Below are 229414 nucleotides of genomic sequence, written 5' to 3'. Positions count from 1 at the left end.
CAACAGCTTGATCACATAGGGAATGTCTGCACAGCTGCCCTACTCAGAAGTAAGACTGTGACTCTAGGCACAAAGAACATAGGACATACCTCCACACTAGTGTTCAGGAAACAGAAATGTAGAAAGAAATTTGGAGATCATTCTGGTAATCTTGTGTGCAAACAGAGGGCTAGAAAATCGAAATAACTTTTTCATAGCATTTTCCTATACATTACTGGTAAAACTACTAGAATACTGTGTCCAAAGGGATAAAGATTCAAAAAAATTATAGGTGGAAACTACAAAAATTGTTATAGATTGCTTAATCATCCTAAAAGCATGATCTATTTAAATGATCAAAGTTTAAAGCCCCTTGATCAAAATTTATAAATGCCAAATCTAGCTGTTGAAGGTATAATGAGATTCAGTGGCTGGGAGATGAAGCTGAACTAATTCAGACCGTAAATAATGATCTCATTAGTTATCTGTGTGCATAGTAAGTGTTGAAATAATCTAATCTATCAAATATTGCCCATCACTGAAAAAAAATTAAATCAATGCTGGATTTTTATTTGATAGATATGCTTTAATTCAGCAACATCTATTGGGCTTGAAGCAAATTAATTAACGGATGTCCAGTGACCTGTGTTACTCAAAAGGCTGGAGTAAATAATTGTAAAGCCTATATTAATCACTGAGTTCTTTAATTTATCCACTGCAAATAACAACCTTATAGCTTGGTTATGTGTTGCAAGACTTATGTCTGGATTTGTTTAGTCTAATCACAATATCAAGATATCCTTTGCAGAGGATATCTCCTTCCTCTCACAGCCAGCAAGAACCCTAAAATTGACCACTGGAACACATCCTGTCCTCTAAATCATATTGCCACCTTTGTCAACAAGCCCTCACCGAGGTCAAGCTGGGATCAGATAGGGACATTTTCACTGACACTGTTGTTCAAAAGGATTACAAAGAAGGTGACATTATTTGGGGCTGGAACTATATCCTACTGAGAGGTGTCCCACGACAAATGCATTGCAGCGCAGCCTGGGAACAATGTGCCCCTTTGTCAAGATAATACACATCTAAGTGTGCTTCCTGTGAAGCTCACAGTCAGGCATTTCTGAAGCCTAATTATCACTTTGCCTTATTTTTGGCTAGGGCTGATTCACTTAACCTCTCTGTGACTGTGTGTCAAATGACCATAATAATCTGCTTTCTGGGGGCCTGGGAGCATTAGGTAGCATTATGTAGTGCACTGTAATTTGAAGTTACATCTCAGTGTTTCAGAGAGATAAGCCTAGTGACCTGTCTTTCACCTATATAGGTGACAACTGTGTGTCATCCAAGACAATTCTGCTTTAGTCTGAGGAAAGGACATTTCTTATCAGTAAAGGCATATCCCGTTCTTATACACCAAACGATACACTGAAGCTCTGGGAACCGGACAAAAGCATTGGCATGGCTCACCATGCTTATCACATGGTGAGCCACCATCCCATAACGTTTATATGGACTACTCTCAGCAGTAAGATTTCTCCCAACACTTCTATTACAGTTTGCTATTTCTCTTTCATTAGTTACTTGCTAACAACTACTGGCCTCACATCTGGCACATATAGATAATAAGAAACAGAAGACTGTTTCAATTTGCTGCTACCTTTAGCCAAATGACATGCTATTTTGCATTTGGTGCAACGTTGTTTTCTTTTCTCCTGCCAATCATAGCCACATCACACATTGGCCTACCTTGAGGTCTATAGCATACAGATTTGCTCAAGGATTTCTCTTCCGTAAAGCTCTTATGTTGTTTTTGCTACCATTAAGAGCTGATGCTTTATGAATCTTTAGCATATGAAATTGTGCCAAATGGCAGTCATGGAAGTCACCACTAATTGTGGAGAGCCAGACAATGGACACAGCTCCTTCTCCAGCTCCAAGCTATGTCAGCGAGAAGGCCATTATGGCTCTCCTGCCAGACGCCACAGTTCCCTCGCAGCTGTTAGCTGAGCTGCTTGTGGAATTGTTCCTTACCTACATGGAGCTAAATGTGACAGGTTAGAAAAGGGTTACTGTTCAAAGTAACCCAGCTCACTTTAATGGGCACATAAGCAGCTCAGGAACAGATTAGAAGGGGCAGTAAGCTGCATCGTGGATGGTGGGGGAGAGGAGAGGTGTTCAGCTGAAGACAACAGCTTCTGCTAGCACAGCCAGATCTTGGAATGAACATGTGCCCCAGTCTTAGTTTTGCTTGATTTCTCATCCCTCTAAAATAAGAAGCAAAATAGGAAGTAGGATTTTCCTCTGGCAGCTTCTACATATCCCAATCTCGTCTGCATATCTCCCCATTAATGCTGAATTTTAATTTCCCAATCAAGCACTCTAAAAGCTCTCTTCTTTGTTCTTATTTACTCCCCCCTCACTTCTAAAGACACTGGCCTTGATCATATTGTGACTTCTGTTACTCAGCAGTACCACTCTAATTAGTACTTGAACTCATTCCTGACTGTTACTTTGGAAGAAGCTGGAGGTATCTTCTCATTTCCATTCTTCAGTTCTGTTCATGAAAAATTCACGTTCTGTGATAGATGAGGAGTTTGCAAGTCATAATAACTCAAGTCACAAAAACTTAATTTAATAGATTGCACTTAAGTGATTTGTTGCTATGGCCAATGTATTCACTTCTTTCATGCTGCTTCCAGCTACCAGTGACAGCTCTATATTAAATACAACATGGAAAATGGGGAATGTATAACTACTTAAATGGGCTAAAATAAGAAGTGTGTATCTGGATCCTTATGTTTGGGGCTCAGGCGAAGTTGGTATTTTATTATGTATTGCTGTTACAATATGTTGTTGATGATCAGACTTCCTCAGAAATCTGTCATTCTGAAGTACTCAGAGTATTTTTTTATCTTTGAGTTTATCCTCTTCAGCAGTGGTAATGATTAATCTGATTCTCTTGGCATGCAGTTTTAAATCCAGTGACTTCAGCAGAATGAAACTATAACCTTAGCAACTGGAAATCTATTGCCTTGTCAGTGCAGAGTCCCTTTGTATGTGCTGAAGGGCTGAATGCTCAACAAACTCTCCTCAAATGATTTCATGAACACACCTACTATCTCCTTGGTAGTCAGTTTGATTTCTGGTAGTGTAGGTAAATTTAGGTATCATTTAATAGGGAAAAGTGAGCTCACTCCTGCTGAAAGACCTTAAGGGAGGTTTCATTCTGCGCAGCCATTTCACCCCTTTCTGTTCCTGAGCTGGAAAAACGTTTCGTGAGTATCTTTTATTTGTCCCTTAGGAAACCTAGAATTGCCTCAAGACCAAATCAGAATTAGAATTACTTGGCAGCTAAAATCTAGTTTCTGATAATAGCCTCTCTGTTGGAGATGCTGGAACAGCAGAGAGCCTGTACCTTGCCACTGTCAAAACTGTCTCCTTATAACAGAGGTGTTGACTAATTAATTGGCTTCTTCTGCCTTCAGTTCTCTTTTTTTTTCAGACTTTATTTCATTTTGATTCCTTATATATAAGATATTCCTGATGTGTGGGGGCTTTGGTTTTCTTTTTCAAATAACTGGCAAAGAACTAGCGCCATTGATTTCTGCAGCGTGTGTAAGCAGCTATGACCTTTCTGTCAATTCACAAAAATAGCAACTTCAGTACAAAGTTCAGTCTGCCTTTGTGGGAAAAGAGTGTACTCTGGTTCCAGTGAAGACCTCTAACTCTCAGTGGGGCTTTTACCTTATTAATGCAATTGATTGCAAAATAATGTCTTAGAAGATATAAGAAGACTAAGAATCAGTTAAAACAAATATTTATAGGATGGGGATCCTTTTTTCAAGAACAAGAAAACCAGACTGACTTCAGGTTAGGGAAGCTGTCAAGTTCTATGCAAGTGAGAAGGTGATAGCATCTAGTAAGAAGTTAATCATTACACTGAGGCCTGCTTTATTTAGGAGTCTCTGTCAGTGTAAAACTGCAAAATTATGCTGAATATATTCTAATTTTCCTTGTGCTATATTTTCAAATGCCTAAGTCTTCTGAAATAAAAGGATGCAACAAACAGTAAACAACACCCATCTCTGACCTAGTGTGCGCACCTAGTAAACAGATAAAGCATTGTGCTGTAGCATCGTCATTTTCAAAGAAAGGAGGGTGGGTATGTAACTGTAGCACAGCTTAGCCTTCAGACTACTAAAAACTGTCCCCTTCCATAGCCCGCTGATCACCAGTGGGGCTATGCTGCAGCCTAACCCTTCGAACGTGAGGAGATACTTACACATAGATTTAATAGATTACAGCCTCAGTCCACAAAGACTTACTCATGTTTTTCACTGTGAGACATCCCACTGAAATCTTTATAAAGTTGGGTGTGAACTTTTCGGAGAACTAGGCTTGAAAAGCCTGTTTGTGCTTCTGAGTAGCCTTTACTAATCACAAAATCAAATTGTTTTGAGAGAAGCAAGGCAAAGAAAACTTGTTTCCTGTGATTTGTCTGCCACAAATACCTCTCATACTTTTGTAACATATTAGTCCTGGCTGTCTTGTGTGGTCCTTGGCAACCTGCAGAGTGAGCTGCCCCTGTGGTTGCATCTGGCGAGGTGCTGTTGGTTTTGGGCTATTTGTGATAACTGATGGGCCTGCAGCCAAACAGAATAGAGAACTGTTGTGTTGTGCTGCAGCTTTTCTTTTCATGGGATACTAATTGTGAGCTCCTTTCTACCGATTTTTATGAACCTTTTAAGAACATAATTACTTTGGATGAAACTGGCCAACTGGTTCAAAAGGTACTATGAAAATCTCCTGTGGGCTGATGCACAAAGGGAAAGATTACATAAAACCTTATTTCCTTTAAATGTTTTCATTTGTTGATTGTGTGTTTTCCTTTATATCTCCTTAAAAAACTCTAAAGGCTACTACAACGGGTTATATCCATAACCTATTATGATTTATTTCAGTGGGGTTTTGATTAAGCTTGCAAGAAATAGGAGAGAATAACTTGGCAGAGAATTCTCTGCTACATTTCTCTTTCTTTTCTACTCACCCTTGAAGTAAATTCTTTCCCCTCTGTGGATATGACTCTTGTGAATGGAAGGCCTTAACTTTTACCCTTCACGTTAAACTATCTATCTGACGAACCTACTGTAGTACGCAAAAGTCTAGTTAAATAGTGTAAAGGCCAGTTTATATTTTACTGAAAGCGAATATTCAGGAAGGATGGAATACAAAGAAATGCAAAAAGCCCACACAGGGCCTGACCGTGAATTGGTATAAATCAATTCAGTGGTCATGTGCTGGATGATGCTTTCTGTTTCAGCACACCACAGAGTTGCTACAATGCAGTACACAGCAGACTGTGATGAAAACTCTAGGCTCATTTAACACTCTGACAGATTTGTAGCAGACATTAAATACTTGACTCTTGACCATTGCAGATGAAGCTAGCTTTGGAGAGGAAGGAGGTATTTGGAAGGTTTTTCAGCACCAGAGTCTTAGTTAAATTACAAACTGTATTAACTATTAACAGAGACTGGATAACTGCTGTTTACTTACATTAAAATGGGTTTGTAGAATGTATTTTTAGGAATACCTGAAGTAAATGGTTAGAATGTTCTTATTCTAACTAAATTTAAATAGACTACATAAAAAGGATTTCCATCTTTTGCAAGTCTAGAATAACCTGCCAAGCAAAAAGCTCATTCTCAGCTGCTGTTTTTAACATCTTACATTTCTCCCAAGCAATTTCATCCCTAGCAATATATTTGGACAAACTTAATCTTTATTTTAATTTGTTCTCCATTGCTAATACTAATTGTCGCCTTAAACTGTTGTCATTATTGCGCAGTACTGAAACTTGTGGAATACCTAGATGTCTCCACTTAGGTGAAGCTGAAAACAGGAAAATAGCTTGTCACCTTCCATCCTATTTACTGTTTATGGACTGTGTATTCCAAGAAGTCATATAAACTGTTGAGAAACTTGTCAGTATGATGGATTTGCTGTCATTTTTCTGAAATCCCCAAAAGTAAACTTATTAGATTACTCACTGAGGCCACAGAAATGTTCCCAGTTTCTGCCCACCATTGCCAAGCAGCAATTGTAAGGTCCTTGACTTCATCTCAGATAGTTTTGATAGGAACTGTTTGAAACTGTTTACAAATACAACTGAAAAATGGTCTGAGGTGGTAATCTGGGATCAAACCCTTGGCAGAAACCCACATCTAAGCCAGCGACTGACTGCTCTGTTTCTAACTTCACAATCATCATTTTGACTGCTGGTAAAGTCCCTAGCTTCTATTCAGGTAAGACTACCAGAAGGGAAATAAAACTCCAAAATGATAACCATATATTCCATAAGACAGAGACAGGATTTTCCTTTGATTCCTGAAGAGCCACAGGAGGTACCTGTGTCAGAAAGGAGAAAGAAGGACTTAGAGATTCTGGGTAAACCTGAAACACCAGTTAGACTAACCATCATGACTACAGCTGTGAAGCAAGAGCCTAACTACTAAGGCAGAATAACTTGTTCTAGTGAACATTGTTAAGACATGTAGCTTGGTGAAGAAGGAATAAAAAGGTTCAACTGTGAACCCAAGCTTGTATCATCACCTCATGCTAGTTACCTGAAGCCAGCCAGAAGCAACCAAGGAACTTCCATCCAGGACTGGATACAGTCGGTATTATTCTTATTTATTATTCTTATGGAGTAAAAGAAGTAGTTATAGTGTCATCAGTGATACTGGGCACTAGGAGGTGAAAATCCTCAGAGTGGAGCATAAAGAGGCATTGACTGGCCAGAGCTCTAACAGAGTTAGCGAGAAGAGGAAGAAAAAATTATATTACGAAATATATTTAAGCAGTGATTCAAGAGTCATGTTTATGGTACAAGGAACATAAAGAGAAGCTTGGAAAAAGGAAAAAGAATAAGGCTGCTTTCGAGTGAAGATGAACTTAAGGAGACAAAGAAGATGTGGAGCAGCAATGTCTTATGCATTGCAGATTAACTGCAGGGCTAATGGGAGAGAAGTTGAGATTTAGAGAAATTCTTGAGAGAAATTGTTGGACCAAGCAGGAGAGAGCTTGAGAGTGTCTTGTATCAAAATAGAAATAAATTAGGATTAGAAGAAAAAAAAGGTAGGATATCTTGCCTTGAATGGAAGTAAAAGAATGAGAAGGGAGGAAATACTGAAGGAATAATTGCCCAAAGGCTGTACTTGGTAAGGTCCAATTAAGCAGTGGACAGGGAATGGCCAGATGTCATAGGGTCAGCATGGGTATGATAAACATCTTGAACTGTGTCTACACCCAACAGAGTTTTTTTAGTGAGACTGGGACATACAGCGCTAGTCAACAGTAGTTGTATACCTCCAGCATTTTCATAAAATGTTCATACAGTAAAGAGAAATGGGGGACAATCTTGAGAGGGTCTGAGCAAAGAATCTCCAGTTCTTCTACATTATTTGAATTATCTGGAAAGATTCAAGCAGGCAGAAACAGCCAGTTTCATTGATGCTATTTTTCCCACAACTGGTAGCACAAAGTCTAGATGCCCAGCAAATCCAAATTATTTAAAACTTTGACAATATCAAGTGCTTCAAGGCAACTATTTTCTCTGTCTGCTCTGGAGTGTAAGGAGTTGATGAACTCATTTAAAACTGACTATAAGTGAAATAGAAAAAGAGTTTGTAGAAACTAGTGCTGATCTCCAAGTATGGAGGCAAGCAAACCAGCCTGGGTAGACTTTTATGTTATGCAATGTGAAGACTTTCTGAATCCTTGGCACACATGAAAGCCTTGTAATACAGGTTTTCTGAAGGAAGTCAAGTATGCTTCCTATTAGCTGAGAGGAAAAATGCCTTAAACAAGCATGTTCAAAGTGCTTCTTGGAATAACTGTAGTTTGCATGTAGGAATACTGCATAAGTACTTGTTGGACAAGAATCAGGAGACCTTTGGGAGTATGTGTAAAACATTAACAAAACGAGATTACATGTTTGGTATTGCCACAGTGTTCCTTGAGGCGGGCATGTAGTAAACCTCCCACAGACCTGAAGCAAAGCTCCCACAATTAGTAGTAAATCTCCCATAGATTTGAACGGAGACTGCAGATTAGTAGGTGGTAAAGGAGCAAATTTCAGTTTAAAAAAAGAATTCAGGAAGCATGTCACTGAAGTATATGGTTACATGACAGGTCAGCACAAGTTGTGCATATATGCATGGGTCTGTGCCTTGTATGCAAAGGAGAAGGTGTTTTGGAATATGGCGGTCACGCATGGTGTGTTTGGACTTCAGAGTTGTGTTGCTGGGTTATGGGCTTTGCTCATAGATCCTGTTTTTCATGAGCTATAAAATAATCAGAGAACAGCCTCATCACGCACGATTTCTTCCAATCTCCATCCCTCCACTGCTGCCACAGATAATTTCTGGCCACTTGGCCACCACGCCATATCTGCTGCAGACAGAAAACTCCCCTCTGTTGCCATAGCAAAAGGCAGAATTCAGGGTGGCTTATTCTGGAATTTTCTGCCCCCTCAACTCACCACCAACGGCAACAGAAGCACCAATTGGCTATATTCTGTATTCCCATCACACATACACGCAAGCCCTCATACATGTCCTATAATAGTCATCCTGCAACCTCTGCACAAACTGTAGGCTCCCCTCTCACTGAAGGTCTCACTAGTTGGCCTTGTGTCCTCCATACACATCTCCCAAGCCTCTGCCTTTAAGGTGCTCTCACACCACTGAGAGGGTACTAGTCTGCCTCTGAAAGTACAGGGAGCAGAAGGACTTGGGATCGTGGCACTCTGATTTGAGGAATGAAGAAAAAAAAAGTGATAAAACTAAAGACATTTTTAACTCTCATCAGCTAGCTGTATATTAGTAAATACAACAGAAGAGCTACTGATTCATTACTACATGCAATATTTAATTATTAGTATGCTACATGGAAGAAGTTTGGCCTGTGCCAATCAGTACTTTTCTAGATGGTTCCTGGGTCCCATTTAAAGCAGGAGTCTGGTCAAAATGACCTTCTGAAGCCAACATTTCTATGGATGTTTTGGGAGATAGTGTGTGCCAAAATCGTATTCAATGGGCAGCTGGGATGTAGCTATCCCATTTCAAAGTAAAAGGCAGCTCCCACATGAGGGGCTGTACAGATGTAGCCATTGAGGCAACAAAATGCAGAGAATTGTAAAGTGAAAAAAAATTACGTTCATTTCCTGACTGCAGGCAAGCACTACCAAGCCAGTACAAAGAGGCTCTTAGCTACAAGGGGTGGATCATCCAGACCGCAGGCAGGGCTCCCTGCCTGAAGGTGCTCTTTGCTCTTCCAGCCGCGGCATTCTGAAGATGGCGAGAAAGTCTTCCAAAACTGAGACGGTGCAAATAGTCAGGAAATTTAGCTTTGGACAGGACATGCTGTAGCATCCAGCCAGAACGGCTGTAAAAGGGAGAACTGAATATGACATAATATGGAAGATGAGCCTCACTGCAGGAAGAACTATTTTGAAATACCTGAAGTGATCATAATTACTATAATGAGGCAACTATTAAAAAGTTGTCACTAGTATGGTTGTAGTATCAGTAGATTCATAAAGTAACACAAAACTATTAAGTCATGGCTACAGCTGGTAGCAATTAAAAAATGACATTTTGCTTGAGAAGGCAAGAAAGGTAGCGAAGAGAAGGAAAATCCTCAAGGAAGACAACAGCCTTTCTGTGATCTTGTTTTTTACAGTAAGATCACAGTTCCTTATATGTAAGTAAAAAAATTTCCTGCCTCAAGGTGTTAAAATTTAAAGGAATTCTTTAAAGACAGCTATAGGAAAAATAAAATTAGGGGAAGCTAAAACATATGCCCTTGGTGCATCAGCCCCATCATGTTACTTGGGACAGCAATTTCTTCCAACAATAGCTCACCCAGCTTTTGCTTGTTCAGCTTTCTCATCCTTTTCATGTTATCCAGGACAGGTCCAGCATCTGTTAGGGAACAGAGGTTATTAAATGAATATCCACCACCAGCTAGGAAGCAATTCCCAAGTGACAGCTCCTCCTCTTCTACTCGGCACCTGTCAGGCCCTATAGCCCTTTTTCCCCTTCAGAGCTAGTAAATGGCTCTGACTGTATCCCAAAGCTTTGCAAACAACTTACTCTTGCTTTTGGGCACAGATGAATCCTTCTGTCTACAAGACCAACTTGCTAGCCCATATCATTAGGATCTCTGTCACTTGATCACGAGTGTGCTCTTGGCATGAAATAAGTATTTTGGCTGAAATTTCTTGCCCTGCATTAAGTGCTGAGCCTGAGCCTCCTGGGTGGAGAGGAGGTTACTGGTGGTGAAGTGGCAGGAGTGCTGAGGCGCGTGACTCACCTCGGTGGCACACAGGTAGTGTCTGGGTGTGTGGGCAAGGCTTCAGCCAGACCTGGGTGTCCCTTGGGGCTGTCTGTAGAAGAGCTCGGAGGGAAGGTGTAATGCCTCACACCCAGCACATTCAAAGGAGACACAAGAGATGATAGATTTTCTTCCCAGATGTTTCCTATAAACAGCTGAGGCTGGCTGCCCCTGTCTAAACTACTGAGGTGGCATATGAACAGATCTCACTTTTCACAGAGCTTGGGGGGTCCGTCAGGGACAGGGTTATCACATCAGCAATGAAAAAGTGAACGCAAAAACATAAAGCCCTCCAGCCCAGTTATCCTGCTACTGCAGCAGGACCCAGTGTTCCACCCAGAATGGTAGTTCTTCCCTCTCCCCGGCTGGAAACCGAGCACCTGTCAGACTTCCAGGACTGATTTCCCAGCTCAGGTCTCTCACCACAGACAGATCCAGCTTAGGAGTTCGGCTGTTCTAGAGCAATCCTCCGTGTAAGAGAAGTTGTGCCTTGATTTTATATTATATTTTTGGTCACTTTTTGGTGGAATCACCTGGTCTGTTGTGGGACTGAGCTTTTCCCTGGCAAAACTCGCAGTCTCTGCTAGTCACGCGTGTCAAAGCCAAATTAAAACCCCAGCACAGGGCTGAAGCACAGCTGAGGAACCCTCCCGCTGTGGTTTCAGCAGGCTTCCCCCGGTGATGGTCACACGATCCAGCTGGGCTGAGTCACTGGGATGATGGCATCAATTTTCACAAGTATGGAGAGAATTATGTAGCAGAACTCCGTCACATCCATTTAATAATTTGCTGTCTTTAACGAAATTGGATAATTACAGGTGAAGGTACTGGCTATGGCATCACTGCTACTTCTTTGTTTTTTATTTATTGTTGAACCGGCTTCTGTTCAATATTACTAACTTCGCAGTGGTGGTGATGAGCCTGATGTTAGCTGAAGCAAACCACCTTCTAAACAAGGCTCCCTTCTGGAGGGGCGGCGCGATGCCGACGGACCGGGCCCCGTGCCCGCCTCCTCGCCCCTTCCTCCCGCCCCGTCGGACCCAGCTCCCGGCGCGCCCGCCTCCGCGTCCCCCCTGCCCAAGTGGTACAGCCACGCCCGCCCCCCCCCAGCGGTGCACGACGGTGGTTCGTGCCGGCGGGTCAAGCGCAGGGGGCGGTGGCGGCGCGCGGCGCATGCGCAGAGTGGCGTATGGCGGCTACCTGGCTGAGGGTGGTTGTTGTGGGAACTGCGGCGGGTCGGGTCGGACCAGGCGCTCCCGGGAGGCCGGGGAGGGCGGCTTGCCGCCCGGGGCAGTCCTGGAGCCGGGAAGGGCCGGCCCGTCATCGCGGGCAGCGCTGTGGGTGAGGAGCGGCGGGTGCGAGCGAGGTCTGTGCGCTGGGGCCGCTCCCCCAGGTCTGCGTGAGGGGCTCGGCGGCCGCGGGGACAGGGCGGGGGGGGACGGACGGGACGGGGGGGTGTTGCTGCCGGTGTTTGTGTGGGGGCGGAGGAGGTGTCCCGGCTCGGCTGGAGCCAGGGCGTGCCGTGGTGGGTCGTGCTGTTCAGGGCCCGTGCGTGCCATCGAATTAGTGTGTTTTACCCCGTTTTTCCCCCGGGAGATCGGCGGGTGGAGGGGGGGCTGCTGGGACTCCACTGCGAGTCCGTCTTGTCAGGTGTGGGACCGTGGGGCGGGCGGCATCTGCGAGCAAAGGCCAGGGTGAGCAGGTCCGTGCAGGGTCTGGGTTGTGGTGGCATTTGCTGCACGGTGAAGCGAGACGAGAACATCTCACCAGGGGCTCTGTACTCGGTGATCGAGGTGGCTTTTTCGTGTAGCTGCTACCAAACTCCCAAATGCACTGTGGCTCTGAGCATTCAGAGGCTGCGGTGGGTCTAGTGATCATGCTGATATCGCCTAACTTGTTCATAAAATTAGCTGGCGTTCCAATATTTCAGTGTTATCTGGCTCTTCCCACGAATCTTTGTTTTTGAACTACAGCGTGTTCAGGAAGTTTCAGCTAACTTGAGGCACTTACTGCTGGGCTGTTCAGTTAATTACACTACTGTTGTTAATAATACATATTAATGTTGCTTGTCTGCATTCCATACTCTTCTTGCATTTTTGGAATATGTTTTCTGTTGGAAAGTGGTTTAGTGTTCAGAAACTGATTGCAAAGTCTTGTTTTGAGATACAAGCTTCAAAGCCTTTTTCTGTGTAAGTGGCCCCACTTACTGGATTAAGGTTTTGTAGTTTTATGTTCCAGATCTGTATTTAAGATTCTGAATTGCACCCAAAGCTGTAGAGAGTGGTGGAAAAATCAGTGACGGAAAAGCAGGGGAGTAGGAGCATAATGGAGTAGGAGAATAACCACACACTGCTGTTGAAATGCGAGTTTCGTAAGTAAGAAAACAGGGTTTCCTTCTTGTATTATCTCTTCCTCTTTGTGCCTTCATACTTTGCCCTCTTCAGCTTTCGTTTCAGTGCATTACTTTGTACTAGTACAGACTTTGCAGGCCAAGTGTTAAACACACTGCTTAAATTTTTTTGTCTGTCTGTCTACCTGTCTCTGGGATGAATGTGCCTAATGGCAACAGCACCAAAGTCGTAGCTGCAGCGGAAGTGAGTTTTCTGCAGTTTGGAAGCTTTGTATATGGATGACTTAAAAATTCACTTCATTTTTCTCTCCTTGTTCCAGATGGAAAAGAAGAGTTCATGGTTTCTGGTTTGCATAATAGCAGAGGCTGAATAGGCATAAAGGAGACTATAGTGCAAGTGAGAAGTGTCAAGCCCCTTGCAAGGTTTTGCCCTGTAAAAAAAGAAGAAATGAATCCTACAAATGATGATCCAGTGTTTGGGACCATTTTTGACTGGGACTATCTCTTATGGGAAGTTCGTTTGACATTTTTAGCTGCTGGTTTTTTAATCTACTTGGGAATATTTCTTCTGTCTCACTGGTTGTCTTCATGGATGAGTACCACTTATCGTGCCTTGTATGCAAAGGAGAAGGTGTTTTGGAATATGGCAGTCACACGTGGTGTGTTTGGACTTCAGAGTTGTGTTGCTGGGTTATGGGCTTTGCTCATAGATCCTGTTTTTCACGCTGACAAAGTGTATTCACAGCAAAAGTGGAGTTGGTTTAACTGTTTAATAGCTGCTGGATTTTTCTTGCTTGAAAATGTAGCTGTTCACATGTCCAACATTATTTTTAGAACATTTGATATGTTCTTGGTAGTTCATCACTTGCTTGCTTTTGGTGGCTTGGCTGGTCTAGTAATCAATGTGAAATCTGGACATTATCTGCCTTTGATGGGAATGTTGCTGGAGATGAGTACCCCCTCAACGTGCATTTCCTGGATGCTTCTAAAGGTAAGAAGGTGATAATTTTCAAATTATGTTTCTAACAGTTTTCATGCATCTCGCTTGCCTGTAGGTAATCTGTGTGGTTTGTCTAGAGAGCTTTTCAGCAAACCTGCATTCATCTAAGTGATATTTCTGTAGTCCTGCATATAGGTTTCTGTGTGATGCTGTGTGCATGTGGATAATGAGATGGTATAGATTCATTCTGAGTTTGGGGTGCTGTATGCATGTGGAATATCATAGCTTTGCATGGAAAAGATGCCTGAGTGCATGTGTATGTGAAAGCTGGGTATTTGCATTAGTTTCATCAGTGCCTTATCTTGAAATAACAATCTCACTCCTGCATATTTTCTGTTCTTGTTTTTCTAGGCTGGCTGTGCTAATACCTTTTTCTGGAAGGCAAACCAGTGGGTGATGATCCACCTGTTTCACTGCCGCATGATTCTTACATACCATATGTGGTGGGTGTGCATTTTCAATTGGAATTCTGTGATTGAAAATTTGGGACTTCTTCATTTTATTGTTTTATTCTCGGGATTATTTGCCGTTACACTAATACTTAACCCATACTGGACGTACAAAAAAACTCACCAACTCCTCAGCCCAACTGACTGGAACTTTGAAAATAAAGCAGTGGAAAATGGAAAAATAAATGGTGAAACACATCAAAAGAAGAGGATATAACACTGAAAGAGCTATTTCCTAGTAGGGTAGTGGAAAAATACAATGCGAACTAATTCTTTGCCCATGAACTAGAAGCTTTTGCAAGAAGCTCATTAACCCAGTGATTCCTTGCTGGTAGTATTCTGTATGCATCAGAAGTATTTAAAAGCATTGTTTGTGTTTCATATGTGCATACACATAAGATCTTCAACCTCTTAGTTACGAATTATGCCAACAATTTTGTCAGGTTGGACAGTATTTCATTATTTAGTAGTGACATGCTCTGTTGTGGTATCCTTTATCCTAATGCTTCAAAATGGCTTTACAGTTAATTTGTCTATTAAGCTCAGCTTGAATCAAGTTTAGCTTGAATCCTATTTCACATATGTTGGAGAGACTGATACTGGAAATTATGTTGTTTATTAAGATCAATTATGACCCAAGTTAGGTATGCATGGGCACCTAGTTCCTGTGTGCCATTAAATCATTCCAAGTGTCTGAATTGTTCAGTGGTAGAATGCAGTCATGGTTGGGTTTGGGGATTTTTTTGGTTGTTTTTTTTTTTTTTGTCTTTAAGTGCACTTGAGGAAGAGGAAGACAATTGAGTGTTCACTGTCAAAGTGATTTGTAGTTTCCAGGTTGCCCTCTGTATGGGAGGAGTTCATATCCACCACAAACATGCATGTGGGGATGCAAGCATTCGTTATACTGGTAGTCCAGCTAGGTAATCATAGTGGTTCCTTCTGGACTTGAAATCAGTGAAATACAAGAGGCAACGATAGAACATTTGACTGTTTCACCCTTGAAAAGATTGCTGGTTGATTGGTAAAATTGTTTTCTGTGTAGGTCCCACATAAGCAGTCATGCAGCTAGTTCCACTAGTGCTCCTGTTATAGTTCCTCTCATTTTTGGAAATTCTCTTAGTTATAGAGAGGTTTAGAATCTAAGGTGACTCTTCTGTGGAGGCAGGCCCCTATCATCTCCTTTAGGAGTTCAGTTGTTCTTCTAGTATTTTTTATTTTACTTTTAAGAACATACCAAGTGACACTAACAATCCTTTGCACTTTATCTGCCACATCACTAAATCTTTCCTTGACCTAAGGAACAGGGTTACTTTTTAGATAGGGACTTGGCAAATTGTGGTGGATGTTCTCGCACTATTGGTCTGGGGGTTCCTGGATGAAATGTTGGTGACGGAAGAGAGTGACTCCTAGTGGCAGGAGAATGACAAAGATATTAATTAGTTTTGGCACACTGAACTAGTGAGATGAAAAGCCTGTCATTTGAAACTTTGTCGTGTAGTGTGATGTGACTGCTACATGGATTTATTTTCCAAAGTAATAAGACTGGGCAAGCCCAAGCTGTAGAGAATTTCAGGCCAAGGCATGTGTACTGATCTGTGGTGGAGCATACTGTTTTAAATGTGTAAGGGAAACACTGTTTGGTGTAAACAACCCCATTTTATTAGTTTTTTGGTGGGAATGTCTTTGATTTTATTCTGGTTGAAGGGAGGAAGCTAGTGGCCAGGTTGCTGTGTTCCCTAATTCACTCTGTGTGAGCACAGAGTTGAAGAGCTGCTCTATAAGGGAGAGGAAGCCTTTTATTGTTAGGTCATAAATGTATAGCCAGATCTTGTTGATAGTGATGAATATCTGAAATTGCCTGTTCAGAACTAGGCTGAGAGGGTCATAGTAATTTTACACAGCAACCCTATCTATTGTTCTGCTGATATTCAAGAGAGAAAATCTAAATTTTGTGCTACTTTCTGATTTCTGAGCAGGCCAGAACGAGGTTGCAGTGTTTTGGCAGTGTGGCCTGTCTGGATGCCATCATATAGAAAAAAAGGGTTCTCTAAAGCTAGAAATTTCATACCTGTCCTGAGGAGTTGTGTGTGAGACAGTAATATTAAAAGTACTTTAGAGGAAAGCAGAGGGATGAATTCCTCAGAAACAGAACCTAAATATGTGATCCAAATGCATATCGTGCAGAATTGAGACCTTGCTTGCAGGAGTTCCAGAGGGGAAGGCAGAGGACTGCCTTCCCAGTCACCAGATACCAAAATGATGGTGTGCTCTATGCAGCTTAAGACTTAAAGGTTTGGGTTTGCTAAAACAAGGTAGTAATGCTAAAAATCCCAGCTACAGAATTCTGAAGAATCCTAACAGAAAATGGAAGCATCAGAAGAGAAATAAGTTTGGGTGAAGTGTATAATTCTTGTGGCTGGCTAAAGGAGATTAAGTTTCTATGTGCTAAAATAAAAGAATATGGAGGGTTGGGGTTAGTAGTGACTTTGGGGCTGAAAAAAGATTAGGTGTGGTCCAAGCAGACAGGTGGATAGTGATGTCAGTAGCACCAGACTTCTAAAGTTTAATATTTTGTATTATTAATTTGTATAATGTTATTAAGTGGATTTTAAATGTTTCATTAAAATATTTTTTATCATAATAAGGCAATCTTTTTAGTATGCATCTTCATGTGAGTTCTTTCACGCAAAGACGGTTATGGCATATCTTGAAAACTTTTTGCATATCTTAACTATATTATTAATAATACCTAAGAGCGCGTGTTAACCTAAACACTGCTAGACCTGCTAGAACAAGAGAGCCAGGCAACAAAGCAAATAACTGCACTCATTTTATTTCTGCTGGTTTGAGGGGCGAGGGGATTTTACAGTCCAGGTAGAAATATAACAGGACATAAAAATGCAGACAACCGTTCTTCTTCACCTTGATGGGCTAGAGTTGGAGTTACCAGTTCTATTACACAGAAGTGTTTTCTTCACTGCCTTTTGGCTGCTCCCTTCAAGAGGATTTTCCGGTTTATGATTGTGGATAACTGTCTCATTGCTCTGAAACAATACTGAAAAAGTTCTCTAACCGAGGGTTTTGGTGTCTAATTACTCTTATAACGAAGTGCTGCTTTTCAACCCAAAGGTAGACAAGCCATAGTTTGTTTATAAATTTTGTTAATGTGAAACTAATCCCAGTCCTGTTGGGTCTGGGCCTCTCTTATAAGGCCTTATCCGCAATCCGATGTAGCAAAATTCTCAGTCAGCTTCAGCGGTGGCTGGATCAGGTCACAGGGTGTGCTGCTGCTGCCACAGTTTGGAAAACTCTTGTATAATATGTTTTTTGGGTGAATTTATTGTTTGCCTAGGTGATTATTTGAGACTTCATCCTCAGCCCAAGACTTTCTTGTTGGGCAAGATTATTCAAGGAGTGCTGTTTGTGTCACCTTTCAGGCTAAAGCTTTTTTTAAAAAAAAGAACCAAAAAACTCCAAACAAAAAACTAACTGTGATGGGGGTGGGAGTGTTTGGTGTTTGTTTTTTGTTTGTTTGTTTTTTAAAGAAAAATGTCTGATCTAAGACACCCTGGCCAGGCATCTGGTTCTTACTGTCTTCATAAGCATTCCTAAATTGCAGTTTGTGTTTGCCTCCATTTTTGTCCTGTCTTATGTTTTTTCCAAAACCTGTCATCATTTCCCCTCCCACCCACAAATTTTTCTATAAGATTTACTCTTACTTGCAGTGCTGGTCATGATCTTGCAGCAGTCACATTACCACAGTCTTTGTCTAATAGTTTTCAGCACGTACTGTTGGGCCCTTCTTCCACTAAATACCCATGTCCAAATCTTTCAGGTTTTTTTGCTTTTTCGTGATAACACTGATTAAATATTGATGTCATGTACAGTTATAAGACACTTTTCTTAACCTCAGGGAGACTCCTATTTAAAGTGATTTAGAAGTGTTAAGCAAATTCAAGTCTGCTCTTGTACAATATAACGGTTGTTGAATGGTACAGCATCTTTACACTGTTTACATAAGTAAAAGTATTTTATTGAATAATTGTCTAATGTGAGTTTCATTTACTGATGAAAATAATGCCTGTTATTTTTCACTTGCTATTTGTAGCTTAACAAGTTTTTGCAGTGCATAGACTAAAAAGATGACTTGTTTATTTTGAAATATTCTGTTCACCTTGACAAAGGTACTGTCATATCCATGGAAATAGCTGTAAAACCTTGTAAGCGAATGTCTCTTCACCAACATTTGCCATATTCTAAACATGAGCATGTTTAATTACATAACTAAAACCCGAGAAACTGCACTATATGTAAGTATGTATAATAAACAGTTTAAAAGTATCACTTGGAAATGACCCTTCTGGCTTGTGTATTTGAAGTGTGTGGTCTATTTTTGCATTAGGCTGTGAAGACACTTAATGGTTTAGTATGAGCCACCTTACGTTAAAAAAAAAAAAACAACCAACAAACTTGTCTCACTGCTAAATAACAAAATATAATTCTAAGCGTTAAACGTGTATGTCTTGCGTGGTACTTCTCAGGAATTAATTCCTGATGCTTTTTAGCATTAGTGAGTTAAAGGAAAATAGTGTCATTACTGGCATTTTAATTATTCCTAGAAGAATGCACTGTGCAAGCAACTGGCTGGCATAATTTGGTAGCTGCCTCTTCAGTGAAGTCCCCAAGATTAATTGAAGCAGAAGACAGACGTTCATGTATAAAGCTCCACTAACTGTGGAATGTGTGTGGGTACAGACTGGGATGAGAAGAACAACGCATAATAGTATTTGTATTGATAAAGTCCTTTTTTTTTTTTTTTTTTTTTTAAATAATCTGTAAAAGGAATTTAAATGTTACTAATGTTTTGCTATTCAGATGGTTTCATTTAATAGGTAAATATATTTTACTTGGTAGTTCTTACCATAGTCCCAGAAAAGTATTAGAGCACACTTATGCTGACAGTGTCATGCAGCAATTACAATCTTTTGACCTTGTCATGGCATTGGTATTTAAGTTGATAATTGGGAACAAAAAATAAGTGATGGTCATTAATTAACTAAATTATGCCTGTTGCTCTAGTTGTTAGCCCCCAGATGGGTTTCCAGTGTTGGAAGAGATACTGCATGCTCTGGATCTGATTGACTAATTAGCTTGTTCTCCTAGTGGTAGTGTCACAGAGCAGAAACAAGTGTTCTTGGAGCATGTTGTGCCTTCCTGTTTTCTGTAAGTAAAACAGTGCTGCGTGAGCTGGAATGACAGATAATGATGCAGCAAACGTGCAAGGATGTAACAGTTCAAGGGGGCAGACAGGCCTAGCTTGAAAGGAAAGGAGTGGGCCCTGCTCACATGTCCAAGAAGAAGAATAAAGCAAAGAAATGGGCTGTGCCGTTGCTTGCTGCTATCTGTGTGTGTGTGTGTATGTTCTGAGGAGTCAGCTAGGGTCACCTCAGAGTCCTTAAGGATATGACCTGAGCAGAGAGAGTGGCAATTTAATACTAGCTTTATCAGATAAAGGATGCATTACTTCTGGTCTGAAATATTTATTTCCTCATATGATTCTCTTTTTAGCTGCCTCAGCTCCTTTGAATGCTTAGTTCACATTAGAGTGCTGTATACGCTCACACTTTTCACCAAAATGTCCTCTGACATTTACTGTGAAGACTTGTGAGGATGTGCTTTGTTTTAGCACTGATAACTGATTGTTGCAGCTCCAGGTACTCACTTGGCCTGACTTATATTGCTATTGCTATACAGGTCTGCAACTTCCCACTCCTGCTTTGCTACTTCTGCTGCGAAAATCACTTTGCCTGTGAACACTGCATTTTGTCACCAAGCTGTGCTCACTGAAGCTTAAGCACGGGGCTTGCACCAAGCAGGGGAAAAAATATACCTGAGAAAGGAGTAATTTTGTAGAAGGTAGAGGGTTGACTTTTCTATATTTCTGGACCACGCAGTTCTGCTGTCTGGATCTTTCAAGAGTAAATGAAGGTCGTAACTACAGTACCTTGAAAAACAAAGCCATGTGGGCAAACTACAAAAGTACAGAGAAGTGGTTTGCATAGAGTACACATGGCACATCTAACAAACTTGATCATCTTGTCTTGTGGGTCATATTTACAGGAAGTGTATCCTGGAAAGCAGCAGTAGCCTTACTTAGCAGTCATAGGAAATAAATATGAAAAAAAATTAGGAGGCTTTGGGATGAGGTAGCTGAGACTGGCTGTTATGTTGTACAGTGCTGACCAGGTTGCAGTTGGACATTGAATATGTAGATTTTCTCCTGCTTTAACTCTTCTTTTTTTTCTCAGCAACATACTGTTTTAAGTATCACTGTGACACTGGCTGACGATAAATTTGAGTACCTTTTTTAGGACATCAAAGTTCCCAAGCAATGTATTGCGTAATGCTGAAGGAGCCTATAGTGTGTTCTAATTTATAGTAATTTATGCTTGTATTATCATTGCCTTTTTAGCTTACATAATTATTTTTTACCCCTGGAGGCTCTTTTGCATATTCATGAGTACCAATCAACGTGCTCTTTTATTTTTCTAGCCATCCTAATACTTTTCATTTTGCCACTTTTCCCACTCAAATTCTTTTTTCTTAAATGTCGGCGGCTTAGAGGTGTACATAGTATTTCATATAAAGCCTTCTCAGAACTTTGTAATACACTAATACTTCCTTTTTGCCGCTGGAAATAGCTCTGCTTCAGCCGAAGGTTGCGTGTGTCTTTCACAGGTGCATGACCTTAGTGCTTCATGGTCCTCCTGTTACAGTGAATCCGCGCATGTTTGTCCCTTCCTCAGCTTCAGAATGAAGCAGAGCTGTTGGAGCGTGGCGTGATAACCAAAAGTAGGAATTTTGTGTTATAGAAATAACTAATGTGTGTATTACTGTACAGGGTGTAGGTGCCCAGGTGCTGGCAGCGGGCGCTGCGGGGTCTCTGTGAGGAGAGGCCGGGGCTGCCCCGGGCCGGACACAGCTGGTTCCAGATGGTTCCAACCCACCCACTGCAGGGCACAGCTCAGCCCCGCAGCCACGGTGGTGGCTCTTCGGGAAAGTGTATGTAAGAAAGGGCAAAAACGTGACAGAGGCAAAATAAGGAGTAAGGAAAAAAAAGTGAGAGAATCAGCTCTGCAGACGCTGAGGTGAGAGGAGGAGGAGGTGCTGCAGAGATTCCCCTGCAGCCTCCTGAGGAGCCCACGCAGGAGCAGGTTTATCCTGAAGGACTGCAGCCTGTGGGAAGGACCCACACTGGAGCCGGGCAGACGTGTCAGCAGAAAGGAGAGCAGAGAGGAGCTGTTATGGGCTGACCACAACCCCCATCCCACCCTGCCCCTCAGGGTGGGGGAGGCAGAGGAGCAGGAATGAAGGGGTGAAATTGAGCCTGGGAAGAAAGCGGAGGGAAAAGGTGTTCTTACTTTTGTTTCTCACCACCCTGCTCTAATTTTTGAAATTTCCGCAAGTCGAGTCTGTTTAGTCTATGACAGTAGTTGCTAAGTGATCTCCCTGTCTTCATTTTGACCCACGAGCTTTCCATCTTATTTTCTCCCCCGTCCTGTTGAGGGAGTGAGAGAGCGGCTGGGTGGGAGTCTGGCTGCTGGCCAGGGTCAACCCACCACAAGGTATGGCATCGGCTGTCCTATCACTTGTGTGCCACCCATAACAACAAGGAGCTGATGTAAAACAAGGACTCTGGTGCTGAGGAATATTAAAATTTAGGAAAAATTTGTACCTAGTCTGTCTGAATTAGCAGTCTGAGAATTTGAATTGCAAAGGCTCCTTGTAAGCAGAGAGTTTTTAAAGGTGTTCATGAAAGAAGTTCTAGTGCTGGTAAAACATCACAGTATTATAAAACTCAGTTGTCCGGTTAACCTGTACTGGTATGCTCAGAAGTGACAGACTCTCTCCCGTTAGTGGTGCTGGTGCTTCAGGGAGACCTGGAAGACAGGGCAGCAATAAGCATCGTATCAGAATGTGAATAAGCAATGCTTTTATAAAACCAAAGATTAGTTTGATGTAATAGTCTGAATTTAAGAAAGCTGTGTGGTTTGTCTTTTTAAAAAATCATATATATAAAAAAATTTTGAGAAGTATTATCACTCAGCCTTGTTTGGTAAGGGAAGTAGAGGGGACCTGTAACTTTACAAGGCCCCAGCGTGAGTTCTGCAGATGTTCAAGGTAAGCAAGGCTGTTGGATGTCCTGGCTTTGAGTGGTTTCTGAAGGATTACAGTAAGCAGACGACACTGTCTTTGTGGGGGACACAGTTGAGAACAGGAGAAACAATTTCTGAATTTCCGGTAGATGAAAACTCCCTAAGAGAAAGTGCCAGCTACATCAGCTGGTAAACAGAAGGAAGAAACTGATAAAATCAGGCTTCATCGGAGAACTTGGTAACCTAAGTTTTAGTTATCTTGTTCAGATTTCATGCAACATTTTACAAAGCAAGCCATAGGAATGATGTTGTATGTCCTTAGGTGTCATAAATTTAAGTTTACATTCAATCACCCCCATTTCCACAGAGAGAGAAAAAAGGTGTCCCTTCTTCACAGCATTGTGTTGTGTGGGGCCAGGACACTGCTCAGTGTCCATGGTGTCCTTAAGACGCCCAGTACATGGACTGGAGTAGATGTGTGACCTATGGAGGCTTGGAGGCGAGAGGTATCTTTGCTGAAGCCCCAGTGAGCAACAATGAGAGTAAGTAAATTCTGGTGAGGTCCCTGTGTACATGTATCACCTGTAAAAGCAGTTTAAACATCATCTTCTTAGGACCTGGTTATGAAAAGCATCATGTTAACTCTGGAGACAGCCATTGTCTGTGCTCTAATTATCGACAACTAATTACGGGTGGATAAATAATGAATTTGTGATTGCAATGATTAGGGTGCTAATTATGACTGCTAATAGGATGTTAGAAAATAGTAGGAAGAGTGCAAGTTATTTTGGAAGTTACTTTTGCTTTTTTATAAGTTGATCTACTATTGTTGAATTTATCCAACAAGGTTTCCACAGCAACCTTTCACTGGAATTAGAGAAGGATATTTAAGTGTGGTGTGGTCACCGCAATCAAAGAAGTGGTTGTCAAAGATCAAAAGGGTTCAGAAAAGAACTACAGGAAGGACTTGAAGGTTCTCTCTCTAACAGTGAAAGATAATTATGAAAGGGAGAAATTAATGCATATGGATAATGAGTTGGCTGCCAAAAGGAGAAGCATATTGCTAGCAAATGATATTTTTAATCATGGAATTGAGCTGGTTGCACTTAGTCTAGATACGTGTCTGTTCTTTAACGTGGCCTCTGATGATAAGCAGTTATTAAACAGTTTGCCAAAGTCTGATTCCTTGCCCTTTCAGCTCCTGAAATGATAGCTGGATGTGAGTGAAGTGCAACATATTTAAAAAATTACAGAAACAACAGGATAAAGTGGTCTCTCTGCTGGAAGCTGAACTGAATGCCTGATGGTATTCCTGGCCTTAACCTTTACATATGGCCCAATTTTCTCTTCTTGTTTTCTTTCTTATGTAGGGCCTATAGAGCGATGTGAGAACTATTTTAAGTTCACACTATGATGAACTGCGTTAAAAAGAAATAACTTTGTGAAAATGGAAACATTTTTGAAAGTAATACTTTAAAATATTTAGTCTGTAATTCAGTTTGCATGAACCCATATGAAGACATGGGATAGTTGTGAATGTGTTGTTAAACTATAGACAAATGAAAAATGTAGAAAAAAGGTGGATTAATCAAATGTATTTTGAAATGCCACCATTTTCTACTAAGATTTCCAGGTAATGATAATGAATTTACTGTACCTGGGAGTATTTCATTACTGGCTGTAGCATTAAAGAGTTTCCACTGATAAATGAGATTAAATTCCGAAACAGCCCCCACGGCCTAGCGTGCATCCTGTCCTGCATTCGTGAGGGGGTGAAAGTTCCGACTGCCAGGCCGGTGCCCAGCTCCCCAGCCCCGGGGCCGGCTGGCCGCCAGCAGCCGGGCAGCTCCGCTCTTCGCCCGGTACACGGACATCGTCGCCGCAACCGGCAACCGCAGCGCCCGACCGGCCGCCCTCCCGCCGCCAGCAGGTGCCCCCGGGGGCGCTGGGGCGGGCACGGGCCGAACCCCCGCCCCGGCGTCGTCGTCACGTGGGGCCGCAGGAATGCGGCGGGGGTCCGGGGCGGGGGAGAGGGGGGGGGAACACACGGCGACCGCCCGCCTCCACCCGCCCCGCCCCGGCTCGACCGGCGGGCGGCTGCGCCAACCGGGAGGCGGCGGGGCCTCGCGCTGCCCCAATGGCGGCGGGCGCTGCCCGAAAGGCCCGGCAGCGGGCGGGGCGCGGCGGGCCGGGAGCGGCGCCGGCGGCCCCGGGGAGGTGGTAACAGCAGCGGGGGCTGGGGCTGGGGCTGGAGCGGGGCGGGGGCGGGCGGCTCCCTGCCAGGCCTCGGGGGCTCCGCTTGGCGGTGAGTGCGCGCTCGGCGGCAGCCCCCCGTCCGGTGTGTGTGTTGGTGGGGGGGTGTTGAGCGACGTGTCCGGGGAGCGGGGCAGCCGCCGGAGCCTCGGCTTAGCGGAGCGGAGCGGGCCGGGCGGCGGCCTCAGAGCTTTTGGCGGCGGCGCTGGCCCCGGCGGAGGAGGTGGGTGTTCCCTCCGCGGCTGCAGGCGGCGGGGAGCGCCGGGGTCTCGCCCCGGTGTCAGTCACGGAAAGTTTCGTCCTTCGAGGCAGCGCTCGGTGTTTTCGCTGCCGTCCCGACGCTTCCCCGGGGCGCTGGGGGTGCCGCGCTGGGGGTGCCGCGCTGGGGCTGCGGGCATCGCTGCCCGCCTCGGTGGAGGAGAGGAAAACCCGATTTGTTTTATTAAATTTTGTATTATTAAATAGGTTTTCCCAGTGTCACGCGGCTCGGCGAGTTACCGAAGCGAGGGCGCGAGGGTCGTTAATAAACGCGTTTGCTCCTTTTCCAAACTTGTCGCTCTTGATCTTTGGTCAAGTTTCATCCCCAAGGTTTTCGCTGGGGTTTTTGCTCGCGTGTGCTGCCCGGCTCCAGCTTCCTTCGTGTAATCCGGTACGGACACGGCTGTTGAAAATCCAGACTCCCAGGGGGACTTGAGTTTCTTTCCTTCCCCCTTCTTAAAAACTGTGCAACACCAGCTTTGTAGTTGGCGTCTGCAATTAAATTGGCTTTTTTGAAACGGGAAAATACTTCGGCGCTGTAACAACTGTCCATTTCTGTGGGTTTTTTTTCAAATAAGGTTTTAAAATTGTCTTTGGTTTCTTTGTAATTAACACTTTAACTGTTGGAGCAGTTACATAGTTGCTTGTGGTGATCCTAGACCACGTAGTTATTTTTGAAAGATGCCCTGTTCTTACAGGATAAGGCAAGAACAGCTTTAAAAGATTGCCCAGTCATTCACCTGGGTGAGTGAGTGAGCTTTGTCACTAGGCAATACCAGGTGCTTGGAAAGACAGCTATTAATAATTTGCCCATAGCAAAGGCTAATTTTAAAGGCCTTTAGGTGGTGCTTGTATTTTTGACCAAAAAAATTATAAAAATTTTATAGATTTTTATAAAATCTATAAAAAGATTTTATCCATCCTAAATTCTGTCCTCTTTAAGTCTTTGTTCAATCCTTTTTTTTTTTTTCCCCAAAGCTACCAAGATCATGGCTTTTATCCTGTGCTTACAGGTTTGAAGTCGTTTAATTACAACGTAAAAAGTATCTTCTTTTTTTTCAGTTGTGCAATTTAACTGTTGCCATAAAAAGGTACAGTTTTTTTTTTTGCATGAGTCAGGAAATAGGAAAGATTGGCTTTAAAAACTGTCCCGTGCTGAATGAACACATTGAGGGTATACCAGCGTATGTTAGTTTGTGACTACTATTAATTGTAAAGAAAATCAATGTTTTCCTAAAGCCTTTACTGTGCTTAGTGAACCCCAGTACTGTTCTGCAGTAGAAATGAAGTATTACATTTTTTAAATTTTCTGTTGACGCTCAGGAGACACAGATTTATTGCCTGAACATGGGACACGTTGGGTGCCTACAACTGCAAGCCCATTATTCAGGCAGGGGTTCTGGCTGTTCAGCTGTGTTCTTCAATGGGCTCTTCATTCTTTTCACTTGGGTGATCCGTTTGATCTTGATTGTCTGACTTGCTTTGTTTAATCCATCTTGTCTTTTTTTTTTCACCCTCGGGCTCAGTAGCCCTTGAACTAGTTACATGTGTTTATCTGGTTATGAACAGTAGCTCTTCACACACCACCTTGAAATCTGATATTTCTGAAGGCTTTACAGTGAGATTTCAAGAGTTTTATAACACAGTCTACGGACTTCTTAGTTTACCCGTGGCATTGTACATGAGACATGACCTACTACGTGAGTGGCGACATGTGTCTTGTGATGGAACAGGCACTGGGTGTCCTGTGTGTGGGGCTTTCATGGCTGATACCCGCAGGTGGATGTCGCGGGATAAGGGACGGTGGAAGCAGATACTGGCTGAGGAATGTGCTTTCCATCAGCTCCTGCTGAGTGCCAGGACCTGGCAGGATCCTATGGATTTGAGCTTCAGGAGTTCAACACCACAGGGTGGGAGAGAGGAGCCACAGTGCTGCGTGATGAGTGTGTGCAGGCTGCATCGCAGCTCTGAGGCATTGACCAAATGCTCAAATCTTGTGCTGCGTGCTTTGACAGGTCAGTGGTGAGTACACCAAGGTACTGAAGAGGCGGTTGCCTCCCTTCATGCCCATGCACAGGAGCCCTCTTCTGACCAGGAGCTATGATTACTCTCAGCAGATAGGATATGGTTTTGCTTATCAGTAGACTGTGATAATGCTTTCCCAGAATAGAATACTGTGAAACAAGCTTTCATATTTATTGTGACAAACTTTAAAAATCCACAGTATTACATAAATAGTATTTAGATGCTCATTTTTATTGTGATTGAAATTGGGGATCTAGGTACCTGAGCATCTGGTTGTTTTTTTTTTTCTTCTAGCCCATTAATTTAAGTGGAAGTGTGCTGACTTACACTGGGTTGAAATACTAAGTCATAGAACCATAGAATCGTTTTGGTTGGAAAGGACCTTTAAGATCATCCAGTCCAACCGTTAACCTAGCACTGCCAAGTCCACCACTAAACCATATCCCTAAGCACCACATCTACAAGTCTTTTAGATACCTCCAGGGGTGACGACTCCACCACTTCCCTGGCAGTTCCAGTTGCTTGACAACCCTTTCCGTGAAGAAATTTTTCCTAATAGCCAATCTAAACCTCCCCTGGCACAACTTGAGGCTATTCCCTCTTGTCCTATGAGTTCTCACTTGGCAAAAGAGACTGACAACTACCTCGTTACAACCTCCTTTCAGGTAGTTGCAGAGAGCGATAAGGTCTCCCCGAGCCTCCTTTTCTCCAGGCTAAACAGCCCCAGTAAGTCCAAACACGTTCTTTAGTCATATGTGGAATGTAAAAGGCTATGATTATCCTAAACCTAGTAGCTGTATAGCATGTCTTTAAGATTTCCAGAATCTGAACTCTGTAAGGTACAGCCTTAGTTTTGAGTAGGCTGGATTTTTAATGTTAGACAGCACAGCTTTTTTCAAATGCTTTTGGAGTTTTTTAGTATCTTTTCAGTCTATTTAAGTTACTGTTTTTAACAGAGCTTTTTCTTTGCTTGTTTTTTTTTTTGTTTTCTTGGTTATCATTTTATATGTATAAAATCTTGTACTGATATTTTCTTTTTCTTTTTACCACGACACTGCTACTAACTGCTGGAGGGGGGCAATTGTCCTTTGTTTTCCATTTCTTTTACAATTGAGGGTATTTAGTCTCAGCATTAATAAATTTCATATGAAGAAATCTCAACACCAGAGGAGTTCGTCAGTTGATTCTGAGCCGTTTAGGAGTCCTTGCACAGTTTATAAACATTTGAAGGAAGACAACAAGCTTGTTTAAAACCTGAAGGGCTATTGTCAAACTTCGTAATTGTTAATGGAATTTAATGCAACTGGGAATAGTGCATTACTCATTTGTAAAACAGGAAGTCTATTAACTGCTTCTGTATAAAGTAGAAATTATTTTTAGAATCTGTTGTAGAAAATTTATAAACTTCAGTCCTTTTCTGAAGAAGCCAGGAAACAAGTTCTGCAATCCAGGAGGAGGAGTTTTGATTCAAACTTTCAGATTAAAATATATACATTGTGCAGAGCTGCAGTTTATTCATGTATCTATGTTACATTGCTCTCAATTTTGTATGTGATGGAGAAATGAGCAGTGTGTAGTACTTATTTTCTTCATCTTTACCTATGTGGGATAGTAATTTTCTTTCTGCTTCTGTAAAGTGACTTCTGTTTCACTTTTTGCTTTTGCTTTAATTATGTCTTTCCATTTTACAGTTTTAGTTTAGAACTGCAGAAGGGATCTCATGCGGAATTGTCTTACGGCCTCTGAATTTAAAGGCATTTTTGAAACTATCTTTCCGTAAGTTCAGCTTCCTGGTGGCTTTTTGAGGCACAAGTGCATTTCCATACTATCCTTGGATGCTTCTTGTGGAATATGTATTGCAGCAGTTGCCCCTTACAGAAACTTCCTTTGGAGTTACAGTGTTAAATTAAACGCTCTGAATGCGGTTGTTGAGTGCGAATTACTTTTTGAACATTTTGTATGTTATAACAGGGCAATAAACGAGGCTTCATTGATAGTGGTATGAATTAGTCTTTCATTTTGCATGTATTCTACAAAACACAAGTGACACGTTTCTCATATCCAAGACCTCCTTTTGTTAAAATCAGCATTCATTACAGATATTTTTTTTCCACTCCTGTTCCTGTTTGTACAAAGTCTTTCTTGTTACTACATCTGTTAGTGGAAAATTAATATTGGTAAATTCATTTCTGAATCTAGTAATAGTTTGAAGAGCAGAAAAGCTGCAAGCCTGGGTGCTTGGAAGTTATCAGGGATTCATAAACTGAAGCCTGAGAATTACTTAGGGAGACTACAGGCATGTTATGAGGGGGAGATGCTCTTTATGAGGAGTAGGGGAGGTATGTGAGCAAGATAAACCACAATTCTTATTATAAAACCTATACAACTATGTCTTAATACATTTTCTGTTTTGACATCTTTCTCAGTAATGTCATTGTGTGCATATGTGGTTTGCAGAGAGCAGAATCTTGGGACTCAAGGTCTGTCACATATCCATAGAAGGAAACTGCTGCATTATTAGCATCTTTTGAGATTTAAATCACTTGAAAATTTTCTTACAGTAAAGAATCTTGAGTTTTAGTCGCACCAAAATACTTCAGATTATTTTGAAACCAGGGATGTGTAAAAATACAGCTTGTTTTTAAGGGAATGATGACAAGTAATGCTAAACGATTTGAAAAATATGTTTTCAAGCTCATGTTTTTAGATCAAAAACTTGATTCATATTTTATTCTGAATTGCCTGAATCAGCAGGACTGCGGGAAGTGATGCATAACTGCACAACATCAATTCATGTCCTACATGTTCGCTGCTCAGTCAGGAAGCCTGAAGCTTAATGTCAAATGTGTGGGTGAAGCAGTTAACCAGAGCAAAGTAAATTGTTCTACTTACGTGGTGCTGAATAGGGGCATTATCTTGGGAAAATCTGTTTCAGTGACTTACTGTACTGTACAATACTTGTTCCTTGAACCACGAATACAAACTATTAGGATCCAAGCTCAAGGTCAAACATTTCACTCTCGCTTCTGTTCTGTAATCTCTTTTCTAGAAATACTTTCAAAAGGATTGCAGAAATCATATGAATTTTTTTTTTCCTTAGATATACAGAATATATATCTCAGAAATTTCAAGAAGGGGGATAAACATTATTTCCTCATCTGTAAAATGGGATTGTAAGTTACTGGGAAGTAAACAGCAGTATCTAGATCTCCTGCTAGGGCCACAGTGAGTCCTGAGCTTATGGCTCCTGACTTTACATTTTTCACCATTTTAGAGCATTCGGTGTCACACCTTCAGTGTTCTTTTAGAATTTTATACATAATATTCAATGTTGTTGCAAACCGTGGACTGACTAATTTAAGTTTTAAACACTTCACTTTTGAACTATAGAAACTGGAGAAGGAAGAGGTCTACTTGATCATTTCCAAATCAAAGAAAGAGTAAAGACTGCTGATGATAGGACTAGATGCAGAACTTAACTTCCATGGGAAACTGCCTTCCATTATATGTGTTTTGAAGATCAGGGCTGTTCCGTGCAGGTGCTATTACTGTTTTTCTTTTTTATGTCGATTGATGTTTTAACGGCTGCATTACACCTGATTTCTGATTTATTTTAATAATATTCTGGTGTTCTAAAAACCAAATCAATGAAGCTTGTGTTATTTTTCTAGAGCATGCATTATGACTCTAATTTATGATTAGAAATGTATTTCCATACTTTAGTCCAAATAGTTTTTTTAGAAACACAGGAATAAGAGTCTGTATTTATATTCTGAATAACTTTATTCGTCAGGTGAAATAAATTTGTTCAATTTGACACTTCTGTAGTGATCAGATGTGATTCATTATCTGTAATGGGTTGTCCTTGATGAGAAACAGTATGGTTACTTTTCCAAGGACAGTAGTACCTAAAACCTGAAAATGTTTAGGAAAAGTGTCTCTATCAGGACTAGGTTTGCAGAAAGTGGTAGGAGCTGAATCTTCAGTTCAGTGTATTGTTTCACTTGTATCATTGGAAAGAGCTTCTGATGGAAATTTTCATCAATTGTCATCAGTATCTTGAAAGGCAACCTATGCTTTGTAGAACTAGGACTCATGGATTTAATGCAAGTTTGATTAGGACTTTCCTCTTTTGGGGTGGATGTGCAGATTAAGTACAATTGGAGGGGAAAAAATGCTTTATCGACTATATCCATAAACACCCCCTCCCCCCCCTTTTTTTTTTCTTTTTTTGGAAGCTCAGATTCTTGTGTATCGGGTTTTTTTTGAAGCCAAGAACCTGATTTACTGGGAAATCAAAATAGTTTTCAGGAGGGGGCACTTTCTCTGGGACAAAAATACTGTATTTTACATCTGAGGCTGATCAGAATTAGTAGAGTAAATTACTAGTTTGGTGCATTTTTTATTAAAAAAATACTTATAAAGTCTCTGCATAATAATTCTAATTACATGTATATTATAATAATATGTATGCAACTAAGCTATACATAGGTTTACATCACAATTGTAGTGTTATGCAGCATGCAAGCATCTTCTCTGACTTAAAAACAGAAATCCTCCTCAGGTTGTTTGCAATTAAGGTAATAATTCGTCTCCAGTATTGGAAGGGACTAATTTGGATTAAGTTTATAAGAGGAAATTTCAGAAATAAGATTACTTTTCCAGATGAAGTTACTTCATTGCAATCAAATTTGGAGCAAATTAAGAAAAATGCTCTTAGTATTCATATATTTTTATTTTGCATGTGTGTGTAATGTGGAAGACCATGGTCTTGAACCAGCAAAACAGTCCTCTAGTTTGTGTGACACAAAACAAAACAAAAAAAGTCAGTCCTGACTAAAAGTATGTGACGCCAGCATTCACTTCTAGTTCTTTGGATGCTTGCAATTGTTATGGGACACTCGACTGCCAGGATGGCCTCCAAAACCTGGGGTGATGCCCCTGTTCTTCCTTTGGACATTCAAAGAGTTGCCAGCACAAAAGGCCAGGAGCAAAGGCTTATTCACTAAAAGTCATGTGCCCTACGTGCATGTTCGGGAACCTGTTCCCTTCCCTGATTTCAGTAACTTTTTACCCATGCTCTCATTCCTTAAATATTTGTAGGTCTCAGCTTTCCCATCTGTAAATTAAGTATAGTGCTACTGAGATTAATAAAATCATATGTTCGTGTTGGGTTCAGCAAGGTCTTTTGCAGAATGTCATTATGATCTGGGTGGGTGTACTATGTGGTGAAAAACTGGTGGGATGGTTGGGCTTAGAGGTGGCTAGTTGGTTATAACTTACGTGGAGGCTGGTAACCAGTGGAGTGCCCTAGCTGTCTGTTGTAGGACGTGTCCCATTTAATGTTATGCGTGACTTGGAAGGTGACCAGCCCTTGCTCGTGAAGTTTGCAGATGACACCAAACTGGGGGAAGGGGTGAGCAGTGGATGTGCTTGAGATCAGGGCTGGCATTCAGAAGGACCTGAGCAGGTTGGAGGAGCTGGCTGGCAGGAACTTTGTGAAATTCAGCAAGGATGAGGGCAAGGTTGTGCACGTGGGAAGCAAGAGCTCCTTCGAAGGGAAGGGTTCCCCTTCACTCAGCGCTTGTCAGACTGGAGTATTGCATCCAGCTTTATGTCCACACCCCACCCTGCCCCAGTACAAGAAAGATGTGGATAAACTGGAGGAAGTTCAGCACGAAGCCACTGTGATGTCAGGGAACTGTAGCGCTGCCCTTGGAGGAGAGGCTGAGGGAGCTGGGCTTGTTCAGCCTGGAGAAGAGATGCTTCATGGGGGCCTAATGGCAGCCTGCCCCTGCCTGCCATCAGGTTATCAAGAAAGTGGCAGGATGACAGGCAATTGTCAGAAACTGAAGTCAGAGTGGTTCTAACTAGATATGAGGACAATATTTTTCTCTAGGAGGACAACCAAGCAGGAGAACATGTTGTCTGGCAGGGTTGTGCAGTCTTTGTCTTTGGAGGTTTTCAGGATCCCAGTAGATAAAGCAGCCTGGTCTCACCTGATAGCTGACGTGGCTTTGAGCAGCAGGTTGGACTACATGACCTCCTAAGGTACCTGGCAACCTGACTGAGTCTATGAATCAGTGATTCTGTATTTTGCCTTGCAATAATAATCTATCCACGGAGTGGAGGAATATAAATACTAAAAAATCCATAGTGCTTTCTGCTTGCATTGTGGATAGGAGCCCTCAGACAAATCTGTAAATGCGGTCTTTGCTTTCTTCCTCTTTTTCCCCTCCTGTAGATGATGTACTGGTCAGGAATCTGTGCTAGGTGAAGATATGTTGTAAATAATACCCTTTATAAAGGAGGATCAGAATACCAATCTTCAACCATGTTCTCAGGGTGTCCCTGTAGATTGCTGCTTCTTCAGGGCTTGCTGTCGCGTTGTTCTCTAGCTTTTAGCAGGATGCTGCTTGGTGCGAGAAAGGGTGGCAGAAAAAGCAGCAAAGTAGCTTTTGGGGAAGCGCATTCTGCATGCAGTCTGAAGAACGGGCATCTCTGGATCTGGCCTTGTTTGCGTTGCAGCTGGTAATAGAATTTCCCCTGATTTAACTGATCCAGGAACTGGGCTTCATATTTGTTTTCTGCTTGAACCTCTGCAATTCCTTATTATTCCTTTACTTATGATTTAGGTAATTTTCTTTGATAAATCTAAGAATAAAATTAGTACAGTATAAAACTGTTAGCTATTAATAAAACCAAACATACATTAAAAGAAATAACGATCCAGTCTTGATACAGCCTTCTTCTATGGCTTACAGCATGTGATGGTAAACTGTCATAATATAAATGCCTGCTTCATTCACACGTGCTGTAGTATAAAAGCATATCTTAAAAAAAAAAAAGTCTACAGTCTGTGATTCTTAGAAGTAAGTGGTCTTGTATGGAGAACACATCATGCTATCAATTTTTATTTTTTCTGTGTAACAGAGCCATCTTGAGGTACTTAAAAAAAAAAAAAAAAAAGAAATTAACCTTCTTTCTTCCGCATTCTTTTTTCTCCTTACTTCTCTGTACTCTCAAAAGAGTCTATATATCAAATTTCAGCAAGATTTACTTCCCAGCAGGAGTTGTGTAGTTATCGGTGGAGAAGACTCAATTGGGCATTACACAGCAATATTCACTAAGTGATGTGGACACAAGAGGGTTTTAGACATTCATGGGCTTTGTCTTCACAGGTGTTTTTTGTTTTGTTTTGTTTTGTTTTTTTTTTTAAATATAATTTTTAGTCTTTCAGGCTTTTTCAGAGAAGTTGCTTTGCAACTTGCCTGCACTAAGCTTTCTCTGTGAGTCACAGTTCCTTGGAAATCAATCTCCTTGTTTCATCTTTTCTGTTTTCTATTAAAAAATGCTCCCTGGCTCATTCTTTCTGCACCATTAAGAATGAAGAATCCTGATGTTGCTGCAGTTACAGCGCACACTCCTTAAAGAGAAGGTATGTTGCCTTTACAGTTCTTAGGGTGGTAGAGCTGGAAAACTTGACTGTATGTGCCTCTTGGGAGCTCAGTGGATAGGTACTGTGCCACCAGCTGTGAACGCTGCACTGCCTTCTAGTTTTGGTGGAGTTTGCATCGGTCTTGTTTCTGTTGCCTTCTGACTATTGTATAAGTAACGCATTTCAGAAAATAGTTTTGATGAAACTGTTGCAGATGTTGATCGGTGTTTGTATCTGGGTAGCTGAGAACTGGTGGTCTGTTCATCCCACAACTAGAGGAAACCATGGAATGAAATTTGTTGTGCAGCCATAGCTGAGAGACCTTCTAGTCCTGGAGGCAGAGGTAATGAGCGGGGAAACTAAGTCACAAAGAGGAACACTGACTTTCTTCTATAGTCTTTGGACAAGTATAAAGGTGCTTTTGTTTTCTTTGCTAAAACTGCCATTTGCTGTGGAATCAGAATTTCAGTCTCTCGGATGCCCGGCCACTGGCCTTTATTACAGAGGTGTTAGTGCTCTGAGATTGTAACGTCTGCTGTGGGACACTGCAGACTCCTGCCTCCTTCCATATCAGCTTTCATGGTCGAAGGTGAGCCCTCTTGGTGGAAAATATGAAAGAACAGAATAGAATATTTCAGTTGGAAGGGACCTACAACAACCATCTAGTCCAACTGCCTGCCTACTTCAGGGCTGACCAAAAGTTAAAGCATGTTGTTAAGGGCGTGGTTCAAATGCCTCTTAAACACTGACAGGCTTGGGGCATCAGCCACCTCTCTAGGAAGCCTGTTCCAGTGTTTGACCACCTTCTCCATAAAGAAATGCTTCTAATGACAAGTCGGAACCTCCCCTGAAGCAGCTTTGAACCATTCCCACGCATCCTGTCACTGGATCCCAGGGAGAAGAGATCAGCACCTCCTTCTGCACTTCCCCTCCTCAGGAAGCTGTAGAGAGCAATGAGGTCGCCCCTCAGCCTCCTTTTCTCCACACTAGACAAACCCAGGGTCCTTAGCCGCTCTTCATAGGACATGCCTTCCAGCCTTCTGGGAATAAGTGCTGGGAGCCGTTCTTGGGATCATTTCACACTCGGCTGATTCTGGTTTCTGGTGCAAATGCGATTCGAGATCTGACTGCTTTCACTGCACGGGACTTCTCTACGTGAGAAACGTTGCCCAGGAACATTAGATTTTGATGTGGTATTTTAATTGTATTTTCTTTTTTCTTAAATATTGATTTGAAATTTAGAAATCATTACAGATTTGGTGAGGCCTAAATATGTTGCAGTGTATTAAGGGATATGATTTTTTTTCTTTCAAAATACATGCATTTGACATGGTTATTGCTGATTTTTAAAGACAAAAAGTTACTAGCTAAACTGCTAGAATAAAAGCATGCTATCCTGCTACAATTCAGTTTTTTAACAGCAGTAGTCTCTTAGGCTCAGAATATTTTCTTCATGTGGGTTTGCTCAGATAGATTGGTTCAATGACTGACTCATTACAAGCGGACAATTAAACGGGGAACTTGCAAAGTTGGAAAGCTGTTTTTCCTCTTCCAGTCTGTAAATATGAATAAGAGCTGCCTGTTCCTCCTAACAGTTTGACAGGAAAGGACCAGGTGAAAACATCAAGAAGCAGACAGGGGAAGTGAGGGCCAGTCTTTTGGCCAGAATGGGTCACCTGCCTTCCATAAAAGTGTCTGGGTGCTCCTTGGCCTCTCTCCCAGCATCTGCTCTACGTTGGGTACACATAGGAAGCATGGGGGAATCTGTAGACCACCACCGTGCTCCACATGCCCACTGCTACCTCTTTACCCTCACCTGAAGGAAAGAAGGTGATGAGCACTGAGTCAGGTGAATTGTCGGGCAGCTGGAAGCTGATGGGAGATCTTAACCTTTGGGGTAGGTAACTTCAAGAGCTGCTTTCTGTCCCTGTGTTTCTGTGATCGCTGTGGAGCCTGGAAGGGAGCAGTTTGAGTCATTAACTAGAGGTTATACTGTGTTCGAGAAATCAATTTTATAGGGGAAAAAAAGCTCCATATTTTGATAATCTGTGTGTCATGTGGGCAGTTGTTCAGTTGTTCAGATTCATAACTTTATAATGCAGTACACATGAATATAATAGCTCATGTGTTTCATGTTCAATAGGTTATTGTTTTTCAAATTGGAGTTTTTAAATACCTTTGGAACAAAATTTTGGTATTCTGTGTCTTAAAAGCACATAGTTGTTCAGTTTCTTAAATAATTTTATGTTAAACTAAATAACATATACTTGGTGGTCACAATATTGCATCTGGAATTCAGTGTTCAGTGCCTGACCCAGTACAAGTCAGGGACTGGCAAACTGGAGCAAGTCCAGTGAAGGCCACTGCCACGGTTCAGGGTGAGAACAGGTCAGGAGAGGCTGTGGGACCTGGGTTTGTGTCGTTCTAAGAAAGGACTGAGGGGGATTGAATTGCAGTCCTCTGTTCCTTAAGGTGGGGTTGGAAAGAAGACGGAGCCAGGCTTTTTTCAGAGGTGCACAGGAGGAGAATGAGAGGCAATGGCCTCAAGCTGCTGCAAGGGTGATTCCAGCTGGGCATAAGGAAAGAACTCTTCCTGGTGTGGCTGGTTAAGCACAGGAGCAGGCTGTGGTGAAACCTCCACCTTCGAGGGCTTTCAGAACTTGGGTGGAAAAGGCCCTGAGCAACCTGATCTAATTTTGAAGACACCTGTCCTGAGTGTATGAGAGAACATTCAGAGGTCGGTCCCTTTCAGCTTAATTTGAGCTGTGAGTTCCATGATTGTTGTTCGAGTGCAGCTGTATAGCTGTGTGCTGTGGAACTCTCTTAGCAGCAGAATCAGTGGGGAAACTGCTTGAGCTACAAATGCAAACTGTGCCGTATGCTGCTAGCTGAATTAAATCATCTGGCTTAATCTTGATTTAAACATCTTCGACCTGAATTAGTTCCCCTGCCTCTCAGTAGATGAGTGAAAAACTTTTATTTGAAACACGGTGCTGTTAGAGATCGTTCCATGAACGTGCCATCTACTACATAAAATGACAATTATTTTATTTTTATGGAGGGTATTACTGGAATGTACAATACACAAGCTCCCTTTACTGCTGCAATGTTTTTCTCAGCATCTAAAAAGTAGAGAAAAAAATCTGTGGAACTTCAAGATGAATTAATGCAATGTATAAGTCAACCCCTAAGGCATTCTTAAGTGAGAAAGTGTGTGTATCTTCTTGTGAATAACTGCACTGTTCAGATGGGGCAAGCAGGTCAGTGGCTAGGACTCTAACACTGGGTCTGTGTCCTTCTTCGACACAATTCTTGTGTAGTTCGAAGCATGTCACTGTGCGCTAGATCAAAACAGAAAACAAGCTGAAAACTTCTGCAGCTCAGCTCTGCATGTTAATTGTTAGTATTTGCTTGTGAGGAAAAAACCTGGGTTTTAAAATCATTGTTGAAGTTAATTTCCACAGGTGTTTAAAAACTTGCATCATATGTTTAAATAAAAAAAAAATATTCTGAAGGCCTTTCAGTTCCTCTCTTAAAGAGGGAAGAGGTGCTGAGACTAACTTCCAGAGGTTTACTGGATATTGCATGTTTCACGCTTGAAAATCTATGTTCCAGTGAGGATTCAACTTTAAAAGAATAAAGAAAAATAGCCTTTTCTTCAAACCATTATTTTCCCTGCATTTTGGCTGGTGATTCTAGTGTGGCAAGCGGCATTCCAGACATTTGTAAACAGGAACACGCCTTTGAGCTCTGCAGATATAAATTGTAGAGAGAGGCTGTAGAAGGGACACTGCATAGTGAAAGATGTAGTGGAATGTTTTGTGTGTTGTAGACAGATGTTGTATATGTATATGAGTCCTTTCTGAGCCTTGTCTCTGAAGCTATTTGTTTTTGTCTAGGACTTGATTAAGAATTACCAAAGCTTAAGGCAATTTAACAGGGAATTTTGTCTGCTTAGAAAATGCAAGTTGTTACCAATTGTCTCATCGTATGAGGATCTTGTGCTGCCAGAGTTGTTACCCTTCCTGGCATGTCTGTCCTGATGATTTGCCCTTGCACACCTGATGTGAGGGGGGTAAATTGCCTGGTACCTCCTAAGGTTGGATCCTCTTTTGAGGCACTCCCATTCACTGCCACCTCTTCTGTAAGTGGCAATTGATTTGACCTCTGTATCCCAATTCATTGAGTTTATTATTTCTCCACTGTACCTTGAATTTCACCGTCTCCTTCAACTTAATATTTTCATGCTTCGGCTATGGAGACTTTTCAAGGACCTGAGCTGTTTTGCATGCTGTTGCAAGCAGAAACAGTAGCTTCTTGAGATTAACATCTATGGGCTACTCAAGAGTAGGACAGAAATGTAGCATTGGCTCTTCCAATGTCTTCTGTGGCTTTTGGAAACGTACTTCTCCTCGTCAGCCTTGTTCTGAAATCTTTATTTTTGATATGCTGTCTCTTGAGTTAGAGTGAAAATGAGTTTGGGCAGAGTGTGTGCATTGCTCAGCACAACAGGTCCAGTTTGTCCTTCCAGATGATACTGGCATATCGCTATTAAGTACTGTTACGGGGAAGGAAGGAAAATTTCTCTCATGGGTTCTGGGATTTGCTCTCTCCCAGTGTGTATTCAGCAGCAAAGTATGGGAATACTTTGTAGGTTTATTCTTTTCCTTAAAACACGAGACCTATGGCATTTGAGAAAAGAGGAGGAAAGAGAAGGTGCTCAGGAGACTGCTCACTAGTACTTTACTTTCCTCAGGAGAGGTGGAAGTAAAGGGACTCAGTTGAGTTTTTAAGATTGCCAAAAAAAAAGAAAAGTAAAGAAGCAGCTGTGTATAAACTGTATAGTTAAAACTTGTGATTTCTGATTGCCAAATGGAGAAAAGCATCAAAACTGAGCTTCCTAGAATTTTTCTCTCCCTCCCCTTCACGAAGAGTTTGAAACAAAACATATACTCCAAACAGGCATTGAAATAACATGTTTTAGTAATCTGCTTTTGATTGTCACAGTGGGAGCTACAGAGTACAGAATAGTTTGAAAACTTCATCTTTCTTCAGCTGGCTTATTGAGATCATTCAAGAATTGGCTCCAATACTGAGGGCTGTGTACATAAAAATTTGGACTAGATGAATTTTGAAGCACGAAGCCAGGCACATTTCCTCTCTTCCATAATGGTATTAGCTAATAGATATGAGCTTGGCCAAATCGAAAAGGAGTGTCTCAATATTTGGAAATTTTGTTCATCTACAGAACATGTTCCCTTCATTTTTGCAGGGTTTCTCAGTCTGCTAAAGGCGCTGTGGATAAACTAGGATGGACACAGAGGAATTCCCTCCCCCACCACCAGAAGGTAATTGAAATAGTTTGGGGTTTAAAGCCAATTTTGCTGTAACAATGTGATTATATTTCCAAAAGTGTTTTTACCTCCCCAATACTCCCTTTCCCCATATCACCTTAAGACTTGCTCCCAGTGGTATTTTGCTGAAACTTGAGCTCCTGTCATCTACCCTGTCTTCTTGTTCTTGGACCTTGCTTGCTGGTGTTGCAAGAGCATGACGTGAAGAAACCTGAGGAGCAATTGGTCCTCACAGTCCAAATCTGCAAATACGTGTTTTCTAAGGCAGCAATATGTGGACTGTATCATCGAACCTACATCGTGTGCTTTGGCAGCCTCAAGTGTTCATGTAAATGGTGCCCTGTAGAGAAAAAACAAGTGAAGCCTGTGGCATGGGTAGGATATTTGGACCAGTGTCTCAAATGCCTGGTCAGATTTGGAGTCTGAATTGAGAGGACAGAGAGCGGTGTTTTGTTTTCTGTTAGGGCATGTGCTGCTTCCACCAAGCATACTTAAATCTGGGCAATGTCTGCTGAGGGCTGTAGCTGAAGGACCTTCTTCTGATGCGGCAGTTCTCTAGCCAGCATGCGTTCCCATGGGAAGCAGAGGGGAAGCATGCACAGCTGAACCTCTGTGTGGTCAGAGCACAGAGATTTATGGAAGAGTGTTATGTATGCTGGACTATGGAGCTGGTTCTGTAAAGTTAGCACTCGGTACCCCTTGCCTGCTGTGTACTGGTAGCCGTGTGGCCACTTGTATAGCCCAGGTTTCAGAGGGCACAAAGACAGGATGTACAAAGACACCATGTCATTGCCTTCTGCATTTATGTAAAATAATATGGCTATTTTTTTCCTGTTTTCCTGTTTGATTTCCTGTAAAAGTACCTTTGTGTAGTGCTTGGTACTATGTATCTTAAGTCTTAAAAGGATTTGGCTTTTGATAGTTGGATGCTGGGAGATTTCTTAGGAGAAGAATGATAATGCTTCTTCTGATCATCCCAAAGCAGAAGTTTATGGAGACTTGGGTTATGGAGAGCTGTGGTTGAAGCCAGTACAGCTGTTCGTATTTTGGTAAAGTGCTAGTATAGTTTGTATAGATAGTGACTTTCCTGTAAATTTTTGATCTGTCCCTCATATAGGGCTTTACTGCTTATGGACTTACACTCTCTTATATACATTGCTACATGAATATATTAATATATGTATATTAATAATATACATTATTGCTTATAGGAGATCTTATTTATTGTTCACACAGAACTTATATGAAGCCATTTAAGTATGAAAGAGGATTTATCTTAGTTTTGTTCATCCATAACTCTTTAGGAATTTGGGAATTGCCATCCTAAATCAAAACTGCTTTCTCTCTAACTTAAGACACTGCCACAGATAAAGATCTGTTACTAGATACTACCTAGAAAATTGGGAAAGTGAAAGAAGCAGAAAGTTGTGAAATCAACTTTTAATGCGTTAGATTTCTGGCCAGCATTGCTGACAGTTTTATTTATGCCCTGAGATATCACTGAGGTTAGTGTTGGCAAAAATGCTTTTCCTGCCCTTATCCTAATCCATGTGGCCAGGACCCTGAATTTAGCTCTGTTTTGTTTAGTGACAGTTACTGTGAAACTCTCTCTATTGGATAATCCATCTCCAAAGCAGTGTAGTGCTGCGGGGGAAGAGTCATCCCTAAGGAATCAATATTTCCACTTGAGCAGGGGCTGCTGTTTTTCAAAGACAGCGAATAATTGCAACAACAGCTCCAGCTTTGTGCAGTATGTCAGTGTGTGGGTACCCTGACAAAAATTCAGGGTGACGTAGTGCAGTACGGTTCCAGAATTCAGGTTCTTTCTCTGCAAAGCTCTTTGTGACATGTAGAATTATGTGTATCGCATCCTTATTTTCAGACATGTCACTCCTTAATAGGCTGGGATTAGACTTATTTAACATGAGTTGAGATTCTGCTCTACCTGATCTTGCGTCAATGGATGCTTTCCCTGTCATCTTAAAAAGCTTTGTCTGACACTATTGGAACTTTTATATTTTTTTACTTTGCCATTGCTAACTCTCTTAAAAAAGCATATTAATAAAAGGAATATCAGTGAAGATAAATTTTAATAATTACACTAAAATACGCTTTAGTCCACTTTCTAGATAATTCTCATGACACATTTTGCAGGTGGAAAGTAAGTGAGAATTTTAGGGCCAAGTGCAACTGCAAATATATGTAACAATTAAAGGAAGGAAACATACAGATTTTTTTTGTAATGGTTGAGGTTTTTTTTGGCATGCATATACACTGGCCACCCATGTTGTCTGCTCAGAAGGGATGAGGAGCACCTGCCAGTGCCTTCAGACAGTGAGCGCATGGATGGGTGACAGTGACTCGTAGTGAGGATGAGGCTCCAGCTGTGTGCTGGGTGCAGGACCCTTTGATACATCATAAAAAATATTTTTAGCTTTTGCATAATAATTCTAAAATGCTGAACTGGGGCCACAGATGAAATCACTTGCTTTTTTTTTTTTAAAGTTCTTGTGACATCATGGGAATTTTTTCTTTTACCTATTTGTTGTCCTAACAAATATAACTGTAGTGTTGAAAGTCACGTGAGTGCCTTTCTGTTTACAGGTGCCTACCTTGCTCTATAAATCTCACTTTTATTCTTGTCAAGTAGGTTTTCTATGGTTTTGACAAGTAACTTCCAGAAATTTATTTGTATCATTCCTAATGTATACAAATGGGAGAAATAACTGTAAACCTTCATCTTTGTCATGGGGATGTTGTGAGAATGTATATGAAAGCTATGCCATTAAATTCATGTTAAATAATGTCTTTTCATTAGCAATAACCGTCTGAATCTCTACCTTGTTTAAGTTAATGTCAATAGTAGAGGTTCTGCTACTTCTTGATATGGAAAAAACTACATGTGATAAAAGAATGGAAGGTAACATATTTTACCTTTATTTATTTCATGTATTATGCTTATGCAACATACCTGCTCATAGCTGTTTGGACATTCCATTCATGTGTTGTTAATTAGACAGTGGCAAGTCTGTGCTAGTTAATTCCCTTACCCCAGAGCAAATTCAAGTACTGACGAACTTTAGAAAAATTAATGCCTGTATGCTCCCTCCTCCAGACTGCTTTAAAAAAAGATTCCTCTTCTAGCCATGATTAAGAATTCCCTAGTATTTTTCTCTGTATATTTTGAATGAATGTATTTGTTAGCAGCCAGGGAGCAGTTGGAGGAAGTAGATGCAAAGGCTTCCTTGGCTAAGAGCGTAATCCAAAAAACTGCTTCCGAAATTGACACTTCAGATGATAGTACTAGCTTGTTTTCTCTTCTTTAGTGTGTTTGTGTGTATGAATTTATGCACAAAGTACTGGTATTTTAAGTTTTCATACATAAAAAAAAATTCATATCTATTTTATGAAATATATCTATTTTATGAAATAAAATAGAGGATAATTCTTGTTCTCTCTATCAACAAAAAAAATCCTTTTTCAAAAGCTAAATGAAAATGGCAAATTTTATCATGGCTGTAAGTTATAATTATGTTTTTAATTGGTTGCTATAATGAAATGTCCTTAACCAAACCCATTTAGACAAGAAAAGGATATGCTGTGGACTGCAGACTATGCAGCCAGGAATTAAAAAGGTGGTAATTCTGAGAATCAGGAATCACATCGTGCCTCTCCTGTAGAGGAGTCACCTTCACGATAACCAGCTAGGACTGGAGATGGGGTGTTTAATGCTAGGATGGTGTTTGCGTGTGGTGGCCTGTGCTTGTGCTATTACTGCTTTATTGGGAGATGTGGGCTCTGGCTGTCTTTAATTTCTTTACTTGAAAAACTTCTTATGATCTTGCAAAGTGGAAGTCCTTTTCTGTAAGTGAGGACTCAGGAGGTGTTTATTGGGGCCTGTTTCAAAAGGAGAACCAGCTTTGTTTGCTCAGCAGGATGGATACCTGACAAACAGCTTCTTGCCCAAGGGAAGCTGGACGGGGGTGTACTCTGTGTCAGGTGCGCTTCTGGTTTTGCATTTTCGTCTCTGAATATGTATGTGTGTCTCTATTTCTGGTACATGGCACTGTGCCTCATATGATTTCTCTCTGAAAACTATTAGAAAACATTGGGTGTATTTATTTCCTCATACTGAGTATACTTGCCAACAATTCATCCCAGTTGTCCTGCACTGAGTTGCCTTTTACAACAGTTGTAAGACCTAAAATAAGCTTTAAGCTCTGTTCTATAATTAATTGAGTGTATCAAGGTAGGTTAATATATAGTGATGAGATCTGGAGTATGGCTGCATCGCAGTACAGTTCTTGAATTGTGAACAGATGGTATATTTTGTTTCCTATTTATAGGAAATTAACATTATTTATATTACAATTTTAAAATGAAATACTGAAATTTCAGTGTTCGTACAAGGACATTGTGAGAATGAATTTGATAGCATACTCCTCATGTTACTGACAAATACTCTCTTTACCTGAAAGAGAATCACTTGTAACTCTTCTTCATTTGGGAAGTGTGAGGTGCCCTTAAAGACCAGGTGTACTGGAGAGCTGGTTGTTCACTCACCTACACCACCGTCACCAGTACAGTGGGTAAAGCTAGGTGAGAAACCTTGTTCTGCTGGTTTGGGATCTAAGATGTTCTTCAATGGGATGAAATTTGGTTTTTTAATCTGAAAACAGACTGAGGATATCTCCTAGACACTGATCGTGAAAGCATTTTATACACCTTTTTATACAAATGATCAGATCTCTAGGGCTGTGAGTGGGATATTTCTTTGCTCCTGATATGGAGAGACATAGAGCAAGGAGGCCAAGGACTTAAATCTGGATATCCTGTATGTGATCGAGTGCTCTGATTGTGTCTTTCCATGGTTATTTTTTGTCGTTTGCCTGCCAGCGCCAGAACACTAAAATAGTCGTAGTTTCTCTGTCCCTGAGAAGGAAGTCTGGCTTGAGTCTGAGGGTAAGAGTGAAGTAGGAACAACTATACTCTCATAAAAGTTCCCATTGGGGTGACTTTACATAGTCTTAACAAAAAAAAAACTTAGAAAAAATTTTTATTAACCCTAATATGGAGCTGCTGGATGGCTGCTGTGTTTTGCTGTAGTTCTCTGCTAGGGGAACTGCTTTTTATTCTGTGTCCTATATATATTTCTTTCAGATTATTTACTTACCTTTTGTGCTGTTTAGTGAATGATTTCATAGTTTATTTAGGTTTTAACTTTTAACAAGCTAATTTTGTGTCTGAGAAAAGAAGCAGTTAAATTGGGGCTTTTATAATATTGACAAGAAAAGCACTTGTGTGTTTTACAATTCAGTTTATGGAAGTGAAGAACACTGGGGGGACATAAGCTTGTATTTCGGACTAAAGTAAAATGAAAAGATGTTACTTACTATGATTGGGGGATTGAAATAAGAACACTGCTTAAATTAAACTGCAGCTATAAAGGGAGTTGGTCTTGGGCTAAACGGCATTGTTTGTGAGGTATCTATTTTCAGCATACAGACAGTTACAAATGATGGTAAAAGGGGAGCCAAGATTTCAGAAGAATGAGAACAGAATATGGATTGTAGTTATGAATGGTCCCTTGTTTTTGAAGCTGGCAGTAGCTTGCTGGTGTCTGACATCCCATCTGTAACAGAACAATTTATTTATTTCTGAAGATCACATTTCTCTCAGTAAATAAAGGAAAATGCATTGTTTAAGGTAAGGATCAGTTATTTTGTGTGACAATTCAAACAAGCTGTGTAACAAAGAGTAACAAGAAAATTCCTATTGCAAAAATGCAGTTACGGTGTCACATCTCACTCCTAATGATGTGTTTTTTCTTTTAGCCAAGTGTATTTGAGTGTTGGGAAAAACAAGAAATAGAAAGAAAATAAATATATTAATTAAAAACTTATTTATGTTTTTAACATCTACAAAGAAAACACAGTTTACATAGATGTATTTGTATCTCATTTTGTTTTAAAGTAATCCGGTAAAATCTTTGCTAGATATTTATAATGTGTTAAATAATCAAATGTGATTCACTGTCGTAGATTTCTGAGAGGTTGACGTAATCCTTTTGATAGTGTTTGAAATTTTCTTTCTGAATAATAAGTTATAGTTGTTTTTTTTCTATTCACTCAGCTACTCTATAAGGTGACTTTACTGCTGGACTTAACTTGCTAGCTGTGTGCAGGGACAAGGGCCAGACATGTTGATCGAAAATAGCAATTGATGGTGAGATAAAGGGCTTCCAAGGGATGGCAGCAAAACTTTGTCTTTGGTGTGGGGTAACTAGTACTGTTTACCTAAAAGACAAACGAATTGTAAAGGAATTTGTACTGATTTTTGTGTGTTCTTGCAGTGAATATTTGTGTAAGCTAAGTTCTCAAATTTTAATTTCAAACAGTGAGCTGACATATAAGGAGAGGTGTGAATTATTTTTTCGTTTGCTTGTTTTGCCTTTTTAGCACTTGTATCTAGCATTAACTGGCCAGGATAAATTGCTGCCAAATAACGGAGGGATTTTTTGATTTGGGGTTTTTTAAATTCCATTTCACTGATCCCAGTAAATAGTCACTAACTATGCCTAAAGCCTCTGTAATGATTCTACTCTAGAGTTTACAGAGAGATTAACTTTTTTTGTACATTGTTATAATTCTTTTATCTTGTGCATGAGCATGGATAAAACCTTGTTTGCATTATAAGTTAAATAAAGTGTCTGAATTATTGAATGAAACATCTATTAGATGCTGCAGAGAGGAACTGAAACCATGCCTAGCAATCTGAGGAAAACATACTTGATAAACATTTCTTGGGGAAAAACCCTCCAACCCCCTATATAGATTTTCTTTTTTCTTCCTCGTTGGACTAATCTTTCCAGGTAATGCGACCTTGTTGTAGTTTCATTGAAATGAATACAGAAGATGATTTATTCTGTCAAAGAAGGGTTGTTGCAGGAATACATCTCATTGTTAAGTAGTCTGCTGTTGAGCTCAATAACTTTGATTAGGTGAAAGCATGATAGTTCCTGAAAAATCTTTTGTTGTGCTGGTACAGGTTTCTCTAGGGGCTGGAAGAAGGATGTGTGTGCTCCTGTGCCATGGGGATGCCCACACTGATGAGCAGCTTCCCAGTCTCTGTATTTCCGAGTTCTGTGTGTCACAGAGAGATACAAAAGGAAATCCAGGTGCTGATGCAAAATGTTGCCCTGGGAGCAGTGAATTGCTTCAGTGTAATGTATCTGGAGGATCTTAGCAGTGTCCTGTATTGCAAAGGAAGGGGGAAGTAAAATTAACATTGGGATTGCTCTTTCCCACTTGCATATCTGTTGGTGACCCACTCATGTTTGTACATGAAGAACGCTTGCCAGACAGATGCTTAAGAGGACTCTTCATGTTGGAAGAAATTCCTTCCTGATTTCCGTGTGGACTGGCTGAAGCTCTGAATCATGAAGTTCGGTTATGGCGGTTGTCTTCTGCCAGCGTTGGGGCCAAGGCAGGGCTTCCTTTCCGCTCCACGGCTAACAAAAGGAGGCGATGACAAGGACTCTGCGGCTGATGGACTTCTGGTAGAAGCTGTGTTAAAAGGGTGTTGTAAAACAGGATTTCAGAGAGTTCAGTTAGTGAGTCTTGATGTAAGAATTACTGTTTTCATTAGTTTGCTTGAATTCCACAGGTGTACTTTTTTGAGCTATAGCAGGACCTTAGTATGTTAGGGCAAAGAAGAGCAAGATACATTAAACAAAGACCTGCTCATCCAGGGACCAGGCTTGGTCTACGTTTCTGACCGTGGCAGGCAATACCAGTGTCACCAGCACACCGGGTGTGAAGGCAGAAAGTAAATGTTCACAAAATGCTGATTTTATGTAGCAGCCTTTCTGACTATAGCGTAGCCAGCACTGAAAAGCATCTGGTGGAGTTACAAAGGAGTACAGGTCTGCTGGTGTTGCTGCTGCTACTCTCTAGACAGCCTAGTTCATGTCTAATATTTTTATTTTAGACTTTAGATTTTTTTTGCAACTCGATTCTTTTAATTTTTAGCTATCTTTAAGCTTAATTTTTAGCATTGGGTGTAGTTTGTAAGGTGCAATGTTTTTGGTATTTGTAAATCTTTCCTAACGTCCACAGATCTGGGCTTTATTTTAAGAAATAATCTTTAGTATTCAGTATGCGGTTGTTAGCGGTCTCTCTCTGAAACTTGAGCATGCAGATTCATCATTCTTTTCACTTCAATTTTGTTTGTTTTTTATCCAGAAGAATAATATCTGTTGTGCATGCTTGACAACATAATTAGTATGTAATGTGTGTATTTATGAAATACTAAAGAGACATTTTGACTTTTTTCTTTGTTGTTTATTTGCAGCGAGAGCCTGTTAATTCATGTGGTTTTGCTTTTGTTTCCATCACTGGAAACCCTTTTTGCATGAATGTGTAGTAATTAGTTTTTTTGGGTTTTTTTTGTAACTGTTTTCCACAGAGACTTGTAACGCTGATGTTGTGGTCATGCTTTGGATGTGTGCATGAGCTGTGTGCGATTAGCAGCGTGCCTGTACAACAGGGACCTGGGTTTCCTGCAGCGCCAACCTAGCGCAACTGCAAGTGAAAGGGGAATGAAAGTCCTTGGCTCCGATCTGCTTCCCATGGGAAGGAGTGCTCATCCGTGTGTTTTTGCATATGCAGTTTTCCTTTCGACTTTTCTTTCCCCCAGCAAAACAGATGCTTTCCACCTGCATGACTGTGTGAGGACCTGATTTACGGATGCCAATGGTGTGCTGGCAAATGTCACGCTGTGACTGGGAAGTGTTGGTGAAAGGCAGTGTTTGCAGGGGCACTTGCTCTTAAAGCCAGGCTTCCTTTTACGGGGTCCTTCCTGCCCTGCCCAGTCACTCTGCACATCTCACCCCTCTCCCTGCGCAGGTGCCAGTAGAGGTGTCGTTTGGGGAAGGCAGAAAAGAGACACATAAGCTGGGTGTCAGAGCCAAAGAATATTTAACTTCATTTTTCTCTCCTGATACTGAAGAAGTCATCCAGAGGGACCTTGACAGGCTTGAGAGCTGGGCCTGCGCGAACCGCATGAAGTTCAACAAGGCCAAGTGCGAGGTCGTGCACATGGGTCGGGGCAAACCCAAGCACAAATACAGGCTGGGCGGAGAATGGATTGAGAGCAGCCCTGAGGAGAAGGACTTGGGGGTGATGGTTGACAAGAAGCTCAACATGAGCCGGCACTGTGCGCTTGCAGCCCAGAAGGCCAACCGTATCCTGGCTGCATCAAAAGCAGCGTGGCCAGCAGGTCAAGGGAGGTGATTCTGCCCCTTTACTCCGCTCTTGTGAGACCCCACCTGGAGTACTGTGTTCAGCTCTGGGGCCCCCAGCATAAGAAGGACATGGAGCTGTTGGAATGAGTCCAGAGGAGGGCCACGAAGATGATGAGAGGGCTGGAGCACCTCTCCTATGAAGACAGGCTGAGAGAGTTGGGCTTGTTCAGCCTGGAGAAGAGAAGGCTCCAGGAGTCCTTCTAGCAGCCTTCCAGCACCTGAAGGGGGCCTACAGGAAAGCGGGAGAGGGGCATTTTACAAGGGCAGGTAGTGACAGGACGAGGGGTAACAGTTTTAAACTGAGAGGGTAGATTTAGATTAGATATTACGAAGAAATTCTTTCCTGTGAGGGTGGTGAGGCACTGGCACAGGTTGCCCAGAGAAGCTGTGGATGCCCCCTCCCTGGCAGTGTTCAAGGCCAGGTTGGATGAGGCTTTGAGCAACCTGGTCTAGAGGAAAGGTGTCCCTACCTGTGGCAGGGGGGTTGGAACTAGATGATCTTTAAGGTCCCTTCCAACCCAAACCATTCTATGATTCTATGAAGTCGTAGTCACAAGTGGGAGACATGAGTAGGTAGAAAATACCGTGTTGCTTTCAAGCTGTAGGAATGCATCTAATCAGTGCTAAAAATCTGGGAGAAACTAGAGGCTATCCAGTGGTGACTGAGCCTCTTAAAACCTTATTGCAAGTTCCTGCTGAATGTGAATCAACTGTCATTTCCCAAAGGTTTGCAAGTTGGCCAAACACTTGCAGGCACAAGTGGTTCCTAGCACAAGGTTCACCTTCCTAACAAACACCAAGCCTCTGCTATGAAATTCCACCTGAAATAAAAAGTGAACAGCTCGAGAGCCCGTTCGTCGTGGAGCACGGTCAGCACGGTATGTTTGGGCCCAAGTGGTTAGTTTTACAAAAGTAATGATAACTTTAAAAATTCAGTTATTTCCTGGTACCTGCACACTTCCATCTCTTATTTCTGTCTATGCCTTGCACACTTATGTAAGGAGCTGGGCAGATTTTAACTCTTTAGAAATAAGGATCTGAAAAGGCAAGCGTATCTTATCTGAGAAATCACTGGAATGTATCAAGGCTAAATAATGAGCACACAGATTGCTCTGCCTGGCTGTTTGCTTTCATTCGTAACCTTTGTAAGTTATCAACATTTATAATACCTAAAGTTTGAAGGAAGGTGGGTCTATGCAGTGCCAAGTGTCTTGTTGCAATCCAAAATACATGAGTAAAAAAATAAATGTTTTACAACTGCACATTGGAGTAAGAATAAGCAGCTCCTGCCAGTCTGCTTTAAGTTCAATTGTATTAATATTTCTTTTCATTAGGTTGTTTCCATCTGAAGCATTGTACACTTATTTTTTTAATTTTGTCAGTGTATGGTGGTGATATGGTAAAGTTACTAAAAATGTTTATCATTTAGAAAGAAAAAAAAATTTGGCTTTCAGTGAATATACAAGAGAGATTACACTCTAGAGGGCCTCCTGCCTTCCCCTTCCCCCCCCTCCAAAAAAAAATGTTGGAGGAAAAGTGACTGTTAGAGGGAGAAAGGAAAAATAGTGTTCCCTTCTGAGAACATACATATTTACCATGTCTTATTTACCTGCAGTCGTTAGAAAATTCTCATGGAGCCTTTCAAATATAATAGATGCATTTCCTCTTTTTGTTCCATAGTTCCCTGCTAACTTTAAAAAAAAAAAAAAAGACTACAACTGATTGCAAGGATGACATTCATAATTGTACAGAAACCTTACTTCGGTTTCTACAGATATTTTTCAAACCTTAAACAATAACATAAAATATTCCTGTTTCTTCATGGCAGTGTGCCTATTGTCCAGGGCTTCCAGGCTTGTTGTTACCATGCTCCAGACCGCTGAACTGTTCCTGCTTGGGGTTCTGTTTCTTTCTTCCTTTATCATGGTTTTCCATGCAGGAAACTCAGTTGACTTCTTCAGGATCATCTGTGATTTATATGATTGCAAGGGAGGAAAGAGTTTTGGGGTGCTTTTTTTTCCCCTGTGTGTTTGCACTGTATTCAAAGTGCACTAGATAGTAAGTGCAGCGCTATTTTGTCTTACTTCTGTATCTCTAAAATAAACTGTTGAAGAAAACTATTAAGGAAGCTTCACTAGATTAATCTTGGCTTTAAAATTAAGGTCGCTCTTAAACTTGTAACTCTTTATCTGTATTACATTAAACTAAAAATAGTTCAGGAAAATGAATGGGAAAGCAGATGGTCCCAAGAATGCTTTGCAATTGGCAGAGCAACGAAAAATTGTTTAAATTTGCTTATGCCCCAGCAGGTCTCTGTAAGCACAGCCTAAGTTAGCTTGTTTTTGAAGTGAGCTTAAGAAAAAGTCATTTCGCCGAATAACATACCACAGAAAAAAAGTCATAAATCCATGTGTTGGGCTAACAATTATGAGACTATATATTCCTTTCTCTAATCCTAAATTTGACACTTTCACGCTTAACTTAATTTGAAGACAATTTTTCCATTATATCAGATTTTTTTTTCATGCTTTAAAGCTCCAAATAGAAATTTTTAGAAACCAAGTATTTCCCTGAAGCATTTGCAAAGCAAATGCTGCAGAATGGTATTGGCATAAGATGAAAAAGTTTAATCAGCTGTTGTATTCTCATTGCTCTGGTTGGCACGCATAAAGTTAAGGGTGTGAGTAGTGGTGAAAGGGCTAATTGGATTTTTAGTAACTAATTTAATTATTTGAAATAATTCTGGGCTGACTCTGTAATGCTAAGCAGTCTGTGATTATTACTTTGGCAAAAAAAAACCAGTGCATTTTAAAATTATGTAAAAAAAAAAAAAATTAGTTGTCCTCTATATGATTTGGGGGGGCAGCGTGCCTTTGGAAACCCCTGCTTACTCCCACGGTTTTTCTCTGCAAGCACAATTGCCTGGAAATGCACTTTTCGGTTTGATCCTTTTGTTTTACAGTTAAAGGGTTGGAAGAACTGGGGCTTCCTTCATGAGCATGAAATTTTGCAGGATCTGTGGTGTTTTTTTGTAGCCAGATTCGGCCCAAGTGTAACTATGCTGTGTGTCTTCCTAGTTTATGGTAGCGCTTCCCAAGTGCTTTCATGTGTATGTGTTGTTTTGACATAACACAAACCACTCTAGAAAAAGTACGTATTTTCAAACTGTAGTTGCTCAAGATGTCTTTTTTTGTATGTCATAATCTGTATTTATCAGCAGTGCTGAGCAGCTTTTCAGTTGAAGCAAAAAAAACCTCCCATCCTCTCCTTACTTTTGTTTTTAAAATCAAATGAAATAGTATGCCCTTGAGATTAAAAGCTTAAAGGAGAATATTTTTATTAAGTATGAGACTGAAGAGATCAGTGAATTTAAAGGGTTGAAGTTTGTCTTTATACCTGCAGAATTAAGCAAATGCAGAAGTGATACAAAGCTGAAATAAGGTTTTAAAACTTTCTGAATATTTGTCTCCAGTCTGCCCTTTCTATAGGACATGTAATCTGGGAAAGGAATTTCTCTCTTTTTTTTTTTTTTTTTTTTTTTTTTTTTGGTCTGTTTTATACTCTTAACCCACTGTCCCATCAGTGATGTGATTTAGGGGATCTTTCCAGGCTGTAGTGCCCAATTACAGGGTTCTGCACCTTGTTTATTTCTGCTGTAAAGTAAATGTTTCTGAATAAACTAAACAAGGCAGCATTAACAGCTGTAACAGAAAGAAATTAGGTGACACCTTCAATTTTTTTTTTACCTGAGTTGAGAAAATCACTTCCTATGTTACAATTTCTTCCCACAATCACAAAATATGGGTTGGTTGCTTTTTTAGGGGGAATGGGGAGGAATTGTGCATTCGTTGAGCAGGTTTTGCTCCTGGGTCCTGAGTCATTCCTTTTGCTTTTAGGGTCTTGAATTACCTTTTTTTTTGCCAGTGGCAGGTCTTGTCTGGCTCTGACAAATGGCACTGCACTGGACTCAGTGCCTGGGGAATTGCATCAGTGTAAAAGTGCTGGACTAGAGAGTTGCCAGGCATCTGATACCTAAGTTACTGTATATGCCCTAAGGAAGCGTGTGGATCCAGAAGCTCCCTAACCTAGCAGCCAGAACACCTCAGAAGTGCCTGCTGGTCCTGCGATGTTTGCCTCGTTTTGTAAGCATACACGCTTTTTTTCTTGCCGATGTCTAGCATTGACCTGCAGTGTGCAGGCAGGTTCATGGCTCTCAGCTGAGCCTCGCTCCAGCAATGCCCCAGTTTCCCGAGTGGCCTAAGCCTGCAGAAATGCTCAAGTCATTACAGTAACCTCATCTTCCCCCTCCTCCCACCATATGAAGTGCAGACAGAGCTGCTTTATGTATTTGAAGTGTTTGCTGCTGTGGTTCACTTATATAGCACAGCGAGAGGAGTGGCAAATAGCAGTGCATGTACACAAGAAGTTGTAGTTTTGTGGCTGTTACCTGCTTGTGACTGCTGTCTACTTACTTACCTGCCAAGCCTGCGTCACTAACCAACACTTCACAGACTGGTAATCACAAAAACCACTCAGTATTTCACAGGTTTGTGTTTTCCAGATTTGAAATACACAGATATACTGAAAACATAAAGAAACGGAAAAAAAAAAAAACAGAAATAAAATACCACCACCACCTGCCTTGTCCTTTTTTTTCCCGTTACTGTCAAGCAGCAAGTAGTACAAAGTCTAGTCAGGCGGATGCTGAATTGGGAAGAATGCTGTGATTGTTGCGAATCATGTGAAAGAGCTCTGCAGGAGTTTTGCATCTTTCAGGAAAAAAAAATATTACTAATGGACAAAAGCAAAAATGAAAAGCCTTAATCCAAAATCTGACTTCTTACAGAAGGATTTTAAAAAAGCACCAAAATTAAATTAAGTGTCCTGCTGCCTCAGCCACAAACTGTGATGATAAATGCAGGACAACCCCTTTTTTGTTCCTTACTATTTTTGCAATTAGTTCACTTTTTCTCCTACAGAGAGGCTGCATGAAAGATCTTGTTATTTGTGGCTGTGATAAAATACGCTGGCTCAGCCTGCCTGAAGAAACAGAAGCCTTGGCAGGAATGCTGATTACCATGACAATCTAAGCAGTCTAGAGCTGTGGTTTGTGTGGGTTTTATCATAAAGATACAAAGCGTGTCCTGGATGGTAGAAAAGCTGATAGTATCATCATGACTCAGGAGATCCATTTGTCCTTGCAAGACTTTGTTTTTCATGTTGTGTTACCTAACGAGGGGGTGAAGGGAACCCTATCAATTTCATGTATATTTTTATAACATATTCGTGTATTTATATATTTATCTATTTTAGTATATATTTTTTATGCTATAGTTATGTGGTTTTTTAATAATATTTTAATATATTTTTGAACGTCTGTGTAAAAGTTAGTTATCAATCATGAGTTTGAGGAAGAGCTTGAGAGGAAGGTCAGCTGGGACAAAAAATTTCCACAGATGACATTTCTTTCTCAAGGGGAGCTCTGATAAGTTTCTCCTCCAGAAGGTGGGAGAGCAGCTAAGGCAGGTCAAGGGAGGGAGGGATGAAGCCTTTTTGTTTTGGGGAGCTGCAGTGAGAGCTTCTGGAAGCAGGGAGGAGGCTCGTGGGTTTGGGCATCCCTCTCTGCAGCTGCCCTGGCTCTCCCTCCTCTGTGCAGTGTCTCTGTGCAGTGTCTCTTATAGAAGCTTTGGATGCTGTGGGCAGGCTTCTTGCGATGCGAACGTGCAGCAAAACCAACTGTAGATAAGGCAGTGAGGGGTTTAAATCTTTGTGGGTTTTCGAGACTCCTGCAAGTAAGAAAAATAGCACAGAGGGAAACTGCCCGGCACTACTTCTGCTCCCCCTCCCCAGCCCCGTGTACAGTGCCAAATCTGTGCTGCGGGGTCTTCACAAGCAAAGGCAAAAATACCCCCCACACTCCCACATCCTAGCCGTATTAGGGAGTAATTATTTCAGCCATTACTTCTTCAAAGGTAAGAAATGAAAAGTCAACCCTCCCACCTCCACCAAAGTGCACCTTGTGTGTGGTAATAGAGCTAAAAGCATGTTGCATAAGGTCGTTGGTTTAAAACTATCTCAGACTGGAGCAGGAAAACAAATCTGCTGGTCTCTCGTGATGTGTGTGAAAAAAGTTACCATCACTGGCATTTTGACACTGTTAAGAAAAAATAGACTTAGAAGTTTGAGTTAAAAGGAAAAATGACTTGAAGTTACAAAGTCCCTGTACAAATAGATTAATCTGTGAACTTTTCTTGTTTAAAAAGAATCGGCTGCTTAAGTGTTTTCCTAAAAATGTTTTCGTTCATTATGACAAAAGCATTATCAGGTCTTAATTGCTTTCCAAGTAATTTTATTGTTTACACTAAAGGATTTATTGAAAACTGCATGAGGTTATCAACATGTCAAGGAGCTTTTGTTGTGTTCCAGTAACCTAAAAATCTAAGGGTTCATTGTATAACCTTCATTCATAATGTGGAACATTTACTGGTCCCGTGAAATCATTATTAAGAGTAAACAACCAAAACCATGTCATTCTGCACAGTTCTAGAGCATGAACCAAAAGCCACAGGTATGAATGATGAAGAGGAGGACGAGGGAGAACAGTTTGACTTCGACAGTGGAGATGAGATACCAGAAGCAGACAGGCAAGCCCTTGTGCCACCTCCTCCTGGTCCTGGAAATAGCATAGAGCATCAAGAGGTTGATGCCATAGGTAAGTCAGCCTGTTGAGTTGTGCCTCCACAAGGCTAAATAGTCAAGACTGAGTATAGGATGCCTTTTCTTGACAATGCAATAAAAATACTTGTAAAAAGAGGTTTCCATAGAAATACTATGTGTGTGTTTTGAATGTTTTTGCTAGTTACACTCATGGTAGATATGGCAAGGCAAGTGACCGTCACATGTAATTCCTGTGAGGTTTCCCATCCAAGTGTGACATTCAAACCAATGGATTGGTATCAGTCACAGTGCCATGCTACAGGAAAACTTTATGCCCTTGCAGCTCTAGTGGCGTATGGGTGGCTTGAGATAAGCTGCTTTCACAGCTAAGCTTGCTGGTCGCTGATCTTAAGATGACGTGCCTAAAAATACGTGGAGTCTGAATGTATGAATTTTGTTCATAAGCAGAAGTCTTATTTAGTAAACATTAAAACATTTGTTACAACACATGCAGATGTTCCCAGTGCTGAGGTGTAGCCTAGAAATCGCTCTATTCTGCTCAAGTGGACAACAGCTGATTTTGCTGACTTTGATCCAATTTCCTTTTTTAAGCGGGGTCATTGTGCACGTGGCAATTAAAGATAGATAACTCTTCAGGTGACTATGCAGTTTGACAACCTGGAACTTAAACACCATCTTTCCTTGAAAATCTGTGGCTCGCTCACCCTTTTGTGAAGTTGTACTTACAGCTCAGAAACTTTTGGTCGCTTGGGATGCAATGCTGCAGCTCACTTCAGAGGGGCCTTTGGTTCTGCTGTACCTCCGCTTGTCTCAAGAAATACCAGGAACTTTGTGTAACAGAAAATAATTTATTTTCAAAGAGGAAAACTTGGAAAGTTATTTTCTTTCCTCTTTTCTTAACAGAGCGTTTTCAAGACTGTTCTTTCAGGAGTGTCTCTCCAGTGAACTTTTTCTCTCCTCATGGCTATTACTAAAATGTTTTACATTTGTGTTTATAAGATCCAAATTAATCTAGAATCCAGATTTTAACCATCAGGGTTTAAGCCTGTTTTCAGCCATGTGCTTATGACAAGCAAAAAAGGACCGTGGCTACTTGTCAGAAATCCTCCTATTTAGGTTTTAGAATCCAGTTGTTGTTTTTCCATGGGCATCCTTGTAACGCAGCTCGTTTTGCTGCTGTTGCATTCCTCATCTGTAAAATGGGGAGGACAGCACTACTGTGTGGGAATTTTATGAGTCATAGACTGTAAGCAACTTGTATAGTAAGGATCATACCAGTGTTCAGGATATTTGCAAAGAGCAATATTAAGCAGCTTGAACAGGTATGAAAAATAAAACTTAATTTTTTTGTTTAATTTTTCAACTACAGGGGCTGTTAATTTAGAAAACAGTGAGAAGCTACGAACATCAGAACCTGCTGTGGAAGGCACTCCAGTTAAAGTAAATCCCTACTCAGTCATAAATATTTCACCAGTCCAAGACAAAGATCCATCCTCATCACCAGAACCAAGTCCTCAAGACGAATGTGCAAGTCCAAACTTGTCCTGTGGATATTCTGTTCCTGTCCCCTGTGGCTATGCTGTGCCATCTAATTTACCTTTGATACTGCCAGCATACTCCAGTCCTGTCATAATACGCAGTGTTTCTGTAGATGAAGAAGGTACTGTATTTATGCACCTTATTTTATTTGAAGGGGAATCCTTGTTTAACTTCAGGTACCTGTGCTGTTTTGTAAATGCTTGTGTAGCACTCAGGCTGGACGTCTGTAGGAGATTTTGTGTCAAAATAGAAAAAGAACTAAAATTTCTTGTCAGAAAAATGTCAGTTTGTTTAAAAAAAAAAAAAAGTTCCTACAGGACCCTGCTTGCTGTACTAGGATTGAGATACCTAAGTAAAGATGCATAAGAAAGAACAAATGTATGCAGTCAGTTCTTTCTCAACGCTTCTTTAAGTTGGTGATGCTTGACGTTTGTTTTGCTGGCACCGTATTACAACATACAGTACGAGGGAGGACTCCTGGCTTATCTTGCCATTAAGAATGATTAATGCTAATTCCCTTTTAATGTCATGAAATAATTTCCAGAGCCATAGTTCAGAGTTCAAGCCAAATGGTTTCTTCTCATACCTTATCATGCTCTATCTATGCCCTGGCAGAGTTCCTGTCCTTTTTACCTTTTCTATATGCACTTCTGTCTGTTTGGCTTTTTGTTTATTTTCCAGTCCTTGTGGATTTAGAGTTGCTGTGGGATGTTTTGCTTGACGATTTGATGAATTTTATTTGTCCTTTAGTACAATATTAAGACGGAAGAGGAAACTTGAAAGGGAAATAACTATGGATTATTACAGTAACAGGAACAATCCTCCATTTTGTAACTAGAATTGGCGAAGCTGACAGCTTAATGTCAAGAGAGCAAGAGGAACAGATGCTCCCCATATCCTGCCTTTTTTTCTTTCTTGTTTTTTGAATATATTATTCTTTAGCTAGGCAGCAATTCTACTGTAATTCCATGTACTGTGATACTTCTTTTGCAGCCTTTACTGTCTACCAGCATTAGGAATATTGGCAAGTAAAAGCAAATGTGTTTGGTTGTTATTACCCGTAGAGGAATATATGTTTGAGAGATTAGAATGAAATGCATCAGACATTGTAATTTCCTCTTAACAGCCCTTATACCAGATTGCTGTGTCTCTGAATTCTTTCATTTGCAAAAATAGTGTGAAGAAACTTCTACTTTTTTTAGACACGTTTAAGAATAAAAATATTGTATAGAAGTAGATTATTCATTGGCAATGAACTAGTAAAATCAGTTTCTTATGCTAAAACGTACTATTTGAACCACACTGGCATTTTATTTGAAGCATTTTGCTGATCATATTTTTTTTTCTACTTAGCAGGTATACAGTCAGCAACTGAAGAATGTCATTGTAATTCTGTAAACTCAGAGGAGCCTCAAAATAGGTGATTGCCAGTTCAGCATGTTTTAATGATCTATAAAACCTTAATTCCTAAAAAGGCTTACATTTGATAAATCAAATATTTTATTTTTCTTGTGTGACGCTTCCATGTTTTTTCACTTTCATTTTGTTAACTCCCTAACTTTGGTTGTGTACCAAAATCTGTACTGGTTGAGGTCTCGTATGCATAACCATGCATGACATTTTTGAAGGAACTATGTTTAATTTTTATAGAGTCGTAGCAATGAAATTTAATTTAAAATGAAATTTAATGAAATATAACAAGGGCAAGTGTAGAGTCCTGCATCTGGGCAAGAACAACCCCATGTACCAGTACAAGTTGGGGGCAGACCTGTTGGAGACCAGCGTAGGGGAAAGGGACCTGGGGGTCCTAGTAGACAGTGGGATGACCATGAGCCAGCAGTGTGCCCTTGTGGCCAAGAAGGCCAATGGCATCCTGGGGTGTATTAGAAGGGGTGTGGTTAGCAGGTCAAGAGAGGTTCTCTTCCCCCTCTACTCTGCCCTGGTGAGGCTGCATCTGGAATATTGTGTCCAGTTCTGGGCCCCTCAGTTCAAGAAGGACAGGGAACTGCTAGAGAGAGTCCAGCGCAGAGCCACGAAGATGATGAAGGGAGTGGAACATCTCCCTTATGAGGAGAGGCTGAGGGAGCTGGGTCTCTTTAGCTTGGAGAAGAGGAGACTGAGGGGTGACCTCATTAATGTTTATAAATATGTAAAGGGTAAGTGTCATGAGGATGGAGCCAGGCTCTTCTCAGTGACATCCCTTGACAGGACAAGGGGCAACGGGTGCAAGCTGGAACACAGGAAGTTCCACTTAAATATGAGGAAAAACTTCTTTACAGTGAGGGTAACTGAACACTGAACAGGCTGCCCAGAGAGGTTGTGGAGTCTCCTTCTCTGGAGACATTCAAAACCCACCTGGTTGCGTTCCTGTGTGACATGAGCTAGGTAATCCTGCTCCGGCAGGGGGATTGGACTAGATGATCTTTCGAGGTCCCTTCCAATTCCTAACATTCTGTGATTCTGTGAATGTCAGCTTCAACAGGCTTCTGGAGATCTTGTAGTCTAGCCTGCTGCTTTCAGCAGGACCACTGCCAACGTGCCATTAGATCAGCCATGGCCTTTGTAGCTGTGCCTTGAAAACCTCCAAGGATGGAGAAACTGCAGCTTTCCTGGGCCGTCTTCCCTGCTGTACTACGCTTTGAATTTTTTTCCCTAATGTCCAAACCAAATCTTCCAATATGCAGTTTGTTGACCATTCCCCCTTGTGTATCATCCGGCACTGAAAAAAAAAACCAGCCCCTAAACAAACTGAAACCAAAATAAAAAAAACAACTCCGTCACCTCTGTAGCTCTCTTTCAGATAGTTGTAGCTGCTGTTGGATCACCCTGTAGCATCCTTTTTACCAGATTAAATAAGCTCCATGTCTTCCACCTCTTTTCTTGTAGGCCATGTGCTTTAGTCCCTGACTTCAATTTCTCCACGTCTCTCTAGAGGTAGCTTCTCTAGAGGTACCTTCAATTTCTCCACAACTCTCTAAAAGGGGGATGTTGGGAAGCCAAAACTGGACGTGCTGCTGCAGGTTCAGCCTCACCAGCACCAACCAGAGGAGGATAACAGCCTTGCCAAGCCCAGTGGCTCCTGATGTAGCCCAGAACATTTTTAGTCTTATTTACAGTGAAAGAGCAGCTCTTGCTTCACTTCTTTCTAAGAGAGAGTTTTCTGTGTTCTGGTAGAAGAATTCAAAAGCAAAATATTTCTTGAGATTGAAGGGAAGTGTTTTCAATTTCTTGACTAAAATTGTCAGACTGTTGAATAGATTATTAATCTCCTAATTACATACTGAAGCAGCATTTTTGAGTAATCAGCAGCCTTGGAGTGGGAACTGGAAGGCAGCAAGATATTGTCGTGTCTTCATAGCTGTTTAAAAACATTGTGATGTATCTTCTAATGCTTTTATTTTATGTTCTTTTTTTCAAGTGAAGATAACCAGGCCAAGAGAGAGGATGATGCTCTGGCCAAGTGGGTTGCAGATCCTGCAAATACAGCATGGATGGAAAGTAAGTATCAGTGAGCACTAAAGTACAACTGTAGAAGAAGGTCAGTTTTAAGTTGTGATCAACAGTATGTGTGTATCTATATGCACGTATATATTTTACAGGAATGTCTGTGTTTTTATTGTATTTTTTCAGATATGTTCCAGAACTGAGTTATACCAGTTAAAACATTCAGCAGTGTAATGAAATTGTGTATTTTAGAATAAAGTTAACATAGAGTTTTCCATGGAGTGCTTTTTGGAGTCTATGGAATCATTCATCACTGTCTTAAGGAAATCATTTGGTTCCGTCAATACATGTACAGTGGAAATTTGCTCAAGTTCAGAGTCTGCTCTGTGGCTGTATATGAAATTGTTCTTCTCATGCAGTAATTGGCAAATAGAGAAGATGGAAGGGAAGGAATTTCCACGTTTTCTTAGTGTGTGCCATTGGCTCTTGGCTGTCAGCTGCATTTTAAACCAGAACAGAGACCGTGTGGTTTGAGGACAGGTTATCCTGCTTGTTCTCAGCTGTTCCCACTGGGCTGGAGGTTCATCTTACATATCACTTGAAGTGACTGAAGAATTTGCATTCTTGTCCTGCCTCTTAATGGACTACAATGATCATTACGTCATTTAGGTTTGGTTCTTTCTAAAACACGTCTATTACAGCTTCTCTACAGCCCTTTAGTAAGGCAATGAGCAGCCCTCGACAAACACGGAGCAGACCATAGTGTTGTAAAAAGGAGGGAGAAATGTTGGCTGTTGAAGTGGATTTCTGTTTTCAGGCTACCAAAGGTCATCATAAAGAATGCAGATAAAACTGTGTGAAGTTTCACAGAATCACAGAGTCACAGAATCACAGAATGTTAGGGATTGGAAGGGACCTCGAAAGATCATCTAGTCCAATCCCCCTGCCGGGGCAGGATTGCCTAGACCATATCACACAGGAACGCATCCAGGCGGGTTTTGAATGTCTCCAGAGAAGGAGACTCCACAACCTCTCTGGGCAGCCTGTTCCAGTGTTCAGTCACCCTCACCGTAAAGAAGTTTTTCCTCAAATTTAAGTGGAACCTCCTGTGCTCCAGCTTGCACCCATTGCCCCTTGTCCTGTCAAGGGATGTCACTGAGAAGAGCCTGGCTCCATCCTCATGACACTTACCCTTTACATATTTATAAACATTAATGAGGTCACCCCTCAGTCTCCTCTTCTCTAAGCTAAAGAGACCCAGCTCCCTCAGCCTCTCCTCATAAGAGAGATGTTCCACTCCCTTAATCATCTTCGTGGCTCTGCGCTGGACTCTCTCTAGCAGTTCCCTGTCCTTCTTGAACTGAGGGGCCCAGAACTGGACACAATACTCCAGATGCGGCCTCACCAGGGCAGAGTAGAGGGGGAGGAGAACCTCTCTCGACCTGCTGACCACACCCCTTCTAATACACCCCAGGATGCCATTGGCCTTCTTGGCCACAAGGGCACACTGCTGGCTCATGGTCATCCTGTTGTCCACTAGGACCCCCAGGTCCCTTTCCCCTACGCTGGTCTCCAACAGCTCTGCCCCCAACTTGTACTGGTACATGGGGTTGTTCTTGCCCAGATGCAGGACTCTACACTTGCCCTTGTTATATTTCATTAAATTTCTCCCCGCCCAACTCTCCAGCCTGTCCAGGTCTCTCTGAATGGCTGCACAGCCTTCCGGCATATCAGCCACTCCTCCCAGTTTTGTGTCATCAGCGAACTTGCTGACAGCGCACTCTAATCCCTCATCCAAGTCATTAATGAATATATTGAATAGAACTGGTCCCAGAACCGACCCTTGAGGGACTCCGCTAGACACAGACCTCCAACTGGACTCTGTCCCATTGACCACCACTCTCTGGCTTCTTTCCTTCAGCCAGTTCACAATCCACCTCACTACCCGATCATCCAGACCACACTTCCCCAGTTTAGCTGCGAGGATGCTGTGGGAGACCGTGTCAAACGCTTTACTGAAATCGAGATAGACCACATCCACAGCTTTACCATCATCTATCCACCGGGTAACATCCTCATAAAAGGCTATCAAGTTGGTTGAGCATGACTTCCCGTTGGTGAAGCCATGCTGAGTGCCCCTAATGATCCCCCTATCCTTGATGTGCCTAGAGACAGCACCAAGAACAAGTTGTTCCATCACCTTTCCGGGGATGGAGGTGAGGCTGACCGGTCTATAGTTACCCGGGTCCTCCTTCTTGCCCTTTTTGAAGACTGGAGTGACATTCGCTTTCCTCCAGTCCTCAGGCACCTCTCCCGTTGCCCACGACTTAGCAAAGATGATGGAGAGTGGCCTAGCAATGACTTCCGCCAGCTCCCTCAGCACCCGCGGGTGCATCCCATCAGGGCCCATGGATTTATGGACGTCCAGGTTGCTTAATTGGTCCCTGACCCAGCCCTCATCAACCAAGACAGATTCCTCCTCTATCCTGACTTCTTCTGAGGCCTCATGGGTCCGGGGCTCCTCAGGACAGCCTCCAGCAGTATAGACAGAGGCAAAGAAGGCATTCAGTAACTCCGCCTTCTTTTTATCCTCTGTCTCCAGGACCCCCACCTCATTCATCAGTGGGCCTACATTGCCTCTAGTGTTGGCTTTACCTGCAATGTATTTGAAGAAGCCCTTTCTGTTGTCCTTGACCTCTCTTGCAAGGTTTAATTCCAAGGAGGCCTTAGCTTTCCTAGTTGCCTCCCTACATCCTCTGACAACAGACTTATATTCCTCCCAAGTGGCCAGCCCCTCCTTCCATGATCTCTACACCCTCTTCTTCCACTTGAGTTTGCCCAGCAGTTCCCTGTTCAACCATGCAGGTCTCCTGGTACCCTTCCTTGACTTCCTACCTGTTGGGATGCTCTGATCTTGAGCTCGGAAGAAGCAGTCCTTGAATGCTAACCAACTATCTTGGGCCCCCTTACCTTCTAGTACCCTGTCCCATGGGATTTCCCCTAGCAATTGCTTGAAAAGGCCAAAGTTGGCCCTCCTGAAGTTCAGGGTTGCGATTCTGCTAGCTATTCTGTTCCTGCCACATGAGATCCTGAACTCTACCATCTCATGGTCGCTACAACCAAGGCTGCCCTCAACCTTCACCTCTTCAACCAGACCCTCCTTGTTAGTGAGGATCAGATCCAGTAGCGCTCCTCTCCTAGTTGGCTCATCCACCATTTGCATCAGAAAGTTATCATCAACGCACTGGAGGAACCTCCTGGACTGAGGATGGCTGGCTGAGTAGGCCTCCCAGCAAATATCAGGGTAGTTGAAATCCCCCACAACAACCAGGCCCTGTAATTGGGAGACTGCTCTCAGCTGCCTGTAGAAGGCCTCATCACCCTCCTCATCCTGATCCGGTGGCCTGTAATAGACACCCACAACAGTATCACCCCTGCCAGCCTGCCCCTTAATTCGCACCCACAAACTCTCCACTCGCTCCTGATCCGCCTCTGGACAGAACTCAATACATTCTAGCTGCTCACTCACATAAAGAGCAACTCCACCACCTCTCCTTAGCGGCCTGTCTTTCCTGAACAGGACATAGCCATCCATGACCACATTCCAGTCATGCGAGGCGTCCCACCAAGTCTCTGTGATTGCCACTAGATCATAGCCCCCCGACCGAACACGGATTTCTAACTCCTCCTGCTTATTCCCCATGCTGCGTGCATTGGTGTACAGGCATTTCAGGGAGCGAGCTGGGCACACCGATTTCGTCCCAGATTCACCCCCTGATTTCACCCTAGGGAGATGGGGGGCCTCCTGGTCTACCTCAACACTAGAGCGTTGCCCCAGTGGTGCAAGCCCAGCTACCACCCCATCCCCCTTCGAATCTAGTTTAAAGCTCTCCGAATGAGCCCTGCTAATTCCTGTCCCAGAACCCTTTTGCCCCTACGACATAAAGCTTTCCCATGTGTCACTGTCACGCCTGTTGTCTTATAAAACCAGCCATTATCAAAGAACCCAAAGCCCTGCCTGTAGCACCAGTCTCGTAGCCAGGCGTTAATAGAGAGAATCCTACTATTCCAAACAACGTCATCACCTGAAAATGGAAGGAGGGAGGAGAAAACAACTTGTGCTCCAGACTCTTTCACCAACCGCCCTAGGGCCTTGTAGTCTTTCTTCATCCCCCTCAGACTACGGGATGCAGCTTCTTCCCCACCTGTCTGGAAGATCAGCAGGGGGTAGTAGTCTGTGGCCTTCACCAGGTTGGGGAGTTGCCTGGTGATATCCCTGATTCGGGCTCCAGGCAGGCTGCAGACCTCCCTGTGATGGGGGTCAGCTCTGCATATTGGGCCCTCAGATCCCTTTAGGAAGGAGTCTCCAACCACTAAAACTCTTCTCTTCTTCCTTGCGGAGGAGGTAGCTATACGCCTGTCAGGTTTTTCTGACTGTGGTGGGACCTCTGATATAGGTTGCCTCTCCACCACATCCCCATTGGACCAGCTGTATTCCACTAGGTCTTCATATCTATTGCTCAGAGGCACCTGTGGAGGCGAGGTAGGCAAGGAGGGCACTCGCCTTTTGCCACGGCCATAGACTTGCCTCCACTCACTCCTCTCCTCTAGGTTATTGTTTTCCACCTGAGAGGGGCAGAGTACAGGGGTCCCTCGATCCTGGGAGCTCTCCGGCAGGTGCTCCCATTTTTGTTGCAGGGAAGGCAGAGCCTGGCTCCACCAGTCTATCTCCATTTCAGCCTCCCTAATGCTCCTAAGCCTTTCTACTTCGGCTTGAAGCCTTTCAACCTGGTTTTGCAGTTGTGCCGCTCGGCCGAGCAGATCATCTACTTGCTCACAGCGCACACAGCCCCCTGACACCACAGAGACGCTGTAGCATTCCCTGCAGCCCGCAACCTGCACCATCGCCTCCTTCCATGGGAGCTCTGTCTGGGTTCCCACATCCATTTTGGTCTTCCTCCACCGGGTAGATACCATTGTTCTTTCACTGAACTGGGAAATACCTGTTGGTGGCACCCCTGGTTCACAGCTCCTTGGCACCTTCCTCGCCTTGTGCACTGGGAGGGAGTCAGTGCCCTCCCCAACGAGCTGCAAACAACTGCAGCCTCTCCTGCCCTGGGACACACCCAGTCACTGCAGATTCACACAGGCACTGCTGAGTCTCCCTCTCCCACTCCCTTCTGGCCAGGGACTAGTCCCTGCCCTCCAGGAGGCTCTTTATCAACGATAACAGGGGGTGGAGCGTTTAAATCGCCCGCGGTGCCTCCGCGGTGCCTCCGGCTACGCCCCCTCCTCTCCTGATTCGTTGCCGGGAACCTCCGGGTCCGGGTCCGGGGTCAGAGGGAAGCAGCTCGGGGCTGATGCTCGCGGGGGGCTCAGGGGGGGCCCAGAGTTCGAAAAACCGCCCGGTTAAGCCCGATGTCGCCCTCGCCCCCGCACTAACCTCAAGTCGCTGCCGCCGCTTTCGCTGCTGCCGCCTCTGTCCAAGGTTTCACAAATAAGGTTTCACAAATACCTTATACTTGTTTCGTGCATTATTGCATTATTTGAATGATGATTAGATGTACTAGCAAAATGCTAGCGAGAATGAGTCAGATCTCCGTTTTATTCATATGTGCCAATATAACCAAAATTCTTTAGAATAGAATGTTTCAAGTTGGAAGGGACCTGCAATGATCAACTAGTCCAACTGCCTGACCACTTCAGGGCTGACCAAAAGCTAAAGCATGTTATTAAGGCCATTGTCGAAATGCCTCTTGAACACTGTTTGTTGGTCCCATTCAAATTTCAGGGGGTTTCTAATTTTTTTTTTCTGTCTTGCTTTTAGACCCAGATGAAGTAATTTACGATGATGTGCCAAGAGAAAATTCAGACTCTGAACCAGGTTTGAGGTCTTTGTAATATAGACCACATTGAAAGCAATGTAATGTGGAATTCTGTGCATGTATACTGAATAGATATGTTCATTATGTACCTAAAATGTATGTAAATGGAATTAACACTATGTCAATAATTGGTAGGTCTTTCAAAGTTCAGAATTAGACTAATTCTTGAAAGACTTCATCTCAGCAGGTCTTCTACACCGGTGTTCTCAGGATCTGAATTCTGCTGTATTCTATAGATACTGTCCCAAATACTTGAGTGTTTTGTATATTAGAGAATTACAGTGTTGGGTGTTGCAGCTATAGTGACCTAAACAAGGCAAGGTACATAGGGAAAGGGTGTTTTAAATAAGTAAAAAATGTGTGATAATGCATCATTGTCATGGTTATACAGAGAACTGCTCTATTCTTGAAAGTCCCCCTTCAATGTAAAAGTACCTGATAGATGGAAGAGGAGATTCAGAGCAGCTATTTACTGTCCTGACTGTGACTCTACAGAAAAGTTTTATTTCAGCTTTGGAGTGGTCCAGCCTCTGATGGTGTGACCATGTTTGGAAGGGGCAGAATAGATCTTATAGTGGTTGCTGGAGCCAAGATTTTACCTTTACTGGGAATGGTGGAGCTGGGGCTCAAGAAGCTTATTTCAATTTCTTGCTCGTATTTGTTTTGCAGTTTTTGGTTATAATGAAGACTCCTTAAAGCTTGGTTGCTAAAAACTGGTTTTGTGTTTGAGTGGATCAGCTTGTTAGGAACATGGCATCTATTTGTCATGGCTCTCAGAGGGTGTAGGTGTTTGATACTGAAGTTGTTAACGATTCAAGAAAACACTTAAGCTTTATTGTGTGAAAACCACATTTATCTTTAAAGCCGTAACATTTTCATTTCTTGTACTTAGAGCTGTTCAACCAAGGTGTTTTACAAATTATTACTGAAATTTGTTTCATTTATTATTTGAAAGTATTATGTTACATTCTGGGCCCCTCAGTTCAAGAAGGACAGGGAACTGCTAGAGAGAGTCCAGCGCAGAGCCACAAAGATGATTAAGGGGGTGGAACATCTCCCTTATGAGGAGAGGCTGAGGGAGCTGGGTCTCTTTAGCTTAGAGAAGAGGAGACTGAGGGGTGACCTCATTAATGTTTATAAATATGTAAAGGGCAAGTGTCAAGAGGATGGAGCCAGGCTCTTCTCAGTGACATCCCTTGACAGGACAAGGGGCAATGGGTGCAAGCTGGAACACAGGAGGTTCCACTTAAATTTGAGGAAAAACTTCTTTACTGTAAGGGTGACTGAACACTGGAACAGGCTGCCCAGAGAGGTTGTGGAGTCTCCTTCTCTGGAGACATTCAAAACCCGCCTGGACGCGTTCCTGTGTGATATGGTCTAGGCAATCCTGCCCCGGCAGGGGGATTGGACTAGATGATCTTTCGAGGTCCCTTCCAATCCCTAACATTCTGTGATTCTGTGATTCTGTGATTCTGTGATTCATGACTTGAATGCTTTTATTACTGGAATGTCCATCAGTGGACTGTGCTGCTCTGGGCAGGGACATCTTTATGCTGCTCAGTCAGGAAACACATATACCACAGCCAGGAGACTGAGCTGGGAAGGGATGTGGGACATGGAGCAAATCTCTGCTGAGCATCTTGGTCAGAATTTTCAGCTTAACCCAGAAGGTATTAACCAAAATTTTAGCTTTCTGTTTGTTCCCAAAGACATCGAAAGTTTCTGAGAAAATAGGTAGTGAGGGAAATTTCACCTTTGTACATTCAAGAGCTTGATGTTTATTGATTACATATTTTGTCAGGGAGACACAACTGTTCCAAAAAAGTCACAGTCAGACCTCAGTCTACATTAGCACAGGGACAAGATATGTCCACCAAATCACTGGGTATAGCCTGCCCCAATACTGGCATTGCAAAAGTTTGACTTATATAAGTCTTGACTTATTTTGTCTTACTATGATGATTCTCTTAAATTATTCATTGTGCTAGATTACCACTAAAATATCTTTTCCAGTAAGTATATTTTAAGGACAATCTCAGTATGCATGGAGGTTTAAAAAAAATTGTTAAAATTTAATTCTTCCAAATTAGAGGAGATTCCTCTGTGTTAATTCTTTAGAATTTAATTAATGTTAATATTAAAATTTCATTATTGGTTAAAATGTAGTTTTAAAATCACAGAATCCAGGGTTTAGACGGTTGTGTAAAATATGTAAGCTTTTCTTTCGAGTACATATTTTTTCTGAATTCAAGTAAGACTTCAATCTTAAAACGAAAGCACAACTTCTCTTTACTGAATTTAATATGAGACAGTTTTCAATGAAGCGTTATAACCCCTGACAATAGGGATGCCTGGCAGAAGTGTCCACACTTCTCTACTTGTAATGACAAATGATGCTGCATGTAGAGTGCATGCCTGTTTCCTGATAAGTAATTGGCACTAAAAATTTTCCATTTTGTTTTGAGTCAGTTTGTTGTATGTGACATCTGTGCCAATGAAAAGACCCGTGTCTTTAACAGGTGATACTTCGATCAGCCTTTGCAATAGAGCTTTCTATAATCTTGAAAAGGTTAATATTTCAAGCTCTTGGGCTAGATTATGGGCAAGGTAACCTGCAGCTATGGGAGACTTCTAGTGACTAGTGGAGCTGCAAGAATGACAAGTTATAAAATATCATAGTGCGACATGTTTCTTGCTACTTTGGTCTGATCTGTTCTGCTTGAAGTAGTGACATTTTCATTTGATTCTTGCAACGTTTTAGCATTTGTCATTTGAGCTGATGATGATGTTTCTAGGGACAAATGGCAAGCTTGCAAATGGAAGGATGCTGCTTCTCAGTACAGACGTATTCACAGCTACAGCTTGAACTTCCTTTGAATTTCTTCTAAAACATGTTGTGGGATTTGGACAAAACAGTGTAGTTTGAGAAGGGCTGTTTCTAAAAGGATCGTGGTGTGTACCCATAACACTGTCCTCTTCTAGCACTCTGTTTCAACAAAGACAACCCACTTTGGCTCTTTGAAGACTGGATTTAATTCGCATTTAAACATGTGCGTACGAAAGTCTGTATAATTCTTTATAGAACATCCTGAACAAGTTTTTTGGTGTTTAAACAAACAAATTTTAGTGTAGCTTTTTTTTTTTTTGGTTTAATTCTTGCAGAGGAAATGATTTATGATGACGTTGAAAACGGTGATGATGGTGGAAACAGCTCGCTGGAATATGGGTGGAGTTCAAGTGAGTTTGAAAGCTATGAAGAACAGAGTGATTCTGAGTGTAAAAATGGAATTCCCAGCTCCTTTTTGCGAGGCAACCACAAGAGACACGTATGTATCCCACTGTGCTGCTCAGTCATTGAGGTTATCCTGATTTCCAGCGCTTGCCTTTCTCACCTGTATTTCCCTTCTCCTCAATCCAGTTTCGAATGCCAGCAGTGTCTTTTTAAAGGAGACATGAATCAGTGCGAGAGTGACAGTCCACAAAAAAAATATAACAGGGAAAAGAAAAAGATGAAAATATTAAACAGAAGCTCCTTAAAAAAAAAAAGAAAAAATCAAATTGGATAAAAGTGAAATTAAGAATGAGATTATTTTTGCTTGTGAGCGGTTCCTCACCTTTTCTTCTTTTGCAGCTGCTGGATTAGTGTAAGTGGTAAATGAGTGTGGAAAATAATGTGAAGGACAAATGGGGGTAAGCCTGACAAGAATTAAGTTTTGGGATCCTTCAGATGCTCAAAAGTCGCAAACTGTTTGCTAGTGTTCCCTAGCTTTCTGTCTTAGATCTGTATCACTTTGGTTGTTTGGAGGTGGCGGAGCTTAAGAAAACCCTGAAAATAAAAGGTTTTTGTGATCAAAGAGAAGTCTGTACTGTTTATTAAGAAGAGAAGAGAGGTGGCATGATTAAAGTGATGGATCTGCGACACATCTCTAGTCTAGTATCTTTGGTTACATCCATGCTGTGGGAGGCAAGACGACACTGACAGCATGGGTGTGTGCCCTTGCTGCATCTTTCTAATTGCACATCAGGAGGAGCCTCGGATTCCCTGCTTTGGCTCTTCTCCTTCTGCCCTCGTGCACTTTCTGTGAGAGGGAAGTCTTGCCTGGGGCCTGGGCAGCCTCTCGCTGCCGGTTCCCTGCTCTGAGGGCTTGGAGGACAGGGATGTGGGGCTGAGTGGGGACAGACAGGCCTGGGCTTGGTGCCCGGAGTCACTGCAAAATCCCCAGGGCCCCCTGGTGTGGGCTGGCTGGGGATAGACACCCAAGAGCCCCATCACAGCTGCCTACTGTTAGCCGCTCCGTCACCCTGTGGATGGAGGGGTAGCGGCCAGGGTTTTCTTCCATGGATCTCTTAACTTCATTTTTCAGGTTTCTTATCTTCATGAGAATAAAAGCCTCACTGTCTGTGTTTCCCCCCAGTACATATTATCTGCTCTCCCCCACCTCCATCCTTTCTGCCCGCCCTTTGGAAATCAGGGAGTGAGCAATTAACTACAAGACTTGAGCCCACCCAAATCAGCACTTTGTAAGCTGAGAGCTCATCTGGTTTTGTTCTGGTTTTGTCCTGACTAGAACAAGTTTAGACTATTGTAACTGTTTCTTTTTGGGGAGTTTTTTAACCAGACTGAAGAAAACTGAGTTTGATTTTTCTAATACCTTTGGAAGAGACTGGGAAATAACTGCATGCGAGTGTGTAAGTCTTAACATGGCTGCTGGTTCTTTCTTTTTTTTTTTTTTTTTTTTTTTTAATATTTTCCTGTTATCTGTAGCTTCAGCTTTGGCCATAGTCATAGGAAACTATTTACACATATGCACAAAGCAAGGTTTAAAGCCATTTTTAAAAATGCTTATAAGTATACTGTGATCTGTCACAGGAAACTGTTGGCAGTGGGTTGAGAGTGATGGTACCAGGATCAGGCACAGAGTGTCTGAGCAAGAGACTGAGAGTGGTGGGAGGAGAGAGGTGTGCTCTGGGTACTGCCCTGCGGCTGGCTTTTCCAGGCCTGTGACAAAGGTTTTTAGGATTGCCTTGGGAGGACGGGGCCAAGGAGCCTAGGAACACATTAATTGGTGGATGAGGTCAGAGAGGCTGCTGCACCTGGATGGGTTACTCGAAGGTGGAGAAGTCAGGAAACTAGAGAAGGGGTTTGGTGGAGGATGAGGAAAGACAGAAACTTCAGGATTGCTGAGAAACTGCTCCATTTTATACCTGTTCTCTGTCCATTCCTTGCACTCTCGCTTCTCCTCAGGTCTTGTGATGGATGTTACAGTATTTTCCTAGCGCATCTACTTCTGTAGTATGTCAGAGCCTATGAGGCACTTGCCTTGCTTATTATTTTTTCTGTCTGTTGGAAAGTATGGGAAGGTTGGAGGTGGGTTTTTTAATTGTAAGTTCTGGTATGACTTCCCTCCAAGTCACTTTTTTATTATGACTTTTGATTGTTTTTTATTTATTTATTTTTAAGACAGGAAGGTTTTTGTGCTATTAAGTATTTCTAGTCTGTGAACCAGATGCTGTTCTTAATTATACTGCTGTAATGCCAGAATCATTATGTTGGAGGTAATCACATCCTGACCCAGCCTAGTGGAGCTAAATGCCGGACCTGTCCCTTTGTTGTCAACTCAATAGGCCTTCTCTTTCCTGATGCTTTCATCTCTTGCCAAATAACTCTGTTGACATCAAGCTGAGGGTTTTTCCATTGGACTTCTATTATAGGGGACACCAAATATTTTCTTTTTTTTTTTTTCTAGTTACATTTTAACCTCTTTTATCTGGCTTTCTCAAAATGTTTAACAAATGTTAATTAGTGTTCCAGAGCATTTCTCTGGGATAGTTTCCTTACCTTGCCAAATGGATATATTCATGTATGAGGTGGTTACACCCATGGTCATACAATGAGGCTATGATAGAGCTGAGGAAGAATATGCGCTTCCTGACTCCCGTGCACTTGGGAGTTACAAGACTATACATCCTCCCCTGGTAGTGTCTCGTTGCCCAACTTGCTGGCACTGTCAATCTCCATCTTCTCAGGCACCAGCAACTTCTGAAGGTTCTTCAGCCTTTGAGAATTCTTCTGATTTCATGGTTTTGAAGGACAGTCAGAAATATACTTGCTAGGGTTTGTGCTCCACCAAATGATGCTCGTGGATGAAGTTGATGCATCGTTTCCATACGGTTTGTAAGAGATGTGCATAACATAATTAATACACAGCTTAGACTAAGTCACTTTGTCCCTGTCTTTACATAGTTGCCGGTACAATGCAAAGGCGCCTGGCTGAGTTTCAGAAAGTACAGCAATGCGCAGGAGTGATGGTCTGTTCATTGGGTTGGCAAGGTCAGGACCGCCAGCAGCCCAGTCCAATCCCATAGGTTGGAGCTTGCCTAAATGATAATTTTCCCTCAGTTGTCTGTATATCAGTGGGCAGATCGGGCAACGTGCATGATATATATACACGAGTGCTTTAGCATGATGTTTGCACTGCAGGCTTTTTGAAAAGATTGTGTCTTTTTATACACTGTAGCTTTCTCATGACCTAACGCGTTTAAAGGAGCATTATGAAAAAAAGATGAAAGATTTGATGGCAAACACTGTGGGAGCAGTAGAGATTCAGCAACTAAAGCAAAAACATGAGCTGAAGGTAGTGTAGTTGATTTTTGTGACTAGCTATGTTTAAATGATTGCTTTTTTCAACACAGACAACGTTGTCTTTTTCTTTTAATAATAACTTGAAAAAGCAGGCAATAATTTGTATGAAATGAGTTTTAAATGTGCTGGAGTATTATGCAGTTTGTCTTTAAAGTACTTTGTCAAGGACCTTTTCCCACACTTATTTTTAATAGTAACAGCTTCAGAAGATGAGATAGGGCATTATTCTTCCCTGCTGACTGGTGCCCTCATCCCAGAATGTGAGCCAGGCGTACAGCCCTCGTGCCTGTATGAGACGCGGCTGGCCTGGCCCTGGCTCTCCGGCCATGCAGGATCAAATTGTGGGAGTCAGAATCTCGGTGCTCTCCGTTCTGAACGGAGCCAGTATGAAAAGGCTGGGTTTTGGTAAAAGCTTCGTCTCAAACTGAGAAATTGCCTGATTGTAGCAAGACAGCTTTGTTTGTGTTCCGACATTGCTGATGATGTCAGCACAGCTCTGACAGTAGTGGGGATTTTTTGTCGTGGTGACATTTTGGGAAAGCAAAAGTACAAAACTTTTTTTTTTTTAATAAACATTTCCTAGCAAAACAACACTTCATTTTTATTTTTTTTGCATGAAATTTCTTTTTGCTGTAGTAGTGTACTATAAAATTATACAATTCTTAATTAAATCAACTTATTTCTTCAATTAATGAAATTATTAGCTGTAACATTTTCTGCAAAACAGTATTTCTTTAAGAATATAGTTAATATAGAAGTGAGTCTAGGGGATTATCTTTAGGTCAACAATACTTTGACAGTTAGTGGACATTGGAAGATAGACAAGAACCCTGGCTGTTAATGACCTCTTCATAGTATTTATTTGTTATATAATGTAAAGTTGAACATTTGAGATAATTTTGAGTTCAGGTGTTTGATGCAGAAGGGTTCTTAAGCATTTCTGCTTTTTTTAGACTTGCATACAATATTGCCATGAAGTAAGTCCCTTTCTTCAGGTTTGGTTTTATTAAGAAAAAGTACAGGTACTCGGATCTGAGCCTTGATGGGTCTGTGTACTTACTATATATTCCTTTGACTTTGAGCTATATTTATAGCCTAAACTACTTGACAGTGTTCTTCTTAAAGATACTCAAACGTGTTCCTATTATTCACTGAACATGCAGACTGTATTTTTTTACCTTACAGATGCAAAAGCTTATGAGAGCTGCTAGAGAAGGTACCAAAGATGGGCTCGAAAAGACAAAAGCAGCTGTGAAAAAGGGGCGTTCTTTCATTAGAACAAAATCTTTTATTTCTCAAGGTACGTAACAATTATACTGTGTTTGTGGACTCTCTCCAGTCATTTCTGAGAAAGGAAGTGAATGGCCTAGCAGATTTTTGTACTGAGAGCTGAGTATTGGATGCATGAAATCAGCTTTGTATCAATGAAGTATGGTATAATATTCAGTTCAAGTGACAGTGTGGTCAATGCATCTTGAGTAGTTTTATGTTTAGGGCAAGAACCTGAGAAACCTGGGAACCACAGAGAAGGGTCCACTTAAAAACAACAACAAATAGTCCCACCAGACAGTGTCATAGATGCTATCTAGGTATTGGTATATGAGAGTATGGAAATTGTGTTAAGGTACTAAGTCTGTCCAGTTCCCTCCATCAAGTAACTCCGGAATGACAGGAAAGTCTGCAGTTATGACATGGGTTTCAGTGGAGTATAGTTGACTATTTTAAAAGTTTGTCATGGCCAAGGGATAACAAACACTTTCTGTGCTTAAGAGTGGGAGTAGGGGCAGAGACTGTTCTGCTTTGTCACAGTTTGGTGATTTTTGATGAAAGCTGAGTTTGGATTGGGAAAACAAAGTGGTCTAAAATCAAAAAGCTAAAAGTATTTGTGTTCTTTCTCCAGTTAAGAACAAACGTCAGCCCTCTGTCATCAGCCTCAGCAGCAGCAGTCTGCAGTTAATTGTTGCAAGAGGCATGGGGTAGTAACTGAATACAAACTTATTTCTTCTTCAGGATGAGTCTGAGAGGTAGTATGTCTTTCTGCTCAAGTTTCTGCTCAACTAGTTAAATGGTTGTAACTTCAGAGCTTACGAAACTACAATTTTAGGAATCTTAAACCACAAGACTGGAACAAGACATGTTTAGTGAGTGAGCTAACATAAAACTACATCCTATCTGTAAGGACCAGGACACATCATACATCCCTGTCATGGCCTCTAACTGCTTCTGAACGGACCTAATTCACAGACAGAAAATAGAAAGTTGTTTGCACAAACTTTAGTGATCAAAAATGTATCCTCAACTTCTTGCTGTTGCACAGGAGAAGATGATCTCCTTCATCTAGGAGGAAGCAATCTAGGAGGTTCCTAGAATGTGTGGAGGACAACTTCCTCATGCAAGTGGTAAATGAGCCCACTAGAGGAGGGGCCCCTGCTTGACCTGTTGTTTGTGAACAGAGAAGGACTAGTGGGAGATGTGAGGGTCGGTGGCCGTCTTGGGAGTAGCGACCACGAAATGTTAGAGTTTTCGATAGTGGGGGAAGTAAGCAGGGGCAAGAGTAGAACTTCTGCCTTAGATTTCCGGCGGGCTGACTTTAGCCTGTTTAAGAGGCTGGTGGACCGAGTCCCTTGGCAATCGGTCCTGGAGGGCAAAGGAGTCCAGGAAGGCTGGACATGCTTCAAAAGGGAATTGTTAAATATTCAGGAGCAGGCTGTCCCAGTCTGTAGGAAGGCAAGCCGTCGGGGAAAAAGACCAGCCTGGTTAAACAGAGAACTTAGGCTAGAACTTAAGGAAAAAAAGAGAGCCTACTTGCTCTGGCAGAAGGGTCGGGTAACTTGGGAGGTCTATAGGGACGTGGCCAGGTCGTGTAGGGAGAAGATTAGAAGGGCCAAAGCTCAATTAGAGCTCGATTTGGCTGCTACAGTCAAAGACAACAAAAAAAGCTTTTACAAATACATCAACAGCAAAAGGAGGGTCAAGGAGAGCCTCCACCTCTTGCTGAATGAGGAGGGTAGTGTAGTGTCAGGGGATGAGGAAAAGGCAGAGGTGCTCAATGCCTTCTTTGCCTCGGTCTTTAATGTCAAGATCGGTTGTCCTCAGGAGACTCGGCCCCCAGAGCCTGAAGTTAGGGACGGGGGGCTGTGTGAACCTCCCATGATCCAGGAGGAGACGGTTAGTGACCTGCTGTGCCAGTTGGACACCCACAAGGCTATGGGCCCGGATGGGATTCACCCTAGAGTAATGAAGGAACTGGCAAATGAACTTGCCAAACCACTCTCGATTATCTACCGGCAGTCCTGGTTAACTGGAGAAGTTCCAGCTGACTGGAAATTAGCAAATGTAACACCCATCTACAAGAAGGGTCGGAAGGACGATCCAGGGAACTATAGGCCTGTCAGCCTGACCTCGGTGCCAGGCAAGGTGATGGAACAGATCATCCTGAGTGCCATTACACGGCACATGCAGGACAATCGGGGCATCGGGGCCAGCCAACATGGATTCATGAAAGGCAGGTCCTGCTCGACCAACCTGGTCTCCTTCTATGACCAAGAGACCCGCTTAGTAGATGAGGCATGGCTGTGGATGTAGTCTATCTAGACTTCGGTAAAGCATTCGCCACTGTCTCCCACAGCATCCTCCTGGACAAACTGGCTGCCCGGGTGTTGGATGGGTGGACTCTTAAATGGGTTAAAAACTGGCTGGATGGCCGAGCCCAGAGAGTGGTGGTGAATGGGCAAAGTCCAACTGGCGGCCAGTCACTAGCGGTGTTCCCCAGAGCTCAGTTCTGGGGCCGGTGCTGTTCAATATCTTTATAGATGATCTAGACGTAGGGATTGAGTGCACCCTCAGTAAATTTGCAGATGACACCAAGCTGGGTGGGAGTGTCGATCTGCTGGAGGGTAGGAAGGCCCTACAGAGGGATTTGGACAGGTTAGATTGATGGGCCGAGACCAGCGGCATGAGGTTCAACAAGAACAAGTGCCGGATCTTACACTTTGGCCACAACAACCCCATGAAGCTCTACAGGCTGGGGGAAGAGTGGTTAGAAAGCGGCCCGGTGGAAAGAGACCTGGGGGTGCTGATCGACAGCTGGCTAAACATGAGCCAGCAGTGTGCCCAGGTGGCCAAGAAGGCCAATGGCATCCTGGCCTCTATTAGGAATAGTGTAGCCAGCTGGTCTAGGGAAGTGATCGTCCCTCTGTACTCGGCACTGGTGAGGCCGCACCTTGAATACTGTGTCCAGTTCTGGGCCCCGCACTTCAAGAAAGATGTTGAGGTGTTGGAGCGAGTCCAGAGGAGGGCAACCAAGCTGGTGAAGGGTCTGGAGGGTCTGACCTACGAGGAACGGCTGAGGGAGCTGGGGTTGTTTAGCCTGGAGAAGAGGAGGCTCAGAGGTGACCTTATTGCAGTCTACAACTACCTGAAGGGAGGTTGTAGTGAAGTGGGAGTTGGCCTCTTCTCCCGGGCAACTAGTGATAGGACAAGAGGGCACAGCCTCAGGCTTCACCAGGGGAGGTTCAGGTTGGACATCAGGAAGAATTTCTTTACAGAAAGGGTTATTAGCCATTGGAATGGGCTGCCCAGGGAGGTGGTGGAGTCACCATCTCTGGATGTGTTTAAGAAAAGACTGGACATGGCACTTAGTGCCATGGTCTAGTTGACAGGGTGGTGTAAGGGCAACGGTTGGACTCGATGATCCCTGAGGTCTCTTCCAACCTTGTTGATTCTGTGATTCTGTGATTCTGTGATCAGGGCAGTGTTACAGTGGACCTGGTGTTCCTCCTTACATTTCATAGGTTACGTGGCAGACACATGATATGTGTGGACAGTTTAATCCCTCAGCCACTTACCAAATCAGCAGGGAGCTAGGGACAAATTTGTTGAATAAACTTATGAATTCCTCCCAGCCAGCAGATCTTATTCCCTCCCGTCCCTTTTTGTTCTAAGACACAGTTCGTGTACTGTTCTTTCTTTATCTCTCCTTTGGTCATGTCTGCTTGTTTGGCTGGCTGCGTACTGCCACCTATCACTGCACTTTGGTGGTGCTTTTTGCATAAAATTAGTACATAGGGACTCCTATCTCTCATACTCTCATATCTGTCGAAAGCCAGTGTTTTGGTACATTGGGCTACTTATTTTTGTTCAGTTACAGAAGGCTGTATGGAATTTTAAAAGCTGGATCATATTATGGATGTGTTTAATTTCTTCCCTAAGGTAATTTGTTTCAGAACTGCTGGCCCTGGAGCCGCAGTGCTTTAACCCTAGTTGTCATGTCCCACACCCTGGACAGCCCTGCACTACTTGGTGTGAATAGGGAGTAGAGATCAAGCAAAAGATGCATAGGCTGTCTTCTGCTGTGTAGATTTTAGGATTTCGAGATACCTTTGAAAGACATTCGGTATTAGAGTGCCTGTCAGTGGTGGTATTTATGTGATTTCACAGGTGATACAGAAGTGCTGGGAAATTTCTTTTGTTTGGTAAGTGAAAATAAGACTGCTGTGTAATTACTGTGCTTGGATGATCCTTGCTTTTTGTTTGTTTTTTTTTTTCTCCTTGTTTCAATCTATATATTGTAAAAGTTGACATTTTGGTTATTCTGTTATTTGTAGATCATAGATCATCATGTCTGGAAGAAGAAGAGCTAAATTTATTTATTGATGTGGACTGTGTGCATACAGAAGCAATTATGACTCCTATGCCTGAAGGATTATCACAGCAGCAGGTAGTAGGCTTTTGGAAATACAGTGTCTTCTGCCTCTTTTTCGTCCCCTTCTGCTCTGCATCAGTGGCTCCCAGGTGCCTTGCTCTTCAAACATATTGGCATTTAACATAAATTAAGTGAACATAAAATTCACAACTGAATAAGTAGTTTTTTTTACAATTATACGTGTGCATGTAGTTGCATCAGCCCTAAATTCAGCCAGAGATGCAAAATGCTGTTTTGCATTATAAAATTATCTATAATAATTATATCATTTCACTACCTGAACACTTAAACTAAATATGATGGTTTTGAGTGAAAAAGAAAAGAGTTTAAATATTTTTACTGAGTCAGAAGACATTGCTCCAGGTGGTCCAGGATTTCTACTTTAAATGCAGGGAATATCCTGTATACTCTCTGAATCTTAGGGTTTCTCCTTATTAAAAAAAACTTGTCAGCAATGAAGTCAAGTCTACAGAAGAGTATATTTTGCTGTTCTCCACCTCAAACTCTGTAGTCACTGTGGAAACCACTTCAAAAAACACTTAAATTTATGGACAGATAGGTGTCCATGGGACCAGGTGGGATGGATTTAAGGGTCCTGAGGGTAAGGCCTTTTTCTGTCATCTAAGATCACGGTGATCAGATGATTGGTAAATGTCACAGTTGTACTCAAGAAGAGCAAGAAGGAGGAAAACTAGGGTCTGGCTGGCCTTACCTCAGTTCCTGTGAAGATGATGGAGCAAATGCTCCTGGGAGCTGTTTCTGGGTTGGGAGGGCAGGAGGGCGATTGGGAACAGTCAGCATAGATGGACCAGAGTCCATTTGTGCCTGACCAGCCTGAGTCCCTGAGATGACTGGCTTGCAGACAGAGGAGAGCAGAGGATGTCATTTACCTCTGCTTTAGCAAGGCTTTCAACTGTCTCCTGAAGTACCCTTGTAGCTATATAGGTAAGATATCATTTGTATGGGTGGACTAGAAGGTGGGTGGAAAACAGGCGAGGACACCATGCTCAGAGAGTTGTTGTCCACAGTACAAAGTCCGGTGGGTGGCCAGCATTAGTGGTGTCCCTCAGGAGCACATAAGGGGCCCGTGGTGTTTAATGCCTTTGTTAACAATCCAGATAGCAGCTGTGGTGCACATTTGGATGCGATGCCAAACTGGAGGGGTGCAGCAGGCCATGTGTGGGGGGATGGGACTGCTGGGCTGAGGTTGACAGAAAACTCAGGCAGCTCAACAGAGGCCAACACAAGTCCTGGCTGTGGGACAGAGTAACCCTGTGCCAGGGCACAGACTGGGGGCCAGCAGACCATGCAGCAGCTCTGGGCATCCCAGATAGAGATGGTGAAGGCCAGGAGCCCCTTCCAACCTGGGCTGCTCTGCCACGAGCGAGCTGACTTTATGAATGTGCTTGTTCCAGACAGCAGGTGGCACGATCGCTTTTGTGTAAAACCTGGTGCCTGTTTGAATACTGTGCCCTGCCTTGGGTCTCAGTCGTGATAGCTTTTGCTTTTTTGGTTTTAATACCGGGACCTGAATTCTTACGCTGTTGTTCATGTTTGTGTGCTACTGTTACTAGCAAAAATGTGAATATGAATGTAAGACTTGCATGCAAGCCTCTTGTAAGTTGTGCGTATTTATTGCAATAACCTGCAGGCACTATTAAGTATCTATTTTGTGTATTAGAGCCTGAAAAAAACCATTTTCTACAGATGTTTATTTTTTTCAGAAGAATGAACTGTGACTAAAGGTAGAGTTAGTATCCTTTACCAGAACAGCTGATACATTATACCAAATAAGACACTGCTAAATGCATTCTAGACACAAATTAGACACAACTCATTTTATGTATATATCTTTAAGCAAGGCCTCAGATAATTTTGAAATCTTCCTTTGAAATGCCAGTACTTGAAAGAAAATCCTTGCATAACCTGCAGTTGACTTAATAATGCAAAATAGAAGTGTGGAGAATTAAAGGCAGCCGTGGCAGAGGCAGCAGGAGGGCCGTGGGGATCAGGAGCAGAGAAGAAGCAAGTCTGATATTTGAGTTTCACGGTCATTTAGGCTGGCTTAAAATAGCAAAAGGAGCAGTTTTGCCTTCCCTTGTAGTTGTGGGGACAATCCTGCCATTGTGCTGACTTCTACCTGAAACAGAGTCCTGCTTTTGAAAGCCCTGGGATGAGCTAGATGAGGAAATGGATTTGGGTGAAAACAAATCCTTAAAACCAGCAAGAAATCTAATAAGTAACAGTAAAAGTTCATATTTTAAATGAAATAGGTTCCCCAGTCCTTCCTTTCATGTGACCTGCACATGCATGCCATGTGTGTTTCAGTAGAAATGCAGAAGCAGGAGGTGGAGAAGGAGGTGTGATAAATAATGTGTAGTTTGTAAACACGAAATACGGTAGTATTTTGTGAAGCTCTTACAGCTCTATCAATTGGTATGAGCATAGATGACGCGGGGTTTTCACTTATGCATGGTAGTGCCCAAAAAAAGAAAACTTGACTTACTCAGATACTTTCTCAGTGCTACAGTTTATATGGCCTTACCTTAAAAAGGCAATTAATGTTTGCTTGTTTGGCCTTCAGGTTACTCCTAATAAATTTATAAAACACATAATTATAAAAAAAAAAAATTAATCTTAAAGACTGATTTTGGAAAGTGGTTACCTATTTTGTTGCAGCAATTCACCGAAGTAGCCAACATCATCTATACCTATTTATGTTAATGCCTAAATTTATACAACTAAAATTAAAAGACAAGTTTCAAAAGTAAAGCTTGGAATTGCAACAGTTGGTAGATGTTATAGATACAGATACAATAACTGTTGTGTTATTTAAAATAAATAAATAATTTTAGAGTAATAGTAAATGTATTTACCTTTGAAGAGGTACAGTATTATTTTATTGTGGTTCCAGTGTTGACATTGCTTTGTGTTTCTTGTGTTTCATTAATGTGAGAATTTTATCATCAGCATTCCCAACTGTGATGAACATGTTACCTGATCAGAGCTTCAGACAAAACTTTGTTTCTTAACAGGTTGTAAGAAGGTATATTTTGGGCTCTGTAGTTGACAGTGAGAAGAATTACGTGGATGCTCTCAAAAGAATCCTGGAGGTAACTTAATCTCTTTTGCATTTTATAATTTGGAAATTTGAAAAAGAGTCAGATCCTTAAAGAATCTGTAGCATGATTAATATAGATTTTCCTACAGGTGCTTCATGCCAAATCTTTAGACATTTTGTATGTGTATACTGTTAAGTTTGTTTTTTTCTGCTTGTAAAGACCCTTTTTGTTTGTTTGCTTAAATCCATTTATATGTTTTTTTTCCCCACAGCAATATGAGAAGCCCCTTTCAGATACGGAACCAAAATTATTGAGTGAAAGAAAACTGAAAATGGTCTTTTATCGAATTAAGGAAATTCTTCAGTGCCATTCAATGTTTCAGATTGCGCTGGCGAGTCGTGTATCTGAGTGGGACTCTGTTGAAATGATTGGTGATGTCTTTGTTGCTTCAGTAAGCAAATGCGTCTGAACAGATAATCTGTTTTTATTTAAGGCTTATTATTCCATCTCCATAACTCTCTGTCTAACTTGGCCACTTTATTCCCATATTCTCCGATGCCTGTGGCAACTGTCAGAGTATGTATGTACCATCCTGGTAAGGAAACTGACACCAACATGTCTTAGACTTGGTTGGCAGATGTGAAAGCATTGTAAGCAAAATTTTCAGGCTTGATCAAGCTTTCAGACATTGAAGTAAACAGTTTCTTTTTCTGAGGAGACAGAGATTCACAAACCCACCAAAATTAAGGTGAGATTGAGACTCTTAAGAAGTAGGTAGTCGTACATAGTATGTTTTTTGGGAGTAGAAAAAAACACAGTACGTGATGTCCTGAATTCCTGGATTTAAACTGAGCCTGAGGCACAGGTAAAGAGTATTTGTGGAACACTATCCCACCCTTAATGGAAGTCCATCTGGTAAAGGGCTGAACTAGCCACTGCTTTAAATCAGAAGAAACAAGAAGTGGCCTTGGTTGATAGAAGGACATTGTTCCCACCATGAGTGTGTGGATGGAAAAAGCTGCCTGCCTGCTGGTTTGTGTAATTTGTTTTGTTACCACTCAGCTGCTGGAAGTTACCACTTTTTCATGCCTGCTGTAAGAGAGCTGGGGTCTGTGTCTCTGAGTGCTTTGGCCTCATTTCAGTCAAATGAAACGGTTACTAAAGATTTGCTGTTTAAAGCAAACCTGTCTTGTTTTGATGGAAGCAAGTTAATGAAAGCAGCTCTGCAGAAGAGAGGGATAAAATTACTAAGGAGACAATGGGCAGCGATCTTACCCTTCACATGGCTGTCTGCAGGCCATGCAATCTGTGTGCTTTTGTGATAAACCCTTACCAGCTGAAGATGGGGCATGAAGGCCCTGGGACTTTGCTGGTTCACTAGATCTGGAAGATTAGGGGATCCCAGCAGCTGCTTTGAGTCTGGGTGGATGCCCTTTGATTGCCCATAGTCCCCAGGCTCTGCTCTAGTGTTGTAGCCAAGATGAAGCTATTTATTTAAATTTACATTTTGTGATTCACAGATGTTACATCTTTAGGTTTCCAGCCTGTCTTCTACAGAAAGGCTATTTTGGGCATCACCAGTATTTCTGTAGATCCAGCACTAGGCCCAGCAAAGCCCTTAGCTCTGAGCAAGGCGAGTCCTTAACGGTCAGAGGTTTAGATAGTTATGCTTTTGGGGATCTTTTGTATTTATAGTTAAGGTTTACCCTTTTATGTTTTCAGTTTTCTAAATCTATGGTATTGGATGCGTACAGCGAATATGTAAACAACTTCAGTACAGCAGTAGGGATTCTCAAGAAAACATGTGCCATGAAACCTGCCTTTTTAGACTTCTTGAAGGTGAGTTCATTCAATCTTAAAACAGCTGGGCATATGATATAAATAAGACAGTATAAGTTTTAAGTTAGGAGGAAATTTAACTGCTGATACTGTATATTGTGTGACTGTTTTAAGGACTTTGGTTTTATGTTTTATGGGTTTGACACAAAAAATCCCCAGAGAATTCATTTCCACTACTGTGTTTTCAGAATAATAACGTGATGTTAGATCTAGGATGTATTTTGAAGTGCAGAGTGGTTTTGTTGTTGTTCAGATCAGTTTATTGGTGTTTGCATTACTATACTTGACAAAACACTGGGATTCTTTCATAGCAGGTGAGCTTCAAATAATAGTTTACCATCTGAGGCCTCTTCTTGTTTGGGATTTATTTTACATCTAACTTCTTTATTGTATTGTGCAGAGTAGTGTAATTAGATTTCTGTTCCACAACAATTTCCTAGCATTTTGAAAATCATGTTTCCAATTTGGGGTTGCAATTGAAAATTTGTTGCGCAGAATGCATACTACCCTGATGAATATGATGCTTCTGACGATGTGCATTGAGAGCCTGGTACATGCATTAGAAGTGCTGCAATTCTCTAGGGATGGCACCTTACAGAGGGTACACAAAATCCATTGCAAGGCTTTTAGACTGTCTGTGGCACTGCTGTGAGCCTGAAAGCTCTGCTTGTCCCATTCCTGAGAGTCCTGGATTGAGTTGTGCCTCTCAGAGCTGTCACCCTGTCAGGTCTGTTGCAGTGGTCCACCAAACACTGAAATTGGGTGCCTTAGGCAAACTAAATAGTGAAGCTCTTAGGTTGCCTAGAGGAGGGTGGCAGGGGGGCTGATTCCTGATCAGTCTTCAGATCTTAAAATTAACTGACAACTTTTTTGGAGTGTGGCCAGCACTACACAGGATTATATTCTGGAGGCCTTAGGCACCACAAAGATCAAACTCTCTAGTGAGAGTATAGTCACTTCATACCTCTCACGCTGTTAAAAGCCCATTGTTCCAGTGGAGGCATAACTTACACTTCTCATCACTGCTTGGCATTGCCGGCACTGGTACTGCTCAGAGCTGGGGACTCACAACCACACTCTGACGACAGAAAACATTTCTGTACCTTCCTTTTTTTAATTGCCTACCAGCAACGAAGACCAGAATCTTCACTGCTGCTGTTTAGGCAAAAAAAATATTTTTGGAGATAAGTACGGAAAAAAATTGTTGTGAAGCTGATACTTGTAGCAATAAATAGCAATTTAAACAGGACAGCGGTTTAATATTGTTTGCATTTGCTTTGTTTTTAATATTGAGTATTTCCTCTACTCTCCTTGGTTTGAGTTAGCTGTGATTCTGGCTGAAATATTTCCAAATGCTGAAATGCCTTATACAAACAGGGCTTTTCTGCATACGCAAATGAAATTTGTCTGGTTATATCTGCCAGTCCCGATACCAAAATAATGGATTCTTATGTTTTTCTTTCCAAACGTAAATCAGTGTTCTTTTCCTTAGTTTCTTTTAATAAAGGAAATGAAAATCTTTTTTTGTTTGCATAGCACTGAGATTATGATGTTTTCCTTAGATTCCCTCTTGAAAACGCATAGGTACTTAGAGATTTATAGTCTCTTAGCCACAAGGAACAGAGCAGCAATAGTAAATTATGGACTATAAATCAAAAGATCACTTATATTTTTCTGATTTAAGACTGTGAACAAGTACATTCCCTTTGTTGAGCTTGAAGTTAAGCAGACGTTTCAGTGCACTGTTTATGTAAAAAGCATGAATGTGCTGTATTGATATGTACATAGGTGCTGCATTGCTGGTGTGGCTTTATCCCAGCTGTATTTATTTAAGGAGGAGATTTCAGTTCAGTGACTTGCCATCACTTTAGTAGTGATTTTTTAAAAGATTTAATATTTTTAAATGAAGTCTTCATAGTAATTGGAATCTTTACAGTATCACTGTTACAATTAATGTAAGTAACGTAGAAGAAGTTTTCGTTTCATTCTGTAACTGACTGAAATACGCTCACGGTAGTAAACAGTGTGGCTTTCTTGAATTGCAGCAGTGCCAGGAGTCAAGCCCCGATCGAATTACACTGTATGGTTTAATGATGAAACCTATCCAGCGCTTTCCACAGTTCATTCTACTATTGCAGGTAAATAACGTTTACCAAAGGGATGCTCTTGCTGCATTCTTCTGTGGTTTGCTTGTGGGATTGTGTGGCAGCTGTCTGGTGCTGGAGGAGCACACTGCAGTGGAGGTGACCACTGGATCATGGGGAAATAACAAAGAAAAAATTTCAGTGCATCACAACGTGCTGATCTCGTAGTCTGCAGGGACAGGCAGTAAATGCACTGCAGGAAAATCTTAGTAAACTAGATTTATTCTAGATCACTTGCTAGGTTAAATTTAGTTTTTAAGTCACTTTGCAGTAAAGCTGTGGTTCAAATGTGCTAGTTGTTCATATCAGTTCGTTAGCTAACACCACTTCAAAACACCACTAGGAACTTCGTGGCATTACTTATCATTTAAGAAAAATACAGGACGATCAAATTCATGCCTTGGATAGTTCAGAATATATCATAGAATCATAGAATGGTTTGGGTTGGAAGGGACCTTAAAGATCATCTAGTTCTAACCCCCCCTGCCATGGCCAGGGACACCTTTCCACTAGACCAGGTTGCTCAAAGCCTCGTCCCACCTGGCCTTAAACACTGCCAGGGAGGGGGCAGCCACAGCTTCTCTGGGCAACCTGTTCCAGTGTCTCACTACCCTCACAGTAAAGAATTTCTTCTTTATATCTAATCTAAATCTCCCCTCTTTCAGTTTAAAACTGTTACCCCTCGTCCTGTCACTACTTGCCCTTGTAAAAAGCCCCTCTCCTGCTTTCCTGTAGGCCCCCTTCAGGTACTGGGAGGCTGCTAGAAGGTCTCCCCAGAGCCTTCTCTTCTCCAGGCTGAAGAGCCCCAACTCTCTCAGCCTGTCTTCATAGGAGAGGTGCTCCAGCCCTTTCATCATCTTCATGGCCCTCCTCTGGACTCGTTCCAACAGCTCCATGTCCTTCTTATGTTGGGGGCCCCAGAGCTGAACACAGTACTCCAGGTGAGGTCTCACAAGAGCGGAGTAGAGTGGCAGAATCACCTCCCTCGACCTGCTGGCGACGCTGCTTTTGATGCAGCCCAGGATACGGTTGGCATTCTGAGCTGCAAGCGCACATTGCCAGCTCATGTTGAGCTTCTCATTAACCATCACCCCCAAGTCCTTCTCCTCAGGGCTGCTCTCAATCCATTCTCCGCCCAGCCTGTATTTGTGCTTGGAGTTGCCCCGACCCACATGCAGGACCTTGCACTTGGCCTTGTTGAATTTCATGCGGTTCGCACAGGCCCAGCTCTCAAGCCTGTCAAGGTCCCTCTGGATGGCATCCCTTCCCTCCAGCGTGTCGACCACAGCGCACAGCTTGGTGTCGGCATATATGTGGGATGTGGAACAAAAGCATGCTCTCTCCCTGACTGCTTGGCTCACAGGACCTGCTGGAGTGTGTTGCAGCTTTTTTCTGACCTGCAGTGTCTTGTTTTCGTTCCCATGGAAACTGAGGATTTGACAGGGAGTCCTCAGGTCTCCTCTTAACAGAGAGTCAAGCTGTAGGAGGAGCACAGTTCCCCAGCGCAGACCTGCTCCAGACCAACTTACTCTGTTTGTAACTCCTTCCAGACCAGGGCAGGTCTATCCCAGTGAGCGCTAAGAGTTAGCTGTGTTCTGCAGGTACCACAGAGGAGGACAGGCTTTGGGATGCAGGTCCAGGAATTACTGTGGGAGAAGGAGCAGAGGTAGTCATGGGGGGAGCATGCGGGTAGCTAGTCATGGCGAGATTTTTTGAGTTAGCAGAAGAAATGGAGTGTATTGCAGCAGGAAGCCCTAGTGAATACGTAGGGATTTTTAAGTGCTGTGGGAAAAAAGCAAAAATTTCATTCAAATTGTTCCACTGCATGCCTACAAAAGGGAAAGATTTTTAGAGGCTCCTGCAACCTCCATGAAGTAATGTCTCCCACTTTAGGATGAGCGTGCTGTCAGTGTTTTAGTGAGGAATAATATTATGATGATCGTCAATATCAGAAAAATTTAATTTAAAATTATTGTTCACAGACACCTACATATTATACTGTAATATTGATTTTCAAAATGGGTGCATTTTTAAATTTACCTTTACATTTGTATTTTTTACACTTACTTTAAAGTTCCTTTGCTGTGCTTTCTTCCTGTAAATCAGTATGTGACCCCATTCAGTATCTTTTTTAAGAACTATTAAGATATTCAGGCAAATAAGCGATGTGCTATCTGAATATTCATTAGGTGTTCATTGGTCTTGTTCTTTAGCAGGACTTGAATAAAGAATGTAGCAATAACATTACATTGTGTAATCTTCTGAACTTGACTTTGAAATTAAATCTGATTTTTAAAATTCTGTTTGTTTTATCCCTTCCCCTCAGGATATGTTGAAGAACACAAATAAAGGACATCCCGACCGATTACCTCTGCAGATGGCTCTTACGGAACTCGAAACACTGGCAGAGAAGTTAAATGAAAGGAAAAGGGATGCAGATCAGCGCTGTGAAATAAAACAAATAGCAAAAGCAATGAACGAACGTTATCTGAACAAGGTTAGGAAGTAAGAATGTGCAATGGAAGAGTTAGTATGTTATTAGTTTCTGGGCCCTGAGCAATCTTTAGAAAAGACACCAAAGAGACGCCTGAGGTTTTGCTGTAGTGCACAACAATGTGGGGTCATTCTAGTTGTAGGTGTGAGATGTGAGCTCCCTCCAGGACTGAACAGGCTCACTGGTTAAACCACTGTGTGCTGGACGTGTGAAATAGCAGGAGAAGTATTAGTGTTCTCTTGGCAGTGTATAGATAAAGCTGTTTCCTCGTCCTGTAGTGAAGTCTAATGCACATCTTTTGATAAATTCAAAATTGAATTTTGAATTTGTCTTGGAACTGAGGAGTTACTTCTGTATAAAGGAAGGAACCAGTTCCTTATACTGCAGTTGTTCTGAGTATGGAGCAGTTCAAAAAATGCTATTTAATGTGTCCAACATCTTCCTTGTTTTAAGGAACCTCCCAGTCTGTTTCATTCATGTATTTGGATCATGCAATAGAAATGTCTTTAAAGAACTGTAGAAGATATTCAGTAGGAAGGAAGTAACAATCTTCTTCATTTGAGTTTGTTAGTAGCTCTCTGTACTGTGGATATATGTATGCTTGTCTTATTTGTATCATACTTGTTTCCTCCTTTCCCATAAGATGGGGCATAAATACTTCAATTATTGCTTTCATGAAGTTACAGATTATTATACTGGACTCATTTTAGGATGGAGTAATGGGGACATGCTGAAGGAGTGCAAGGAGTATTTTTGTTTGTGATGCATAAAAACATAGTTTTCAGGAAAGAAAGTAGTCAACCAGAACACACTTGCTTTAGGCTATTTATAAAAAATGGGATACTTAATTTATTGTCATAGTGGACAGTATTTCCATTCTAAGTGCATTACAAGATGGATTCAGACATTTTACTTTCTAGTTTTCATACTCCTGATTCTTGAAGCAGCTAATAATCATCTGCAAATGGTTGAAGGAGTTCAAGACACAGAATGTGCTTTTTAAAAGTACAGTGGTACAGGTTTTCTTTTGTTAGTCTGTATAAACTGTAAAATCTTGTATGTTCTGGACCAGGGGGACAAATTGAGATATACTGGGATAGTCACTCAAAATCACGTAGGGCCCTGTGTGCCTTGTGGCTTAATAGTTTTGGAACAATCCCAGGCAGGGTGAAACAGGCAGTGAAGGAGGTGTATGGACAGGGAACAGGTGAGTTACAGACCATTTTGTTCTCTTGGCCACTACGGACGCGTATTTGACCTGTGAGGAATCAGTTCATGCTTGCACGTAGTGCTGATCCTCAGCCCTTGAAGGCAAATGTCAGGAGCAGTTTACATACCATACATCCTTTGTACACGTCACCTTCTTGGCAGCCTGTGGCAACCTGCCAGCTGCATTCCTAGTCTAGCTCTGTGAGCCCAGGTGGGCAGAGCAGGTGGGAGCACTCCTCCTCCTCCCACCCTGACCTCTCCCCCTTTGGGACAGCTGTGACTGTGCAGAGCACTGAAATGGGCTGTGAAAGAAGGGATGAGGGAAGGAAACAACAGACATGTTGGAAGCTATGATTTTTTTTTTTTGCTAGGGGACCTTTACCAGTGTGGAAGTTTTTCAGAGCAATTACGTTCCATATTAAGACCAAAAACCCCTGCAGGCCATATTGCTGGCAGCAGAAGTTACTGTTTCTCTAAATGAAAAGCAGATCAGTAGAGAGGCTTCATTCATTTGGCAAATCCACCTACGAACACTTGTACTAGGATGGCAAGTGATAACCCGTTGTATTTTCTTTTGTTGTTTTTTTTTGTGTGTGTTTTTTTTTTTTTGCAACGGATCTTAGATGTACCAGGTATAATGTACAATGTTGATTGTTTTTAAAATCTAGCTACTCAGCAGTGGAAACAGATACCTCATACGGACCGATGATATGGTTGAGACGGTTTACAATGACAAAGGAGAAATTATCAAAACCAAAGAACGGCGACTTTTCATGTTAAATGATGTGCTGATGTGTGCAACAGTAAATATTCGGTAAGACTTGATTCATATTTTTTAAATGGTCATTCAAGCTTCAGCTGGAATAAATGATGCTTACTGAAGATTTTTTTTATTGTTGTCTTTACCATGGCTAATGATTTCTAGCAGTAGCCATAATAAATGGATAACTGGCTTTCTTACAGTCCTCTAAATTGCCTGCTGATGTTTGAAGTTTTAGAGTAAATTTGTAAGAAGATTATGTCAGTTGAAGATTACAGACAGAAATGCTTTTTGTTGTCTAGTTATTGCTGTGTATTAGTCTTTAGCAGAGTGCAGGCATGCCAAGGTAGCATTTTTTTTGTCTTTTTCCTTAATTCATACTGTCACACACACAAATCTATAACTTGACACAAGTTGCAAATTTAAAAAAAAAAACCCACACAGCTAATGCACGTAGCCAGAAAAAACGTGGAACTCATTAGCAGAGTTCCAGCTGGGGAAGGGTTTTTATCTCTGAGACCAAACATTGAAGGATTAAAGCTGAGGTGCTTTGAAGGAAGCATTTTTTCATAGTACCTTCTGTGTTTTAGTTGGCTGTAATTATTACTGTTACTAAATCTCTGTCTTATGCCAAGGTCACGCTCACATTCAAATGTTGCTTATATCATAAATTGCTTTATATGATGGTTATAGAATCACAGAATGTTACAGAATGTTAGGGATTGGAAGGGACCTCGAAAGATCATCTAGTCCAATCCCCCTGCCGGGGCAGGATTGCCTAGACCATATCACACAGGAACGCGTCCAGGCGGGTTTTGAATGTCTCCAGAGAAGGAGACTCCACAACCTCTCTGGGCAGCCTGTTCCAGTGTTCGGTCACCCTCACCATAAAGAAGTTTTTCCTCATATTTAAGTGGAACCTCCTGTGTTCCAGCTTGCACCCATTGCCCCTTGTCCTGTCAAGGGATGTCACTGAGAAGAGCCTGGCTCCATCCTCATGACACTTGCCCTTTACATATTTATAAACATTAATGAGGTCACTCCTCAGTCTTCTCTTCTCCAAGCTAAAGAGACCCAGCTCCCTCAGCCTCTCCTCAAAAGGGAGATGTTCCACTCCCTTAATCATCTTCGTGGCTCTGCGCTGGACTCTCTCTAGCAGTTCCCTGTCCTTCTTGAACTGAGGGGCCCAGAACTGGACACAATATTCCAGATACGGCTTCACCAGGGCAGAGTAGAGGGGGAGGAGAACCTCTCTTGACCTACTAACCATGCCCCTTCTAATACACCCCAGGATGCCATCGGCCTTCTTGGCCACAAGGGCACATTGCTGGCTCATGGTCATCCTGCTGTCCACTAGGACCCCCAGGTCCCTTTCCCCTATGTTGGTCTCCAACAGCTCTGCCCCCAACTTGTACTGGTACATGGGGTTGTTCTTGCCCAGATGCAGGACTCTACACTTGCCCTTGTTATATTTCATTAAATTTCTCCCCGCCCAACTCTCCAGCCTGTCTAGGTCCCTCTGAATGGCTGCGCAGCCTTCCGTTGTGTCAGCCACTCCTCCCAGTTTTGTGTCATCAGCGAACTTGCTGACAGTGCACTCTATTCCCTCATCCAAGTCATTAATGAATATATTGAATAGAACTGGTCCCAGAACCGACCCTTGAGGGACTCCGCTAGACACAGGCCTCCAAACGGACTCTGTCCCATTGACCACCACTCTCTGGCTTCTTTCCTTCAGCCAGTTCACAATCCACCTCACTACCCGATCATCCAGACCACACTTCCTCAGTTTAGCTGCGAGGGTGCTATGGGAGACTGTGTCAAACATTCTAATAGAATGTGGTACATTCTAACAGAGAAAATGTGGACCATTAAAATCTTCCAAGAACAGCTTTTCTTAAGTATAATGTGAGTTGTCATCTTAGTTTATTACTGAAGTATGAATACAGTACATACTTTTGTAATTGTGTGAATGCTTGGTCTCATGTTAGTGAGAAGAGCCATGTAATGACTGCACTTCAGAAAATGAACAAGCTTATTTCAATTATCCTGTGATTCTTCTCCTTTACAAATTCTTCAGTTCTTTAATAACACCTGGATATTTTCTCATGCCTGTTTGCAAGAAACTTGCTTTTAATTGTTTATATTTTATCTTTTTCCATACTATATTTGTCTTGGATTTTCTGTATTTGTCCCTGAAGTGGCAATGTGCAGTCTTTTTTTGTTTTCCATGTGAAAAAAGTTTGTGATTATGCAAAGTCTCTGGGTTCCTTATTAAGTCAACAGTTCTAGTTATCACAGCACCGTTGTTCCAGTGGTCATTAACTGGTTCTGAACAACCTCCTTTGAGATGGTAATTGGACATGCATGTGTCATGGGGTTTGCTAACTCTGAAAAAGTTTAATTATGATTTTCTCTAGCAGTTAAGGTTTGCTTTCCAACCTGCTTATTTGTATAACAATGGGTTTTTAGAATAGTTGAATGCACTTTTAGCTTTATTCACTAGCAAAAAAAGGGTTTGTGACTTCCTCAGGGTGTGGGTGTGGGTGGGTTCACCTGCAAGCTGTGTGTGTGGATTTAGGATTTGTCTATGATTTCATGGACCGCTCCTAGATTTTTACTGCAGAAGGAACTACCTTTGTCATGCAAAATATAGTTAGGGACTGAAGGAAATCATCTGCCAGATTTCACATATATGATACCTGTATCCAGTCCAGAAGTTTTTATTCAAAATAAGTGTATGCTATAGAATGTACCACTTGCCTGATCGGCTCGTGAAGGATGACCTTTATTTCTCTTCATTTTAGCTGTATAGAAGTTAAGCATCTTACCTAAGCTAGGCTTCTGTTATAGCAGTGCTTTGCAAGGTGCATGCCTGCAGATTTACCCTGGAGCTGTAGACTTCTTCAGAAGCTTTACACGTATGGGTAGCTGCGGAGTATGTATCAGCACACTTTTCGAAACCACCTTTTGTCCAGCCTTTACAGAAACAAACATCCCAGGAGCATGGGGACCATTGGTTCCAGACCAGTTTTCTATAGCTGGCAGAAGACATGTATTTCTACAGAGTACATGACCCTCAGAAGGTCCTTCTTCACATGTAGTCTAGATGACTGGCTCAAACTGAAGACCTAACTTTTAAGTAGCAGGAGTTGGACAGAGGGGATGCTATCCCTAGGGACTGAAGAGCTGTGTCCTGCCTAGTCTTGTTTTCTTTCTTCTGAACGAGATCAATATAAATATTTACGTAACCTGTGGCACTTGTGTTTTTTGTTCATACTTGCCTCTTCATTGAAACAACAGTATGACTGTGTTGTGAATAGGTAGCTGACTAGCTGAACGTCAGTGTTTAGGTACTGTTCTCAATAACTACACTTCGCTGATTTCTCCCGAACATTTAACTTCTCTATTTCAGTCATGCTTTCTGTGGAGTAAACCTTTTTTGTTCACTTTAACATCTCATTTGTCCTTTATAATAAATGTTTGTTATATGTGCTTGAATGTGAATAAGGGAATGAAGAAAACAAAGGAAAAGGAGTATTAATGCCGTTACTATTCTGAGTGAGCTTCCTCAGTGTTCTTTTTCCTCTGAAATGCCTGTTGTGGTACACACTTCCCTTAGCAGCAGCAGCAGCTCATGTGGGATTGCTCTCGGAAGCCACAGCAGTTGCAAAGGTCTGCTATAAAGAACATCCTGGGCTGTGGGGCTCAGCAGAAATGTTAGCTTGTCAGCCCTTGAGAGGTTACGTTGCCCTTCCTGCTGCCAGTGGTCAGTCAAAAGTCCCATCATCCATACTTCCCAAAACTCAGCAGTTACCTCTTTGAGCACAGTACTTGAAACAGTGCTCAAAAGACAGCACCATTCAAAAGAACTGGGAAAAGATGGAGCCTTGGTACCATCCTAAGCACTTGTATTAGGATGTCAAAATGCACACTGATCTTAACAAAACCTGAATGACCATCTTCTATAAAAATGTAGGGACTGTTGTTAGCAGTCCTATGCTGTTTGTAAACAAGACTATCTGCACCTGCATAGCTGCCCTTTGTGCTCACAGGAAAGGTCAGTCACAAAAGTCAGCCTGAGGCATGTGTTTGTTTCAAGTTGTGTACGGTACTCAGACTGATAAACGGCAGATTTTATAAGCTAAAATAATAACTAGGATGCCATGAAACATAGTTGCTTGTCACAGCAATAATTTGTGCATCTTCCAGCTCTTCCTATGAAAGCAGTGGCACCATGACAACTGGCCAAAGGTATTTATTGAAGTGGAGCGTACCGCTGGGACAAGTGGAAGTCATAGAGTATGGCAGCAGTGAGGGCCAAGGAGAGAACTGCAGGTTTCCACCCCAGCACTCTGCTGAAAATGTCGTCATTAACTCTAAGCCAAGTAAGTGACAGGAGTTACTGACTTTTACAGACTTTTTTTGTTAAAATCCGTATTTGAATTTCAGTGGGCTACTGAAAACAAAGGAAAGCATTTTGTGCATGAAAACTTCTCTAACATGAATAGTAATGTAACCTCTTTCTTTGGAAACTGAGAATCCATAAAGTGATAGCCAGTCTCCTGTCTTGCAACATGAATTACTTGTATTTGTCCTGGTTTAGAGTTTTTTGCATGAATGCATAAAGAGTTTTAAAGCATGAATGTGTGTGGGCATGCAAACAGTTGTTGTGGTGTGGTGTGCCAGTTGTCCCATGGTAGCTGGTCGTGCACATGTTCTTTATCCCATAGTTGAAGCAAGGAAGTTTCTCTCAATAAAAATGACCAGCCACCCCATTGCAGTGGAGTAAGAATCTGGACACAAGGCATTACTGCAGGGCAGAAGTTACTTCTCTCAAGCCATTAGTATCCCACCCTTCAAACATAGTAACAAGTGCTTCAGAAAAAAACTTTAATTTTAATTTTAATGAGTGTTTTTGAAACAATATGCCAATAGGCAATTTCCTCCTAACCTTTCTCCAAAAATGACCTCAAGCTCTGAAGTTTGCAAGTTCTTTCTATGCTTGTTAATCCCTGCTACAAGCCTGCCAACTACCCTCAAGAGATCTATGAATTTCCAGAGTTTACTTGGTAGCTAGCCTTTCATATATAATGAGTTATTTTTCTGTCCTGTATTTTGCCTAAAATGTTATATTTTTAAGTGCATTTAATATATCTAGATCGTGGTCTTTATTAATGGACTATAATTTACATGGGTTTCAGTGCTAGTTCTGGGCATTATTTCACACTACATTTATTTAATATTGCACCCTCAGCATCATGAATTTTCCCACAGTTGTCCTGTGGGATAAATGTTACACTTCAGAATGATCTGAGGTGGAGCTGCAGCATTTAATACCCCCCATATTCTCCGTGATGGTTATTGTTAGGTCTTCTTGCTCGTCCCTTTGTAAATAGCCACAGAAAATTTTTATAGGTACTTACATCTCAGTTTCAAGGATGACTTCATTCTTGTAACTCCTTTTAAACATTAATGGGCTACTTAGACAATGAAATTAAAGCTCTTACATTATAATTTACCTGCTGCTGTATGCATGACCCCGAGAGGAGTGTATATAAGGGAGCATATTACGTAGAATTGGAGGTCTCGCTCATAGGTGAGTGTGGGAGGAACAGTTTATTGAGTATTCCTACTATGACACTGTGCAGCAGCTTCACAGCTGGTAGGACCAAATCCTTGCCTGTCAGCAACATCAGATGGGGAAGTGGAGCATGAGGGGAGAAAGAAAAACTCTCACCCAAACAGTCCTGTAGAACCTACTTGAACCTCGTGGGTTTGAGGTTTGTCAGCTTCGTGATGTTTGAAGACAACATCACAAAAAAATGAAATGACTTTGTGCATCATTTGTAGTCTCAACTTTCAGGTTAAATGGTAATCAACAGGTAAAAGATGAGCTGAACTTACTGTTCTCTTGGTAAGCTCTGGTTGTTGTGTTCTGCTAATAAAAGGGATCAAAAGATAAGATTTAAAAAGGATGTGAAGGATACTGGTTATACAAATGAATAAATCTTCCCTCAGCTTTAATCAAACACTTCTGCCGAACGATCCAACTAAATTGAATGTAACCAATCATGAAAGAGGAAGAGTGTAGCCTTTCTATTTGCATGTACTGGTGTGTCTGCGCTAGCAGTTACTCTGAATGCAGACTTGTCCCAATTGGCCTGTATAGAAAAGTTTGAATACACACCCAGTTGTGGTGTTCTGTAGAGTTGCCCCCTTAGTTCCAGTCTTCTTGGCTGCTAAAGATTACAGAAGCTCAGGAAGTACAGCCTTCCTGCAGAGGGAAAGGACTGGTAAGACTTTGTGTAACGGTTCACAGTTGCTTGTTTATTTGCACCCACCAAAATGCTTCATTTTATAGTTGATGATGACACAATCTTTATCACGGTAGTATTGTATCGTTGGTGAGACTATTGGGTGTTTACCACAAATTACAGAGCACTACCAGCAAAATACTGGCATTCTCTGCCTGAAACTGCATGACTTTGCAGTCACCATAAAGGTACGTTATGTTTCCTTCTGTTTTCAAAGTATACCAAGGAACTGTTGTGGTGAAATCCCAGCAGCCTCATAGTATGTGGTTTTAATAACATCTAATGATCAAGAACAATTCGGGATGCTGCAGGCAAAGTCCTGCTTCCATGATGTAGAACCATGTCTCAGACCTTATTTCCAGCTCTTATTTCTAGTCTGTGGGAACTGGAGAGATACAGAATAATGATGATTCTGTGTAAAAGTATTAAGCAGTAGGGGATCCCTTTTTCCATTTCTGGAGGACTGAGAAAAGTTGGTTTGTATCTGCAGCACACCAGGTTAAGTACTTGACCCATGTAAGGTTGATATTCTCACATTCCTGCTGTGATTAGCAAGGATTCTTGATGGATTCTGGTTGTATCCTTGTGCGGATTACTGGTTATCGGTTACATTTCTCTTATCATGGCACCTTTTTCTCCGCCAAAATCCTTTTTTATGAAGAGGCAACTGTCATAAGCATAGCTTACTATTTATTATTGGCTAAATGCAGTTGGTGCTTTTAGCTTTCTATGACGCTGCAAGAAAGGATAGGATAGTTTAAAGATGCAAACTTTACTTTGGGTGCTACAAAGAAATTAATAGCTGAATTTGAGTTATTCTCATGCAGGCTATAATATGCAACTGCTGAAAGGTTGAAAGGTTTTATGAGTATGTATAAATCAAGGATATGCTTTAGTACTGTTCCAAGGTGGAAAGCAAGGGCTGTGTGAATTTGGTTTTCACTTGGCAAAATCATCAGTTTGCAGTTTTCTGCCTAGTTCTGCTTTCCATACCAGTCTTTTATCTCTGAACTCTAGAGGAGAACACATTTAGGGGTTGTTAAGTTCAATGTCTTTTTTTTTAAACCCTTTGTCTTTTGGCAAGCAGAACTGTGTGGCCTGAGGGTGTGGAGGGGAAAGCAGGAAAATTTTCCTGGAGTGTATTCTGCTATGCTGCTCCTGTCCTTGATGTGCTTTTGCCTTATTCCTGTTCTCCCCTAGCACCAAAAGTAGACTATGAACTCTTTTAGTTATGACCGTGGAGAAGGATTGAAATCTCAGCTGCTTGGCAGAGTTCTTTATTTGTATGGTTGTAATATTGTTTCCTAGTGGAGTGCGATTGTAACTTGTGTTTGCTTCCTGTAATGATATTTAAAGCAGAAAACATTTCACGTTCTCAGTCTTCAGAAAAAAAATAGCATGTTTATTGGATCTCATTTCTCTGAGCTAATTGGGCAAAGTCCTGTTTCATGTATTGGAGTTAGTCTTGCTTGAAAGTCTGTGAGTATGAGTCTCCGTCATCCCAACTGGGTGGTTCCTGTGGAAGTAGTTATCTCAACTCTGTGTGCCAGAGAGGCCTGATGCGTTGATTTTCTTCTGTAGAAACATTTGCAGAAAGATGCAAGATAAAAGTTCTTCCCTACTAAATGCACATACTGTTTGTGGCAGGCTGTTGCTGTTCTCCTCTCCTTCCCAACTGGTCCATGTGAGAAGCACAGACATATTCACAGTACTGAAAAGTTGTATTAGTATAGGAAAAGAGGAATATTTTTGGCACGAGCAGGAAGTTGTATATTCTTGGTTTTGATTTACTTATGCTGGAGGAATTGTGTTGTGTAATGGAGTTCAGTAAGATGTATTTGAAGCATGTTTTGGGTGGTTATGGGAGCATTTGACTTGTTTTTATGGTAAGATATGAAAACTACTATAATGGTAGATGAGGTTGCTGAATGGAAGAAACAAGAACTGTGATTCAAGACCTGGAAAGAACTCAGCAAAAGTATTACGTAATATGGGGTTGACCCTAGGTTAGAAATGGTTGAAAAGCTCAAAAGGAGACACTTTCCTTAATTACATGTCTTCCTTATACAATGTTAACTAGTGAATTCTGTTCTTCCACCCGGTTGTGTTGATACATGCATTGATTTCACCTCCTCTGTGTACTTCTGAAAGTAATGGATTCAGCGTTCACATCTGGGATATTGGTTTGGTTTTCCTTTCTTTTTCTCTTTTGTTGTTTGGTGTTTTTTTTTTTTTCTTTTTTCCCCAAGATAGCTATAGGTAACCTGTTTATTACGGACATGGGGAAATGAGCATGAAGTTTAAGGGCTCCTGAATTTTAGTATTTGCTCGGTCGTGGATTTGCTTGTATGTTCATGGGTGAGTCTTGTTACTTCTGTACCTCAGCTTCCTCTTGTATAAAATATGCTGTGCTCTGGGTGGGAACCCTAAATGCTCAAAGGACCTCAAACATCTAATGTGTCCGAAGGGAGTCTAATGGAGGCCACAGATCACTTAAACATGCCCACAGGTAAATTGGTACCTTTGTTAATCATGTTATTAAATTGAAAGCGTAATCAGTCACTGTTCAAGTACTGGATTATTGCTAACTATTTTTTTGTGAACTTTCTGTCTTGTTATTTTAGATGCTATAAACATCTAAAGCAATTAACGCATTTGTTCTAATGTTATCTTTTTTTGCTAATATATGCTGCTTCATCCTGAATGATCTTTAATAGTTGAAGGGATTTATCTGCTGTCTGTTTACTTGGTTTTTGGTTTGCTGGAGATTATTTTTTTCGTTGGCTTTTAAGGATGTTTACTGCATAACTATATCCTAGTGGATGATACTCACTCAATCAAAAAGGGCGAGAAGGTGGATTGAATATCAGGCTGGGTGGGGCTCTGAGCAACCCGATCTAATTGAAGATGTCCCTGCTCACTGCAGGGGGGGTTGGACTAGATGGCCTTTGAAGGTCCCTTCCAACCCAAACCATTCTATGATTCTATGGGTGAAAGACCAATGAATACAATTTGGTTTTTAATATGTCATATTAATATGATGTATTTTAAATATGCCTTCCAAAAAATACGAAAAGTATCATCAAAGGCAAATTTGTAACTTCTTATCAAAATGTACTATATTCCCCTCTAGAAGAATCAGAAGTTGACCTTCACTTACAAGTCATCCATCTATACATAAAATCACTGAGAATACCTGTATTTCACTGCCCTTTAAAGGGGAATATAGGAGCAAAAGTCAAATATACTGGCCAGAGTTTCAGTTTCTCAGCCTCCTGGCATGTGTTGCTACGAGTTTGCAGCACTTTCCACAAACTGTTGATGGGCCATGAAATGCAGTTTCTGTGCAGAGACGGATGCCTGTTTGATGCCACAGTGACCACCCTGAGTTCTCTGTTCTCTGGTTCTCAAGAATAAAAAGGGTGAGCTGTAAAAGTTTTTCATAGCAATTTTATTTAAGACTAGACTGCAGAGACTCTGAAGAAGCAAAGAGAGAGAGGTAAGCATCCTGCCATTTCTGGGTGGGAAACCAGTGCCTGTCAGCAGTGTTCTGCTGCTGATCTTGTTGATTAGGAGCCATACACAGCATAGCCTATTACTTAAGCAAAGAACCATTTGATTTGAGCCATATGGCTAAAGGCTGAAGGAGAAAATGAGCAAGACCCATCTGTACTGTATATCATGCAGTGATGAGCATACAATAAAATGAAAAAAACAGGTTAGCACGCTTATGTCTATGGCTGTGTTTTAGTGTTATTTTTTGTTTCTCAGCTTTACAGTTCATAACTGATATCAAACCTCAGCGCTGCTAAACCATGGCTTCTCTCCTTTCCTGGTCAGACTTCCAGGGATACATTTGTACTCCCTTTCCACTTGCCTGTGGTTTTGATCTCTCTGGGTTTTTTTTTTGTCAAAGGTAGTAGTGATGACGCTGAAGTGCAGGCACGATTCCTCTCTCCCGAGTTTCCTTCTTCTTGATGCAGTCACTTACGTGTAGGTCTTCGGGTATTGCTAGGGAAATGGGTAGGGATGTTTGATGGGCTTCTATGGTGTGCACTTGTGTTTCTGTCAGCATCTCGCTGAGTGGAAGGACAGCTCTTCTCAAAAACAGAAATAGTGCTGCTGTGATAGCCATTGCCATTAAAGCTGTTTTGTTGCTGGTTTGTCTAATGAGAAATATAGAACAGGTGAAGGAGAAAAAAAAGTCCTCTTTATCATCACTTTAAGGCTGGACAATCGTAATACAATGTCCAGAGTAAGCAAGACTAAATATTAAGTGGCATATCTACTCTAGCATTGGTGATGAGGTTTTAAAAAGGATGATGTGTCTAGGTGAACTTTCATCTCTGTGAAATATATATAGAGTAATAACATAAATCTTTATTTTAAAACTATTGGAAATAATACTATACACTAAAGGAGATATAATATTTCATAAATGTAAACTATCATTGATATATGCAAACAAAAAACCAGAGATTTTAAATAAATCTAACTCTAAACAGCCTGTTCAGCAGCAACCAGATGACATTAAATAGTTTACTTGTTAAGCGGATATATGTTTCTAGCTGTTGGATTAGGCATAGAATAAATTAGGTGTTACATGTTTGTCTCACTTAGGGTGAGAGTCTTTTCTTTGCCTTTCATATTCTTTGTAGTTGTTATAGGGATTGATGTTCACCTCCTATAAACCTTCTTCTGTGTTGCTAGGGATCTCATCCACATCTTGACACAGAGTAGTAAAATGAGTAGAAGCCTAGCTATAAGGAAGTGAGTATGAAGGAGGCAGGTAAGCTTCTCACAGTATGATTTCCACATGAGTTGTTATAGATAGTTTGGTGGGAACTCCAGTGGAAACCTCTGGCAGCTTGGCCAGTTTACAATCACCTGCAGACCTGTCTTGAGATTCCTGCAGTACTTTCATTGTTTAAACGCCTTCACACGTGTACTTCCACTGCCTGTTTATGTCAGTGTTTGTCATCTCTCATCTAGTTCCTCTCTCACACTTTGTGCCCATGCAGATGCACCCCAGAGGTTCTGTGGTGGGCAGGGGCTTCCAGGTCCATGCTGCCCTCGGCCTCCCCCTTTGGGACCTGTGAGAGGAAAGGGCCATGCCATCTCTTTTCTTTCACTCTGAAGTCTCTTTGCTTCCAGGATTTTCCTTCCTTGTGGGAAGAGAGCTAGGAACTGGAGTTCCTCTGATCCATACCTGCAGTCAGTACGTAGTCCAGGAAGGCGCCTGACCGTTGTCCCGGCTAGTGTGATGTTGAGGAGCTGGGCTGTGGAGTCCACACTTGGCAGCGTATCGGGGCTCCGGTGTTTCTCTGTTCCCTACTGCTTTCGCTTCCTTCCTCATCTCTGGCACAGCACAGCTGCTTCTGTCACCAGGAAAAATATTGATGGCATTTTATCTCTGAAATTCCCTGGGCAGTCAGGATTAGCTGGAGTTTAATATAATCCTGAAGCCATGATCTCAATGTATGAGCTACTTCTCACCCTCTCAAGAGGCTTTGTGTTTCCTTGGTGTCCTTGCCTAATTTTACTCACAAATGGTATAGCACTCTGCATTTAATACCTTACTCAGTATTTGCAGTTGCCAGCTGTTGATTTTATCTTTGCATTGCTCAAGCTGTGTGAATAACCTGTTCTGTGGTTGGACTGTAGTTTCTCTGAAACTTGTTTCTTTGGTGTTCAGATCTGATACACTGAGCATATAGTGAGACAGGTCTCAGTGTTCATGTAATTACCAGTTGAGAGCAAGGTATTAACAGCTGGCAGGGAGGTGAAGCATGTTAAAAACACTTTGTCAGAGTTGAGACTTGAGAGGTTTCTTTCCCAGCTCTGCTCTATGTGTACTGGGTGGCATGTGGTATTTGGTTTGTTGTCTGTGATTAGGACTTGCAGAACTCCCCTGTGTTGCATGGCAGTGAGAATAAATACATTAAAGAGTTTTAGAGGCTCAGATTATCAGATTCAATAATTAAACTCATAAAGATTACCTTTAGGTGCTTACATGATTAAAGTATGATTAGACTGAATAATGTAATTTCATGTTATTATCATTTTCATTTCATGATAATAAAATATATTCATATATTAATGAAATATATTCATATATATTCATGTATTATCATTTCATGATAATGCTCTTCATGTTGGTCGATGATGGTGATACGTGCTGGCTGTATTGGTAATTAGGCTTGCTTACCCCATGTCTGAATTCAATAGTTTGTGTTCTAGTAATCTCAGGGGTTTATTGCTTATCACTTAATACTATGTACGTCTTTGTGCTGCTTCTTTCTGCACTAGGTTACTAAACCTGATTTAGGGTTATGCTGTAAAGCTACGTGTGAGTTGCTGCTCAGCTTTTCATTGATGGCTGCCAACTAAGCTCTTGTTTTCTGAGATCGTTCCTGACTTCCCATTTGCTGCAATTTCCAAACCTGGAGACTGATACCACTCTCTAAATATTTGTGTAGCTTGGACCTCAAAGTATGATGCAATCTCAGGTGAGCTACAGTTGAGCTATGGTGGCTCAGATTTTTCAGGAGCATGCAACTGTGGAGATCATGAGTTGGCTTTGGCGTGAAAGAACAAACCGGTAAGGCAGAAAGTCTGCTTTTCTCTTATGAACTTTAAATTGACCTGTGGGCTTATTTAGGGCTTAAACCAGGATTTTGGATTCACAAGACTACCTTTTTTTTAAATTTTATTTTACTGAAATTCCAATTGGCTATTAAAATGCTTTCATAAAGGAGAAACAAGAAAACATAACCCACCCACATGCTTCTCTGAGGTGTCTATGGAAACAGGAGCAGCAAGAGTGAGCAAGTGGAAAGACACAAACAGGAGGAGGGTGGTGCTGGGGGAGTTGACAAGGGCTTTGCTTACATAACACAAGGTGCAGGAAGCTTGTAGCTCAGCATCTAAAAGTAAAATCTCATCTGCTTTGTCACTGTCTTTAACACTTGTACAGAAGGGATCAGAGGTATGGAGGCACCTCCCTTTTGTATAGCTGGTGCACGGATTTGTCAAGTTCGCTGCAAGAGAGGGTTTCAGTACAGCAGGGGATCCTCATCACTGGCCTTCCAGCGAAAGCTAGGTGTTCTGGTGCAAAGGGTTGTTTAAAGGGAAAGGGAATAATACTTAACAATGGGTATCAGTATCAACTGCTAAATGAATGACAATGTTCCTGGTATTCCCAATATTCATAATCTTTTTGCCAGCTCTGTTTATCCTTGCTGAAATAAATTCCTGGTATATGAAAATGTCATGTAAAGGTCTCCTTTCTACTTGCACTGAGAAAATTACTTCCACTAGACCTCCTTAGGGAGAGTGTTTTTCCTCTGTTCAACAAGATCTCTCCATGTGTTGCATACCAGTGTACCCGTAGGAGCAGGATCCAGTAACAAGTACATGGGAAGAATTCCTCAATTGCGGTAACTGATCTTGGGCCTTATTAATGGTTTCTGGTTCTCCGTCTTTAAATTAATTCTCACGATCTTCAGAGAACAGGAAACTCTTTTACTTCAGGTATAATGTTGTCTCTCAAACAGTCTCCATTCTTGTGCTTCCTAAAGGTGGGCATCTTAAACTGAGCAGTGGGATGCTGTCAGCCTGTTGTTACTTGATGGAAAAAATCAGTGAGACATTTCCAGGACAATCAAAAGTTACATTTAAAACAAAACAATTTAACAGTTCTGACTGCACTTAAGTAGTTTTAAATATGACTGCTACATCATCATAGTTTAACCTAAACATGGTAACAATCTCCTGAAATCTGTCCAGTTTATTATGAACTGATCAAGAATTCATCTGGTATCATGATGCTTTGCTTTCCAGAACACTGTACAAGCTTCTTAGGTTTAAATGTAGACTTAAATGTTGCAGAAAGGGCCTATTTTTTTTGTTATTTGTTCTGAATCATAGTGCGTAATTCTATATAAGTACCAGTTTGTTATGCCTTCCTCAGACACAGCAACTTTAAAAGTTACCTCCCACAGATATAACTTCTCCCCTCATCCCAGGTGATTTTTATGCTCAAGACAAGGATTGAATCTTTTCCAAATCTCTTCCCTTCATAACACTTGATGTTTCAGTATGCTGCCTGGATGCACACAGATGGCTCAGTGGGAGGAAGCAATACAAATGCGCTCAGCCTCGAAGACCAGAATGCAAATGGCAAGTCAAATTTGGGATCTACCAGCCTTTACGAGTAGTCTTCAAATCTGATGTGTTCTTCAAGCGTATCATTAATTTTGTGTTACTCTTCAGTAATGCTGGAACTATAGTCACTAAAATAGCCTTTCTCAGTTTTGGTTGTGGTTTTCACATGTGAGCATTCGTGAGCTTCCATTTCATGTAACACCTAGTCTGACTTCAGGGCTCTGTGTCTCTCAGAAGCAAAGTAATCTTTCTAAGGGCCTTGATTTCTGTGACACATCAGTTCTCACTTCATGTCAATAAGGCTTTTTTCAAAGCAATTTATGTTGATGTATTGTGGTTTTGAATCATGTAGGCAAAAAGTCATTACTATAATCATACTCAAGGCAGATCGTGTCAAGATTAGTTACTTTGCAGTAAAAGAGATACCCAGGAGTGTATCTGTTAACAGTCTTTGGCTTTAACATAATATATAATACAGAAATGTTTGCAATAATTGCAATATTGAGAGTATGCTGAGTCAGGCTTTCATTTTATTTGCATGCTGTTTAGATTTATGTAGTACTATTACTTGAAAAAAATCCTCCTAACTGGAAATAAAGTTTAGTATGGGAAGGAACCACCTGAGCCATTATGTTTGCTTACCCAGGAATAGATGTTTAAATTACGTGTGACTGCATCTACTCTAGGTATTGCAACACTTTCTTTTCCCTCTTTAGTAGCATAAATCTGTGATAAATTAGTAATTCACAAGTGAGAATCAGAACACACAGCACAAGCTAGTGGAAAATGCATACAAGTAACAAATCACCACAGTAAATAAATGTGTCCCGTAGTAATTGTTTGAAAGGAAAAATAGGGCGTGATCAGTCAGGACTGTAATATCCCATATGCTTGTGGTGCCCATGAGAATTGAAAATTTAGAGGACCCGGATAGACAGCGATCCCAGGGGAACGACTGCGCTGCCAGCACCCATTAAAGCAGCTGCTGCTGTGCTGGACGTGGAGGGGATGAGCAGCAGCCGCTGGCTGTGCTCCCTGGCAAAGCAGCTGCTGCCAGAGGTGGGGGTTCTCCCCCTCTGCCCACACCCGAGCACTAGCACGCAGACACTTCTCTTGCATGTGTATATTTATGCACAACCTTCCAAATCCTACTTTTGCCCGAGCCAAGTTAAACTGACTTTAACCACACCCAGGGAGTTTCCTGCAGGCTTTGAAAATGCCTGGATGTAAATGGGCTAAAATTGCTTTTGTTTCAGTTATAAAAATTACTTCAAAGCAGGCAAAACTGGTGAATTTAAAGCTGTGGTGCCGAGAGTCACAGTAGGAAATGAGCAGGTAAAATAAGTGTTTAGCATTATACTCAAATGTATCTTGGCTAAAGAGCAATTATTGCAAAAAGCAGAATCTTCCCACCCCAATTTTACGTAGCAGTAAAAATAAATTTAAACTTTAACCTCCTTTCCTCCCTCTAAAGCAAATGGCAGTTTTGTTTTCTTTTTTAACCTTGAATATATTTCGTAGTAATGCTGAGCAAGGAATTAGGTATTTTGCATGAATTACTGGTTGTTGGCAGTAAACTTGCCTGTTGCAGGGAGGCACAAATTCCTCTGGTAAAATCTTGGCAACAAAGGAGTTGATGAAAAAAATTCCTGCTAACTTGCATGTGGCCAAGATTTCACCCTTGATCTGTAGGTGGAATGCAAAAAACGTTGCCTCTGAAGCTACGTGTATGGTTATCGGTTACAGCACGCTGATTTCTCTCCTGCCCAGGCACACCATCCTCTGTAACATGTAGGATGTGTAGAGCTGGGGAGAACCTTCTCTAAACTCATGGAGGGTTTTTTTCACATTGGAAAAATAAGTTGTTTTGGAGCTTGATAATTAGCAAGAGTAGCTTAGAAATGGGGAGGAAATGGCTTTATCATTTGTGAAACATTTCTAAGTACAAAAAGAAATCAACCATGTATCTGCTTTGGAGTGAAGCCAAGAGTTTTTCAGTGCTTTCTATAGAAAAAAGACAGAGTGAACACCCACCCCGAAACAGCTAGCAATCAAATGGTCAGGGAACATGTGTGGGCTGAAGCAGCCAGTCTTTGGCTCTGAAGTGAGAAATGCATCTGATGAACAGACTAGTGTGCCCCCACACCTCCTTCATCCAGGAAAAACCCTCCATCACACAATTCTTAGCCATATTAACTGGTAGTCAGCATTTTGCTAACCACTGAGAAGCTAATCCTGTTTTAAAAGGCATTGTGAGTAACCCTTACAGGACCCAGTTCAGAGATGAAGTTGCTATAACCTGTACCTCGTTATCCAGACACAAACCAAGTGGTCAGTTCTCAGAGCACTCTCTTCTGATGAGTGCATCATTGCTGATCTCTGAAGCCCAGTTACTTTTTCTGTTTTCCAGTTTGTGCTCACTAAGGACCTCCATGAAAGAATGATATTAGCCATGGGTATTGATCTAGTCCTTGACTGACTATTAAAATTTCTTCTTAATTTGGCTGTTTGTCTTTTCTAGAACATCAGAGGATGGAAGCAGGCTCTCTTTAATTATTTATTGATTTGCTTTTTGGCTTCCTTTCGTGTGCTAAGAATGTGGTCTTTAATGAATGAGCCTAAAATGACTTCTGTTTGTTTTTTCTGTGTGACAGAATTTCAGATGCGAGGTTAGTTTATTTGCTTTGACACTCTTATTGCATCCTTTTTATCTTGTCTTATTAAAAGCTTATAAAATATGCATAACACAGACAAAATAGTCAGGTGACAATTACTGAATGAAATTCAAGCTTTATGCCTTATTCCCAAGGCTGAAACAAGAATATTTGTAAGATCATTTGAATCTCCAGGAGGAGGATTGTAGAGGTGGATGTATGTACTGCACAGGGCAAGTCCATCTATGTAAGTAGTTAAAGTTTCTTCATGGTCTCAGCCGAAGACTATGGCATAAAGTCCTGCAGCATCTAAGAGTTGTCTGAATGCTTACTCTTATATGTTGCAGGCTAGTGGCCATTCTTCGACCTGCTTTCAATAATAAAACAAAATGTCTGGTAACTCTGTCTTTGTGAAGCTGCAAAGAGTGATCCTGGCTTTTAAACCTTAAAAATAATGTGATTCACTTGAGTGAAAATATCTATCCTATATAAGTGAATCCTCACATCACAGCCTGATAGTTGTAAATTTTCTCTTGGTTCAAGCACACAAGGATAAATTTCAGAAATATTTGTAGACCCACCTCTTTCTTTGCAGGTAGCCCCATTGAAATCAAGAACTTGATATGTCTAGGAACTAGCGATTCTGGTGCTTAACCAATTACAATTATAGTAGACATTAGTAAGAAAAAAAGCATGAGCTAGCAGAAGAGAGAAGATTTTACAGCTTTCAGATGTTGATTTTTCAAGTATTTGGATTTAAGAAAGTGAAACTGCAGCTTACTGCAAGTATGTACTCTGCAGTTCCAGAAAAGTGTTTAGTTTTTTTTAAACAAACCTGCAAACATACTCTACTGACCATAATCTCAAAACTCTTAGGTCTGCTTTGCAGTCATTTCTTTTCATTGTGTACAGTAAATGTAATGATCTTTTCTTATGGACTGATTTGTTTTTAAGGGTAAGAAAGGCTAGATTGTTCTTTTAATTAACATTCAGAACAGGCAAAGAAGGGTGGATGAAAGTTGCATCTATTCTCTGGCTGGGTAAATAGTAGTAAGTGCTGTCATTCCCCTATTTAGTGCTCAAGGGCAATATACAGAAATCCTTTACTTGATTCAATTTACCAGAAGATTTAAAGGCAAGATACACATTCCCATAAAATTTCAAATTATTAATATCTCAGGCTTATGTTGCATTTTCCTGCAGTGAAGAGGAGAATTCAGAGATAAAGTAACCCTTAACGTTTTCCTTGAGCCTTGAAATTTTATACTCTTTCAGGTTTAAGGCAGACTCCTAGTGAATTGTGTTAAAGAAAAACATCCAGTGATGGCCTCGATCTGTATGATGCTTCCAAATAGGAAAATGTCTTTAGAAAATAGTTATTTTGATACGTAACTGAGAATATACTAATGATTTAAGAATTGTCTCATGCATGTTTGGTTTTTGTGTTTATTCTGGCTTATGCTGTTCTGATAGCTTTGTGTTTGGTTTGCTGGGTTTTGGTTTGTAGACTGGTCCCTGTAGCAGACTTAGGGAATGGAGGTGCTAGTGGCGTCTCATCTGGCAGCTGCGCTGCGTCCAGCACCCACCTGCCCTGGCAACCAGAGCAGGTGGCATGGCTCGTGTCCATGCTCCCGATCTTTCTGCAGAGTGTGTAGCCAGCATTATATTTAGGTTGTGTTCTTGCCCATGCAGGGTTGAAATCCTTCTGCTCCAGAGGAGTTTGCTGCCCGCAGACTAGCTTCCAAAGTTGTGGTAAGGGTGGAGGAGCCGTAGTTTGGATACTACACTGCGTGAGCTAAATAATCTGCAGGCGTTTCCTGGGAAGATCATCCAGCCCGGTCCCTGTCATTCAGCCATAGGGAAACATGCTGACTCTGTATGAGTCGGGGTGGGGTTTTTTAGGGGAAAGGGAGAGTGTTGTTTCCGCAAGAATTACATTGCCATCCTGCTCCTGACATTGCCTCTGGGAGTCAGAGTGTATTAGCAGGGTTCTGCAAGCTTTGTGCATTTAAATAGACAGCTTATCCTACTAATCAGAATATTTTTCTGAGTGTTATCTTATAAACACAGGTACTTATTGATGGTAAGGGCAAAATATTTCTGCTGCTGTTAGGATTTGTTGCTGATCTCAGTGCAGATCCTTTTTTCACTTAACATGATTGCAGTAAAATTTCAAGTGGTCCAGTGAAATTACAGGCTCGTGTTAGAGTTAGGATGGGGATATCTGATCCAGAACTGCTGTGCAATTGATTAAACAGATTTTGAGTTTTAAACCACCATAGTGAATGCTGCAAATTAATTTTTTGGCTTCTTTACGTGACCAAAAGCAACCTTCAGGAAGGATGTTTAAACTAAGGTGTAACAGCAAGTCTGCTGCTTGGTGCTAAGCAAAACTTCCACGTCAGCAAGAGATTTTGGGGCCAGTGAAGCTTTGGTATTTGTCACAGTTCTGGTGTGTGCTTGTTAAAACTAGACATAATGCTCTCTGTCATCCTAGATGAAGAAACTTGAATCTTAATTGTAACTATAAAAGGGAATGATAAGGTGAACTAAAAGGAAATGCCTATGTTAGCACCTGTACGTGTAAAGCCAATATGTGATAACATACTATTGCCTATCATTTCCACGGATACTTTTCACAATTTTCTGTCTGCAGGGACAATAAAAGCACCTGGAGCAGCAAAGTGAAATATCGATGATATATGTATAAACGAACCACTCTGATTTTCAGAAGTAATGAAGACCCTGGCTGCACAGTGATGCATTAGTTGTTTTTACAATCTAGAGAAAGCGTCACCAATTTTGATAAGCTTAATTTTCATAGTGTTAAGAAATAGCGATATATGTTAATATTATCTTTGTCATGCTTTCCTCCTTCAACTGAGAATTACATCTTTTTATTATCTATAACCTTATGTTTTTATTCATTTTAGACAAGCTCTATATGGGACCAGGGCAACTGTACCATGATCTGCAGAACCTTTTACATGACTTGAATGTAGTTGGTCAAATTAGTCAATTAATAGGCAGCCTTAAAGGAAACTATCAGGTAATAAACAAAGCTGGATTTATTTTTTCAAGTATGTTCCTGTTGTAAAGTAGCATAATTGTCTCTCCCTAGGACCTGTGCAAGACATTCTTTAGTTCTCTCTATAAAGAGTGTAATAATTGAAGTAGATTACAGCTGTCTTTCTAATCTTGTTTTTCTTTATTGTTTTCAAGTGTATGTGGATGCTACAAGTGTCTGCATTTGCTCAGTAGCTAATAAGCTTATATGGAAACAGAATTACATTTTGATCTTAAGAAATTGGATTCTTGCAGATAGACAAAGTAGTAGGAGGATGGTTGTTTGGAGGAAGCTCTTGATGCCCATCCGAGCTCATAATCCTGGCTTTCGGGGGGAGCTGTACTTAAAACTGAATGCAAATCACAAAAATATAAAAGGATTTTCAGAAGAATTTTGAAAGTAATTTGCTTTGGCTTTGTTCATATTCCATTTATTTAGCTTATATTATGCCAAACAGATATAGTACTTCAACACCGAATTTCAGAATGAGTTCTCCACAGTCTTACGACTTAAAAAAATTACTTTTTTGCCTTTTGTTTTATATGCTTTATGTATGCTTAGGCATAATTTTTAACTCCTACCTGTCACCGTAGGCCGTAAATATATATGTGTGTGTGTGAATATGTATATGAAAGCTGAGTTTCTCTTGGGGTATCTTGCCTTCAGAGTCAAGGGCATTAAATAAAACATAATGTTTTGTGAAAATATGTACTGTGAAGGAAGTTTATGGAAACAGTACTTTTGGACAAAATTTCACAAGTATTTGAAGGTAATTTCAGCAGCGTTATTGGGAATAGGTATAGCACAGGTACCCTAAGACATTCACCCATTAACATATACAGAATCTTTCTGCCTGTACTGCCAGTCAGAGCCAACTAAGTTTTGAAAACTTAAAATTCAGTCAGTGTTTCCAGGTAGAGATGTGTAAGATAACTAAAAAAGCTTAGCTGAGAAATGAGGTCAGCTTCTCTATTTTTGAAAAAGACTTCAATTTCATAAAATTCTGACTGTGGAAAATTAATGTGCTTTTGTGTGTGAATACTCATTACTATTGATGCTTTAAGTGTCGTTCAGGTGTGCTTTTCCCCTCTGTGACCAAACACTCAGCTTGCAGAGGATTGTGGTTTCAGCATCCTACTGAAACAGATTGCAACCACACAGACAGCTTTCATGATGGGTCTGTAAACATTTTGACTCAAAGATTTGAACAAAAACAATTGGCAGTATGATCTATAGAAGTTTTCATGAGATTTTCTTTAGAAACAGAATTTGTGGATTCTGTATAACTACTCACTGAAATGAAGTAAAAGGGTTGTGCATACACCTGATGCAAATTCACATTTCTTAATGTGTCACATGCTTGGGAATGTCCTTTGTGTATCATCAAACTGAGCAATGTGAGATTAAATCAGCAGATAAAATATATTAGCAAATTTTTTACTGATATGTTTACAAATGTGGCTAAATTACCCATGATTAAAATGTGGACTAAATGAGGCCCGGGTGCCAGGAATTGCTTCTTATATGCAGAGTTCACCTAAGTTAGCCTGTTGGAAATAGGCCAGTAGGCTGGCGTTGAATCTTAGCTTTTTTAATTTTTCAGAACTTAAACCAATCTGTAGCCCATGACTGGACCTCAGGTTTACAAAACTGATTTTGAAAAAAGAAGATGAAATCAGAGCGGCAGATCGCTGTAGAATTCAGCTGCAACTCCCAGGAAAACAAGACAAGTCAGTAGTAATCTTGATTACAAAACTTTCTAAATGGGTTTATGTATTAGGCATAGATGTACCAGGGAGGATTTGGGAATCTCTCTAGCTCTTCCCCCTCTTCTTTCTCCACAGTTAGCCTCTAAGTTCTGCTCTCGTGCCACAGTGCTGGGAACTTGCATGTTCCAGGGCAACGTTGTAGTTTTGCTTCTGTTCCTCAGCCCTGCGTTTCAGATGCAAGAAGGAGGAGAGGAACGGTGGCAGTGACAGCTAATGGAGAATAGCCACTGTTCTGTTCCTTCACCGAGGAGGGTGTTCTTCTCATACCATTCCATGTAAAGTGGAGGAAGGTGGGCGTATGGCGTATCATAGCCTGCATGCTTATATTGCAGCTGTGTCTTTGTCCAAGTATTAGAAAATAATGAAATTCCGTCTTGCTCAACATTTCTAGCTTTGGCTGTATCTCATACTCAATGCAATTAGAGTGGCTTTATTTTTTTGTCTTGCAGGTCGGGGCGGCCCACTTTCTTTACAGCTGTGTTCAATACATTTACCCCTGCCATCAAACAGTCTTGGATCAACAATTTACAAATGGCTAAATTGGCACTTGGTAATTCTTAGTTACTTAAATTTCCTATCAAGTTAAGATAGCTCTCAATGTACAGTGTATTTTTTTTATTTTTATTTTTCAGAAAATGATTTTTTTTGGTGAAAATCTGTGTGCAGATGTTAGAATTGCAATACAGTAAATAGTAGTGATTGTGTATCACTACAAAGTAATGACATTACAGGTAGGATGGGGTTTTCATTATGAAGGAATATAATTTCTGCAGTATTCTGATGAACTCTGTGGTAATCATTACTAATGGTTATATCTAAATCAACAAGAATGAGATACACTACAGGACAGACAAGTGAGCAAGTTATTCCATTATAAACATGTTTCTTCAGATCTTACGAACTTTTTAAACTTTGAACTTCAGGTTCAAAATTCTCAGTTTTAGCTCAGAATGATTTTAGATAGGAAATATCAGTAAAGCTGTTAGGTTCATTTATTTAGCTTTCTGAGCATGAAATAAACTTATGGGTGTAGTTTTAATATAATGCAATATTTCTATGGTTGGATGTGTAAAACTCAAGTTTTTTGGGGGGAGTGTTTTATTTAACATAAATCTGTAGTATTCACTGGAGGGTTTATCACTAACAAACCTGATCTAAGTGAGAGCAATAAAGAATGTGCTGTCCTGTGATGTTATTAGTCTCATGTGTTTGCACAGGGGGTATAAGTTTCCAAAGATACCTGGGATTTTGAATGCCTAAGTTGAGAAACGTTGAGGATATGCACTTGCTAGAAAGCAAGTTTCACCAGCACATCCTCAAAATACAGTGCTTTTATGGTATCTCACGGAAGGAAGGTAAAATAACAAAAACAAAAGAAGAGAGAATGGATGTCTCCATCATTCCAGGAGGAGGATCCTTATAATTATGATAAGAAGTAGTTGGTAGTGATGTCACTTATACAGTCAGGGAAATGCTGTTTGCAAAACAGATTTTCTAGAGCCTGAGGAGAGATTTGATGTGCCTTCTTCTCTTTTAATAACCTACTGACCAGATGATTAAGAGAACACTTAACGTTTTTCTAGTGTAAGATGTTCTTTTTTTGCATTATTAATGTGTATGTAATCTACTGTATTGAATTTTTGCTCATAGTTTTACATTTTCATTTATGAGTGGCATAAGAACAGCCTGATCAGTATTAACCAATCCTAACAGAATTCTTTTCTATTCCTGTAGAGGTGTAAGTAATTATTCAGTGAAAGTATTGTGGGATGTTTGTGGTTTGTTCTTTCTGTTACAGCGGAGGATAACCTGTTAGGTTGGTTCTGTGTAGAAGATGATGGGAATCAAATCAAAAAGGAGAAACATCCTCTCCTTGTTAGACACGTGCCAGTGATGATGGCCAAGCAACAGGAGTTTAAGGTGAACAGAATTTTTGTATGAGATTACAATTGCTTTTCTTGTGTGATGTAACTGCTGAAGAATACCGTATTGTAAATACATCTGTTAGTTCACATCTTTTAGTTCTCTTGAGTTACTACCTTGATGTAAGACCAGTAGCAATGGAAGGTCCAAGAGGATCACAGGAATGCAAAATACTGAAATCTTTGAGGCACTAAGGAACATAGTGTTTACTTTTATATAGTATGACATTCACTTTCAGATGTAAGCTCATCACTCAATGAAAACAGAACTGCTGTGAATTTTGAGTTGGTCTTGAGGTTTCCAAGTGTTTGTTTGAGTCTTCCTGCTTGCAAAGTGCAGGAATCTGATCTCCATGATAGCTGTCCTGTACTGGTGTAACTATGTTGAATCCTTCTCAAATTTCTGGTTCATTTCCTAAAGTAATATGTCAGTTTGAAGTCATATTGACCACTGGCTTTAGTGATGAAAGGAAGTACAGCATGTCCAGACCAACAGATGGAAGGGAAGGGTGCTGAATACTGTTTTGTCCTATGCATCAACAAGATTTCTTGTAGACCATCAGTCAGTTAGGCTTGTGCAAAAACACTGATGGAAATAAAATCGTGTATATATGGCCAGAATCCCAATGTTAAATTAACATCATCCCATGGGTACTGCTTAAAGCAGTAAGTCTGCAGACCCTCGTTGCTAGGACAGCCTACACAGGAGAGAAGTTCAGCTGGCAGCTTCACTTCAAGTGTGAGTATACAGGCCTAGATGTTGGGGGAAAATAAGCGCTAGCTGGAAGTGCATTTGAAATGTGTAATGGTGTTAAGTCAAACCATTTCTACGATACTGGTTTTCAAAGCAGAGCTGCGGTTTACAGCAGCCAAAGTCTACTGAAAGTCTCCGGTCTCCCATATAACCATAGTCATTCTTGTCTTACTAAACAGTCAACTTTTTCTAAATATAGAATACTTTCTAAAGTCACCACTGCTGAAATAGCCAAGCTAATTTAATTTTTTGCCGAAACTTTTTATACGTTTCCTTAGAGCCTACGTGTTTGTAAGTCCTGTAGGTCCATGCCAGGAGCCTTGAAAGCCCAGACTCAACTCCTATAATAAAGTTACAACAGGATCTGCAAGTTTTGAAAGGAAAGTCAAGTCTGCTGCCTTGGTCACCTCAGGCGAATACAGTGTGTGGCAGTACTTGCCTGAGCTCTGGGTGAACTTTGCTAGTTTTGCAGCTCCTAAAGATAGTGTAGATGTGAGCCAGGCTCTTCTCAGTGACATCCATTGACAGGACAAAGGGTAATGGGTGCAAGCTGGAACACAGGAGGTTCCACATAAACATGAGGAAAAACTTCTTTACAGTGAGGGTAACCGAACACTGGAACAGGCTGCCCAGAGAGGTTGTGGAGTCTCCTTCTCTGGAGACATTCAAAACCCGCCTGGACGCGTTCCTGTGTGACATGATCTAGGTAATCCTGCTCCGGCAGGGGGATTGGACTAGATGATCTTTTGAGGTCCCTTCCGATCCCTAACATTCTGTGATTCTGTGAGCTCAGCTGTCATGCGTGATGCTCCTAAGTCCTTGATATTACTGGAAAAGATGATCTAGGTATTATTGGTGGTTTTCTGCAGCCTCAGCTGCAATTTGTGTGTCAGGCCACAGCTTGGGGTGGGAAGACACCCTTTGCTTGGCTGATCCTGCTTGTTATCTCTCTGCGTGCTGCTCAGGCTGCCCGGTGGTGTAGGGAGCCTGTAACAACACCTTCCATGAGAGCAAGTTTACACCCCAGGCAAAGGACTTCTGTCAAGATTGAGAGCTAAACTACCAGGGTTTAACTATGGAAAAACATCATCGGTTTTGACTAAGATGCAAAGTAACAGAGATGTAATAAGCAGCCCCAGAACTATCCAGCATGCAGGCTGTCTTTTCTTTAACTAGTGATGTATTTAGCTGTCACAGCTACTGTAAATCACCACTATGAGTAGCGAGCTTCAGCATGTGCTAAATGAGACATGCTAAGACTAGCATGGATAGCTCTTTTTTTTGTTTTTTTCTTTTTCTCATCTATTGGCTTCAATCTTTTATCCTTACAGTGAATTGCATTGGTGAATACCTAACATTATTTTTACTACTGCTAATCACTTGGTGATGCCTGCTGACGTCAGGGAGATTTGTGAAATTCTTTGTACTTTTGGAAATTAAGTAAACTGGGAACTCACTACTCTAACTTATGCCTGCTCTTTTTTTTTTTTTTTTTTCAATTATTGAGTGTCAGGAGGTGATGTTGCCAGGTTATGGTGAAGTTGTCTAAGTTAATACTAACCAAAACGTCTCTGGTACTGCAATATAATCGCAATGACATTGATGTCTGAGACGAGAACATTAGTGTGAATTATAGAGAATCTTGTCTAAAAACATAGTATCACATCTCATCAGAAAACTTTTTATTCTCTACACAGTTATGAATTACTTGTATATATTTTAAAGTGTTTACATAAGCTTTAGGGAGCTCTCCATGACTGCTCATAAAAATGCATGTTTTCAGACCCTTGGTACTTGAATGATTTTCAGAGTTGGGATGGACTTAAATATAGATCTTGAATCTGGTGTAGCTTTCAGGTTTTTCTTAAATGGCCTGCATGATAAAATAATGAGTATGCTTATTAATTTACTGACAGTAACATGATGACATTCATGGGGAGGGAGTAGGAGTATTATGTGTTATAGTATTATAGTATTATAGTATTAGCATTCAAAATTGAGGAGAAAAAACTGGACTCCACACGATCCAATGTGAATCAAGCAGAAGCCCCTTTATTGTGTGATGCTGCGCCTTTTATACAATTTTCCTTTCCCTACACGCGATCACGCATATTCCTATTGGCTAAAGTCCTTTTGCACGTGGCAAGCACGCGAATCAGCTCTTTAATGATTGGTCCTTCTAGTTCCTGGTGTTCCACCTACTCATCCGACTTCTCTTGGCTTGCTTCCTCAATTCTTAGTTGCTCAACTGCTGTTCTTCCTTATTTTCTCTCCTCAAGGTGACCTTTCTTGCAAGGCTATGTGCTTAAGCTTCATGTCTTCTATGGCTGACTTACCAAGTGTCCATTTTCCTCCAAATATGAACCCACACAAAATGAGTAAAGCACCTGGAGAAATAGTTTGAGGGGAAAAAAAGGAAAAATAAAAAGGGATGACAGTCAGTAGGCCAGACACATGGTGTGCTCAAGCAGAAACAGAGCTTCACAAGTGCTGATTGAGGAGATGCTTGAGTAGAATGTCTGTAAAAGGAATTTTTAATAGACCAGCAACCTAAGGATTGGTTAAGAATGTAATATTGTTACAAAGAGCAAATAATCAATGGAATGTGTACAAGCAGGCTTCAGAAGAGGTAATCATGATGTAGTGCTGCTGATAGCTCTGCTAGAATAGTGTGTTCAGGGCGGAAAGTTCTGCAGTCTCAAACATATGAAGCAGATATATACTGGAGAGATGCCAGTTGGAAAAGTGATAATAAGAATTTTAAAAACAAGAATAAAAAAAAGCAATTATTTTTAAAAATCTTAAATTTAATTAATTAAGTGATAATGTTAATTTAGCCTAATGAAGAGGAGACTCAGGCAGGGTCATGACATGTATCAGCCTTATATGTAAAAGGACGCTGCGGAAGGGAAGTACCTGGTGGCTGAGATGAGAAGTAACAGACTAACGATTACAGCAAGGAAGACGTTAGGTTGGGTATTTGGAAAAACTTAATAAAGGTCATGAAGCATTTGAGCAGATCGGCTAGAGAATTTGTAGTCTTTGGCTTTTAATGTCTGTAAGAGTAGATAAGGAATGTGTCGGGAACAACACACATTCCGGGAAGCTGGATGGGCTAAACTGACTTTTTGCCTTCTGTGATTCTTTGATATCCTTAAATGCTTTAGTTAATTACAAACTAAATTAGGCAGAAACAGGTGTATCTTTTTAATGTGGTAACTGCTCTCTTTTCCTTTGTTTGAAGGTTGAATGTGCTGCTTATAATCCTGAACCGTACCTCTCTGGTGAAACCGAGTCAGATTCCTGTGCCATGGAACATGGTTTTCTTTGGGTAAGTGTAATCTTTAAAAGCTAAAAAGGGGTTTGTCTCCTGTTTCTCTGCATTGTTTTTTGAGACTCTTGGCAGTGTATGGATCTGAAATAAATTTTGGGTTGTTTTTTTCTCTGTTTTTCTTTTTTGTTTGTTTGTTTTAAGCTGAACCTCTATATAGGATAGCTAGTAATTTTGTCCATGTGATCTCGCTGTTCTCTGTAGGGTGTCACTTATGTGTGTGTGATTTGTTAGTGCAGCACAGAACAAATTCCAAAGTGCTGAGCACACTCAGAAGTGAGTTACATGCTAATTTATAATGAGGGCTGCTAAAACCCGTATAAGCTCACACTGTCCTATTCTCTGTTTCTGTATTTTAAAAATATTTTAGCCGTAAATAATCTGTTTAAGTCTGTACATAAGAAAAAAAAACTATTCTGGCATATTTTTATGACCCCAAATATGCGGATAGTCCAGACAAAGTGAGACAGCCAATACTTTTTTTAAAAAAAAAAAGGCTAATGATTTCAGTTGTAGTTCTTGTTACTACAATGCTGAAGTTTTAAGGGAACCCTTGTGAATTAAAAGTAGAAGTTAGAAATAGCTTTTGTTAGTGGTCTTTTTCAGGGTCACCCATATAATTTCTTTTTGTCTTCGCTATTTGTAAACAGTCATCACAAGTATATACCAATAAAATCTTTCTATTGCCATAAAATTTCTCTTTGCTTTGGTTTTTCATTTCATATAAGCATAAAGAGTTACTATATAAAAACACTTCCTGCTGCTTGGGCAAACATTTTTTTTTTTTACTCTTCCCAGATCCCTAAAATATAGAGAATTGTGGACATGTTGATGATACTTAGTTCTGGATCAGGGAGAAGTTTAGGATTCTGTACCAGCACGTTTACAAAAGGGATATTAATAATCGCTTCTTCTGTTGGGACAGAGCATTCATTTGTAGACCTGTTATTATGCGAAGGACAGGCCTCAGCTGTATTATCTGTTTTAAGAAAAGCTGAGATAACTGAGAACACCACTTATTAAAATAATATATTACACAGGTACTTACTGTAATTGCATTACATTATGTATATACATATGAGTCAGACATCAGAAGAGGCCGTAATATTCCTCCTTTCAAAAAAGAAAAAACTGTTTTTGTGAGTATACAAGGGAATTTTGTGTATATAATGCTTTGAAATCCTTGTATTTGCACCGAATTATTTTCGTGTTTATGTCTTAATGCATGAAAACTCATATTCACGTGAGTAACTTGAGATGCACTCTTCAACTGACATTGCAGTCATTCCTTCTTGTTAATGCGGATCTTCCTGGAGACAGGTATCAGTCTTGGTCTTTATTTTTTCTTTCCTCTTTCCGATTTAGATTGGCAGTTGTACTAATCAGATGGGCCAGATTGCAATAGTCTCATTTCAAAGCTCCAGCCCCAAGGTTATTGAGTGCTTCAATGTGGAATCACGGATTCTCTGCATGGTCTACATACCAGGGGAGGAGAAACCGAAAGAGCAAAATAAGGCTCTCGACTCTGAAAATGTTCTTGCAAAAGCTTCTAATGTGCCTACTATTTGCCTTGGCATGGAAGAAGGAAGGTGATTCTCATTTTTAGTGTACTGTGCATGATTTATTCATTAGGTTTATGATTCTGTAGCAGAATTATGTGAGATACTTCCAAGAAAATGTCGTCTTTTTGAAAAAGTATCCATGTGATATCCCAGTGACCTCAACTTATCCTTTCCACCTAAATCAAGGAAAAAATACACTCTACATGATTTTAAAATACACTACGTAGTATTTGAAATTAAAATATTGCGTATATTTGATGAAAGAGGATTAATTCATCATACATCACGTCTGAAAAATATATTACTTTTGTAATGTTACAACATAATCTTTAGGTATTGGAAAATTTTTGGAATGACAAAGTGTTGATGAGGAACCCATTAACCTTCTACACTGTGATATTGTGCAGGATTTGTCATGCGTATAAATAATATTGCTGTTTACTATTGACATGAGTTATTTTGCTCTGTTTGAACTGATGACCTTACTGAGTCGTCACTTGATTTGTATTGAAGAACAAAGCTATATTTTCTAAACTTATAGGTCAGTAAGGAAACAGGTCTTGTTATAGCTAGTGAGGGCATAAGTATGTAACTACATGTGATTTTTGAAGGTGTTTCTAACTGGTATAAATGAAGGAGAACAAAATTCTCCAAGGAAAATGCTATGTTTCAGAAATTCCAACATCTAATTGTACTGATTATCTTTGCTTGTGAAGTGCAATTAATTCCAGATTTAACTATGCAATATTCCTAACATACGCATGGTAATAATCTGTAGGAATGGTGGGAATTTTAAGTGTAATTGATGTCTAGTAGTGAGTTTTTCTTCTCTTTTGCCTAGTTCTCCAGGTAATACTTAATCCATGTATTTTTTTTTAACTAATCGAAAGTTTTGGATAGACTCATAATAAGAGCTTTGAGCAGAATTTTTATTATGTCTCTGCTGAATAAATGTTTCTCCAGACAAGACAGTATGAAAAGTGTTGTCATATGTCAATGTTAAGTAATTGCAAATTGTCTACATAGACATTTTGGAGGATCAAGGTACTCCTTTCCATCTTACTCATCTTCCTGTGAATGGAAGGAGAAAAACTTTTTTTTTTTCCCCCCAATGTTTTATTCTAAACCTCTTTTGTGCATATTCTAATAAGAACTAAATAAAACGTAATATCACAGGTTTATTTTTTTCTTGCTTCTTTCTACAGCATTTCTGTTTACAAAAGTTGCCAAGGCTCAAAGAAAATTCGACTTCAACACTTCTTCACTCCTGAAAAATCAACTATTATCAGCTTAACATATATGTCTCACTACTTGTTTGCTGGCTTGGTAAATGGAAACATCTCAATCTACACAAAAGCAGAAGGTAATGTAGTGAAATGATTTGATAACATCCTGAGGAACTCGCATGTCAGTATATTTTGGCAGAAGTAGTTTTCCACTATTATATTTTCCGAAAATTCTCTGTAAAACTGCTGATCTAAGGTTACTACACTTTCCAGTATTTCTGAAAAGACTTGTTTTCTCTTTTTGAAGGATAGTAGAAACTTTGATACTGTTCCCACTTTTAACATATGATACATAAAAAACTGCTGTGTGCCCCCCTTAGCTTAAACTCTAAGGTCTTCAGTGTTACAAAAGTCCAGAAGTTTATGTGATAACATACAGTATACTGTGTTTTACACACCACAATGCTAATTCCACTCAACTACCTAGTATTGACATTTATGGAAAACAAAAATTTCCTATTGGTAGAGATGCCTGTGTATCTCATTTGAAATGACAACTCCATTTTTACTGTACAGATAGGAGATGTCTTTCCTGTGTGTGCGGCTCGTGTTTTCACAGTAGGACTTCTTTTTCCATTAGCATCACAGTTGGTTGTTCTGTATGTAACTAAGTAATTGGCTAAAATAATTTGAGTAAAGGAGAATCCCAGGTAATACTTCTGAACCAGAACTGTCCTCTCCAGAGCTGGTTCAGGTCCTTGTCTGTGTACTTCCAGTACATCTCACTAGCTTTCCTGCAGTACTGCGTACATACATAGTTAATTAAGTTCAGAATCAGTGGGGCTTTACTCAAAGTTTGAAACCTGAGTTTTTAAGTGAGGTGTTAGCACAGAGACACCTAACCTTGCAAAGTGCAGAGCCAGCAGAGATCTGATGTACCTTATTAGTGTGAGCTAATAATACTTCTCTAATGAGGTGCGCCCTGTAAACAGTGCGGTTGCATTTGCGTGGCGCTGTACCTTGGCTACTAAATCCTGCCAGTCTCTAACTGAGGAGCCAAGCTCAGTATCTTGAATCTTGGAACAAATTGTATGTCCAGTGTTAGATCATATAAAGACTTAGTTTGGGAAAGGTACAGGGTGCAATTTTTTTTTTCCTAAGCAACAAATTCTGAAAAAAGTGTTGGGAAAGAGATTTCCTTTCACCAGTTGTCATCTTCAACCCAGTGGGTTTCCTGTTGAGCTGTTGTCTTTGATCTGAAGCAGAGGTTAGATTTCAGTTCCGTTGAAAAAAAATTTTTTTTACCACTGAATAGCAAATTTTTCTTTGTTTTGGAGGCACAAGAGTGAGGCCTTGATCCTAGTCTCATAACATCATTTTTGATGTTTCAGTTTCTGTATGTACCTGGGTGAGGTAGTAAAGTGAATCTGTCATCTTCTCTGAAAGGGATTGGTGTATTTAAGCTGTTTTAAGACTGCAATTGCTGTCACTCAACTTCTTCCAGAAAAGACCACTTCAGAAACACGAGTGGCATCCTTGGCAGTATAGGTAAGAAAGGATGCATGGGTTGCCTATCTACAAAGGATGTTAAGGATGGGGCAGAGCTGTTATGAGCTGGACATTATGTTGTATTGACCAGGATCGTAGCGTCCCCTGTTTATCTTCCTCTGAAGACACCAATTTTGTGCAGTTAGATATTCATAGAGCTTGTCGCAGTCTATTTGAGGATCGCTGAAGCTCTGAGATGGGAAATATGCATTCATGTTTTTCTGACTCACCTTGTTGTCCCTTTCCTTACAGTTTGGTCTGTGTGTGTTATTTCAGTTCTCCGTGCCTCGTGAAAGTTGTGTGAATCAGCTGCTCCCATGTTAGCGTTCGTATTCCTTATAGTTGGCTGCTATGGTCATGTGAGGCAGTTAGCCCTGGAGGGGTGTTTTTATGAGCACTGACCTATTTTACCAAACAAAGGAATCCAAGTGGTGAATCAGGAGGGAGGGGGAATGCAGCCTCCAAAGAGCTTTGTGCAATTCATCAGGATCGCCTTCTGTTCTATGCAGGGGGTTACTTTCCAGCCATGCACTTCAACTTGGGTTTTGGTCTGTCAGCATAAAGGAGATTAAGGAAAGATTTAAAAGTGAACGTGAAATATGCATTACAAGGCATCTTGGTTTGAAGCCTGAGAAGGACAAATGTTGTGGGATGCACAGGTAAAATAGTTGTGCAGCCTGTTGTGGGACTCCATGAATGAAAAGCGAAAATCGTTCTTGTAGACAAAAATGCACCTTGCAGCCTCTATTAGAGTTGTGATCCTTGTGTCTTCCTCTCTGGGCTGAAAGTGTGGTGAATCAATTCAGTCACTGAAGCTTGATGCCTTTATATATGTAGTCAAAGACCCACGACTTCTGTAATTTGGTTTTCAGTACCCAAATAGCTCTAATTTCTCCTGTTGTTTTCAGATGGCTCAATGTGTGTAAATATCCACTTGTTTACAAACGGCAAGTGCTCTCTTCTGTCTTTCTTCACAAGAGAAAGTGGTCAGATCAACAGCATCCAGAGTGCTCTCTGGCTGCAGAAAGTCTTGTCTTGAAGTAATTTAAAATGGAAACTAAGAAGTATGTATAGTAAACCAAGGAACACATGCCATGTTAGTAGGAGAGTTGAAGGTGCACAGTGAGATTTTTTCCTTTATGGAGGGTAGTCATGTTTTACTGAGACACCTCGGTATCTGTGTATTTTCACTTATGAGTTGAAAAGTACTTGAATGTATTTGAACATAAATTAAAAGCAATGAGATGCTGATACCATAAAATTGCTCAGCTCTTAAATGTGAGCTAACATGGTGATCTGTGAAAATGTCACAGAAAGACTAGGATGTAGGTCAGTGAATACGTTAATCCTAAAAATAGGAGCCATGATAATTATCCTCATAATCCTTAATTTTATGTGGGTGATAAGACTAGTTTGGGGAACTGTGAAACAGCTAATGCCTTAAATGCTGTCATATGTAGGGATGGTAATGATGCAGATTGTAAAGTTTCTGACACCTTGTGTATTACGAACTTGTTTACTGTGCTATTAACTTTTGCACAGTTATCACTCTGAAATATTGTGTATTTAGTGTTTGCCTCAGACTGAATTATTAGGAGTATTTCCAGGCAAAACACTTCTAGAATAAGATTAAGGAAAAAATACATTGTATTGTCTTTGTTTAAAAAACATAACAAAACCCCTTTGTGATGATTGCAGACAGCCCAGCAGATGTGTTTTCTGAGTAATGTAATAGCGAAAAAGGTCAGCGCATGTTTGACTTCCAATCACAAACGTATCTTAGGAAAAGGAAATCACAATCTTTTATATAATATAGGTGTATTGTTCCTGATATACTGTAGTCAGTTCCAGTTACTTCCTTTCTGCTAGACATTGATGTACATTTCCTTTCCATAAAGTCCTGTAAAGAGCATGGAGAGAAACAGGAAAAAAAATAAAAATTCAATGATTGTGGCAAAGAGTAGTAGAATTAATATATTAGTAGTTTCAGAAAGAGTTTGGTTAAGATGAGAGGACAGATGCACAAAAAAGACATGCTGCTTTGATTGCAATGGCTGTCCTTTCGGCACGATTGGTATGTGTTGCCTCTCACTCGTGTACAACACCCACAGCAAGCCCTTGCACATTCACCCCTAGAACTAAATTCAGAGTGCTCTGCGTGCTCGATGATGCTTCCCCTATGCTCAGCACTGGTGAGGCCACACTTGGAGTGTTGGGTCCAGTTTCTGGGCTCCTCAGTACGAGAGACATGGACGTACTGGAGAGAGTCCAGCACAGGGCCGTTCAGATGATGAAGGGACTGGAGCATCTCTCCTGTGAGGAAAGGCTGAGAGAGCTGGGACTGTTCAGCCTGGAGAAGAGAAGGCTCAGGGGATCTCATCACGGCCTACAAATAACTGAAGGGAGAGCGGAAAGAGGATGGGTGGACTCTTCGATGGGTTAAAAACTGGCTGGATGGCCGAGCTCAGAGAGTGGTGGGGAATGGGGCAAAGTCCAACTGGCGGCCGGTCACTAGCGGTGTTCCCCAGGGCTCAGTTCTGGGGCCGGTGCTGTTCAATATCTTTATAGATGATCTAGACGTAGGGATTGAGTGCACCCTCAGCAAATTTGCAGATGACACCAAGCTGGGTGGGAGGTCTATCTGCTGGAGGGTAGGAAGGCCCTACAGAGGGATTTGGACAGGTTAGATAGATGGGCCGAGACCAACGGCGTGAGGTTCAACAAGAACAAGTGCCGGGTCTTACACTTTGGCCACAACAACCCCATGCAGCTCTACAGGCTGGGGGAAGAGTGGTTAGAAAGCAGCCCGGTGGAAAGAGACCTGGGGGTGCTGATCGACAGCCGGCTAAACATGAGCCAGCAGTGTGCCCAGGTGGCCAAGAAGGCCAATGGCATCCTGGCCTCTATTAGGAATAGTGTAGCCAGCCAGTCTAAGGAAGTGATCGTCCCTCTGTACTCGGCACTGGTGAGGCCTCATCTTGAATCCTGTGTCCAGTTCTGGAAAGATGTTGAGGTGTTGGAGCGAGTCCAGAGGAGGGCGACCAAGCTGGTGAATGGTCTGGAGGGTCTGACCTACGAGGAACGGCTGAGGGAGCTGGGGTTGTTTAGCCTGGAGAAGAGGAGGCTCAGAGGTGACCTTATTGCAGTCTACAACTACCTGAAGGGAGGTTGTAGTGGAGTGGGAGTCGGCCTCTTCTCCCAGGTAACTAGCGATAGCACAAGAGGACATAGCCTCAAACTTCGCCAGGGGAGGTTCAGGTTGGACATTAGGAAGAATTTCTTTTCAGAAAGGGTTATTAGACATTGGAATGGGCTGCCCAGGGAGGTGGTGGAGTCACCATCTCTGGATGTGTTTAAGAAAAGACTGGACATGGCACTTAGTGCGATGGTCTAGATGACATGGTGGTGTCGGGGCAACGTTTGGACTCGATGATCCCTGAAGTCTCTTCCAACCTGGTTGATTCTGTGATTCTGTGATTCTTTTCAGTGGTGCCCAGGATCAGAGGCAATGGGCACAAACTGGAACACAGAAGGTTCCCTCTGAACATCAGGAAACACTTTTTTACTGTGAGGGTGACTGAGCACTGGCACAGGTTGCCCAGAGAGGTTGTGGAGTCTCCTTCCTTGGAGATATTCAAAAGCTGTATGGACACAGTGCTGGGCAACCAGCACTAGGTGACTCTGCTTGAGCAGAGGGGGTTGGACCAGATGACCTCTAGAGGTCCCTTGCAACCCCAACCGTTCTGTGACTCTATGAGTAGAGAAATGTCCAAACAAACCAGTAAGAAATTGAAACAAGGGATTTCTTAATGGCATCATACTTCCAGGTGCTGCTGAGCTAGAGAAGTGCCACTTGTGATTCACAGTGCAGAGCGTGCACCTATGATCAAATTCGTAAGCTGAGGATGAATCATGCCTCTTTTTTTTTTTTTTTTTTTTTTTCCAAACAGGATAGGAGATGTAGAATATGTAATTTCTCATATAGTATCCTAATGGCTGAAGCACAAGGCTCTCAGGTGAAGAGATCTTTATTTTATCAAATGGTTATTTAATACATAAGCTTTTGCTCTGTTCCCTTTCACTCAGGCTTTAACTCTTTTTTTCATGAGTGGGTCAGCTTTAACATGAAGAAGGGATTGGGAATGCTACCATTGCCACTCTGAGTGGCCCTTGCCTGGGTGGCTAGAGGTCTCTTCTGGAAGCCTGAAGATACTGATGTGAATCTTCTTTTGCTGTAGAGAGAACTGAGGCCGCACACCCATAAGAGGAAGCCTCTTGCACGTTTTAATGAAAGCTGTATTTTCTAGTAGGTTTTTGGAGAGCCTGTGTCTGTAGGTGTCTGCTGATAGGTTCTGGCTCTGAGGTTTGTGAAAGGAAGAAAAGCTCAACTTTGAGGATTGCAATTGAACGTGAAACAAGAACAACAGGTGAGGCAATTGTAGCCACGCACAGAACAGAAGTTTACATTCTTTAGAGAGACTTCAGTGGTAGAAACTTAGGCAGCTCTGAAGTTGGTCAAGAGTTTTGATGACTTAACCTGTCCAAAGATGCCTCATGACACTAATCAATGATCATTTTCAGGGGATTAATATCAAGCAAAAGGACCAAAACTGAAAGGAAATATAAGAGTAAGGGGGAACAGTTAACAACAGTGAAGGGGTAGCAGGTCAGTTCATGAGCAAGATACCTTGATCAGTTTGGTAAGACAATTGTGTACTTTGACAAATGCAGGAAGGGAGGAATATGTGGAATGTAAAGCACTGATGTTAAACTTCAGAGCTTGAGCGGATCCACGCGCTGCTCCACCATGTCTGAAGAGTGCAGTTCTGGCATGTGATGGCCACTTAAAGTAGACGTAGTAAGAGGTATTGCTATGAAAAGTAAGGAATGGTATTAAGCTGTTAGGGAGAGGACTAGAGCAGTGATATTGAAAAAGAAATAAATACTGTTGTCTTGACTGTGTTATCACTGTTAGCAGTATCACCTAATACTTGTTACCAGAAGTATGTTGACATTGCTGTCAGTCTTACTTGCATATCTCATGCTGGGATGCTTTTAGGTGGAGCTCTGTCAGCTATTTAGCATGAAGAATTTGTTGCATGTGTAGGAAAAAATGTCTATATGCATGTGTAGCACAGGACGTTCCTAGTTGCACCTTGTTTAGAAGAGCAGACCCGAGTCTCTCAGCTTACTTCCAAGTGATAAGAAATGTGCTAAACTTTTTACTTCTGTAGCTACCATCTTACTACTCAACAGTGCTGCTTTACATACCATGTGATGGAAAAAATGTTTGTGCTCCAGTGCACAAATTAACCAACAACCGCTGTTCCCAGGGCTGTGTTGGCAGCTCTGTTGAAATCATCAATAGTGCTACTAAGCAAGAGAGGGAGCTACCAACAAAAAAGCATGTTCAGTTCAGCTCAGCTGAAAGCATAAAGGAAGGAAAAACTACTACAAACTTTAAAAAGTCTTTCTGAGGGGATAAACTATGTTTTATTAGGTTATCTCATATGAAGACCTGAGAGCACCAACAAATTATAATTATTAAAAATACTAAATATTAATGAATTGTTTATAAATTAAATAATAATAAGAAACTTATTTTTATAAATTATTGTAAAACAATATTACTTTCCTTCATTGGGTTTTATGGAAACAAACCACAGAAAGATAAAACAGCCAACATTCTGTCCTATAAAATGATATAAATGTCCTATAAAATGTTTAGACGCATCTCATTCCTGCAAATAGCTGTATGTGCAGTTCGTATTCTGTTATAATAATGTTATAGGGACTGCCAGAGACTGTCATGTCTTGTGTACTAGGCATTTGGTGTATCTATAGTAAGGGTCTATACCTGCTTTGATGTGGTCAGTTTAAGATCAGAGTCAACTAAAACTTGCCAATACGCTAATCTTTATGTGTTGTTAATACTTGTATGGACTTTTCTCACAAAGCAAAAGGAAGACCCCTATCTCTTCTCCCACTGTTTCCTTCCTGTTTCCACAGGTGTCAGGCTTCGGTCTTGTATTTGCTCAGGGCGCAGATAACTGATTTTTCCACATACAGACTAGTCCCTGGTTACCGGATATGTGTACTGCATGTTGTATCTCATTTGGTATCTATATGCTTACCTCAGAGGTAGAAGATGACTTTATTGTCTGTGGCTTTCAGCATTCTGGAGACAACAATGACCAGAAAGTCTTCCTAAAACTAAACCGGTGCTTATTTAGAGAACAGAAACAAGGCATTGATTGGACAGAATTTTAAGACAAGTCACACTTCTGTGGGCACTCCTGTAGGCATTCTCCAGCCAGGTCTCCAGGAGCCACATTATATACATCTCTATTGCTTATTTTTCTTTTGCTTGGTTCCTGCTTTTCATAAAAGAGTTTGCTGGTCTCATTGCACTGGCTTTGTTCTATTGTATGCCTTGAGATTTTGTTGGCAAAAGTTTTATCTCAGCTACTATTTCTTTCTACTTTTCTTTTTTCTTAGGAAAAAATCAATTTATTAAATGAGTAACCAAGGATTTCTAACATCAAATGAAGTGGTTCTATATCTTTTGTAAGTGCTGCGCTTAATTTTAAATACATGGATAGTATCAGTTGTTGGACTTGCTTACTTAAGTACGTCTTGAATCTGCAGGTGCTTACACAGGTAGAATAGAGATAATACTTCTTTTCACTTAGATTTTAGAAGTAATGAACTTTGCATAAGACAGATAACATGAAATAGCCAACATCAAACATAAAGTCTGTGCAGGCAGGTATTGAATAGGGTCTGCTGAGATCTGGAGAGAGAGGCAGAGAGAGTATTATGTTTTCTTAAATGTGTGATTTTGATAGTCTTGAAACAACTTGTGAACTAGACACAGACTTGCTAAGTAATTTTGGTGATGGGCGATAAAATTCTTGGTCAGCAAAATGAAGCCGTGATCTTGCTTTTAGCCAGCAGCCTGGGGTTAAAGCATGCACAGAAGCGTGTTGGATTACCACGCTTAATCCCTTGCTGTGCTTGAGAGGATTTGTACCCAAGCTTCCAACTCTCGGGAGATTACCCTGGCTGCCACAAAATAAAGAGGAGTGAGATGCACAATGCTCAGTTTCTCCTCCTGGTGCCATTCCACTTTGTATAATTAATTAAGCATTCACTGAGGCAGGGACCAGAACACAGCTGACCCAGCATTTAAATACTGCCCTAATTATCAGACTTAGTGAGTCTCCCCCTGCACTTCTTTTCCCTTCATCTGCCTCAGATGCTGTCTGATCTGGAAGACAGCAATGTTTGCAGGAAGAAACAAATGAGTACTACAGAATAGCCTTATCACATGGCTAGGGTATCTGGGTAGAGTGGTAGCTTTGGGTTTTTCCTGGGCCGATATATCCAGTGGGATTGCAGTTTCTTTACATGAAGTCATGGTAACATGAAAGACATCAGGTTTCTATCTCGCCTTTTTCATATGTCTCATCCCACTGAACTCCTAAAGCTAACTGGATTGTTAAGTGCTGTGCTAACAGCACCAACAGAAAGTGGTTTTGTAAGAACTGAGTTTTGATATGCATATTTGTTGAATCAAATATTCATAACACCGGTAGTATTCATAACATCGGTAATACTGAACTCACCTTCTTACCTTGCAGTAAGTTGTTTCAGAATTTTTATTTTGCAATCGACATTCACCTGACACCAGTATTATTTTTCCTTTTCACTCAAAACTATTACAAATGCTAGATCATAACTTTAAATAAGACTTGATTAAAATTAATAACACAGCTTAATGCTTAGCCATCTGAGGAGTTGCATGGAAGTTGAGGGCATAAAGATCCAGACCCCCAAAATAAGCTTAGATGCTTGAAGTGATATTTAAGCAAAATTTAAATCTGAGTCCACAACTGAGATCCTGAAATATGCTTTATATATAGATTAAGGCCAGATTGGATGAGGCTTTGAGCAACCTGGTCTAGAGGAAAGGTGTCCCTGCCTGTGGCAGGGTGGTTGGAACTAGATGATCTTTAAGGTCCCTTCCAACCCGAACCATTCTATGATTCTATGATAGATTAATGTTGTCACGGTTTAAAGCTGGGCTGGCTATCAAACCGGCAGCGCACGCTCTCTATTAACCCCCCTCCTTCCTCTCAGAAGGGGAAGGGAAAGAGAAAAGGGAGAGAGACTTATGGGTTGGAAAGTTAAAACAGCTTTAATGAACTATAATAATGAAAAAGAGTATAATAATAATAATGGAAATAATAAAACCTATACAAACGTATACAAAACCAAGATTGAGCTCCCCCGATGTCGGTCACGTCACCCCTGGCACTGCAGGGCAGGCTCGGGGAAAGCCCAGGCCGGGCCCAGCGACGGACGGGAACTGGATTCAGGGATGCACGGATCGGGGTTGGGGGCAGCAGGAAAACAGACAGAGTCCTCTTTGGACACCGGCCATAGCAGAAAGAGAGCGAGACCCTCGTGATCCCCCCGCTTTATACTGAGAATGACGTGTATGGGATGGAATACCTTGTTGGTCAATGTTGGGTCACCTGTCCTGTCCACTCCTCCCTGCAGGTGCGACCCTCCTGCGGCTCTTCACTCACAATCAGTGAGGAATTTAGCAGTGACCTTGGTTTCTCTAAGAATAAGTACAGCAAGAGCCTTTCTGCATAACATCCCTACCGGTGCCTCAGTGATAACTATAAACTTCGAGCATTATCAGTCCTGGAAGCAGACACTGTCTGCAAAACATGCAGTTAGTTTCAGAAAGTGCAGTTACTTAGAGGAGACTTAGCTGAAAGTAAAAATCACTGAAAGGAAAATTGGTTCTGTTTTAGGCCAAACCAGGACAAATGTATAGCTGAATACATTTAAGAGAAAGAGTTCAGGTAATGGTTTTGTTTGTGTTGTTCAGTGTGAAAATATAACTACAGAAGAAAAGATAGGTTCTTGCTCAGCATATCTGCTCTTTGCCCAAAATTCACACTCTTTATCCTTCAGAAGAGACAGTAAGAATATACAAGGATTATGCTGGTTTTATCCCTAAAAAGAACATGTGAGGGTGCTACGTACTGGATGCTGTTACGACTTCTGCAGTCAGGATAACTTACACAATGAAAGTCAGGATACGTGCACGTGTGCAGCTCCGCTCTCTGAAGGCTTTGCACTGAACTGCCTACAATGGTTAAAGCATTCATAGGGTATGGGCAGCCTCCACTGAAGAATTTAATTTGAGATAATGTGGTTGCTAGCAAATTAAAGCTTTTCCAGAAGTTTCTTTATTACTAATGGTACGTATGAGTCATGAAGAACACGGAGTGACTTTGACATTGCTGGGAGAGTTTGCGGACTAATAATTGGAAACACTCTTTTCACTTGCAAAATAAAATCATGAAAATTATTTTGACGGCCTGAAACTAAATGTCATTTTTTACAAAGATGCTTTCGGAAGAGAGCCACATCCTGAGAATGACTCAGCGAAGGTTGTATCATGCAGATGACAGAAGCAATGAGAAGTACTCCAGAGCTGAGGCTTCTCATTATTGTTGCTGCTGTTATTGTGAAGCAGGAAATTTCGTACCCTTTTACTGAAGCAGATAATAAAAGATGCGCTTGTTATCAGGAGAAAAAGGAAAAAGTTGCACTTAAGTGTTTGCCGAAAGATGTGTTTACCTTGGTCTCATCAATTTAAGTGGTTGCTGAGCTGAAACCGGTGTCATTGAAGTAACCAACTTTTCTGCAGATTATGCAGGAAGAAGGCTTTAAACTGAGGAAATGGGGCCTTTTTGACATATTTTAACTTGATGTAGAAACAGATATTTTAACAGATTTTGTTATTAGTACTAAAGCATAATGGATAGAAATGCGGTCTTTGAGATTTTGTTCAATGAGCACTTCCAATAGAAATAAGCTAATATAAAAGTATTAAAATGATTAAAATGATCCTGGGCTGCATCAAAAGCAGCGTGGCCAGCAGGTCGAGGGAGGTGGTTCTGCCCCTTTACTCCGCTCTCATGAGACCCCACCTGGAGTACTGTGTCCAGCTCTGGGGCTCCCAACATAAGAAGGACATGGAGCTGTTGGAACGAGTCCAGAGGAGGGCCATGAAGATGATGAGAGGGCTGGAGCACCTCTCCTGTGAAGACAGGCTGAGAGAGTTGGGGCTCTTCAGCCTGGAGAAGAGAAGGCTCTGGGGAGACCTTCTAGCAGCCTCCCAGTACCTGAAGGGGGCCTACAGGAAAGCGGGAGAGGGGCTTTTTACAAGGGCAAATAGTGACAGGATGAGGGGTAACAGTTTTAAACTGAAAGAGGGTAGATTTAGATTAGATATGAGGAAGACGTTCTTGACTGTGAGGGTGGTGAGACACTGGAACAGGTTGCCCAGAGAAGCTGTGGCTGCCCCCTCCCTGGCAGTGTTCAAGGCCAGGTTGGATGGGGCTTTGAGCAACCTGGTCTAGTGGAAAGGTGTCCCTGGCCATGGCAGGGGGGTTGGAACTAGATGATCTTTAAGGTCCCTTCCAACCCAAACCATTCTATGATTCTATGATTATTGACATATTTAGTATGACAAATTTTATGTATAAAAGACACAGCTACAACTATTTCAAGCAGCCAATGTTGCTAGCTCTTAAATTTGGAAAGAAATAATCTGCTAATCCTTGAACGAGGTCAGTTGTGAGCCCCTTCTGAGTTGGAGAAAATTGTACCAGCCAAGACTTTCTGACTGTATTTCCTCTGCAAAGGAAGGCAGTTGTATCAGAACAGTAATGTGGGATTCCTTGTTTATCAATTAGTCCAGATAAAATTTGTTCAGTTAAGAAATATCACAGAATCAAGCAGGTTGGAAGAGACCTCTGGGATCATCGAGTCCAACCGTTGCCCCGACACCACCATGTCATCTAGACCATGGCACTAAGTGCCATGTCCAGTCTTTTCTTAAACACATCCAGAGATGGTGACTCCACCACCTCCCTGGGCAGCCCATTCCAATGTCTAATGACCCTTTCTGAAAAGAAATTCTTCCTAATGTCCAACCTGAACCTCCCCTGGCGAAGCTTGAGGCTGTGCCCTCTTGTCCGATCGCTAGTTGCCCGGGAGAAGAGGCCAACTCCCACTTCACTACAACCTCCCTTCAGGTAGTTGTAGACTGCAATAAGGTCACCTCTGAGCCTCCTCTTCTCCAGGCTAAACAACCCCAGCTCCCTCAGCCGTTCCTCGTAGGTCAGACCCTCCAGACCCTTCACCAGCTTGGTTGCCCTCCTCTGGACTCGCTCCAACACCTCAACGTCTTTCTTGAAGTGCGGGGCCCAGAACTGAACACAGTATTCAAGGTGCGGCCTCACCAGTGCCGAGTACAGAGGGACGATCACTTCCCTAGACCGGCTGGCTACACTATTCCTAATAGAGGCCAGGATGCCATTGGCCTTCTTGGCCACCTGGGCACACTGCTGGCTCATGTTTAGCCGGCTGTCGATCAGCACCCCCAGGTCTCTTTCCACCGGGCCGCTTTCTAACCACTCTTCCCCCAGCCTGTAGAGCTGCATGGGGTTGTTGTGGCTGAAGTGTAAGACCCGGCACTTGTTCTTGTTGAACCTCATGCCGTTGGTCTCGGCCCATCTATCTAACCTGTCCAGATCCCTCTGTAGGGCCTTCCTACCCTCCAGCAGATCGACACTGCCACCCAGCTTGGTGTCATCTGCAAATTTGCTGAGGGTGCACTCAATCCCTACGTCTAGATCATCTATAAAGATATTGAAGAGCACCGGCCCCTGAACTGAGTCCTGGGGAACACCGCTAGTGACCGGCCGCCAGTTGGACTTTGCCCCATTCACCACCACTCTCTGGGCTCGGCCATCCAGCCAGTTTTTAACCCATTTAAGAGTCCACCCATCCAAGCCCTGGGCAGCCAGTTTGTCTAGGAGGATGCTGTGGGAGACAGTGTCGAATGCCTTGCTGAAGTCTAGATGGACTACATCCACATATATGAGTGTTTGGTTTTGTTTTTTCCCCTTGATGTTTTATTACTCTTACAAACTTACCTTAGAAGTTAAAATTAAACATACGTAATTCGCAGTGTAGCTTGAAGTGGCATCCTGCAGAGATTTGAGCAGTAGGCTTGAGAGATAGTGTTTTCAAAACTGTTTTAAAGCAAAGATTACCATTTTGTTGTGCGTAACTTTTCTTCTTCTTTTTTATTGAAGATGGGATGTGGAACACGGAACCTCAGAAGATAGTCAAACTGGGGGTTCTTCCTGTTAGAAGTCTGCTTGTGATGGAGGAGACCATTTGGGCTGCATGTGGTGGACAAATTTTTATAATCAGCACTGCGACACATTCCATAGAGGTAAAAGCTTTTTAAAGCATTGCTTGCATACTATGCTACAGGGCATAAGTGGTAAAATTTTAAACATTAAAATCTGTTCAAGAAGCTTCACGATTCAGGAAGGTTTTCATGAAATACAGTTTCAGTTCTGTTAAATCCCACTCCCCCCAGTTTGAAATTCTGCCATGATGTTCTCTGCTGCTGTCTCATTAGACCTAGGTTTGCTTCTGTTTTCCCCAGGTTTCCATATGGTGCTTGGAACTCGTGGAGTATTTGGGGCAAGAGGTTTGCTTAAAAATGAGATCTGAGGAAAGGCAGCAAAGAAGTGGGTGCCTGCAGGAATTGCCTGTTAATTCCAGAAGAAGTTTTAATTAAGAGACTGCCTCTACATAGTTAGATGTTACTTGTACCTTGTGATGATTGCATATTGCTTCAGAGTTTTGCTTCTCAGTGGCCTACAAAAAATTGCTTGGCATAAGGACATATTCCAATGCATAATCATACAAAAGTCGGCTTTTCTGGAAGGAGAGGAGAGTGTTGAGGATTCAAGATCATATTTGTGACCACATTTTCCAGAAAGCGTTAAGCCTTCATTTCTGTCAAAATTGCAGCCTCCACCAAAAGAATGTCTTAGTGATCTGAAGTTTAGAGTTGATGAAGCATTAGGAATTAAGCCTCTGGGTCAACCTACAATACAGTTACACTGAGTTGCATGATGTTTACAGCCATGAAGTTCTTTAAACCAGAGTTGTGATGAGCTCACAGCCGCCTTCTTTGTGTGCTTTGTTGCTGCTTTTTTGTTTCATTGATGATCGTGTTTTCTCCCAACAATTGTCTATTTGGTACAATTGATTCTGTGAGTCATTGTCATGGGTTTGCAGGGAAATAGCTAACATCCTACTTTCCTCTGTCTTTATCTGTGCTTTCTGGGTGATTTGTTTCATCCAAGTAGATGCTTGGATCGTATATTTTCCTACTTTGTTTTTCTTTAAGGCCTGTTTTGTTGATAGTTTGAATGTTATGATGAGGGAAGGATTTTGGAAGAGTGATTTGGATAGGTGCTTGAAGTGGACTTCTGTTAGCTTCATTGCAGGGGGAGGGTAGCCTCTGGGACACCTGGTTACTGTCCTACAGACTTTGGTGATGAATCTCTCCAATTCTCACCATTCCTTTGTGAGGCTGGTTACATACAGCCAGATCTCTGCAAATACGTTTGGCAGTTCTGGCCTAATTTTATCACAAAGCTGTTCCTACGCACGTGGTATGGCCACAGTTTGGGGTATTCTGTGCTGTTTTGGCACAGGAGAACAAAACCAGAGTTAGACAAGCTTTGAGGATTAAAGAATGCATAAAGCTTACTCTATCAAAATACAGTATAGCATAATGGATTGCAGTACTGAAAACAGAAGTTCAGAGAGATAAAATAACAAATATTCTATCAATATCTTCAGACATGGTAGTTTAATTTTCAGCTGTCACTACATGTTTTCCTACAAAAGCATTACAGGAGGTTTCTTTTCATTTCCAGAGTGCTTCGTAAACTAACCTGTCCATTGTATTCAGAGCACAGATTATTACAGATACACTGACTTTTATAGCTATAATTAATATACAGGCAATGAATGCTGCAGCAAACAACATATAAGAAATGGTGCAACTGGAAATGGTGCATATGGGTTGAATAATGTTTTCTTGATACAGATAATTTTAGTCAAGAATGTGATGATTTTTTTGTATGACTGGCTGAGGGTCATCTTTTTTATTCTATACAAATATCTATACCATAGCATGTCATTTTCCTCATAGAATTGTGAACAAATGATGATTCTCTGTTGCCTCTTTTACTGGTCCTAAGACATACGCAAGTACTGATCTTGTTTTCAGCATCTCACCAGACTAAACAGCTCACTAATGTTTTTGCTATTGCTGCCTGCTCAGTAATCTGACTTGTTCTGATAACTTCCTGGGTTTATATTTCCAAAAGTGATCTGCTGTGGTGTGCATACCATGTTCATTGACAATATTGTTTCAATATTATATTATACATGAGGCAATTTAGACTCCTTATAGACTCTGTCTATAGGGAATATTTTAACAATATCAGTAGCTGAATACAGCTGAGCTATCTCTTCCTTACTGTGCAGAGCAGAAGCTTTGCTGTGTGAAGGGAAACAGCAGCAAGGAAATGATTCTCCTCACTCTGTGCCCTCTCTTGTTGAGAGTTAGTAGTAATGATTTGACCCAAGATTTTCTGCGTAATAGTAAATCGACCTCTATCAACAGGAATCCAGGTGTTGCACAGGGCTCAACTGTTATTCTTCACTCTTTGCTGAACTCCTTTATATCTCCATATACTTCAAATTACAACTGCTTGTTTGTTCATTGCTTTCTACTGCCATGCATACATATTATATGCTCTGTGTCATTTACATTATCTATAAAGGTACCTGACTTGTTTTTAAGGCCATGTTTGTGCAAGCCTATGAGCATATTCTAGACCATTGTGTAAACTTGGTCTTTCTGAGGCACGCCTTGCTTCATAGGTACGTCATATTTAACTGTGTGCATTTGCTAAGTGCAAAGTACATTATCCTTGAAAACAACCTCATTCCATGCCTCCTTGCTTTTCTAAGATTATTATTTAAGCTTTTTTTTAATAACTATTAGTAAATGAGCAGATTTGGCATCCTATATATTGGGTTTGGATGTTGTTCACTTTTCCTGCCTTTTTTACTCCTGATATGGATAAGACTCTCAATTCACTTGTTTTAATGATATGTTACTGTAATAGAATGTTTTAGGAAATGTCTTTTATTGGCACAGTGCCACAAACTGGCACAATGCCTCAAGCTCCTTGGCAAGGGACATGTGAGAAATGCATCGATTGCTATTATAAATTAATTACATACTCTGATACTCTTTCTGTGAGGAAGAAATTTCTCCTTAGTCTTGACCCTAAATCTGACAGTTGTATTGCTATTGGGTAGAGACCTTGAACCCGTAGTGGTCTCTGTGCCTGTAGACCCTTACGCTCTGCAAAGGCAGTATGTGTTTGTTTAAAAACGACAAAAAATGCCTGAGTATTTAACTGAATAAAGTCACCAATTGAATGGCATTCCATCCTGGTTTCTTCTGTCTTGTTTTTAAAAGTTGGCTAACTATACATGAGTTACTCTGAAATGTTCAGCAGAATAAACAAAACAAATGAAAATCCCTACACATGAGTGTATGTTGCCCGAGTACTGTAACTTCTTTAAAGTAGTAAAAGTCATTTGTTTTACCTTGTGGACAATGATACCCATTATGCATCTCTCATGAAGCTTGAGAAACCATGGTTCAGTTCTTGGCACAGCTGTTTGGTGCAAGTGAGCACCCCCTCAAAAGAAAGACTCCAGCTATGCCCTGCGCTGCAGAAACAATAGGGTGAGCTATGTCCAACTGCGCTGCTGGGCGGGCGGGCTGCGGCATCCAGAATGGCTTCTGCAGCTCTCCTGTTGCTATAGAATTTGAACGAGGGAGCCTGAGGGGGGGAAAAAGCTGGGCTCTGAAGAGAGGAATGTAGGTATGAAAGCTAAAAGAGAAAAGTAAAGTGAAGTTCAATTTTTTTGATAACAAAGGGAATAAGACATTTTTGTCCCTTTGTATTTCTTGTTATTAGAAGAATAAAAATAATTGAAGAAAAAGGCCAGCTATTGGTTTTCAGATAGACAAGTAATTGAAACTAATGTTAAAGCTATCCTCTATACAAAAACTTATGCATTTGTAAAACAACATACATGTTTGGGGTATGTTCCTGCTCCATGTTAGAAGAGCCTTTGAATTAGAAGAATAGTTCTTTTTACATGCTGCTTGTTGCATTGACAGTATTACAGTTTTACTTTAAATGTGTCTACGTGTTTCAGCAGACAGCTGTACGAACGGCAGGACAGGCTAAGTGGGAGTATAATGAGTTGGCTGGTACAAATGGAATGTGACAAAAATGCATGTGCAAGTTGTTTACAGTGGCAGCAACAGAATGGTCAGCTGCACTCAAACCACTCCAGAGAAAACTCATTTCTTACGATCTCTTCATTTTTCCTCTATTTTCAAACAGTGCAGGTTGCTGGTCAGGTTCACTTTGGCGGCCTTGGATCTGTCCCTGAGAAGTTTTCAGAAGTCAGTTGGTCATCAGTGTAGGGGTGTATGAGTCTGTGAACAGAAGTTACTATTTTAAAATCCTTTTGGCAGTGAAACACTCATGATGAGAATATCAGGGAATTTAGTCATAAGAGCTGTTTCTGGCTTTGAAAGATGTTGTTCATGGATGAATTCTGTGGAATAAATCGTATGATTTTCAAATTGTGTATATCATTTGGTAAAGAATGAATGGAGGTTACTTAAGGAGAAGAGTGAATATAAATGTGCCTGCCAGAGGTGTTTACCTTGCAGTGTTGTTTTTTGAAGAGTCAAAAGGTAATACAGTAACACTCAAAAACTGAACCACTGCCTAATAGCTGAAGAGGAACTTCTCTGTTTGTTTACTAAAAACTGAACAATTGAAGAATAGTGTTAACAAATAAAAAGAAAAAAAATCATTCCCCTTATTTTTAAACAGTTGATTTCTCATGGAAAGTACTAATTTATGGAGTAATAAAGTATGAAAAGAAAATTAAGTGCCTACTAAGTATAATGTCAGAAGTTACACTTTGTGAAGGCTTAAACTTCTTTATCTCTGATCGTAGCGTGTTTGTTGAATTTAGATGGAGAATTTGGACAATGTGTCTATAACCCTAATATATTCAAAACATAACTGTCTTAGGCTAAGAGCTTATCCTGAGAAACACGTAATTTAGATTTTGATGCAAAATGACCAAAATGTAACTCTTAATTGTAATGCATGGAAAATTTAAGTGTGCTTTTACAAGGAGGAGGGGAGTACTTTTGCATTTTATTGCAAATATAATTAAGAGTATATAATATGTAGTGTGAATATTAGAGTAGATATTTAATTCCGTATCCCTCAGAGAGATATGTATCCTAGGAACAGTTTGACATTTACTTAGCCAAGGAAGTTTTATGTTTATCAGAATAGCTCTCTGTATTTGATAATAGCTGGCACAAAATTAAAAGGCTGTGTTTGACTTCAGATACAGTTTACTTACAAGACAAAACTGAAAAAAAAAATATCCCTACGTCTTGTTAATGATTAAAGAACTTTACTACAGCTTTATCATCTTGCATGTTAACAGGGGCATGTAGAGAGGTTTCAGCCTTCCTGGAGCCATGCAGAAGTTGTAACTGTGAAGGCACTAGGTCAAGGAAAAAGGTCTGTCCTCAGTATCTTGTATTACTTATCTTCAGAAGGAGGATTTTGAAGGGCAGCAAAACAAAATAGCTAATACTTGTGAAATTCAGAAGTGTCTATGTGTCAAAAAGCAAGTCACAGTATTAAGGCTCACATTGGTATGTACGTAGTTGAGCAAATAATTGTGTATTTATATTCATAAACACTCTACTTTCTAAAGATTACTTTTTCCTTGATTCTGTTATCCTTGTTCTGAGAAGACCCTTGTTCTGCTGTAGAAAAAAGTAACATATTAGGAAAAAATCTGCCCACTCCCAGCAACCTCATTTGAGGTAGTTTTCCCAAAGGAGTATCAATAAAAAAAAAATAAATCTTTTTAAGTCTGAGCTTTTACAGGCTTGCCAGCCCCTACCGTGCAATATTTTTAATAAATACAATATCTAAGTTCCTGCGAAGTTACTCTGTCATTACATAGAACTTTGGCTCAAGAGCTGAGAATCCTTCCATACCCATGGTGACGTATTTTCAAAAATAAGTAACAGGAAAGTTATCACATCATATGCAGCAGTCAGAACATATCCTGAGCAAAGCAGAGGAAGCTAGCTTTGTCCTTGACACAGGGGACAAAGATACAGTGCCTACACTGAAGAGCTGATAAGGAAGGTTGAATGATATTGTTCAGTTGCATCTCCCCACAGAGTCCTTGTTTTCCTTACAGAGCCATTTTGAAGCCCATCAAGAGGAAGGGATGGTAATCTCTCACATGGCTGTTGCTGGAGTGGGAGTCTGGATTGCCTTCACATCTGGATCTACGCTTCGCCTGTTCCACACTGAGACATTGAAACACCTCCAGGATATTAACATTGCCACGCCTGTTCACAATATGTTGCCAGGTAGCTGAATCACATTGGATGATAACATTTTTGTTTTGTCTTTATCACTGTCATTCTTTGGAGTGTTGTAGATTAGGCCAGAATCAGAAGGTCCATCTCGGACTTTGAGTCTGATTATTTGCTTCAGTCAATCACAGTCTGTTGCCTGCCCAGAAGAACGATGTGTGCAGTGCACTGGTTGGGTAGCAGCTTTCCTCCTTAGAGGCTGTAAATGTAGTTATATAGATAAGCAGGTGGATTCTTCTGTTTAGTCATTTTTTTGTGTGTGTGTGACTGTGAAGCAGTAGGACAATGCAGTGTGCCATGAAAATGTGTTTGCTTTGGAGAGTTTAGCATTTGCTTCAGGAACTTAGTATCAAAGTACATGATGGAGTCAATTTGCCTAGGATCTGGACCAAAAAACCACTTGCTTCATTTAGTTACATCAGTAGTCCCAGTGAACTCAGCTGAACCTCTCACAGGCTGCCATTTCAGAATGTGTTCAGTGTTTTAGTGACTGGAGCTTTAATTTGTGGAATTAAAAGGTTAGTCTTATAAGTAAAGATGGAACCTGTAGTTGTCAGGGTAAAGTTTAACAGATCTTTTAAGTGTTTTAAGACAGAAGCTGTTCAATCATCCCCAAATCATCAGTGTCATAGACAGTTGCACTGTCCTGCACCAGTTTTGCAAGTGAGTGGCTATGGAGCTCAGCATCAGCAAGCGCATCTGGTGGGAGCTGTGGCAGTGCTAGGAGAAGAGATGGACAGAAAAGGGATACTGGCATGGCTGAGCATGAGGTGTCCGTGAGGGGACAACTGTTCTTTCTATCTCTCCCTGTTTATAGACAGCAATAGACCAAGCTGCTGCAGTTTTTGTGGGCAATGTGTGCGCCAGCTTTATTGCTTCATTTCTAGTAGAAGCCAGTTCTTCCCACACTGAGATTATATTTATATTCTTACAAGAGTTAGGTACAAATCTTGCATCAAAAATGTTTCACTTCTTCAGTCTCTATCTTCTTATCATGTTTTCTTTCAGATGACATTAGCTTTGCAGTAAAGCTCTGTTTTAAATTGTGTCCATTTATTATCATGTTCTAGACAGGGTGTTTTTCACATGTGGTAGCTGAGTGTAGCTCCAACACTGAACAGCAGCAAATAGCCTGCCTTTAAATAGGTCATTTGATTGAATTCATTACAGTTATGCAAAGAAATCAAGATCAGTTGTAAAAAGATTAAATGTTAATATGTTCCACTGTTTATAGCAGGGGAAAAAAAGGAAGTAGGGCCTCCCTTACACATTTTCTGCATATAAAAATCTTCAAAAATTTAGCTTTAGTGTTCATTGCCATGGTAATAAAATTGCTGATGTAACATACCATTTTTTTTGTAAAAGAGTTTTAGCTAATTATATCTCCTTGGTGTCATTCTTACTCATTTTAGTTCCTTTTTTTTTTTCTTCTCAGTGTCTTCACAAAAAGCATGACAGTGAATGGAAATGGAAATTTATTTCAGGAGTAGGACATTATTACAGCAAATGTTCCAAGGGAGAATCCATTCTAAAAATGAAATGAATTTCAATTATTTAGCAGCAGCTCTTGGGCCTGTTTATATGGTCCCAATAATGCTGCAACAATAAAGGCTAAAAGACAGAGGAGTAGGAGGTTTACATAATAAAGCAGCAGTAAGGACCTTTTGGAACTAGAAGCAGCCCAAGAACAAATCAAGCTCTGTGTAGTATATACTGAGATTAAAAAAGAAAAAAAAAAAAAACAACACATTGAAACAGAAAAGGAGTGAAATAGCTGCATATTTACAAAATATGTATTTGCCTTTACTGAGGAATTTTAGGATTTTAGTTTTAAAGGAAACAGCTTTATTAGTTTTCTGAAGTTCCTCAATATGCAAAAATAACAGATAAGTAAAAATTCAACTGCTATTGAAATGAGAGAGGAGAAATTGGTGTAAAAATATTGCTAAGAGTCTTAAGAAGAGAGATTAAAAAGGCAAGGTCTTGATATGACTTCGAAGAAGTTGGTCTTGTTTTGCTAAGATTTTAGTAGGAACAACAATATGTAATATTGGCCCGATAGGCTACCTGGAGGTGTCGTCTGTGTCTTTGTTTAAAGCAATGTAAATGAGAGGAATGTCACTCCATGAAGTTAATGAAATTGTTTTGTTGTTATACAGTAGAAGTAAAACAAAAAATTACTGTCGCTGTCAGGAATGGTTACCGTGAGTTACAGTGCTGTATTTAAAGGACAGCTGTAATAACTAAGAGGAATAGGGAGGTTCTCATAACCTTAGTAACCAGTTCTCATAGCATTAGATTTTCCCAATTTTGTTCTTAGGAGAAGATGACTTTAAATATCACTGCCTGCTCTCCTTGTAAAGGATGTGCCTCCTTTGCTTTGAGGAAGACAACCCTGCACCACAGCGGGCAGGACAGAATCACAGAGGAATGAAGTGGAAGGGAAATGGCACAGGAGGTGGTGGTTCTTACAATTCAGCAAGTTTAGTGATGTAAAAAAGCAGACTGCGTCTGGCAGAACCTTTTATCTGCTGGATGTAATTTAAAAATCTGTGTCAGTCTACTTAGGAAGAGTGGAGCTGGGAGGGCTCTTGCTTTCTGGAGTTATGGGAAGTTTGTGTGTAGCAATGGAGGACTGGAAATTAAACCAGGGTCATGGAGGCAAATATGGGATAGATATTTAGTCCAGAGTGGTCCGCAGTACCTTTACTTCACATATCATCAGAAATGCTTTGTAATAATGTATAATAAGCTTGTGTTTTATAACAAAACACCAAAAAAGCACAAATGCCATATGAGAAAGGAAGAGAGAGCATCATCATTGTTATAGGTCCAGGTAACTATTTATTTCGCTATCTGGTAAACCATAGTACAGCTGGATTGCTTTTAAGTGGCCCAAGCAGAGCTCTGTTAGCTGAACAGAGGGCACACTGAGCAGCAGGGGAAAAAAAACCAGATCTGTTAACATTTGAAGACAAATATACACACTTCACTAGTGCAGTGTACTTCATTTGTAGAGCAAGTTTATGCTTAGTGTTTGTGATCTGGAGTTGAAATCTCAATAAAGGCAGATTTTCACCAACCTTTATCACAGCTTGCACCAAAAAAAAAAAATCATACTGTATATGAATAGACAGTCCACTTGTTTTTTCACAGTCACATTCAATATTTCATTATTCAAGAACATCCTTAAACATGTTTTTCCTTTCAGCTCTAAAAGAGTTTGTCCTTTTAAAGAGATGACTGTGCCCTTGATACATGTAATTTCATTGCTCATATGGACGATGACAGGTTACATGTTTAACAAAGAGGTGATTTCTGCTTAAGTTGCTGTATTCTGTTTATATCCATATATCCTCTAATGGCATGTGTGTTCCCTGGAAACAGATGAGAAAAGGAAAGAAAATAAAACGTATCATTTCCTCTCTGTGGAAAACAAACTATACTTTGAGGCTTACAGCTTTCTTTTGTCCCCACCCCACCAGGTGCTAGACCATAAAATGCAGGTGTTTTATGATTTTACTCCTAGGAAACGATAAAAAGATTGCATTTTTTTATATAGTAAGAGCAGCATCATCATGTAAGAGGATATGCACCTTACATCTACCTACCTAGGGCTGACTTCAGAAGATCTATCTGGGAACACATGAGGATTGACCCAGTCTGGTGGTTGTTGTAATTGAGACCTGAGAAAGGTGAATGTAGAGCAGAATATAGGCAACAAATCCGTTTGTCCGTGTATAAGCTAATTGTTGGCTTCAGTTCTTTGTAAAATCAAGATCTTGGTCAGATCATTTTACAAGTTTTAACAGTTCTGTCATTGCATTGAGACAGTGTGCTCTAAAAGTTGTCATTTAAAGATAAGAGTATTTGACTGGTTTTGGCATTTATGTTTATCATTTTCCCTTCTTAACTTGCTAATTTCTGTGCTTACTGCATAACGCATTCTGCAGAATTGGTTTTACTTTTTTTTGAATTTGAAATATATCGAAATAAAAAGTCACAAAATAACAAAGAAAAGTATTATTTCAAACCTTGGCTAGCAGATAACAAATTAATATTTTGAGTTAATATTTTAATAGTTTTTTTTAATTTATATATAATTTTTGTAGTTGTTTTATGATACTTCAAAGTATATTTTCAGATGTAGATGTTTCCTGCTTTTTCAGGACTTCAAAGCAAGCGGTTTTCCCTTTGACCTCACTACATATAGATGGTTCATGCTTAAGGTTGTGCTCAGTGTTTAAGATTCTAAGTTGCTGGCTGATAATGCTGTTTTCATCTATGGAAACAGTAATGCATATTACCAGTTTTCCCTGATAAAAATTACTGGTTAGAAGTTGCTTCAGGGTTGGAGTATGAAATCATGCATATTATTTTACATTTTAAATGCTTAAAAAAGCATTAAAGATCTATTGTTTAAAAACATGAGCATCTTGCTTCTGCAAGGGGTTTGTGAGGCAAAAGTACAATTGGAGTTTTTTATAATTTTAAAAGTTTTAAAATTGTACTTAAGTTTTTCTGTTTGTACTTTGTAAAACAAGCTTTAACTGAAATGGAGTGAGGTTAAGCTAACCTGCAGTTACCTTGCACTTGCTGTGGCACTGGTTGTGGGAGAGGGCTTGCATGTCATACACAACTTGAACAAACCTGAGCTCTAAATCACAGAATTAAAGTACTGATTTTTGAGAACTCCAATACACAGAGGTGTTTGGGCATCACGATTTAAACTTCTTTTGTGCTGAAGGAGTGCCTTTGTGTGCTTTGTTTTGGAAACTAAATTAATCCAGTTAATGGATGCCCCTCAGTTCAAGAGGACAGGGAACTGCTAGAGAGAGTCCAGCGCAGAGCCACGAAGATGATTAAGGGAGTGGAACATCTCCCTTATGAGGAGAGGCTGAGGGAGCTGGGTCTCTTTAGCTTGGAGAAGAGGAGACTGAGGGGTGACCTCATTAATGTTTATAAATATGTAAAGGGCAAGTGTCAAGAGGATGGAGCCAGGCTCTTCTCAGTGACATCCCTTGACAGGACAAGGGGCAATGGGTGCAAGCTGGAACACAGGAGGTTCCACTTAAATTTGAGGAAAAACTTCTTTACGGTGAGGGTGACTGAACACTGGAACAGGCTGCCCAGAGAGGTTGTGGAGTCTCCTTCTCTGGAGACATTCAAAACCCGCCTGGACGCGTTCCTGTGTGGTATGGTCTAGGCAATCCTGCCCCGGCAGGGGGATTGGACTAGATGATCTTTCGAGGTCCCTTCCAATCCCTAACATTCTGTGATTCTGTGATTCTGTGATCTTAAGAAAAACAAAAAAACCCTAAAAAAACCCACACCAAAAAACCCCACCAAAAGCAAACCAGCCAACCAAAAAACCCCATCAAAAGAGCAAACTCCAAGTTTCAAAAGGCTTGTAATTTACCTACAGGCATAGACAGTCCATGCTTATCTTGCTGAAGAGGGATGCTGCAGTCCTACCAGCATAAACACCTACAGTTTATGGAAAACAACATAGGTGTCTCTGAAGGTCTGCATGAGTAGATGGAGCCTTGTCAGCTTACTCGTGCTTGTTACACCTGCTGAGGGTGACCTAGTTGTCATGCCTTTAGGGTATTTTAGAAAGTGATTTTGGGTAGACAGAGCTGGGGTTCCAGATCTGGCCCTGCAGCCTCCGTGTGCCTTTTACAGCACACCATTGCTGGGTTAATACTTTCTTTTTGTAAAGTTCTGTGAGGAAGGACTTGAACTGTGGTCTGCCTCGTGCTTTCCAGTTGAGTGCTTTGGGCTACAGTCAAGCTGTTCCTTCCCTGCTTTCCCAGTGGGTCTGTGATTCATCTGTTCTTGGATGTAAATTGGCTCAGCTTCAAGGGACGAGATGGAAAATGCATTCATTTGTGATAGACTGTAATTAAGGTCCTTTTCCAAAGTGTGGAACGTAAGGGTTCATCCAAGTTATATCAGATGTGGAATCCAGATTCCCTACTTACTGATGAAGTGATTAACAACTTGAGAGCTATGATGAAGATGGGAATGACTGCTCTCTTGCATGTAAAGTTAATCATAAATCCAAGAACATGTAGATTTTTAACCTGGAGACTTCCAGCAGAGTTTAAACGCCTCTCCACATAAACATGGGCCATGGCAGAAGTTTGGGCAGGCAGTAGTTTCCATTTCTGAAACTTAGCAAGTCCATTTTGAAAATCCATCTAAACTGCATCAAACATACTTAGGTAAGCATTGCAAGCAAAGATTACTTTGTTTTCGTTAGAAGAATAGCAATCCCATAAATAATATGTTGTAGAAAATCACAGAATCATAGAATATTTTTGATTGGAAATGACTCTGGAGGTCATCTTGTCCATCCTTCTTGAAGCAGGCCTGATTAGACCTGGTTGTTCAAGGACTTGTCCAGCTGAATTTTTAATATCTTTGGATAGGATGGAGATTCCACAACCTCTCTGAGCAGCCTGTTGCAGTGTTTGACCACCTTTATGATGAAGAACCTTTTCCCTACTTAGAGTCTACATTTCCCATGTTCCAAACTTGATCCATCGTGTCTTATCCTATCACTGTCCACATCTGAATGGAGACTGACTCTGTCTTCTGTGCACCTTCCCGTCAGATAGGTGCAGACAGAACTTCTTTTAACCTCTCTTTGTACACTGTGTGCTACAGTCTCCTGATCATCTTGATCGCCTTCCATTGGGCTTGTTTCAGTATGCCAATGCCATTCTTGTATGCAGTGGGGGGGGACTCAAACAGGGCGATACAGCACTTCTGATACAGTTTCACAGAATAAAAACTAGGAGAAGAAAGCAATCAAGAACAGGTTTGAGTCTTGAGTACAGTGTGTAATGGCAATATATTATTGAGTATTGTGAAGTGACAGGTCTTTCAGTTTTATTATTGAGAATATACAAACATAGTCTATTCGTAAGAGCATATTTGTAAAGATAATCTATGTCTACTCTTAGATACTGTGGTTTAGAGATTTAGGACAGAATGTTTCATAAGTTTAATAGTATTTAAATTATCATGTATGTAAAGTTTAACACCACAATCCAGCAAAATATTTGCCTTTGCGATGAGTGCCTTGCTGAATGAGACGGTACAGCTGATTGTGTTTGCCTGAAGTTACTTTGATCTAGGCAAAGCAGATCATCAATCTTAAGTAACAGAGCACTTCCTAAACTTCACAGGACAGCAGCGTGTTTCTGTGACCAGCCTCCTGGTGTGCCATGGTTTATTGCTGGTTGGAACAAACCTGGGTATAATAGTAGCATTGCCAGTGCCACGCTTGCAGGGGATTCCCAAAGTAACTGGTGAGTGAAATTTCTTAAAGGATTGAGTACAATGGTTTTATACTGAAATTTGATTTCTCTTCTGTCAGTAGCTTAAGTGAACCTGCTAAGTTATACATATTCTTTAGATATATATTAGAGCTTTGTGATGAAATTATATTGTTGTTCCTCCTGAGCTTTACAGTATATCCAGGTACTTGTCTAGTTTTCGTAGAATCATAGAATGGTTTGGGCTGGAAGGGATCTTCAAGATTACCTAGTTCCAACCCCCCTGCCACAGGCAGGGACACCTTTCCACTAGGCCAGGTTGCTCAAAGCCCCATCCAGCCTGGCCTTGAACACTTCCAGGGAGGGGGCATCCACAACTTCTCTGGGCAACCTGTTCCAGTGTCTCACTACCCTCACAGCAGAGAATTTCTTCCTAATATCTAACCTATTTTGTCTCAGTTGTTTGAGCCAGGACTGTTTTTCTTTAGGACATAAGAACAGGATAGGCACTAATCCTGTCAGAGTACAGTCAAATATATGGGGATGAGAAGAGAATGCAAACAATCTTTCTTCCAGATTTGGGGAAAATAGATGCATTAAGTTTAGAGACATAGGTACTGAAAACTTAGTAGGTTGTCTGACTGGTTATTTAGTAAATTGGTTTTGTGCCCTTTCTCCCCAGAACAGGAGACTTGGACATTTTTTTGACAATGATCAAGATTTTTGCATTTTGGAGAGATGTATTTATTAGGTTACTACCATATTACCCCATTTGAAATACAAACACACGAATGCTGCTGTATCACTTTGCAAATGTTTAAGCTACTAGCAGAAGCAAGATTTTAAAAGTGTGTTTAATAGGGACTTTGCCATGCTACATTTTGGGTTCAGAATTCTGCTTGAGCTTCTGCACTGTGGAGGGAAGCTGGCAGATTTTATGAGGCAAGCTGTTTGCAGCTTCCTTCAGGGGGAAAAAAAAAGCTTATGTAACTTTGCAAAATGAAAATTAAATCCTCTGTGCTCAGCAAAATACGCAGCAATAATCCAGTATGACACAGGATAAATACTTCTTAAAAAATATGAAACCTATGTTAGGTGTAAATAAACGCAATACAAGAAAACTCATAGTTGTAGAATCAAACCATCTCTCATTTTATTCTTCCATTTTCTGTTTTGATTATTGTGGCTTATGTCATCTGTATATTCTTGCATTTATTTGGGGTCAAGATTTGTCAGATTTCACAGATCTCGCAACATTACATTTAGAGATTGATTTTTATAGCCTTTGATACCATATTTGGAATTTGAACTGAAAAATTGTGACTTTTTTCAGTTGTGCTTCCAATAGTGATAATTCATCTTTATATCATTGCACTTTCTGTAAAAGCGAAATATGTTTTATCATAACCTGGAATGCATTGGGGAGTTAGGGATGGACAGAGGGATTTGTAAGGTTGTGGGTTTTTCCCTTGGTAGCCTAGCTCTTTTCCATATTGTGGCTGATTTTGTAGAATGCTAGTTTGGTTTTTTTTTCTTCTTTTTTTGCTGTAAAAGTCACATACACTGATATTGTTATAGCTTCTGAATTTGGCCGTATGCAAATTGTTTTTCATACATTCTAATGATTTGCACAGTGTAAATCTGCCTTGTACCATCAACATTCCACTGTTTAAATACTTTAAAAAAAAAGAAAAAATAATAATTGTTCAGTCATTTCCTTATGAATCTGCCATGGTAACTAGACAGCCATTCAGAAGGATGAGTTTTAGTTCCTGCTGTGTAGTGTGGAGGGGTCTGCTATTCTGGAGAGGCACAGAGGTACAACAGGATTAACTGAAAACCCCATATTTTGTTTGTGGTTTACTGGAGAAAACTCACAGTGTTACATTTGTGTCGATGCCAACAAAAAGAAGTTAGCAGCATTTCTGTACTCATGCTGTTGTGAGAACAGAGCACAAAAGTTAACTAAAATTCATGATGCCATGTTTCAGCTCATTTATTAGTATAGTCCTAAAACACTTGTGGTACAATAGATTTTTTTTTTTTTTTGGTACATTTTTTCTGTAAATTGTGTACACACAAGGCAAAAGGTAGGCTGGATGCATATAATAGGGTTTTAAGAGTTATGCTTTTCTGAGCAAATTTCATGAACTGATTATAGTGGAACACTGTGGTAAAATAAATAATAGTCTTTAATTGTCTTTCTCCTTTGGCTCCAGGAAGAGGAATGGTGTCGTATCATGCACACAATGGCCCAGTCAAGTTTCTTGTAACGGCTACATCTATAAACAAGAAGAACAGAAACAAATTGAGGAACAGCCTGCCTCCTGGCTCAGAACCTAAAGACAATGACCAAAAGAATGTTCTGCACAATGAAAGACCAGGCTCTTCCCTTAGCAACAACCATGACACTGCAATTTGGCTGGGGGGTTCAGTGGGATCCATTGCACAAAAAAGTGACTTGTCGTCATCTTCTGGATCCCTTACTTTGTCTCATGGATCAAGTTCCCTAGAACACAGGCCAGAGGACAGTAACATTTATGAGCTTTTGAAGGATCAAAATATCTCATTTAAAAGTAAAAGACAGAAATGCAAGAAAATGAAAGCAAGTTCAGTATTAGTCATTTCTGGTGGCCAAGGACACAGAAAAGTCAACAAGAAGACCAAGCAGCAGCGACAAGATGAATTAGTGTCTTCAGTGATGGTCTGGCAAATCCCACTATTAAATATCTAACTGAACTAAATCCAAGATACTTTCTGCTATTAAAAAAAGTCTGATATCCTTTTACAGCAAATGCCAATTTAGGACCCAAATGGATAGACTTTATACACCTGGGAGCAATTTCAGTAGGCTTTGATCACAGGATTAAGGGTTGCAAGACAGGGTCTTCACATATTTAGAACATTCTGCAGTGTTAGGGTATTGGAAAACGTTTAGCTGTTGATGCTGTCCTTGATGCTTAGAACAAAAAGGATCCGTTAGACACTTTTAAATGGTTTTAGAATCTCTACCTTATTTATATTCACATTTATAAATATCATAATTATGTTCTATAGCACTTAGGGAAGGCAAGGAACACATGCCATGTCTCATGCTGGTTTTTGCGTATGTAAATCAGCTGTTGTTTATTTTTCCAAAGTGACATATTGCATGGACTGTAGATTTTAACAAATTAGCAAATATTTTTAAACGATAAATAGTCTAATGCAAGCTAATACTAATTTGGTAATTACTATAATAGTTTGTAACATCATTCCACAAGCCAGAGTTTGGTTTGGACAAAAGCAGTTACATTAATTGATTGGTATTTGTTTATTTCAACATAGAAAATAGATTTTGTTATTATTATTATTATTATTTCTTCTAATGCTCAGTATTATTAAAAATGTTGCAGTACAAAAAGTGCATTAATTTTCTTGGTAGGTGCAATGTGTCTGTGACTCATTACACAAAGTTCTAAGGATGATATGGCTTAGGGCAAATAGAAAATACAGATACAGGACAGCTGTGCATTGTAGTGCTGATAATGCATTCTCCCCCTGGCAACTCAGTATCAAAGCTAGACATGGACTATGCTGTTTTTAAGGAGGCATGCACATCCAGTATATTAATAATGAAATTATTGTCAGTAATTGGGGAGAAATATACCAATATTGGAATATCTATAGGAAGTGCAGGTAATCACTGTGGGTATAGGTCCTACATCGATTGATTTGTGCTGTGTCCTCAGGCAAACACCTATCAAATAATGTCACAGCACAACAGCAACAGAAGAGATGTGGTCATATCAGAGTGGTGGTCACCTCTTTTCACCCAGAGTTTCAGCAGAGTGTGGTCTTGTAAATGGATGTTGTGAAAATAGCGTGCACAGCTTCATTCACTCAGTTGGGCAAGTGGTTGCTTTGGTGGTGTTAGAGGGCTAAATTCTAAACGGAGACCCAGTCATCGTTACTTAATGAATTGGCGCATTTCCAAAGGGAACTTTGAATTTGTCATTCCTACTGAAATTGCTTTTTGCGCTAGTCTCTGCACATGTGAAATATAAGACAAAGCCTTCAGCTCAGAAAGACATTGCCAAAAATGGTGATGAGACACATCCTTCAGTCAAGATACGTTTAATACAGATAACATGTTGAATGGAGTCACTGGGAACATCCTTTTCCCTCGTCAACAGACTGAAAGATACAGAGAAATTAGGACGTTTAAGTTTCAGTTGAGTCTGTTAAGAACTCTTAATACTGTCCATCAGTTCAGTAAAATAAAAACTAGATATATCCAAAGCAGAACGTTTGTCAGATGTATGCATTGACTAGAATCAAGTAAAACTTTTGGCTACTTTGGTACTATTATGCCAGTAAGGGGATGGTTTGCCCTGAAATTTTTTCTGCTACTTCTAATACAAACTCCTTGATTCCACCATGTCTTGTTTCAATCTGCCTAGTTTAAATCAACATCAACCGTAACTACAGTGTTTCCCAGCACATGACGTTTCAAGGTAAACAGTACTAGAGACTGAATTATTTTGTTTGATATAAAGTTTTTTTTTTCAAACAGAAGTATTTTTTTGTTTTTAAATGTTGCTGAAATTTATTCTCTTTATTTTGCAGCAGATTTGTGTATCTCTTAGATTTTCGGTCTGTCTGCTCTAAAAAGCAAACCTCTGTCAAGGTGACCCCAAAATCGGTGAGTGGGCTGACTTACCAAGTTTGACAGAGCACTAGAGTAACATCAGGACTTCTCTGCCACCTGACACCAAGTATGCAGGACAGGGGGAATGCCAGTGCAGTCAGTCTGTGCCTGCTGGGTGGCACCAAAATAGGCATTTCAAAAACACATATGCACCCCAATTTCTTTTCAGAGGTTTTGCCCACATCGTACATCCTGATCAGAACAGGCTTCTTGAGCCATAATAGCACAGACTCTAATGAGTCACGAAGGATGCTTGTTACAGATGGGATTGTAGGCTTAGGGTCTTCATTACTGTTTTGTGCTTTTATTCTGTGTCTTTCACTGTGTATCTTGCAACTTTAGTTGGGTGTTGTCAGCATTGGCGCAGGCTTAGTGTTGGCATGAGTCCTGGTGAAAAAGAAAAAAAAGCAGAGTGTGTCTAAGACAGGCAGCTGGCAACATTTTCCCAAACTTTTCCTCTTCTCCCTGGCCTACTGCCTGGGCTTGCCTGGCTTGAGGGGTCAAGGCCAGTTGCATTTTCTACACTCTTCCATAGCTATGGCCCTGGGAGCTGCTCTTTGCCCACTGTGTGGAAGTACTACATTGTACAGTTTAATCTATGTATATTGAAAAACAAGTTAAAAGATTCTTCTGTGTATAAAGCGTATATAACCTAGTATCCCTTTGCTACACTGCAGTAAAAAGACCACAGGTTTTATTCTGCGTGCTCCTTGGGCGTGGGATTCCATGTCCGTGCCTTTGGGACTGGAGGATCACGTCCACTGTCTCGTGGATCTTTATCACTAGGAGCAGCAAGCAGAGTCCACCACATGTTCAACTGGAAATCCATGCATGATGTTATTACAGGATCTGCTAGCAGTAATGCATGAGAGTTTTAAAGTGAAATTCATCCTGTCTTCCAGCTGCAATGTAATTTTCTTCAGTTTTATCAATAATATAGTAGAAACAAAGTACAAATCTGCTCTTCTGAAAGTACATCGGAGTTTCGCCAGTGACTTCAGTAAGAACAGAACCGGGTCCCTCATTTACGTTACACTATTTTGAAAATATGTTACTATTTATCTTACTAAGCTGTAAAGCAAAAGAGCAGCTGTATTTAAAAATACATATTGTCATGAATTAGATTTTTAGTAACTAACTGAGCACAAGGATTACCTTACTATGAAAACAGGCAGGAACCAAAGTTTCTCTTACGGCTGACAAATAGTCTTTCTAGCTGTTGTAGGCTGTGCTGCTAGGTAGGTTGGATTTTGCTTTCTGATACTGCTTTTCTAGATTAATAGAAGTTATGAAAGTATTAGGAAAAGAGGGGAGCAAGTGTAACCACTATGATATATTCTATGTATGTTTTCTAACACATAGTAGTGTATTTTATAACATGAGCCATAAAACTTGTGTATTTATGTTCAAAGTATAAACTGAGAAAAATGTTTAATAAGAATGTGATAAAAATTAACTACAGAAGTACAATTCTTGGGTCGTCATTTAGAAGACTAGAATTTGTGGCATGCATTCATGAATAATATATATATAAATGGACTCATGAAAGGGAAAATAGGATATGTGATTAGCACAAAGATGTATAATATTTATTTTTATAGTTTCTAGAATTTAAACACCAGCAAATGCATTTTCTGAGAATGACGCAGTCTCTTACAATAAGCTTGACCCCTGTATCAATGGACCCAACTACTGTCTAAGCAGTAGAATTTCTACTATACTGTCTACATGGAGTATGCGTCTGCACTGGGGCAGCATGCATGATGCATAAAAATGAGAGGCTTTAATATTCAAAATGAGTATTGCAGTATTAACAGAGGAAATTAAATTTCAGTTGCTAACTGGCAATTCGTTCTAATTAATTTGCCCTAAAGGATATATACAAAATCCCATGACTGTGTTTAAATACTGAGACTTGTATTCATCAGACTCTGCTATAGCCTTTTGGTGTGTACATGCACTATTATAAATAAACAAGTAGTTACTGAGAACTGTTTGCTTGCTAGTAAAGCCTGCCTTTTTGCTTCTGTTTTTATACTACATGTCTTTAATACATGGTTCTGAAAAACATCAAATCGCAGGAGTGCAGGATACTGTACATTCGCACACCTGAAGGCAAATTCTGTTGCAATGGGAATTTACAGCTCATTCTTTATGGACAGGAGGCTGGAGGCTAAAAAATGCTTACTGCCCCTTTGAGAGAGGACTGAGTACTGGGAAGGGTTTCCTGAACTGTGGTGCGGTGCTTAAACTTCACTGTTCTTCTCTCTTCTGTCCTATTTAATTTTCTGACCACATAAAGACAAATTAGTTTTTGTAAAATGCATTTGGGGGTGAGAAAAATCTGTGGTTTGAAAGGTGTGACTATAGTGGAGGGTTCTGTAAGAGTTAATCTGTATTGCAATGAGTGATACCATGGAGTTGATACAGTATTTTTAGATTGCTTTACATATCTTCATAGTAATAATACTATGAAGTATTAATATCATCCGTTGCTAGGAAGAAACTGAGTTGAAGACAGTTTGCCTGACTTGAAGCCACATGATGTGTCTGTAAAAGCACACAGATTAAAGCCATTGCTGCTTTCTAAGCCCATGATTAGCCCTTTAAATGGCCTCCTCCTTACAGGCGTCCCGTACGTGTTGTTGTTGAAACTGTCTGTGCTAGTAAAGTGGCCAGGACCAGGGCGACAACTTGAGCACTGACCTGTGATCGTAGTTAGTAGCTGGCTCGCTGGGATTGAGCCTGGCCTGGCCTGCTCCCGTCGGCCAGTATTCACAAGACCACTTATCTGGGATATTTTGGGGCCTGATTAACCACATGGATGTGAACTGTGTGGTGCCACTTGCAGAATAGGCTCTCTGCCTCTGGTTTCTTGATACGCATGTAGCCTAACATGCATCCATACAACCTGCTTCATATGGGATGGTTGCCTAGTGGTCTAGAACTTGAGATCAGTCCCTTACAGTCAGGAGACAGAAATATGTACTAGCATAGACTTGACACCTACCATACAGGTACCAGTGGGTGGTACGAGGAGTCTGTGTGTTAGTCTGCGATGGTTCATCTGCTGCTTGCACCACGCTACAGCTCAAAATTCTGGTTTACTTCCTTCACCTTTCCAATTTAGGGGTTTTATAGCTATATGTAGAATCTACATCCCGTTTCCTCACAAAAGCAGCATGCATGCTGCTAGATGTATCTGCTGTTTGATTGGAGAAATGTAGCTCAAGATTCTTCAGAATTAGTTGATTTGCTGCTGCCTTGTACTTGTGCTTACTTGATCATAGCATTTTCCTTAAAGGCATGCCCAGCTACCAAACTGCAGAAACTCTCTTCACCTCCTAAAACAAAGAATCAAAATAGCAACACTGAAACAGCTTCAGATGAAAGGATCTGAAAATTTCCTAGGCAAACGAAGATTTAACTGTGTGGCTCCATTTGAAATGCAACAATGTCGACGTATGACCAAAAGCACTTCAAGTGCTTTGGCCAAGCTCCATAAACCACACTATAAAGGCAGTTAGTCTTTCACAGCACGACCTTCAAAGGTGTTCAAAGGGAATATTTTTTCCTCCAGCAAAACAGGCCTTGACAGCAGAACTGCAAGTTCTCCTGTTGTGCATATTGTTACACTCCAGGGATAACCACAGTTACCATTAATGTGTGTCCCAACCCGGAAGATGAGCCAGAACACCTAGGATTAAAATGACACACCTTGGGGGAGATGAAATCATTGTAAGAATTCACTGGAAATCCGATTTAAGGAGTATTTTGACATCAAAAGATTCAGGTGAGCTTTCAGCAGCATTTTCTCAAGCACCAAAGTACCTAATTTCCACTGAAACCTGTGTATTTACATGCCCAAATGCAGATAATAAGAAAGGTTTTAAATTCAAGAAGCCAGATACAGCTTAGCTAGAGAGTCACAGAATTTTCATTTCTGCTTCCTATTATTCCACATTGGAGAGAAATTCTATGGGTTTCACCTTGAACGGCAGGGTCACTTTGAATGTTGGCACAAAAAATGTATTAACTCACACCTTCCAAAGCAGATTGTAAAAGCTGTTTCCTGTGGGCTTTTCTGGTTTGTTCTTTCTGTGTGCATTTCAAGTTGTGGAACATGCCTGTCAGACTATGCTAAATGGTTTTTTAGTGTTCCCTTTTTAAAGAGATTTCTTTTCTGGAGAGTCAGGTAGCACAGACTGCATGTATTAATGAGGAGGATTACCCCTAGTTCAGCCAAGATTTGTAAGTGCAACAACTTTTCTGCAGTGTTGCTCAGAGCAGTCTGTGACGCTCTTAATCCTGATCACAAGCAACTGACACCATCGGTTAACTTCAGCTGCATCTCCCTGCTGAACTCCAGAGCACTTCAAACGTTACTGACGCACATCCTGAGGCTGTATCAGGTGGGATCCACGTGCCAGTCCCTTCCCTGCACAAACTTTACTGTCCAGGCAAGCAAAGCTGGTTGTAGCCTATACCCACACATGATGATGTTTCATTGATATACCAGTATTCTGGGAGAAACAGACTGATCACGAGGTATTTTGCTCACAAGCCGTAGTTGTAGATGCATGTTGACGAGACAGGTGGTGGGACAATCGTGTCTGATTATGGCTGTGAAGAAATGTTGACTGGATAATCTCAGAGCACCGTAAAGAGCAAGGGTAGGCTTTCATTCTCTTTTTCAAATTCTTTGGGTTTTTATTATCTTTTTGGCAAATTAGGAGATGATGTGCACATTTTCTCAATTGTTCATCTAAGTAAATGCTGTGTGTTGCCCATCCTTCAACCTTATCAAATGCTTTCAGCCTCATTAAAAGCTGTTCTACCCGTTCAGAGCATTGTTTTGGGTGATAAAAGTCAAAATGTTATGCTGGGTTTTTTTTCTTAAATTAAAACCAATACTGATCTGTCTCCAGTGCACAGAAGTACGCAACCCAACACTGAAGAAATCTTTATGATCTGTTTTTCCTTATGACTACTACTATCTGCTACAAGCTGGTAACTCTCTTGATACAACCAGTACTTTTCTTTCAATTCTGCTCTTTGGGTGTATTACAGGGATGGTTGAAAACTAACACAGGAAGGCAGATCAGCTTGTGTCAGCATCAGACGTATACAATGTATCTTGTGTAACATGCCTACAGTATGTATATTTTTTGTATTCCAGATATACAAAATGTATTTTGGGCATCTTTGGCTGCTCAGCAGAAATAGAATAAGCATTTTGTCTGTGCCAGCAATAGCATCAAACTAGTCTTCGAGGCCCTTGTGTTATAATACCAAGAAGCATTTCACACAGGAGTGTTCAGCTGTCAAACGCAGGATGAGCAAAAGGAGTCTGGTTTTCTTTTCTGTTTGATTTGTTTTTACATTTTATGTTCTGGCCATGAACCAGATCTCTGGGTACTGCAGGGACCACCGACATCAGCTACTGCCACTACGTATCTGATACTCTGGTATGCACGGGAGGAATACTACTGAGTTTCACCTATGCCAGTGCCAGAATTTTGATGCTGCAACGTTTATTTTTCCAAGATATCCTTGTGCCAATCTAAACCACAAAAGAATAGCCTACCAACAGCTTTGCATCTGCATAGACACTGGCAGCAAGTCTAGGCTGTGCAGGCATACCAATCCTACCTAGTGTGCTGGACATGTGCCCACAATGTAAGGGACTCAGTGAGTGAAGGCTGTAAAGCCCACCTAATTAGCTGGGTAAATAATTAAACATGGACCCGTGCTCAGCTCCATGCTGCCATGGGTACACTACCTGCAGGATTCTACCTTGCTTACTTGTAAAAGCTAACCTGCGTACACCTGCGTGAGCTACGCTCTGAGCACGTTGTCTAGAAAGGGTTTAAAGCCTTTTGGTCCATAGGATATGGACTGAGTATTTCATTTGGGTGAAATAACAATTTTGTTAAATTATTCCTAACTGCCTTAAATGAGAAATTCTGTAGCTTCGCTGGCCAAGAATCAACCCCGCTGAGACTGGTCTGATTCATTTTTGATGTGATCTGCTGGCTAACTTTACTGAGGAAGGGTGCATTTGCTCCAGTGACTGGGGTAGCCCAGTCCTGTATGACACACTCAGAGCTGGGAATCGCAGCAATGCAGCTGCTGCTGCAGCCAGTGGGAGAAATAAAAGCAGCACCTCTCCCGGTAGGAGCAGGGCCCCGATAAGCTCTGAGCAGATGTACATCTCTCTAGATCCGGATGCCGTTTGGTGACCCTATCCTGAGAATGGCATTCAGGTCTATTGCCCATTTCTGCACTAGAGATATCAGAGTCTGATGTCTTCTAGGAAGAAGATATTGAAAATCTTTTGTTTTGCCTGGTATGGATTAAAAGGACAGAAAGGTGTATAAGATGAAGAAACCTTCCTATTTCTATTTCTTCATCTGGATTTTTTTTTTTTTTTTGCCAGAGAAACATCTGATAAAATTCTTTTGTTCCAAGCTGTATTCCCTTTTTATTATTGAGCGCTACTGCTGGTACGCGAGAGACAGAGAGGATAGGCTGTACGTCCAGAAGGAAGTCTGCTGTATGTGATCAGGCAGGAACTAGCTAAGGTGTCTGGGACAGAGCAGAGCAAACAGTTCCCCTCCTGCCTTTACTCACCTCACTCTGCCCACTGCCCCACTGTTGTTGCTCTAGGATAGTTGCCCCTTGCAGAACACAAGTATCTAAGCAAGTCCCGGGGGCCAGTAGCAGCAGTTACAAGCAATCAGTCCCTCTGAATATTTGTCATGTTGGCTGCGCTACAAAAATGCATGACATGCATGAAATCATGTATTGTGTAAGCTGTGTGATACCTGATTTCTTTAGGACAGGGCCTTTTCTACCCCGGGACAATGATTCATCTCATGTAATTTAGGTGTTTAAAAATTAATTCTCTACAGCTGTACCAGTCTGACTCTACAGCTAAAGGAAAGAAACAAGGAAGACCAAAGGACGATTCACCTCATCCTAAGATAAGATAGGTGAGAAAAATCGCCCTCCGGACATAGTTATTCCTGTACATTCATTATAAATGGAGCCCCAGGGAACTCAAGTTAAGTAGGGAAATCAAACAACTACAACTGAGCCGATTTCTACAGTGGGTGTCCCAGTTTTTAGCATCATCTCCAGTTCTACTGAAAACCAAAAGGCTAGGCAATGAGCAGCCTTATTCTCCATGGGAAGTTTCCCAGCCTATCATCCACAGAGCAGCAGTATTTTGCCAAAGTTGTGCGAAGAGGTCAGCAACTCTCCTTTATGTCTGTTTTCACTTAAAGGTTTGATGACAAAGGTGCATGGGAGACTGGAAAGAAACTTGGACAGAGGTCAGTAGACTGAGGCTCACAAAGCTAAACTTCCAAAAAGCAGAACTGAGGTCATTTTACCCGATCTGTTTCTGGCAACGTTCAGTGAGGGCAGAGGATAAAGTCTGCAACAGCCAAGTGCTACCTGACTTCTCAGGCTAGGACCTCTGTGGAGCTTGGATTTTGTGTAGGTCTTTTGTGGGCTTCAGCCACAGGGGCAAGTATGGTCCATCAACACACAATATGCTACTTCCTACCCACCACTGATTTTCAATTGTCTCCAGAAACCGTAGCTCAGAGACCTCTGTGTACACACAGACTGGAATGTGATGTGGCAGCTAAACCTGAAGAGGAGCTAAGCAAATCCAGTAGTGCTTAAAATCGTCATATATTCAGAAAGCCTGAGTCAGAACAATCTCAAGTGATCTCAGACATGATACTGCTGCCACAGCCACATAACTCTCATCACTGTGAACAGAAGTCAAGCACCTGAAGGGGAGACGATCCTCCACAGAGGAATAGAACAACAGGGATTTTAAAAGTGAAAATACTTTCCTAGACCTGTATCAGTTGTCTAATTTCAGGGTCATCTTGAAATATATAGTATTTAAAGTAACATGAAACAGCAAGAACATTAGTTCCTGATGTCAGGAGAGAAGAGTTATTTCTGGCAGGCTTTAATGGATCTGTTGTATCACATGGAAACTTCTTCCAGCTAGCTAGGAATAAAACCACATACAGAAACTAACAGTCCAATCATGTAATGGACCCAAATTGGGACAGTGGGAATAAAGCCACATGTTGTGGTTACCAATTATTCTAAGACCCCTGTAACACGGTATGATTATTACATATATATCTAATGGCACCAAGAAGCATGCTGGCCTCTCTCAGTACAAATGAGACATGACCTCAGCTTGAAAACCAGCCTTCCGGTTAAGTGCTGCACTTACTTAAGTGCACAACATGAGCGGAGCCAAGGGTTTCAAGTGGTTACACTTACCCAGTACTGCATGCAAGCACTTCAGTGTATTAAGGGCTAACTCAACACATCATAAGAGTTTTAGCAAAACCAAAGTCAAAAAGGAGGAGCAACAGGAGAGAATGAATGAGAAGACTCCCAACCACACTTAACCATCACCACCATGAAGCTGGAAGAACATACAGCTGCCACGGTCACACTGCCAGCACAGAAAAAAATAATTGCCAGGTTAATTTGAGAGAGGAGATGAGAGTAGCTTTGCAAGTCTGCTCAGGAGTGTCTCCCAGGGCTGGGAGCCACTAGCTGGGTGGCTGCAGGAGAACCAGTCTGACGGGACCCTGGAGTCAGCGGAAAGAGGGGAAAAGAGGAAAGCTGCAGATGAACAGTGTTTTGGAACAGCAGTATCATAGAAAACTATACGTTGCAACGGCAATATGATATCCAGGCACCAGCAATGGTTTAGAAAGGCTTGGATAGAACGGTGTCAGTGTCTGCTGTCTTGTAGAAGTCAGACAGCAGCCTGCAGTGGGACTCGAGCTAGGTTAAGTACCACCGACTGCATCAGGAGCAGACCCAGGGTACAACTAACGTAACGAGGGTTTTTTCAAGAAACTGGGAAATGGGTCTAATTCTGGGAATCCTGATGGGAGTGTCAGCTTTGAAGGGCAGGACAAAACGGGACCCAGACCCAAACTGCAGTCAAACGGAGACCACCTGGCCTCCACCTCGTTGTTCCTCCGTCGGCAGAAACCCGAATAATGCAGAGGCTCCGGCTGGGAACCCTCCCCATCGCTCCCCGCTGCGAGCACGGCCGGTGCCGGAGAGCGCCCCGGCCGAGGCGGGGGACAGGCTCCCCCCGAGGGGCCGTGCTCACTCAGGGCTCCCGTCTGGGAGCTCCGGTCAGGGCGCCGTGTCTAGCAGGCCGCCGCGCTGGGGCCCGGGGCTGCCGCAGCAAACCGCACCGGCCCTGCCTCACGGAGGGGAGCAGCGCCGCCGCCCCGGTTACCTCGGGACGGCTCCCCCCCCACACACACACCCCCCGCCCGGAGGTGAGTGAGGACCCGCCGTTTCCCCGCCCGGCGCTGCCAGGAGGGAGTTTCTCCTCAGCGCGGGCAGGTGGGGCCGCTACGCCGCCGCCTCCCCCGCCCAGCCCGCCTCACCCCAACGGGCGAGCGCGGACACCCGGCCCGGAGCGGCCGTCGCCGTTTCCCGCCTCGCCGGGAGCCACCGCGAGCAACAGGTCTGTGCCGCCTCCTCCCCCCCGTGCGTGTGTGTCTGTCAGCCGAACAAAGGGGCTGAGCGCGGCCCCGCGCCCCCTCACACAGCGTCCGCCCGGCCTCCTCCGCCAGCCCGGCCCCTGCGCTGCAGCCATTTGCGACGCCTGGCATCGCCTCGCCGCTCCCCCCCCCCACCTCTACCCTCCCGCTTCTCCTTCCCGGCTTCCCCCCGCCGGTTCCCGCTCCGGTATGCAAAGGCGGCGGAGCCGCTGCGCTGCCGGCAGCGAGGCGGAGCGGAGGGAGCTTCACCAGAGAGACGGGGGGGCTCGGCGGCCATCACCGAAAGGTAAGCCCCTGCCTGCCCTGCCGGGAGGAGAGCGGAGACGCAGCGCGGCGGCGGTGGGCCGGGGGGAAGACGGGCACGTCCCGGGGCCGGGGCACCCGCGGAGCCTCCGGGAAGGATTGGTGCCGGTATCTGCCGATAGCTGAGGTAAAAACCGCGACATGGAGCCACGGTAGCCATGGGCGGGGCGGGGGGGGAGGGTTGGAGCACCGTCAGGTTTAATCGTGCTTTTCTCTTCCCTCAGTCCCTCTTAATCCACCGCCCCTGGGCAGGAGGGAGGCCGGGCATATCCCCATGTCCCTTCTCCGTATGTCGCAGAGGAGCCAAACCTGATGTCTGCGTATTTTTTTGTTTTTTATCCTGCTGACCTATTAAAAATCTAAATGACTCTTCACACTAGCGTTTAGGGATGTGTAACAGCAGCAGATTGCTTCCCGCTATAAATTCTTCATGGTGTGCTTCCCCATCCTACTGAACGCACGCGAGTGCTGCAAGCCCGGGGTGTACGCACACACGCATAAGATTTTGTAGGGTCGAAGATGCCTGGAAAAAAGTCCTGCTGAATTTCATTTGGCCGAAGCTGGTAGGATTTTATGTCTGGTCCTTTAAGGCAACAAAAAGCTATCTCCCAAACCCAAACTTACATGTGGCGCAGAAAATGATAGTATTAAATCCTATAGCCAACTTTTTTCACCCATCAAGGAAAAAAACCACAAACCTCTAGAAATAATATTCTGTAAAGCTTTTCCACAGCAATTAAATTGAACAATAGAAAACTAGAACAAAAAGCTAGAAAAAAGTAGGGCAATAAAAAATAGAATAGCAATAAAATAGAACAATCCTTTTATATGATCTGAGAAGCTAAAGAGCTCCTCCATTTTTCAGACTTAACCGTCTGTCTCCCAACAAGGAATTAAATTGAATGTTTATGGAAAATAATAATTAAATTGTCACTAGTATTGACAAAGCAGTATTTCCTCCTTGGTTTAACTCTCTGGATTGACTCTCTGGCCCATCCTGCCTGTTCTGCATTCTCCTCTTCCCAGGGCCCATCACACAGCATTTATTCACTCTTTAATTAGGACATCCAGTGCATGCCAATGGGATCCTCTGGTCATCCACTGCTAATGGCACTGTCTGATGAGAACCTGCCAAAGAGCAGAGGACTGGTCCCTTGCCTGCCCCAGCTCCCCCCCGCCCCGCCCTGCTCTACAGGGACTCATTCCTGGCAGTAGTGGCACTGAAGTCAGTGGTGACGCTCTTAGGATGTGGAGTTTGCAGGGCAATATCAAAAGACAGAAATTCTTAATAGCTTGCTTTCCTCTATGAATGCTTTGCTTGCATCACTTTTCAGTGTAACGAACAGTCCAAATAGGTGGACAGATTTGAAATGTCTATAAATGTTAGAGCACCATTATTTGGCAGGAACATTCAATGAAAGCCATTAACTGGCTTTACTATAGTAAAGCAGGATTATAGTATTCAGGGCTGGCCTAGGTTACCGTAGAGACAGTGATGTGGTTAGATGACTGGATCCAGATCCTACTTGCTGTGAGTTTCAGCATCCTGTAGTATCCTGTTGCAAGAGGATATTAGGGGCAGCTGGCTGCTAAAGAAGGGTATAATAAAACATGAAAGGAAATCCTACAATTTCTTTTAAAGTAGAATTAAACTCTCTTTTTTTTTTTTTCTTTTTTGTCTTGTGAGATCCTGTATGGCTTTTTCAGGGATTTTGCTGTTTATCCCTACTGAGATTCTACAGCATTGCAGTTACGAGGCTGTTTCTTTCCCGTGAACAGAAGCTGAGAAGTCATTTTATACCACTTCACATTCTCAGAAATACCCATTTAAAAAATGAGCTCACTTTCGTTGTGTTTGATCTCATTAGCCTTCTCAGGACATGACATTTTTGTGTCTGCTGTTATACTTCTCAATGGAATTGTCATAATCCTTTCTTTCTGCTTCACTTTTGGTCTCAGTGTTTTGTCAGAGAACAGGCATGATTAGTTCCTTTCATTGAAGAATTACTTTATAGCAGTTCAGGATTTGACAACCAGTTTAACCTGATCTGTGACTGAGCTGTCACTGAGCTGGAAGGGACCCTGCTCCTTCCCTAACCTGGGCCATACATTCCTTCCAGCTTCCTTGTGCCAGCTCTCATAACCACGTGATGATACAGTGAATGCACAGAGATTTTGCCTCCCTCCTGCAGTTAATTAAGCAAACACTCAGTTTACGTGTGTAGATGTTGGCATTGCGAGTGGTGCTACTCCTGTGACCAGAGCATTTAAATCTGCATGTGACTCTTCAGGATCGAGTCCATATAAGCTGTGTTTTAGATGGTGTTGGCAACTCTGTAGCCTTTTCTCTGTCCTCATCCTAAAATGCTCCTTGGATGCTTAACCAGCAGTTTTGCCTTTGAAAGAATTACAAGACTGGGTCAGTGTTGTATATGGGTGATTGAGTCTTAATGCAAAAAAGAGTTGGCTAGGTCGTTTGTTCTGCACTGCACATTTGGTCCCTTCCAGTTTCCTATACCTCATCAGCGAGGATGGCAGGAATTCATGATGGGTTAAGTCAGTTTATTTAATGCAAAACAAGCTGAAAAAAAATCCAGTAGTTCTACAGTTTTTGCACTGTGTGTCAGAGGGAGAAGAAAGATGTGTCATATAAATGCTTTTCAGGTGCGATGTTTCATGAGCTGCCGTTGCTATGCCTCTGGCTAAAACAGACGGGTTGACAGCCTTTTTTAATTCACTCGGAAACATGCGAGAAACCGCAACCTTTCCATACAAATTCACATAAGTTGGACAAGCAGCTTCCATGCTGTTATGTTGTCTGTCACAACATGATTTGCATTAATTAATAGTATTGAAGTTATTTTACACGTACACATTCACAGATTAGCACAAGCTGTTTGTTGTTTTTCTGGACGCTGATTCCTCCAGGAGTATTTAAGGAGCAGAGTAAGCTTTGCATGTGAATCTCTAACTGCTGGAAGACTCCTGGACTTCTGAATCATTTCAGACTATCAGCGTGTCAGAGATCTGCAATAATTTTTTTTTCTTGGAAGCAGTTCTGCTTTCCTCTCTCCCTCTTTTGTAAGTAAAGATTGAAATTTTTTTTGTAAATCTCTTTTGTAAATAGATTGGAAGAACAGGCCCTAAGCTCTGGATTCTATGAAGAGACCACTGCTACTTTGGGCTTTACATGCAAATAAAGTACCATAAGCACAGAGGTGATATTTCTGATGGTAAAGCTGTGGATGTGGTCTATCTCGATTTCAGTAAAGCGTTTGACACGGTCTCCCACAGCATCCTCGCAGCTAAACTGAGGAAGTGTGGTCTGGATGATCGGGTAGTGAGGTGGATTGTGAACTGGCTGAAGGAAAGAAGCCAGAGAGTGGTGGTCAATGGGACAGAGTCCAGTTGGAGGTCTGTGTCTAGCGGAGTCCCTCAAGGGTCGGTTCTGGGACCAGTTCTTTTCAATATATTCATTAATGACTTGGATGAGGGAATAGAGTGCGCTGTCAGCAAGTTCGCTGATGACACAAAACTGGGAGGAGTGGCTGACGCGCTGGAAGGCTGCGCAGCCATTCAGAGGGACCTGGACAGGCTGGAGAGTTGGGCGGGGAGAAATTTAATGAAATATAACAAGGGCAAGTGTAGAGTCCTGCATCTGGGCAAGAACAACCCCATGTACCAGTACAAGTTGGGGGCAGAGCTGTTGGAGACCAGCGTAGGGGAAAGGGACCTGGGGGTCCTAGTGGACAACAGGATGACCATGAGCCAGCAGTGTGCCCTTGTGGCCAAGAAGGCCAATGGCATCCTGGGGTGTATTAGAAGGGGTGTGGTCAGCAGGTTGAGAGAGGTTCTCCTCCCCCTCTACTCTGCCCTGGTGAGGCCGCATCTGGAATATTGTGTCCAGTTCTGGGCCCCTCAGTTCAAGAAGGACAGGGAACTGCTAGAGAGAGTCCAGCGCAGAGCCATGAAGATGATTAAGGAGTGGAACATCTCCCTTATGAGGAGAGGCTGAGGGAGCTGGGTCTCTTTAGCTTAGAGAAGAGGAGCCTGAGGGGTGACCTCATTAATGTTTATAAATATGTAAAGGGCAAGTGTCAAGAGGATGGAGCCAGGCTCTTCTCAGTGACATCCCTTGACAGGACAAGGGGCAATGGGTGCAAGCTGGAACACAGGAGGTTCCACTTAAATATGAGGAAAAACTTCTTTACGGTGAGGGTGACTGAACACTGGAACAGGCTGCCCAGAGAGGTTGTGGAGTCTCCTTCTCTGGAGACATTCAAAACCCGCCTGGACGCGTTCCTGTGTGATATGGTCTAGGCAATCCTGCCCCGGCAGGGGGATTGGACTAGATGATCTTTCGAGGTCCCTTCCAATCCCTAACATTCTGTGATTCTGTGATTCTGTGATTCTGCAACCCATTTTTTGAAGTGTTAGATGGTAAGAATCAAAAGCCAACCCTTTGCTACAGGAATGGCACGCGAACAACAAACGTTCTGATTCTGTCAGTCAAAGACAAGTCTCGTCATGGGAGAGCTCTCCCCTTATCCTGTAGCTTTCTTTCATCTCTTACTGCAACTCCCTGCATTGCCTCAGTTCAAAAAAAGCTACCGTACGCATTTGTATGTACAGTATAGGAAATCCAGATGCTCATGAAGTTAATGGGAATTTTCCCTTTATTACAATAGGGATGGAATTTAAAGCGATGTCAGGCTCTGGCCTTATCAAAAAGCTCTGTGAAACTTAGGTGGAAGTTTCTAGCTGCAGGCTACTAGCACAAGCCTTGTTCTCTCCAAAGCCTTGGAAGTGGGCAGGACACAGACGACGTATTTCTTGTTTAATAACAACTGATAATAGAGTCCTGAAGGAGTTTGGTTTTCACAGCGGATGCAGAAACAGTAAAGCAAATGTCATTTGAGTCTGTTGTTTTGTGAGCTTTGGAGTTAGTCAGTGCCATCTGTCCCAAGAAGTTTTACACTGTGATATAGGAAAAAGAGGGCAAAAGCTGTTCATGTGCATTCATATGATAAAATTCATGGGTGCTGCTTGTCGTTGGTCAGGATGAGGTCTATACCACTCATTCTCTGTGACAGAAGACCAGAAGGCTTTTATGGTGGGCAACAGAGTTGCAAGGATCTATTAGACAGTATCCCTGCCAAGACATTTTGCAGCCTTACGGGAAAATAAATACTTCTATTGCACTCCCAAAATCAGGCAACTTTTCAAGAGTACAGTGGCTGAAAAGCCTAAATATCTGTTTTGAAAAGGTATTGTTGATGTGCATCTAAAATCTCTCCCTAGTCAGAAGCAACCAAACTTTAGACTTATAAATGAAATATCAAAATCTCAAAATGGGCAAGAACCACGAACGAGGACCGCTGAGTCTGTGCTGCTTCTCACACCTCCCAAATGATAACCATAAAACCAAACACCTCTCTGCCTCACATCCTGATTTGAAGGTCTTAGTTCTTACTCTAGGTCCTGACTCTGTTCAGCTCTGCCCAGATTGCTACCTAACAAATGCGAGAGTAGCACCGTGACTGTTGCACATGATGCAAATTTAACTGCATGTGTTAACAAGCTTTCATCCTGTAGCACATGAAAAGGACATGTTTGAATCATAAGTTAGTCATACTACAATCTTTACTTCTCCCCTGTGTCAGGAAGTCCAAAAGCAGATGGGACGGTCCTGAGGCACCCTTCACGATTATGCTGCCGGTCTGTCTGTCTCTTCAGAAAGCATGGATCATTTGGAGAAAACAGAATACTGCCAAGTCAGCAGATATAAAAGTGTAGAAGACAAAAAAGTGAAGTCCAAAGTGAAAAGCAGCATCTATATTTCTTCCAGGTATCCAAGATGATCCATCTGACACCTGATTTTCCATCAAGGTCATTGGCCAAAACAGAGAAACCATATAGATATGAGACGGATGATTGGAGCAGAACAGTGCTTTAACCTAATTCAGCCAGAATTTATTGGCTTGGTACAAGAGTAAAATTCTTTGGCCTGTTCTTGCAGGAATAAGATTAGATAACCAGGCAGTCTTTTCTGTCCCTTAAATTCAGGCATCTTAACTGTTACCTATGTGCCCTGTCAAATGGAAAAAAAATATTATGAGAGAGATTGAATTGCTTGTATTAAATTATAAATGTAAAAGTTGAGTATAGTCAGAGAAATCAGTGCAGCCAAAAAGCCTTTGCCTGAACACCCAGGCTCAGCATGTGAAATTCACATTATAGTAAAAAATGTTGTGCATCCAGTGCAGAAAGTGTCAGGCCAAAGAAATAAGAGGATTTTAATAGAAACCTATTTTATTTCTATCTATCTCAGACTGGCCAGCAACTGTTACCTTCTAGTAATGTAAACAGCATGCATTACACTCAGTTTTCTCTTCTTCTCTTGTTCAGTTCTGATGACCACATGGAGTAGCCTCATATTTTGTTAAGCCCTCAGTTACGTAGTTGCTGCTAAAAACATTCCCATTGCTTGGTGAAATCTGTGCTGACAGCCTACAGGTATTTCTGGTAGTAAAGTCTTGCCACAGAAGTACCTATGACTCTAGCATGTGTTTCTGCTTTGAGATCAGCAAAAGCATTTTTCAATCCTAGCACAAGCCGTGATGGCTTGGATCTCCAGGCAGTATAACTGAGCTCTGCCCCACCAAAGGCAATGGGAAGAAGTACGGAAAGTTCCCTTTCATCAGGGAACAGAACCCAGTATTCTTCTTTCTCTCCCTCAGTAACATTTTTTATTGTTTCTGTGAAAAGTAATACAGATTAGTCTGAAGGAGAGTAACCCCTCTCTCATAGTCTTGATGGTTTGGGCACTCAGTTGACATTTGGGGGTTTTAATCTTGTCAGACAAAGGAAGGCGCAGTGGCAGGTTTCCCGTGGGGCTTGGTCAGAGGTCTGACCATTGCTGAGAAAGGCGAAATAGCAGCTAGGTTAAGTGCTGCTAGCTTTTAAAATTTAGATTTATTTTTGAGAGGATTCTGGGCTGAGGCACCTAAAGCAAGAACTAACACCTCCTGATGGCACAAGTTAAGCACTTTGTCACCATGGTCTTTGGTATTTCTCTACTGGCTAGTCCTTGGTAGCTCTCTTACACTGGTTTTTGAGGATCCAAATCAATTGGCATCTAACTGTACCCACATGATGCGTATGGGTACAGAACCTGTACTGTTCCAGATTCTGGTTCTGAATTCAGATTCCAGGAGCTGGTTAGGGTACATCAGCAGTACTGTACAGCTCAGACACACAACATCCGTGTCTGCCCTTGCAGGAGAACTGGGAGGTGCATCCCACCCGCAGATCAGTTCTGTGTAGGAATATGGCCTCAGGCCTGCCCTACATCTCTCCACTTTGGCCTGGTTTCCATGAAATAATAAATAAAAGAAGTCAGACTTCCATGAGTCACCTAATAGTTCACAGTTATAGGCCCAACAGCAAACTCTACCAGCAGCACTTCTGCCATGGCAGACAGAAGTCAGTGCAAGCTAATTCTTTTCCTCCTTTCAGATTAGGGCTGTCATGCTGGAGTTTTTTTTTGCTGTCTGATCTGGCTGTGTTAGGTCTCATATCTCTGTTGCATTACCATCTGCCATATAAAACTGCCCTCAAAGTCAGCCTTTGCCATGTTTAGCATTATGGCACATCTCTCTTTGGTGACCTTATTGCAGTCTACAACTACCTGAAGGGAGGTTGTAGTGAAGTGGGAGTTGGCCTCTTCTCCCAGGCAACCAGCGATAGGACAAGAGGACACAGCCTCAAGCTTCGCCAGGGGAGGTTCAGGTTGGACATTAGGAAGAATTTCTTTTCAGAAAGGGTTATTAGACATTGGAATGGGCTGCCCAGGGAGGTGGTGGAGTCACCATCTCTGGATGTGTTTAAGAAAAGACTGGACCTGGCACTTAGTGCCATGGTCTAGTTGACAGGGTGGTGTCAGGGCAACGGTTGGACTCGATGATCCCTGAGGTCTCTTCCAACCTGGTTGATTCTGTGATTGATTCTATGATTCTCCATCTTTGAATCCAGTCCAAAGTCTGTGTAGAGATAATGTCTGCAGAAACCTGGAACTATTTTGTAAGTCTAACTAGATGTAGCGTAATTTTTAGCTGCAGCTAGAGCGACTGTAAACCTTAAGTTTGAAAAAGTATCTGGGCAAAGAAACAATGTATGATCTCCAAAAATGAGAAGAGTGCCATTCACCATGTATCTGAAGGACCTCTGTGTTTCTAAGCATCGCTTACTTAATTCATTAAGAAATCAATGAGCCTGTTCAGTCTTTAAAAGTGGGGCTTTTTTCCCTTAAGTACATGATTTAGAGTTTGTCTGGAAAAAGAAGTGTTTTCATTATTCCCTTCTTTAGAAGTTTTCCTTTTACTTTCTTTTCCTAAGCATAAGTCTCAGAGGACTTTGTTTGCTTTCCTTTGAAGTCTATTGTTACTTCTCAAATTCTGTCTTTTTCAAGCACAGTGGTGACATACTTTTTGACAGATTTCTGGTGCTTTGAGCTCTTTAATCTGTGTGTGCTTTCCATAATGGTATTAAAAGAAAAATCCAGTTTTATCTTAAGCAAGGAATTTCATTTCCTCCAAATATATTGGTCCATCTTCTATATTAAATGCAGTACATAGCAGGTGTGTTGCAAGAATGCAGTACATTCATGGGGATCAAATGCTCTTCTGGAATGCAAAACCAAGCCTGACTCTTCTTTTATTTTCAAAAATCTACCTGAAGAAATCTGCTGGTTTGCTTGACTTGGCTTCTCAGTGGATATTCTTCTCCTCCTTTATTAGTATCAACATTGCCAAAGTGTTGTCAGAGACTTTGAACGTGTTTGCAATTATTTATTTGTTGACAACACAGTTTAATGCTGAAAAGCATTTCTGCAATCAACATTACGGCAGTTAACCACACTAACGCTCAAATGAGGCTTTTAATCACCACAAGCTGATGCTTTGCTTTTTCAGTACTCCTGGTGTATGGCAATTTCCAGATTTTAAGGTCAGAAAGGATCACTAGATGAAGTAGTCTGCTCCTGTCAAGTTGCGTTCCCCCTGGACTCCCAAGTGCCTTCCAGCAAGGCACATACTCCCAATCTCCTTCATCACATCAGAATAAGGTTCTTCCCATATCAGATGAAATGTCTACCAAGCCCAGCATCCTACCTCCCATATGGACCATAATCCAGTATTGAAAGAAGCATGTAGCAGGGTAAAAATGTGTATTTCCCCATGGGATACTACTATATCTTTGAGTATTAATACTCTGACCATTTTCCAGCTCAGGATCCTCCTAAGCAGGACACAGTTTTAGTGCTTAGTATGTATTTGCTCACCTTCAACAGATTTCCCTTTCTTGAGCCCATTCTGCACTCTCCCCATCAATTCACGTAAACTTTCAGTACCCACAATATGCTGTGGTAGTATTTCCCCCCCACACACCTCAGCAGTGTAAATATTTTGCTTTGTTTATGCTTCTGCCCCTTGGTTTGTTTAGGGCTTTCTCCACCAGCCTAAGAAGGCCATCAGTATGCAGAATTTTCATGTGCCTACACTTGTGCACAGTCATCAAGTCACAGAGCAAACATACCAAGCCCCAAAAAAGTGTCAGAACGGCTTTTCTTATGCTGACTAAGGCTTGCTCTCCCTGTTCTCCAAGCTACTAGCACAAGCCACCTTCTCTCCAAAGCCATGGAAGTGTGACTGTGAGGTGGTGCCTAAGCTGGGTATCACCTTTTTGCTTGGGAGTTGGCTCGAGACTGGTGTACACTGTGTGAGCTTGTGTCTGGTTGCAGAGTGCTGTTGCAAGTCTTTCACTGAAGTGTTTTTCTATAGCTCTTAAATAATTTGGTACTTTTCTCTGTCCTCTGAGATTTTAAAATAAAACTTCCAAAATGTAAACTGTGGAACATGCATGCCTCCATCCATCCATCCATCCATCCATCCATCCATCCATCCATCACGTTCCATTGCAAACCTACTAATGTTACAGATGAGAGGTAACCTTTTCCCTACTGTTACTCCCTATTTCCCAGTATGCACATTCAAGGACTGCATTCATCCTTTCAGCTGTAGCACTGTGCTGGTGCGTTATGTACAGCTGTTCATCTAATGTAGTGTTAGCTGTGTCCAGATCCAATGAAAGTAACCAAGCTTCAGTTTATCACAGACAGGACCACATGCTTTCACCTTGTATCTGGAACTGTAATTACGACGCCATTTCTAGAACTAGCAGCAATTCTTAATAAAAAGTCTTGTTACATTCAGTATGGTATTGCCATGCCATTATCTCCTGATCTGTATTGCATTAGTGATGAAGACATCACATCAGCCCTGGAGTTTTCCCCAAAGATATTGTAATCACTCAAACTCTTTGTTTCTGACTGTTCTTTTTTTGTTAGACTTCCTTTCTTCTAAGAGATATTGGAGAGGACTTGCACTTAACCTTTGCTAGATTTTGCTTTTGTGGGAGTGTTATTTCCTTTTTGCTGTGAGAACTCCTGAGAGACGCTGCTCCTCCCCGACGACTTCTGAAGAGTCTAAACTGGAAGGAACTCAAAAAGATAGTTTCCTTCTTAGAGAATGTTTGTCTCTATGGATATCACTGTTAGGAAACCTTTTCTGTGGTCATGACGACTGTTTAGAACTTGTGTATTTTTAGTTTTGATTTGCTAGCTATAATATCAATTTCATCAGGATTTTGATAATATTTTTATTGTGACTTACTTCCTCTCTCTCTCTTCCCCTCCCTCCCAGACACACACAGCCTTTTCTTCCTGAGTTTCTGATGAGGAACTGCTGCCCACATGTTTCTTGTGTGGTCTGTAATCATAAGCTGCATTTCTTAAATGTTTATTTTTCTTTATGCTTTTATGAAAATTTTGCAGTTATGAGATAAAAACATTCATACCGCCATTACAAGTTGTGAGAAAATTACAGCACCTTGAGAGGTCACAGGGAAGCTGCACAGGCAACTTGAGTGTAATGCAATACTACAAAAGACACGTCGAGTAGGCAGGGCAAAACACTAGGGTTGCATTGTAACCCATTTTCAGCACTCCTAATTTTAAAAAAGGGAAAGAAAAAATTTATTCTTCCTGCAGTTTTTCTTGAGGTGGGCCATTGAAAGACAGTTCTTTTTTTCTTAGAAGCAGGACATTAATCAAGCAGTTAAGATCTAGAGTTTAAATCTGTAATAGGATGCAAGATTTCAAGTGCTGCAAGCCCTTTCAGAGAAGTGGCATCTCTATTTATGCTCCAGAGGTTTTCTCCAGCTAGGAAGAGACCATTTTTTTACCCAATTGCACAGATTTGCTCAATAAGCAGGAGTGTAAGAGACTATTTTTATAAATATGCAAGCCTCTCTACACTTGACTCTGCCCTCCAGAAGATTTTGCCTTCTCCTAGGATGAGCTGGATGTCTTCACTCTGCATGATAGGACTGGCCAGTTCTACTTTTAACAGTCATCTTCTAGTTTTTAAAATAAATACAAAGGATGTTTTCTTTCTTTTGATGATCCTGCCTCTTTGGACTCCTTAATCATCTCAATCAGATGACGCCCCTGTCCCGAGGGAATTCTCTGCTGGGGTAAAATTTGGCAGTACAAGTTTTTACAAAAGCATTTCCTGGACTAAGGTGGAGCAGAACAGCATTCTGTCAGTTCTGAACTGGTGTAGTGTCTTTTGGGGAGGATAGCCTGCTTATGTAAATTAGAGTTACTTATGATAGGGAAAGCACTGCTTTTTATTTACCCTGGGACTGAGTCAGAGCAGTTTCCATTTGTGAACTGGAGAGCAGTAACCCAATTCCTCCCACGTGCGCATATTCCCCAGAGAAAGTGGGTCTTGCTAGAGGATGGGGTTTGAGTCAAAGGTTATTGGCACTGCAGAAAAAAAAAAGTAGAGAACAATGAAAAACAAGCATTTAATTGGATTTTATCAGAAGAACTGCCAAATGAATACAGTGCCAGGAAACTTTACCTGCAGCTCTTCATTACAGTTCCTCTGTCAGAAAAAGCTCTGCCTTCGTATCTGTGCTGTTACTTGAGCAATGTCTCACAGCGTCTGAGGCTGGGGGCACACTTCCAGGATATTGTAAGTGTGTCATTGCCAAGTCTGTAAATACAGTTCATGTTTGTTTGCAGTTCCTCTGCCCATTCACATTACATCATCCCTTGACCAAACCCATGATAATGAAAACAGTTTTAGTCCAAGTAATTCAGCTTCTGACTTAAAAGTCCCCAGTATAAAAGGTGACATCAGTCCACAGATGCCATGTACTCTAAACAGCTTGCTTCCTTTTCCAGTACCTATCCTGTTTGCGAGTTTTGAAAAAAGTGATAAAACCAAGTTTGTTCTAAGCCAAATGAGATCGCTAGGAGCTCAGATCCTTTTGAATCAGCACACCTATCGAATACCTTCTGTGATTCTGTAATTTTTGAATGTCCTGTGTCACCAGAATAGCAATGCAACTTTTTGATCACTGTAGATAAGAAAAGAATGAAGATGGAGTTCGGTATTATATTTCCATCAGCCCCTTTCAGCTTCTTCCTGTTTTATACTAAATCCATGACCTTTTAACTCAGATTGGTCGTGTTGCTCAATAATGGGAAGGTTCTACAACTTCTCTGAATTTTTTTTTCAGCTTCATCTTTGTGTAATTCCTGTACTTTGTTTTCAGCTAGACATAAGTGCTGAGGTGCTGGAGCAGTCATTGCTCTGTCATTGACAAAGTCCTCCAAAAACTCTCTTACAGCTTTTCTAAGTCTTCAGCTTCCCTGTAGAGTTCCTTGTTGCCTAAATTGCATGTGATACTTTGATTCAAGTCCTCCTCATGCTCAGCATGAAATTAAACATATTCTTGGTAGTTAGCTTTAAATACACCAGAAGACAATTTTCTTCAGTATTCTGCTGCTTGCGATTAGCAAGCCGTACCATCGGTCCTTCTTCCTTGCGATTCCTCAAGAGGATGTTGATATAGGTGTTTGTTAGGACTACGGTGGGTGGCAACTTCTTTCTCAGTAACATTTCAGTGTCAAGTCAAACTTCTAAGCCAAGCAGATATCTGAATATGGGAAAAGGAATGATTTCTGTGCTTGAGGAGGCTCTTGCCCTTTTTATTTTCATCGGCTGAGTAAGTTGAAAAGATCACTTTTTCTGGATGCCGTTTTTAACAACTTTGAATATTCTAATTGGTGATTTTCCTTCGAGACATGATGCAGGAAATACATTTCACCATACGGAGATATTGTTGGTATTACAGCGGCTGGTTTTGACTTTTGACATTTAGTCACCCACACTTTTTATTTTTGATAGCATTCTTTTTCATTCTTCCTTTATAGTTTCACTTGCAAAGTCAAGCAGTACACTGAGAGCTTGAAACTATCTGAAGCTACTCATTCCTTCTTGTAGAGGGGGAACGTAAGTAGGAGAAGTGGTCTCAGAAGTGAGGTGTGTCTGGATCCAGGAAAGATCATAATATTGAGAGCAATGGGGGAAAGTATATTAGCACGCTTTGAATGTTCATGATTGAGGAGGTCAAGCTCTCCAGCACTGTAGCAAGATAAGGATTGAATATCAGGGTACTCAGCCCAAGAGCAGAGGAGAACCAAAATGTTTCAATTACTTATGTTACAAATGATATACTGGTAGCAATTTTCTCAATATAACAGTACATCAGCGCTTGACGTTGTAGGCATTTTTCTAACCATGTCCATTTGACCTTTGTCATTTCGCCAGTGTCAGTTACAGTAGCTGCTCTTGAACACAGCTGATCATCAGGGCTCTGAAAGGCCTGGAGCAGGAAGTAGATTAATGTCCACAGCATAATAAATCAGAATAAAAAATGGTTACATGGTGAATTCAGTACTGTGAAGACTCACAGAAAAACAAAATCACGTCAACAGGGATGCTGCCCAGTTTAAGTTATTGATGAATCAATGTATCTTCCACAGACACACCGAGTGTACACACAGACTGCTGGATTTCTCCTCATCTAGTTAATGCTGCAGAAAGAAGTCAGTAAAACCTATCCTACTGAGTTTGGGTCTGGATCTCCAAATTTGCCACTAAGGCTATCGAAAGTTCATAAAATGTCATAGAAAGTTCCTAAGTGCCAGATTTTTAAACACCCAGATGAGAAATACAAGGTTTGTGAAATCTACTAATTCTAGTAAGGAGTTTTCAAATGCTGTTGAAACCTTATTATGGTCTCAAAGGCTCCAATATCCAGAAATCAAACCTCAGTATTGATTTATTGTCTAACTGAATGTGATCAAATGTAGTAGAAAGTCCTTCACAGGGCGAGTGCACAAAATAAAAACCTCTAAGAGAAGACTGATACTATCATTTAAGTGAAGTTTGCTTGCGCAAGTATGGGCTTCTCGGTTTCATGTCTGTGTCAGGAGTTTCCAGACAATGTCACCTACCAATTATGCTTTCATTAAAAAAGCATCAAAAAGTTAGATTTTCCTAAGATTAATTTAATAGGGTAAATAAATCATCTCTGCTGAAAGGAAGTTACAAGGCATATTTTACATAGAAATGAGTGTTCCTTCAGGGCTGTGAAAAACCTGCCAATGGGGATTTTAATGGAAATTAACAACCTCTTTAAAAATAGAATCAAAGCTGCAGATACTTATTAAATGAAATTAAGTACATTTGGACAATTTTCATTCCTCATTCATCAAAACTTAAACTGAGCCTGGGAAATTCATAAACAAACATGAGGCAAACAAACAGCACTTTGTTAAATTCTAAAAAGTACATCTGTGAAATGAAGATAAAACTGGGTGGTGATTGTGCTGACAGGGACTAACCTAACAGCCATGCCCCGTAGCCTGCCATTTTCCCAGAAGAAACTTCATGTTCTAATTATCTATTGTGATTTTTGCTCGCTTCTACTTTTTATTAGCAGGAGCCATAAATCTTTCAGACATGAACCTGTCCCCATGAAGTCTGATTTACATCTCGCTAATGCATTACAGCTGCATATGCTGTTACATACATGTCAGATTGCTTTTGTCATAAAAGCAAAAAAATCCTTTGATGTGTTTTGTAAACAATTAGAATCTATTAGCATACTTCTGGTCACTTTAAGATAATATAGTATCCTATTAAAGGAAGCATAACTCTAATAGTCCCAAACTTCTGAGTGAACTGAGAATATATCGATTTCTTCTCCTATGAAGAGAGGCTGAGAGAGTTGGGGCTGTTCAACCTGGAGAAGAGCAGGCTCCGGGGAGACGTTCTAGCAGCCTTCCAGTATCTGAAGGGGGCCTACAGGAAAGCAGGAGAGGGGCTTTTTACAAGGGCAAGTAGTGACAGGATGAGGGGTAATGGTTTTAAGCTGAAAGAGGGTAGATTTAGATTAGATATGAGGAAGAAATTCTTGACTGTGAGGGTAGTGAGACACTGGAACAGGTTGCCCAGAGAAGCTGCGGATGCCCCCTCCCTGGCAGTGTTTAAGGCCAGGTTGGATGAGGCTTTGAGCAGTCTGGTCTAGGGGAAGGTGTCCCTGGCCATGGCAGGGGGGTTGGAACTAGATGATCTTTAAGGTCCCTTCCAACCCAAACCATTCTATGATTCTGTGATTCTAAAACTAATCAACTTTTTACACTTTCTTTTAAACAAGGAGAATGCACATGAGGAGTACGAAGAAACCTTTGTGAAGATCATGTAAAGGAAGACTTGGCTAGTGGGGAATCTCCTTCCAGAACAGATCGCAACCATGATGTTCCACTGAAATAATTGCACAAGGTGAATAAATCATGGTAGTACTCCCAAGTTATCTGCCTTTGAAGGATGTTTTTCCCCATTGCCCAGCACGGCGTAGGGACCAGTTGTCATGAAAAGGGTCGCAAACTGCTTAAAATTTTTTTCAGGGTGTTGAGGTGCTCTGCGGCGCGATCCCCCCCCCCCGAAAGAGGTCAGGTTTCAGGGGGTGAGCTAGTGCCGCAGGCAGCTGCGGGCGGCAGAGCCGCGGGATGGATGCTGCGGGGAAAGGAGAAGCGCGGGTTTAGCCCCGGAAACCAGAGACGGCCCCGCCCGAGACCGGCGGCTCGGAACGTTAAGCCGGAGAAGCCGGGGGGAGCCGGCAAGGGGGAGCGGGGCCCGGCGGCGGGAAGCTGAGCGCTCTCCGGTCTCCCCGCAGGTGATGGCCGTTCGGCTGCGGCCGAGAGCCCTCGGCACGGGCGCGGCGCGGCGGCGGCGCAGCTAGCCCGGCTCCATGGAGGGTAACGGCGCGGCGGAGGAGGAGAGCGGGACCGGGCATGGCGCCCTGCCGCCGCCGCCGCCACCGCCCACCCCGGCCGCCCCCTGCGGCTTCAGCTCCTCCCTCTGCTTCAGCGGCACCGCTGCCGAGCCGCAGCCGCCCGCTGCCGGCGGCCGGGTGGTGGAGAGCCAGTGGGAGATCAACAACGCCGCCTGCCAGCCGGAGGCGGAGGAGGAGGCGGCGGTGGGGACGCGGGAGCGGCCGGCCGAGGAGCCCGACCTGGTGATCGAGGTGTCGGGGCGTCGCATCCGGGCGCACAAGTCGGTGCTGGCGGCCAAGAGTGACTACTTTCGGGCCCGCGCCTCCCGGGACGTCCTGCGGGTGAAGGGGGTGAGCTACGGGGCGCTGCGGCTTCTCATCGACTACGTGTACACGGCCCGCATGGGCGAGGTGCGGCACGACAACCTGGCCGAGGTGGTGAGTGGTGCCCGTGTCCTCCAGATGCCTTGTGCCCTGCACTGCGCCGCCGAGGCCATGCGTGCCCAGCTCCGCCTCGACAACTGCTACCAGCTCCTCTGCCTGGCCAAGAAGCAGCGGCTGGCGGAGCTGCGGGAGGCCGCTTACCGCTTCATGAGCGACCACTACCTGGAGGTGCTGCGGGAGCCTGGCGTCTATGGCCGCCTCAGTGGCACTGAGCGGGACCTCATCCTGCAGCGGCGCATGGAGGCCGGCCGGCCCTGCTTGCTGGTGGCCGAGGTCAGCGATGCCTTCGAGCGGCCGGGTGGTGGCAGCCGGCCGCAGAGCCGCGAGAGCAGCCGGCCGCAGAGCCCCTCCTCCGTGGTGTCGTTGGATGAGAGCGGCTCCCTCATCCACTGCTACCAGGAGGCCAGCGGCGAGTGGAGGGTGCTGACGCGCCTGCCTGAGGAGGCCAATGCCAAGGGCTGCGCCATGTGCGTCCTCCACAACTACCTCTTCCTGGCAGGAGGCATCGCAGCAGGGCCAGCGGGCAGTGAGTCCCGGGCCCGCCTTTCTGACAAGGTCTTCTGCTACAACCCCCTCACTGACACCTGGAGCCAGGTGCGGCCGCTGGCTCAGCCCCGCTCGCAGCTCAAGCTGCTGGCCCTGGACGGCTACCTGTATGCTGTGGGGGGCGAGTGCCTCTTCACTGTGGAGAGGTACGACCCGCGGGCCGACCGCTGGAGCCCTGTGGCACCCCTGCCCAAGGGTGCATTTGCTGTGGCTCATGAGGCCACCACCTGCAACGGGGAGATCTATGTGTCGGGGGGCTCCCTCTTCTACCGCCTGCTCAAATATGACCCCAAGCGTGATGAGTGGCAGGAGTGCCCTTACAACAGCAGCCGCCGGCGCTCTGCTGACATGGTGGCCTTCAAGAGCTTCATCTACCGCTTCGACGTGAGCAGTGGCCGCGGTGGGGAGCAGACCCCAGGCAGTGGGACTGGCGGTGGTGTTGAAGTTTTCCGATACAACACGGTGGCCAAGTGCTGGAGCCAGTGCGCCAGCCTGCGGCCCAGCAGTGGCCCCATCCAGCCCTTCCGCTGTGTCCCCTTGGGCAACACCATCTACTGCGTCAACCGGACCGGCACCCTCCGCTTCAGCCTAGCCCAGGACGGTGAGGTGGAAGCGGATGGTGGGCTCAAGGGCACCTTTGAGAGGGAGCTTCTTAAAGCTCCCTTGGATGCCAAGGGTGTCCTCCTACCCTTCGTGCTCACCCTGCCTGAGAGGCTGGACAAAGCAGGGGACCAGGAGGGCTCCCTCCCGCTGTGAGGTGGCCAGCCTGGCTCTGGCCTCCTGAGCAGGGAGCTGGGTTGTAGCTGTGGGGGACCCACAAACTCCCCTCTACAGAGGGGACCCTCTGTGATGTGTCTGCAGAGAGAAGGGGCTCCCTCTTTCCTCCTCTCTGCTCCCAAGATGTTGAGCTGGAGCCACTTGGTTGTAACTCGTAACTCTTCCCGTGTTTGCTGTGCTTGTGTGAAAAGCCAAGCACATGAAAGGGAAAGCTGCTATAAAGGATAATCTCTGGATTATGTTTGTGCCAATTCCCAGTCTGAGATAAAAACTTTTTTACACCTGGATTTCTAAAAAATTCCTGGCAACAGTGTCATAATGGGACGTTAGTGTTGGTCATGTATTTACACGTAGTTGCAATCTAGGCTGGAGCCTTTTCTGCCATTTGTTTTCTTTCACTGCTGGCGACGTAGATTAGCTGCATTTGTTTTTATGTTAAACCAGCTATTTCCTGTGTTAGAAAAGCATACGAAGATCATCTCCATCACAGCCTTTCATTTCTGGTGCAATAGATGGTTTAAGGAAGACATGGCACTGTGTGGTCCCAGGAATTTCAACCACAAAGGATTTGACAGATACCAGACTCAAAGTTTTCAGTGACACAAATGAGTGCCACGTGTTTGTATTTGGCATACAAAAAGAAAAGAAAAAGGCAAGTTACCTTTTTAAAATATGGCATATTATAGCAGATATGAAATGTTGATATGTTCTTTATTTGAAAAAGGCAATGGTTTCTGTATAAAAAGACATCATTTTATTACCTTTTTTATCAGAGATTTTAAATTATAACAAAAAGGAAATGAAGCTGTTCAAACAGCAACTGATTGACGTGACCATGTATGCCACTAGAGTTGGGGGAAGTATTCTGTACTTCAGCTGCTCTTTAGTTAGCTGCAGGTCAAGGAAAATTAACCTAAACCAAATGTAAATTCTTTGAAACTGACTGCAGACAGCTTAAATGTTTCACTGTGTTCAGTATCCTGTGGCAAGAGGCTTTTCCAACTTAGTGCAAGACCATCAAAGGAGGACATGGAAAACAGGAATGCGCTACACATGTTGGTTATGTTGTGCACTAGCATGATGTTATTTCCGTGTCTTTTGATTGAGAGACTGCTTTATTTATTTTGATCTAATGATTGCTGTAATCAATAAGTCCTTGTTAATTGCAGTACGTGCTGATAACGTACGCTGTCATTGGGACTCTGAACCGCCCAAGAGCGCTGTTTGTGGAGCAGCATCCTAACGAGACGACACCATACGAAGCTTCTTCCTGCCCGTGGAAAGCTGGAGCATATTTTTTGTCATGATACTTAGAACTGGAAAGGTGTAAACCGTCTACACAGACAGACTGTATTGAAAAGGGCACATGCATTTATTTTATACATTTTATATGAAAAAATCAATAGGCGAGGCAAATGTTTTAGCTTTACCGTAAATCACTGAAAAATCTTTTCTGAAAAACAGAACCAGTGTTTTTGCTATTGGTCATTCAGCCTGGAACTGGCACGGGCTGTGGAAGGGAATTGTTTATACTCAAAGCTCTAGAATAGTTTCACGTTTTAGAAAGACGTAGGGACCTTACATCAAAGAAAGCAGATCTTTTATGTTTTATTAAGATGTTTCTGTTAAACAGGACATCAGCATTCTTATACGTTATTGCTAGTTCCAAAGGAAGGCAGCAGGCTCTGTCGTAAGAGACACCATCTTCACAGAAGAGAATAGTGAAATTTATAGATAATTCTTTCCTTCACTTTCATGTTGTTTTTTTACCTTTTCTCCATCTGTCTTGCACGGGGTTTTAACGCAGCTAATCTGGCTAGCCGTCCTATAAAAATCAGTGGTCCAGTCCTAAAAGTTCTTAGCCAAGCAAGCCTATTTGCTAGTGAGCTAATTAAAGCATCACTCAGGTAGGAGCTGCAGGTCTGCAGAGTGTGACACTTACCTTAGCCTCAGTGGAGGTTGGTGCAGTGGAATTTAGTACCAGAGATGGCATATTTGTTAGCGGTTCACAAAGAAAGTGATTTTGTTTCACTGAATGATGGACTTAATTCTCAGACAAGAATCCTTGGAAATGTTGACTCTAAATTAAATTACAGCATTGTAGCTTGAGCAGGAAAGAAAAATTATGTGTTTGCTTTCAGCATCATTTTTAGGTTAACTGTAGAAAATATTTCAAGCTGTGTAGTGAAACACTTACGTGCATACTTAAACTAAAGACATAAGTGCTAGGCCAGATTTGGAATTAGTAGAATCACCAGGAACATACAAGGAAATGTCTGTTTTGTCTTACAATACAATACAATTTCATAGTTCAAAATATTATGTAGTATAGCTCTTATACTACAGCATAGTGAGGAATCAAGCCAGCTTTTGCATTTCTATTAATTGAGCATTAATTAAGCATTTTCATTCCTACTAATGCATAAAAATGCTTCTAAATGAGTGTTGAGAAGTCTCCATGATCTAAGCTGTGAAAATATGCCACAGACTCTCAGGGAAGAAGGAAACAGATCCTTTCTTCCAATATTTGTTGCTGTACTCCACGAAGAAATATATTTGGGCATAATCTTTACAGTAATAAGCATTCTGCGAACCTGCAGTGGTTTGTATTTTTGCTGGCTCCTATTGTTAGAAAAGGTTGACTCAAGTTCTTACCCGCTTTCACTGTTTACACAATGTAAGCGAGGGCAGAGTCTGGTCTTCATTAGTAGCTGTCCGTCAAATCTGTTTCCTTTGTACACTCTTTGCATAATTGCAGGCTGATGATTGACAACAGAGGCATGTTTCTAGCCAGATTTCCTACTCTGTGGCCTCTGTTTCCTCCCTGGTAAACCTGAGGAAGGTTTGCTGAGAGTTATTTTTTCCCCAATTATATCTTTAGCGTATTCAAAAAAAACCCACCAAACTTGGGTACTACAAGCAGAATTCACGTAGACTTCGGGCACTGAAGACCAAAATTGACATCCCAGAACTTTCCAGTTTAAGTTAAACTGAGCAACCACTGTCCCTGTGATGTGGGGAGCTGTTGAGCAGTTCCCCTGCACCCATTCCGAACTGCTCACCTCTGAGCAGTTGCACACCTACCTAGCTACTGCTTAAACTCCTTTGAAACTAGGTGATGCGATACCCAGAAGCCACCGGTGTAATATGGTTTTATGGCACGTAATAAAGGGCCAGGCCACCCTCAAATTGTTTTTGCATATGTTTTGCTTTTAGGACAGAGCTATTTTATCTAATAGCCTGAAGGCTACTGCATTTGCATGGGAACGTGGAGGTATGTGTTCTCAGTCTGCAAGGATTCAATCCACATCTTCTACTGCCTGACTGGTAATGGATTGAAGGACCTCTTGAAGCTAATCCCTCACCTCTAAATATTTTTGCATTTTGTGTTATACATTAATTGGCTAAAAGTCTCAGAAATTATCCAGGTAGGTGAATTCAAACCCTTATCCTCAGTGAGGGATCTGAGACTAGCTGGAGAGACATAGTCCTCTCTGCTGTCTTTCTGCTCCATGAACCTCACAGTCCCCTTCTCCAACTTCTAGTAGGATGTGAAGGAGATAACTTTTCTGCTTCCTCCTCCCTGGAGTGCTCCTGTTTTCAGAGTCGTCTGTTAGAGGACGTAGGCTTGAATTCCCTCAAGCTGAGTGAGGACTGAACTCAGGCCTCCCACTTTGTGTGTGTGTGTTCTCAAATCTAGATGACTATTTAGAAGAAGAATATTGGGGCCACCTCCTACAGCTCTTTTTTCAGGGATGAACCTCATGTAAATCCTCTAAAAGCACCCAGGCCCCTGCTCCTTGACTTCTGTGTAGATTCAAGGCTCCAGCTCCTGGATGGGTAATTCAGGACACCTTTAGTACATGTAGGTGCCATTGGGCAAGTTTTCTTCTGTGAAAACTTTTCCAAGACAGGCTCTGTATTTTGGGTGGCCAGTCTGGGGTGAGGGACTCCATGCTCTGTACTGGGAGGCCAAGCAGGTAATCTGGATTCTTGTCGAGGTGACGCCTTGGTAAAGAGGCATTGCAGTGCCTAGCAGGGAAATGCTGAAAGTCTTCACTGCATCTAAAACAAAATCCCTGCTTCAATAAAGAAACAAACCTTCTGAGCAAATGCTAATAACAGATGGAACTTTACTACTTCCATCTATTAACTGGTTCCATAAAAAGAAATCTTAATTGCAGCAAAGGCATTTGTATAAATTCTGTTTACACTTGGAAACTAAGTGAAAGGAATAATTGGCAAAAGAATAACCCTATTTGATCAAAACAGGCGCTGTTAAGCGACGAAGGATGCTAATCATACCCTATTAATGGATAAAATTGTGCAGTAGCTGATGTAAATTCTGTCCACAAAAAAATTCTTTGTAAATAAGTACCTGGTAAAATTTAAAGTGATAAAAGAATAAATTATTCACATGAAAGCTGTAACTCTCCTGTGCTGTTTGATTGGCTCTCAGAGTGTTGTATCCTGACTATCGGCATTCATGAGCGGCCTATTGCTTTTCCTGCTTTACGGTGTCCATTCCATTGACTGCTCCATAGATGTGTTACCCTTCGTGATCACAAAGCTGAGCGGTGGTACTGGGGTGATTTGCTTTGTGTCTGGACTGGCATGTAGTGCTTTCTACTTGAATGAACGCAGAAGATTTAGACAGAATTGTATCTTTGGGCTTATTGTTGAGTGGCACTGCTCCTGGGAAACTTAAGGAAGTACAAGAAGGGGAAATGGTGGTACTGTTGAGCTGTTGTAGTAACAAGCATTTAATGAATTTCTTTTTTTGTCTGCCGATATTCTGCACACCAGACTCGCATTAGATTTAACAGATAATAGCTACTGTGTAGCTATTACCAGTATGAGCCCAAGTACTATTGTAGTGAAGTATGTTTTTATTTAAGTATATTTACTGCCTCAACTCCTACTCCGAGATAATTAATGCAAGTTTCTAGTAGTTCCACACATTTAATAGATTACTGGAACTATCCTGACTTTACATTACTGCTACTAAAAGCAGAGATTGACACACAAGCTCAGTAAAATTGTGTCCTCAGAATATATAATCACACGTTTTTCATTTGTTTTGGCCTATTGAATGCTGAGAGCTGCTGGAAAGAACCCATCAGAATTAGGAATCAGCAGGCTATTTTGGAGGCTCTCTAACTTTCATAAATTACTCAATGGGAAGAAATGGGAGTGTGGGACAGAGGGGTAAGAGGGAAGAGAATAATTAGGAGTTAAAAATGCCTACTATATATTCAGTTGAAACAAAAAAATAGCAGTGAAGGGAAACCAGAGTTAGTACTTGAGACAGTGATGCCTACAGGACCATTTTTTTTTCAAATATTTCTTAAACAGCCTGAGTTTTTACCAGTTATGTTGTCAGTCTTACCATTTTGCACCTGCAATATATCTGAAACAACCACAGCGTTTAATAAGCTACTTTTTGCAGGAGTCTTGTGCTTTGCTTTTAAGTCATAATGGATAAACCTTGGACAAATTTGTGAAATCATGAAATAACAATGTCAATGCTGCCACTTAAAACAGATAAACTAATGCAAATGCTTTAGACACTGTTCACAATTCAGGTGAATTTTATGTGTAACCGATGTATTAACAGTTTCATTTTTGAAGTATATATAGGTAAAGCTTTTTCTGTACTTCAGCTTACGCTGTAATGAAATAAATACATACAAAAAGCTTGTGCTCCCCTTTAGGGATTTCTGGGTAACTGGTGTTTGTCATCCATCCAATCAGTAAACAGTATTATGTGTGTTCTTATAAAGCAAAGACAAAATAATATGGATTATGACAAGGTAAAGCATTTAGGAAATGTTTCTAAGATTAAGCAAAAAGGAATATTGTCATTTCACAGTGCCCTGGGTATTTGGAACATGAAGTATTCTGCAGTGAAAGCACTTTCCTAAGTGCAGATTAGCAGAAGCTCCAGTTCAGTCAATTTTTATTTCCTTTTTTTTTTTTTGTCAGTACGTTAAAGTACATTATTTATTTATAAAAGTTACATAGTTACATGCAGGTGTTCCCAGGATACTCTCCTGTCTTATGTCACACGTCAGATTTTTGGCTGGAGCAGATTTACAGTGGTGTAAGGAAAAGCAGAATCAAACACAACTTGAATTTCATACTTTGTCTCCTACTTGTTTTCTCATCAGATACTTTACTTGAAATGAAGTCATATAACCTGTTTGAAAACTCCAAGATTCATAGAGACACTATGTGGGATTGGACTTGGTGTCATTTCCCTTATTTCCTTAGCCACCCCAACATGCAGGCTCTGCCTATTTCAGCTTTCTTCTGTTTTCTTCAGAATGTCCAAATTCTGCTGCTGATTAAACCAGGGTAAATCTGGAATAACTCAACAAAACCTCTTAGGTTGCCAGAAAAATTATTCTGTTCAGCCCCAGAGTTTTGAGTCTGTTGTAATTTACTAGGGACGTCCATTGGAAAAGAGAAAGAAAAGCTCTGATAGAATAAGACTCAGGCAATCACTAACTTGAATGTGTATTTTTTTCTTTACTTCATCAGAACTTAAATTCCTTAACTCTGTAGTTTTTCTCTGTGCTGTGAACTAGACATCGGGAAGGTTAGTGCCAATGAAATTTTATCTCAAGTGTATACTCTTGCTTGGTTCATTGACCGTTTTGCACCTCAGGATGCCTAGGCCCGAGGCTCAAGCTTCAGGTATGTCCACAGTCTGGTAAATGATGTGCCTGGGTCCAATACCTTGTGCCATGTCACAAGTTTAATTTTCCAGTTCTGAAACACTGAAACCACCAGTTGCAGCACAAAGGATTCAGGTTTCAAAGTCCTCTTGATTTGGGTGTGGAGGACTCCCTATTATCTGTTTCCAGGTACAATGCATGTTTTTAGCATCACGTCTATTGGACTTGAAAAATCACAAAGCATTTTGTATGAAAACATCTGGAGGCAGATGGTGTTCATTTGTATTCCCCTGAAGGCAGAGAAGTCTTGCTGGAAAGACTAATCTGCTTCTGTTTCTAGACTGTGCAAGCAGGGAAGTCACGTATACCTGGGAACTCCCATGTCATACCAAGTAATTATCAAGTGTACAAAACAACAGTGTCATCGAACATGAGTTTACAGCCTACGGACAGACGTACCCATTGTGGGTGGTGACAAAGCCAACTCAAATTAGTAACTATTAATACTGGGACCATGCCTAGAAACAAACTCCATTCCTCGTTCAGGATTGCCTTGTCTAGGCACCCGTAAACAGAAGAGAAAGCATTCATAGACTAAAAAAACCTATGTGGCTAAAAATAGGTCAGGGGAGCAGTAGGCATTTATGACTCAGACGTGGCAGTACCTGCAGGCTGCTTTTTGAAATGAGTGTGAGGAGCATCTACATCTCATGAATACCACCGGGAGCAACTGTTGGTGAGCAAGCTCGGCTGCCTCGGGCAGGGAGCGCGGCCTGATGCTGTGGTGACGCCTGCTCGGCAGGTCGCTCCAGCAGCAAGCAATGACAGAAAGGAGCTGAACGAGCACCCTGTGAATGACAGCTGTCCTGACGCGAAGTCCTGGGGAAGGAGAGGGGAAACAATATATGCCTGGCAGTCATACACCATGCCCTTCATTGCTGTGCTCTCAGCGTGCTGACAGTGCCGGTTGTCGATGAATTCCCTGGTGAGCAGCTTACGCATGGAGAGCTTTGAAGGTGATGTCTTTTTCTCTCTCCCCTTTTATTTTTTCCTTTTCTTTTTTCCATTCCATTTTTCTTTTTTCTATTTTTCTCCTTTGTCTTTTTCCTCATGTAATCCTCTCCTTTTTCCCCTCTCTTTCCCCACTTCTATTTTCTTTCTCTCTTTTTTTTTCATTCTTTGCAGTTTCTGTGTATTTCTCTTTCTGCTTGAACATTCCAATAGGTCATACAGGGGGTCTGTGATTTGGGAAAAATTATGTATTGGAAACTGATGAAACTCTTTTTCCTCTCCTCAGGAGGCAGACGTTCCTTCCCTAGCGTGCTATTTTTTTTCCTTAATAAAGCCCTAAGTTTCTAGATGAAGTGGGGAAGACTTAATCCCTCTGCTTCTTGGCAGAATGGTACAATAAACCACAAGCTGTTTGCTTGCTAGCGAAACAATAAAGTTGTGAACAATTAAATTAGTCAGAATGCAGACTTAAGGCAAGAGTTCTGCACCTTTTGTTAAGCTTACCTGTGCTTTTAGTCGCTGCAGACTGCAGCTACAAGAAAATTAACTGCAGGATTGAAGCATTGAGCAGGTAGGAGGTCTCTGAGGAATGAAGCAAGAGCACAAACTGCTGCAGAATTAATTCCCACACCATTTAGAAACCATTAGCTTAGTGATCAGGGCCTAATTATTGACAGCATGTTAGTGCATTACAGATGAAGGTTTTTTTTTTTCTCCCCACCCACCCACCCCCAGAGCTTTGCAGTTCTTTGCTGTTGTGAAAAATTGTTGCAGAGTTTGAGAGTATAAAATTTGTAGCAATTTTTACCCGTTCTGCACAGGTACATGCATCTGTCATCTGCAATGATGAATTATATGTCTCTCCCATATTTTTCTAATTAAAGAAAATGGTGAATCTTGATTAGAATCAGAGAAATAAAAGCTGAGATTAATAATAACTTTAGGGAATGCAAATAAGACAATCAATTTTTGCCATTATTGCCCCTCTCTTTTTAGATCATAGTGAAGTTCTAGGCAGGCAGACAGTCTTCTAAAAAAAGGTTTAAACCAGTAGGAAAACACAAAGTCATGCAGGTCCAGGAGAGCACTGGGAGCAGTGCTGTGTGGGAACTTCCATCGGCTCACTAAGAGAAGCTGAACCTCTTTCCTTTGCATTCTTACTCTAGTTCTGTGCACCTGCATATTTCTTGAAAGCAAATGCTGATTCCAACTGTGTGATTCAATAACACACCTTGGAGGTGCAGTATTCTTATCACCCTATCCTAAAACAAAATGGAAAAAACATTGAAAGAAACCCCTTAATTGTTCAGCACTTCCTTCATATCTCTGTGTTAAGCACTACTTCAATTAATCAAGTGTTATTTGCATGTAGATTCTGGCTATGTCCAACTCTGGTTTGCCTTTGGCAGAGTTGGAGTATAAAGGTATGATGACAGTGAGTATTGATACAGGTAATGTTTGTTTGACAAGCCTGTCAAGCATACACTGTCTCTTACTCAGCTGACGGATGCACTAATGGCAAGGAGCACAGCCCACCATTTAACTCGACACACTTGCTGTCATTGCTGCATTAGACTTTTCAAGCAGGTTGTCAGTGTATAAGCGTATATCAATATCCATATTACTATATATGCCTATAACATGCTTTTATCCTGGTCTAGAAAGTGGCATTGTGCCTCCGGCCAAGAAGAGGAAGGAGCAGAGACTGCGCACCTGATACTCCCTGTTGTAAGCAGTGACTGGAAGGACATGGGGAACAGAAGGCGTTCTGGCCTCCGCTGCTTTCCTGACCAGACTGCCTGGCTCAGTGCCGGCGGAAAGGAGCGAAGCTGTATATTCCCTCTCCCACGAATGAGAGAGGCACGGTGGCTCAGTTGTTGCTCGTTTGTAGGTCTGTGGGGAGAGCGCAGTTCCGGCCTCCCTTTTGCTCAAATTACAAGGTTGCCCTTCATTCCCAAGAGCCAAGAAAATAGCTCGGCTTACATGTGGTAAAAGAGAACTTGTAAAAGAAGCTATTTTTGAAGGGGCAGTGAAAAAAATCAGTATTTGCATTGGTTACTCTTGATGTTGCTACTGTATTCGAAGCAGCTGGAATGGACTGTAGGTTTCCTCAGCAGTCCCAGGGCTTCCTCATGCACAGTTTAAATGCAAAGGGATCCAGGCAATAAGTTCACTTTTTTTGAACTTGCCCTGCTCTCTGAGGTCACTAAAAAAGGCAAATGAGCCCAGTCAGTTGAGTGACTGCAGCGGTTCATCTTCCACAGAGCTATGCAGGGACTCCTTGTATAACAGTGCCATGGCTGATGGCAGCAGAGGGGGAACAGAGTACGGGGAGTGAAAGGAGGCTTGAGCAAAACATTTTTAGCAAGAAGAAATCGTAGGTGCAGATTACCTGGGAAACAGTTCCCAGTTGGAGTTTTTCTGACTCCTACGTATGCTAGCACACGCTCAGTCTGAAAAAGAAGACAGATAGTTGTATGAGCAATGACTGAACAACGGAATTGCAGTTAGTTTCTGCTGCTCTTGCAATAAGAAATACAGGCATTAGGAAGACCTAGTTTTATTTCTAGTTCTGCCATAAACCTCCATTTATTGCTGGGGAGATGCTGTTTTAGCATCAGTTTTCTCTGAAGAGAAAAGTAGGGGTGGGGAGGGAGAGAAAGATGATTCATTCCATTGGGTATTGGAAATAAATTCATTTTTTGCATCAGTAAAGCACTATGGGAATATTGGCTCATACTGCAGAGTGCATTATTTTACTGTTCCATTTTTTACTGCGTTTGCTCCGTGTGAACCAAATATTTTCTTCCTGTGGAGCTGAACAGAATAAAACAGGTGGAATGAAACTGTTCCTGCTTTGGTCCCTATTTGTGACCTTTTGCAGCACCCTTTGCCCCTGAAGCCAGGGCACTCCTGGGCGCTGAAAATGCAGTGGGACGCCAGCCTTTCTGTTGATCCGCAGATGTCTGCAGCGGTGGAACCAGGTGAGGTAGTACATGTACACACACAGTTCAGGAATGGTAATACTGCTGCTGTGGCTATTCCTCTACCTTCACCTCTTGCCCATGTATTTTACACTCATAGAAGGACACATAGTCTGGAGAGAAGTGGGATGAAAAAGTGGAGATCTTCCTCTCAGTCTCTTCTCTTCTCCCTTTATCTGAAATTAAGGTAAGTACTTCACAGTCTGCATCTAATTAAGGTTACAAATGTCCAAATTGTAACTTTTTTAACTTTAACTTTTTAAGATTTTGGGGTTGATTATGTCTTTGTCTTAACTCTAACAGTCAAAAGCACTGAACAGGTCATTAGAGTCCTTTGTGTGAATTCAAATGGGTGAGACCTCAATTTTTTTCTCTTCCAGATGAAGTCCTATAAGGGTAAGATCTTGTTACAGCATTGAAGTGTTTCTTTTTGTAGACTTCAGAGAATTTAGAATTCTGTTAGTAAAAAAATAAATTAAAAATTAAGTGTAATAAAGTTAAATCCCCTAATATTTGGGGGAAAGAAACCACCAAGCGTATTCCCTGGGAAGTGTTGCATTTTTATTAGATTTCATAGGTTTTGTCAAAGACTGCAAACCTGGATACATGAAGTCAACAGAACAATGCTGATTTGTGCTGCCTGAAGATCTGCTTGCTGGGTCACTTTTGCCCGTGTGTGTCTTCCTATGTGCAGATGTAAGGAGCTGAGGTTGTAAGGATATCTAAAATGTGCTACCCATCCCTGTGTCAAGGCCTTTTAAATGTTTTTGGTGGTGTAGTTCACTGAACAGTCAGTTCCTACTTCTGCCAGCCAGCTGCTGATTACCACAGCATCTCTGGTTTAAAATTTCACAATAAAGTATGGGGCAACCCTCGCCAGTACCCCTCGGCAATGCGGCAACTCCGTCCTCACCCAAACTAGCTAGCAAGGGTGTTTTGCTCCGTTCCAAGGGCACAGCCCGCTTACCGAAAGAGCTGCTACCTACAGTTCTGAATATATCTTCCCCTTCCTTTCAAAACTGGAATCCTGGGGGTCCCTAAGCTGGAAATTCTCTACGGGTGCTGATTTTTAGCAAACAGGGCCAACTGTTACTTCTGGGTGCTCAAGCATCCTGCATAGTCTCTTTCACCATTGCAAGCTGTTTGGGAGGAGGGAAAACCCACAAAGAGGTGTTGCAGGAAGAATACTTATTATCAGTTTCCCCTTATGTCTACTTGCCAGTTTTCTCCTGGGAAGCTGGCCTACATCTAAATTAAAGCCAAATATATCTAAGCTTAGCTGAGTTCTTTTGATAGTAAAGAAGGCATTTTCCTGCAGGCAGGATGGGGATGCCGGAGGCATGGCGCATAGCCTGTTGATCCAAGCCGGCATTTGTGGATATTACTTACTTTAGACTGCTTACGGTTTCAGCAGAAACCCCACTTGGGAAACCACACAGCGTGTAGGTAATTGGAAACAGAACCTGGCACAAGCATCTTTGAAAGTTTAGCGCTGGGCTTTGAATTTGTAAATAGAAAAGGCCTGTGGCTCTGCAGTAAAACGGCAGCTCCCCCAGTAAATTTCGTGAAGGAAACAGAGACCTTATTGTTTTCTCTCTCCCCATATAGTTTTCTTTTTCTTTGTTTCTCCCTTTGATCTAAGAAAACTCCAGGACAGCTCCTTTCATTAAGGGGTAGTAGACAAAGATTTGTCTGCAGGGCAGTGTTTGTGTTGACACCAAAAGCTAAGCCTACAGGCTCTGTTTTTCCTCCACCTTTTTATTCTATGATGTGGAAAAGCAAGACACTTTTCATATGACCTTTTTTTTTGAGGTTATGATATCCCTTGTTTTAAAGGATACCTTTTTTTTTTCCCCTCAAGAGTTTGTGTCTAGGCAGACTACACACACATGAGACACTTTTCTTTCTGTTGTATTCACTGGTGTTTTTATGGGCACAGCACCAATGGTAATAACTTACATAATTCTATATAAGAACCAGAAACTTCACTTCTATGTCGGTTGTTAAGTAACTGGGATTTCAGTAATTTCCTTAGCCTCTGTGTTACTTCTCCATCTTACACTGTTCTTCTCTTTTCTACTTCTACCCAACTCCTTTTACTACTCTTTTTAAAGTGCCAGATGTAAGCAGCTACATTTTCAGGAGAAATTATTTCTAATGTTTTATTTTACAATAGTCACATGGACAGCTTCACAGCTAAAGAAAAGATCTGTTGATTCACCCTGCAAAATATGACTTTTCAAAATTATCTGCAGCTGAACTCCTACTCATTCAGCATCTCCTAGGTGACAATGACTGCACGTACTCCAAGATATTTTAAAATGAAATATCCCATGGTTACAATCACTGGTTGAATTATGATGATGATAGCGGGGTTTGGTATCTAGCCCAGAGAGCTCCAAGGGATTGCTGGGACATACTGTGCTTGCTAACCCAGCTCAGAGAGATCCACGTGAGACAGAATTTAAAGCGCTGGTGGCAGTATTTTAAGCTAGGTTGTCTATCTGACCATTACAAGCATCAGTGGGACTGTGTTGGAGATAAATAGGAAACAAGAGAGGAAAAATCAGTCAAAAATATCCCAGGGTAAAGAAACAGTATTTTGAGTCTTTTGATGAATGTTTCTCCAACTGATAAAAAAATCAAGTTCTCCCAGAAGTAAATTACTTATTATGGAAGGAAACAAGACTATTGCCTTACTGCTAGTAGGTGGCATATAAATCTAAATGAAGCAAGCAGTAGTAAAGCAAAAGACAGCCGAGATGTACATGAACATGTGAACTCGTGGGTTGGATGACAAATAACGAAGTGATAGTGGCAACGCAGAGGTGCTGGAACAGGCAGGGGGGGATAATGATCTCTTGCGGTAGATGAGACATGACTGGAGCCTAAGCATCGAGGGAAGGTAAGAACTGTGCTCAGACAGAAGGCCTGTTCCCACACCCAGCCTTCAGTTTCCTTTGCCAGCGTTGCTTAACTCCTACTCTACTAATTCCTAGCATAAAAAAAAGCAGGGGCCTGAGAGTGACAGATGAAAGGTTTACAGTCTGAGGGTTTGAGAGCTGTGCTCAGCTCCTGCTCAAATGCCTCCCCTGGGTCACGTCTTTGGTTTGCTGTTACCTGTTGCGCTTCCGTGAAATCGGTTGTTGCATCAGAAGGTGGCACACCGTTTGTATGTTGTGGTTTCAGATCAGGATATGGAGGAAAGACTGAAATGCTTACAAACATGTAAATGATTTGTTTTTCACCATTTTGAAGATTTGAAAGAGTTTGTCATTTTAGATGCCCAGACAAAACAGCATTGAATGTAATCTGTTGCAGGCTTAATCTAAATTTGAAAACACTGATGGCATAACATGCAGTCAGGTAGAAGTTTTGTGAGAGGAGGGTGTCAAATCTGTCCTGTCTCTACCTCCAGTCTATCCAAAGTGCTTCCATCCAGAGCTGAAGTGAGTTACCAGATAGCCCTGCTACCATCAGGGCCATCTCTCCAGCAGCCTGCAATGAGCAGGAAGAGGGGCTGGGAGCTGTACTCTGCTTTTCCTTCCCTCTTGTTCCTCATGGCTTCATTTAACTGCCTAAAGTGCTGCTCCCATCAGCTCCTGCAGTGGCAGCAGGCAGGGGAGGCTGAGGGGAGCAGGCAAGGAGAGGGAGTAGGTCGTAGTAGCAGAGACATTGGCTGTGGGGGCTTGTTCAGTTGCATGGTAAAAGAGGGACTCATGGCCCTTGTTACAGCTCTACATCTTGTTTACAGGATGGAGGAAACCTCTGATGCCAAGTCTATGGGCTCTTCACACTGTTTCTACTCTCTGGGCTATATCTGAAGCAGATGATCAGCTTTTACAGTCATGCCAAGAGCACCCAGTTCTGCAGAAGGCTGCAGTTCCCTGCTGCTTGAGAAACCCCTGACACCCTGAACCCCTCCCAACCACCTCGATCTCTCCCACCTTTCTTCATGGCAAAATCATGACCCTTATTAAGCACATACTAGATGGTGATGTCCTTCCTAGGAGAACTCTGATGCTTCCTATCCATATGGCTGGGTTTTAACTTGGCTGGAGGCTGGACTCATGCTTTATACAGAGGCAACATGGACATGGTGAGGTGGGTCTCTGAAGCACTGTGGTCTTCATATGTGAGACAGCTGATTGTGGGAATGGCCTGGTGGAGATGGAGTGAGTTAAACTGCAAGAAGGTTGTTCTGCTTGTATGATCAATTCTGCTCAGGGGAAATGGTGCAATGCTGTAATTAAGAAGAGAATGTTTTCTGCCAGGATAAACTGCATTTCACTTAGGGAGGCCTCAAGGTAGAGCTAACTAGGAAAGTTAGTATGAGCAAAACCTTATAGTTTAAGTAAGTCATCAAAACACTCAGATATGCCAATGCTCCAGATTAGTTTTAAAAGATCCTGAAGGAGTCACTAACAGCTGACAGGAATGCATGTCCCTTCTCTCCCAATGACTACTCTCCAAACTAGGCTATAGAGTTATTTTCCTGTGACAGTCCATCAGATGTTTCGTTGTTTGATGCCATATATAGGAATTTGCAGAGAAAAGTCTGAGAAAGACATCTAGAAAACCTTCTAGACTGCTGGTTGTATCAAGGGGATGTGGTGATAAGAGCTGACATTTCTCTGGGCAGAGAAAAGGGATTAAACCATTTTTCCTTTATTTACCTTAAAGATTTGACAAGTTGCCTCTGAACCACAGGACTAATCTCTCTCCCTGCATTTTGTGTGATCCTGACCCAAAAGGAGGTTCTGAGAGGTCTGGCTGAATGAGAGCTTTTAAGTGTGATTGGCCTACTTGGTGGACTTGGGTGGCACATGGAGATAATGTAAATGTGGAGCTGTACGATAGTGTTGTACATTTTCAATTGTACCCAAGCGGGCATTTAGGTTCTCAGGGCACTTGGACTCAGTCTGCAATGCAGTGGAGATAAGTAGTTTTGAGTGTGCCTGGAAAAAAGGCTGATGCTGATGAATTAGTTTCATAGAATCATAGAATCATTTAGGTTGGAAAAGACCCTTAAGATCAGCACAATGATTGGTATGCTTACAAGGGTGGCAGTGAGCACAAAATTGGGGTTTGTCCCAAATCTTGTCCCTCTCTGGAACAGAAGTGCTCCAGCTCACTGGGATTTACAGTGCACATTCATCCCTTGTATTAGCTGCCTAAAATTACCATTTTCAATGTGAGACTGCCTCTGTCCCTTTAAAATCTGTGGCAGTTGTGCTGCCATACCCTTTCTTAATAGTGTCACCACTAAGACCTCTCCTAGTGCCTTTTGTACTTTAACAAGTTTAAAACCACATTGTCTGAGACCCAGGAGGCTGAAGGCAGTCTCATCCTCTCTTGTCACAACAGTGCGATGATGCTGAGAGATACAGGGCACAAGAGACTGGACGCAAGAAGGACACTGCTGGACACTGCAGTTTGCTGCAGACAGGTTCAGACTCTAGTCCCTGCTTTCAGTGGTGTTCAGTTGTTTATGCAGCAGCGTTTTGATGCAAAAGGCTCAAGGGCCTCAAAATGAGGGATAAAAACCAACATGGTTGGTTCTTGCTCAGCGGTGGGCTACCGTCACTGCGGGCAGTGATGTCTCCTGCTGTCTCTCTGATCTAGAGTTTGTGTTCCTCTCAGCAGAGAAGCCCAGTTGCTGCTGTGCATCTGTCTGGCTTAACAAGTGAAGTCAAAATGCAGCAGCAACACAGTGTGGTGTGCAGGGTTAGACTGCACTTTAACTTTGCCATTCTAGTTTTACTTCAGCTTTAATTCACCCCAACTTCTCCATTGACTACTGCAAGTTCCTCTGGCATCCCATATTCATTCAGCATCGTGGCAAATCGAGCTCATCATTGGAAACTTGGTGCAATGATTAAAGCAGCAGCTGTATTTATTATTTTCTTACACAGTTCTCAGACCTCTCCTCTGCTGTGTCCTTTCACAGCAGTTTCTCTTGCTGTGTCAGGTTTGCGGTAAGCGATATCACTGATCTCCCAGGCTGGGCCTCTGCACGCAGGATGCTTCCTCCTTGCTGACAACTTGCCTGGGAGGGATTTTGTGCTGCAGACCCTGGAAAAAAATTAGAAAACCCAGAAGAGATAAATGTTCCCCTTCTTCCTTTGTCCGTGTGTGAAAGTGAGTGTGTGGGATTCTGCCTCTGCCACCGCACAAAAGGGCCTTTCTCTCCGCTCGTTCCCAGGCTGAGTTTCCTCACTGTTCCCACTGTTTTTCCCTCTGGATACCATTTCAGGGACAAATTGAGGTAACTAAATGTCCTCTGCTGTTCAAAGGGGTCGTTGCAGCTTACACAAAATACACTGACTCTTTAAAACCATAACCGATTCATCAAAGTCATTATTCTGTGTAACATTGTTATTTTTTTCTGCATTTGAATAGCTTTAACAATGTTTAGAGAGTATTGTATAGGACTGTACACATGCATTATGCCTCTTCCTAAGTACATCCAAAATATCCTCAAACCTTAACTAGAATAGCTGCTGTATCAGCAAACTCTTGTGCTTAGCTTAACTATTTGTACTAACATAGTCTCATCAGTGAAATGCCGTACCCAGGTGAGTCAAAAGAGAACATGTCTTTTTTTACCATAATGGGATTGAATTTCACCCGTGGGGTTCAGTGGGCTTATTTTGTGTGGAAACTAAACGTATGTCAGTGCCACATTGGTGCCATATTTGCAAGCAACCACAGAGAGAGAAATACCTCAGGGAGAAAATCTCGTTTAATGACTGGTAGAGACATTAAAAATGTGTCTTTTCTGGAGGACTTCACTGTAACTGGTTAGAACTGAACAAAATACCTTGACTTTACCTTTCTTCTCTTTCAGAATGGCTTTGAAAATGTGTGGGAAATTGCAGGACGGATTTGGACAAGCTGACTGCAATGCTGTCAAGGGGAGGTAGCACAAACATGATAAATAGTAAATGTAGAAGAATTGGAAGGTGCATCAACAGGAGGACATAAAGTCTCTTACCCAGAAAGCCTAGCATATTCAAAACTGTAACAAACAGTGTGAATATTTTGGTAGGTGCAGATCTTGCTTTTTCTACCTCAGGCTATGACTACAGTCGCGCAGTTTTCAGGGAGACACACCTGAGTGCTTTGCCTCGTACATGACATTCCAGGTGGGCAGCAAGTAACTCGGATGCTCCATGACCTATGTGGTTTTGCAGGTGCCCAAAGTAAGCTTAAGCTGTTCACCTGAACATGACATTCCTCTGAAAGCCTTCAAATTTTGAGTTTTCTTCCCTGAGTTCACCAGAACAAAGTTGTTCATCTCCTGGACATAATGAAAGGCTAGTTTTCTTCCACCCTGTTCCCAGACTATTTAGGCAATGCGATACTTGAAGTAAGCTTTATTTTTTTTTAATTTTTAATGCCATATAATCTGTTTCATGTCAACTTCCTGGACAAGATCCTGGACACCTTACATATGCCTGCTTTAACCATTTGTTCTGTCTCTGTCTTGTAGTAACAAGTGTACCAGTTTCCTCCTGTTTCCTTTTCAGATTTTACCTTCTGTGTCACCCACACGGAGGCCAAGTGTGTCTTTTTTCCCATATGCCATGGCTGGCAATAAAATTGAACTTCATGACAGGAAGGAGGAGTTTGCTCTTCAGAACTCTTTTATCACACAAAGCATCACAGCATGCATCTTCTTCTGGGGATGGAGTCATGCAGTGAATAGATATTGCAAAGAGCAAAGGGCCTGAAGTAAGGCATGAGAACTGCAATCTGTTCTCAAGCAGAGTAAAAAGCAGGGCATTTCCCTCACACCTTAAGCAGAGGTAACGAATGGCACAAAATGCTGGTCTTGTGGATAAGAAATTAAATATGAAAAGGAGGTAGGGAGCAGCTGGCCAGGGGCGCATAATCCCACAAAGTCCCTCGGGGTGGTATTGGAAGGCAAAGTATATTGGGTTACAGTGTGATTCTGTTATGTACCAAAGAGAAATTTAAGAAAAAGTCTGAACAGCAGCATTATTTGTAAAATGGGAGTTAATTACACTTCTCTTCTTGGCAGGGGTCAGACCAGCTGAAATACTGCACCTACTTTCAGGCATTGTCCTTGACTGGAAATGTGGACTCACTGGTGGAGAGAATTCAGAGGGCAGCAAAGGGAACATGAGGTTTAGGAAATGAAGAAAGCTTCTGAGCACTGGCTATGTTTAATCTAGAAAATGAAACTTTGAGTGGGGAGCATGAGAAGTCTTTCATTATGTAAAAAGGTGCTATTAAAGATAATGATCAGTTGTTCTCCTTGTTCGTTTAGGAAGTAAAAGAAGAAATCAGATTAATTTTTGCTTAGTCTGCAGCTAAAAAGATTCAGGCTGGATGCTATGAAAAGTTTGGTAAGGCAGTAATATTCCTCTTAGTCTAAAAAGGATGCACAACATCCTCATTTCTTTATTAGTTCATTACTAAAAATCTCAGTGCCTGAAATGTGCTTTAGATACACTTACTCTGCATTTGTAAGTTCTTGAAGTGTCTTCAGGCCGTGCAGGACTACTGAGTAATTTCTGGATAAATTGAGAAAAGATGCCATGTTTCTAGCAATATATGCTTCTAATTATCTTGAGAGCACTTCTGAGAGCTTATGGACTCACCCATTCACATTTAATTCTTGGGTTGAGCTTTGGAGAGAGCTAAGCATGCTATAGTCTAATAAAGCACAGGAGAAGAGTAACCTGGAAAATCAAAAACCCTCAAAGAGGATAACATAAACATGGAAAATGATTGATTGATTAAATGATTAATGAAAATAACATCTGAAGATGCTGTGGGGAGAAGGAACAGTTACCAGCATGTGAGAAAGTGACCTCGGCAAAGCGAGGCATGTGGGTGACAAAGGAATATCTTCCTGACACAGAGCTGTGAAAGAGCCATGTGAAAGCGGGAGAGTGGGCAGATTAAAGCAGTGGCAGATGAAGTGTGGGAGGCAGCAAAGAAAAGCTGCGACATACATGAGGAGCCGAAGTAGAAAGGCTTAGGAGCATTCGGGAGGCTGAAATGCAGATAGACTGGTGGAGCCAGGCTCTGCCTTCCCTGCAACAAAAATGGGAGCACCTGCCGGAGAGCTCCCAGGATCGAGGGACCCCTGTACTCTGCCCCTCTCAGGTGGAAAACAATAACCTAGAGGAGAGGAGTGAGTGGAGGCAAGTCTATGGCCGTGGCAAAAGGTGAGTGCCCTCCTTGCCTACCTCGCCTCCACAGGTGCCTCTGAGCAATAGATATGAAGCCCTAGTGGAATACAGCCGGTCCAATGGGGATGTAGTGGAGAGGCAACCTATATCAGAGGTCCCACCACAGTCAGAAAAACCTGACAGGCGTATAGCTACCTCCTCCGCAAGGAAGAAGAGAAGAGTTTTAGTGGTTGGAGACTCCTTCCTAAAGGGAACTGAGGGCCCAATATGCAGAGCTGACCCCCATCACAGGGAGGTCTGCAGCCTGCCTGGAGCCCGAATCAGAGATATCACCAGGAAACTCCCCAACCTAGTGAAGGCCACAGACTACTACTCCCTGCTGATCTTCCAGACAGGTGGGGAAGAAGCTGCATCCCGTAGTCTGAGGGGGATGAAGAAAGACTACAAGGCCCTAGGACGGTTGGTGAAAGAGTCTGGAGCACAAGTTGTTTTCTCCTCCCTCCTTCCATTTTCAGGTGATGACGTGGGATGGAATAGTAGGATTCTCTCTATTAATGCCTGGCTACGAGACTGGTGCTACAGGCAGGGCTTTGGGTTCTTTGATAATGGCTGGTTTTACAAGACACCAGGCGTGACCATAATACATGGGAAGGGTTTATGTCGTAGGGGCAAAAAGGTTCTGGGACAGGAATTAGCAGGGCTCATTCGGAGAGCTTTAAACTAGATTCGAAGGGGGATGGGGCTGTAGCTGGGCTTGCACCACTGGGGCAATGCTCTAGTGTTGAGGTAGACCAGGAGGCCTCCCATCCCCCTGGGGTGAAATCGGTGTGCTCAGCTCGCTCCCTGAAATGCCTGTACACGAATGCACGCAGCATGGGGAATAAACAGGAGGAGTTAGAAATCCGTGTTCGGTCGGGGGGCTATGATCTAGTGACAATTACAGAGACTTGGTGGGATGCCTCGCATGACTGGAATGTGGTCATGGATGGCTATGTCTTGTTCAGGAAAGACAGGCCGCTAAGGAGAGGTGGTGGAGTTGCTCTTTATGTGAGTGAGCAGCTAGAATGTATTGAGTTCTGTCCAGAGGCGGATCAGGAGCGAGTTGAGAGTTTGTGGGTGCGAATTAAGGGGCAGGCTGGCAGGGGTGATACTGTTGTGGGTGTCTATTACAGACCACCGGATCAGGATGAGGAGGGTGATGAGGCCTTCTACAGGCAGCTGAGAGCAGTCTCGCAATTACAGGGCCTGGTTGTCATGGGGGATTTCAACTACCCTGATATTTGCTGGGAAGCCTACTCAGCCAGCCATCCTCAGTCCAGGAGGTTCCTCCAGTACATTGATGATAACTTTCTGATGCAAATGGTGGATGAGCCAACTAGGAGAGGAGCGCTGCTGGATCTTATCCTCACTAACAAGGAGGGTCTGGTTGAAGAGGTGAAGGTTGAGGGCAGCCTTGGTTGTAGTGACCATGAGATGGTAGAGTTCAGGATCTCATGTGGCAGGAACAGAATAGCTAGCAGAATCGCAACCCTGAACTTCAGGAGGGCCAACTTTGGCCTTTTCAAGCAATTGCTAGGGGAAATCCCATGGGACAGGGTACTAGAAGGTAAGGGGGCCCAAGATAGTTGGTTAGCATTCAAGGACTGCTTCTTCCGAGCTCAAGATCAGAGCATCCCAACAGGTAGGAAGTTAAGGAAGGGTACCAGGAGACCTGCATGGTTGAACAGGGAACTGCTGGGCAAACTCAAGTGGAAGAAGAGGGTGTACAGATCATGGAAGGAGGGGCTGGCCACTTGGGAGGAATATAAGTCTGTTGTCAGAGGATGTAGGGAGGCAACTAGGAAAGCTAAGGCCTCCTTGGAATTAAACCTTGCAAGAGAGGTCAAGGACAACAGAAAGGGCTTCTTCAAATACATTGCAGGTAAAGCCAACACTAGAGGCAATGTAGGCCCACTGATGAATGAGGTGGGGGTCCTGGAGACAGAGGATAAAAAGAAGGCGGAGTTACTGAATGCCTTCTTTGCCTCTGTCTATACTGTTGGAGGCTGTCCTGAGGAGCCCCGGACCCCTGAGGCCTCAGAAGAAGTCAGGATAGAGGAGGAATCTGTCTTGGTAGATGAGGGCTGGGACAGGGACCAATTAAGCAACCTGGACGTCCATAAATCCATGGGCCCTGATGGGATGCACCCGCGGGTGCTGAGGGAGCTGGCGGAAGTCATTGCTAGGCCACTCTCCATCATCTTTGCTAAGTCGTGGGCAACAGGAGAGGTGCCTGAGGACTGGAGGAAAGCGAATGTCACTCCAGTCTTCAAAAAGGGTAAGAAGGAGGACCCGGGGAACTATAGACTGGTCATCCTCACCTCCGTCCCCGGAAAGGTGATGGAACAACTTGTTCTTGGTGCTGTCTCTAGACACATCAAGGATAGGGGGATCATTAGGGGCACTCACCATGGCTTCACCAAGGGGAAGTCATGCTTAACCAACTTGATAGCCTTTTATGAGGACGTAACCCGGTGGATAGATGATGGTAAAGCTGTGGATGTGGTCTATCTCAATTTCAGTAAAGCGTTTGACACGGTCTCCCACAGCATCCTCGCAGCTAAACTGAGGAAGTGTGGTCTGGATGATCGGGTAGTGAGGTGGATTGTGAACTGTCTGAAGGAAAGAAGCCAGAGAGAGTGGTGGTCAATGGGACAGAGTCCAGTTGGAGGTCTGTGTCTAGCGGAGTCCCTCAAGGGTCGGTACTGGGACCAGTACTATTCAATATATTCATTAATGACTTGGATGAGGGAATAGAGTGCACTGTCAGCAAGTTCGCTGATGACACAAAACTGGGAGGAGTGGCTGACGCACCGGAAGGCTGCGCAGCCATTCAGAGGGACCTAGACAGGCTGGAGAGTTGGGTGGGGAGAAATTTAATGAAATATAACAAGGGCAAGTGTAGAGTCCTGCATCTGGGCAAGAACAACCCCATGTACCAGTAAAAGTTGGGTACAGAGCTGTTGGAGACCAGCGTAGGGGAAAGGGACCTGGGGGTCCTAGTGGACAGCAGGATGACCATGAGCCAGCAGTGTGCCCTTGTGGCCAAGAAGGCCAATGGCATCCTGGGGTATATTAGAAGGGGTGTGGTCAGCAGGTCGAGAGAAGTTCTCCTCCCCCTCTACTCTGCCCTGGTGAGGCCGCATCTGGAATATTGTGTCCAGTTCTGGGCCCCTCAGTTCAAGAAGGACAGGGAACTGCTAGAGAGAGTCCAGCGCAGAGCCACGAAGATGATGAAGGGAGTGGAACTTCTCCCTTATGAGGAAAGGCTGAGGGAGCTGGGTCTCTTTAGCTTGGAGAAGAGGAGACTGAGGGGGGATCTCATTAATGTTTATAAATATGTAAAGGGCAAGTGTCAAGAGGATGGAGCCAGGCTCTTCTCAGTGACATCCCTTGACAGGACAAGGGGCAATGGGTGCAAGCTGGAACACAGGAGGTTCCACTTAAATATGAGGAAAAACTTCCTTACAGTGAGGGTGACTGAACACTGCAACAGGCTGCCCAGAGAGGTTGTGGAGTCTCCTTCTCTGGAGACATTCAAAACCCGTCTGGACGCGTTCCTGTGTGATATGGGCTAGGCAATCCTGCCCCGGCAGGGGGATTGGACTAGATGATCTTTCGAGGTCCCTTCCAATCCCTAACATTCTGTGATTCTGTGATTCTGTGATTACAGAATCACAGAATCAACCAGGTTGGAAGAGACCTCAGGGATCATCGAGTCCAACCGTTGCCCTTACACCACCCTGTCAACTAGACCATCGCACTAAGTGCCATGTCCAGTCTTTTCTGAAACACATCCAGAGATGGTGACACCACCTCCCTGGGCAGCCCATTCCAATGTCTAACAACCCGTTCTGTAAAGAAATTCTTCCTAATGTCCAACCTGAACCTCCCCAGGCAAAGCCTGAGGCTGTGCCCTCTTGTCCTATCGCTAGTTGCCCGGGAGAAGAGGCCAGCTCCCACTCCACTACAACCTCCCTTCAGGTAGTTGTAGACTGCAATAAGGTCACCTCTGAGCCTCCTCTTCTCCAGGCTAAACAACCCCAGCTCCCTCAGCCGTTCCTCGTAGGTCAGACCCTCCAGACCCTTCACCAGCTTGGTCGCCCTCCTCTGGACTTGCTCCAACACCTCAACGTCTTTCTTGAAGTGCGGGGCCCAGAACTGGACACAGTACTCAAGATGCGGCCTCACCAGTGCCGAGTACAGAGGGACGATCATTTCCCTAGACTGGCTGGCTACACTATTCCTAATAGAGGCCAGGATGCCATTGGCCTTCTTGGCCACCTGGGCACACTGCTGGCTCATGTTTAGCCGGCTGTCGATCAGCACCCCCAGGTCTCTTTCCGCCAGGCCGCTTTCTAACCACTCTTCCCCCAGCCTGTAGAGCTGCATGGGGTTGTTGTGGCCCAAGTGTAAGACCCGGCACTTGTTCTTGTTGAACCTCATGCCGTTGGTCTCAGCCCATCTATCTAACCTGTCCAGATCCCTCTGTAGGGCCTTCCTACCCTCCAGCAGATCGACACTGCCACCCAGCTTGGTGTCATCTGCAAATTTGCTGAGGGTGCACTCAATCCCTACATCTAGATCATCTATAAAGATATTGAAGAGCACCGGCCCCAGAACTGAGTCCTGGGGAACACCGCTAGTGACCGGCCGCCAGTTGGACTTTGCCCCATTCACCACCACTCTCTGGGCTCGGCCATCCAGTCGGTTTTTAACCCATTTAAGAGTCCACCCATCCAAGCCCCGGGCAGCTAGTTTGTCTAGGAGGATGCTGTGGGAGACAGTGGCGAATGCCTTACTGAAGTCTAGATAGACTACATCCACAGCCCTGACCTCATCTACTAAGCGGGTCTCTTGGTCATAGAAGGAGACCAGGTTGGTCGAGCAGGACCTGCCTTTCATGAATCCATGTTGGCTGGCCCCGATGCCCCGATTGTCATGCATGTGCCGTGTAGTGGCACTCAGGATGATCTGTTCCATCACCTTGCCTGGCACCGAGGTCAGGCTGACAGGCCTATAGTTCCCTGGATCGTCCTTCCTACCCTTCTTGTAGATGGGCGTTACATTTGCTAATTTCCAGTCAGCTGGAACTTCTCCAGTTAACCAGGACTGCCGGTAGATAATAGAGAGTGGTTTGGCAAGTTCGTTTGCCAGTTCCTTCATTACTCTGGGGTGAATCCCATCCGGGCCCATAGCCTTGTGGGTGTCCAACTGGCACAGCAGGTCACTAACCATCTCCTCCTGGATTATGGGAGGTTCACACAGCCCCCCGTCCCTAACTTTAGGCTCTGGGGGCCGAGTCTCCTGAGGACAACCGATCTTGACATTAAAGACCGAGGCAAAGAAGGCATTGAGCACCTCTGCCTTTTCCTCATCCCCTGACACTACACTACACTACCCTCCTCATTCAGCAAGAGGTGGAGGCTCTCCTTGACCCTCCTTTTGCTGTTGATGTATTTGTAAAAGCTGTTTTTGTTATCTTTGACTGTAGCAGCCAAATCGAGCTCTAATTGAGCTTTGGCCCTTCTAATCTTCTCCCTACACGACCTGGCCACGTCCCTATAGACCTCCCAAGTTACCCGACCCTTCTGCCAGAGCAAGTAGGTTCTCTTTTTTCCTTAAGTTCTAGCCTAAGTTCTCTGTTTAACCAGGCTGGTCTTTTTCCCCGACGGCTTGTCTTCCTACAGACTGGGACAGCCTGCTCCTGAATATTTAACAATTCCCTTTTGAAGCATGTCCAGCCTTCCTGGACTCCTTTGCCCTTCAGGACCGACTCCCAAGGGACTCGGTCCACCAGCCTCTTAAACAGGCTAAAGTCAGCCCGCCGGAAATCTAAGGCAGAAGTTCTACTCTTGCCCCTCCTTACTTCCCCCACTATTGAAAACTCTAACATTTCGTGGTCGCTACTCCCAAGACGGCCACCGACCCTCACATCTCCCACTAGTCCTTCTCTGTTCACAAACAACAGGTCAAGCAGGGCCCCTCCTCTAGTGGGCTCATTTACCACTTGCATGAGGGAGTTGTCCTCCACACATTCGAGGAACCTCCTAGATTGCTTCCTCTCTGCCATGTTGTATTTCCAGCAGACATCCGGCAAGTTGAAGTTGCCCACGAGTACAAGGGCCGGAGACCGGGCGGCTTCTGACAGCCTCTTGTAAAACGCCTCATCCACCTGCTCATCCTGGTTGGGTGGTCTATAATAGACTCCCACCGTAATGTCCGCCCTGCTGACCTTCCCCCTGATCTTCACCCATAAACATTCAACCTTGTCATCCTCACCATCTTCCTCAATTTCAACACAGTCCAAGCACTCCCTAACATACAGCGCTACCCCACCGCCTCTTCTGCTTCGCCTGTCCCTCTTAAAGAGCTTATAGCCATCCATAGCTGCACTCCAGTCATAAGAGTCATCCCACCATGTTTCTGTGATGGCAACCACATCATAACCTTCCTGCTGTACAGTGGCCTCTAGCTCTTCCTGTTTGTTGCCCATACTGCGTGCATTGGTATAAACACACTTCAGCTGGGCTAGCGGCCTTGCCCCCGATGCAGGCCTGTCACCCCTAGGTTCATTTGTGGCTGCCCTGGTCTTATCGCCCTCCCCCATCGAACCTAGTTTAAAGACCTCTTGATCAGCCCTGCCATCTTCTGGGCCATAACCCTTTTCCCCTTCTGATTCAGCTGTTCCCCATCCGGCATAAGCAGGCCCGGTGCCATGAAAGCTACCCTGTGGTCAACAAACCCAAAATCCCACCTATGGCACCAGTCTCTTAGCCACATATTAATCTGTTGTACTTTCATAGTCTTTTCCCTATTTTCACCAAACACCGAAGGAACTGAAGAGAATATCACCTGCGCACCTACCCCCTTTACCAAACGCCCCAGGGCCCTGAAGTCCCTTTTGATTGCCCTGGGACTTCTCTCTTCAATCTCATCCCTACCCACCTGGAATACTAATAGTGGGTAGTAGTCAGAGGGCCTCACCAGTTGAGGAATCCTCCTGGCAACATCCCTTACCCGAGCCCCAGGGAGGCAGCAGACTTCCCTGTGAGTCAGGTCTGGCCTGCATATGGGGCCCTCCGTTCCCTTAGCAGGGAGTCACCTATAACAATTACTTTTCTTTTCTCCTTTTTGGAGCTGGTTGCAACCCTCTTACTCGGTTGCTTCTGTTTACGTAGCCCCGTAGAGGGTCTTTCACCTAGATTCGTGTCTTCCTGACACTCAGGAAGATGTTCAGGCTCCAGCACCTCATATCTGTTCTGCAGGGGGACGTGGGGAGGGGAGGAAGGTTGGGGTGGGATTCGCCTGCCACCCCGAGCAGGGACCTGCCTCCATTCCCCCCCATCCCCTAGGTCTCCTCCTGCTCCTTGTGGAGGAGGAAGAGGATCCTCCACTACCCGGGGAGCATTAGGCCCGTCCGTTTTCCCCAGGACAGGCAGGGAACAGCACTGCCCGCCATCCTCTTCCTTGGATGCTCTTGTACTCCTTAACCTTTCCACCTCCTCCTTGAGTTGGGCCACCATGGAGATCAGGTCGTCGACCTGTTCGCACCTCACACAGGTGAGGTCTCCGTTACCCTCGAGTGCCAGGGCCAGGCTCTGGCACTCCCTGCAGCCTGCCACCTGCACCTCCGCATGCTTCCGCGGCAGGTCCGTTTGGGTTGCCATGTCTTTTCTGGCACCCGCAAAGGACTTAGGGCCCCGCCGAGTGGAAACCATACCTGCCTGCCCGCCTACTCTGCTCGCCCTGCCTGCGCAAACTGCTGCGCAAACTGCCACGCCCCTGTTTGCGTGCTCCTGTTCACCACGCTCCGGGTCCCTCTCGCTCCCCAGGGGGCCCTCCTCTCCTGGGATGAATGTAATAGATCCCCTTCCCCCTTCCTTAAATCATTGGATGGGAGGTGGGTCTGGTTTGAAAGAGCTGTAAAGGAGAGAGAAAGCATTCTTCAGTCTGGACCTGCCCTGCACAGCTCCTGAGGAAGACTTAGTGTCATCAGAAACCACTGGCTCTCCCCATGCTTGCCTGTTCAGAAGCACCTCCTATTTTGGTCAGTGCAAATACTCACTGCTATCTGGAGCTCATGTTGCTTCTCCTGTGCCAGCCTGTGTAGACATAGTAAATCTTGTCTGTTGTGGTTTCTTTGCTCCGGCTGAATCCTGAAGTTGCACGTTAATGATTCCATTCCTTCATTTTAATTTTGTCAGTTCTCTTATGGTATGTTGTTCTCCCCTGCTCCAACTACAAGGCTTCCAAGATTGCTAGTAACCTTGCCTTCATATACACAAGCTGCTTCACCTCCATACTACTCCAGGGGTACATATCTCTCACCCTGATCTCACTCCAAATGCCAATATTGCTTAGCAATTTTTCATTCTCAGCAAGTCCTCCATTTTTAAATCTACCAGGTTCTGGGCTTATCTTAGCTAGCAGAACAGTAGGACCGCATTCAAACCTCCACAGACAGTGATGCCTTGCTCAGGATGAATCCTGCCTGTACTCAGGAATTATTTGGAAAAGTACCATGTGTCCTAGTCCAAAAGAGTGCCAAGGAGCACTCTAACACTGTAACAGTATTGATGACTGAATTACCGTGCCTAGGAGTCTCCTGTTAGGTTCGTGAGTAGCCAGTGTGTTCTGCCTTCAGAATATGCTCTTGGAGAAGGCTGGCACTCCAGGATCTGATCCAGGCAAACATAAACAGGATAAAAACTCAGCCAACCTCAGCTTGGCTGTTATCCATTTTGGCATCACAGAATCACAGAATCACAGAATGTTAGGGATTGGAAGGGACCTCGAAAGATCATCTAGTCCAATCCCCCTGCCGGGGCAGGATTGCCTAGCCCATATCACACAGGAACGCGTCCAGACGGGTTTTGAATGTCTCCAGAGAAGGAGACTCCACAACCTCTCTGGGCAGCCCGTTCCAGTGTTCGGTCACCCTCACCGTAAAGAAGTTTTTCCTCATATTTAAGTGGAACCTCCTGTGTTCCAGCTTGCACCCATTGCCCCTTGTCCTGTCAAGGAATGTCACTGAGAAGAGCCTGGCTCCATCCTCTTGACACTTGTCCTTTACATATTTATAAACGTGAGTGAGGTCACCCCTCAATCTCCTCTTCTCTAAGCTAAAGAGACCCAGCTCCCTCAGCCTCTCCTCATAAGGGAGATGTTCCACTCCCTTCATCATCTTCGTGGCTCTGCGCTGGACTCTCTCTAGCAGTTCCCTGTCCTTCTTGAACTGAGGGGCCCAGAACTGGACACAATATTCCAGATGCGGCCTCACCAGGGCAGAGTAGAGGGGGAGGAGAACCTCTCTCGACCTGCTGACCACACCCCTTCTCATATACCCCAGGATGCCATTGGCCTTCTTGGCCACAAGGGCACACTGCTGGCTCATGGTCATCCTGCTGTCCACTAGGACCCCCAGGTCCCTTTCCCCTACGCTGGTCTCCAACAGCTCTGCCCCCAACTTGTACTGGTACATGGGGTTGTTCTTGCCCAGATGCAGGACTCTACACTTGCCCTTGTTATATTTCATTATATTTCTCCCCGCCCAACTCTCCAGCCTGTCCAGGTCCCTCTGAATGGCTGCGCAGCCTTCCGGTGCGTCAGCCACTCCTCCCAGTTTTGTGTCATCAGCGAACTTGCTGACAGCGCACTCTATTCCCTCATCCAAGTCATTAATGAATATATTGAATAGTACTGGTCCCAGTACCGACCCTTGAGGGACTCCGCTAGACACAGACCTCCAACTGGACTCAGTCCCATTGACCACCACTCTCTGGCTTCTTTCCTTCAGCCAGTTCACAATCCACCTCACTACCCGATCATCCAGACCACACTTCCTCAGTTTAGCTGCGAGGATGCTGTGGGAGACCGTGTCAAACGCTTTACTGAAATTGAGATAGACCACAGTGCACAGCTTTACCATCATCTATCCATCGGGTAACATCCTCATAAAAGGCTATCAAGTTGGTTAAGCATGACTTCCCCTTGGTGAAGCCATGCTGAGTGCCCCTGATGATCCCCCTATCCTTGATGTGCCTAGAGACAGCACCAAGGACAAGTTGTTCCATCACCTTTCTGGGGATGGAGGTGACGCTGACCGGTCTATAGTTCCCCGGGTCCTCCTTCCTGCCCTTTTTGAAGACTGGAGTGACATTCGCTTTCCTCCAGTCCTCAGGCACCTCTCCCGTTGCCCACGACTTAGCAAAGATGATGGAGATTGGCCTAGCAATGACTTCCGCCAGCTCCCTCAGCACCCGCGGGTGCATCCCATCAGGGCCCATGGATTTATGGACGTCCAGGTTGCTTAATTGGTCCCTGACCCAGCCCTCATCTACTAAGACAGATTCCTCCTCTATCCTGACTTCTTCTGAGGCCTCAGGGGTCCAGGGCTCCTCAGGACAGCCTCCAACAGTATAGACAGAGGCAAAGAAGGCATTCAGTAACTCCGCCTTCTTTTTATCCTCTGTCTCCAGGACCCCCACCTCATTCATCAGTGGGCCTACATTGCCTCTAGTGTTGGCTTTACCTGCAATGTATTTGAAGAAGCCCTTTCTGTTGTCCTTGACCTCTCTTGCAAGGTTTAATTCCAAGGAGGCCTTAGCTTTCCTAGTTGCCTCCCTACATCCTCTGACAACAGACTTATATTCCTCCCAAGTGGCCAGCCCCTCCTTCCATGATCTGTACACCCTCTTCTTCCACTTGAGTTTGCCCAGCAGTTCCCTGTTCAACCATGCAGGTCTCCTGGTACCCTTCCTTGACTTCCTACCTGTTGGGATGCTCTGATCTTGAGCTCGGAAGAAGCAGTCCTTGAATGCTAACCAACTATCTTGGGCCCCCTTACCTTCTAGTACCCTGTCCCATGGGATTTCCCCTAGCAATTGCTTGAAAAGGCCAAAGTTGGCCCTCCTGAAGTTCAGGGTTGCGATTCTGCTAGCTATTCTGTTCCTGTCACATGAGATCCTGAACTCTACCATCTCATGGTCACTACAACCAAGGCTGCCCTCAACCTTCACCTCTTCAGCCAGACCCTCCTTGTTAGTGAGGATAAGATCCAGCAGCGCTCCTCTCCTAGTTGGCTCATCCACCATTTGCATCAGAAAGTTATCATCAATGCACTGGAGGAACCTCCTGGACTGAGGATGGCTGGCTGAGTAGGCCTCCCAGCAAATATCAGGGTAGTTGAAATCCCCCATGACAACCAGGCCCTGTAATTGCGAGACTGCTCTCAGCTGCCTGTAGAAGGCCTCATCACCCTCCTCATCCTGATCTGGTGGCCTGTAATAGACACCCACAACAGTATCACCCCTGCCAGCCTGCCCCTTAATTCGCACCCACAAACTCTCAACTCGCTCCTGATCCGCCCCTGGACAGAACTCAATATATTCTAGCTGCTCTCTCACATAAAGAGCAACTCCACCACCTCTCCTTCTAGGTTGTCTTCATCCAGCACGGCTGGTGCCCCTCCCCACACTTGCTGCTGTGCAGAGCTGATAAAAAAAATTAATTTTCCTGCAAGCTGGTAAATATCAGATGCCTGATTTTTCATAAGAACATAAACAGACCATAGAGTTGACAGAAGTTTGTGTGGGACAGTTTATGGTGTTGTCTAACCATAATATGACTAACCTTTCCTGGAATAATTAACTTCAATGCTCAAGGTTTATGTTTCCCTCTCCTGCATAAGATTTACCATGTTAATAATCTCCCACCCTGCATTTTCCAAACTTTCAAACAAACTTCTGAAGCTTTTGCAATTAACACTTTCCGGCTTATCTTTGTAACTCTAGTCTTATACATTGAAGTGAAAAGCTGAAATTTTGTCATTTCAGCAATTGGAGTCTCCCAGAAAAGAATCAGATGGTTTCAGATAGATGGTTGTGAAGTTGTCTTATAAATCTGATGAACCTGAGAGAAAAGCTCATGTTTTTACTCAGAAGGCTACTGTGTTTGTTGTTAAACACAAAGCTAAGAAAATGTTTTTCCTCTGAGAAGAAGATGCAGGGGCCATCACCATTCCATTGGTGATGGAACAGATCATCCTGAGTGCCATTACACAGCACATGCAGGACTACCGGGGCATCGGGGCCAGCCAACATGGATTCATGAAAGGCAGGTCCTGCTTGACCAACCTGGTCTCCTTCTATGACCAAGAGACCCGCTTAGTAGATGAGGCAGGGCTGTGGATGTAGTCTATCTAGACTTCAGTAAGGCATTTGACACTGTCTCCCACAGCATCCTCCTAGACAAACTAGCTGCCCGGGGCTTGGATGGGTGGACTCTTAAATGGGTTAAAAACTGGCTGGATGGCCGAGCCCAGAGAGTGGTGGTGAATGGGGCAAAGTCCAACTGGCGGCCGGTCACTAGCGGTGTTCCCCAGGACTCAGTTCTGGGGCCGGTGCTGTTCAATATGTTTATAGATGATCTAGATGTAGGGATTGAGTGCACCCTCAGCAAATTTGCAGATGACACCAAGCTGGGTGGCAGTGTCGATCTGCTGGAGGGTAGGAAGGCCCTACAGAGGGATCTGGACAGGTTAGATAGATGGGCCGAGACCAACGGCATGAGGTTCAACAAGAACAAGTGCCGGGTCTTACACTTGGGCCACAACAACCCCATGCAGCTCTACAGGCTGGGGGAAGAGTGGTTAGAAAGCGGCCTGGCGGAAAGAGACCTGGGGGTGCTGATCGACAGCCGGCTAAACATGAGCCAGCAGTGTGCCCAGATGGCCAAGAAGGCCAATGGCATCCTGGCCTCTATTAGGAATAGTGTAGCCAGCCGGTCTAGGGAAGTGATCGTCCCTCTGTACTCGGCACTGGTGAGGCCGCACCTTGAGTACTGTGTCCAGTTCTGGGCCCCGCACTTCAAGAAAGATGTTGAGGTGTTGGAGTGAGTCCAGAGGAGGGCGACCAAGCTGGTGAAGGGTCCGGAGGGTCTGACCTATGAGGAACGGCTGAGGGAGCTGGGGTTGTTTAGCCTGGAGAAGAGGAGGCTCAGAGGTGACCTTATTGCAGTCTACAACTACCTGAAGGGAGGTTGTAGTGAAGTGGGAGTTGGCCTCTTCTCCCAGGCAACTAGCGATAGGACAAGAGGGCATAGCCTCAGGCTTTGCCTGGGGAGGTTCAGGTTGTACATTAGGAAGAATTTCTTTTCGGAAAGGGTTATTAGACATTGGAATGGGCTGCCCAGGGAGGTGGTGGAGTCACCATCTCTGGATGTGTTTCAGAAAAGACTGGACATGGCACTTAGTGCGATGGTCTAGTTGACAGGGTGGTGTCAGGGCAATGGTTGGACTCGATGATCCCAGAGGTCTCTTCCAACCTGGTTGATTCTGTGATTCTGTGATTTTGGCCACCTCTAAGACCTCTGCAACTTTGACATCTATATCTGTACTACTTACCCTAGGAGGACAAATTTCAGACATTTACTTCAGAATGGGATGAATGCATTTGTGAAGTGGCTTTCTCCACTGGCAGTAGAGATAGCCCATGGCAATGAGTTCAGGTACAAATGTGGGGATAAGCTATATAATAATAGCAGTCTACGTTCACATTATAGGATAGTCACAAGATGGTAAATCATCAGCTGGATCAGTGGTTATGGCTCTGACTGTGCAGTGCAGAGATTTTTGTTTTTTAACCCCTTCTCTTATTTTATATGTCAAGATCAACATTTTCTGTAGGTGTGGATCTATGAAGCAGAATCTAGGCAAGGAAGCTGATGCATTTCTGTAAGAGGCTGAGCGCCCAGCAGACCAAGCCATAGCTGAAAGGTCTCCAAGGACTGTTGCTTGTTGGAAATATATTTTCCTGGGGGATGCTGGCATTGCTGTTGTCTGGACCAACAGGGAGGAAATACATGATGCTGCTTTTATCACATCATTTTGCCCATGTCCTCCCCTGTGGGTAGGTGAAGCTATAGTTCTATGTAGTCAGATACAGTTATGTGAAAATCTTCTGAATTTTATTGGTAGAATAAAGGGACTTCATTTTTTTTTAAGGATATTTTGTTTTAAGGATTAGGTAGCCAAGAATTTGGGGGGTAGAGGGTCTGTGATTTCCTTCTGGTGTAGATGCTAGTAGAATTCGAGTCCACTTATGAACTAAGTTCCAAATTAGACTTGTTTGTGATTCTAATATTTCAGACCACTTTTTGCTGTTATTATATTTCTACTCTGGAAATGCAGCTTCTCAGGGTGGACCCAGCGTTACGAGCTGAGAACTTCTTGCCTTGGGGCCCCATCTAGTGGGTAGTGGCTTGCACTGAGCAGCACAAAGAACAACTTTATTTGTGTTGCTTTGAGAAATAAAAAGCAGTAAAAGGAGCTGATGTGAAGATTCCCTACAGAGTTTAATAATCACAAATGAAATCACTGCATGTTCATTCTTCTCCTGCTGACATTTTGTTTCTGTGTCTCTCAATATAGACAATGTTACTTTGCATTATGTATCAAAGCATCTTCATAATATAGCAGAAGCACAACCCAATCATTAAAAAAAGGAAGAGAAGAGAAAAGGTGAGGAGAGGAGAAGAAAAGAAGAGAAAAGAGAAGAAGAGGAGAGGAGAGAAGAGAAGAAAGAGAAAAGAAAAGAAATGAAAAAAAGAAAAGGAAAGAAAAGGAAAGAAAAGGAAAGGAAAGGAAAGGAAAGGAAAAAAAGGAAAGAAAAGAAAAGAAAAGAGAAAAGAAAAAAGAGAAAGAAAGAAAAGATGGAAAGAAAAGAAAGGAAAAGAAAGGAAAAGAGAAAAGAAAAGAAAAGAAAAGAAAAGAAAAGAAAAGAAAAGAAAAGAAAAGAAAAGAAAAGAAAAGAAAAGAAAAGAAAAGAAAAGAGAAAAGAAAAGAAAGAAAAGAAAAGGAGACAAGAAAGAGAAAAGAACCATCCATTCCTTCTGCACCCCTGCATTTCTTGTATTGTTTTAAAGGAATGGATGCATTATTTTACTGAGTACGCTGCAGTCATTGGTAAATGTTTCAAGGACATCAGTATTACTCTGTGAAGTTATCCATAAGTTAAGAGGCTTATTAGGTAACCTTGAAAATAGGAAGCATTCCGGCAGCACTAAAAGGTCTGTCAGAGCCAAACATTTAAAATCTATATTTTGTCTTGACAGAACTGCTTATATACCAGATTGCTAAAATGGTAACCGTGTTCAGACATGAAGTGTTTGTTGTACATACATATTTGGAAAATAAAAGAAAGTGGCTTGAGAAATGAAAAAGGTTTTATGGCTATATCCTAGTTACTTTTACAAATGACATTTTTCTAGTCCATCTGTCAAATGAATTTAGTGAGCCAAATTTGGATGTCAATTGCACTTAAGTCATTCAGTGTAACCCGAGGGAGTAAGATGGATAGCTAGAGAGAACATACAGCCCTAGCTGTCTAAAAATTTGCTTTTTTAAAATAAAAAGGAAAAGAAAGACGGAAATAGCTAAACTATGTGGTAAGAATACAGCTGTTTTCTCTGGCAAATGTGTTTTACAGAACTAGCTATTTTCAAGAAAGCGTCTGTAACTGTACATAGCTCACAGTCTTTCAATTTAAAATGAAAGCACTTTCTGAAGAGTTTCTGTGCTATCTGTACCTTCAGAGAGGATTATAAGGGGCAGAGACTGAGTACTCCTGAATTTGCGTAACAGAGTTATATTGCAAAAAGTTGGTTCATAAAGGATAGGCTGATTATTTTCATTAAGCTGCATAGTGGGATTATTTAAAAACACTTCATGAAACTCCCAAGATAGAGATATTGGAAGACAAATGAAAGTCTGGCTAAAATAAACAGAACATTGTTGGGAAAGAAGACTTTTTTTAACTTTGACTGTTGAGCCATGATCTTGCATTCCTCTTTGCTTTAGTTCTTTTTTTTTCTTTTATTTTTTTTAATTTAGTGAGGGAAAAAAAAAGACAAGTGATGTAGTATCTAGAAGGCTTTCCATGCCTTGAAAATCTGACTCTTAAGTTTACTGCTTATAAAGGAGGAAGAGTTTTAAAGGAGGAATGTGTGAGTATGTGTTTTGTGTGAAAGAGTGATTGACAAATGATTTTTCCTTTTTTTCTTATTGACATCATATCCATTTTTATTATTTTCTATTGGTTTTCAGCCTCTCTTATTTTGTTCTTTGGCTTCTATAACCGATGTCCCTTTTGCAGCACACTTACAGCTCTCTCTTTTGATAGCCTAGGTTGGTTTTACACCATCTCAGGAGTCATGTGGAGAGTAGGTAAGTTCTTTAGCTGTGCAAATCCTGGAGAAGCTCTAAATTCTCCCCTGGTGTGGAGAAGCTCTAATTTTTTTATTTTTTCACTGCGTTTCTCAGCCTGTAGAGGCTAAAATAGTTTCAGAAATAAATGATCCTGGAAAAAATGACTTTCAGAATAAATGATCTGAAGCACAGTGCTGCAGCTACAGCAGCTGGAATGGTCCCATAAGACCCATTACGCTGACCAACAATTGTCCTAGCTCAGCTCCCCAGGAAAGGCGTGAAGGGCTGACAGAGGTGAATGCTGATAAGGTTTTTAGGAAATAGATCTTCTTATTTGCAAGGGAACTTTAGTATCACAGCTATATTCCACTCTAGACTACACAAAAAAAGTCTTTTTCACTATGGTTTCTGAGTTTCAGAAAAAGTTCTTGAACTGAAGCAGTACTGATACTCATGATAAATAGAATTCCTTCCCTTGCCCGTGTCGAGGGTCAAGGCTCAGGCTTGGGCTCCTGTATGTTCTCCTAGTTAAGCTATTTTCATTTGATATTTGACTATTCAGATTTTAGAGAGACTGGGCACAGTGTCAAAAACAGTCATTTGGAGAGGGAAGATTTAATCCCTTTTTTAATCCATGCAGAAGTTAAAACCAAAGAGGAGGAGCTGCAGTGGAGGAGCAGAGATGCTCCCAAACAGCATGGGGCTGAGGGGAGGGGATGAGCAGATGCAGGGCAGAGTGCTAAGTCTTGAGCTGCACGGCTGGGGGCGATGGCTGTCTCCTCTTGCAGCTCAGAGGGCAGGCTGTCTGTGAGGATACCTTTGGAAAATGGTCTAATGCTTCATTCATGCTGAGGAAGGTCTTCTGAACTTGAGCTCAGGGGGCAGGCTCTCTCTGAGGATACTTTCAGAAAATTGGGACCTCGACAGGCTTGAGAGGTGGGCCCCTGTGAACCACATGAAATTCAACAAGGCCAAGTGCAAGGTCCTGCATGTGGGTCGGGGCAATCCCAAGCACAAACACAGGCTGGGTGGAGAATGGATTGAGAGCAGCCCTGAGGAGAAGGACTTTGGGGTGATGGTTGATGAGAAGCTCAACATGAGCCACTAATGTGTGCTTGCAGCCCAGAAAGCCAGCCGTATCCTGGGCTGCATCAAAAGCAGCATGGCCAGCAGGTCGAGGGAAGTGATTCTGCCCCTCTACTCCGCTCTCGTGGGACCCCACTTGGAGTACTGCATCCAGCTCTGGGGCCCCCAACATAAGAAGGACATGGACCTGTTGGAATGAGTCCAGAGAAGGGCCATGAAGATGATCAGAGGTCTGGAGCATCTCTCCTATGAAGACAGGCTGAGAGAGTTGGGGCTCTTCAGCCTGGAGAAGAGAAGGCTCCGGGGAGACCTTCTAGCAGCCTTCCAGTACCTGAAGGGGGCCTACATGAAAGTGGGAGAGAGACTTCTTACAAGGGCATGTAGTGATAGGACGAGGGGTAACGGTTTTAAATTGAAAGAGGGTAGATTTAGATTAGTTATTAGGAAGAAATTCTTTACTGTGAGGGTGGTGAGACACTGGAACAGGTTGCCCAGAGAAGCTGTGGATGCCCCCTCCCTGGCAGTGTTTAAGGCCAGGTTGGATGGGGCTTTGAGCTACCTGGTCTAGGGGAAGGTGTCCCTGCCCATGGCAGGGGGGGTTGGAATTAGATGATTTTTAAGGTCCCTTCCAACCCAAATCATTCTATGAGTGTATGAAAATGATCTAATGCTTCCTTCATGCTGAGGAAGGTCTTCTGACCTTGAGCTCAGGCTTGGTGAGTCCGTAGCAGTAACAGCTACAAGGCTGGTGGGAGCAGCGTCACGTCCAGCTGTTCACCTGGCACGTGCCTGCCCTCTTGTCTCTTCCTCAAACTACATGGTACAGGTGAGGCCCTACACCCAGGGCTAATCTGCTGTCCTGTGCTTTCCCAGTGTGAAAGGGAAGGCAGAAGTGTAGCCTAAGAATTCATAAACAGTGTAAATACATCTTCAGTGTGGCCTGAAACTCCTCCTTGGACCTGAGAAGCCTTTCCTAGCAATTCCATATCCACAGATGTACTTACCTGGAGGTAATTTCTGTTGAATGCAAGCTAGTATTTCCTATACTATAAATGGGATATTTAATATGAACTTCAATATTTATCAAGTATATTGCAGCATGAAGTTTAAATAATTGACAATACTGAAATAACAGTTCACTGAAACTTGCCTATTTGAAACTGGAGTTTGTGAGTCATAATATAACGCAGAAGTTAAATGAGGCTTTAAAAGAAAATTGACCAGTTTAACCGGCCAATTGTCTAAGTGCAAATATGCTACCATGGAAACCCTGCTCTGTTATTTTGGATTCCTCACTCACAAAGAGCTATATTCTGTGTTATAAGTAAGGCAATAGACATTTCCTGATCGATGCTGTTTCACTGATGGCCAACACTATGCAATGTGTTTGAAGAGAAGTCAGAGGCGTAGAGGAGGCTTTCACCAACTTTCCTTCCCAAATGTAATTTTGGAGTTAATAAGAGCCTCCCCTACCCTGCCCATGGCCCCATTTCAGCACCCCACAGGGCCATCAGTCCCTGCAGCAGTGCTCTTCTCCAGTTCCCCACAGCCCTGGGCACCACTGAAGAGACTCTGTCTCTGTCTTTACACCCTCCCTTCAGGCATTTATACACATTCATATGATCCCCTGAGATTTCTTTTCTCCAGGCTGAACAGTCAAGCTTTCTCATCTTCCCCTGGTATGTCAGTTGCTCTAATCCCTTAATCATCACCGTGGCATTTCAGTGTAAATGCTTATGTATGCAAATTTTAATAATGTACATAACATTTAATCCAAGGATGGTAAATGAAATGATAGTTAGTAGCTTTGTAAATCATGGCCAAAATTATCAAGTCATGAAACTTCCTTGAACATTTAAAGAAATCTGAGGTGATTCTGAATATTACCAAATTTAAACACCTTGTATAGACAGTCCCATCTTTGGACAGCTAGTATTTAAATTTGGACAGCTTTGGACAGCTACTATTTAAATTATTTCCTGGAGAGAGTTGTTGATCTTTGGTGTTGATCTTTAACTGTAATGTATCTACCTAGAAAGACGTCATTGTACTTGCCTCCTCTTCTGATCTCTTTTATACACACACTCTGATTTATCTTTCCTCCTCACTTGGTTGCAGTTCCCTAGTCTTTTCTTTCAACAGATTACATTCACCAAGCAAATGTTCATTAGCTTCTGGAATGTAAATCAATTCTTTGACCTTTTCCTCTTTAAGATCCCTGGTGCATTTTTTATAAGTGTTATCTTAACATAAGAATGACTTTATTAGACCAGGCCTAGAGGTACATTTAATATCTTCTCCCTGTCTGTGGCAAACAGCAGATCCCTAAGAAGGGTTTAAAGAACAAAGCAAATGTATGTGTTGAGCTGCTCCCCAAGTTGTTTCCATCCTCTTACCCAATTTCGGGTCAAGAGCTCTATGAGAGGAATATAGTACCTCTGCAGCTGTGAGTTCAGAAGGGCTGGATGTGAAGGGCTGCTTTCAGGACCAGCACTGGCCCACTGTGTTCCAGGTGCCTGTGAGGTCCATCAGCAGAAAGTGCAACTGCCTGTAGAGAAGACTGATGGATCGCATGATGCTGGTAAGTTATACGTAACCCTGCTTGTTCTGCGTCTCTGTGAGTGGTGAGAGATGGTGGCATTGTCTTCCTGGTCCTCCTCTCATTCCTTAGACTGGCACTAGTAATGTGACATCTGGACATCTCCCTTTTCTTTCTTCCTGAGAATTATTAAGGGGGAGGTGCGGGTGGTGTGAGGAGGAGGAATTACAACAAGTAATAATGAACAAGGCACACAGCAAATGAGATGTCCAACTATTAAGACAGCTGCTCTATATTATTTGAGACTGGAGCTTTAATGGACTATTTCCTTCTGGTTCTCATGAGGCACAATAGCTTCCCAGGGCACGTGACACCCTAGGAAATTGCTGGTATACGTCCATTGGAAAGGGAGTGACACTGCACACGTGTGTCCTTTCTGCTAGTAGGGAGATACGTGTGCAGTGGTCTGTTGTCTTTTCAGTGCCATATTTTTTTAAAACTGAAAATGGAGGCAGTATTTCTCTTCCAGATGTATCATGTATGAGTTTAAAGTGGGTGATTGATCAAAGATTCACGGAAAACCAGCCACCATTTTTTGTTGCCCATCTAAACTCACCAAGACCAGAACAGAGCTCTTACTTTGCCTTCCACATGCCTCTGTTTGCTAGCTCCTTTCATGATTCCTGTGAAGACATGACCTTCCAAGCTGTCAGGCAGCCTCTCAGCCAGCAGCTATAATAATCAGTGTTACACTCATTATACCTTTATACTAATTCTACCTAGGGTTAAGCAGGAAAAACCATCTGCAAAGTATATATATGTCTTTCTATATGCACATTGCTGAAGTTCAAGTTGAAGCTTTTATGTTACAGTATAGGAATACAATGCAGGTTGCTCAGTTAGTATTTCCCAGAAAGCTTCTGAAAATATCATAATCTTAAGGTGTCCTTTTGACAAAGTTCCTCTTTCTACAAGCTTCCTCTTTATAGAAGATTAATTTTTTGTCATCTACCACTGCAAACTATTTCTTCCATTGCTTAATGTTTATAATGACTTATGTCTATCCCTCATCTCTGACTGATTATCCAAAGGTCAACACATAATGCCAGCTTCCTTGCTACTTCATTGCCTACTTCTAATATTTTCTAAGCAATCACTCTCTTTTCTCCCACATCTGGAAAATAACGGTTATAATCATCCCCAAACCAAATTTGTTTTAATTCTTTGGTCCTTTCTACCTTGTTCACGAAGTCCTGACTGCTTTGTGCTAGCAGGCTGCACCAGCATCATACAGTCAGAAACTGATATTCTGTCTAGCAGTTGCAGTGGGAAGATGAAGTGTGAGGGTTAGTGTGTGAGCACCTTCAGAGGAAGAAAATAGAGTGTTTTGTTTTTTTTAAATCTGAGAAGCCAGCCAGAACTACTGGATGGAAGGTAATGCTAGGCAAATTTCAACTCAAGAAAAAATGCATAATTTTTTTGCACTAAATATAATTAAGAGTTGGAGGGAAGTACAAGCAATAGGGAAGAATTAATCCCTGGATATGTCCAAATTAAGACAGATTTCCTTTTATAGAACAAGTACTTCAGCCAGGTGGTGTTTTGACCACACGTTCTATCAATTCCATAGTGTCATCACACAAAAGTAGCGAACATAACTGAATAGACCCTGAGGTATAAGTAAGACGATCATGATGATTCGTCTGGCCTCAAACTTTATGTTTCCAGTCAAGAGTTCCCATGCATTGGAAACTCCAAGCCGCTGATTTCAGTCCCTTTGTCAGGGAGGGAGCAACGATCTGTCACTCCCTGAGGTGTCCTAAGCAATCCCAATGGTTGCTCTGATGTTGTGATGTTGCTGCTGTTATTGTCCTGTTGTAAATGCCCAGACATCTCGACGACCGCACTTGGCTCAAGATTTTTTCCTCTCCTGTGCTGCTGTAGTATTTGTGTCACTTGGGGAACCCTGCCAGTGGATGGGATTGGGTACAAGTGTAACCAGAAAGGCCACCAAGGCAGGGAGGGAGGACAGCTGTCCTAAGCATTCAAAGCTTTACATTCTGTGCCACTCTGATGTGACCTGGCCCTCAAGGTATTTATTAAGCTGGAAGAGAGCCTTTTTCGGTCTTGCAGTTCTCTGAATCTGCCTATCTGTTATTTAGGATACGTTACAGTAGAATCCAGAGTGGTACCTAACCTGCCTTATTGCAATAGAAATTCAGAATAAAAGAAACAGGCTCTATACTGCCCGTGGAGAAAAATTTTTACTGCCATCTCAAGCTATCTGTGAATCTGGAACCTATAACTTCCTCAGATTAAAATTAAGAATAACGGAAAAATTGTTTGATTCAGATATCAGTAAGGTAGGAATCAAAATATATATACTTATATGTGTAAAAATTGTTCAGCCAGCAATGTAAATATTACCTTGTGATAAAAGTATAGTTGCAGAGGAATACTCAGCAAGCCCATCATGTGAGGCAAGACACGGGCTAGATGAGTTATGAAGAAAAATAAAAAGAAAAAATATTAATAACTTGTCTAAGCTGCATTTGAATGTGAAGAGTGTTTGTGTGCAATCTTACTGTCTTTATTTGGGTAAAAGCACCCTTTGAAATCAAATGAGTCTTTAACTTGAGGACCAAAGATGCTAGTGGGTGACTGATTTAGTGACAACTGAATGCCAGAGTGAGAAGAGTAAATAATCTGTTAAATGGCATGGACAAAGAATTTGGTGAAAATTCCCCATCAGGAACACTGTAGAGCAGTGTACTCACTGTGATTTCTTCCTTCATTGTTACTAAAACTGCCAAATGCCAAAAAATGCCAAATCTATTAAAACAGTGTAAATTTGGGGCATGCCTAGGACCCAGCAGTCTTAGCACGCTTCTCATTGTACCAATCTGTGGTGAACTCAATCCTCTTGATTATAACAACCATAGAATCAAAGAAATCCAGCAGTAGCGGGGAACAGGAATTAAGGGGTCCAGCTGCTATCATTCCTAGAGAAAATCGTGCCCGGGCTGCATTTCCAATAGCTCTTGCCTGTTTACAGTGAAACCCGGTCAGACCTTCACTGTATCAATTCCTTCAAGGTGTTGTGGACGTGAGTCTTTTAGCCCTGAAACCAAACATTACCATTTTTCTAATGAGAGATACCTGCTTCCAGGAATATACTAAAGGTTCATTACTCTAGAGCACATTCATGATCATATATAAGTCAGATAGTATATCATGCGTGACACGGGCCATATGCAGCATAGCTACATGCTTTCAGAGACATGAACTGATGGATATGCCACACAAAGTTCAATAACCTTGAATAGTGAGATATGGCTGAACTTGATACTGTTCGAGGTTTTCACGTCAGCTCTCACATTGGACTCATCGTGCAGGTGATCTGCCATGTGATCTATTATGTATTCCTTTCCTTCTCCTTTTCCCTGTGAAACAGGAGCAGATAATTTCCATGTTATCTATGTGGGGATAAGTGGAGTGTGAGAATGTTTTTTTCTGTAAGATTATCTGACCGAGGACCGTGTCAAATGGGATGATAAGGAAAAGGGAGAGCCAAACACACAAACACAAAACCCTGACTGACTAGTGATAACAAAGTCAACAACCAGAAACAAATCTGGTTCGTGACACTAATTGATAAGGATAGTGGAGTGTGAGAATGCTTATTCCAGCACGATGATCTGATTGAGGAGCACTTAAAATCAGGTTGATAAGAAAAGGTGAAGAGAGAGAGAGAGAGATACAGGGACAGAGACCTGACAGACATGTGTCATGGTCGTGTGTGTGCCTGCACTAGTGACCTTCAATCTCTGCCAGCCCAAAAGGAGGAGGGGACAGGACCAGAGGCAATGGCACAAACTGAAACACAGGAGGTTCTGAACATCAGGAAACCCTTTTTTTTTTGATGTGAGGGTGGCCAAGCCCTGGCACAGGTTGCCCAGAGAGGTTGTGTAGTCTCTGTCCTTGGAGATATTCAAAAGCTGTCTGGACATGGTCCTGGTCAACTGGCTCTAGGTGGCCCTGCTTGAGAGGGTGGGCTGGACAAGATGACCTTCAGAGGCCCCTTCCAACCTCAACCATTCTGTGATTCTGTGACTGGGCTGTCTGTGCTTATGTCGGGTGTAAACCCTATATGAGGGTGCTGTTACGAACAGTAACCCCCACAGCTGGCAGCTACTAAAGTATAAAGGCATTAAAATAGACTTTGCATGGTGCTACCCAGTGGTGGATTTAGGACTGTAGCTGTCTTGCCTGCATCTCCCAGGTGGTGAAGCCTCTGGGCCACATGACTGCAGTGTAACTAGCTCCTGTCTCTGCCCTCTTACAACCTGTGGTTGTGTCTAGATGTTGTTGCTGACATTGAGATTAGTTGATAACTTGCTACAACGCATATCTGCAGAGCATATTGTGTGACACTTGAATAAATATACCAAGATGAGACAAAAATCATTACGGTCCTTATCTTTGCATTTGGTTGAAAAATAGATCTCATTGTAATGGTAAATGAAGAGGTGTCACTGAGCTGATATACTGCTAATGGGGTATCCTATGGCATGGTTTATCTAACTAACTACAGTTAGTAAACTATAGTAAGTGCTGGTGTTTTCATTAAGGTTTATCAGAAACGCTTCCAAAAGATTTGATTAAATTAAAAAAACCCAACATTGAAATCTGAGTTGTAACTTTACATCACTAGCGAGAGACTGTAATTTTCTTAGTTCACCCTAAAATATAGCAAAACCTATTCAGCTGAACATTCCCACTGGCTAAAAACTAGCTGAAAACCCTATTTTAATTAAAGTATCACTGTCAGCCTGTTACCAGCTCTAGAGTATTTTATGCTGTCCAAAGCAGTGGAAAATATACTCTCGTTGCCACTTGCAGTAATTCACAAAATAAGTAGTTGAAACGTTTTGCTGCACCAGGCAACCATGTATTTTCTGTTTGTGGCTGAGCTAACCCTCTGTCAACTATTTAAAGAGGCATTAAATCAAGAAGGATATGAATCAGAGCTTTCCTGAGTCAGTAAAACCTTACCACTGACTCTGATGTGCTCCAGTGTGTGTCCTTGGACAGCAGGGTGACACATTACTGTTTGAATATCTTATAAGCGAGCGATTGACTCACTGTAACTCAGTGGTGTGTTTGTCTTCTTAGATATAAATACGGATACTTACTAAGAGATTCACTTTTATCTTATGTTGCAGGGAAAAAAATCCCAACATTTTGTATATTCAGGTATTTAGTATTTGTTCAAAGGCTTGTACTAGAAGCGTCTGATGTTCTGGGTGCAGTTCAGTCGAGCTCTGTTGAAAATCCCTGTCTGGCTGTTTAAAACAGCTTCTAGCAAGTGTGGGTTTTTTTGCAGCTGCCGTTGTCCTCTCTGCCGGAAGATGCACAGGCTTCCCTTGGTTGCAAGTGTCTCTTCCTTCAAATGTCTTGGCTCTTCTATGGTCTCATCTCCACACAGACTATCCTCATCTCTGGGGGCGGGGTTTAGCTTTTGGCAGTCTGCATCTGCATGTAGCCAGCGTTAAAACACTTGCAAGAAAATTAAAAGGTTCTAATAGAGGAAGAGAAAATGCATCAAGAAAAATTAAAATAAGCAGAAAGCAGGAGGTAGAGAGAGAACTGTTTAAACTTCTTAGGAGCTGGGATGGGGTTGTTCTCTCCCTACCTGAAAGAGGCAGTCAGGTGTGTTTTCCCTTGAGGAATTGTGCTCAGCTGTGTGAACACATTTACAGTGCTGTCAGCAGTCAAGTGCATCTGATATGCTCCCTTGTTAGCTAGTCTTCACAAGCAGGTCCACTGCCTCCAAAATTTTTTTGAATTAAGTCTTTCAAGTGATGGTATTCTCTTTTGAATAAGACGCATTCTATTTGATACATATATGCACCCCATACTTGATAATCCGGAACTTCTGACCAAAGGCAGTAACTGAGGAAAGAGCATGATTTATTTTTCCTATGGTTGAATTTGCAGGCATTGTTTTGTCTTTCATTTGTAATGCCAAGCGAGATGCTAGGACCTGGGTAGCTGTGAAGGAAATCCAAGAGACCGCTCTACGGTCACCAGTGCACAGTACCCATTGTTCTAGCATGGCTTTAGAAACCTTACCATAGGGCTTTGTGAATAATTAGGACTGCTGTAGAGATGAGGAACTTCATTGCTAGTTACCTGTTTTTTAGTTTATACGGAACTAAAAATATGCTAAAAGGATTTGAAGAGATCAAAATCTAACATACTAACAAAGCCGGACTTCAGAAGCTGCCATACAAAGATGCATTAGGTTTTCTTGGAACTGGAGAAAGCTAAAAGCATAAGGCCACTATTAAGGCACTCTTATAGGCTAAAAACATGCCTCTTCTAACACCATTATACTTCATCACTGTTTTGATGTTTCCTTCAATAGCTAAAAAGCTAATGTGTCTTTTTTCTGAGCTCCATTTCAGGTCTTCATCTTCCCATTACTGGAGTAGTTGAGCTATTACTTAAGCCTGTATGAATTAAACAACCCACATCAAGGGACCGGTATAAGGTAAAGAGGTAATTCTAAAATACCACATTCACAAAAGGATTTTAGCACATGCTCAGTTTTAAGTGCTTGAATAATCCTTTTGATACCCTGCTAAATCTCTGCTTTAAAAAAGCACGTCTTAGGGAAGAACTTCTGTTTGGGAAGTGGAGGGATCAGCGGAAGATGCTTTCAGTGTCAGGGAGGATGTTTGTTTGAAAATGTAATGTAAATTATTTTACAATTAAAATGCTGGATAATTTTTGGTGCTCTGCTGCCTAAATTTCAACACCACCGAATAACACAACATTGCAGTTTTCCCTTCTATCCTATTTTGTGAATATCTATGAAGAGAAGGAGAATTTATTTATTGACTTACCTGGAGACAACCTGGGACTGGTCCCACTGCATGGCTTGTTCTTGCCTATGGCATGTTCCCAGCAGCCCTCAGGATGCACTTTCACATTTTTGACATCCAACCACACCCTGAAGAAAGAACTTAAAATAGAAGAGACCTCAAGTGTAAAGGCACACAGAGCAGGCTGTACATTCCTTCATTTCTTTAAAGATAATAAATATAGAACAAGAAATTAAAAGCAGAGACTGTAATGAGAACTTTAAAGTTTTCCAGAAAACCGACCTCTTACCTCCCACAGGAAAATGCAATAGGAGAGAAGGTTTGAGTAAAGTGTAAGTAAGGTGGGTTTGCTCTGGATTGTTACATGCTAATTACATTAACAGCTGCTTCTGAAGCAACATCTATGCTCAGTGCATATGCACTCATTCCACTGTGTCTATCTCTGGAGATCTAATTCTGTCAGACTGAGTTATAATTTAAGATCGATGGGAAGAAGGGAGAAGTCTGTGTCAAGCAAATGGTAGTGCTAGACAATAAGGAAGTGGGAAAGATCCTTACCAGAGCTATTTAGGAAACTTGCATGAATAGTGTGGATGCAATAAGAATCAATTGATTAAAGGCTTTTCCACATCTTGCTCTGCTTCCCATACATGTACGCATAAGAAGGAAGCATGACTTAAAAGAGCATTGTTCATGTATCAAAGTTTCTCATACTGAGCACTGAAAGATCTTGTCACGTAGTGACTTTGGTCTTGACCTCATTCCTATATAAGTAAATTGAAAATTGATCTTGTTATTTTCAAATCTTTGAGTATCAATGAATTCCCTACTTACTGTATGTTACTGACTCACTGGATATTTGAGTCATTATGGGCCAAGTTATGAGGTGTGATTAGGTCTGCCATATATCCAGGTTTTCCCAGACATGTTGTCCTTATTTCCAGGCAGAATAAGAGGAATGTGATTTTATCTTCACACTTGTCACAAAGCCTTGCCAGAGTTTCCCTTCCCTTCCCTTTCTTTCCCTTCCCTTCCCTTCCCTTCCCTTCCCTTCCCTTCCCTTCCCTTCCCTTCCCTTCCCTTCCCTTCCCTTCCCTTCCCTTCCCTTCCCTTCCCTTCCCTTCCCTTCCCTTCCCTTCCCTTCCCTTCCCTTCCCTTCCCTTCCCTTCCCTTCCCTTCCCTTCCCTTCCCTTCCCTTCCCTTCCCTTCCCTTCCCTTCCCTTCCCTTCCCTTCCCCCATATGGGCTCACATCACGGGACAGATCCCTATGGGGTTGCACACCACCAGAATGGGGCAGGGTGACTGAGCCCATGCTCACCATCTCTGCAGAGCAAGTGCTGCTACCCCATCGCATCTGGACATGTCAGAGCCACCGCAGTGGTGCCTTGGAACTTCTGGATAGAAATCTAGGAGCCCTACAGGCACCAAACCTCCATTGTAGTTGGTAGTAATCAGGGACCATCGGGTTCGCACATAATCGAGTGTTTTGGCTGTGTTTTTTCCTCTGCCTGTATATACCCCTATGCATATTCATTCCTCCTACTTTACCTACAAGACAGAGAAATCTCTCTCAGGTTGACTGGTGACATTATGGAGATGGAAATAGTGAGCAGGAACTGGACTTTCTTTAAATCCATGTTAATAGGTGTTTTATATAGTTGCTATGTCTTAACATATTGCAGCCATGTTCTCAAATCCAAGGAGCTCTTAAGGAGACAACAGGGAGGCTCACTTTACAGCCCGAAGCATCAA

At 42.2% G+C, this 229414-nt stretch overlaps 3 protein-coding genes across 7 annotated transcripts; all 3 read left to right on the top strand.

Moving 5' to 3' along the window:
- Positions 1 to 11578: 11578 nt before the first annotated feature.
- CLN8 (CLN8 transmembrane ER and ERGIC protein) lies at positions 11579 to 18523 on the top strand. Of its 5 annotated transcripts, none has more exons than XM_068414454.1 (4): positions 11579 to 11720; positions 12622 to 12754; positions 13054 to 13724; positions 14085 to 18523. In XM_068414454.1, the coding sequence occupies exons 3-4, from the start codon at positions 13182 to 13184 to the stop codon at positions 14397 to 14399; spliced, it is 858 nt and encodes a 285-aa protein (XP_068270555.1). In that variant the 5' UTR covers positions 11579 to 11720; positions 12622 to 12754; positions 13054 to 13181; the 3' UTR covers positions 14400 to 18523. The 5 variants fall into 5 exon arrangements, with proteins under 5 accessions (XP_068270555.1, XP_068270535.1, XP_068270564.1 ...); XM_068414434.1 differs by having other exon boundaries at positions 11579 to 11749; XM_068414463.1 differs by lacking the exon at positions 12622 to 12754 and having other exon boundaries at positions 11579 to 11724.
- A 6075-nt stretch (positions 18524 to 24598) lies between these two features.
- ARHGEF10 (Rho guanine nucleotide exchange factor 10) lies at positions 24599 to 155077 on the top strand. The gene is given in 30 exon segments (XM_068405602.1): positions 24599 to 24643; positions 39585 to 39660; positions 55512 to 55682; positions 57018 to 57308; positions 58541 to 58607; positions 60606 to 60685; positions 66459 to 66515; positions 69679 to 69842; positions 73035 to 73151; positions 74345 to 74459; positions 78766 to 78878; positions 81899 to 81976; positions 82197 to 82376; positions 83648 to 83764; positions 85810 to 85902; positions 88235 to 88405; positions 90280 to 90425; positions 94584 to 94759; positions 110442 to 110557; positions 112179 to 112221; positions 112224 to 112305; positions 112794 to 112894; positions 114143 to 114264; positions 118265 to 118351; positions 119717 to 119940; positions 121119 to 121276; positions 134879 to 135021; positions 141003 to 141177; positions 148380 to 148502; positions 150689 to 155077. Coding segments are annotated over 29 exon segments (4062 nt in total). The 5' UTR covers positions 24599 to 24643; positions 39585 to 39623; the 3' UTR covers positions 151204 to 155077.
- Positions 155078 to 179267: 24190 nt separating this feature from the next.
- On the top strand, positions 179268 to 181037 carry KBTBD11 (kelch repeat and BTB domain containing 11). The gene has a single exon (XM_068413340.1). It carries the CDS (start codon positions 179268 to 179270, stop codon positions 181035 to 181037), a length of 1770 nt encoding a protein of 589 aa, XP_068269441.1.
- Positions 181038 to 229414: the final 48377 nt, after the last annotated feature.

Source organism: Nyctibius grandis, chromosome 1 (genome assembly GCF_013368605.1).
Source record: "Nyctibius grandis isolate bNycGra1 chromosome 1, bNycGra1.pri, whole genome shotgun sequence".
NCBI lineage: Eukaryota > Metazoa > Chordata > Aves > Nyctibiiformes > Nyctibiidae > Nyctibius > Nyctibius grandis.
The sequence above is the reverse complement of the archived record's forward strand: the minus strand, read 5'-3'. Positions and strand labels throughout refer to the sequence as shown.

What these genes read in the sequence shown, in the direction of transcription:
- KBTBD11 (XM_068413340.1), top strand. Translation starts at nt 179,268, where the DNA reads ATGGAGGGTAACGGCGCGGCGGAGGAGGAGAGCGGGACCGGGCATGGC.
- CLN8 (XM_068414454.1), top strand. Translation starts at nt 13,182, where the DNA reads ATGAATCCTACAAATGATGATCCAGTGTTTGGGACCATTTTTGACTGG. An exon ending in TTTCCTGGATGCTTCTAAAG is followed by an intron (nt 13,725 to 14,084) that starts GTAAGAAGGTGA and finishes TTGTTTTTCTAG; the next exon opens with GCTGGCTGTGCTAATACCTT.